The sequence below is a fragment of the Struthio camelus genome, chromosome 1 (genome assembly GCF_040807025.1).
Source record: "Struthio camelus isolate bStrCam1 chromosome 1, bStrCam1.hap1, whole genome shotgun sequence".
In the NCBI taxonomy this organism is placed as follows: Eukaryota; Metazoa; Chordata; class Aves; order Struthioniformes; family Struthionidae; genus Struthio; species Struthio camelus.
In genome coordinates, this window is record NC_090942.1 from 38,957,713 (window position 1) to 39,201,975 (window position 244,263).

A 244,263-nucleotide genomic window follows, 5' to 3' on the forward strand; every position below is an offset into this window, starting at 1 on the left:
CTTACGAATAGGTTAATACAGTTTGTTTTCATAGTGAAGAGTGATTTCTCCCTCCACATGCTGTCTTAAGAGTAACTATACTAGTTCCTGGAGTTCTGTGATTTGTATCTCACCTTTCATTCAAAAAAAAGAAGAAAAAGCACATTCCTACTCTGCATGGTGATCCAAGAGAATATGAATGTGATTTGAGTGTACCTTAAGACTCAAAAATCAAAAGGTAAATAGAAAGACACCTGCATTTATAATATTATGAGTTTTACAAGAGGTTTATATTTCTTTTAGATGTGACTCATGATTTCTAAATGCTTCAGTTAGGCAACAGTGAGTAGTACTGGGAATCAGTTGCATTAGTTGCTAGAGAAAGTTGCAGTAACAGACATTTTAATCCCAGAGAGACTATCATTCATAGACTCTAAGTACTTTCAAAAATATATAAACAAACTTGCAATCAGGAAAGAAAGATAAAAGAGGTATTAAGATACTGCTTGAAATCCCAGTCCCAGTGAGGTCAATAGAAGTAGGACTGGTAACTTCCAGAGGAACACAATTTCACCCAGTGGTAGAACTAGAAGTTTCCTTGGAACGCCAGTCCTTTAAGGATGAGAGGTGAAATATAAAACACAATATCTTGTTCAAAAATCAATAGCCAGTTTTTCCTGATGAACAACAGTCTCTACAGCTAAGTTTAACCAGAATCTCCTTTCAGTAACTTCTTAAAAATCTCCTATCTGGATATACTGATACTAATATATGATATGAAATAAATGGGGAAATTTTGGGTTGATAGTGGAACTATCCTAAGTTCAGTATCAACCACAAGTCATATTTTAAAACATTTCAAAATATTTTGGCACACAGAGATTTTAAAGCATGACTCGGAATATACAGACTTTTCGTTAGCTGTTCTGTGCATCTACATGCTATAGTTTCAAAGTGATTCATTTATTAACAATTCATAGTATTTACTTTCTTCCTGCTGCTAATTAAACAAGTTTCTAAACTAAATGATGCCATTGCTGTAACAAACAGATGGAACATACGAGTTGTATTGGTAAGATCATAGATGGTACACCTCTTTTAGGACAGCATACATTCTTCTAATGATAGGAGGGTAACAAAGCAGGTGTTAGCCAGAAGTGCACTTGTCGTAAGGATATTGGATGTGGGACTGACTGCTGCTGGTTTGGCCAGTGTCATAGGTAGCCTGAGGTAAGCACTGAGCTTTGAGGGGGCATGTTGTCTTTGCTGTATTTCAGCTTGCTGGTGGAAGGTGTGGGTTGCTTCTCCCTAAAGAGGAGTGGAATATTGGAAGCATGTCTCATGGCATTTGGGAACCAGCTAGCTTCTTATAGATTGGGTGGCAGGTCAGAGTGGGTGCATTTACGCGACTGGTTTAATGCACAATGGAGTTTATTTTGAGTGTAATCTTACACTCGAGGTTCTGTGTATTGCACTTATGCACAATACTGCTGCACGTGAAATGGTTCCTCTCCCAGTGAAACAAGTATGAAGTTGTGCACAGTGTTGCCATGTAGAGCAACCTAGTAATGCAGAACCTTATATAGTGTTTTTCAGCCTCAAAAGTTATGTTAAAGGAGGCCTAGATGAACAATAGGATTGGTTCTGCATTTCCTGGTGTGGCTGGTCAGGAATGGGGAACGAGATGCAGGAATTAATCATCACCATTCATCATCATCATCATCACCATCATTATGAAAGATGGCTTCAAGTCACTCTTCTAGCTCTGCAGACTGGCTTGATCTTCAGCCTGTAACTGCCTCATAGCTCCTCTACCGCCTCCTCTGCAAATGCTCCTCAGGAACTGAGATTAGCAGCTTCAGTTTTGAGATTAGCAGGGCACATCAGCACTATCCTCACAGGAGCAGACTGTGTGAGGGAAATGTGGAACTGTTCTTGTGGCTGGATCTTGTTCTTGGATCATTTCTGCACGCAGTTAGACAGCCAGGCAGAGGTAGGTCAAAATGGAAACTCAGCCTCCTGCATTTATGACAAGTCGTAGGTAAACCCAGGGTTTTGTCACTACGGATGGGTAGATAGAGACCCACAGAGGTCAAAAGGAGATTTTGAAGCCTCCACGTGAGGCCTGTCAGTGCTGCAGCCAAAGGGGCAATCCAAAAGAGCTACTACATGTCTGACGTTCAGAGAAGTGCCCGTATGCCGTATCTTTGTATTGGCACAAATATTTTGACAAACATACACGTTTGTGTATATAGATAAACAGATAGTTTGAACTGTAATATATTTGAAAGAGTATACTATTCCAAAGAAAAGAGCAAAACGCACCTGGGCAGTTGTAAAGTTAGAGAGAGTAATGCTCAGCAATTGAGACTCAAGAGGCAGTTTCTCAGAGCATTCACTTCTTCACACTTCATCTGCCTCCTCACAGCTGTGCTGTCGTGATGCCGGACTTCTGAGTAAGAAAAGTTCACGGAGTGCATCCGCAGAAATGAGCAAACAAAACAAAAATGGCCCCAGAAAGGTGTGCCGACGGGCTCTTCTTCGGATTTCTTTAGCCATTACTAGGCTACATTTGTATCCTTACATGGTGTTAAAAGACTTCTAGTAGTCGGTCTCGTTCACTACCGTTTAACACAAAAGGATTTTTAGTCAGACGTTCAGCTAGCAATTTAAGGTATGTTTACTGGTGTGACTGTTCTAGACTAGATCCGCACTTGCAACTGAAAAAGCGACTGCCAATAACCCTCGGCTCCTCTCGGTCTGGCACCTGCGATTTCCCTGACCCCCCGGCGAAAACGTCGCTCACAAGCCGGGGGCACAGTTTTGGGGGTCACGGCCAGCAAGCCCTCCGGGGGGGGACGACCTCCTCGCCTCTACCCTGCCCCCGCCCCCGCCGCGGGGGCCGGATCTCCGCTCCGGTCCCCCTCTCAAATCCTAGCGGGAAGCCCTTTACACTACCGGGGGTAGGGAGGGGTGAGGGGGACACCGGGGCCGTCGCCCGCCTCTGGCGGCGCCGGCCAGGCAGCGCTGACGGGCAGAGCAGGGCGGTGCCTCCCTCACGGGCGGCTCCAGGCGCCGCGCGCGCCAGCGCCACCTCCCCCCGCCGGCGAGGCAGCCGTTAACGGGCGGCGGGGGAGCGGGGGAGGGGCGGCCGGCGCCGCGCTGCCCCGCCCCCCGCCCCGTCTGGCCGGAGTCCCCCGGCGGGCGGCGCCTGCGGGGTGACAGACAGGTCTAGGCCACAGCCGAGTGCGCACGCGTCAGTTCCGGCGGGGAGCGCGGCGCGGCGCGGCGCGTGGGTAGGAAACGCCGCGGCGGCGGGGCGAGCGGAAAATGGCGGCGGCGGCCGCGCAGCTCACGGATGAGGAGCTTTTCTCGGAGCTGCGGCGCTTCGGCTTCTCGCCAGGGCCGGTCACCGAGAGCACCCGGCCCGTCTACCTGAAGAAGCTGAAGAAGCTGCGCGAGGATGAGCGGGCTGGGGCCCGCAGCGGCGCCAACAAGACCCGGAACAGCAACAACAATAACACGGCGGCCGGAGCCGCGCCGGGTGGAGGCGGCGGCGGCGGCGGCGGCTCCGGGAGACCGGCCCCGGGCGCGGGTGCGCGGCTGGTCGGCACGGAGCACCCCTACCTCCCCGGGGCTGCCGCCGGGAGCAGCCGGAGCCGCGCAGCACCCCCTGCCGGGGGCAGCAAAGTGCTGCTGGGCTTCAGCTCGGACGAGTCGGATGTGGAAGCCAGTCCCCGGAGCCAGGCCGGCGCCGGCGGCGGCGGCGGCAGGAGGGAGCGGGCTTCACCCCTCTTCCGCGGCCTGAGGCCTGCCGCCCCCCACGGCGCCTGCGGCCTGAGTAACAGCTCCCCGCCGGAGGAGGCGGCCAGGCGGAAGCCCAATGCCTGGTGGGGGGCGGCGGCCCGGAGACCGGCGGCGGCCTCGGCGGGGGCTCAGCCTCCGGCTGTGAGGGAGCCCGGGGACGGCGACGAGGATGCAGGGGAGGAGGAGGAGGACGACGGCGACGAGGAGCAGGAGGCGGAGGAGGAGGGCGAGCAGCAGCGGTGGAAGAACCGGACTGTGAACGGTAACCGGCTCCTCTCCTACGGCAGCAGGGACAAGTACTCTGACTCCGAGGAGGAGGAGGCGGCGGGGGCGAGAGCCAAACAGCAGGTACCGAAGGAGGAGTCTGCAGTTCGCCGGCCCAGACGGAGCCTCAGCAAGTCCCCTGCTCCATTCATAACAAGCAAATGCGCTGCAGCCGGCTCTGGCGTGATGGAGACGGGCCAAGAAAGGGCTGGCGGAGGCTGTGGTGCTGGTATAGTCGTAACGAATGACAGGGCGGAGGCGGCTGCTGCCGGGAGTCTAGACAGGGGCAGAAATCATGAGGAAGAGGAGGCGGCGGCAGCGATGGGGGGAGGAGGAGGAGGATGTGAAAAACTGGACTCCAGTTCTCCCACTCCTAGGTACCGCATTGGCCTGTCTAAGAAATCCCCTACAGTACTGTTGCTGCCAGCACCGCTCACAGACGTGGACAGCAGTAAAATCACTGACCCTCCAGGCACCATTAGGAAAACGACCAATAATCATATTCTCAGCCGTGCTGCTGGTAGCTATAATGTTGAATCCAGGATCTATACAGCTACTAATAGCCTTCCCCCGGGTGGAACCACCTCCTCCCTTAGACTCAACCACTCCAATCATACGGGTTCAAATCATACCTACCTGAAAAACACCTACAAGAAGAATCTCTCAGAGCCCGAGGAGGAGCTTCTCCAGCAGTTCAAAAGAGAGGAGGTATCCACCACTGGAGGCTTCAGTGCACATTACCTGTCCATGTTCCTCTTAACTGCTGCATGCTTGTTCTTTCTGATACTGGGATTCACATACCTGAGAATGAGAGGTTCTGGAGTAGCTGAGGATGTAGAAGTCAACAGTAAGTATTAGGTCAAGGGTAAGAGCAGTTTCTTTCCGCAGCTGGATATATTGCTGTTAATTCTATTTTGTACTCCCAGGCATACCTTATTGAGCAGTTCTGAGTCCTACTTTGATATAATCTTCCTATGTAGGACAGAGCACAGAGAAACTGACTGGTGTTCCTTAAGTGGTATGCTAAGCTCGCAAGACAGCTGAGGATAAACCCAGACTCCTGGCCATTCCCTGCTATACTATGTTTTCGTGCATGTTTTCTTTTTCTTCACAGAGCAATTTCATGTGTTTTGCTCAATATAGCAGATGTAGACTCAGTAGAGAATCAACGAGGTAAAGCTTTATGCTAATCTCACAGTAACAGTCATGCACATTTGGCTGTCTGGGATTCCTGCAGGGCTAAGATTTGACTGTAATTGTACAGTAGTAAAGCAGGTTATTTTCGTTTGTGTATATTAAGGCTTGAAAAGAATGCTGGGTTTAGATGATGCTATACATTTAAAGATAAACTTACTGCAGTGAATGATGGAACTGTCATATATTGTTTTCTAATGCACTCTTCTTTTTTCTAAATTTAGATGAAAATGTGACTATATGTGCAGAGCTTTGGTTTGAATTATGTATATATATATATATATAGCATGCTTTAATTTTGGGGGGCTTTAATACATGGAAGCAACTTCTTGGGACAGCTTTAGAAACTACCATTTTCTATTCACAAAACATACAAAAATGGAAGTGTACCACCTAAGGATGGTGACTCATGCTAAATCAATTTTTGGCTTCTCTGAAATGGACAGTGGCATTTCTAGTATCAGAAAGAAAAATCATATCATTGCTGTCTTAATTTCTCATGAGCAACCTTCAACAAGAGTGCAAAGGGCTAGTCTTGAGATGTGAAAGTGTTAGATGGCCATTGAGGACTTGCATTGGTTTTGAAATGATAATTGTGGAAGGTATGTGGGGGTATGTGTTTCTTTCAAAAGATAGGAGGGTTGTATACAAGTATACAGTGCCTTGTGTGAAGCAGTTCCACTCACTGTTAGATTGGGGCTTTTTAGCGCTGCTGTGTTATTTATCAGAACTTCACAGGGACCTACCAGGACCGTCAGCTCCAAGACTAGATGATACAGGGCAGAAATAGGGTTTTTTTTGTTCTTGTTTTCCCCTTTTAAACTTTATTTATTGCATTGTAATAGTAGAATAGCTTTTGATTCTGTTTTGCCCTCTTCTGTGGGGGAGGGAAGGGTTTATTGTTTAGGAAAGACAGTAGCAGCAAGAACTTTGTGTTTGGCACAGTTCCACTGCTGTCCACACGGCTCTTAAATAACTACAATAAGGCTCTTCTTGTTTTTTTTGGGAAGGTGGCGAACACATGCAGGTGGACTGAAATAGATAGAGTACAGTCTGAGTATTGGGGCTATTCTTACTGGTCTTCTGTGGTTAACTTCTGACCATAACTGCTAGAGACATAAATAGACCTTCTTACAAAGCACTGATGAGCTGTGCAATTCCCACTAAAGGGTATTGGATTTTTTTTTCCCCTCTAATCTTAAATTCTGATGATTTTAGTGGGGAAGGTCTTTCAGCCTGCTGGGGTAAATTTCCTAACTGTCACATTCAGCAGGTGATTTAAAACTTGTCTGCCATGCTGTTTGATTAATCTCAGTGGCTATGCAGTTAGCAATACTACTGTGGGGGGAGGGACAAAAAAATCTACTCCGAACTCGTCTTAGGGAAAAAAAACTTTGTTTTGAAGATGTGAACTTTCTTACAGGGTATGTCAAACCACTGTACTGAGTATATTGCTCATAAAAAGTTAACTCAGTTGGAACTGATAAATGAGGAAAATTATTCTCTTCTACCCCTTTGCTTAGGTTAAGCTGCCCCACCAAACATCTGGTAGTCCTGTGTTGCTTGGCAGTTCCATTAAGCTAGTTCATGGCCTTGCTCCTGCTCATTCTCTTTTCAGTTGGACTCTTGAAAGTGGATTCCTGAAGAACTGTTTGAACAGTGGCACTCACCTTTCAGCTGCCCTCTTTTCTCACAGCCTTGAGCTTAGTCACATAACAAACGGGAACTGAGCAGAACAGGGCCCACTGGAAGAAGGAAACAGAAATTTTTGTGGCAAGCTCCTGGTGTAGTATATAGGAGCAGGGCTTTTCCCCCCTTCTGCCCCTTCATAGTACAGTAATGAGCAGGAATTTATCTGGCACATATGCAAAAAAACCAGATAGGTCTGTAACAGGCAAGAATAGACAAGACAGGCCAAAGAAGACTGGTTACTACTACTAGTTTGAGAGGAAATCCATCTTCTGTTAGATGCTTCCCCAAACTTAGGTACACTCACAGAAGTGTAAGTGTATTATCTGTTTTTCTCATAGAAGCAGAACTGATTCATACATTTTTACTAAAATAATAATGTATCTGAAGAAACCATCTTTCAATTAGGTAACTGAACACTTTTTTCCCCTTTGCCTTTTAAAGATGAGATGCAGTTGGTTGAGGGTGGATGCTAAGTTTGATTATGAAAAACTCAAGTTATGTTCAACTTGAAACTGTTATCATAAAAGATTCTGCGATTCAGTGGACTTGCAGTATATGTGCCTCCTGAATTACCACAGTTATTATGACAAAACAAAAAGGCTAATGTTTGTGTGTTTGGGGTGCTTCTCATTTTTCTTTTCCGGGGGAAAAAAGTGAAGCACAGTGATCGTAGTGCTGATTGTCCTAATTGGTTTCATTTCATTTTAGGAAATGAACAAAATAATCAATGTGTCACATTCAAAATATCTTAATATTAATCACCAAGTACACCCAATATTAGCACTTACAGTATTTGTCGGGTTGTAATCTGACAGCAATCTCAAGATGCTTGTGATGAAGGAGGCTTGAAACTAGGTGTTGAGATTGAATTTAAGCTAGGTAGAATGATATGGATGAAAAGTGACAACAGGAAATTGTTTTGTAAAGGGTTGTCACATATAATGCATAATCTGCAAATGATTTCTTATTCAGAGTTCTACAATAGCTATGAAGAACTTTAGCTTTTGCATTCCTGGGATAGAAAATGTTGAAAGAAATCAGAATTGGACTATTTCTTCTGTGTATAACCTGTGTATCATCACTTGAGCTAAAGTGTGTTTTTATGCATTTAAGTGATTAATGTACAAATAAATGTCAACGGGGCTTTCCCAAAAGCATCTTAAGCCATTGAAATAAGTGACTATTTAATTTCATGTGAAAGGCTAACTGCTTGAGCATATCTTGAAGTGCGTGCTATCTCTGACAGTGTTGTATGTGACAAAGATCAGTTTGGGCTTGGTGTTGGTAACCTCATTCACGTGACTCTTGCTGTGAGCATATGTCACTCCAAAATATATATCTCACTCGTGCCTTCAGAATACTGTATAAGTGTATGTATTACTTGCAAAGCAAGCATAGTGTTCATCCCCTCCGTCCCCCAAGGAAAAGAGCAGATTTTGACTTTTGTCTACTTTCTAGGGTTCTTCAAATCTTGAAGAGTCAGGTATCCCTTCTTATTTGGGTGGCTGGAAAATTCACTTCAATTTTGATTTCCTGTACATAGATCTGAATTGAGGAATATGATGTTTTCTGCTTTCTCTCACAGGGAAGCATCTGCGTTGCTTCATTTCTTCTTGATGCTACTCTGAGCATCTCAAGTGGCTGTAGGTGCTTCTGGGAATTATCTTTAAAGCTATTTTCCATGGAAAGTTGATACCAATATCAGATCAGTAGGCATACTGCTTTTAGGTTTCGTATACCTTCTAAAGGATTAGGGTGCTAGAACAGGTGCTGTTCTAAGGTTATAGTCTAAAATTGACTGGAGTTAAGTTACTCTAACGGTGCCCGCTCCAATACTTTGTCTGAGGAGCAATTTTTGTAGTATTTTTGTGGGTTTTTTTAATACGTGTATAAATATGTATATGTATGTGTATTTTAAATGTCTGGTGTTTCAAAGCTCCTCTTAGAACTTTCAGGTAGTTCTTGTTTAATATCTTAGATCCTTTTTTAGGAGAGATTTTTGGAAGTGGCCTCTCTAGCTAGTAATCTTGTTTTTTCCATGAAACTTGTTACAAAACAACTGCTAGAAGGATAATCCTTAGTAGATCTGCTACAATTTGTGTTTTTAAAATGTTAATTTAGGGAACTTTTAGTAGTCGCTTATATTGCAAGTGGAAGCTTGTGCTTAGTATGCAAAGCACAATTTTAAGACCTTAATTCAATTCCATAGATGTTACTTTCTTCTAGCTTCATCTCTCAGACTTTAAAACTTATATGGACTTTTATAGGGAGAACTTCATAGCTAAGAAATTAGACTTGCTGCACACAAGGCAATAAAAGACATGGATGTTAACTTTCTTATAATGGCAGCTGCAAATTACTATTACAGTGTTTTAACAGTTATCTGTGAAATACCACAGCTCTGCCTGCCTTCTGTGACCATCCTCTCAGAAAAGTCTTCCTTCCTGACAGTATTGGCTTCAATGGGAAGCATCCAAAATCTGGATAAGGCATGCTTACAGAAGAGGAAATAATAAAAAGAGGAAGCAAAACTACAGATTCAGAGAGCTGGTGTTGTGTGGCTATTAATGTTGCCTTTGCTTCGGTGGTAGCACTCTGACTTATATTTGACAATATATATTTGACAACTTCTTCTGTTGACATACTAACACGTAGCTCTGTTTCACTTTCTCTATATTGCTTTAAAATCTAGTCAGCAATTACTTCTATTATAGGTGATTCAAAAGAAAGTCTTGATGTGCATCTTAGACTAATCTCTGTTGCAGCTGGCCTCAATTAGACAAACTTCTGTGATTTGAGTTTTGGATCGAGATCCATGTATCCAAAACCAACCAAACAAAAAAACCAACCCCCCTCCTGACCTTTTTTATAAGGAAAAGTGACACAGAGTAACTACTTTTCTTTGGGATTCTTGACCTTTTTAAACTCTAGTCTTCCTTATGATGCATCAAAAATAGCTCTGAAAAGTGAGGAACAAATTTGGCCAAGACTTTGACCCAGTAAATTCCAAAGGAATGTTACCTAGTGCAAAATAGTTCAGCTTAGCTGACTACTTTGAATCTTTACTAAAGGATAGAAAACAACCTTTTTACCTTTGCAGCATGTCTGTGATATATGAAAGTTGTTTCTTTTGAAACAAGAATGATGCTATTTCAGAATGTTTGTGTTTTAAGAATGCAGGTGTTCCATGCTTCCTTCAGAATGTTATGGGACACACCAACACACAAAAGATGGATGAGTAGTACTTTCTCTTATGCTGACACTCGAGAGGTTTTCACAATGACCCTTTTTCAACATCACTATTGAAGGATATGCTGTTCTGTGAAGTAAGTCATGAGATCAGAACTAAAGCTACCTCTTTGGGATGTAGGAGTGTGAAAGAACTGTGGTAGGATTTGATTTCATAACGTATCAAAAATTAGTTGAAAGTTTGCACTGCATTCTTTAATGCATGTTACTTTCCCCAAATTCAGTTTCTGGTGTGAGAAAGTTAAGGGTGGTCTAGTATTTGAATTGCAGAGTAATACAGAGGAGTACTTACAGAGCATTACAGAAAAGACAGGAGTGGGAAAGCAGAAAACAAGTTTGTTTCCTCTGTTAAGAACTTGAATAGAATTGTGTAAGCGTAATGCACGTTTCTTTCTGCTTAAGGTGGATATGTACAGCAATAATGGCTGTAATGAAAATTTTATAAGGATCCATTGATACCCAAAGTCTTAAAGTTAGTGTAGCATTGTAAGAACCCTACCTTGCCCTGTTTCTTAACCTTTAAGTATTCCAGTGGGAGAGGAGCAACATGCTTCCAGGCTTTCTGTTCCTAGGGACCAGTTGTGGTTCTAAAAACTCATGTACGTTTAACTCCTGTTGACATCTGTGTTTCATATGGGAGTGTTAGGTGGCAAAACTTTGACTTAGCTGCTCACTCAGCTAAGCAGGCAGGAGCGCTAAGGTTGTACCAAACTGAACTGTCTTGCTGCTTGACTTGTGCTTCAGAAATAGTATGAGCACAAGGACAGGCCAGAACTGCAGTTTCAGAAAGTTGTTTACTTGTCTGAGCTTTTTTGTTAAATGACTGAATTAAGCAAGTATGTCATTTTTTTCTTAATGAAAGTACAGTTCCAATGCTGTGGAAAAGCACGGGGTCCATTATGATCTCAAGGCAAATGTTTCTGCCACCTTTAAAATTCATGCAGGTTTTAAATCTTCTGGTAAAATTAGTTGTCTGTTGTGATTTGTGGTAGGGTGAGGGGAGTAAATTGACTGATTAGGAGATTGCAACATCACAGTACATTAAGGAAAAAAAGCAAAATTTCAGAGAACTCTCATGTTCCCTGAGAATTTCGGTAGCAGTGATCATTGTCCTTACTCTTCCTTTTTTGACTTCTACTGTTTCAAGAACAAGGTCCTAAAAGGATGTATGGGTTTTCTTGATACTAGAAATTCAAAAGCTTCTTTTTGAAGCTACTGGATAGGTGAGGCAAAGGTGAGTGTGATACTAAACGGAGGCTGTACTTAAGTGTGGACTCTTTGTTGAGGTAGAGCTTAATTTAACATATTAAGATATACTTTAAAGTAATTAACAGTTTAAAGTAATAGTTATATACAATATATTGATATTAGTGTATACAAATATCTCAGTCAAAAGTACCCAGCACTAAAGTGTGTGTACTTAATAAGAGCTGAGTCTAGGTTAGTATTTTTAAGTAGATGAATGTATATACTTGTGAGTATAGCAGAAATGAGTGAGCTGAGAGTTGGAATTTTAATAGACTTTAATAAAACAGCTTATCAAAAAACAATTGTCTGGCAATTGCACAGCTGCTGGTAGGTCTAGAATTGTAGGAGAAGGTGATGAAGCCTTTAGCATAGCTGTAATAAATGAGGGTGTGGTGTAACTCAGCCTCTGATCAAAGTAACCTTGACTGCTTTTATAGACTTCTGGTTTAGAAAAACTTGGAAAACAATCAGTGTGCTGATGGAGGAAGCATACGGATGGATACAAGACTAGATGGGAAAACCCCTGCACAACTTGGAAAAAATATATGATAACTTTTTTCTGTGTAAAAGTTCTGCTCCAGGTTGCAATGTTAAGTCCTGTTGTAAATGTAAACAAATAATTATGAAGTTCTTGAATGACCGTGGTGATAAGAAGAAGGCTTTACAACGATGTCAGTATGTTGTCTGTTCCTGGAAGATGGAGAATTACAAAACAAATTTGACATTTTGACTGGCTGCTATGCATCTAAGGTCTCTTTGCACAGCTGACTGTTCCGATGAAACACTGTCTTAATGTTGTCTTGGTACTTCTGCAGTTTTTCTTGTCTGAGCGAATAAAGGCTTTTAGTTCACATGTCTAGTCTGAGATACTGCTAGTATTCTCTTCTAGAAACTTTGGTGACTCTGAAGAAGTTTGCCCATTCGGTAAGCTTCTCAGCCCAGCTGGAGGACTTGGAGACAAATTTAGGTAATAGCACTGGAAGGTTAAATCAAATATCTTTAGGTGACTTGATCATACTGTGTCAGAAGAGAGTGGTGTATTCACCAAGAGATACAATTTGTAATAGGGTGTATAGTGGAAGGGAGGATCCCGTGGCCCCAACCTACTGTACTCTGTGATTTTTCTCACTTTGCTTTTGGCGACTCCTTTTCTCCAATATCCTTGTCATTATCTCTTTCCCCCTGCTGGGCTGCACTTCCTGCACCTGCTTGCATGTTTGCAGTCTACTGTGGAGGTTGAGAGGATAAGGAACAAATGAATGTGCAAGTATGCAAAGTATGAAGCAGGAAAACTGGGGATGACTGCTGGGCTTAGTTTATTGGGGGAGATGTGCTGTGACGTTTGGTGTTTTGCAAAAGCAAATACTTCATTTTGCAGAGGAAAATTTTCTGCTTACTCAGGATCCTGTTGTGATACAAGTATCTTGAATAAAGCTGCCTTTTTGGAGTCTTAGTGAGCTTTTTCAAATGAACTAGTGAGAAACTGCAATGATTAGAAGGCTGTATCGGGGAGGGAGGGGAAGAGGTGCAGGTTAAATATTTAATAGAATTAAATTCTAGTACTTACCAAGTATCCTATAGGATCTATTGAATTTTAGTGATGCTGTGCTAGACAAGTAAGAAATGGGATGGTTCCCAAATGAAAAGATGAAGAGCCTTTTTTTCTCACTTTTAGAAATAGAGAAGTCAATTTACTTCGGGGGGGGGGGGGGGGGAAAGGACTCCTTGTCATAGAATAATTGTTTTTACTTTGACTTCATTCATACCACCTTTATTCACTTACGTCTTAAACCCTATGTAAATAAACCCTATATTACTTATGATTTCCCTCAACCCTTCCTTTAGTGAAGAAGTGCAGGAAAATTTTAGACTCCGACTTCGGAGCACCTTGGGTAAATGCAGCATCAGTCTACCTTTGTTGGGCAGTTTACTGAGTAAGACATTATCACAAAAGGACTACTGAGATGGGCTGGATAAAAGTCATATTGCTCCAGACTAGCTTTTAAGACCACATCTGAATGTCTTCCTTTTCTCCATGAAATAGTATTTCTTTGAAGGTTAGCTACATCTCTGACTTGTTCATTGGAGAAGCCTCAAACTGTTGACTTCAAAAGTTAATGTATGCAGCTACGTGTACTTTCAGTGGGCTTTGTATCAAAACCATGCACCTTAACTGTTTGTCTCCTCCGTACCCATCATCCCACCATGTAGTTTCTACCATAAAACGTTCCAGCACGCTCATTCAGCTGTGTTCATCCCAGTGCGTCTTCACCATCATCAGGCTGCCCAGCGCGAACCCTTCATGTCCAGTATTCCCAGATTTCACGGCATATCTCCAACAAACTAAGCTCTATGTTTATCTGAATGTGTGGAAATTGTTGGTCATTGAAAGTAATAATCTAGTTAAGCCTAATCTGGAACCTACCAACAGAAATTTAGCAATGGAACACTTACTGTGAATGAGAGATTCCAAACATCAGAAGTTAGATATGTGGTTATCCTTACCAGTTGCCTGAAACACCTCTTTTGTTGTTTTTTGTTGTTGTTTTCTGAATTCCCAGCATGTTTTCTGGGAAATGGCAAAATAGTTATCATCAAGCCTTCTGATGATCTCTGGCACTTGATCTGTATTTAAAAATAGGTTGTTCATTCTTATTCTGGCAGCATGCTTCGGACAACCACAAGAGATATTTGTTAATTTTGTTGAATAACAGGCTGTGCTCTGCTGTTTGATTAAACCTCTGAGAGGCCTTTTTTTAGGCTTTGGAAAAGCAGAGTAATACAGACTGGAAGGCCAGTCTGGCTCTCTTCTGGTGTTTCTCACGCTTGCAAATTCCTGGGAAGGAATTTACCATTACTCTGTAAATAAGAGAAGAATGATTTACAAAATTTCCTAGTACGATCTTGAAAAGAGAGTATCATGTTTGTTTCAGTATCAGTTTGAATCTGATATATGATCCAAATACTAGATCCATGGAGTATTTGAATGGAAAAGGGGAAAAGTGGAAGCTCATTTTTTTCAGAGGAAGTTTATGCTGCCCGGGAGAGACTTGCTTAGCTAAGAAAATGAGGTTAGGTATGTAGATTTCCTTCTGGAGAAGGAGCTAGTCTCCCTGCTTATTTTTTAAGTTTTGTTTCTTTTATCTGTAAGCATATGAGGTACTGCTTATCCAAAAGCTGCTCTGAATAAAGGTATTCGTAAGTATCTTAAGGATATATCCTTATCTTAAAGATAAATCCATGCTTTGGTATTTCATATTTCCTAGCAGCAGGACAGACACATGTTCATTCTGATATAATCTCAGAAGAGAATAAATTGGAGTGTTGAGAGCATCTTAAAGATCCATGCTGCTGAATTGTCTCTACAGTGTCCTTTGAGCCATTAGTCTTTCTCATGGAAAAGCAGAAATACCAGCCTTTTAAGCACTCTTGAGAGCTTACCCGTTCAGAATGGGCAGATGCATATGCATAGTCAGACTCAGTGTTCCTAAGTTTATTCTGATCAACGCCTTTTAAATTTGACTCCAAAGACAGTACAACATGCAGAAACGCAGTAGACTTTTTTAGTTTGTTCATATTTAGCACTACTGTACTCTGGAATTGGACAGTGTGACTGCTAATGTATCTTTGGATTCATAATTTGAAATATTGTGGTCTGTCTCAGCTCTTGAGCTAAAAAGGTGTTGTTTATGAAGTAGCAAAAAGAAATGAGCAGATATGGGTGCACATGTACCCATGAAGGTAGGAAAAACAATGGGATGTTAAATCCAGACCGTTTTATTCGACTGTATATAATATGTGATATTAAAGTCATTACTTTTGGGGGAGGCAAACTGGAAGAAAAAAATCTCATCAAAGTAGCAGCCCTGGAAAGGACTTTGCCTGGTGATTTGAGGTCCAAAGGCCAAATGCAAGGGAATGAATTGGTGATGTGTGCTTTGCCATTTGAATGATGAGAATGTTCTGAGCTGCTTTTTACACAAGCCTTGGGCTCAAACTCCTAGCTAACCTGGCCTGCTATGCTTCCTTAAAGCATGAGTTAAGTAGTTTAATTTGGGGAAGGAGGGTTAAGATTTTGTGAACTTTATTTTATAGTTTAAGCTCCTGGCTCTGTACTAAGTAGTGATTTACATATTACACAACTGCCATTTATTTACAGGTAGCCAACTGGGTGGTAAGATTTTATTGTCTTCATGGTTTGAGATCTTGAAGACTCGTTTCCTCTTCCTTTTATTCCTCTTCTTTACTGTTTCAAGAAATTCATCTGCCATCTAGGAAGGATAGATTCTCTCTCCTCACTAGAGCCACCTGGCTCGGGAGAAGTGTATACAATATTGCCAGAAGATTCATCTGCTTAATGTATGAACATCTCCATAGGTGTAACCTCTTTGACTAATAAAAAGCAATTATGGTAAGAATATTAAAAGTTTTAATTGAAGCAGGCCGTTGAGCTCAGTATAGGAACCCATGGCATATGTACAAGAATAACAGTGATGTATGGCTGTGTGGTAGTCCAGTTGTTCCTCTTAGATCATAATTCTTATTTGAACCAGCCAGTTCATGCTGTCAAGTAAGTGCAGCCTGGTTGGGGGAGAGACCCGGGAAGGTTAGCCAACTCTTTAAAGTCTAGATCGGTAAGAATGGAAGTTTTTGAATACCACCTCCTTTTCTCAAGTCAAACTGGTATGTCCTGAATTATTGCTGAGCTGTTTTGAGCTTTCTGTATTTCTGCCATACACATGAGCAGTTTTCCTTCTTTAGCTAATATGGAGATACTTCTTGTAACATGGCTGTTCCCGCTGTGCACGATCATCTGTGTCATGACAGAGACCTGCCAGCAATGACCTCTCTAAGTCCTGCATGGCAGTAAGGTCTTACTTCTCCCCATGATACACTAGGGCACCTATTTTTGGAGTTTTACTGCCATGTTTAGGCTTTGTATAGAGTTTCCATACTGACTACAATTGAGCAGATCTGCTGCTCATAGCACGGCAAGCACTGATAGTCAGATCAACGTGTGCTGAATAGTTAAAGGGACAGAGACCCAGCAGAACCCCTATTTTAAATACAGAAAAACTGTGTGTGATCAGTATCTTGATTTTGGTAGTATGTCTTTGCTTTCATGATTAAGGGTCTTTTAAGGGTTCTCCTGTCAATGCTCTTCACTTGCATGTTACCTTTAGGTACTGTAAAATGTTTATAGTATTATAGTGTAGTATTACCTCTATATTTTGTAACTGAAGTCTGTCTGGAAGAGGAGATTGGAACTGGATATGTTTACATTGGAAACCCCTGAAGACAAGAATCTTTCCTGCTTGTGCAGGATCACTGGGGTGCTCCTATCCAGACTGGGCCCTCTGGGTATATTTACACAGTATATTTAATTGAAGATTTCCATTAATTCCTAATCCTTTTCCATTAATTCCTAATCCTTCTGTGTTTTAATAAAAATTGCTTTACCCAGTCTGTTCTCCATCTTAAACTTTGAATTTTAAGGAAAGCAAACCACTTGCTAATTTAACATTCTGAACTGCCTGTGCTGCGCTGTGTTTAAGGTGGAGTTTCCCCTCGTTCTGAATGTCTTTGTTTTTCACTTTGCTCATTTATTGAAGTCTTAGTTTTTCTTATAAAATATGTGGAACTAAAACTATTTTGGGAGAGGACAGAAGAGGGAGAAGAGCTATTACAGAAGCCTGTTGTGATTCTTCTGCAAGTGAAAGTATTCTCTATCCTTTGTCAAATGCTGGTAGGTGTCTGAGGTATAATGTTTTCCCCAGTTATGTTTTGCTACTGCTAATAGAAATAGTGTTAGAGTTTTTCTCCCCCTCTCTCTTTCATATACAGACCCACAGAGCCTCTTCATTATTGGCTAGTTTAGGAATGTAATATTACCTAATTTTTGCAGTGCATAGCAAATGCACTTCTCCTGAGCCATTTTTTCCTTAATACTACAAAAAGTATATTTCCATGAAGAAACAGCTGTTAGTGTTGTATGATGGTAAAAGAATGTATGTGCAGATTCTGTTGCTGTAAAAGGCTTGCTTTCACTGGGAGGAATGAAACTGGAAAAGGTCATACTTTATTACGAGAACCTTTTCAGTCTTCAATGAATATTGATGGTGAAAAGTGACTTTGTAAATGACTTGGCTTAACGTGCTCTTTCTTCAGTCTGCTCTTTTACTGAGTGTGCCCCGCTGAACTTAATGTTAATGTAGGCATACAGCAGATAAAATTTAGGATGAAGACTAGTTCCGGGTTGGATGTGGCAACTGGAAATACTGTTTTGAGTGTTTGGTGTCTGGCTACCACTTTGTACTTGTTATGATTCCCCACCCTCACCCCGGTCAGGGGTATGAAACAGAAGCAGTCAGTTCTGCCCCAAGTTCTTCCCTTTCTACAGTACTGGAGGCTTAACTTGCAGTCTTATTTTCTGGCTGATAGTGTGCTCTTAAGTTTGTTCTGCTCTTTGGGGCTGTATCAGTTGTTGTTTGGGCTCATTTACCTGTTGCTTCATCTTTTCCCTATAGTTATTTTTATACAGTTTTTTAATAGAAAAAGTGAACATGTTAGCAACTGAGAGCTTTCCTCTCTTCTTCTTGCACGCAGGCAGGTTGCGCGTACATTCTTCCTTTTGAAGCAAGCAGTCTGCACTGTAGCTCCATAGGGTTTTTTCTGAATCTCGCTATGGTTGATGATGGGAGTGATGGGAAGTGATGGGAGACCACAAGGAAAGAAAGGCAGTCTCTTGATTCTTACTTGCACGTGTTACTTTGAGGTATCAACTTGGAAGACTTGGAAGAGGTAGTTCAGGACAGTAGTTTCTAGCTGGTAGCAGTGTTCATGGAGTAAAAGTGGCAATAACGTAGACAAAACTTTCTGTGAAGAGTCAACTCTGATGTTTTGCCAACTGTTTCAGTTTTGGATTTATTTAATGTAATTGCAAAATTTTGCAAGACCTTTTTACTTTAAAAAGGTCAAGTTCTGAAGAACTGACTTAAGGCCAACTGTTCACTGTTCCGGTTTCCCAGTACTGGGATATCTACAGACAGTGCACAGATTTCAATATTTTGCTTTATCTAAGTTCTTAGTGATCAGAAGCCCTGAAATCACAAAAGTTTTATACTAAAAATACTAGGCTAAATCTGGTGAAGCTGAACAATTTTATGAGAAATTCTCCCAAAACACTAGTCTCTATTCTGAAATATGAACTCAGCTTGACATGACTAAGAGCATATTTCAACATTCAGACCTATACTAACCAGTACTTAAATAGGCAAGAGCGGGTAACTGCGTTTCTAGGAAGAGAGATACGACTATAAAAAAAAAAAATAAATAAATAAAAATCCCCCCCATATTATGAAGTAGTAAAAAACACAGAAGAGGGATTCTGGCATGTCCTGTCCTCTTTACTGAAAATAATAAAGGCTATGCTGTTATCGGGACTGATAGAACATGTGTCTAAACTGAAGTGTCTATCACAGAAAATATTTTTCATTGCTCTAGAGGAAGGTTTTGTCAAAAAAATTGGTTTCAAACCATTTGGTTACAGTTTCAACACTGTCTCACCTGCTCATGAACAGAATGAATTCAAGCGATACAAGGGAAAACTATACTAATAAAAGCTCTCTAAACTGACTGAGGTTGTTGAAAAATTGACTTAATTGGTATTAACTTGAAGGAAAGATTCAGTTCTCCAATCCTTGTAGCAGATTGTGCTGCTGTCGTTCAAAATCGGCACGGCCGAGGACCATTCCAACTATAAAGGTCCAGCAGGTTGTTCTTTTGTGAGATGTTTACTGATGTAGAAATATCAAACTTGATCTTTGTGTGCTTTGGAAAAAAGTATCTGTAGATAAGGAATTGTTCAGCTTGATGTGTGACATAGTGTCTTAATAGCAAAGCACAGAGATTTAATCCATTGATTCAAAGTGGCTTCCTGCTGAATTAGAGTAATCTGAAGATGGAGGTCACATGCACAACTATTATGAGTGTTGAGCAATTGGACAGAGGAAAGTAAAGGCATTTTATTTAAGCTGTCTGAGACATGGGGCTCTGGAATCACAAAGGGACTTGACACGATTGCTTTGTGGGAGATGCTCATAATAAAGCGTCCTGTTGGGCTTTTAAAAGAAGTTTCTGCTAAGCATGTACAAAAAATTGCATGGGCATCCTATTAATTAACATGTGTATCTTAGGACCTGTAATAACTTTCTTGCTTGCTTTTTCCTTTTTTTTTTTTTTAACGTATAGTAGCTGAAAGAGATGGAGTAGGACCATCCTTGACACATACACAGTACGTGATCAGATGGAATCAGTGCCTAATCTGAGTTACTGAATACAAATTAAAGATCTACTAGTTGAAAACGCTCATATTCTAAAATGGAGACCTGTTTCCAAGAAATAGGCTGCACTAAAGGCCTATCTTGAATAGCAGTGCTTCCAGTAATGTTATTTGTTCTCTTAACAATACATTATCCAGCATATATTTTCATCAGGAAGCAAAAAGAGAGAGAGAAAATTCTAATAGAAAGCCTTAGGTTATCTGTTCGTTACCTTTTACACCACCTTTTTACAGGACAAATATTGGGGGGAAAAAAATACTGCCTCTGTTTTGGGATTAGTCTACTTGTCACTTGGGAGGTTGAGGAAAGAATAGTTTTCTGCTTCTAGGGAGGAACGCTCTCCCTTGCTCTGGAGAAGCTGCTAGTTTGGCAGCATGTGTTGCAGTGTACCGTCTGTTTGTGTAGACAGAATTTGTCACTTTGTCTGTATCTTAGGTCACATTGAGAAGTCAAAGGGCAATGTTTTCCGATTAATTGGATTTGTTCTTGTCTCTGCAGCTGTGGCTTTGCAGCTCTTTAAAACTGCGTTGGAAGCATACTTTTTAGTTTATGAAATCAAGTTATCTGTACTTCCAGAAATAGATTATGGGATTACATTAGTTCCATTAAGAAATATTAGCTTGATGTTTCTTAGTGGTCAAAAATAAAATGCAATGATAGGAATTTCTAGGAAGGGAATTGAGAACAAAGTGTATTTGAGAATATATATTGAAAACATCAGTAGGACACTTATCAATCTATGATGCTGTGATAGTTTGAATAGTGTCCAGTTCTGGTCCCTTACTTCAAAAAGGATGAAACAGAGTTGGAAAAAGGTTCAAAGAACAGTAGTAGGATGGTCAAAGGCATAGTATGGCTTTTATATCAAGGAGGAATAGGAGTCTTCAGTATGGAAGAGTAAAGACTGAAGGAAGGGAGATGAAGTAAAGGCATGAGTATTATGGAGAGGCTGAACAGGATCTGATTTGGTGACCAGGAGTTAACTAAATTCCTTATTTTGGTACCATATTAGTGGTATAGTTCTGTCTTATAAAAATACCCTGGCTTTGGACATAAATGCTGAGTTCTGCCCTGTATTAGAAAGGAAGAAAAACTTTGTGCATTTATTTTTTTTTCTTGGTATGACTGCTTATGAACCTGTTAGTTTTTAGTGCTTATCCTGTTAAGACTCTGAAAAAGCGGACTTGTGTATTCTTGAATGTCTGTAATTAGGCTACAATTTCATGGCTGTTGAAACATGCTTTGAAAAAAGAAGAAAAACCCCACTTTGTGCTCTCCAAGCTTTTCCAGTTGAAGTAAACAAAAAGAACCCCGTAAATGTCCTTGTATTTGTCTGCAATTGTTACCAATGTATTAGACAGGAGAAAGAGATAGGGATTCAGAGTGGATTTATTGTTACTTTTAAGATGAGCTCTTCTATATAACACAAAGTCGACTTTGCATGTCAATACTGACTTTGTTTCTATTCCTAAAATTGAGTATCCCTGTGAAAAGACTTAGTATGTGTATTTGTGCTGACAGCTTCAACTGGAGTGCTCTGGAGGTGTGACCTTTAGCTTTGTGTTGGTCACTTCTTGTTGTATGAGAGTAATAGCCAGTTCTGCCATTCTGAGGGCTTCTGGTAGCCTGTAAGTCATCATTTACAGCTTGTTCCAGCAGTGATACATGTAAACTAGATACCTTTTTAAGGGTCACTGGTAGTCTTTTCAGTTAATCTGAACAATAGTTCTATGTCTCTTTGATTTCTTCTGCAGGCTTGTTCAATAATCTTGTCTTGTTCTTGATTAATTAGCATTGTGTAAAACTTTAAAGAAGGTCACTTCTCAAAAATGGAATTTTAAATAGCCTATACCTGTCTCCCTCTGTCCCTTCCTGTTCTGAAAGTGAGTTTCATTTGGCGATGTTGTCCTTTAACAGCATACGTTTACTTCTTTTGTAAGTCTGGCCAAAGAATCTAATTAGCGCTGTACCTTGCTAGGAATAATCCACTTTCTTCCTCATTTATCACTTTTTTTTAAAATGCAGAATGTTTAGCTATTGTAGCTTATTTGGGGAAGTATGTACAGTTTGCTTTCAGTCTGTTTTTTGAGGTGCTTCTTCAAATGAAGAAGCATGAATTATGAAAATAATGACAATGCTCATGGGTGGTCAAGTAAAACTGGCATGCTTTTCAGTCTCACTGCTGGCTGGGGACTTCTAATGGGCTAATGAGATTGATCTCATTGCCATGTCCAGGTAGGGTTTGTTGCATTCTTCCTTTCTGAAAGTAGTGGATATGTGTGTCAGTTGGCTGATCTGGGCTTAGTAGCATAAACAGATGAGAACTTACTCTTTCAAGCTGATAAATAAGAAAACATTGGTGCTTGATAGGTTACTTTGAAGGCTGGTAATTCCTGCTTATCTGGTAGAGGGTCTTGAACGCTTTTTGAAGAGAAGACTTGGAACTGTGATGCGTTCACATAAGGAATGTTTCTATTAAAAGTTAGAGTTGATTATGTTTATATTGGTAGAACAAGAAATTATTACTATTTAAAGTATACCTGTATATTTTCAAGAATGATCAAGAAACTTTCTCAACCAATAATATTGATTTAGTGTATTGAAATACCGTAGTCTCTTGGAGTTGGTGAAAACCATTATATCTGTGATCAAAGCAAATGAAGGGATTTGGATAATAGCTTAGATCCTGGACAGAATCAAAAAAAGGGTAGATTGAGAGTAGAGGAGTTACTAATGTGGTGAAGGGTTAGCATTATGAACTCCAAGTTAATCAAGGTTATGTAGTAAATTTGTATTGATTAACAACTGTTGATTGCATATGCAACTGATATTGCTGCAGTTGCCTTTAGTATATTTGCATTCTTAAGGCACCAGACATCTCATGCTATAATGGCATGTTAACCAATAAATGAGCTACACATCGTATAACTGGCCACAAAATCACTAACTTCAGAGACGTCATGGAAATCACAGTGTATGAGTTATAGTAATGTGCTACAAGGATTGATTCAGTATTCTGATAGCTGAACACTTTCCTCTAAAATTCTCTGTATTTGTGAAGGAGAGGTAAACATTGACATATCTAATCTGGATTGCTTGGTAAAATTGATATTTTGATTTATCCAAATATGAAGTTGCTCACATGTGAGTGTAGTCTGGGTGTCCTCCCCCCCCCCCCCCCCCCCGGGATAGTGATGCTGGGGAAGTCTTGAGCCTTCACCTAATTGCTGTTACTGTACTTGTGTATGTAGAATTGCAGCTGATAGTTTTCACATTGCAATACTTGAATGCCTGCAAAGATGCATTTGCATTACAGTGCATTTCTGTCCCATGGCTTTCTTGAGTGCTAAAATCTGTGTCAGGTTTTGAAATCTACACACTATTTTTTCTTTCCCGCATCCAAAATCTTATAGTCAAAATATCATGTATGTTTAATAAGGCTAACTTTGTGAAGAGCCCATAATTACATAATTATCCAGTCTGGGTAACTAATGATTACACTTGGGGTTGGCAGTCATCTAATGCCTTGGCTGTGTTTCCCTAATCCCATTTTAAGCTATTTTAGATGAAAAGTCTAGTGTACTGAAAATGTTCTGCTGGGTTAATGAATGAAATACGTAGAAGCTTTGCAAAGTTCATGGTTTGGTCATCTAGTAGGCAATGTCTGAGAATTTGTACCTGTAAAACAAATGAATGAATTGGTATAGGGTTTGGTTTACAAGAATGCTTGAGCATCTCTTGCTTCCATCAGTTTTAATTAATCTGATGGCAGAATCAAGTATTCAAACATCTCTGAAAATTAATCCCTGTGTTTGGATTTTTTTATTTTTGTTGGTTTTTTTCCTTCCCCCTTTCTGTGTCAGAGGAAGGTGAAATGCATGTTATTGGGCAGGTGGCACACTTAATTTTCTCTTGAGGCCAGGTACATGGGCAGACCACCGTTTGCACGGTTTCAGAGTCACACTTTCTCCTTGGCTCAGGAACCGTTTTAGTTGTCCCACCGTTTTATTTTGATACATTATTTGTTGGTTGTAATTGTAGAAATGTGCTCCTTTTTATTGTTGAATGTACAAACAATGAACAGTTAACGTTCCCCCTTCAGGCTTGCCTTTCAGAAATAAGGTGAAGCAGGTCAGTGTTTGACTCCTGACAGCAATGCTATGGAGGTTTGTGCAGCTGATATAAACGAAGTTGTCTTACAAATGATTCCCAATTTTTTATTATAAAACTTTTTTTTTTCCCAGATACGTACTCAAATGCTGTTACACTTGGCAAAGTTAGGGTGCCTCTGATTTCAAGTTGATCCATAGTTTCTCCTTTTATCCTTCCTCTCGCTTAGGGGAGAGATCTGGTGCCTCTGTTTACTTCTCTTATTTTGCTCATATATAACTAAATTAATTGACCTCAGCAAAAGTTGAAGTCAAATCAGCTGACTGACAGGGAAGTAGCTCTTGATGCTTTGTGAATATGTATGTGCATGGGAATGCTTTATGCAAAGTTGAACTGGTTAGTGGTATCAGAGGCTCTTGCTGAATACCTGCAAGCAGGAATGCTGTGAAAACAGAGCTGCTGCTAATCTGCTAGGTATTGCTTCCATCTTTTCAGAGCCTCAGTATAAAGCATTACATAACGCAGGGTACATTATTTAGAATAGCTTGGGGGAATGGAAATGTATTTACTGGAGTAAATGGTATTACATATTTCGAACACTGTCTATGTAAGATACTACTTGTGTTTTACTCCGTCTTGGTGTTGCAAATTGAACTGCAGGATTTTAAAACACACAATTCTTCCCAGAGACTTCTTCCAGAAATAATCTCTGTGCAAATGCGTCAGATCTAGAATACTTCCAAAAGAAGATTACCTTCCACTACTTCTGGTATGAAATGAAGTAACTCTATGTGGAGCCATGCCCCTTCAAGTGCTACCTGTTTTTAGTCTGCTTGCTAACATCAAAGTGATGAGATTTACTGCCTAGACCTTTGACCTTCAGATTTCCCAGGACTTTTCTTTTAATGTGTTTGTGCTTGGTGTGGACTAAGGCCAGTAGAAGCTTTGTTTCCTGTTTCAACAGGACATAGAACCGCTAATTTCTGCCTAAGGCCAAACTGTGTGTGAAACAGCTTGTATCATAGAAAGGTAAGACAATAAGTTTTAGTGGTGACTGCTTCCTCCCTTCCTAACTTTTCAGTCATTCTTAAAAACTGAAAGTGTGGCACAAATTACTTGTCTAGTTTCAGCTTGAAGAAGTTATTGCTATAATCAGGAAGAATATACTAGATAAGCTTACATTTTTGTGAGCTGTGGAAACTTTTATTTAGAAAGGAGGGAATTTAGACACATTGTACTCTTCACCTAGGCTCTCATTGTGTCATCTCTTACTCCCATCAAAACAGATAATGCTGATGAGTTGTACAGCTTTGTGCTGCGTGGATTATCCTTTAGTAAAAAAACTTCATTTTTACTTGTGTGTTAAACAATGCTAAAAGTGTGTAGAAACTTAAGCGTTAAGATTTCAATGTATTTGAGTAATTAAAGCAAGAACTTAGCAAATGACAAGCCCAGAACTGGTTTTTGCTTGCACAGAAATAATAGGAAATTTGTAGGTGTACAAGACTGAAATGCAACTGCCGGCATAGTACAATATAAAAGGTGCAGTTAAGTCAAGTGTTAATAGCTGTCTGATTGTTTGTCATATTACGGATTTGTTAGCTTTTATCTAAGGGATACAACAAACTGTTATAAAACTAGAATATAGATATACTTTAGTATTTTCAGACTGTAGAATGAATTATTATTTTTTTCTTTTTTGATAGTTAAAAATCCCTTCAGTGGAAAACTGCAAAAAATACAAGTAAGTAAAACGGTTAATACTGAGATTTTATTCTGTCAAATAATTACAGAAAGGTGCAATTTCAGCATGTTTTGCATGAGTTTAATACGTTTCTTGCCACTTAATGTTTTAACTTGTATGTGTGTGTTTCTTCCCCTCTCCCCTCCAACCCCCCAAATCTCTGGCAGTGTAACTAACATTACAAGATTTGCTGCCTCTTATGCTGGTTATTTTATATAAAATGTTGCATAATTTTTGTTGCAGAACTATGAGGAGAAATTGTACTGTCATGAGAGTTCTGAAACTGAATTTATCAGTTTGTCCCTTACTAGTTCATGTACATATTGTGGCTTCTCAAGCTTGAAAGGACAGCTGATAAGAGATGACTGACTTTCAAGCTCCTTGATCTCATTTAGTGGGCACAGAAGAGCAAAAGTTAGCTTCTTTTAGAAAATGGGTCAGATAACTTGTCTGTTTCACTTTTTTTTCTTTTATTGCTTATTCTTATATCCTAATATTCTGATTGGAAGAATGAATAACCTGTTTGAGATGTCACCATTAAAGGTGCCTCTGTTGTTCCCAGTTTTGCAGCATTTATTTTGGTGGTCCTCTCTTCTGGCCTCCAGTTTTTCTGCCTGAACTGTAAACATAGTGATCTGCTTTCTCTAGGCATTTGCAAGTACCACAAGACAAATTGTGTGGATTTCTTTTGTTTGTTTTTTTTTGTTTTTATTGCTTTTGTCTAGAACTGAGCTCTTCAAAAAGTGAATTGTTACGTATTTTCAGTGGGTAGCCCTGGCTAGTCCCTTGGAAGAAAACATTTCTGAGTGTTTTGAGCAAATTTAATTTTTTAAAGGAAATTCTGAAAATTCTTTCAGAATGATGTTTTAATAGTGCAGGGAGAAGGAGCCTTGCACATTGGATGCAACTGCTTAAGAACCTGTTTTGTTTGTTGTTTTTCTTCTGTGAGTCTTGTCTGCTGTTCCATAGTAATCTTACTCTATGCTTGATTGTTAGCTATGAACAATTCCTTAAGTAGTCCATCCATTAATTTATGAAATAAGAGCTCACTCAAAAATGGTGCAGGTATCTGTCTCATTGTATACATTAGTGAAGTTACGGGTATCCAGTAACAGATAAATTGAGCTTAGAGCACTGTTGTTCTTTAGGTTTGTATTGAGTGGGTGTTAGTAGTGGCTATGTAGAGGTGGAATAGATTTTCCTCTTCTGTCATGCCCAATATTTTCCAGTCAGGAAATGAGTTAACAAGGTTAGCTAGTGACAGTTTTGTAGGACTAAGTGCCTGTAAATACCAGAGGTAGTGCTGATCATTTTTGGCATTGCCTGTGTGAATTAATTTGTCAAAGGTTTGATCAATGAGAAGAAGTATTCTGGTTTTTGGTAGCAGTTTTATTTTAAAAGTTGTCCAACTTGGTGCTATTGCATCAAGGAATTATACTAAAAATATACTCAGTATTTTGGACATCTGTTGATCTCACATCTAAACAATGGAAAACAACTTTCTTGGCATATTTTCTGAATAAAGACTGTAGTCTTATCTCAGCCGTTTGACTTGGCCACTTGTGTCAGAGCCAGGTTCAAAAAAACTTTTAGAAGAAGAGCCTTCGGTATTTGGTGTGTGTAAATGCACATTCTTCACCTTCAAATCTTGAATAATTTGTTCTGAGTAAAATGCATCTTGATACTATTCAATATCTTAGTAAAGAAGCTTGCCTTTCTTCAAATAACAATTACATATTTCATTTTCATGCCTGTTCTGGGAAATAGGTCTTATTATACTAGTAGCTTATGTAGGAAGTGTGAAGAAGATTTTTTAGACCAGAGCTATCTTGATTTTTTTCAACTGAGCTTGAAGTTTGTTAAAACAACCTTCAGAGTTGTCAGTTTTAACTGACAGGTCCATTGGAGTACAGGTAGCAATTTAGTTTAGTTTCAGTCAAAATCTGAAAAAAAGATATTGTAAATACTCTGATTCAAAATCTGTTCCATACGTCATTGTTGATGCATGAAATACTATGGCTGTCTAGCTGTATTAAAAACTGCTTTTCCTGATGATGTTAAACTTTTCGGGGTAAATGGAAGAAAATGATTCTCTTCTAAGATTTGTTTTAATGTTAATGTTTTTTTTTTTTCCTAATTCTAGGAAGATGAAATAAGTCTCATGATGAACAGCTTATATGCACTTCATGATAAATTGGCACAAGTAGCAGGTAACCGTTTTAAAATACTGTGACTAAGAGTGTTCTAATACCTGTGAAAAAGTGTATGCTCAGACAGTGATTTGCAACAACTGGTATATTACTAGGGCTCTGATAACCTTTTGGAGTTCCGTTTTTTGGGAAGCAATAAACTCCATTTCTAGAGCTCATCAGCTGTGTCTTTTTTTCACCAGTATAGCTGTCTTTTGTTGTAACGGTTTTGAGTTAATGTGATAGGCTGTTGAATATTTTGATCTGTTATGTTATTTTTAATCTGTTCATACTTTATTAATCAGATTTCATTAAAAGATTTAAATATGTTGCATGTGGTGGGGAATATGCATTTCTTCTACAGGTAGCTATTTTGCTATAGTGGGAGAATGTTTATCTGAAAAATTATTTCACAACGCTCAAACAGTGTTTACTAATGCAATGAACAGTAGTGGTTGAGCAGCATTGCCTTGTTAGACAAATTAGTCTAACTTAACCAAACTAATTATTTACTAATGAAAAGTGCTCTCTATGGTAATGCTTCAGAGACGATGTTTAGGTTTAATATTAATTATTGAGTATTAAAAATAAAAACACTGTGCTTTTGCCTAGAGGCGTAGTTAACACAGCTTTATATTGCATAGATATATACACATCGCAATCAGGAAATGATAAAACTAAGGAACTAAGACTGTATTTGTAACTTTGAAATCTGAGTATTAATTGCAGCAGAATATATCTCATGATTATTAAGCTGTTCATTTAGCATCCTTGCTTATTTAACCCAGTTAGTATTTAGACGGCAGTTGTTCAGGTTTTTCTTAAGGCTTACCATTGTCTGTGCCGACTGCTGTTTTTTCACCATCCAGTTTCACCAAAAAGGCTTGTCTACAGATCCACTATTATCAGGTGCTACAGACATGTCTCAAACATTTAAAACAAAACATAACCAAGCAGAAGCAAAACCATGCAATTCGGTGTCAGATATGGAGCGAGCTGTTAGTTTGATGTGTCCAGGATCGTATAGGAAATCTTGTGAGAGTTCTGAACGCTTCTGTAGTACTTTTACATTGCAAGAGAATACTTCCTCTGGCAGAAGCTTTCATTTTCTGTGTATGTAGAATATCTGCAGTGAATGAAATAGAAGTTTGGACACAAAAATAAATTTATCCTTCTTTACGTTATGCTTTAACCCAAAATAGCAAAACAATAATATTAAACCTGGATGCTTTCAAAATAAGAATTGTCTTAGTCTTAAATTTGATTCTTTCTGACTGTTTGTCTTAGTGTTGATCTTTCACAGCAATTACATCTTGATGCATTTTTGTCTTTAAAACTACTTCATACTTACGAGATGCCTATAGGTAGTTCTGTGCTGTAAATCATTGGAGCCAAATGATTTTTTTTCATGTGGTATAGCTAGTCTGTGGCATGCAGGGACATTTTGCAAGACCCGCAGCTGTGTGGAGTAGCACTGAGTTGTGTGTGAAGTGGATGCAATGAGGTATGCTATTTCTCTCCAGTACTCTGCCCACAACTTGCCATTCCGTTAATGTCAGCTGGCCCTCCAGTGGCTATACAGTGAAACATGTGCTTGGCTGGATAAAAAGATTTGCACCTCATTTCTACATCTGTGACAGAGTGAATTTTCTTCATTAGCTGTACATATGTACATAAAAATACATTAAAAATTATGTTTGTCTGTCTGCCTTAAGAGTTTATAGACTCCAAAATGACTACTTCCTTCAGTAGCTCTCGAAGATACTTTAATGCTTCTGTTAGTGTTCTCCTGAGCAGGCGAATCTTCAGCACTTAATTTCAGAAAATGTAATAATTCTTACTGGTTAGATGATCCCCCAGATTGAAGCCATATTGCAAGTTTACCTGGTCGCTCAATAGAATAGCTTTCATTCGAGCTGGATTTGCTACAAACAGTCTGAAGAATGACCTCATTCATTGACATGCAGACAGCAGTTGTCATCAATGCCAGGTCTCTCGAAGTATGAGAGGAAGAATTCTGCCGTCCATTTTTGAATCCCATGTTGACATAGACCTGGCACGGTAGCTGGAGACTGAAAGTCAAAGAACACAGAAAGCTGCTAAAGAGGTGTAGACTCTGACAGGAGTGTTGCTCTTATACACAGCATGGCACCTCAAAAGAGAGAGAAGTAGAAGAATACAGTTTTACTGAAAATGCTGCTTTTCAGGTCTCCTTGTCACAGAAGTTTCTCTGATTTCATACTTGGCTATGAATCACTTCTTCATGTTATAACTATTAATATTAAAAAGGCAGACTGGAAACTTGCACTAGGCTCTTCTGTTGAGCTTTATGCAACATCCTGCTTACCATCAAGATGACCACTTCAGAATTTGGTTTCTAGCCCACTTTGTATTATTATGCTTCTTACATTTTTCCTTAGCTGGTTTCTTGACTTGTCAACTTAAATTGGCAGAGCGAGTGATAGGGCTTTTGTTTTAAAAGGTGAAACATTGAAAGTCATTTGCGGGGCGGGAAGTCAGGGTAACACTTTGTTATTTCTGTTTGACTTAACATAGGTTCCAGCTATAGGTACCTATTCTGTACCGTGGTACTCTCATGCTATGCAAAAAAGTTTAATTATTCTGCACAAAAATAGATTGCCTTTAATGCATCAGTGTTCTCAGAGTTATTAGTCTGCCAAACCTATGGTGAGTAATCCCTACCTCAGGAGAAACTACAGGGAGAAACTGAATTTCATTATGCAGTTTTATATTGAAGCTTATGCTCTTGTGTTTTTAGGAGCAATTCTGCCTTTCTTAAGTCTCTCTCTCGCTCTCTCTCACTCTTTTTTTTTTTTCTTTTTTTTAGAAACGTTTTGCATTTCAGTGCCTACCACTTTGCTCCGAAACCAAAATATGCACTTTATTTAAATTAAACTTCCTTCAGGCATCTGTTAAATTACTGGGTGCCTTGGTCTCTCACAGAAAGACTTCAAGAGATCATGTCCTTTTTCAGTCAGGTTCACAGAATGAATAAACCTAGCCACTATAGGCCAAGAAGCAGCTACCCACAGATGTGACCCTACCTTCTTGTACATAGAGAAGGATTTCTACTTAGTAAGATGTTTCTTTAGCTTGGCATTCTCCTCAGAGTGGCTGTCTGTCAGATTCAGACAGTTTCCTTCTGAGCTAATGGACAGTACAGGTCCTTGACACATGGAGGTGAAGTAGACTTCCATATGTAATAAGTCTTACTGATAAATCTATGGCTAGAGGAAAAATCCTGGCAAAACACTAATAGTTCCTTAATATTTATTTCAGTAATATCAGCTACTGCATCTGATTTCTGTCTCAGGCTCTCTGTTCTGTCACTCTTTAATCTTCAGTTCTTCAGGTAATTGATACTGTACTCTTTTCAACCAGTAATTTAAAGACTACTTAGCAAGTTCTGGTTTTCCAAAGTGTCAGACTATTGAATTTGCTCTTGGGAAATCAGGCATTTTTACTTGCTCTCACATTTGTTCCACTCTTGTGCTTTCCTTCCGCTACCCACTTCAGGGTCCTGCTGGAAGCAACCTGTAAGCATGAGATCCGTTTAACAAACGCTTTTTAAGCTTTTTCTTTTTGTACTGGTGGTACTACTGTATCGCATCAAGCTAGAAACTAGAGGTTTGTGCAAAATCCATGCGTTCCTTGAAGTGTTAGATATCGATTGGGTTTCAACTCTGGTACTTATGGCAATGCTTTACATTGTAAAGCAAATATATTTTAAAACTCTGGATATGTGGCAGCTTATAAATTAAGTTAAACGTCCAAATGAAAGTCAGTTTCAAATATTCTGGTCTGCACTGAAAAGCAGATCTGAATTATTTTCTGTCTTGAAAGCAATTGTGAGAACAGACTTTAAAGTTTCTTTAGAATTGAGGCTTTATTTATTAAGTATTTCGAGGAGAAGAACCCAACTGATTATGTGGCTTGCACAACTACATTAACATAAGCTAAATGCTAATTTCTTATTCATTGCTGGAATGTGTGCATGTTGCTTGTGTCACATCCCTGCGTATGCAAGTGGAATGGTTATTCTCTGATTGCACTTAAGTTTCAAGTGGCCTGTGCCCAAGAGAAGGTTCAGCATGAAGATCCATAATTTCTGTAAGCTTGTGATAGATATTTTATCAGAGGTGATTTTTACAAAGTGCTCAGATGTGTCTTGCAGCAGACCTGTTTAAGGCTTTTTCCCTCTGCTTCAGTTTTATTCCTGGATATAGGGCCTCAAGTGGAACAGTTGGGAAACATTTTTGGCTCAGACTATGGAAAGTGGGTTTCCAAGCCAAGTGGTTAATGATTGCACTGAAGTAATTCAAAGTAAACCTTCATTTGCAGAACCATTAGCTAAAGCAGTGGCTGAAATGGCATATAGGAATATCCTGCTGTTTTCACTAAAACAAAACAAAAAAACCCCCCAAAACTGTCTGACTCCTGGATTGGCTAACACTCCACAGACTTTCAAACTTGAGTTTCTCAGAGGAAGGCCATTAAATGGTTCTCAGCGATAGATGAGCTGGAGTGAAAAGCTGCATCTCCAACAGCTTTTATACAGGACAGAAACTACACAACTCCGGCTTACTGCTTTACCTCTGGCTTACTGCAATCCCCTCAGGATTGCCTGAGAGTAAATTGAGCCGATGGGCCTTAGACATTGTCAGAGTCTAGGCAGCAGAGGTATTTTTAAGTGTTAAATTTGGTCAGAGGGAATAAACGCCAAAAATTTTTTCTGAAACAGGACTGTGAAGAAGCTGTCTGCTGGCTTTTGAATATGGGACCAGAGGCAGTTAAATCAGTCTTACTGGGCTGGCTGCATACTGCATAAACATAATTCCTGGAATGAAGCAAACAAGATTAGAATTTAAAACTATTAAAGTAGTCCAGCCTTTATAAGGGAGCTTTGTCCTAGTGCAAGATGTAATACTGTGTTCTTATAAGAGTGAAAATTTAAGATGAATCTTGAAACTTGTTTTTAAGAACTCATTTTTACAGTCTAGTCTCTTCTACGGATTTGTGTGTGTGTATTAACTTCCCTTTTTACTGCGCCTTATTTTGAAGCATAATTATGCTTTCCTGCTTGTTTAGACATTGTGTGTATATGTATACATATATATATAAAATGTATGTATATAAAAATAATAAAAATTTAAAGAAGCACCTAAGCAGAAAGCTTCCCTCCTCCTTCTCCTCTCCCCTCCATCCGAATGTTTAGTCAGATCCTGACTGACATGCTTCTTGTTTATTAGGAAACCTCAGGTCTTGAGACTTCAGCTCTTATCAAACAGCAAAGAAAGCGTAAAGTAAACTAGTACGTATCAGGCATGGTAACATCATACAATTTAATACCTGGATGAGATTGTACGTAAGGCTTTTACAAAAATACATTTTGGTTTTGTCACATTTATTCCTTCAGTTCTAAATGAAGAGCAATATGCTTACACTAGAGACTGTATGAATATGAAAAATAATTCTCCCAGGTTTGCTAATCTTGAAACGTGAGATCACTGGTAGTTACATGTGTCGATTTCCCAGTTGTGGACCTTATGCTACACCAGCAGCATGTCTGCCTACGTTTTGTACAAGAATAACCCATAATTTCAGTGCTTGTCTTAATTTCTAAATTCAGAAGTTTTTGCCAAAGGTGGTCTCAGTTCTCAGTTTTCACTAGTGATCTCTGTAGTATTCCCACCACAGTAGAAGTAGAAGCTTACGCACGCACATACGTATATACATTTGGGCCCGGTTACAGCAGCAGTGCTATGTCAGACAGCATATAAACTTTGTCTTACAAATGATGTTCCTCTTTCTCTAAAGCCCATCAGGAAAAGAGAAGAGCGTCCTTTCCAGGCTGATGTGCCTACACAACCAAAATTCAGTTAAATCTGTTGAAGTATGCTAAACAAACAATTGCTGTAGCAGTCTGTGAAAAGGACTCTTGATTCATAGAAACACTTGTTTCCCTGGAACTCCCTATTGTGGATGAAAGACAGACATGAAAATGCTTCACCATAACTTGCTAGTGTTTGCTAATTTAGCTTGCTCAGATTGCCTTGAGTGTTCTTGTTCATGTAGGTAATGAATACTTGCGGTTGCTCCGTTTAAAGGATATTCCAATCTGGAATAACTCTAGTTTTAATTTAAATACTTTGTAAGCACAAACACTGTTTATACTATGTATATTTATATAAATGTATGAACACCTTAAACTTTCCTAGCGGTGCTATACTTTGGGATTAATACAGTTTGGCATGGATTCAGGAAGGTAAGGCTTAACCCTGATTTGACTAGATTTGGCTTTTCCTGGCTTATTGTTTTGACACAGTAAAATTGCATTTTTTCAGAAGATATATATAAAAATAAAGATTTGCCGCTCTCTGACTCTTCTTCAGAAGTAATAGCTTAGTCATAGACAAAAAGCTGGTGTTAGGCCCTTTCTCCTTTTCTATGTGACTGCATGTTGGCATGACTGTCACTGAATTTTTTACGTGAATCAGGTACTTCCAGCTTAGAAAAGACAATTAGGAAGATGATGCCGTGTGGCTCTGAGGACTGACTCTGTATATATTGACTAATTTCCTGACTGTTTTTGCCTACTTTCATAAAGAATTAGGAAGATGGTAAAAACAGCAGTTTCGGACCACATTGGCATGTTGTGCACGTTCAGGAAAGTGAGTTATTGGGATAGCTTGGATCAACCTGACGTAGTAACGTCATAGTGCCTGAAGTAGATGTGTGTTGTAACTGAAACTAACCTCATCTGTATGAACAAATAATACATGTTGTTTCAGAGTAAATGAAAATTATTTGAAAGAAGTTGGCTCAGTGTCCAGTAACCATTTTATGTTAATATTCTTTTCATAGTTCTACATTCTATTTTGTTCTTTCTGGTTAGCACATGAAGTTCTGTCAATGTGATTTGTGCATATGATTAGCTGTGACAATCTCTTTTTCTTTTCCCAAGGGGAAATTCATCCAGAGGTTTTCCCCATATTTTTAGTGGAACTTGTGAGAATTCCTCAGCTATTGCTGCTTGCATAGATTGTGTTAATCGTAAGCTTGTATGTAGGTGATTTTATTTTATATAATGCAGTAATAAGTAGATCAAAATAAACAAAAGTTTAATTTTACCAGGGGAACATGAATGTGGCAGCTCTAATCAAAGAAATCTTACCGTCCAGGAGGCAGCTGCATATTTGAAAGTAAGCAATCGAGGTATTTTTCATTGGTTGTATCTAAGATTTGTATAAGTTACAATTTGTAAGGTCTGGTTTCCTATCTAGTGTAGTGTCTAAAATTTGACTTAGTATTGAATATTATTTGGAAATGCTTGGAATTAACGCATGCTACTCATAGTTTTTTATTTGGGGAGGTAGGTTTTTGGGGTGGGGGAAGGTGAAAGAAAACCTCAACTGCTATGCAAACATAGATAAGTGGTGCTTTATTGCATGCAGTTTTTCCCTCTTATAATTAAAACACAAAAACAGAGCATAATTTCAATTGATGCAGATGATTGACCAACACAAATATAAAAATTTGTGCAGAGCAGATCTCTAGAAGCTTCTCTCGAGCTCAGTAGGCAATGTTTTAGGACAGTTGTTTGGCACCTACTGAAAAGGATGCTGTCGTCCTCCTTCCTTTAGGAGGAGAGGCTGAAGCATGGGTCTTTGCTGTGGGCTTTATAGGCAGCAGCTGTGTGGAGACACCAGTCATTGATACTTTAAACTGAAATGGTCCAAAAGAGCCTTCTTGTTAATTTGCTAGGTGTGCAGTACTCTGAAATCCTGCTCTGCCCTACCATTCCCCCCTGCGTGGCCTCAGTAAAAGATGTTTCTGGTCTTTGGACAGTTGTAGGCTTATTTTTAGCGCGCTTGGTGTCCCATTCAGCAGGAAACTCCCTGAACATTTTTAAAAGCTGAGGGTACAAGATTTTTTTTATTAGTTTGCGGGTGGGGGTTTAAGATATAAAGTTTATATGACTTTATTAATAAATGTACAGAAAGCCAAGATTAACCTTGCATTCTGGTGAACGTTATAAACAAAAAGGGGTGATTTGAAGAGCATCCTGAAGAAGGTGCTAGCAAATTAAGGAGGTGTGGATTGGCAATGATGTTTTATACTTGTTAAAACTAGGACATTGTGGGAGGATATGAAAAAAACTAAGTTGATTTGGGATAACGGATGGTCTTACCTATCTATTATGCTTAAAGAATGACAGTTGGTATGACCACAACTGTGTTAGCTTCTGAGAGGAAGCTCAAATTTCATATGCTAATTTGTCACTTTATGTGAAGTGTCGTTTAAGCCTACATTTCTTCTTTTTTGGGGAATGTAAATGCAACTCTTTGCAGCATGTCACTGTGTTCAGTGACAAAACTTTAGTGGTTTATTCTCAGCATGAAAATAAGAGAGCTGCTGTTTTAATTTTTCTTAGGTGCTTTACTTTTAATTCTAGGCCGATTGCATTATGTGAGGTTCAAAGCAAGATTGGGATAAATTTTTTTGGAGAATGTCAGTTCAAGTACAGTATTAACTTACCTTTTTCTTTCCTTTTCTGCAAAAGGGCATGTAAGATGAACTATGGAGACAGCCTTTGCTCAAATAGCAGTGGGTTCTCCTGGGATAACTGATATGAATTAACTTAAAAAGAATACATCACTTTCCATGTAGTAATATAATCAGTTGTTGCACTAGAAGTATTGGAATATTTGCAGAATATCAGTTAAAATTGGCTCTCATCAAGCTGCTCTAAAAAAAAAAAGGGGGGGGAAAGAAGGCATCAGCTTCTTCTATAGGGCCTATTTTCAACAAGTTTTATATCTAGTTTGAGTTTTAATTTTGAAGTAGACTTTCCATGAGCACCGCCTAGTGGCTGAATAACTTTTTCTTGCTGCAGGTTATAATTGTTAATAAAATGGTGAAAGTGGCTTGACTTTTCAAAAGCCCTCAATTCAAGGAATATTAGTAAGTCCCGTAGCTGCTCATAGCTTGCATGGATTCACTTTGCCAGGTGAACATTATGCAAAAAATGAAGACTCAAGAGCAAAACCATGTAGGTTTCCCACTTATCTGTTTGTGTGATATTTGTATTTTAGTTTGGCATGACAACTTTCCAGCTATTAAAGAAACTGCTCATTAATATTTGTCTTTGACAGAATTTAGATCCAGAATATGAAAGTGTACTCAACACATCACTACAATGGATCTTGAATAGTGGGGAAGATGTTGGCATAAAGTAAGTGGTTTTTATTTTATAGCTTAAATGCTTCTAATAGAATGCATACTTTTCGGTAAATACTTTTTTTTTTAATAGGTGTCTCAGCAATGACTCAGATGAGATAAATGTCACTAATGTGACAGATGTGAAATATCTGGAATCTACTAGTCCAAAGATGTCTTTCAGGTGTCGTTTTCGCCGTGCATTTATTAATGTAACTCACAGATTGTCAATACTGCTTTTGGGTAAGTTAAAAAGCAAGCTTTTGCGTTTATGTAATTGGATTGGGGGGGGAAGGAAATAGCATGTTTACAGAAAGTTTTTAATCAACTATCCAACTCGGAGCTCTGGTTGGTATCCTCGTTACAACAGTCTGCTTTGCACTTTGATTGTACCACTGTATTTTCCCATCAGTTGCCATCACCTGCTATTTTAGTCAGGTCACCTTTGGGACCTGCAACAGCAAAGTCTTGTGGCTTTCAAACATCCAGACTGAGCTGATTTAAAAAAAAAATTTCCCATGAAAAGATATGGTAGCCTTGATTAGAGAGCATTTCACTAGAGTTTGAGGAACTTCAGGAAAATCTTTTCTGTAGTTGCATTTCCAGTGTGTAGGAAAAGTTGGACAGTCAACATGGTTGTCACCAAAAATTCCTAACTGTAAGTTAAGTCTGTGTTACAAAATAAAATACGTATGTACAATAAAAAATGGATTTAGTCTTTGATAAAGATAGATAACTTAACCCTCTAGTTAAGTTTCAGATCCTTCCAAGTTTCTCAGTCTTGACTGGATTGAAAAGCATGCGTTGTAATGTATGGTCCTGTTGAGTGTAGACACGTTGCTCCATGGTGTTAGAAATATATGAGATGAGCTCTGCATCTTCAATACGTATTGGATATTCAGTAATTTCTTTATCCTAGTGTTTTTAACAGTCTCATACTTATGGAACAGAAGATATAAGACCTCCTTCATTAGTCTTCTGACAAACCAAAGAAGTACGAGACAAACTGTCCCAGATTACCCTCTTCTGACAGTAGTGGATAGAGTGCTGGATGGGGACTTCAAGACAAAGCTCAAAATCAGCCACTGCTCTGATTAGTTATGCTTGAGCAAATCACTCAGTGTCTCAACTTTATCTGTAATTGAGGATATTAGGAAGCACTTCTTAAAAATGGAGAATTATATAAAATTTAGTTGTGTTGTCATTACTAAGCACCCATTTTGGTCTAAAATAATGGTGTCACTTGTTCTCTTCGATATATCGGCTAATGTTACTTTGTGCCACTGGTCCCAAAACCAACTATGTAGCTAGAACTTGTGTATATTTTTTCATTGCTAAGAGATCTCCTGTGTAGTGGTGCCCTCAACCTGAGACAGAAGAGAGAATGAGATTTTTCTGATGGCCTTTCAGCTTATGTTACCTTCTTAACTAGACTGTCTTTTTTGAAAATAACCCTTAAGATAAAAGGAAAAGAACATGCAATACCTCATGGCAAGAAATACAAGTCTGTAACTGAACTGAAGTAAAGTTAATTAGTTTTGACTTATACATTGAAGGCATGTGACTTGTAAATAAGAATATTACACATTTTTAATTCTTAACGAGTTCCAAATTGCCAGTTTACATAGACTTTTAATATTCTTTCTGTTCTTCGGAACTTAAGAACTACTGTCGCTTTGTTAGTAAAATAAAAAATATTGATGATGAAGGCAGTTGAATAGATTTGAATTTTGAGGTACCTTAAAATATTAGCTAGGTCAACCAACTTTGGAAGCATGTAGTGTGGACTTTTTTGGATTGTTGGCAATTTAACAATGTTTCAAGAGTTTTATCCGTTTTAATGCAGGTGTAGCAATGGTGTGGGGAGTCTTGCACTACATGAAATATCGTTGGGCAAAGGAGGAAGAGGAGACGAGGCAGATGTATGATATGGTGGTAAAAATCATAGGTATGGCTTCTCAGATCACATATTTGATACATCTGTATCAGCTTTGCATAAGCTATGAGAGTACTCACCATAATTACATCAGTTATGTTTTCTAGTCTCTGTGTCCAGTTGTCAGTCATCTTGCTGTTAAAGCACTTGGAGAGATGCTTGTTTCACTTTTTTTTTAAAAAAAAAAAAAAAACATATTTGTGTGAGGGGCAGATAAAATGCTTTAAGCTCGTCCTAATCAAGGTACTTGGTATACAGTCTTAAATTTGTGAATTATATCATCATGGCAATAATAGGTTACATCCTGCCTGGTCAATAGTAATTTATTTCTGAAATTACAAATACATATGGGATATTGGTTGGCTTTAAGTGCGGTAACACGTTGCCTTCTACAACCATTTTGTCTTTCAGCTAGCTTTAGCCAGTCCACTCCTAAAACTCACGTTAGCTCTCAATTCCATCCTTAATGGTTGTTTAATAGAAAAAGGAACTTTTAAATTTAGTCAGTTTGATCAGATTTGTGTTACTAAAATAGAACGTGTAAATTGAATTCTGAAATTCTGCCTTTGTTCTTGAAGTTGCAGTCCTTTTAGTAGCCTCTGTTCATAGTTTTTAGTGCTTGTTTTGAGTGGCATCTGTACTTGCACTGTCCTAATTTACTTTCTATGACAATCATTGTAAATCCAGAGATGGTAGGAAAGGCAGAGAAATCAGAGCTATTTTCTTGTTTTACCCTTTCACCTTTTCAGTTTAGGAGTACAATTTTATTGTGGAAAATGCACTATTTTCTTAAAGGGGGCTGTCTTTGCTAACAGCTAAAAGTAGTAATCAAGATTAATAGCAAGACTGCTCTTCCTTTATTCCAAATTTATTTGAAGCACATGGAGGCTCTTTGCGCGTGGTTAGTTTCTCTGATTTGTCTTCAGCATGTTTGGGAGGAGAAATGCTTCAAAACACCAAAAACACCTTAGCTTTCTTTACTGAAGTTGAAAGGTGATGTCAAAGTAGTTGTTGATAGCCAGCATTGAATAGTTTTAATGTTTGTTTAAACTACGTGGTTAACTGTTTTTCTTATGCTGTTCTCAGATGTTCTAAGAAGTCACAGTGAGGCATGTTCTGAAAATAAAGACTTGCAGCCTTATATGCCTATTCCACATGTGCGTGACTCTCTAATACCTCCTCAGGACAGGTATATTCTCGCTATAGTTACTGAAGTACTTGCATGGAATAAAGCATGTAGCTTAGAAATAAATGAATTGCTCAATTTAGTAGGTTGCATGGTGCAGTGTTTCGATGATTGTCTTATAGATTTCTTCTGTGTGCTGGATGATATGCAGGTTGCAATGCTAACATTGTAATTCTTGCTTTAAGGAAGAAAATGAGGAAAGTCTGGAGTAGAGCAGTTGACTTCCTTGCAGCAAATGAATCTAGAGTTCGCACAGAGACACGAAGAATAGGTGGTGCTGAGTTCTTGGTTTGGAAGTGGATGCAGCCTTCTGCGGCGTGTGACAAAATTTTAGTAATACCGTCGAAAGTATGGCAAGGCCAAGGTATAGAACAATTTGGCTATATCTTGCAAATATAATTTGTTGTAAATTTTGTGCTTCTTCCTGAATGATATTTTGTCACTTGAAAATGAAAGATTTGTTTTCTCTGACTCCTTTAAGCATGGTTATGAATTGTCAGTGTTATTTCTCTTATCATCTTGTTATTTAGCTGATTTGCTTTTTTGTGTATTCAGTGTCTGTCTTATTTTCATGTAAAATAGGTTTTTTCCGTTGTAGCTACTGCAGAACTATAGCAGAGTACATATAGTCAAAATTAGTTATTGTGTTCCTTTGTGTGAATTCAAAAACTTTTTTAGTTGGTCTAATTCTGACCTCCCTTATACCGGTACATACCTATTAGAAGTAATGTAGTCGTTTATATCTGACAGCAGGTATATCAGAGCTTCTAGACTTGAGTTTGTTACTGTTAAGTAAGGCACCTTAAAGTGGAGTTTGGAGAAACAGCTGTTTATTTTGAAAGGGAAGTTGCTGGGATAAAAGATTATTCAGTCAGCAAAACATGTTTTTTTTAGCATCTCCTACTAGTGCTTGTTCTCTGTAAGAAAGGTTTTTCTATTCCGTGCATTCTTTTTTCAAGCTCTTTGGCACAGCAAAGCATTTGTTTTAGGAGAGAAGACTCATTGTAAGTGAACTTTGCAATGGCGTGTCACTTCTCATGTTTATCATGGAGCCACTGACGGTGCTAATGAAGTAAGAACCCAGTAGGACATTTGGTTGTTTGTCTGCAGTGCTTATCTTCCCCTAGCTCTTTTTCTTCCTGTCTTTCTTCATGCAAAACTTCAGAAAATTAAAGCTATAATTAAGAACCTGTTGACTAAAAGTTTTGAATTCTGGGTTGCAATATAAAGGAATGGTCACTTCTATCAAAATCTAAGTATGGCAGGTAAATGTTGAAAGTGAAGACCTGGTTGCCAGTTATTTAAATCTTGTGACTCTTCAAGAGTCTCTGTAGTCTATTTTGCATTATGTTCTTCAGCAATGCTATATTATCTCTCCAGTGTGATTGAAATAAACACAGTACAGAATCCTAACTTATCCACCCATTAGCTTATTTTAATGGGGAGGGAAGAGGGAGCTGCTGCTTTTCCTGTTCTTAAATCAACTTTTATTTATTTATTTTTTTTATCAGATGTTATCAAGTGTTCTGTGGCATTGAACTAGATGCTGAATGAAATGTAGCTAAAAACAAAACAGTCTTACTTTACTCCCCTTCCTGGTTCCACTTAAACAAAAGAAACCCCACCAACAAGCAAGTGATTTCTCACTTATGTTCTTCTGGAGTATGCCTGTTTTGGTCATAGTTTAACTGATGCAAGTATTAACAGGTTTCTTTCTTTTACTTTTTACTGGTATACATTTTTGTTTGTAAGAAACAATATTTTTATTCTGTTTCCCATTAAAAAAGATATAAAGTGGTTTCTTCAACAATCATTATTTCCTTTTCAAAAACAGAGGGAAAGACATTGTGAGCTTATTTTTGGCTTGAAACACTTGAACTGTAGCGGGCTTGTTTCCCTGAACAAGAGAGTAGTGCTAACATTCCGGTGTTCTTCCAGGACATTTGTATGTTTTCATGTGGTCTGGGTATACGTTCAGCCCTCAGGTCTGAAGTTTTGCTTTTTGGTAAGTTCAATGCAAAAACAAACAAACAATCCTTCCCCTACTAATTGACTGTCAAGTCAATACTTGACTTGAGGAGTCAGGTATTTGCAAATGCCTCAGAATATTTGGCACGTTATCTGATCAGAGTCCTAGCTGGTTGGGTACCTGTTTCTTGCTTGTCTGTGCCAAAATGTTATGCTGTGATATCATTAAATACTTCTCAAAGTTATGCCACTATTTTTAGCGTTACATTTCTCACTTCTAATCATTCATTGGAAAAAAGGTGTCCCTGTTCCCCCAGCTTGTGAATAATGCTGCAGGCTTGAGGTTCTGCTAGGCGCTGTCTTGAAGTAGTAGCAACGTGACATTCTGTTTTGGCAACTATATGATATGATCAGAGTTTCTCAAAATTAAGTTTTTAGCTAGTTACTATTCACATCTTTCTTTCTTATGAGAGTTTCAGAGCCTTTTTCCCTAGGACATTGTGCATTAGGGATGTGTGAGAGCTTTCATATGACGCAGACACTGGATTTTGTCTCTAGCTGTTTCTATTCCATCTCTATAATACTGTTATGTTTGAATTTTTGAAAAAACTATATTGAATGTAGCTTCTGCAAGCTATGCATATTATAAAGCTAAATCTTTTATAGTTTACTCTTCTATACAGGCTGGGGAACATGATACTTACGTTCTCAAGTTTCTCGGCCTGCTCATTTGCTCCGTTGTTCTTGTCACATTTGTTTTAATTGCAGTGTAAATCTATATATAATGTTCTGTCCTATATCAGAAATAGGACTGAAATTTCCTTCATCTGAAAGTATTCTTGGTGGGTGATAGCCCAGGTACTGCTTTGCTATATGAACTGTTCATTCCTGATTCCAATGGATTAGTAGTTTCCAAAGCTTCGTTTAGAAATGCAGTTACTGCTGTAACTATACTGTCTGGTACCCTAAGAATTTGAGGATCTGATACCTACTTCAGCATACTGAAAAACGTACAGGAGAGCTCTGTCTGTCAGCTGTAGCGCTTACTTCTGTATCCCCTAGAATATGTGCCTGACATACTCTGTCTATGCTTTTTTTTGTTGACGAGTATATGTTAAGCTCTATCCTTTTTCAGTTCTTTCAGCAGCAGTTTTCCTAGTTCTCTTGTTATGTTTCTACTTCAGCAAAGCTGTATGGAGAACTGGAATGGCATACTTTGGCTCTAACAGAAGAGCATGTAAATGGGAGTTGTTGGAATGATGTAGAAATGACTTTGTGCCTCTTAGTAGCCAATTAAGAGGCAAAGGTAACTTTCACATGCTAAGGCTTTTTCTTCCGAGTTCCTTGTTTTCACAAGACTGTTGGAAAAAGTTCGGTGACATAAGTCTCTCATACTTTTTACACAACTGTTTCTTCCACAATACTGGCAATTCTACATGGAGATGGTGTTTTCTTCATTTGTGGAAGTATAAATCAACTAGAAGGTTTTATTCCAGTTTTAATGTTTGAATACAGAACTTCATGAATCAGGCTGGAGGTTATCTTCTCAAGTACTCTTCAGGTTTGCCAAGCCCCAGACAAACTCGGTAACCTATAAAAGCAAAGTTCTTGGTTTTGAATCTTGTGGGAAAAAATGTCAGTACCGTGATTTTTTTAAACTTTCATTATCTGGTAGCGTTCCATAACAGAACGCAATACCTAGTATATGTGCTACTGAAGAGAGTTTTAAGATCTATCAATCTATATGTACTAGGACATGAAATGGATGCTATGATACATCAAAGTAGGGACCTGTAACGTGCATGAAGATCTAGGCTCTACATCTGTATTAGTTTCTAGAGTTTTGTTTGTGGTACATCCAGAGTTCATTTGGATCATTGTGGCATTTTATCCAATCCTTCAGGATGCACCCTGCGTTTTGATAGACAGTAGCTTTTTTCTTTTCATTTCTTTCATTCTTTTTTTTAAACTCCATCAGAATAGAGGTTTTGGTTTTTTAAGATAATTATTGAGTGTCTACTGGATACATTACCTGTATTTGTCAAAAGAACAACGGGTAGGGTAGGTAAGCTGATACTGTAGGCTGATGGACAAATACGAGCAATGTTTTGAAAGCAACTGCCTAGAAAATTGTCAATTAAATAGTCTTGTTCATGCCAAAGCGTAATTTCATTAAAGCAATGAAAGAAATATTTATTTCTAGTCTGTTCAGTTTGCTGTAGAAAGAAGGAATGTTACTGTCCTGTCATGTCCTCAATAACTGGAACTTTAAGGGAAAATATGTAGACAGAGCTTCAGCATAGCTAAGCTAACAATGATAGCAGAAGTTCTTTGACAGCTCTGGAGGTGAAATAGAGGTTCTCCAAAGTACTGCGGGTAGGGTGATATTTCATCCGGCAGCATGGAAGATAACCTGTTACCTTTCATGAATGACACTCCTCCTCCCACATCTGTGAGGATACAGTCCTTTCCCTGTGGTAAAGAAGCTCTGTTAACTATTACAGGAAAACTGGAACATATTTTATACTTGTGTTAAAATTCTGTATCTGTCCCATGCTGGTCTTCTGTAGCTGAACTATTATTATATTAAAACCCAAGTCAACCATGCTCTCCTCTCTATCTTACTAACATTTGGTAGTATTTGGACTTGATGATACCTTTCCCATCTACTGAAGAACCTCGTGTGTTATATAACACTTTCAGCTAGATGTTTTATTTTTTTTGTTCTTGCCTCTGATAAGAATGGAGGAGATCCTGGGAAATCTCTTTGCGGAAATACTGTAGTGAATCAAGAGGTACAGAAAGTAGTTCCATAATTTCTTTGGTGTTCCTTTTGAAATCACACTGTGTAAGAGCCACTTCTTCCTCTGTTGTAGATGTATTCCAGTCAGCAATGCAGAAATTGTTGAAAGCACTCACTCTCAGCCACTTCCGTTGTTTGAATGTGGAATGATACTGTCATATACAGTTTGAGATGATAAAACCACATTATAATTGAGGTAGAGCATCACCTGCTTTTCTTGAAGGACTAGCGAGCCCCTACGGGGGGAATTTATGGAGACCTTAATTTTCTTGTCAGTGATTTATTGCACCGAGTTGTGCCCCTGCTTTCTTGTTACATCTCTGCCTCTTACCCCATCTGATAAATCTTACTGTTGAGACTTCTATTTAGGAAAAGAATTGGCAGATGAGATGCATATTCAGTTACTGTGTAGCTCAGACCACTGTCCCACAAGAATATTTTGTTTATGCCCTTATTGTGAGAGATGCTGTCATTATGAGGATATTTTGTCTGTTCCACAAGCAGTGGAAATTTTCAAATAATCAGTACTGTAATCTGAACAGTTATGTCACTTAACTTAAACTTGTTTTTTTTTTTTTTTTAATTTCATTGGTGTAGACATGCAATGAAATTCAAGAAATGTCTGTTAGCTACACTGTTTTGAATTCTGCTGTGTAGGTACAGCATTATACGTTAATTACTTTTCCTTGTTTGTTTTTTCCCGGCCTCCCATTTTAGATCTGTGGGGTTTTTTGGTATGCTTTTTCATGCTTATTGTGCCAGCAATAACTGTATACCTCACTGATTTCTATCACCAACTCTTTCTTGCAACTTAGATGGAGCTTTCTACATGTAAAACTTTCTTTTCATTTAGGATGACTCTGGAATATTTTTGAGAAAAAGCAGCACTCATCTTTGTTTTCGTATACTGCACTGCTGTGGGCACATTTGTTTTACTGGCGCAAGGTAGCTTATTTTTTGTGTCAGGGCTGATGTTCTGTTCTGACCAAAGTAGTCTGCAAACTTTGAGGTCCTGATGTGCTTTTAGGTGGAAAATTATTAGAAATTGGAGCAGATAGGGCTAGTTTTTATAGGTACCTACACTAAAACCCGGATTCCCTATTTGGTTACTCTTGCTTAGTTCACTGATGTAGCTTCCTTCTTAAACAACAGTGTATTTGTAGAGTTCACAAGCAGCTTGCAAAAATATTGATCCTGTGGGCCTTGGGTCTCTGCAAATAACCTCACCGTTCTTTATCCTTAGATCAAAACAATGTGCTGAATAAACCTAGCTGTTAACAGTCAGCACATAGTGTCCTCAACCCCACGCCTTTTCAGGTCCAGGTCCATGACTAGGCCACCCCAGATCACCTTCTCCAGTATGGTGTGGTGCCCTAGTGTACAATATGCTGGTGACATTTCACCCTCCCTTGATCTGCTGGAGCCAACCTACGTAAGTAAGGTAAGTCCATTTATTTTTCGGTGTTGCTTAGTTCTGTAAAGTTTTGATTGTATACCCTATATATAACTTTTAATTGGGGTGAAAAACTTTACAAAACCATGTGCTGTTGAAAAAGGACTTGTCTGTAAGCCGGAGGCAGCTCAGATTGGTGCAGTGTCACCAGCATATTTAGAAAACTATTTCCAAGAAAAACTGGTCAGTTGTTATAGGTATTGTTGATTTGAACAGTGTATGCATATGTTCTAATAAAAGCACTTTTAGTTATTTGGAAAAGTATGATAGGTTCTATATTAGATGTGGAGGCCACCTTTTGAAATTTCTAGGTGGTGATTGTATGTTTTCATGCCTCATAATAAATTGACGTATGGAGTATGTTGCTCTGCGCCATATCTGCAGGCAGTGAATTTTCTCTTGGCTAATGCTTGTCTTTCATATGCAATATCTTCTGTGTGCCTGTCGATGGGATATTTGTTTTGATGAGTTATGGAGGAGTAGTGGTGTTCATATCTTCAACGCACTTTTGAGATTTTATTTTAAAAAGTCAACAATAGGAAACATAGACCTGTAGGGTCATCTGGCTAGAACTGAGACTCCTGACACTTGGAGCATAACATCCTGAATACCTCATACCCTATCGAAAGTAGGGATTGTGAAGCGTTAGCATCAGTTTAGAACGTCATTTTGTCTTGTGGAGGTTTTTAATCTTATGTTAAAACTTTTGCATCTGTTCATCTACAAGGCTTCAAAATAAAACTTCTTTCAAATATTGGAAGTTGTTTTATCAGGTTACCACTTCTGTTTTTGGTGGTTTGTTGGCTCTTCTCCAGACATGGAACCACTTTATCTGATTCTGTAGGTCTCCTGTCTTCCTTTTTTCATGGTTCACTCTTCTGTTGTGACACCTACAAGGAGAATCTTAACTTTAGAAGGAAGCTAATATGTGTATATATGTGTGTGTGTGTGTGTATATATATATATTTATTTATATTTGAAAACTTTAGAAAATCTTTCATGGGACCATTCAGCTTTGAAATAGTTGCTCTGTTATTTTTACTGTCTGTTTTTCTCCTCATACCTGTCTTGTCTTCTGGTGTGATTCATTTCAGTTCTTTAGCCAATTTCTGATCGTGTACATAGAGCATCTAGGATTACAATAGCTCCATCCTTATAGAGGGCTTCTTGTCCTGTTATTGCAATACAGGTGTGATGTGGCATCCATCTAAACACCTTTCCTATTTCTTCGTCAGACAAGCAAATTGCCAAAAAATGGAAGAACTGAAAATTCATCAAATAGTTAAAACGGAACAGTTAACTTGCAGCTCCAGAAACTGGCTCCAGTATCAAGAATATCTACCTCTTTTCACTCAGACAATTTCTGTGTTAACTGTACAGTTTTTTTGTTTTTAATGCCCTGGATTCCTCCCATTTACTCTGGCCTGAATATGAGTGAATGCATTATCTTTTTAAATCTAGAAGTTGTAAAAGTAAAGAAAATTAATTACTAGGCACGGTACACTTTCTTCAGTGCAGTAGAAGACTCTGTGGTAAACTTGAAACTCGCTTGAAGCTTTTCATATATGGAGGAAAATGTTCTTTTGAGTAAAAGCAGAAAGGTGTTAATGTACAAGGTTGACACTTGTTAACTAGATGATATTCTGCTTGTCAATAAATACTATTACTTTTTTTTTGAAGCGTTTCATCTAGATAGAAGAAATTCACCACCGAACAGCTTAACACCATGTCTGAAGATTCGCAATATGTTTGATCCAGTTATGTAAGTAAAAGCAATTCGGTATCAGTATTTCTGTGTTCATTTGAAAGCCTCTAATCCCTTCCTCAGAGAGGGTTTTGGAAGAAGCCAATGAACATGAATACCTTTTTAAAAAAAAAACAAAACAAAACACAATTGTACCAAAAAATCTGCCTCTGGCACGTTGAGAAGACATAATCTTACTGTCTCTTCCTTTATCTTTCATATCATATCATAGTCTTGATTTGTGTCTTTGGGTCACTCCTCAAGGAGTGACATTTAATCAAAGCATTTGGAGCAATGGCGATCTTTCTCTGTTGATTATGTAAATACTTGATTTTAACCACTGGCAAGGGATACTGTAGCCATCATGTGACCTAATCATAATAGACTGTAGGTTTCTAAAGTATTCTAAAGCATTTAAACTTTTGTAGAACTTGCACAATTTGCCTTTTAAAATGCTGAATTTAAAACAAATTTTATATTTTAGGACTTTGCCTAGTTTTGAAGCAAATGGATTTTTGTAATTTTTTTATAAAATCTTTTAAGCAGAAATTAGTGCAATGTGTGGCTTCCAAGGCTTGGATATAATTCTGGAGTATGTACTGTGTCTAAATATATCATAAGTTTTGCTTCATGTGCTAAAGGTTAAGGCAAAATGATTTTTTTTTGTATTTTTTAACCTCATTCACTGTCCAGTTATATCTCCATTGGCTATGGACTAGAATATGTTCGAATTTGGGGACTAGCACTTTCAAAAGCTGGAACTACTGCAGTCAGTAGGTTATGTCAGTTGCTCTCTTCTAATCTTTGAAGCCTTATTTGTCCAGTGGAAAAGAGGTACAAGGATTCCAGTCCTCCTTCTGAAGGAATTTATTTCTTTATATGTTTATGTAAGGGGGGGAAAAGAGAGGATGGTATCTTGTATCACAGAATAAAGCTGGGATGCTAATTGAGACCGAAAAATATGAGAAGCTGAGTACATTTAAAAAAAGAAAGCTTTTGATTACAGGAGGAAATAACGGGAAGTAGGAGGGGACAGTGGAGTAGGGACACAGATGATTGCTGCGTTTGGACAAATTATCTTCAGCTCCCAGTCTCCCTTGTATTTTTAGCCCCACTGCTGCTTTAGTTTCTTGCGTTGTTTGGTCTTCCACCTTTGTCTGAGGTAGTGAAAGATCTGCTCATCTGCCTTGCCATTGTCTGACCTTCTCTTTCCAACACCATAACTGCCCTTGTTTTACGCAACCCTGCCAGTATTTTTATTCAGCACTTTGTCTCTTGTTCATTGTGGTTGCTTTGTTTGCTTCTCCCCTCCAAGGACTAAGTTTAAGAACTGTTTTTGTGCAATTCATATGCATGTGAACCATTCACACCTGAAAGAAATTTCCCTCATTTTTTCAAGGCTTGTTCAACTGTCAGGTTGAATTCTTAGAGGTTATGTGATTGAACAGTTTTAGGTTTTGAATGCGGAAGGTTGAAAAACTCTTAATTTGTTGAGAGTAGTCACCTCTTAATATGTATTTGGTATTGTTTCTGAGTTTTTGACCTCAGCTGTAGGTAACATCAAAAATGCTCCAAAGCTATGCCCAAGTAGGGCAATAGGAACAAACCTGTAGAGCAAAATAATGGATACTGAAGACCTAGTGTTATACTATATGCATTTTCAAGGATAATTCTTTGGACTAGCTCTAATCTGGTTCCATGGACTGAATGCCTATTAGCAGCTGGAGTGTATTAAATGCCCCATGGAGTACGTCTTTCAGTTAAACCAGAAAAACCCTTAAAATTTGGGTGTTTTGAGACTATTCAGTAATACAAATTAAAGCATGGGAAGTAGGGATAGAGGAGAGATTTCCTTCAAAAACTCACTTTATCAAAGCTAAAATGCTAATGTTAACTCACCCAATTTGATCCCTTTTCAGTAACGTCATAAATTGATCACTATTCCTTTAGCAAGTGGAAATGTAACCCTTCCAGATTACTTCTGTATGGCAGCTTCTAAGTATAGGTGCTTTTTTGTCAGGTGTCCTGATAGCACAAAATGAGCTACATGGGAGAAGACGCACATTTTTATAAAACTGGATTGAATCATAATCGCTATATGCTTCAAAGACCAGTGTTCTTTTGTATTGTTACTACAGCTAGCAACGCATTTGTTTCTATGTAGTAGTCTTTAATTTTTTTTTTTCTGAAAGGAGTAGTAGTGCTTAATTAAATCTTTCATCGTTTGCTTAGGGAAATAGGTGATCACTGGCATTTAGCAATTCAAGAAGCCATCTTGGAGAAATGCAGTGATAACGATGGAATTGTTCATATTGCTGTGGACAAAAATTCACGTGAGGTGAGTGTGTTTCCAGTAGCTTAAGGCTTTATTTCTCTTTGTCTGTTGGACTGTAAACCAAAACTCTCTTTCTTAATGCAGGGTTGCGTGTATGTCAAGTGTCTGTCTCCAGAGTATGCTGGAAAGGCTTTTAAGGCATTACATGGCTCTTGGTTTGATGGTAAGAAGTTGGGGCTTCTAACAAAATAAGGGTAGAGATGGCAGAGGGTGGGGGGCAGTTGGAGTCTGTTGAAATGGCTTTTTAAGTGTTTTATATCTGAAGTACCAAGCAGTAACAAAAACAACTGGATCTCTTTAGTAAATGTAATCCGTATCACCTGATAAGAGAGTCTGTGTAATGACATATTTTCTGTTACATCCTAAAGCGAAATGTAATAAATATCCTAAGCTAGTAGATCTTTGTTTTCCTGTTCCTTTGCCTTATAGGAAAGCTGGTAACAGTAAAATACCTGCGGCTAGATCGATATCATCATCGTTTTCCCCAGGCTCTTACTTGCAACACTCCCCTGAAGCCATCAAACAAACACATGAACTCTATGTCACATCTCCGTCTTCGGACAGGCACAGCTAATTCTCAGGGAGGTTCCTGAGAAGACTTTCTACAACTGCTAGGACTGTTACTGCAACAGGAAAATTCCTGTTTGGCTGCCGTCTTCCTTTTTTAGTGCTTTTTGTATGTGATACTTTAATGGATTAAATAAAAGTTTTGAACGTTCCAGAAATCTTGTTTCCAAAGGGACTTAGCAATGAGGCAGTAATACTGAGCTGATGAAAAAAAAATTGCTTCAGGAAGTTTGGGGGGAGGGAGGGCTATACTAAATCAATGCATTTAAGTTTTGCATGAGAAATACCGAATTCATTAAACATTTTCAGATGTGGTAACTGTATTTTTGCACCAAGAAGTGTTTTTGATAATACAAAAGCATGGAGAAAAGACAACTTCCTGTATTTCCATAGTTTCCTGTGAAATAATCTTGTGGGTATTTTGTAACAACCAACCTACAGTTCCTGATGGTGAGTAACTTAAAAATATTTTTTTCAGTCAATATTAGGGTTTTGTTGCTGTAAAAGAATCATTTGCTGCAGCTAAGATATGGGGAAGTTAACCTGGCATTAGTGGTTGCATATAAGTGTGAGGGGGAAAACAAGCTGAATGTGGATATATACTGGGTTTTGTATATAAATTGTAAACGCTGGTGGTGGCAAAAATGGCTGTGTTATGTGAGGATGTCTGCATAGAAGCAGTGAACAAGCTTCCAATTTTATTCAAAACCTAATGTTTTATATGGTTTTGGCTGTACCATGACAAGAGGCCAAACACCTTAAAGTGTTAGATACAAGTTAAATATCTTTTATAGGTTTTATATTAAAATACCTGACTATGATTTTGTGTGAAAGGTCTGATACCAATTGTAATGAATTCAAATTTGTGAGCAATAAAGAAGCAATTGGCAGATACTGGAAAAATATTTTGTGAAAAGCTGTATTTATTATTACAATTGCCAGGGCTGTGACAAAATACCATTGGGATTAAATGACTTTCCCAATACATTTATAACTCGTTTTAATTAACCAATTACCTTTTAAAACTTTAACAGGTACATGCTTTCTTGCAACAATTTTGGCTGATGCAAACTAGAAATAATAGCAGATGTTCAGCTGACAGTAACTCTTGTGATTCCAAGCCTGTAAATTTATTAACATTTACCCAGTAACTACAAAATTGTTGCTGAAAAGTTTAGTTGCAAATCTTAGACTATTGGCTTTACTAATGCCCACTCCTACAACACAATTTTAACTAATTATCCAGCTGAATATTCCATAGGTGGTGAGACTGAAAGTGCACCAGTTCAATACATTTTATTGAAATTCACTTTATTTTGTAGATATGATGGATTTGCAGCATGAACTTGCACAAAAAATGCACGTTTTTCTTATGGTTAAGTAAACATGATGCACACTATTCTGCAACAGAAAATCCTATTGTGCCTTACCTTTGTGCTTTTGTGGGCACCATGTTTATTATTGGAGAGTTTGCTAACCGAAAAATTTTAAATTCTCAGTTTTATGTCTCAGATGCTAATGAATGAGTATATATAATATATAATCAGCCATGCAGAATTCTACTTACCAAGAACAAGTACATATTTTTGATGGGTGAGTAGATTTTGTGCCAGGTCTGGTAGATTTTGATGAGTTTTACTATATACATATATGTATAATATACATGTATATGTATTATATATGTATATAAACTAATTTTGTTGTATTTGATGTGCACCATAGTGATTTGTTAACCTGACCTTAGTGACCCCATCTTGTGACCTGTTGCAAGAGTGAATGTAAAAATAGTTGTGGCATTTTAAAAGGTCGCCTTTTGATGCAGATGCATCTTTCTTGCTTCTAAAATATATTTCTTGTAAACACTGTACATTTTATTATTGTAATATGACTATTATGCAGCTTATTTTACCTAAAAACTGTTAAGTTGACCAATATCCCTTCCTGCAAGACAGATGGGAATGTGTATAATACTCTAAACATTTGAGGAAAAATCAGATGTTTGATGTAATTTGTCACCCTGTCATGTAAAAACAAACAAAAAAAAAACCAAAAAACACTGAAATTAAAGGTTTATTAGGGGTTTTTATATGTGTTTCACCTTCTAGATTTTTTTTTTTTTACTTGAATACTTGCTTTCATCCAGGGGTGAGGGGAAAGAGTGATCTTCATCATAGCCACCTTGTTAGGATTTAACATTGGAATAGGTGGTACTTTGATTTAAAAAATGCAAAACGGAGCTTAAGTGGTGTGTCAGCCTGAAACTTGGGAGTATAAATACTTGGCATTTCTAATGCCCAGATCAAAAATACCTTGATTTTAAAGTCCAGAGGAGGCCACAGCTCTTGACCCATTGAAAGAGGGAGGTGAAGAATCCTTCCCTTGTGTTTTGAGCTTGTTAACTTGTATTTTGAGATAAAGCATTTGATGAGAAAGGCTCTCTGTGATAGAATGGGTAGGAGGACTACTTTCCATAGAAAACATAGTAGTGGTGTAATGACAGAACTACTACTGTGTTTTGGATGGTTTTAATGATGATTCTTACTGAAGGGCTGCAGGTGGGAGTACCAAAGCATGATGCATGAGACTTTTAATGGTATTTTGTCTAGCTCGATTTTAGCCCTTTGGCTGGGGGGGGGGGGAGGGGAGAGGGAGGAAGAATTTCACAGGAAGTGAGGCTCTTTCTGAGGATGTTTCAGCGCCTGTCTCCAGCTAATGCGTGTTCCGCTGATGACTTAGCGCAGCCGCTCGCTCTTCTGGCCCCGAGTGGGAGTGGGCCCCGGGCGGCCTCGCCGCTGTCGGCGCAGTCAGGCAACGGGAGCCGGAAGGCGCCCTGCCTCGCTCCAGCTCTCGTGCCTCGCTTTTCTCGCCCCCTCCCTTTTAAATGTTAAAGGGACGAATCGTTTAAACTCGCTTTCATTCAAGGCAAAGGGCCAATGATGAGCTCAGGGGCCTTAAACGCGGCGCCGGGGCCGGGGCCCCTGCCCGCCTCCCCCCGCTGCCCGGCCGGGGCCGCCCCGCGCTCCCGGCTCTATGCTCATATTTGGCGTTGCCTGCCGGTGCCCAGGAATTTCCCGTCATGCCTCCCTCGCCGCCGGGGCCCGTCACTGCCATCCCGGGGGGGGGGGGGGGGGGCCGCCGCGGCCGCTCGCTCCCTCGGGCCTCCCTCCCCATGCGCGCTGCTGCGCCGCCGCTGCTGCTCCTCTCCGCGCTCTTCCTGGCGGCCGCCGCAGGAGCCGCAGGTAGGAGCCGCCGCCGCTGCGGTCGGCAGCCCGCCCGCCTCTGCCCCGCGCTGGGGCCGGGCCGCGGCGGGGAGGGCGGGCCGGGGGCTGCGGCGAGGGGCGAGGGGCGGAGCGGCCCCGCGCGCGCTGAGGGGCGCGGGCGGCCGTTGGCGCCGGGCCGTTGGGGGGTGGGGGGGGGAGGGGCTGGGCCGCACCTGCCGCGCGGGGCCGGGGCCGTGGGGCAGCGAGGGGGGCGGCGGGCAGCGCCTCGCCTCAGGCGGCAGCTTGTCGCCAGCAGCCGGCGGCGCCTGCCCCACGCTCAGCCCCGCGGCGGCAGGGTGCCCGCCGCGTCCCGGCGGCTGGGGGGAGGCGTTATCTGAGCCCGCGAGAGGCCGGTAATGGATCCGCGGCGGCGGGAGAAAGCCGGCTGGGTGCTCGGGCTGCGGGCGAAGCGGAGGAGCGCAGGAAATTAGTCGTGTGTAGAGACGCGCAGAAACGCTGCCTTGCCAGACAGAGCAGCAGAGAGGATACGCGGCGTTCAGAAGGCGTTTTGTACACCGGGGCGCCCTCGAGTGGGTTGCTCGGGATCATCCCTTTCTGTGGCCTGAGAACCGGACGTCGCTTACCTTCCCGCCTCGCCTGATAAAGTTTTAGTGTCTAATAGAAAAGACTATTCTCCATCCCTCTTCAAATTTCTTAGGCTTACTTTCATCTTTTTTTGCGCTGCTGGAATGTCCTTGCGCCGCTGTATCGCGTGGACACACCGATAAATTAGGAAGACTGTAGGTTTTAGATGTCTTTCGCGACACCTATGTTGTTGACTTGATGCAGCAGTTCTTGATCAAATAAATACTAGTTCAGTTCTGTTAACTCTCACCCGCTTGGTAAATTTAGCTTTATGGATCAGAAGTAGAGCTTAAACTTGACAGATGCCCTCAGAATTTGGTCGTCGTTCTCTAGAGGGAGTTTAGCATGCTCACTCGCTGTACTACACTGCTAACAAATACAGTAGGTGCAAAGGGCAAAGTGTAATTTATTTCTTACTGTCTTCTTTCCCAGTTAATATAGCTGTATTTGGTACATCTTAATATTCCTGGAAACAGAAATGAAAGTTCAGGTAATCTCCCTGTGATACTTGACAAGTTTGCTACAAATGCTGGCTTTTCTGCTTCAGCTGGCATTCTAGCTATTATCTCCTTAGCATAAAGACTGTCTGAAGGCACAGTGATCTCATGTGCAGGATAACTGTGTACTAACAATAGAAAAATCTAATGATGGATAGCTATAGATACCTGCTATGTTAGATACCTGCTGTTATCCAGTAACAAATACTAGATATTTGTAAGATTTCTGAGCTTGTATGCACCTTTCAAGAAAGCACAGAGCCTTATATGTGCCATGCTTTCAGTTCTTTCTCTTTTAAGCGTCCTGTTTTTATAATCAAAATGGTTCTGAAAGTGTGCTGTTTTGAAAGACATCAGAATGAGCTATCTGCAATAAGTAGATATTTTGCCATACTGATAGAGCTTGTTTATGGCAAGCCATCTGTAAATGGAAGACCCGGATCCACTCCCACTATGGCATAGTGCCATTTAGTTTGAAGCCAGTGTTTATTGCTTAGAATTTATCTTGTTTATGTTCTTGTCCTCGCTAAATTGACAGAAGTGCTTGCAGTCTTATTTGCTGATGATTCCCAACTTTTTATTGCACTGCTGCGTGCCTTTGCAGTTTGTCATGATTCCTTGTCTGCCAAATTTGGTTGGTAACAGTGCCCTTTAAGTCTCATTCTGGAAGTAGTTTCCATGTGGCTTGTCATCCTAATCAGATGCTTGCTCATAGTTTCTGAAAGAATTGCCCGTGTTGCTGTAGACATGTCTTATTTTAGAACAACAGAATTTGTTGATTGTCTTTTTTAATTTATGTAGGGAGTCAAACTCAGTGAATAGCTTAATCAGGATCACTAAGTAATCCTATTGTTCTTAGATGAAAGAACATTTTTGGATAAAATTCTGCAGTGATTTCTCAAAACCACTAAAGTTAGTGGAGTTAAACTATGCATAATTCAGTCCAGAATGTGGTCTGTTTTTCCTTTTCCCGTCTGATGTTTCTTGGATCTTTACAACGCAAATTTGAAAAGACCTTTGAGGAGGAAAAAAGAATTGTGTTTTTCCCCCAAAAGTGCAGTCTTTAAAAATGTTGCCTTTGTATATGGGGTGATGTTTCTATATTTGGTAACAAAGTCATATAAAGCAGTTGATCCTAGACAAAAATAAAATCCCTTGACTGAATGACCTTGCTGATTTTTCCAAGAGATGGTGTTTAAACAGTCTCACAGAAGTTTAGTTAGTATAGATTTTTACATTTACATGTCGTAAGAATTTTTAACAGCTGTTTGAGAAGGGAAACATGCACATGAGGAAGATACTGACCCTTTGTCCTGATATGTAGTGGAGGTATGAGAGGATTTTGTTTAAACGCTTGGATTTTGTCAGCTGCGCCAGGTAATACTTATTTCTGTGTGATTGAAAGGCCAGTCTATTTATTACATTGGAAAGGCTAGAAAATGAGATTTCATTTTCAGGTAGATTATTAAAGGTTTCTTTGTTATGTTATCTGTTGTATTTTAGAAGATGGGGGAATGTGAGGGAGAAGGGGGAGAGAAGAGATCACTCTGTTAAGGATGTAATCTTCTCAGCCAGCTTAAGAAGTCTGCCTGTCTGCATCTAACTGGCAATCACTACAAGCTAGCGGTACAGTAAAGCCATCCAATTCTGAGACAGCTCAAGTTGCGTAATTCCTCATTACAGAGCAACACTTAAGCAATACCCAACATTTGTATTAGTAGTAGGTAGAGAATATGGCTCTTTATTTATTTATTTATTTATTTATTTATTTATTTTGCAATAAAAGCTTTGACAGCACCCAAGCTACTAATTAACTCACTGTGGAGGCTTTAACTGATGGGGAGGTGGGATAAACTCTTAGCCTAATTATAGCTCAGTCTAGCCATGAATTGTTTAAGGTTTCCTCAAGCCAAAAATCCCCCAGAAAAATGGAACCTCAAATTCCTGGTGTATTTATGACATGTGTAAGAGTTAAAGTGGAATAAGGAGGTATGGATTTAAGTTTTCCCTCAGTAACTCTGAAGTTAGCATGCTTATTTTGGAATGAAGTCTGAGGCTAGAGGGATATAGGGTTTTTCTTGCTCTGGAATAGTTCTGTGCGTACATGGAGTTATTTAGAGGCAAGTCCCTCTACCCAAGCCAAAGATCTTTAAAAGAGAAAAAACAAAAAAACCTTGCCAGCTTTTGGGGCGTTCTTTTTTTAGTGTGTCATAGAGTAAGAAAGAGGCATAGGTTAGCTTTCCCTTCCCTTGCTACTGTCACTTTTACAAGATTGTATAATTATCTTTTGCAGTACTTCATTTGCCTGGAAAAGATCTTAGGTTTTCAGTAAACTATTAATATGTATTAGCTACAACAAACCAGCAAAATTAAAGATTAAAGTCCTCCTCTGTGGAAATCTGTGAATGCATAACCAGCTAGCAGTGTTTTAGAACTAATTTCCAATCACAACCCCTTAGGAAAAGGAAGGGAGCACATATTGTGTCATTAACTTCTATTAAAAGATGAAGGATGTCATTGCAGGTTTTAAAGGGGATTTTTGTGTCTTCTCTCTGGAAAGATGGTGATCCTTATGTTTTGTCTGAAAACAAAGTACAAAGAATTCTTTGGGAACCCCATTTATGATGAGGTAATTGTAAATTATCTACTTAGCTTCAGCCTTCTAGTTCTCATGTAACAACCTCAATTCCCAGAGCATTTTCTGAAAACCACACAATCTAGCAACTGTTACTGGAAATAAAGAAGCTTTTCTTAATAAGGACTTTAAGACCTGAAGAACTGAAACAGTACTAGCCCAAAACAGACAAAAGCAGTATTTAAACTTAGAAGGTGTTAATATGATTTTGCTTTCTTCATAGACTTAAATTATAGTTCAACATTATTTTGTACTATGATTAATAACATAGGTCATTTTTATTTACAGTGGGCAGTGGAAGTGATCTTTCCGGTATGTTTTGTATTTAAACATGATTCTACTTTTGAGTGTAGTACAGACAGAGTTTAAGGACAAGACTACTGTGGAGCTTCTCAGCTTGCTATTCCCGTTCTGTAGCATCCAAGCATCAAGATTAATGATTTATTTGACCTGTAGGCAGCATTTCAGCAAAACATACGTAGTGTGCTAATGCATTGATTTTTTTTGGGAAGCAACAGAGAATAACTTCATGCATGGCATTTGGAAGTACTTCCCCAGGGAATCCTTTAGCTTTGTGTTTGCCAAAGCAGGGACAACGCCTATGAGTATCACCTGCTGGAAAACAAATCAGTACTACCAGGAAATAACAATAACACTGGTGGAAAGTGACCACCAAATGCCATCAATTTCAGTCCGACTGCACAATGAAAATGGAAAAAAAAATCAACGCAAGGAATCTTAGAAGCTTCCTGAGGAAGTTATCTGTGCCAGTCATAGCCAAAAGAAAACAGTCCAGAAAACATTCAGTCTGGCAAAGAGATTTCCCCATTCTTGTTCTACTATATTTGCCAGCGTATGGTTCTCAGGGAAATTCACAGGCTATGCTGTGCCTCAGAATGCAGTCAGGGAAAGGGTAGGCAATTTTAACCATTTGTACTTTTCAAGCATCTGTGAGGTTTGTTGCCAGGGATTAGATTCGCGTGGAGATGCCTCTTCCAATTCCCATGGCACTTATTTGACGTTATAGTGAATCTGGCCATAGATTTCCTGAGACTGGTTCAAGAACATTGTGGCAACACAAAGCAAAGCATTGTTTAATGTAAAGTTACTGTACTGTACTATAAGTCAGCTAAAGAAAAGATTGGTTAAGTTTGTACAAGCGAGCTTTATCACGAGGATGAGATTGTTGCTGTCCTATGTCTTGCGGGAAGTCTGATATGGAAGTGTAAAATCAATGCAAATCTCTCATTGTGTGTCCTGATGACATGCAGTCATAGTCCACACCCGATTCAAATCAAATTTATACTTTCTGGTGCTCCAGCAGTATGCTGATCCAGCATAAATGATCCTGCAACCAAGGCTTGCAGATCAGATTGGTTAGGCTTCTGTTATTTCCACACTAACAGCCCCTGGCAGCAGCCGCAGGACAAGTTTGCGGAAGGGAAGGAAGTAAAAAAAGGAACAGAGGCTAGGCTGTCAGCTTGGGGACGCACAGAAAAGTCAAAGTGAATCAGCCAGGTGTGTGAAGTTAGGGCCCTGAAATGCAGATACAGAAACTCCCAATCACAAATAAAAATGATTTTGGTTATTTGTAGCTTAATCATCTCTGCTTTCTAATAGCTGCAGGAAAAGAGAATGAGCACTGTTGATCAGAATCTTAGGAAACGACTACTTTTTATGGGAACTCTGTTTTTAGACTGCTTCTTTAGAGTTTCATACTTTTTTTCAGGATTAAAATCAGTGTTTCATTAACTGCTTTGTATGTACAGTGGAAAGATACTCTGCTGATGGTGCACCTTTTAAAATCTCTTTTTAACAGAAGAAACAAATTTTCTATGTCCACGCTTGTTCAATGTGCTCTTGTTTTCACTTGAAACCAGGCACACACAAGGGAAGTGATTTGCACTGACTCATGTGGAGAGTTAGGGGCTCACTTTGGAAGGGAACCACCAGGCACCCTTGGTTTCTGGACTCCCACAGAACCCAGTGTCCCACGTGAGAAACTCGAGGCAGCTTTGCTGCTTGCCTGTGAACTTTGGAGAGGTGCAGAAATATTTTAGCAGTTGTTCCATGCTGGGTAAGATTACAAAAGATACCTTGCAGTGTCTCTCAGACACTGTCCTTTAAAATGTGAAATACGGTAGTTGTCTGGAAAAAAAGGGCCCTTTTTGTTGCTTTGTTACATACAGAGTATAGAAAAATACATTTTATCTAAAATATGACAAAATCAAGAAATAACTATAGTAGTAATATAAACAGCCACTGTAATAGCTTTGTAATGTGGTACTATTTAAGACAAGATGCAAGTTTTCAGAGCATCCTCTTATCTCCCCCACTCTTGTAGACTAAACATTTCCAATTCTTTGAAAGTTTTTGAAGAGATTAGATTTTTCTGAACCACTCTTGATTTTTCTCCCTCCTCTGTGTTTCTTCTCCTGAGTTTCTTCTATATTTATGCCCCAAACCAGAACAGTAGTCCAGCTGGTACCACTCCTGAGGAGAGCAGATTTCCCTCAAACCTCTGCTATTAGGTATTATGCTTCTCTTTTTAATAAACTCCACAGATTGTCATTTGGCTCCCTTTGCAATGGTGTCACATTGTTGACTCAATTTATGGGCGTTGTAACCTTAAGATCTTTTTCTGCAGGACTGCTGCTGGTTACTTATTCCTCATCTTGTTTCAATGGATTTGATTTTTTTCTTTCATTCCAAATGTGGTTTTTTGCCCTTGGCTTTACTGAGTTTCATCTTACTGATTTTTGGCCATTCCTCCAGTTTATTGAGATCATCTTGAGTTCTGTCTAGTTCTTTAGAGTGCTTCACATTCCTTCTAGACTGGTGCCATCTGCAAATTTTGTAAGAGTACTTGCTGTTTTTTCATCTTAGTAAGAGAAATGCTGAATAGTACTGGACCCTTGACAAATCACTTAAAGTGTTCTCCCAGCTTGATAATGAGCAATCGCTTGTTTCTCGGAGTGTGGTTTTCCAGTTATGTACCCACATTACAGTACTCTAATCTAGAAGGAAGGTGTTTTTCTAGTTTGCTTATGAAAATACCGTTTGGGGCTCTGTCAAAAGCTATATTATAGTTGAGATCTGTTGGATTTACTGCTTTCCTCCTTTGTGTGGAATGGAAGGAAAGAAGAAAAGTACATTGGCTTGATGGGATTATTTTTTTGGCAAATCCATCTTGGCTGCTTATTGCTACATAGCCTTATTGCTTATTGCTTCATTTGCCTGTTTATGGATTATTTAATAATTTGTTTCAAAAGCTTTCTAGATGTTTAAGGTGGGCTCATAGTTCACTGATTACTTTTTCCTTCCGTTTTAAAAAATGGACGTTATCTGCTTATTCCTGAGCTTTTGGTATTTGCCTTTCATAAACTGTCAGAGGTACTTGCTCGTTTCTGAGTGACTGCCTCAGCTTCTTTCCCAACTGCTTTAGGGTAAGCTTCATAACCTGTCAGGGAGGAAGTGGAACCCCGTAAAAAAGGCGGTAGACACCTGATAGCTGCATCATCCAGGAATATAGGTGATTCAACGTCAGTGTGACTAATTTCTAATAATAGTCTCATATTTATCTAGATAAAGCACCTGCAATGTCAGAGAAGAAAGGCAAACACTCTGGGAGAGCAGACCATGCTCAATGCACCGTTTGTTGATAGAAAAGTAACAGGAGAAAAATGATGATCATTCCAAGTTTTATGCAGGATTTGTGTGATAAATGCTTCCTGAGTAGAAATTCAGGGACATTACTTTTACGGAGTACTCTGGGGTCTTTGAGGAGAAATGGAAAGTTTTTACTCAGCTTTTGAGAGAGAAGATGAGTCATTTCCAGCATCGTTACTGTCCTCTAGAATTCTGACTGTAGGAAAGGGAAGATTTAGCCCGAATGAGTCTTTAGTCTTTGATCAGAATATGAAATCAATACAAATCAAGTCTAGAACAGAGCCAGGTATCAAGCCTGTGACATTGCAGTGGGAGAGTTATGTGGAATTTGGAATGGACGGTACTACCCGTTATTCTTGTGATTCAAATTTCTGCCCGTCCTATCTTGTTTGATGCAGATCAGGGCTATTCTGTGTCATGGGTTGAGATGCCCTTGAGCTGACTCTGCAGAAGTCAGCCTTGGACCTTGGAACATGGCTGATACTATTAGAAACTTTCACAATGCTCATACCAGAAGCTTCGTAAAACCAAGTACTGCTAAACTTCTGGACAAAGAGCCATTGAGATTTCAAACATCTGTGGGGTGGGGATTACCTATTCCATTCTGCTAATCTTTCTCCCTCCCTGTTCATGTGATTTGTTTGCGGGGGCAGCGACCTATTCTTGGAGTATTTGCCTCCTAAAGGAACAGGCAGTGAAAGGCATTGCTTGGGAGTCCGTGGGACACCCTCCTTCTTTCCCACAGTCTGTGCTCCCGGCTCCAGGGTAAGTCTTTCCTCAGGACTGGGCTGCTGCCCTCCCTGACCCACCCCTGCAGCAGCCCGGTTAGACCCCAGCAGTCCCTTAGGGAGCAGCTTTGGGGCAAGGGAAGGGAAGAGGGGCATCTTGTGAGTCCAATCTCTGACCCACCTTCTCTGGAGTATGAGCAGGGACAAGTAACCCTCTTAGCCTTGGAAAAAGAAATAGGGGGCCAAATGGAAGCTCAGCGTAGTCTAGAGCAGGACCAGGCCGCAGTCTAGTAGAAGACTAATACCGGTTGTGCTTAATTTTGGTAACAACTGATACTGCGTAGTAAATGCCTGTGATACTAGTATGTCCCCCCTTGCCTCATCATCTAGTTCGCTTCTTGATCCAGAAGCGGTGTATCTGTGTTCATGTAGCATTACCCATGAACAGACAAACCTTTGTGAAGGTGGATATATGGCTCCTGGCTGCATTTGGACTCCATGTGGACTGTCTAGCACAGAGACCTCTGCGCTCTGCTCCTTTTCATAGTCCTTTGTACCTACACACTGAGAACCGCTAGAGAACATGCACATGCTGGACCGTGGCTTTGACCTCTGTGTGATAGCTCCTATGTGTAGAATGAGCTATTCATGTATGCTGGCATAAGTGCTATGCTTTAATAGCATCTATTGAGCCAAGTTTGAGTGTGTAACATGTATATGTTTATATATATAATCCAGTATATATTCCTTGTGCTGCCATTATTAAGACATGCTAAGGTTGAGTATTCTTACTGGGAATGAGCTTTACTGATAGGAACTAGGGACAGTGCTGCCTTCTAGATTTTTGCCAAGGATCAGTATTTATTTACTGCCTTCACAATTTAAACATAAAATATCTAAACCTACCTTTTACAGTTTATGGCATTTTTACATGCACAGAACTTCTTAAGACCCTCCGTATTTCCCCCCAATGGTTATGGATTTTTGGGTTGAAACATGCAGCTTCAGCAGTTTTGTTGACAAGACGGTTCATTGCAGGTCTTGGTGACTGTCATGTCCCACTGGTGTTTTGTGAGCAGAAAGATCTGTGCAACAGAGGTAGAAAAGTTTGAAGTCAGTCATTGCAACTACTTTAGATGATTACCTCTGTTGTTTCTTGAAAAACCTCTCAAATGTGCTGACATGGAAGGTCATCTAGACAGTCAACCCATTTTCAAACTGGTAATCTGTTGTGTGTGCTGCTTTGTTTGTATTTGCTTGCAAAGAGTGACATTTGCAGATGGACTTAACTGATCATAGTCCTTCGTTATGGTTTATTTATCCATTTTCTTATTTGTTTGCTCAGGCAACTGCATAAAATTTCCAAACATCTAGAGAAGTTTTATCTGTGAATGTATATCTATCCATTTAAATACACATGCCAATGTATGAGAATCTTTCTGTATTTTTATATCAATACTGTAAAAGTAACGTACCAAACAGATAGACTTGTAACCAGTAATTCTTAGAAATATATATATTAAAGTGGAAGGACATACAGCTGATACATCTTGTGTTGTTGTATTTTGATAAGGGATGCTGAAGGCTTGCTCGTTCAGCATTGAGATACATTAAAGTAGCCGGTCAGAACAGCAGTCTGGTACAGAAAAGCGAGGAAGCTGCATGAGGCATGGCTGATCCGCTAAGGAACTTCTAATGTGTTTGTGTGGTTTGTGTAAAATGTGAGGACCAGGAGGAGAGATAAAGACTCACAATGTTTAAATGGTAGGGTTTTCTTTTTTGGAGTGCAAGTGGGGCAGAAACAAACTGCGTTTTGGGGCAAGGCTTAAGTCCCTAAGAGCAGGCAGGCTTGTGAAGGAGGGAGCTGGGTACTGTGTTGCTGCCTCTGTTCAAGGAAATGGAACAGATGTCACTTTAAAGAACAAATTATGCAAAGAAAAAGTCCAAATTTAACTTTGATTGAGTATTGATCCACATGGGAAAGTGAACTGCAAACCTCAAAATTAGCAAAAGGCCAAGGGAATAAGAGAACTAATAACTTGGCTGTTGTATTTGTTCTCCCAGTGACCCTGCAAACGAGGAAAAACTGAAAAAAGGAAAGGTTGGCTGTCACTGCGGCGTGTGAACCCCCTTAGCTAGCTCCTTCTTTACGTTGCCGGCTGCAAGGAGAGCGGCAGGCCTTTGATGTGCATCTGCGGGGGCTGCGGGGCTGTTCGGAGCCCCGACAGCAGCAGCTAGGTGAGAGCGCCTGGCTGGCAGGTAGCTGCAGGCTGCGGTCGCAGGCACTGCCCCCGGGAGTAGCTCTAGAATCAGCCCTATGATGTGACCACTCCTAATAGAGCAGGAGAAGGTATATATGTTTTTTTTCCAAAGGTAAGTACTTCAATTTCTGCTGTGCAGGAAGTTTTTGCATAATTGCTGTTGGTTGCAGCTCAGCTGGCAGACATAGGATGAGTATTTTTCATTTTTGAATTCACTCAGTGTTGAAGAAATGTGGACAGAAAAAAACCCGTAAGGTTTGTTAAATATTTTCAGTCAATTAAAAGAGATGGATGAGACATCCTCTTCTTCTGGACATTTGAGAGATGGTTAAAAGGGAGGGAAATTATCAAAACACGTTTCAAACTATCGAATTTATTTAGCTAGAATTAATACTTCTTTTGTTCATCAGCTGAAAAATAGCTTTTGAATGCTCAGAGGTACAAATTTATTTGCGGCACATTTGATATAAGTGTATTTAGCTAATTAAAAAAGTGCTATGTTTGTGCATTTTTAAGTTACATTGGAATGCAGATCGAAATTCAGCTGACACAGATTCCAAGTAAAATTTTTCATTAAATAAGAAAGTTTGTCTTTGGACGTTTTCTGCTGTAAACAAGAAAAAAAACTCTGAATAAATATATTTGTCCTTGTAAATTCCTAAATGCAGTAGATGAAAGTATAACGCTGGTTATTAAATTTTAGCAGAAAATTTAGTGTAAAGACATATATCTTTTACTAATCAACATACTTAACGATTACCTAACCAAGTAAAGATTTGTTTTAAGAAAATAAGTTACAGCAATTTAAATGAAGTTGTTGTTAAATTAATCCACCTTGGAAGGGTTAAAATCTTTCTGTTTTAGTCAAATGTATTGCTATTAGGACAGAAATCATTTTCATTGCGTTCTCACTTTTCAGTCATTGATGTTCAGTATGAGCTCATCTGATTGTACTGTAGGTTCAAAGAAGATATCGAGTGTGAAGATAAATATTCTTTTTTTTCCTTATCCATTGTACTACCTTCTTAAAGTTTTATTATTCATATAAAGTGACTGTCTGTGACTAGGTAAGGCTTACAAATTTCAGTTCTACTTTGTGGAATTTTTTTGTGGTACAGGATACATTTGTTTTAAAAAAGCATTTTTAACTGTATAAAAGTTATTTGTTTTTAGGATGGTAGATTTTACTATTACAGTCTGCCATTCAGACTGTTCTTTGTGCAGTATTAGGATTTCTTTGTGCCACAATTTTTTAAACTATTTTTGGATAAAAAGATTTTAAGGTTTTCTTGTATATGCATAATGCTGTTCTAAATACCAGCCTGACACAATCTGAGTGATCAAAGGTACGTTATTTAAGGAGCGTTTTTATTCAGTTCACAGATGCACAGACTTCTGGGTGCTGAGGATGTTACTTGAAGGAGGTTGCTTGAAGGGTAGCTCTTGATACTGGCCAATATGTATTTTTAGGAAAGGGAGATGGCTCCTCTCTGTGGTGCTGAGTGGTATTGGTTTTTAAACAGAGCCATGTAGAAAATTTCCATGTAAGGGAGACAGACTGCTGGAGAGAAACTGGCAGCTATAATGTCTTCAACTTGAAATGTTGTAGCTGAGATGATAAAAAAGAAATAAATAACTGGAATTAGGCTACTATGCTAAGTAATGGAGACGAGACATCGTGACTAAATTTTACAGAATCTGTGCTTTACTTCTGTTTTTTTTTTTTTTGTGAAGTATGACATGATATTGAAGTCTGGTTCACAGTCTGCTTTAAAAATTATATTTTCTAATATAGCAAATTATAAAAATGCAAGGAGATAACTCAAATTTCACATGGCTTGTGCTAAAGAACTGAATGCTGAATAAAAAGCACATGCTGATATTTGGGTAGGGTGTGGGTCTGTATATGTCTGTTTTACGTTGGAAAAACTTATTTTTTTAGTAGTGTGCATATGGGTGCATATTGTGAGCATATGCATGTAAATAAATATTAGTACCAACCAATCACTTTTTAAATTAAGAGTTTTAAGTATCTGAAAAATCTGCTGGCCATATACTTAGTGATTATTTGTTGTAATTTCCCATATACACTGTAGTAACCGCAAGGCACCTGGCGCTTTGTAGACGATGTGTTAGTGTGCTGTTGTGATTGGGAGCAATGCTTTTTGCAGGGTTCTTGTTCCCTGACACACATTTTGCTCTGAGAGCTCATTAAATCAGAGGCCACAAGGGTGGCTGTAACTGTAACTCTTTTCAGCTCTGGGGAATTTAAGGACCTTGTTTCCTTCAGCGGACTGAAAAGTGTCATTACTACATTTCCTTACATTGCCTCATGAATTAGGGTCATCAAATTAAACTCGTCGATATTTCGGAAGCCATCTGTGTTACAGGATTCAGCTTATCTGAGCAGTAGGAGTTACAACTTCCTCAACACCTCCTGCACTGAGACAAAGCCTTTGAGTGACTGTGTTGTTAGGTATATTGGTGCACACTCAGCAAACTACTGTGAAGCCATTTTTATAGCAAGCATTCACTCGTCTCATTTGAGGAATAAGTAAGACAGTGTTCAAGGGTGACTTTGCAAAAGAGTGGACTTGTTCATGTTTCAGCTGGACTTGGAAGTCCTGTTTATGTCTTACGATTCTCAGCTGGAGACTTCCTTTTTCCTTCGTTTCATTATATGCTATTCTCCACAAGAGATACCGCTCATATCACGTATCTATTGTGTATCATTACCTGGGCAAGGAAGCTTTGTAAGTTGAGGAAGAAGACCATGAAGTAAAGAAGCATCACAGTTCTGGATAAATGATAATACAATCTAAAGGAATTCCAATTCCAAGTAATGCCTTGGTTTAATCTTCAAAATTAGTCTTGTTTCTCTGAGAAGTATGACATTGTTTCTTAAAAGCAGAATAGACATTTCAGTTGAGGAACTTCTGTTCACCGCTGAAAAAGAAGGTTGTGTTTAAGTAATTACCTCATGGTAATTGGTGCATGTGATTTGTCCTGGATTAAAAATATAGGGGAAAGAAAGCCTGTTAGTTCTACTGTGCTGGTAAGCTTGACAAAGCAAGTAGTGGTGGAGAGGGAGAGCAGGCCTCCTCAAATTTATCTGACAGTAAAAATAAATATCATGTCTTCTCCATGCACAGCAGTAACCCAAAAGTTTGGGTTTTTTTTAACCTTTTTTTCTGTTAGTAGTGAAAAGTAATTCTTCACTGGTGAGCAAAGCAAAAGGTTGTCAGGCTTGCCAGAAGGAATTGTTAAATTAAAAGGTAATTTCCAGAACACTTGTATCTCATCATCTGAGCACCAGAAGCAATTAAATCTTTACCACTACATGGGAGAGGCCTGTCCTGGAATGGAAAAGATTAGATATTTTTCAAGATGTTGAAAGGACTGAGATGCTCAAAAAAGACCCATTTAAGAATAGTTTATGACTGTTGTAGTTATAAACTTACTGCCATAAAAGGAATGTGCTGTGTGTTGGCAGGCTACCAAGTTGGGAAAGCCAAAGTGTAGCAGAGCTCTATTTTAGTGCATGGAGATCTGGGAGGGACAGGAATAGATGGGGGAAAATCCCAGTTGACCTACATTTACTCTCCTTTGGGTAACATTGCCAGTCGTAACTGTTGAGAAACAATCTACAAGTGAAAGATGTGTGAGCGCTTGCAAGGCTCAGAGAGTCCGGCTTCTGCTTTTAGCGGCGGATCCTCTTTCATTCTAGGCTTTGGGGATTCCTTGCGTGACTAGTCTCTTCCTCTCCTTGCCATCACTGTTTTTTCTTGACTCTTTACAATTCCAGTTACTTATCAGAGAATTAACTCCCCCCCTCTGATACTCAAAAGTGTAGAACTGATGTGATTCATTATTATACTAGCCAATTATTTCCCTGTCTTATTTTTTGAATGCTTTCTCCTGAGGCTTTCTTGCTGTATCAGAAAGTAAGTAATCTCAGGTAATCTCAAGTAATCTCAAGTTTATTTAAGTAACCTTAAATAATCTCAAACAGACTGGTAGTACAGATCAGCTCTCGGATTCTCCTATTTGCGAACGTATAACATGGCTGGAGGAAGCACAGTGGTTAGGAAAAGGTGACATTAAGGTAACATTTCAGTATTTTTAGCAGCTTTCGAGGCAGTGCATCCAGGTTTATCTTTAAAACTGCTAATGACTCTGTCCACGTTCTAAGCATTCATTTTGTCTTCCTCCTTCCAAACTGCCCTTTCTTCTTTCCCACAGCCACTGCCTGCACTGTCTCTGCTTGGTTCTCTGGCCATTATCTCTGCCTGCGTGTGCATTGCTCTTGCCCAGACTGGTCTCTCCCAGCTTCTGGTAGTGGCCACTTAGTCCCTTCCTCGCCCATTTCCTCCTCCCATTGTGGCAGGCCTTGTTGCAAACTCTCTCCTTTGGATGTCTCCACCTTTCTGAGAAGACCAGTACCACCGTATCGCTGTGTGCCAGTGTTAAATAATAAAATAAGGAGGTTTGAACGTCACAGTTCTCTTCTCCAATGGGAAACGTTGGAGAACAGGAAGAATTGGTGCTTTTTCCCCTCTTATTTTCTGTAATGGTCTAATATCAAGGAGAGTCTTTGTTTTGATTATCTTCTCTTGCCTCATGACATTTAGTTTGGTCCCTGGACACACCTCTTGGGGATTTTGTTATACTGGCATATAAGAACATGTGTAGCCAAGCTAGTCTTTCGCTAGCTAGAGAAAAGCACAGTTTAAGTGGCCAGTTTAGTGTACAAGAATGAATATTCTGGTAATGGGTTGTGAGCTTCCCATCTCTGGCAGCTGATGCTAGAGAAAAGGTTACCTAAATTTATTAATTGAATTAAAACTGAACACAGCTCTTTGTTTTCTGCTCTAATGCAGTGTTTTTCTCTTATAAATATAAATCACTTTTATATTATATTAAAGTGGTTATCCAGAATAGAAATGCAAAGACCGATAAGACATACAGAGTTCTGCTTCCTAATTTAGACTGCATATTTTTTTTAGTAACTACAGAAATCTGTGAAATTATCCTGGAATTGTGAGTGAAGGTTTCAGAATCTGGTTTATGTTACAAGATTTTAAAGGATTCTTTGGTTGAAAGGATGATCATTCTAGCCTGAATAAGTATCTAAAGTTTGTTGTGGGAAACTCACCTCTGTTAGATGGAGGGGCAAAGTTTGAGGACTAAAGCTGTGCTAAAGGCTGCACTCACGAAACGATATCTCATTAACCTACTTGGGAAATTTATGCATGTCTCAGGATAGACTATGGAACGTAGTTAGTCCCTACAGATTTAGTTGTCATGTTGTGTCACAGAGCTGCCTTCAGGATGAGCAGGTGAGACTGTAGGCTGCCTCTGTAGGGGCAGCGCTGCCTCCACTCTTTCTGCTCCTTCCCTGACTTCTTTTCCTGCTTTCCTCAGTTTCTTTGGCTGTTCTCAATCTTGAGCCTTTTCTGCTTTCTCCCCTCTAGCAATGTTACTGATAAAATCTTTTATTTTGTCAATAAAGTATAGACGATATTGCTACTGAAAATTCCCAGCTAGAATGTAAAGATGATGCATCAATACAATTACTAGATTGGGCTATATTAGCACATTTTACATGAGAACGAGGGCTGGCCTGTGGGCACTGTGCTGGAAGCTGTTAGCCTCCGGCAGCGGGCTCCTGCGCCCCTCGAGCTTGTGGCAGTGGTGCGTGTGGCGCTTGGGTGCTGTGCAGAGGGACGTGCGCACTTGCTCTGCGGGCACGGAAACAACAGCTATAACTTGCATTACAAGACATTAAATATACTTCTCCGTTAAGCCTTCTGTTTACTCTTTTCTGTTTCCTCTGCAAGGGGTCATTCCTCTAAGATCTGTTAAAACTGAAAATTAGCATCTATGACTGGATCTGTCAGCATCCTAAAGCCTATGTCATCCAAAGTGAGATCTGAATAATCTCTTTATGTGTTAAGATTGTGCATTCCGCATTGCAGGAAGGGGTGTATTTTAGGCTAACTTGAATTCTGAAAGAAATCTCTCCAGTCTTCCCTATGAGAAATGTGTTCAGTTGATATGGAAAGTGTTTAAAACAAAATCTAACAACTGAGAATTTGTAAAATTCAAAAAAGCAAAAAAGTTTTGAACTTTATTGTTTAGGTTTCTTTCTAATGGTAATACTAGCTTGAAATTTAAAGTTCGACATTTCCTGGTTTTCCACTCAAATATTATTGGATATGGCAGTAATTACCTCTTTTATCAGGGCACAATGTAAACTTCCTAAAAGTAGACTGGATTGACATTCAGTTTGCACGTTCCAGCACAAACAGCTATGTAAAGCTTTCTTTAATTGTGAGTGTTCAAAGCGAAGCGGGATTTCAGGCTTAATCGTCCTGATTTCTGTGGCTTTAATTAAGAAAATAGTATTGTGTAAGGAAAAAAAAAATGGTAAAAGCAAATTAAATGCTGCAGTTCTTCTGTATACCTGTAAGACTAACAAGATTAGCTTATTTTAATATGTTTTATGACTATTTAATAAGCTTTTATGAAGTCTCATCATGTATATTTGAGACATGAAGTTTCATCATTCATGTGTGATGTTTTGCTGCACGCTTTTAATCCTTAATGATTAAGGTATCTTAGTCTCATTAGGCAGTGAGCTCTTGCAGGATATTTTAATAGTAAATCAGGAACTTCTGAAAACACATGTTCAGTTTACATTATCAACTGATATATTTTCAAGTGCATAAAAATCTAGAGCTTAAAATCTCTTTTTAGAGATGAATTTCCAAAGGTTTTGGCAGTTAAATTTACAATTTTGTGCTGAGTACTCTAAATAGGGTAAGATGCATTGAAGCATGCAGTTCTCTAAAAACATAATTAAAAAGCACAGATGCATATACGCAAGATTTGCATCCTTTGAGGTCTGCAGACTGCCTCCTCCTCATTCTTCCTGGCTTGTAGGAGGCCAAGGCAGGAAGGGATCCTCAGTCCAGGCAGTGAGGTACATGTGTGTGGGGAGAGTACTCTGTGTACTAAGAAAAGGTGTTAGCTTAGGAATTCAGGACTCCATGTTTAGTGAAAGATCAGAGACCTTGGATCTGAAGAAGGAACTGGAACTCTTCCCTTCTTCTTTCTCCAATAAGTGACCAAGAGTCCTCATTTCTCCTTCTGAAAACTTTTCTTGTGCGCCATTCTCCTGCTGGCAGCTCTGTAATGAGCATTAGACCAGAACCCATTAAACATCTCCCCCTAAGCCATTAACCGTTCACCTTACCCCCCACCTTAGCACATGCCCTGACAAACCTAAGACATTTACCTCAAATGACGAAGGCCCTAAAAATCGCTAAGTGCAACAGGGGGAGTAGGAGAGACCACAGGCTTCAGCGGCAGCAGAGAATTTGTTGAGCAAAAATGCATTTTTATAGCAAAGGGAGCAAGTAACTCTTTAGACACAAAAATCCATGATGGGCTGAAGTACTGACTTGACGCGTGTGGATCTCTAGGCAGTACTTTGTGTTGCGGCAGTGCCTGGTAGCTGTGCTGTTCTGTAGGCTGAGTCTGACTAGCAGCAGCTTTATGTGAGCAAAAGCAAAATAATAATAAGAAAACTAAAAATGGTAAGGCTGGAATAAATATATATATTACATATTCTGCTGGGCTTTATCAGTGAAACGTGATTATAATTTGATTTATATCAGAAATTAAAAAAGAAAAAAAGCCTTTAGAAGGCAACTGTTTGAACTTACTGCTGAGCTAGAGAAAGTTAAAATAAATACTAATTAAAATTAAACTTTGTGTAACACTTAAGACTCACAAGCTTTTACTGTCTTCTTATTTTTGGTTATTTAGATTTCTCCAATATGGCAATATTTTTGCTCTTTTGCTTTTTCCAGTGGCATAGAAATTCCTGACAGAAGAGGCTGCCTCTCCGGCTAGTGTGTATGTATCTGTAATTGTTTCCTGTCCTCAAAATGGGGCCACAGACTGAGGGGGGAAAGAGTGAAATTGGAAAAAAAGTAGAAGCCTCACACTATTAAGGTCTCATTATTGGTGCAAGGAAGAAGTAATCGTTCCCTTAAGAATTTGTGTCCAGTTGCTTTATAGTATTTTTTAAAAATTTACTAGTAAAGGGCTAAAACTTCCCATTTTTCTTGTGAGCAACATCTGGGATTGTAATTGTAGGATTTCTGGATCTAAGTTGTCAGGAAAGCATCGAATATAGAAAAACTTGAAATGAAGCAATAGCGTTATCAACTTTTGAGGCCCTTGATGTTTTCCTTACAGCTCCTAAAAGCAAGATGTGATAATTTCAGAATTTTAGCTCTCAAGTTGTGCCTCCTCCAAAGAAATTTCTGCAGTTGCAGACAGAGGTTCAGAAAACATAACCTGAGTACGTGCAAAATTCTTAACTTCCGAAGGACAAATTTGAAAGACCCTGTAATTATTTTTTTTAAAACCTTACTTATTTGGGGGCCCAACCTGTGATTTCTGAACCTTTGCAATTGACAATATGGAAGCTCTTGAAAGCTGGCAGTACTTCAATATGTGTCAACGTTAGGATATCAACATCCTAAAAAGAAGGCTTTCTTAGAGTTACAGTGTTTATAATCTGCTCGAAAGGCCTCCAAATCCCACCTAATCACATAGTTACTACTATATTTGTATGATTCATAAGATTTAACAAGTTATCTCCGCTCATAGCGTCCATATTACAAGCGCCAGGCAGATGAAAGCTGCACACTGGCCCCTGTGGTGCTGGATTACAGGGGGAGTGTGGGGCAGGGGCCCAAGAGGGCTGGCAGGGAGGCATGGTGCCCTAGGCAGCACAGCCAGGCCCATGACCGAGATGGGAGTGATCTTCAAGTGATTTATAAAAGCAGCTCCCTTCGCCTCCCTGGACTGCAAGTTGTGTGCTGGGCTCTCTGTAGAGCATCCATCTGGCAAGAAAACAGGCCCGTTGCAGCGCTGTAGCGGAGAGTCACGGGGTGACAAGTCCGTATGGTGGCAGCACTACGCTGCAGCGCTTGCCGTGGCTCGAACAAGCCATGGTTGACTTAGTGTGCTTCTGGACCGAGGCTGCTCACCCTGGCACCTACCAGGGAAACTGAGCCGAGCTGGAGCACTGTGCTGGCGTGGTGATGTTGCCCAAGGGGCTGAAGCAAGCGCCTTCAGTGCTGCTGTGGGAATCCCTGTTTAGTCCTGTAAAGGTCTGGGTTAAACCGCTGAAAATGCTATCTCCATGTTCCTTGTCATGCTCTGAATCTTCATGTTTAATACATCTGAGCTGCAAACTCAGTTCCTGGACTTACTGAAGTGTATAGCCAGGCTTTCATTTGCTGCAGAAAGAGCAGAGTAAACATCACATCTGACACAACTAGATTACTCTTGTTCTCCATCAAACTGTTCTCTGTACCCACAGAGTGAGCGAACTGGGATGAAAAGCACCTTCAAACCGAATGCGTTAGTAGATGGTGAAAATTGTAATTGTTTTAACTTTGTTCTTCTCTTTGCCTGTTCTTTATAAGCAGTTCCTAACCTCGGACTGTAAGCACCCTGCAGCAGGGATTTCATATGTGTGTATATACAGTACCTAACACCAGGAGGTCCTGATGCTGCTTGAAACTACTGGGCATTGCTGTAATGTACAGAGTAAATAAAAATAGCGATCAAAACGTCAGCAATAAAAGAAAAAAATATGTTAACTGCAGTAAAATACTTTCATGAATGCTCAGTTATATTTTATTGGGCTTTCAGGACTTATATATCCTCCAAGTCTTTATGAATACTTGAGACTAAATAACAACATTTTGGTGAACACTGAAATATTTGACATTTTCAAGAGGTCAGGATCTATTTTATAATCCTTGGGGTTTTCAAATAATTTCCTTTAAACTGTTTACACTTGAGGGAGTTATGATCCTGTTTACTTCTAACAAAAGAGAGCGGGGAAATGGTTTTGGTCTGGAGAGGTAAATCCAATATCCTTAAGAAGCACATTTGTTAGGCTGACAGAATGCACAACAGGAAGAATGAAGTGCAGAAAATGATGAGTCCCTTCATGTCTACGTCGTGCACTCTTGTCTTCATCAGATACTTGTGTCTGGCTGCGCTGGGAGACTTTTCATAACTGTGTGTAACACATCGTATAGGCAGCTTCTGTAAAAACCTAGCCGCGTAGGGATCGATCTGTCTGTCCTTTGGTACTCTGACCTCCGAACTAGCTAAGAATATTCTTAATTTGAAACAACAACTACAAAAAGTTACTATGCTGAGAGTTTCTGACTAAGCCAGGCTTTCACAGAACTGTCTGGTGAACTCTACAGGAAACAAAGTTCCCATTGAAGTTATTGGCAGTCTTTAACTGAGAAATAAGTGCAGGGCTGTGATATGAATGAAGTAAATGTAAGCATTGGAGACCAGATGTTGTTTCTGTGCTTTTAATTAAGATTTCATTCTGGTCGTACTTGCACTGTGCTATAGTCTGTCCGCACACACATGCAGAGCAGAACACAAGTTTCCAAAACTCGAGGACGCTTCCATGCCATCCGTCTTTGTTTTTCCAGCAGAGCTTCCAGGTGGCTTCGTGGCAGACCGCGAGGGGACTGGGGCATCGGGTGGCTGGTGGCCAAAGGGCAGATACTTCGCCAGCAGCCCATATACTGACGGGGGGGATTCTGGCTCGCGCGTCTCTGCTCGCCTCAGCTCTGCTCCTCGGGGAGGGGAAGCGCTGAACCCCCCCGACCATCTCCACAGGCGGGTGGCCACCACGGGGGCAGCGGTGGCTCAGCGCTCTGTCACTGCGTTTGGCTGTGGGGGCTGGCAGAAGGGCTCTAAGCGCCGCTCCCGAGCTTGGCAAACGTTCAACGCCTCGCTTTGCCCAGGGAGCCGTGCCGAGCGGTGGGCCGCAGGCCGACAGCAAGCCCCCGGGCCCGTGGGCTCGTGGGCTGGGACAGCGGCGTCCAACCTCGCCGCGACCGCCGCCGCTCTCCGATCTCCTCGCCGAGGCCTTTTCTTATTGCCGCTAGATGGTGCCCGCCTATTTAGGGCCTGGCAAAACCCGCGTCAACCATAAATCAGCTGTCGGCGCATGCTGGAGGCCCCTGCTCGTGGGGCACCCAGGCTTTTTAATTGCAGAATACGTCTTTGTTCTTGGCCTGACCTGCGGAGTGACATCACCGCGGTGCTTCCTGTAGCGCCGTAGCCGCCTGCCTCGCCGGCCCTGACACAAGCCAGATGGCCGCGGCCGGGCGGCGCGCAGGCCGCCTGGCACTGCGCGCCGCGAGACAGAATAGGAAGACGTTTTATGATCAGCTGCGGGAGCACAATAAGGCTGCAGCTTTGCTAGGTAATTACGTTTTCACTGCGCACTTTATTCCTCGCGGTGAAGGTCTCTCGGAAAAAAATTACATTTTTATTTGCAGGGTTTGTTACGTACAGACCTTTGATCTTTTATTAGTCAGTAGTCTGCTCTGGAGGAATTCTTTTTTTTTTTTTTCTTAACCGGTTCTGCAGTCACTCGTGAAAACGACATGTTTATTTATGTTTAATGGTCCTCTCAGGCTGTTCATTGTGCAGCGCTTACCTTCCCCCTCCTTTTTGTCTCCGTTTGGTAACACAAAGTTGTTTTGGTTTTGTAGTGAGCTTAGTTTGGAGAAGTCAGAGTCCAGGCACGCTAATGCAAGCCGTTTTCTGTCAGACATACTCCAGAGTAATTTGGTAATATCTATTACTGCGTATTATGTGTTTGTTCTTTAGGGGGTCGGAGGAGACCGCGATCAACTTCTGTCTGAGTCAGGAAACGTCCAAGACAAAACCCTCCCTTAGTACATTTCTGGACACTTGCAGCCTGCAGCTCTTTTGCTGTGATATTCCAAAAAAGAAAGAAGGCGCCTTGAAGGAGGTGGGGAGTGGTGCGGTATGGCTCATTAGCCACCTGGGGCCTAATCCTGCTTGCACCGGAGTCAATGAGAGCTTCGTTCTTGACTTTGGTGGGGGTTGGCTCGAGTCCCTGATGTCACATAATCTTCTGAAGCAGACTGCAGCTATGAATGACTGTGCTATAAGGCAGCTGCGTTTCCTCTTTCCCATCACAGAGTAAATGAAACAATTAGTATTCATGCATGAAATCCTTCTAAAATAAAATCTTGCCACGGCTATCTCTCTGTTGGCTATATTTAAACTGGCCGGAAGATTGTTTAAATATATCTCATGGACAGTTTGCAATGCAAATTATTTCCTGTCTTAAAAAAAGTTATGGTTTTAAGGTATCTGGCAAGTTTATTACAATAAAATGTCACATTTTTCAAACAAGTCATCAGAAGAACACTTTTTAGCAATGACTGGTTTCCAGCATTCACCATTCAGAAATGTTGTGAAGTTTGATTTTATTTATTAAAAAAGAAAGAAAGAAAGAAAGAAAAGCCTGCACATTTGATCACGAGATGTTAGAAAAGAGATTCCCGCTATCTAACTTAGGGGCTGCAGCTTACCCACTAGTACTCCCTCACTTAGCACTGTGCAGGTTGCTGCCTTGCGTTGCTCCAAGTTAGGTATCTATTGGTGTGAATGGTCCCTATAAAATGCCCCCTTCCCTCCCACTTGGCAGCACAGAAAGCTGCGTCCCTGAGTATTATGTACTGTGTACTGAAACTTGAAGGGGGGATGAGGAATGGGTTAAACCCACTGAGAAAGGTGCATTCAGAATTGTTCTCCCATATGGCGGTCTTAGATAAAATGTAAGCGTTTGTGTTTCTGTGAATGTATCTTAACATTTTTGATGTTTTAATTTATTCTCATCTTTTTTTTTTTTTTCTTTTTCTTCCCTACTCAGCTCTTGCCCCTGTTCTTTGCCTCTGGTTTTGTTGGTGAGGATATCACAGTGATGTCTGCATTCAACCTGCTGCATTTGGTGACAAAGAGCCAGCCAGTGGCCCTGCGAGCCTGTGGGCTTCCCTCAGGTTGAATGGCTGCTGCTTGTTGTGTCATGCATAATGAAGGCCCTTTTAGGAACGGGTGTCTCTGCTGCAGGAAACGGTGTGCTATGGGCTGCTCTGGTTTGTTTAAATTTTCCTTTGAAGCAGAAGTTTGCTTTTTATAAGTCACTGGCTTGGTTGAGGGTTTGCATACCCTAGATGTTAAAATACTTGGAAATGCTATGCAACTTCCTTGTCCAGCATATTCTCTCTTACGTTTTATGGTGTTTTTCTCTTTCTTGGCAAAAACAGTGCAATTAAACTGAAAATCGGTTGTATTCAATGCCATTTGTCATTTAAAAGTTACTTGACAGAATTTAGCGTATAGATTACTGTTGAATCATATGACTTAAAAATATTTTCCAAAATCTGTACAGATGTACTGTCCTTACACTAATGTATCCCTTTTTACAATTTTATTATAAATTAATGTTTCACTCAAAGGTATGTACAAAAAGTGTACAGAACATAAAACAAAATTCTTTCTTTCTGCTAACAGCATATTATTTAGACACTTCCCTAAATAAATAAATGAATAACGAAAACATGCAACTTAGTGTCCAGACAGAGCTGCACTTTTCATGTAATGTCCTGGCTCTGAAGTTAGATCTGTCTTGAAGAAGTTAGACCCCATCTCGATGAACTGATTAAAACTTTAAACCTAAGTATTTTGTATTTCACTTAAAGAACAACAGCATTTGTGATGTCTGCATAGTCATGTCAGTCTACATAGTTATGTGAGAGAAAATAAAGGCTTCAGTGAGTTAGTATAGAACGTTACTAGGCATTTTCTTGGCACCTAAATAAGAAAGATACAATCCTGACTGATCAATATTTGAAACATCAAATAAGAATCAGCTTGGATGTTTGTAACACACTCACAACTGTTTCATAAGGGTGCAAAATGTTACAAGAATTTTTTTTCCAGGGCTGTATTTAACAAGCATATGGAGGTGATGTTCTAAAGATTTTTTTCGGTGATAAGACATCAGTTTTCAAGCTGATGGATTTTCTAAAACTGATTACACTTTATTTGAACTAAATCTGAGTCCAATTTTTGCAGCATTTGTGTTCTGTTTCCCCCCACATGTGCACAAAACTCCCATTAACCTAGATAGGAGCTGCAAACATATTGAGGAAGAGAGAGAACAGCCCACATTGTGTCAGCCTGACCTTTGTTTCCTGTTGCATGTGCTGCTGAGCCAGATTTAACATCCTAAAAATATAGGATAAAGCAAATTTCCTTAGCCCTTATTATGCACCGTTTGATGTGCGCTCACACTGCTGGTGCATACCTTAAAACAGGGCGCTCACAGTGTTCTGTCCGTTTTGTTCCTGCCCTAAAAAGGAGATCTCGAAGTTGGCCAGATAGAAGCACAGTGTGTACAAGGTTTTTCTTTTGCGTATCTGTTTGCAAAGCATTATGTTAGCAATTTTTTCAACTTGTTTTTCCAGCAAAATCCAGTGGTCATATTTTGGAGTAAAAAGTTAACAACACTACTGTTTATTCCTGCCTGTTTGATCCATAACTGTGCAAACATTAACAGATTAAGTTCCACTGACTGGCTACTTTATATATATATTATAAACCAAAATTCATCTGCTAACAGTGGAATAATATACAATCACATATTTCACATATTTTAAGAGGAATCTAAATTCCCCAGACGCTTATAAATTAATGTAGGCTAGCTTAGCCTTTGGTTTGTTTTTTGTGTGTGGTGTGTTGAGGGGGTTACAAGTAAATGGTAGAGCATGTATCGAATTAAACATGGGAATGAGGTCTAGAGACAACATCTGTTTAAATGCCACAATCCACTGTGACTTTAACTTTTGAATATACGGAAAACGCCCCGAGTTCTCATGACTTTTTTGTAACATAACGCATTGTATTAATGCTTTTCCCACCATCCAGTTCTGTGCAAATTGTGACTAGGCAACCATACCACTTTGTGCTACGTACAAACCAAGTCTCAAATGGTACAGAATTTGGTCGTCTTCTGGTTGGATAGCAAATTTCCTATGAAAGGAGACTTTCTAACACTCCAGAAGCGCTCTCTGTCAATTCAGTGTAAGGAAGCAAAGTGCTGGCAGAATTTTCATCCTTGAGCTGAGATATAAAGCCAAGGGCTCTGGCCAGTGTTGTATTTCTTAACATATTTTCTAGCTGTAAATTGAACTTCCTTACACAGTTCTGAATTTCATGATTTAAATATTTGCAGGACAAGGCCTTAAATGGAAGTATCATTTCAATTTTTACATTTGGAATGGTACCTAGTATTATGCTGTTTTGTCTCTTCCCATAAGGTTTGCTTATGCTGTAACAGATTTATTCGATATAATATTTACCTTAATATATGAAGTCATATTTGTTGATCAGAAGCAAATTAAAATGTTATTTCAAAATAATGAATGAAATAATGTCTTTCTCAGAACGCTAAGAAATATCTTAGAGTAGGAGTAACTTTCTGTCTCTTCTTTGGGTCGCCCTACTTTATAAGGATGTGTGAGTTAGGCTAGAAAGTCTGTTTGTAAACCGAATTAATTGTTGTGAAAAGCGTTTTTACTTGCTCTTTTTCTATTTATATATTAACACCTGGAGTGTGGTTCTGTTCTTCCAAATTATATTTTAAAATTTTTCTTTTTCTGAAGTTAGGACTAAATATTTCCATATGCGCATATCTAGTGCACAGTTTGACCTAAACCCCGTACTTTTATGTATAAAGTCAGACTAGTACCGTACATTTCCAGTAGATGGCACTAATCATATATTGTTTTGCATGCCTAGAGCTATATGAAAAGCTTCCCCCTTTAGGAGTCGTTCATACATAAGTACACCCTAAGACCTTATGAACGTTTTAAATTATTTTAAGAAAAGCAGGAGCATTGGGAAAAATCATATAAGTCTGTGCTCGTACACAAACTACATTCATATTGGTTCAAGATTTCTTCATTTCCAGCAATGATTACAGCTCCATTGTGTTTTTCATGTGATTTAGAAGTGGCGCTCCTTGAGCCTGCTCTGTTAGAGTTGAATGCTCTGAATTTCTTTGGAAACAGAGGATGCACTCAGCACCTGCTAGGATTTAGTTTGTAGGAATTAAATAAATAAAAAAAAAGTCCAGAACCTTTAAAAGTAAAAACTGCTTCAGCTGCTTTAGTGCATACCAGCAAGTAACTGATACAAGTAATGATTATGCAGATTCCATGTACATCTGTTTTCTGTAGCAGACCACCAAGATATAAAGTAAAAGAATATCTTATTTTGCTTTGCTGTGTCTTTTAATTATTATGGGCTCTCATTTCTTAAAAAAAAATCCTTTATTTCTTTAACACTTTGAATGTTGTGCTGCTTACATCACATTTTTTGCATGAAATAATTTGGCTTTCCTCTTTTGTAGATCAAGGAAAATTATGGTAGTTGTAAAATTAAGTAAAATTAATGATGAAGAAAGTACAGAGGCAGACTTAGGTAGTGTTTTCTCCAGGAGGTATATGAAATAATAAAGTATTAGATAATATTAAATTGTTGTGAAGTGTTTAATTACTAGAATAACTATCAGTAAGAAACTATACTTCTCTAGGATGAGATTAAGCTACAATACATCTGTATGAAGATGGTGCTGGGCATATGGTGTAAGTCTTTATTAAATACATATCTATAGTATAGTTTCTCATAGCCTGTTTTATTAAATCTTTGTTAATTCCAGGTTACTGTGTATTATCTTTGCATGGAATCAAAATGAATAATTAATGAACAATGACTTAATGAGCAATTCATGAATTAATGAACAATTAATGAAAATTGGATTTTTAGTGGTAATCTGTTAACATAAAGGGTTACTTTTAGGAGCAGATCTTGCAAACACTTACATACATGAATTACTCATATGCATTAGTCCCTCTGAACTCTCAAACTGCTCATGCCAGTGAAGTTATCTGTGTGCACAGAGCCTTCCACATCTGTCTTTAACAATGAAAAGTCTAGAAAAAAGCTTAGTTTAGTATGTTAAAAATACTGTGTTTACTTATGCTTATTATACTTTGTGTAACTAAGTATGTCTAAATGTTTTTATATTGTGTGTTTGTATGTTCAGAGCTATAATTTCCATAATACGTGTTGTAACTTTCTCATAGTTTTACATAATACGTATCACCAGAGATGTAATATTATGGATTTCTCTTCACATAGTTTGAAACAATGTAAAAGTGAGACTGATATGTTTTATAGCAAGACTCAGTAGTACAGCTATGGTTAAGTGCCTGTCAATGTTTTCATTATAAATCCCTATTTTCTGGGGTTTATAACTTGAACATAAAAATTTGCTCTAGGTTTAAATTTGCCATACAAAGTCTCAGCTGGATGTACTTTTTCTTTAGAACTGGTCGGGGAAGGCAAAAATTAAAACTTATTTCTAATAAGTTTCTATTTTTAAGACAAATATCAGTTTGCAACAAAAATAGAATTTTTACTTAAAATACAATCTTACGTGTTACCTAGTTCACTGCCTCCCAGAAGTTTTGAGAATTATTTGATACATGCTTGAACAGAGTGCTGAAGACAAGCACAATGTGAGCACAATAGGAAATAGTATGTAAAATTGTTTGTGTGTCATTAACGTATAAATGTCTGTTTATATCTCCGTGTTGTCTCTTCATGATAGGATAGTAGAATGCTGCTGTAATCTGACACATTATTGTATTTTTGGAATGTCTTGAAAATGGGTTGAAAAAAGCAGCTTTCTAAAGATATCTTGGTAGGATTCTATATTCAATGTTATATTTGCTTTAAAAAACCCTTTATCTACCAATGTTTGTTTTGTACACTAATATTTGATCCAGAAAATCTTACTTAATGCACTTTAGGAAGGAGTGAAATGTATTTGTAGAGTATCTCTTTGGGAGTACTGCTCTTCTTGTGCCTGATGCTTACAAAAATTGGGATGGTATAAAAAACCAAAATCCTTTGTTAAGGTGCCCTTTTTGTCCCCTGCTGGAAGAGTGGAGAGGTAGTCAGTTCTGCTCAGTGCTTTCTTTTGCCATCTCTTTCCTTTTCCCTTTCTGCCTTCTTTAACATCTCACTTTTGTGGCGTTTTGCACTCGTTCTCATTTACTTCTTAAGCGGCTCGTTTGTGTAGAAGCTTCTTTATGATTCTGTAGCATGGAGTAGCACGGGATGATAAGATGTTTCTTGTGCTCCCAGCATTGTGCACAGAGCCGGTTCCTTCATGTGTTCCCTGAAGGATCTCTTAAGGTCATTTGCCTTCCCTTCCCACTCCCGTAAAGGACCCACCACAAACCATTTTTTCCTTTCTTGCAAGAATGTTTTAATTCTGGGAGCTCATAAATTTCCTATGTTCCATTCCTGTGCCCCATGCAATTCAGGCTTCCTGCTTTTTCTGCTGAAGTTGGGTATGTAAAAGATGAGGTTTCAGCCTTAACTGTGTTTCTGTGTTTTAAAGGCTCCCATGAAAAGCTACTCTTTTAGTTATTAAACTGTCTGCCTATAACGGGAGGTCTGAGAAGTCTTTTAAGGCCTGCCTTCACTTTTTTCCCTTCAATTAAAAGCAGCAACCAGCTTTGTCATTTTTCTGTGGAGTACATGGTCAAGGTTACAGAGAAGAATGAAACGTAAAGGAGAGATGACAGCCCACAAAAAGGAAGGAGATTTTATGTATTGCTAAGCCAAAGGAGGGCAAGCAAGAAGAGGTGCAAGTGTGGACCCTGGTTATGTGACCCCTCAAGTCAGTAGGAATATCTTTCCTACTGTTAATGGAAGAGGTGATTCAGTGGGTCTCTAAGGGGATGTGTGTGCCTGGAATTTGATGGTACCTGGAATGGGTCTAGAGAGTACGGACCAGGGGGTCAGGCACCGGAGATGTGAAAGTTATCATAACCAAATTGTTAGGTTAACCCAGCACAGGTCACGGTTTGGGGAGAAACCAGGAGTGGGAGAGAAATTGTGTGCTGGAGATGGCTAAGCAGCAGAAAATATTTGTTCTGAATTACAAGCTAAACATGTGCCTCATGCTGTGATTTCTTTCAAACAAAATTGTGTTTGGACGGGGCCTGTGGCTGGGGTACAAAGGTACCCTCCAGCTGGAAGAGAGGTCCTCGCAGGCCCCAGGGCTGCTCTTGGCAGCAGTGCTGCTTGCCCGCCGCACCTGCTGCAGCTCCCCAAAGCTGGCACCGTTGTGCACTGCAGGGAAGGCAGTGCACCGCGGCATTAACTCCCTCTTCCAGGTCTAGGAGTCCCACAGAGGGCAGAGCAGGGGAAGGGCTCAGCCAAGGCCTCCTAAGGCTGTGGAAAGCCTTGACCATGCCTTCCTGATCCATAAAGCATGGCTGAATTTTATAGATGGGGCAATCTAGGAGGCTCACTAGGGAAAGAAGTTGGCAATTATCAACCGTTTGGGCTATTTTTCTACCTTTAGTTCTGACGCAGATTGGGAAGGGAGAGAGCTGCAATGTTCTCCATGGTGGCTGTAGCAAGAGTGCAGCTGGAGCACGGTATGTTCCTGCTGCTCCTGTCCTTATGCCTGGTGCATCCCTCAGTGCTTGGAGATGGAGGGGGAAGGCAGTCCATGCCTGCTTCTGTCTTTGCTGAAAGGGTTCCAGCACAGTTGGAGATAGGCTGAATGTTGCAGACGAGGTTAGATCTGGGCTGTTGGAATGAACTGGAGGAGAGCAGAGACTCTCCCTCCTCCTTCCCTCCCCTTTTCTCCACCCCCATCCCAAGTACAGATTGCGGCACCTTGATTCCTTGAAATGCGGCGTTCATTTCACAGGCCACACATCACTATTGTAGAGGAAGCAGCAGGAGGATTTAGCAACAGCCTGAATGCTACAATAAGCTACACACTTTAACCACTGACTTTTTAATTGTTTCCGCTGTAAGGTTAAATCTTTATTAAAGCCGTGTGAATAAACTTATTTTGATGGCTCACTGAAATATTTTAAATGTGAAAGGTAGCGTAAGTCACTCTTATTAAATTCAGCTTACTTCTGCCATTAATAAAATGCCTTTCCCTATGTTGTGCACCCTTTTATTGATTCTGACAGAAATCCACTGACCAGATACAGTGTGCTCAGTGTTTCTGCCTTTCTTGTTTTTAATTTAAACAAATGTAGTGCCTGTGAAAGGTGCTAGGATCATATCAGCAAAACAAAAGTCTCTTTATCTGTTAGGGAAGAGAGGAAGAGAGATCCATCACTATAAATGTTCCCTTCTCCACTGCTGTACCAATAGATCTTGATCTTGTCTTGCCTGGTTTGCCTCTAAGAGTAGGGCAAATAGGTCAGCTGCCCCATGCACTCTGTCTTTGGCCATCCCAGCAGAAAGGCTAACAAAAGTGGTGGTTTATAATGTAATGAGCTCTTGCTCCACTTTACTGAAGGTGCTTCTATTCACCAACCTCTGTTGAGTAGCTGTGTGGTGCCAGCACTGCAGTAATGATGAAGATGACAGCTAGAAGAGCCCCCATGGAAACTGTTCACCTCCACCAGTCGGTGTGGGGTGGTGTTGGAGTGCTTGGTGGTTATAATTTTGAAAGGATATGAGACCAAGATTTTGACTGGTACTGACGTTTATTTCATTAATGTGAGATAAGGAAGTGAAGTAGACAACCCTGGAGAGGATAAACGAAGCTGCTTTTCTTTCCCCCTTTCCCACTATGCAAAATCTTAAATCTTTCGTTGAATGTTTTTTGCATTGGTGAGGAGGGAAGGCAGCTTCACATTTCTCTTCCAGGGAATGTCTCTTTTGCTAGTATATCACATGTAACCTGCAGCAAAGACACTCGCAGCTCTGAGGGAACAAGTCAGCCTTCATTGCCATAGATTCTGCCTTACTGGGATAACAGTGATTCCAGTACCACTTTGTTTGAAAAGAAAACAAGTGCACAAAAGAGATTCATTAGTTGGGGCTTGGGGGGGAGGGTTTAATGCTTGAGAAATTTGTTTTCTTACGTGGGAGATCTCTGATGGTGACTCAAAATATATACATTTATATAAAATATGAGCCATGCTGATGACCAGAAGAAAAAAAATGAATGTGACAGCTCTGTTATTTGATTGCATGGGAAGCTTGCGAATTTGCAAAGAGTTGGCTTGCCCTTCCCTTGTGGCCGTATGACCCTCCTGGGTGTTAAGTAAATCATTTTTTTAAAGACAGTTAATTTTTTGTTGTTGTTCTTCTAAGATGGAACATGCCATTTGACCAAAAATTGTAACTGTTGTCCTGGTACCCAGCTTTTGGATTTTTAACGCACAATATAGTGGAAATGGTCTTCGCCCCATTACTCCTAATGCTTGCATGAAACTGCAAATGGTATTTCAACAGCGGGTGGGAGGTAGCTACCTACAGCAAGAAAGCAAAGGAGCCATCCCACAGAGAAGAAACACAGATCTGTTTTTCAATGTGTAAAGCATTTAATTTTTTTTTTAATGCCAAAGTTTGGATTTTACTTAAACTTGACCTCCGGACTTTTCAGACTTCTTTTGCAGTATCTATCCTACTCAGCAGCATACTTAGGTAATTTTAAATGGCTTGTGATAGAATTATAAAAAGATCTATCATATCAAATACAGGTTTTGGAAAGTAATGTTTTCAAACTTACAAGCCAATAGAACTGTTTCCATTAATTTGCATTTTCTAAGAGGTTTTTTTTGTTTAACTAGACTAGGAGTTTCTGGCTTGATTTCAGTAACAGAACCCTGCAGCGCTCTCACAAAGCCGCGGACCAAAGGCTGCAGAGAACAGACTAAACAGAAGTGAAATGGAATTGTCCATTTTCCTTTTCCTAAGTGGAGAGAGAGGCAAAAGTGTAAACAAGAGACATAAACTCTGGAAAGTCAAGTTGAAATAATAAAAATGAGAGATTCCGATTTTAATAAAGCTGCGAGTTAGTGATAACATATGTAAGGATATTTATTTAAAGAAATGTATGTACGTATTTTTTACCCTTGCAGGATTCTTTTTAGCATCAGTTTGAGATAATTTACCACTGGGGAGTAAGGTACAACCGATTCATGAGGGGGCAGGCTTTGGGAAGCAGAGAGATGTATGCTTAGAGCCAGATCCTGTAATCTGATTTACATTCGTAGACCCTTATGTAGTTATTGGAGCTCTGCATATTCTCCCGGGTCTGCCCACACAGGTCACACTGCAGGATTGGGGCTGTGGTGGTATATGAAAAATAAAATGAGCTGGAAGGCCCCTAGAAAAATGCCTGGGTATATTAAAAGAAGTAGTACTGAAAACTAGAAGCCCGATTTATTATATGGCTGTGCTCTGCTGGAACATTTGGTCTTACTGTATTTAATTCAGGAAGTCTTAATGGTATGTGCTCAGCGCATGACTGTAATGTCCATTAATGCTAGTGGAACACAGGCATCTGTAGAAAGAGGAAAATGTATGCTGTGTCTTCCACGAAGTTGAAATGTTGAGTTAATTTCAAAGCAGTGATAGGAAGCAACAAAACATAAAAGAAAATCATTAGAACAGTTCAAAATGTTATTTAAAGAAGGGAAGCCATCAGGCAAAATGTCAGGATAATTCAGGGCATGTCAGACGCTAATCCACACCCTCAGGCACACTGGAGCAGGTGAAGGGCTGAGTAGTGAGGAGTAATGGTCTGCTAACTTGTGTCAGTCTGTCTGGAAGTATCTTGTTGCTAGTTTTCTTGTGATCGGTTATGCTGAAGGAAATGGCACGCACTGGTGTTCGCCTGCGTTGTGAACCACAGGTTTGAAAAGGTCAATTGAAACAGGAATTGATATGTGAGGTGAGATGCTTAATGTCTTCATTATCAGGTCAGCACCCAGAAAATACTTTCTGTTCACTTCATTTTTATAGGGAAGGACTCTAGAGCTGAACTGTAAAATGTGGGTAGTCTTTGGATGAACAGTGAATTGCAGTGTGCGCTGCATTTCTTTTCGGAAGGGCTGTTCCTGAAGCACAGTGGAGGGTCCAGAACTGTTTGTTTGTTTGTTTCACTCCCCTGAGCTTTTTAGCGTCTGTGCGTTAAGATTAGTAAGCCTGGCGCTTTCATTGAGAAGCCTTCTATCTTGTTCTGAGATCTAACTGCTCTTAGCACTGCTATAACTTTTGGCAAAAAGCTGAAAATAGCTAGCCTAAAATGGAAATGTTAGTGCCTGTTTTTGGAGCGCAGTTGCATGCACGGTGCTTTTCTAATGAGCAGCAAGAAGAATGAAGGCACTGAGGTGCACTGATTAGAAAGTTTTAATTTGGACTCGGATCTTGCAAGGGAGTCCCTGTGCGCGTTATAGTAAAAGCTATATCTGTAGGAGGGTGAGGTGAATTGCAGAGCAGAAGAAAAGCAAATAGTAAATGGAATTTTGTCTGCTCTTGTAGGCAGATTTCTCCTAACAGTAGGGTCTAACTGGAGGGTCTGATTTAGGAGTAGAATTGTCCCAGGCTCTTCTTAAAGTCACTGTTGAGACAGAGTCACCGCCAAAGAACAGGTTAGATCCAATGTCAATTCAGTGTCCAGAGACAGGTCTAATGAAACCAGACTCTGCTATCCTCACAGTATTTTTAATTTATTTTCACCTCTTTTGTAATCACACTGGTGTCATACTATTTGTAAAAGTGATGACTCTTTTTTTCTCTTCTGCCTTGAACTGTATAATTGGCAGGTGAACCGTGAGCCTTATTTTATCCCTGAGTTGCCCCAAAAGTTTTTGCGAACTTCCACTGCCCAGCTTACAGCCTGTAGTTAGTCACTTGTTTGGGGAACCGGAATGAGGAAGGTGGTGAGATTTCACCTTTATTCTCTTTTTTAAGAATGAGTTTCAGAACAGTTGCATTACTGGTTGGCATTTCTCTCGTAGTTGTACGTATATGTGTGTAGCTTTATGTTGTCCCCTCACAAGTTGCAGGTCACTGAATAGTGCTGTTCTTGGATGCTGAGGGCTGCACAAGGAGATTTCCTTCAGGATTTGTACTGCAACTATAGCTTTTTGCTGGTGCTCCACTAAAATGCAAACCCGAAAAAGTCCCCTGTCAGGGTAGGTTGCAGTGTATCCAAGTGCGGTTTAGAAAGATTTCCCTGTAGATATGAATACTTGTCTGTCTCGTAAAATGTGCAATTAACTATTAGAAACAATGAGGAGAAATCTCTTATAACATACTTCCTACTTCTGATCTGTGTCATGGATCAAGCAGCATATGGAAATTTCCTTGTGTGTAGTAGTGAAGAGTGCTACATTTCTAAAATAGACAGGAAAGTATTATAGGAGAGTAAAAAGGGAATACTGACTGCTCTTTAAAACAGTCAGTATTTTCCATGATTTTTTTCAAAGTGAGGTTATGCTTAGTTTGCTTTTTTGAACATTTAAAGAGCAAATTGAACTTTTGAAAAAATAATTGGAGGTTTTAAAAGTGAGGAGATGTTGGTCTGTAAAATTCATTGCCGCTGTCTAGACTAATTTTTAATATTGAAATACTAGATGAAGGACCAACTCTCAAACAGTTTCTTTCTGAGTTGCATAATGCAACATAACAATAGTTATTTATATAATGCATATGCTTTCTTTCGCTGTTAGCTATACTTTGAAAGATTTATTAGTCCAAAGCCCAGCACGTTCTGAGAATAAAAACCTCCAGAGTTTGACATCTTTAAATAAGCAACCAAATGTTATAAAGAACAAACCTCACTTACAGTTAGGAAACAATATTTACATTTAAGGTTGAAAAGCCAGGATGTAGGAAAATTTTGCTAATTTGGAAGGTGACCTTTAAGTGCACCAAAACCAAATAATTTGTAAGCTATGGCACAGGGCACATTCCTGCAAAATTTGTGTGAATACTGCTTTAGTGGTTCTTGAAAGACAAACAAAGAGACCTGGAATGAAATCTTTATCCCTCTCCCAAATAAGATTGAAGCTAACAAAGGCATACAGCAGTGCTCTTTCAAAGCTTGCCATTAAAATGAAGGCTCTGCAGCACAGCTAATGAGATGGCTCAGAGTGGAAAACAATCTGTTTTTAAGGATGTTTAGATCAAAAGTAATTTCTAATCTATGAAATAAAGTCGCTTTTCAATACCTTTCTTTCACTAGTAAAGCTTTTTATGTTTGCACTATTTACTTCAATCAGATGTTTTCAATTTTACTTTTTTCTTCCTGAAAATACTTCCTAGGGTTAGTCAGTAGTGACCAACAGCATTATTCTTTTTTTCTCTCCCCTCTTCACCGACCCCCACACATTAAAAAAAAAAAATCGAGAAAAGAAGAGGGGGAGGAAGAAAGAAACATCTTTTCTTAAATGATTTGCAAGCATCTGTGCTTTAAGCTACTTTTTATGAACACTCCTTAGTAATGACTCAAGGTAAAAAAGCAGAAAAGCATCCAATGTTAGGAAATTGCAATCCAATACCATGTAATTTAAACCTGCCATTGCCTCTCCTGTACTAAATGACATACAGATGGGTAGCTCTGTTCCCTCTACTTTGGGAACACAATTGGTCTTTTTATGAGTGTATATACATTACTTGCAAAAAATATTTTTGTCAGGACTGTTTATTTCTAGTTGTACTGTATTTTAATTACTGTCATAATTAGAGTGCTTTTTACCTGCTCTATTTTGTCAGCTCATTTTTGCAAGTGATTATCAAAGTTAGTTCAATATTTGGCATTTTCAGTTATTACTTACGGAATTTGCATTCTCAAAAGCAACCTTATTATTTTTCTCGTCTGGTGTGATGAGAATTTTTGCATTATACCAGTGGTTTTCACAGTAATGGCTACATACTCCCTGGATTTTCTGTGTGAATTAAGAAAAATATGAGACAAGATTTTCAAAGGAGAGTAATTTGAACACCAACCCTAATTTTTAAGACAGTTTCATTGCTGAAGCTTCTACAGCTTTGTGCATGAAGAAATGACTCGCTGTGGAGGGGTCGTATTTTGGTGCTTCAGCAGGGGAAAATTGTTCATGTTACAAAGTGAAGGGACAAGGATTCTAGCAGTTAAATCAACCATATTGGAATTCTAATGATTTATGCTTATTTTAAGCTACTTCAAAAGGTTATGAAATTGCTGGATGTTGTGGCTAAACATCATATGCCCATTACCGTAAGTCTCCAATATAGATGTCTTGTAAAGAACATTTCAGTTGAAGTTAGTTTTACTTTTTGTTTTTAATGGTTGGAAAATATTACTGTCTTGTGAATGATTGTGTGCGCAACAGTTTAGCATATAACACACACAAGGGCTTTGGCTGTAGCACACTGTCACTGCTCCAGTGGAATCACCTGGCTCTCAGGCAAAATTCTTTTTAAACTTGGATTTGAAGAAATAATCAGCTGCAGTTCAGCTGAGCCATTCTTTGTGCATTAGGGACTGGTCTGGTCATTGACAAGTGAATGCAGAAGCTATGCTGTGGCTGTCTGCCAAAGCAATTATTCAGGATTTAAGCTAAAAAGGCTCCTTCTCCCATATCCTCTCCCTTTGCAGGGTCATGTAGGGATAAAAAAGACTGTAAGGTGGTCTTTTCCCAGGAGGAGCTGAGGAAGCGGCTGACACCCTTGCAGTACCATGTCACTCAGGAGAAAGGGACTGAAAGGTAAGGCAGGATGAAGGAAATCCAGTCCTCAAGACATAGGCATCTTTCTTTTTCTCCCCTTCCTTTTCCTATTGCTTCCTCATCTTCCCCACTGACTTTTTTCCCCAGGAATTCTGCACTTGTTTACTAACCCCTACAAATTAACACCACTGAAAAGACAAGCATCTGCAGCATGGAGGCCGAGGCCAGGGGTCTCGTGTGACTTTTAATGAACACTGTATGTCTTATAAAGTCACAGGGCTTATGTTTAGGGTCTGTTTTTAGTTTACTACAAACTGTGTGGAAGTAATAGTGGTTTAGGTACACTTTTTGGAAGACATCACAGTAAGCAGAACCACGAGGGAAATGGCTTTGTGCCAGGAAGCTGAAGTTTTGAAGGTGGTCATTGTAAGTATAGACATTTTGGCTGCAGAAAGAAGGTAGCATAATTTAGTTCTTTTCCACCCCACTCCAATTTCTTTTTGAAGCACATGTGGAGAAGGTATTTATTGGCTCATTTGTGGTTGGAATGTCAAAAATTTTCAATAACTGCCCTCACATGGCTTTAGTCGTTGGAAGCCAGCCCTGAATCCTGGAGGAGAAAAAGGACTTGCTTCCAAGACTGTTTTTAGTGAATAAAGTCTCTCTCAGCTGATTCCAACATGAAGGTAACTTGCCAAGGCCTAACCATTTTTGTTGTCTAATTTATACCATTGAGCTTGGCGCAGGGCCCTAGCTTTACCTCTGATCCAAATGTACTAATGATGTAACTGCTTGTTTTCATTCATGACCTGAAAGGGCTCTTTACCACCCATGGGGGGGGGGGGGGGGAGTCCTCGTTAATAGGCAACACTCTTCCTGACGGAGAACACCGTTTGCTGAATTGGTGGCATGAGGATCACTGGGGCAGTCCCCTTCTCCTGCCCGGCCCCCTGCGTCGCTCTGCACCGCTGGACGGGCACAGAGGCATGGCCTTCTCCCAGATAGCTCATGGTTGTGTACGGGACCAACACCATGATTTAATGCACACAAACAATCGGAGATTAGGTCATTCTTAAAAATCCTGTTTATAAAAAAAAATTGGACCTCATAAAAAGGGTGAAAGGATAATAAAAACAAGCTGCTGAGCACATAGGCTTTTTGTTGGACTAGCACAGCTGATTCGTATTAGATGAATGACCTCCTAGCCTTTTAGATTGTTAACTTAGAAAAATATTCCCTTAAAGCTGTAATATTGCTTTTCAGCTAAAAATATAAGGCACACACAGCTTGAAATTGTGGACCAATTATTTCATTTTCAGCTATAATACTTCTGTCACCCTGGCAGCGCATCCTATACTAACCACGTGCCAACTCTTCATATCCTCTAAATGGCAGAAACCCTAGTGCTTTTACGCTTTTAGCTTAGCATCTGAACTTATTGCTAAAGATTGGTTAAAAACAAAACTAGAAAAGTGCCTAAAATAATCTAGATTTCAAGCAATCCATGTTTACAAAAAATTGTTCTTCTCTGGACAAATATAGGAAGATTCCAGTTTTTATCTTTTTTTGTTGTTGCACTGTCCTTTGAACTATGTGACAATTTGCTTCCTTCCGCATGATACATAACTCCTGAGGCAAACTAATGAGGACATTCCCTTTTTCCTGTGCCTGCTTTATTTGCTTCGTTTATTAAAAACAACTGTGAACCTTTAAATTAAGTGCTTTTTTCTGTAATATTTGTCTAAAGTCCTAGCTAGTTTAATAATTTAAAACCCCTAAATTCCTTTGTTTATTTTTAAATGTAGTGTTGTTGTTTTCCCAGTGCCTTTGAGGGGGAGTACACACATCATAAAGCTCAAGGAATATACAAATGTGTTGTTTGTGGAACTCCTTTATTCAAGTGAGTATACTAAATATAGTTTTGACATTACTGTCTCTTAGTTTATGTGCTGTGTTCCAATGTAATCTTGCATCTATTCCAGGACTTACTGTAGTTGTATAAGATAAATTAAGTCATTCAAGCTGATAAGGAATACGTGAGAAGCAATGTAAATAATAATGCAACAGTAAAATTGTTCTTATAGTAAAGATAAAAAAAATTTAATAAATAAGTAGTTAGAAAATAAGATATGAAAAATTATTTATGAATTATTACTTATGAATAATGTACAGATGAAATTACTTATGAAAGTAAATTTCATAGTAAAATAACTTATTCTGGTAGAATACATAATTTGAAAATATTACCCTTTTTTTCATTACAGCCATGCCAAGGTGTAACCCTTTAGTCTTTGAATGCACTGGTAGCTATCCAGTTCTGGATATAAACTAATTAGAATTACTTGTAGATTGCTTTAAGATATGCACTCAGGGCAGCAATGTTCCCTCCATGCTAGAGAATTGTATCTCTGTCATGGGGAAAGAAATAAATGCTTTTTTGGAATTCAAACAGTTAAGAAAACATAAACCAGGAAAATTACTTTGCTTACTGGATTTTCATCCTTCCCAATTAACACACATACACTACTGAATGTAGCAGCCCAGGACCCGAGCCCAGGATTAAGAAAGAAATAATAACTTTGGTGTCTTGCGTGAAATATACTTGTTAGAAGTACTGTGGGAATTATAGCCTTAAATTGCATGCTAGAAGCAGCACTGATTGAATCCTCTCAATCTCTGCATCATTCTGCTTGGTTTCAGTTTTTGTTTACGTGTATTTTTGTATTTCTGGCCATTTTTCTTCATTCTGGTGGAGAATTTCATTTCTTGCTCCTTTTTCCCTTGAGTTCACATTGGCTCAGTCCTTCTCAGTTGAAGAGAAACCTTTACAGCAGCATGAAGCAGGATGGTCAGAATAGCACTACTAGTAGACAAAATTGGGTCGGTCGTAGGTTACAAAGTAAAATAAAATTGATGTAGTTCCAGAATCAGCAGACATGACAGTGATAGTTGTTCTCAAGAGATTATCTATAAGGATGAAAGAAGCATTCTAGCGCTGTTATGTTTGATTTCTCTGTTAGGATTACCTACAGAAAGTCCTGTCATAGTGTGAATTTTTTGAGTTGGAAAGCTGATTATTATGAACTCTGCTGAGGCCATATCCTCATGTTTTGTGTTACCGTGGTGCTTTTCTTGGGCATACAAAGTAGGGATCTAAAGCCTCCGTAGCCTCTTTTTCTATTCTGCTATTTAGACATTCCCTTGCTTACTATGGCTAGATCTTTATGAGGGAAATCCTGGCTCTGCTGAAGTCAAATCACATTTGGAAAATGAATACAACAGAGTCAAGATTTCACCTCAGACCTTCAGGACTGGATTCCTTTCTAGCGTCTGCTGAAGAAAGAGTAGATTTTTTGCAAGGTGAGATTTGGACAGCAATAGTTCATATAAATGCCTTCCAGTTGCTTTCACAGTCCGTTTTATATGGGAAAAAACCTGCAATATGAGATTTACCTGTGATTATCTCAAATGTGCAGTGTGCCTTGGCATAGTCTTGACTTCTTTGAGTTAAAGGTAATGAGTTGGATTTCTCTGTGTGAAATGAGCTATATGGAAATGTCCCTGTTTTCAGATTCTCTTGGAGACTCCCCATTGATTTTATGGGAGGAGAGAGGAGGAAAGAGGGATTTTTTTTTTTTTTTTTTTTAATAAATCCCAGGCCAGTGAGCACCTGAAAAAGCCTTGCTGATTGTGTCCCAAGGCCGGGACTGGCCCTAGTCCAATCTCCCAGAAGTCTCTTTGTTGTTTTATGACATGATCTCTCACCATCTCTGATCTCCATCCAATTCAGCGAGTTGTCCTGAAGAGGGTGGCAAGCATGGGAACAAATGGGAAGGGTTACAGGAGGCCTATCTGTTCTGTCTGTAGGGCCAGATACAGCTAGGTAGGTGAGGGATGGTAGTGAGGTCTCTTCCATTACGTGAAACAGAGCGCACACTGCAGTATAAATGCAGTTATTGCAGTATAAACGGGAACCCTGGTAAGTCTACACTCACCTGCAAGATCCAGGGTGGGCAGAACTCTCTGAGCTCAACATAATCAGCTTTAGCATTGTGGCCATGAAGACAATTCTGTTTTCGTCGTCCAAATCTTCAGTGGTGTAAGCCATTGACCTCGGTGCACTGTTGAGTTATGCAGTCTGAACACAAGATACACAATGCAATGATTGCATGCTTCCAAAATATTCTAGCACTGGAATTAGTGGCAAAAACTAGTATGTAAAAAAAGTAACCTCAGTGTCATCATGTGGAAGTATACACATGTTTTGCAGCACTCTCAGCAACTAGTAGGCCAGAATCCTTGGTCTCAGACCCAAAATATCAATATATAATAAATTCTTCAACTGGGGAAGCGTCATCTCTGTATCTTGGTGACTGCTTCAGCCCAGAAGGCTGAGGAAGTGGGGAGGAAGTGTTGATAAGAAAATTTAAAATGTATGTTTTTTACTAAATCTTAGGAGTAAGATGGTAGTACAATAAAAAGAAAGTCCATAGGCCAGTGAAAATACATGCAAGTAATTCTTTTTTAAAAATTTCCAGATAGTCATCTGAAACTTGCATTTCCATTTGGTTCTCATTGGGTATCCATTAATTTTTTCTCTGTGTCGTTGTAATCTGTAAATATATATATTTGGACTATGGACCTGTCAGTTTAACCAGGAAAGAGACTGGAGCTTCAGCAGTAATATTAACAAACTTCAACTTTTAACATTTCTGATTTACGTTGTTTCATTACCATGTGACACATGAGGTCAGGGAACACATGAATTTTACACTCCAGATGAAAGACTTGGTTTTTGGTACGTCTTTAAAACAGAACTCTGTCTCTATCACAGGAAAGATAAAAGAAACAATTAGGAATTTAACATCTCTTCATCTACCTACTTGTACTAGTGTTATGAGAAACCACCCGAGCTTTATGGAGAACATGCCTTAACTTCTTCCACAATCAAAGATGGCTCACACATAAAATCCATAATCATGCCATTGAATCTGATTATTCTATCTCTGAACTTTCACGCCAGACAGTCTCCTACGTCCCAATGCAGCTGCCTGAAGAAAGCAATAAATGAAAGAGACAATAAACTAATCTCAAGAACCTCCTTTCCTGCAAAACAGCCCTGGAGTGGTTTTGTGTTACATGTACTGCACTCTAATTGCGGGCTTATGCTAAAAGGACCAACCCTGCTCCCCTCACCATTCTGTAGGCATTTTTTCATGGCTTCCCCTTCATGGGGCCTAGGCATGGTGTGGCTGCAGCGTGTCTCGATGCAGCACATCATTGATCTGACAGAAAACTAACCCGCCAAAGAAAAAAATATTTAGTGCTTATGATCTGTACCTGATCATGTTAATTTTTTGTGTGCCATGTTTATCATGGTCGGAGAGCCTCCAGGGCAAGGTTGTGAGTCGTTATGTCAGTTTACAGAGAGGCAGCTCTACCACTGTGTTTTCTAAGGGTCAAGTATTTTTGAAGGATTGTACCTACTCTAATTTTTCAAGGAATTTTCTTATATATTATGCAAAAATACCATTATGTCCACAACTGTAGCAAGAAGAGGTTAGGATGGTCCTGAGTACCTCTGTGACTTGTACTGTTTCCATAGAAGAGAAACTATTCAGTATTTAATAAGCTGCAGTCATGTCCTTGGCCGTATACAAGACTACGTGAGAAAGGTGTGGTGCGGATGGGTTGAAATGAGAAGCCTAAGAGAATAACTTCCTTTTAAAATAGAAATATTATTATCGTGTCAGTTTCCAATTTTTAGGGCCAAGAAAAGAGTTGCCAAGTTTTAATAAATCACCCACTGTTGCCTTTATTGCTTCCTGTAAGGAATTCTCAGTAATGGTGTTGGCTATCCTGAACATGCACCAAAAGAAATAGCTACATCCTTATTCATGTCATGTATTTATTTGATTTTCGTGGAACTTTGTCTTGGTGGACTTCTCAACATCTCTTAGACATCCAAAGTAAATCATTAGAAAAGCAAAATGTGCTTGGGCAGTATTGCAGTGCCGTGAGAATTGTGCCATTCCGTGCCTGTAACTTAAGGGAGGATCTCAATCACCAGGCTAGATCTACAAAAGTATTTCCCTACCACAGTGCTGAGTGCTGTTAGAGGTCTTGCTGCTTTGTAAAATTTACAGTCCTGGGTTAGGTATCCTGGGCTCCCTCTGCAGTGCCTGGGTGCCCAGGAATGGGATTCACAGAAACAGAAAGCCAAGAGTAGTTACCTCAGCTGGTCAATAAGAAACAAGAAGGGTGCAGGTATTTCTGGTGTCACCTTCTAGAAAGCAAAGCACCTCCTTGCAAGCTGGAGGAAGGAACTTGTCTTCCCAGCTTAGCCTCCTTTTCCTGAGAGGGGAAAACATGTGCATTTGTTTTGTACAGGTCTGGATCCCATAGGGTGTGCTCAGTGTTTGCAGACAGGGATTACAGATGGTAGCTGCTTTGCCTTCATCTAGGACACAACTGTTGGCCTTGCCAACATTTGGCAACTGCAGCAAGTGACCACCCCACGTTAGGCTCTTACTCAATTAACCTAAATCAACTGAGTCCCATTGCTTTCAGAAAGGCATTATATTTATGTTTCTCTTCTCAGTCAGACGAGACATAATGGAAATTTTAGTACTGAGTAAACAGCAAGAACTGTTAGCGTGCAGTACTCGCCAGCTTAATTATCTTTATATCCTTTGAGCAGGCCAAATGAAAGATCAGCACTGGCCATCTAGCTAAGAGAGCGCCTAGGAAATAACTTTGCCATAGTGTCGGTAAAAAGATCAAATAGAATTATTTGAGCAATTTTATCCGCTGTGACTGTTAGTCTGCTAACAAAACTTGTAGTTCCGTGTGTCAAACATAGTTGGTTCTGTTTAATAAAATCAGTTTGGAATAAGTTAGCTCTTGCCAGTGTTGGACGTGGTGTAACAGGCAGTAACAGGTAACAGGCAGTGTTTGGTAACAGGCAGTGTTACCAAATAGTTCTCACTCCAAATCCAGATGTGCAAAAGGTCTTGTGTAGCTCAAGGAAGCTTGAGGACCTTAAAATTTGCGCTGGCTTCTACAGGTTTTTGTGACTGTCCCTGAGAAAAGGCTGATATGAGTTAAAAATCAGAAAAGCTAGCATCATCAAGCAGTGGTTTCCTCTTGCTTCATCGTTTTATGACACACAGCAGAGTCAACAGCATGCCAGCCTTGCTTAGAAAAGTTAATTTCAGAGTATCCCTGTTATGTCCTGACAAGCAGTCTTGGTTTGGTAGAGTGTAGCCTTTCTAGAGGAATAGAAGAAGGAATCCAAATTCTCTGTAAACTCACGAAAGAGGCTTTCTTAAATGGGAAGAAAGCTGTTAAAGGTTTGAGCAACTTGTGAAAACTCAATCACAGAGAAGCCTACAGGTTTAAATCAATGCTTCTTTTGCCAGCAAGACCTGTACATACCCTTATAGGTCTCTCATGGAAAGACAGGGAATGTGGACAGCCTGGAACAAGAAAAGGAGAAGCTGAAATCAAGTCCAAGATCTTTATTATTAGATTCCAAAAAAGTCTTTCATTTTTTCCACTTCTAGATAATAATTCTAATGCCAATGGGAAAGCAGAGCTAAGGGAAGGCTCTGTGTGATTTTAATTGCAGGTCCCCTCAGGCGCCTGAGTGCCTAACGAAGCAGAGGCAGCCTTGAATTGTCTAATGGACAATATGCAAGAGGCTGGTTAGAAACGCAGTGCGGTCCAAGGGCTACAGTTGCCGCAGCCCAGGCTCAGGGGACTACGTTTGCTGGCCGCATGCGTTTATTTTCCCCCCATGGGGAAAGACTCTGTTCACCATGTGTTTGGCAAATGTGGCGCAGCGGAATGGCAGTCATTATAACAAATAGATGATTCTACTCTTCTAATCAGCTCATGGGTAATTTTTAAAATCCTTTAGCTGGCAGCTTCTTGGCTGATTGTGAATGTTCATTTAACTCCCCTCATATAAGCATTGAACTCTGGAAGATTTCTGTGTTAGGATTAGGAGAGGGAGAGATGGTTTAAAAAACCAGAAGACATTTTATCTCGTCTTTTCCTTGATCCACAAGCCACCTGGTCTTGGTTTTCCAGTAGATCAGCTCTATTGTCCTGAGCTAGTTGCTGCCCACAAATGTAGTAAGCGATAAGGCATCCTCCAAATTACTGCAGCCTAATGTTGACTGTGCAAGAAGCAAGTAGATGAGGCTGCCAGCTACAAGCCAGTACAAGAGTAAACCCAAGGTTTCCTTCTGCTTGTGTTTACTAGCTACAACTGTTTCCAGCAGTCAGAACTAGAACAACAATATTAGGGATCTCACAGTTTGCTAGGCAGAGGACATTTCAACAAGTGTGATTTCCAGAAGGTAGAAGATTTCCTAGGAGGTAGATAGAAGATGAGTGTTAGAGATCAAAAAAGAAGGAAAAAGGGAAGACTTGAAATATAATGTTTTAAATATTTCAAGGCCTCATTGAGACAAGCCTGTGAGATTGTTTTGATTTACTTACTGCTGAACACTGCTGAATCTACGGTACTGCAAATCCCTGTTGAAAGTATTTAGGAATAAGAGGAAATAAATGGAAAGATTTCCATAATCCTAAGGATATGTACAGGTGACTTCCACTGATTTTATTAAGAATTTCATAGCTATTTTGACTGTAAAATTTCACTGTGTTGTTTGTAAACTTTTAGGTTTAGTATTTGATTTCCCCCTGCTATAAATTGGCATTCCTTTATATTGACTGTGCATCAGTCACCCTGCTTGGAATAACTAATTTTAACTTGGTCTTATTCCATGTTGTGTTTTACTATGTGTATGTATGTACCTAATGTAAAAATCAAGTACAGTGAATTGGTATGGAATATGACTACAGAAGCTGGAGGTTTCTATTTTTATATTTTTATAACTTTCACATTAAAATAAACTCTGGACAGAACTCACCCAAGTCCACTCACTGACTAACAAAGTATTAAAATACTCTTTTTGTATTTGACTTTTCATCAATATGCAGAACAGAAATTCTTACAGCATCCATCCACAGTGAATCAATTTTTTTTTTTTTTTAGTTTGGGAAAGGGAGATTAAAAATTAATTTTTAACCAGGCTTCGTTGAGGAAGTAAGGCTCATGGAATCGTGCTGTGTGTCAATGCTTTCGGAATAAGAAAATCTTATTCTTGAATCTACTGGCCAATTTCAGCTAAATTTGACAGGGGACTAGATATTAAACCTCAAAGATATTAAGTTCTTACAAATTTCATGAAATCAGGAGAGAGATCACATTCATGCCCCCTCTGAGGGGAGGCCTGAACAAGAGTTCAACTACATTATTAGATTATACCAGATAATATTATTCTAAATAATATATATATTATTGTATTACACCAGGGAATCCACATGAAGGGGGAAGAGAGAGAGTTATTATGAATGTCCAATTTTGGGAAATATCTATGAGAAATTTCACTGTATCAGACACCACAGAATCTCTCCACTGGCCACAAAGCAGCAGGAAACCCTGCTTCACTAGTTCAGCTGCCCAAGGAACTACTTGGTACTTAACGCTCAGGAGCTTCTCAAATTCCTTCATGATGGAGATCTCATAAATTCCTATATAGTTGCATCAGGTATTAATTTTTACATTGGAATACTTCTGCATTTTTTCTTTCTGGAAACTTTCCTTGTTTTTTGGAGCTTGGGCTCATGAATAAGATTAGTGAACGTTTCCAATTAATAGTTTGTGTTTTGAAAAGATGAGAGCTGCATCCATCCATGTAAACAAAATGAACAAAGGCCCGTTCTCTGGGCATAAACGCAAGCATGGCTCTTGTCTGTACAGCTCAATTTTCCTTTCCTCTGAAACAGGGGGGCCTGGTCCAGCTGCTCATGGAGAATGGTCCTTGGCCTGTGCCTCCCCTGCACCTTGCCTAGGTCCTGCCTAGGAGACTACTAGTTTGTAATGAACTTGATATGGGCCAACACAGTGTCCAGGGACATGCTCACAGCCGAGCAGTTGTGTCCTGGCCTTGTTTAGCTTACTAACAACACCTTAGCCAAGAATGCTCATACCCCAACTCAGAATTGTCTGTACTGTTGGGAGCAAACTGGAAAGAGAGGAATGATGTTATTCTGTTCGGTCGCCTGGGTTGGGACGTTGGTTGTTGTGGATTGCATCAGGAACCTGGACTGCTAAGATCCCTGGCTCTTTAGCTGGCTGCCAGGGCCACCATGAAATAAAGTTTCTTTGAAAACAAAGGTGTACCGAAGCTGCATCTATCATCTTTACAATTGCAACAGATCATATTCAATCAAAGTCCTTTTCAGAGGGGAGTAGTATTTTGAATGTTTGCCCCTACCAATGCTGTGTGTTTAGCATCCTTGAAGCAAGACTTGCAAAGCAACAACCTGCTATAAACTACTAATGCGAAGGTGGAAGAAAGCCAAAAAGAGTCAATGACTCTCTTAGTATTACAAAGGAAAGAATTGTTATAAAGATCATAACTAAGTGATTTCATCGGGTGCTTTCTGAGGGCTGTGGTACCTTCAGATCTGTTCCCAATGTTTATTTTGCTTCAACAGAACCTTAACCTGATGAAAACTTCATCAAGAAGGGTGAAAGAAAAAGCCAAAGTTCTCATGTAAGGGCAGAGATTCTGCAGCAAGTCCACTTTCCCCTCTCTTTACCAAAAGCCTACTCCGCTGACAAACAGGAGATCTGTATTAGCTTTAACTGTGGTGTGTCTGGTCATTCTATAGTATATGGCACTGAACAATTGTAGTTTAGTTGTACTTTGGAAGGCAGTGTTAGAAAATTCACCGTACATGAACATACAGTGATTATCATTACCTGTTTCTTTTTCTTTCTCATCTCTTGGTGTTCTGAATACCAGGTTTACAGTGCCTTTTGAAAGATACACGTCCAAATCTTTTGCTTCTTTACAGTACAGATAAAGTGACCATCGTATATTTTATTGTTTGTATTTGATTTAATTTTCTCTGGGATCTTTAAAAGTATTTTGGCACCTTCCCCTTAGCTAAACCCTTCCAGTGGCCCACTGCTTCCATGCGTATTGCGTGTTGGTGGTTGAGCTCCTTGGCGTCTGTATTCCCATGTGTGTTGTACGTATTTGAGTCACATAACAGCTGGAAATGGAAAGCGCCTTGTAAGTGTCCTCTTGCTCTCTTTATTCATGTAGTTGCCTTTACAAAGATATTTCTGAATGATTCCATGACTTGCAGAATACTCCCACGAGGCAAAAGCAAAGAAAACAGGCACCTCTGCACCTCTGCTATTCTTTGTTTTTTTCTCTTGCTGTAATAAATGATTAAAGACAGTTTGTAAAGTCAGTGCTTGGCTCTGTAAGGTGTATCTTGTCTGGTGGGATGCTGAGGTCGACTATCAGAGTATGTACAGTGATAACAATGTAGAGAGGAATTTTTCCTTTTAGTTAATGTAGCTTTGAAAATGTAAAGGAGGCAGAGGGAATGTTTTTGCTTATAGCCGAACATGCCTTTGGAACTTACTTTTGGTATTTCATTTTATTCTCCTTATTTTATTAGCTTTTTTTATTTGCATATTTTTAACCTCTGTGTGCAACTAGTTTCTGATAGCTTTGTCTAGTGTACTGTAAAGAGAAAGATGTAAATACTAGAAGATCTAAGGGAAATGTGCTGATTCAGTTGAAATCGCTGGAAGCTTTGCCATTGCTTCAAGTAGGTCGAGATTTTATTTCTGATTTCTAGCTATAAAGACTCCTCTCTACGCACTCTCCTCAATGATGTTTAAACACATTGCGTTCTTGCATACTTCTCTCATCTGTTTGTTGTTGCTTATTTACAATGCCAAGGACTTTTTATTATCTTCCTCCCTTTTTCCTGTGCCTTTCTTAGATCTTAACAATTTGTGTGCTATTGTGCCCTAAATTTTGCATTGTTTTCCCAAGGTGACATGGTAACCATAACAAAGGTGACCCTCCTCTCAGATGGCTCCCAGTGCTACCTCCCATGTTGTGTTTTCCTTCATGGCTGTTCTGCTGTTACCAGACAAAGTTCTATTCATTTGTTGCCCCATATCAGTTTCCTGATTTGTTGTCCAGTAATTTATGACTGTTTAGAGCTTTGGTACTCATTACACTGCGTGGTGGCCCTTGTGACCCCTCCTCCCCACCTACTCTGCCATCTTTGCCTGGGGCCAGTCACTGATGCCCCACCTCGGGGTGCTTGTGTCCATGGCAAGGTGAATTGAAGGTCGCCAGCCCAGTCTTGCATGGCACATGACATCCTGGGTCAGGATGGTGCCTATGCAGGGCTATGCCATAAAACATGTTTCAGCAGAAGAAAAACAAAGCCTGCAACAGAAGGCACTTGCTAGTAAAGGCTAATTAGGCTAGAGTAATGTGTCTGTTGCCAGAAAATTAACAAATGAATGAAGGTAAACGGAGAAGTAATTCACTTTATATTGGCTTATTGCGCAGTTATGGTTCGGTTAAAACACAAAGAGGAATACTTACATGGTCATATTTCAGGGTATATTTTATAAAGCTGGAAGTTCGACTGTGTAGTAGGTGGTGTTTAAATAGAACTAGGATGGAAACTGTCCTTGCTTGAAAAAGATTGAAATGTCAGTACTTCTGTTCTGCATCAACGTCTTACGAAGGTTTCTGTGAAAGGCCAGAGGGTTGTCAGAGGTGTGAGCAGGAGATGTGAAATTTAACCAACAACTTGACAGAAAGAATATTCAGGTACAAGGTACTCCTTGTGTAGTTTTTCACCCATGCAGGCTGAGAACTGGTGTCTTTGTTTGACTCACTAGCAGCAAATACCAAAAATTAAGATAGGAAAAATTTGATTGTGCTGCCCATATACTAGCCCCATTTAATTTATGCCTAAAGATTTAGCAGATAATTCTGTCTCAGCCAATGACACCCAGCTTTTTTTGCTATTTTGAGGCCAAATCTATTGAAACAAATATAGGTAGCTGGGGCACTGATGATATGGTGATGAGCAAGAGAGAGCAGTCTAGGCAGTTATACTGAAGCTTGAGGAAGATGTTGTAACATACTGAGTAAGCAGCTTTACAGTATCTTTGACTTGACCTCTGTGGAATTCCCCATAGTTAGTGGCAGGCACCTTTTGTATGGTGGAGCCTTTATCCCGCTATGTGCAGATATGAACTGAAATACATTGCCAAATAGCAACATGGACTGGTGACCTGGGAGGTTGTTGGCAGTGTTAATTTTGAAGGCAGGTCAGCAGCATACTTTCTTTGTTCAGTGCTTTTGGTAGCACTTTGTAAATATCAGTTAGATAGGTAACCCAGGAGAGGTAGGACTTTTTTCCATTCCATCTTTTTACCGTATGACAGTTTTATTTAAAACAAAAGATGGTGAGAGATGGAGTAGGTGGAGAAGGAGCAAACAGGAGGAGAGAAGGGAGTTGTTTCCTTTTGGATAGCTTTAACTGTTTACCCTAATAGTGTGGACTTATTCATTTTTCTTGACTGTGATTGATTTGATTGTCATTTACTGTATTCTAGATCCTTGCTATAGGACGAGGATGCCAGTTATGCAAATCTATGCATATGCATGTAAAATACATACATGCGTATGCATGTAAAATACATCTACATACACCTGCATGTACAAGCTTATAAAATAATAGAAGAAAACAAATCTGCACCTAGTCCTTGAGCTTTAGTTATTTTTTTGCAAAAGGAAGGGCTGTAAATTCCAAAAATACATCCACTCCCTGATACAGCGTAAAGGGTTCCAACATTTTACTTCCTCCTCAGAATTTCTGGAGAAATGCGTTTTCCTGCCAACGTAACATCCTTTAACAGAACTCCTGCTGGTCAGACCTTGTGTCCTGCTGTGACAGCCATGAACATGTGTACGACTGATTGTTAGGGTGCAATATAAATCTGACTGGAACATGCCCACTAATTGGTTTGAGAGCTCCGATATAGACAATGCTGTCTTATAGCAGATTGTGTAGATAGGCCTAGTCATAGGGTTAATTCTGCTTGACAGCACATCAGCAGCATCTTGAGAGTAATTGCCCAACTTAAGTTTTCCCACAGTTGAATTGAGATCTTCAAAGGCTTCTGCATTTACAAGTATTATTAACCTATATCTGAAACCTGATGTTCCCACAAGGGCTAATTTTTTCTTCCCTTTATTAAATATACAGGTTATAGGGTTCATTTGCTAAGCGCTAAGCCCTTAGAAAAAAACACTACTTGTTAGAGAGGGAAAAATCTACAGTGCACAACGAAAGCTAATGGTGCATAATGCACACATCATTGTCTTTTTTGCAAAGACTTTAAAACAAGTGAAAATTTAGGTCTAGTTCCCTTCCTCTCTCACTCTTTTCCACCTCCCCCCACTCTTTTCCACTATTAAGGAAATCAAACCACTTATTCGTATGTACAGAGTAAGTAAATTAAAGGGACACACAAACAAAACCTTCATAGGATGTTGTTCAGCTAACTACAGTTCATTGGATGCAATACCTATGACATTAATGAAATGGTATCTGCTTAAAAAATAGTTTGGAAACATTCAGTGAATAAATTAAATTCTACTAATGACTTTTTAAAAATGAAAATGAATGAAAACAGTATTTATTTCATATGAACAACTGACATGATTCACAGCATGTAGCTTAATCCTGTTTTTAGATTTATATTCTATTTTCTGAATTCATTTTCTGATTTGTCTTTTAAAATATCTTCTCTGTAGATGCACACTGTAAAAAAATCAAAATATCAGCGATAATAGTTATTGCTGAGGATTGAATGCTCTTGAATGTATCAAATATTAACATACGTAGCGAGACTATCTTGTTTAATACAATATTTGTGTGTGGGGAGACAGTCTGTCAAAAGGCTTTTATAGCATAAAGCAGTTCTTGTAGCTTACAATCTTTTTATTTTCCTTTGCAGGTCAGAAACAAAGTTTGACTCCAATTCAGGTATGTTTAGATTTCCAGTGTTTTGCTGAATGTATACTACTCAGATTAATCTCAGAAGAGCAGTTTATCAGTTCAAGTTCCATTTAATTTTAAACAGACTGGGGTAGGTCAGTCTTAAAAAGGCTCTTCATTTCTCACCATCTAAAAACAGCGTTACTGCTGCTGAAACCTTTGCTTTTGTTCCCTTCATTAGTTCCTATCTTGTTATTTTTTCCCCAGAGATGATCAGGAAGATGTATCTTGCGACAGGCTTTAATTGATCCAAAAAAATTGTAGTGCAAATAAATGATAATGCATACTACAGCAAATGCAGGATTGAAGTGAAGTTTGAGAACGATCACTGCTTTAAGGAAGAATATTTTTCTTCCTGGTGGACGAAGACATTTCATGGGAATTTGAAGTCAGAGCAGCCTATCTGTCAGGAAGCAGATGATTTGTCATCAAATTTTCGTGACAGATGCATGTACACAATGCATGCCAGACCAGTCGGTAGAGCTCTCTCTAGGAGGTTTACCAAGAGGCAATCTCTCTCAAGTTGTCTTTTTAAAGAATTTTAATGTGTTGTAGGGATTGGGAGGGAAGTGAAGGTCAGTCTAACAGGTTAATGTGTATCTAACAAGACAAAAAACACAGGACAGCAAACGGGAACATTTGGGGAAAAACAGAGGTCCTAATACCAGACTGTTACTTGCTCAGTTAACTGTTCTTGGGTGTTCCTTAAAGTTAAACAATGGTACATTAAGAATAGCCTGTCATCCTGAAACCAGCTGAAATGTTCATTGCCTGAAAAGGTCATTCAGAATAAATTTTGTGTTAGGATGAAAAGACTATTTTAAACAGAAAACCTGATATTATTATGGCAATCTTTTACTTAGGCCAATGTTATCTTTATATGATTTACTTAATGTGGTGATTGCTTATAACAATATAAATTTTACAATATATATTAATCAGAGCATTTATGAAATAGCAGGCTTCCTTTTATCTCAGTTGCAACATGGTTTGGGTTTGAATTGTGAGATATTACTCTTCCTTTTCTTTCTACAGTAGATTTTATCTTTGTAGCTATATGGGAGTGAAATCTGCAGCAGGAAGCATTTATAGAACCAATTCCTATTTCATATTTACTTGAGTCATCTTGCTTCTATTGTGATTTTAATCTGTGAGTTTGAGGTTACTCATTTTAAATATTGCTTGAATGAACTACAGGCTAAGGTTGCTTCTTAGATCTTGACAAGTACAGTTCTGCAAGGGGAGGATAGCTTCACACATTTTCGGCCACCAACCTTTTCTTTTTCATAAAGTCACCAGAACTACAGTATGGAGCGGATGTCAAACAGCTCACTTTTCTGTTGGGGTGAAAATGTTCTCTGCAGAGCTTGCATTTGCTCTGTGGATTAAGCTACAGTCAGGGGCTCTTGTTTTCTGACTTTTTCTTGTGGAGCAGCACTCTAGCTGATGTGCCATACTCTCTGCCTGCCAATCTCCTGAGGTGAAAAGCTTGGCAGTGACGGCAGGGGTATGGTATTTCCTAAGAAGCGAAGAGTATTGATAAAACTTTTCCACAAAGGTCTTTGGCACCCTCACAGCTAAGGCAAAACCCTTGCTCAGTAGATGTCACCAGACCTCTGTGACTGGACTCTGTAGGTTGAATATGGGCTTTTTTTTTTTTTTCCATCTGTGTGGACTCCACATGCTTCTTTCTTTGAGCTGGCCCATATTCTGGGTACAGACTGTCTCACAAAGAGGTATTGGAAGGCCCAAGGACTGCAAGATTACAGTTGCTCTCCCTGCCTCCCCTGAAGGCCCTCCTTAAGCATTATTCTTGCAAGGTTGGAGCTCTGCCCTATGAACACTTTTGATACAGTTTTGTCTCCCCAAGAGCACAGAGCTCATAGAGGTTGTAATGGCATTTGAAAGTAAAGACCATTTATAGTAGGCCACACACGAAAACATATAAATCTAAATGAGCAGTAAAACAGCCAGAATCTTCTGTATCTCCACTATTTTTTGCTGCTCCTAAATATTCTCTGGACTTGCATCAGAATTCTCCGCAGCAGGTGATTAACTAACTTTGTTTTACTGAGTGTCAACATCAAGCACCATGAGTGTCAACAGGAGTTTTCAGCCTTGTGCTTTCCACTTGAAAGTGCTTTGTATAGCATCAAGGACACAGTGTGGGAATGTCTGGAGCTGAAGAATTTCATAGATTTATTCCTCCTTTTTTTGCAGAGCCTCACTTTCATCTTCTGTTTTTGATCTCTTCCCCCTAAATCCCAGAAGAAGTTCTTGATTGAATAGTTTCAGACTTTCCTGTCATGGGACCCTGGCAACCTCCACAAGGTGTTCTCCTCTCCTAGTGATCCATCATGAATCACCAATGTGTGTGGCTGTGTGTGACCAGGTTGTGTCCCTGGTCTGGCTTTGCTCTTTGCTCCCGGAATGTTATATTTGGAACAAAGAACTATTGAGGCTTAGTGACCTGTTATTATCAGCTCTCTGTTACCCCTTTGAGTCTCACATCCAAAGATAGTTGTTAAAAGAAAAGCAGATAAAACATATGGTTAAATAGCATTTTAAAAAAGGGAAATCGCAGCAAGTTCATAACCTCAAACTGCAGTTCACAGCCAGAGACCCCAAGAATAGAAAAAATGTTATCTTTGTGTAGCAGCCTTCCCTGCATGGCTCAGTTACCTCTCTAAGAAGCTCTTCTTGATAGACTAATAGTATGAGCTCTTATAGTTTGTTTCCAGTAGATTTCAGGTGAGAGCAGTGAGATGAAACACTGAGATGAAGTCAACATGTATCACCTAACTTAAGTTTTCCCACAGTTGAATTGAGCTCCTCATGTATCACATCATTTTCTTTGTTTCTCCACCAAAAATTCTGCCATTCCCTTTCCTGTTTTAACCAAAACTAGGCAACAAGCCCAGCTGCCCTCCTACTGCCCCTGGGTGAACAGGGGAGCTTAGGGAGGCAGTACATGGATTGATGATGAGGGACATCCTCATAAACAGATCTTCCTCTGGCATGAACAAACGTAGTACCCTATGTGGCACCATGTTCTGCATAATGCAGGCCTTTGAAATATGCAAACTGGTTTTATAAAGACTGCTGGCACTTAAAACCAATGACTCTGTGCAACCTTGCGTTCCTTAGAGATACCTTAAGGTATTTTCATGTCCCTCATTTGCTTTTGAATTCCCAAGACTCTGGTTCCTGAGTAAACCAATGGTCCTGCAAGCCTGCAAGCAGGTGACATTCCGGCTGCTGCATCTCACTTTCCATGTTCAATCTCTGAATCCTCTCTGCTCTGTAGAGGAAGAAAGGAGATAAAGTGTGCTGAGATATTTTCACCTTGCTGAGGAGAGGATAAATTACTCCATATAGAACTCGTTGTTACCACGGCAAGATTGCTTAGATACAGCTAGCTGAAGTGCTTCTTCTCTACACTGCAGTCTGTGGAGCAGATGTACTTCTAGACTTCATGTGTATGGTGAACACCCTCAATTGGAAGGGGGAGCTAGAGCAAGAGGATCTTTGGCTCAACACTGGAGAAAACCGTAGCAAGCAATCTGTGTTATCTCTGCACTTAAAGGCCACCTATTATGTTCAAGAAAGGGAAAAAATAATCACTAAGGTTTTAGTTTCATGAAATGGGCTAGAGAAACAGAATTTTCTCATAGGAAAAATGATTTTGTTGAGATGTTATATACGGAAGAAGAGAAAGCCTTTGTCTGTGTCCCTGAGGGAGAGCTTAACCTCCAAGGACTCCTGTCCCTGGAGGTAAGATATCAGCCGCATTCACTGGGTGCGTGTGTCCTGAAAGCTATACCTGCTTCAGGACTTTAAAGGGGAAAGAGTCATTTATGAGTGCATGGATGCTCGTTCCGACCAAGGAGACTAGTACCCATGCAGTAAACTATGTCTTTTGCTTGAAATATATCTGTAAATAAAAGTTTATATTGAAAATCTCTTTTGAGGAAGATATGCTGTGTTATGAACTGCATATGTATAGCTTTCTGAAGTTTAGCCTGGGAATCTGTAAGGTTAGAATTATTTTGATTGCCAAAAGCTAGAGAACAGTAAGCCTCCTTTTTGTCTTTGTTTATTTTGAATTTTATGGATGTTTCTGTGTGAATGTGTATACATATGTATAGGTATACATATAAACAGTATATGTATGCATATGTATATATAGCAGCAGCACCAGCATATAGATACATGAAATATTAACATAGGACTGTTGCATTGGCTGCTTTCCTCCCTGTCTTTTTCTATGTTTTTCTGTTCACAATGGGAAGATGTTCACTTAGAGTTGTGCCCAGAGTTGTCTTTTAATTACAGGGTAAACACTGTCATGTTGAAACAAGCATGCCGTGTTCTAGTTCAGCTCATGCTGCTCAAAGCGATTCAAGCCAACTGTTGAATGTCAAATTGAGATGATTTTATTCTAGAATGGATGTGTTGAGTAGGGAACTATTCTAGAATCTGTCCTGTGCTCTAAATTCACCCTTAATGTTAATTCCAGGTAACGTGCAAGTCTAGACGTGTCCTTATTAACCATTTCTCAATGGTTATGGCACTTGTCATTCCTAGAAATATGTGTGAAATATTGAAGAATTAAAGAAGTCCTTTTGAAGCAAGTACAAAGTCTGGAATATAGCTTTAAAAGTGCCCAGTAGGCTCACTGTAAATGAAAACCCTGGAAATGTTGTTCAACCCTGAAATATTAGGCAAACATTGTCAAAAGAAGATTAATTTGAACTTGAGCATTAACTTAAAAGAAGGCTGTAAAATTCCTGTATTGATGATTGGGATTTATCGTATAAATAGCTATAACATCTGTAGGGGACACACATTCTTCACATCCTGACTAACAGTTTTGTCTGAAAAACTTTTTTCTCTGCTGATTCTTTATATGTCTATAGCTGGCAGAATTTCTGTCTCAAAGACTGTGGGGTTACCTTCAGGCTGTTGGAAGATCTTATGCAATGAAACAATTTTGCTTTCCTGTTATAAAGTGATGAATTTCACTAGTACTGAAAAGAAATTTAAAAAAAAAATACTTGGAAGCAAAAAAGAATGTAAGAAAGATATACTTTTTAAAGAATTTTTTGAGAATTTGTTATGGAGCAAAGTAGGCCATGAAAAACAAAGTTGAAAGAATTTTGTTCTAAGCAGTAGGATTCTAGTAGTGTCTAAAATGCATGTCGTCTACGGGCATGGTTAGCAAATTCTGAGAAGCTCCGTTTTGCTGTTGGTACAGAGCAATGCCAGGCTAATGAAAGTGAGTTTAAGAATGTAAGAATTATACTGGTGTATCAATTAAAGAAGGAATTTTTTAATTAACAGAAAAATCAGGTCATGATAATCATAATGCTCTTTGATAACATTCAGAACTGTCAATCTCAAAAACTGTCACTGAACATTGAACCCATTTTAGGAATAGAAGAATAAGCACAGAAAGTTCAGACAGCTGTCTCAGCATGAATGGTAGTGGTGAGTTTCCTACTGCCTACAAGGAAGGCTGGAGTTTTCTCGGGGAACCTCCTGTAATATTTGATATATTATGCATGTTATTGTGGAGGCATGCCACGTGATGTACAAGTGATAGTGCTGGCAGTGAGATTATGAAGGGGAAGAAATTTGAGTTTAGTTCTGTATTAAAGGGAGGGGATAAATTCTCAGACAATACCCTTGGACTCTAGTGGAGTCTCTATTATATATGTGTCATTCAGATGGTAGCACACAGGAAGAGAAAGACTGTAGGGTGTATCAAAGTGACAGTCATGGAAGTACTGTGCTGTAGAAACACATCTGTGCCCTGACAGAAGGGAAGAGAGTGTCCCATGGTCTTCAGCTGTCTTCAGCTGTATTCTGCATCATTTGCTGAGTCAGCTTTGCACTTCAAAAGTGCAAAATGCATCTCAAAAAAAAGAGCTGCATCTCCAAAACCAGTTCTTCTGTCTCCCTTCTTGGCTGAACTGTGCCTGTGTGCAGATTAAGTGAAATACGCAGCATAACTATGTGATTCTATATCACTATTTGGGTAAGTAATTCGGAAAACAATCTAATTAATGTCAGGAATTAAGCTATAACAGTTATCCATGCAGCCAAAGGCCGTCCTGAGGGACACTAGCTTTTGTTGGATCCCTGCCGCCCCAGCAGTCAAACACAAAGCAAGACAAGGAGCCCCCAGCAGTTTCTGGAATTTCCTTTGCCTGTCTTGACTGGAATCACAGTGGCAACTAGTGACTCTGCAGTTTGTTTCTCCTCGCTGCATATCATTTTTTCCACCAGAATATCTGAATCCTCATGTCTTCAGCACTGCACAGTGCTGCCACCCCTCTGTCCCCATAAAATTTCCCAACCTTTCCTCTCTCTCCTCTTATATTTACTGCTACAGTTCCCTTAATGTGGCCCCTACAATGTACTAACTTGCTAGGCTACATGATTCAGCACAGGTGTTAGAGAACAGTTGAAGAAAATCGTAAGATTGGGGGTAGTCAGATGTTTTCCTCTAATAAATTCCTTTTGGCTACACTTCCAGATGTTCAGCAAGAGACTTTCCGAACTCTCAGTATCAGCCCTGATTTCCCCTAGCCTGTCATCAGTCCCATTGAATGAAAGTCATCAGTACAACTATTAAAAGCACAATGAACTCTTCTCCTGAGTAAAAAAGAAATGAAAACCAAAGGGCAACTTGAAAGTGAGCATCGCTTACTGACCCCTGCTACTAGGGAAGCCTGAAGGAAACTTAACTAGCTTGAAACCTTACAACCTTGAAGCAGCTGGATACTTAGTAATATCATCCACCTATCGACTGGATGGTAGATTTAAATGCAGATTACTAAATCAATTTCTAAATTTTACCAGTGTCAGCTTCTCCATCCAGGAGCTGCATCCAGGCTGTGAGAAAGTGATTCTTGATTTCTTCATAGCAAGGCTGAGTAGTTCCAGGGACGGGAGCAAAAAGAAATATTTAGTTTTCATAACAAGATCAAATCAGTAAGTTCATCCGTCACCCTACAAACAAAGTATATGATTTAAAAACATAAAAGGATTACTTGCAGAGTCTGTAAGAGGGAATGTGGCAAAATCAGCAGAGCTACTGAAGAAAAGGGATGCTTCACTGCTTTTTAGATGGGTGGCTCTTGGGCAGATGACCTTTCCAGAGTCTCTTACTACAACGAAGAATTATTTCCCTCTCTCTGGCCACTGCCAATGTGTGGATTCTTGAAGGGGCGCATAAGCTGGCACAGTGAGACAGGGGAGAGAGCAACTACCTAAACAGAACAGCAACTCAAGATTATCTTACTTGCCATTACTTGTTAGTGCTCTTTTGTTCTTGGCATTAATAACTCTACCGGCAGATCATTAAGGATGCAATGCCTGGAGAGCACGGCCTGTTATATTTGTTTAGTAGTGGGATGAGGCCTTAGATCCAGATGCAAGCTGAACCATCTGTTGAATGTTTTCAGGGCCATAGTACAACATGATTAGGAATATAGATGACTGGGACATCTAACTGATACATTCCAGTGACTTATATGCTAGTACCAGCCCTGACCTGTGATAACTGATCATTGCCCTGTTTTCATATCTCATATCTCTATTAATTCAGCCTTTAGAACAGTGTCTTAATTTGTGGAGGGCTGATTAAAAACATTGCAAGCTTGCAGAGATGCTTGCTTATCTAGGATTTTTAAAGAAGGCAGTCAGTCAGTTACCCAAGGACTCCAAATTATAACTGGCTTTGCAATTGCAGATGTCTCTTTTTCCCACTTTCTCTGGTCATTTTATTCATAACTGAGCTTTGGTATTCCTTGCTATCACTGGCATGATTCTTCTCAGCTGTCAAAGTATTTAAATAGGAAGCCTGTTCATTTCCATAAGCTAGATCCTTGATCCAGCAACTGAAGGTCAGCAGCCTTGATCAGACTCGAAACAGACTTAACTCTTTCTATATGAATAATTTGTGTAATTTCTAATTGGAGTTTCTCCTGAATAGTATATTCCTCCCTTCCCTCCCAAAAATCCTGTTTGCATGCTTGTTAATAGGGCAGCTACTGAAGAATGTTCCACTCTTGTAAGCTAGCAAACATACTCATTTTGCCACTACTTCATAAAGTGCTGCCTTTTGGCATGTAATAAGAACTGTGCATCAAAGGGCTTTGCTCAATATCAATATCAGTAATATCAACAAAGACAAATACAATTTGCTATTTTTATCTTCCATATACTTCAATAATCATTGCTGATTTTTCTTTTCTTGCTCTGAGGATCTTGCTGAGAAGCTTGCAGATGTATTTAAATTGATCCTGTAACAGAAATACTTCAAATTAGGTTTTTAATTTTAGTATCATTAATGTAACTGAATTAATCAGATCTATCTAGGAGAATTTTATCACAATTTTTCTAAATATTAAAGACAACCTTCTTTTCTACTTTTTATTTCATTGTAGATAGCTAAAAAAGTCTGTCCTTGAGAAACAGTTTGGCAAAAGTAGTTCTAGAAGACATGAAAGATATATAAATCATGGTTTTATTACATGAAGTTGGAGAGCACAGTACTCTGAAATTATAATATAAACTGTGAAGTAGTTGGCTCAGGATTTTTTGTTTGTCATAAGCGTAGTTGCTTCAGATAGGTTTGATCTATATGGGAATGATTTTTGTTAGTCAGCAAATTTCTCTCTCAAGTGTGACATCTTTAGTGTCATGCAGTGTTGGATTTCTTAAAGCATCTTGTGATGCTTGCTTAGACCTGTTAATCATTGTGCAGTTTTCTACTGAGCAAGGATACCTAATTACTTTTCAAGTGCTGCTTGCATTGCAGTCTTGTTCAGTGGACGGATTAGAAGACTGTTGGTGATACTCTTGAATTATCCTACACTTACAAACTTTGGTAAAAGTATAAAGACCTGTTCTGTTCTTTTCAACAGAAAAATGTTGTTAATTCAACATTTAGTTGAATTAAACCTATTACAGACGAAATGTGCTAACTAACTTTACCATAGTCCCATTTAATTAGCCAAAAATGGAGTATATGCAAGGGGAAACGCAAGAACAGAGAAGCAGGCAGGTTTCTAGCCACAGCTGTGGCCCACTGAAAGCTTTATATAGCTCAAATGCGGCTTACTCACATCATGCACAGTTCAAGTCAGTTGTATTATTTCATTGCTTTATTAGTGCTCTTCATTTAAACCATAAAGTGGGAAAGAAAATTGCCTGTCTGCTTTGTACTATGGAAGCTGAACTATAAATCATTTGTAAGTAGAATATTACGGTGTGCGTCTTATACACACTTTGGCAGAGATTTGTAAGAATGCCAACATGGGACACTATTTAGCTCACTGTGTGGATCCAGGAAATAAGAATTCTGTAGAACACAAGAATACTTCAGATTTCTACTATCTTCTGGTGCAGAAGCTATCAGCATCCAATTGGGTGTATATAGGTAGCTGGTATGTGCATGTCTGGACATAGTTTGGATGGCTTCTTAATATTTTTAACGTTGTATGGGCAGCCACTGATTCTGTACCCTATTCCAGCATACCTGTCGGCTCTGTTACCTTGGGCAAAGTGTATTTTCTCTATGTCTTTTTCCTCCTGCCCGTCATCTGTCTAGTTTGTTTACATTACTAGGCTTTTCAGGGAAAGAGCTGTCTCTTACTATTGAGCATGTATAAGACCTAGTGCAATGGAAACACTTTCTCAGTTGAGATCACCTCTTAGAGCCACTATAAATCAAATCACGGGTGGCCTTTTCTAAGTACTCCCTTTTAGACTGAGCAAATGAAGTTAGGTTAGAAGAGTCTCTGGAAAGTAATATAAAAGGCAGCACGGTAAATGTATTCAGCTGAATTGCAGTTGTTCACTCTGCGTATGCAGTCACCAATACCAGGAAATTTGTGTCAAGAGGATCTCAATTTTATGCAGAAGACATACAGTCAGTGCAAATGGTCTTCCCAGACCCAGATCCTTCACCTACGTGAACTCCATGATTTCTGCAGCAGAACGTGTGTCTGTGGCTATAGATAAAGGCCTGAATTGTTTGTTGAAGTCTAAAATGTAATAATTGTGGAGTGTAAACTATATCTAAGTCTTTGTTGCATGATATAAATATGGTTTGGGGGCTTAGGAATACAGAGCAGAAAATACTGATAGAATACAAAAGTTCTAAAATCTGCTGAAGACTAATATTCCTGTCAGTGATATGGGTCTAAAAAAGCAGGACCTGTTCGTCTTAGGATCAGTCGCCCACGCATCAATTTCAGAAAAAAGTTGCTCTTGCAAATGTGAATGATGCTTAACCTAGTGGGGCCTGGAGAATGTTAAGTGTCCTGGTCAATGCCAATTCATGAAATCAGTTTGAATCTTGCAGGGTGCTGAGCAGTCTAATCTCTTCTGTAGGCCATGAGAGTTGAAGGTGCTCCACATTTGTCAAGGAACAGTTCTATAGTGTTTTCCATATAATACGGGTTTTGAGGGGAAAGAGAGAGGACATCAGAGGGCTGGGGCCTTGTGAACACTGAAGAGATCCTAATAAGATGTTAATATATACTGCATTTGGTGCAATCTGATGCATTCTCAAGACAAATTCACTTTCCCTACTTAAAAAATACTTACTTTCTAAGCTGTATCTTCCTCTTAGTATGTTTAAATTTACTCTAAATCAGTAAATTCTCATTCTAGAAGATCCTATTGAGTCTCTGCTAAGGGTCTCCTCTCCATCCTCTAGGATAGTTTAAAAAATGATCTTAAACACTTCAATTTCCTTTCCATTCATTCATATTCACCTGAGAATTCCTCTTGCTCTCTTTCCTGATGACAAACAAAAAATTTCATCTCTTGTTTGACTGGAAGCTAAGCAGCAGAGAAGGTTGGGTTGGGGCCTTTCCTTAATTTAAGTGGTGACCAAAGCTGTGCTGGGAAATCAAATGCCTGTGCAGTAGTTCCTAGACCATTTTTTGGCTGGACCCACTAGCATCCACTGTCCTATTAAAGGTATCCCTTGTTCCTGTGATTTCTTTGTCCTCACCCCACTTTTTGTTTTGCCGCTTTGAAAGTAGGCAAGGTTGAAGGAGGAGAGAGTAGCATAGCACAGTGCAAGGTGGCATGATTAGCGATCTGTGTGAGCAGCCAGCAGGTGATACTAAAATCCAGCTCCTACTTGGCTTCCCATGGAGGAAAGCAGTTCTTCTGTTCATCTGAGGCACTACTGAAACCAGAGGAGGAAGATGAGAATTGTGGCTCCTCAGCTGAGGACTGTTTCCACTTTTTGCACCCACAGTACCTAGCAACTGCTTCATGTTGACTTTCCAGTTCCAGAGCAAAACCGAACCAATCCTAAACCAACTCCCTTGTTTTGGCTCAGTCATGGATTGTTAAAGGAGAACCCCATAGGATATTTTCCTTCAGCCATGCTGGCTCTCTCTTCCCACCCTGGGAGGTATCCACAGCTTTGATAAGGACAGCAACAATTAAAGCAACAGTGTTATCTGACTTATGACCATTTGGAGGTGCTTGGCATCTTCACAGTGACCTAAATTCAGCCCAAAGAAAAGCTGGGGCTGTGTAAAACCACTGAGACAAGTGCCATGCTACCAGCCTTATCAGCTCTAGGACAGAGGGGAAGACAAAACCATGGCATTCATGGTGCTCCCCCCAATACCCTCCAATGCACCAGGTGGCTCCTTGGCTTTCACTAGCTTGTCTTAGAGGATGTGCCAATTCGCAGCTAAACACCAATGCAAAGAGGAGCACTGAGGTGTTTTTTGCCTGTGTGTCTTGATGAATTTAACAGGACAGCATGATTATGGCCAATATGTCCACTCTTTTTCTCATTAATTTCTTGCTACCATAAAGTGCATTCTCCTGCCTTGGTTTTAAGCAATGTCTCATTAAGTACAGTAGCTTTTGCTCCTGAGTGCATGTTGTCCAAAATTGCACATCTTCTATTTCAATTATCATGGTTTATAAGGTCATGAATTTGAATAACAAAGAGGTGAGAGCTTTCACTGTTTCTTCCATCTGGATTTGTCAATGAGAAACTGAGGCTTAAAATCTTTTCTATACAAGTTGATGAGAATGATATTATACAATATTAGCTGAAACTGGAAAAAATCTGGTATTTGGAAAAAAATCATTAGCCATTATACTGTACAAACTAGCCGAGTGATAAAAATTAATGACAAAAGATTCAGTAAAGATGAAAATATTTCATATCTTTCTTTCATTGATATAATGCTATAAAGTTATGACTATTAAGAAACCGTAAGAGAAATCTGTCACCTTTTACTATTTCATATTTTAGTCTGTTATCAAAACTGATTTTAGGTTTTGTAGTACTAAGAATAAAGGGAAAAGTGCAAGCTGCTTTTAATCAATGTTCAGTGATCACCATTAAAGTCTTTACAGTGTTGATCTGAGTATGAAGCAAAGAACATTAAATTGTCTTTTGTTGACTTAATTTAGTGGCAACCACAGCATTTAAGATGTAATGGTAGACACGTTTGTGTCATACCACTGCAACTGCCACTGCACATGTGAACACCCATCTGCTCAGGATTAAGTCCTAAGTCAAAAAACCTATGAAGTCTAATGCTACCAGTTTTAAGTCAAACAAAATTTGCACTGAGATTTGTGTGAGTAAGGACAGCATGATCAGGTCTTAAACCAGATGACAGTGAATTAAATTACATGGGCTGAAAGTATCTCGGCAAGGAAAGAATTGCATCCCTACGTGATCTAATCTGAAGTCTTGGCAACCTTGTTTTCCACAAGGGAACTAAATTACCATTCTCCATTGTTTGGCATACCATTGTCATTGCCTCCTATTCTTCGTTAAAAATTAAGTAGTCCCAGGCTTTTCATCAGCTGTGTTCCAGGTGTCTGACTAAACAATCCTAGAACTGTAGGCCCTTCTCCAAACATGATGAATATCAACATCACAAAATTGTTGTTCTCAGTGTTTGGTTGTTCTGATTAAATGTTATGTCCATCTTATTCAGTATCAGTCTTTGCTTTTCTTTACCCTCTATAGCAATCAAAACGCTTTGGTTATTTAGATAATTTCTTTTTCAGGTTATCTCTGTATCATGTTTTCACATAATCCCTGTGTTTCTGTGGAGAAACATCAGGATTTTGTTTGGGGGGATATTTTATACAGGCTATAAGGGGAGTCAAGGAGAGTGGGATTATTTTATCCAACTGTAGCTATCTGTCTACCTTACGATAGTAATCTGAACTTCATCTAGTCAGTAGGAAGAGATGAACGTCCTTAGTGAGGGATTCGTTTCTTCTGCTGATGAAGTCTGTCTAGGGGTGCACTGAATCACCCGTCTGAGTGCCCATCTCTGCTCATTAACTTCAGAGGAAGTCTAGACATGTAACTTTGACGGTTAAGTTAGGAGAGGTTATGTCTATGTGGAACGGATGTGCAGAGACCTGGGGATGAGCAAGTGTAATTCCCATGTCACTTTGCACAGCTGCTGCTGTGGAGGAATAGAGAAGTTTCATAAATTTAAGAAGAAAACTACCCAATTACTTTGAATTTCTTCTGCTGGGTGTCAGCAAATCACTTGTACATAGAGCTTAGGTGCAGTATATTTATGAGAAGGATGAATTTGCTTGTGGTTATTTCAGTTCCAGTCCTCCTTATATTCCTTTTGTTTCCCTTCTTTTTTCTTACCTTTCTTCAAAACAAATTCTGTCTTTGTGTCTCCAGTTACTGTAACCCCAGAGTATTGTATCAATTTTCTTCCACTTTCTGTTGAATAATGAGCAAGAGTTGTCAAAAGTGAAAAAGTTGACAAAGTGTGTTTTGTAAATACATCATTAACCACTGCCCATCCATTCTTGGGCAGGAAGAGAAATATGTAGTTGAAAGAGAGGTGGCCTAAGAGTAACGAGAGTGAATAAAAAACATTGTAAATATATTAGAATTTGGCTTCACTCTAGTCCCAAATAATAAGTCAGTCTTTGTCATGTTTCAGAAAGCACGCAAAATTTTCTGAAAGCTCCTATTTGGTAGGCAGAGATTTTACTGGCTTTATGGCACTATTAATAAGTCACAGTCTTTTAGGCTATGCTAACCATTGTAACCGGGTTAAAGAAACATGACACAATAAATGCAGATGTGGAAAACAAAAGGTGTATTTTTAAAACAGAAGTGTTCTGTCTCTGCCTCTTAAGTTTCCAGGTGGTGGTCAGGAGAACAGAATTCCCGTCTCTTATGTTGTCATTAAAAAAGCATTTACCGATAAGATTTCTATTTTTTTGAAAGTACGCTATACTCACTTCCATACTATTATCTCCCCTTGTGCCAGTGATTTTTTTCTTTCTGCCACACACTTTATTTTTAAGGGATTTAAATAGAGTCCCAGCAACATGGATTTGCAGTGGGGTAGAATTTGGAATGTCAATTGTCAGCACTGATCCTGATGTCTGGAAACTGATTGAGATGTATTTAGGTTAAAGAGCAGTGGAAAAAATGTGCTGGTGAATAAAAAATCTGCTGCATAAAATACTGTGTTGAGGGCATTAGGGCTCTGGAAACAAGTTTAAAAGGCAAGAGGGAAAGATACAGTGTTTCACTTAGATTTCATCCCCCTTCTTTAAAAGATAGGAAGAAATCCCCAGCTGAAAGAGGACTGAAAGATTTGGACATTAGATAGTGAGTTAGTATCTGTGTTAGTGGACGGTGGCAAACTGAATTTACGTTGGCCGTTGCTAACCCAGTTAACTGGCTTAGCGGCAGATGAGAGTTATAGGAACTCTCCATTTAAAACGTTATATTTTCTTTATTCTCTGCATGTCTGAGGTTCTTCCTTTGTTGTGCAATGATGGCATACCTTCATCTGTGTAATTGTAGCAGTATGACTAAGCAGGGATGCATTTTACTGCTGAAGAATGCTATGCTGTTGAAACTTTTGCTGGCAGCTGCTTTTACTCCATTGGCTCCATGCATCATAGTATAGACAAAAAAAAAAATATAATTCCCACTCCTACAAACCTAGAGAAATGGACACAGCAGAACTGTAATCTTAACTCCCTTGCTCTGGTCTGCATAAAAGTAATTTCTGTAATGATAAATAAACATAAGCTTTCATGTTCTCCTTTTTTCCCCATGCAGTGAAGATCTGTGCCCAAAGGACCTACTCTAGGCCGGGAAATGTAAAAGAAGGGGAGATTCTCCTCTGGGACATGCTCTCTTCCTCACCTTGCACTCCTAGTGGAGGAGGGAGAAGGTATATGACCACCCCTCCACCTCCTGGGAAGGTGCTGCACGAGTCTTTTTCTGAAAGCCGTGTCTTCTCTAATTTGGTACCCAGAATACTTAACTATATCTGGGCAGCAGTGAGGAGGGTGTAGACCTTTATCTCAATGCCCTTGGCTTTAAGTTGATCTGATCCTCCTTGATCAGCAAAGGGGTGGAGCAGGGGTGCTCCTGTCCATCCCTTCCTCCACTGCCCTCCTTCCCACAGCAAAGGGGATACTGGGAAACTTTGGAAGTTCAAACACATGAGATTCCACTGGCACGTTGCCTCTGAGAATTTTTTCACGCATCCACAAATGATTGAGCTTTAATGAGTTTATCATAATTTGTACAAGCAATAGCAATAACAATGTATTTCTTTTGCTTCTTTGCCAGTGGTTCTGGCACAGTTTTTAAAATTTTCGTCGTCTATATTGGCCAGTGCAAGGCTTAAACCTTGCACAGATGGATGTGGACAATAACATCAAAATGCGTAAGCAGTCAAATGTATGACAGCCTGCAGTTCTGCTTTGGCATTTGGATAGGATTGTGTTACTTCATACTTAGACAAATGACAGTGTGTTAAAGAAGCTGAAAGAGTAAGGCAGTGTTCTTCAAATTTGTAAAGATTAATAAACGAAAGGCATTCAATGTCATCTTCAGTGCAGTATAAAGAATAAAGTTATCTAAGTCATGCAGGCATTCTACCTTTAATTTAGACTCTATTGACAGAAACTTCCCACCCTTATCTCATTAGTTCAACATTATGTGTTTATTTGTGCAAGTCTGTTGTAAAACTAGTGAGTGATGGGGAATTAGAGAACTACAGCAGTGATAGCAGCCATTTTAAAAGTGTTCAAAAAAAGAGTTAGGACAATAAAATGCTACACTTCCAGGAAATCCGCTGATGCTTACTGAAAGCCATGAAAATCTTTAAAATAAAGTTCAATGAAGAAAACAATATGAAAAATAGCATCATGGGATGGGCACAGGAAAGTAAATTGTTTAGCAGAAAGATGTGCTAGTACCAAGCTGAAAATAAAATCATTGTTTGGCCTGCTCACCCAGTTTATATATTTGGATGGATTTTTTGTCATTGCTATACATTTTCACTGTATAAAGAGGTAAAATGTTCTAAACAGAGGTGGCTAAAGTTAGTTACAGAGGCTGTGGTAGCTACAGCCAGAACTGTGCAAATAATGTGATATTTTGGCTAGGGGGGGCAAACCTATACATGGAGGCCAGGGTGGTGGCTTGTGTGCGCGGAACAGTTTGTTTCAAATTGGCAAGCAGAAATAAAAGATTTCCCAAAAGATTTGGGAGCTTTTTTCAGTATACTGTTCTGGTGTAGCATGTATATGCCTTGGATTGTTTTTTTGACATACATACATTGATTTTGGAAAGGAAACTTTTCAAACAAAGGCTTAAACTATATGGTTTAAAATGAAAACTGGAAAGCATTAGAGTTATTTTGAATTTTCTCCAAATACTCTACTTTTTTTCAGCCAAAATTTTATACAAAATTTGACCAGAATTTGTAGAAAGTTTTCTAGACTTCTGCAGACTTTTATCGTTTAGAGAGAAACAAAAACCAAATATCCAGATTCTACTTGAAAATCAGGCCCTGTTTAATTAGATACTTAATTACCGGCATGCAGAGGTTGGTTTCCTAGATAGCGCAATCACTGGGCTGTGACTGTCTTTCTTTTCTGTGATGCCTGGCACAATGAAGCTGAGCCCCTTTGTGACCCCTGGGAATGACAACAATAGAGATAATCAGTCATTGTATACAGATCTCTCTAAAGGGTGCTCAGTTTGTTTCAAGTCTTTCTCAAAAATGAGCTATAATTTGCAAGTGTTTTAGACTTAGCATTTCTTAGGGCGTACGTTAAAAATAGTTTTACTTAAAGTAACACCTAGCACAAAACAAGTATTGTGATACTTGTTATCTAGTGATAGCAGTATTGGACACTGAAGCATAGAAGTTGAACACTGAAATTTTGCTACTGAGGCTGCTTTGTATATAAAGGAGCAAGAATCCTTCCTTCTCTGGCATGAAATGTGATTGTGCTTCATGCAAAACAGTACAATTGGTTTAATGTGGTTGCAGGTGGGACTCTGAAACTGAGGTCAGGTATGGCCTGTACTGAAAATTTATGAGTTCTGAAGCTGCCTGCAAGGGAGGGAAGTGCATTTTTAAGGTCCGTTTTGCAGTGTGCATCTGAGGTCTCCAGGTCTTCTAGTTCTTGCTTTAAAGCCCGATGTATTTACTTGCTCTACAGCAAGGTGCGTTTGGGTTTTCCATGAGATGCTTTATGCCTGTGGTATGGGAAACAAGTCATTTTTCATATTGGCTCTGGTCTTTTCCTGCAGAGATTTGTACTGTACTTTACCTCTTTAGTTGTTTTATAGGAAGGAATCCTATTGAGAACACCTGGAGTGATACAATTACAGCAAGAGCATTTAAAACCATTGGTACGCCTCAGCTTCTTGGGGAGATGGGAAGAAGTATGGGAGTACACAAAGATTTTGGGTCTGACTGCAAACATTTCAGGGAGTACTAGCTGACCTGTAAACTTCAGTGAAGGTTTGAGTTTAAAACAGTCCCTTTTACATAGCTCAAAGCAGATCTTTTCTGCAGAGGCTAAAAATGCTCTGCATTCAGAAAGTGTATTATTTTGGTTGCAATATAATGAACATGTGAAAGGTAAAGGCGAGAAGACTCAGCAAAAATCTGGCATTCCTTTCCTTCCCCATCTGTGCAACTTCCATTGTTGTAATGCTGCTAAATCCTCCTCGCCCGCTCAGAACTTGGGTAAACAGCCATTGTACTTTGTGGAGTTATGTGACATTTTCAAAGGTCTGAGTTTGTTGAATAGAGTTGGTTGAGTACTGAGGTAGCTTGGTGTCAAAGGTTGAATTTTGTTAAATCCGAGATAGGGTTTGGAACTGACATACTGTAGCTTTTCTTGAGTAATCTTATTTTTTAAAGTGCTCGCAGCATGCTTAGTGAATGAAAAGGTAAGTACTTTTCAATCTCTTTCCTGGAGAAAGATAGTTTATTTCAGATAGTTTATTTCAAATTCTAAATTCACATACTTTGCCTTTTGTAATGCTCAGATAGAGGAGATCTTTGGAACAAAGGGATTTGGAGCAGAGCTCTTTGGAGCAGAAATAACTAGTTTTTAGGATGAAATCTCCTGAGATCTCTTCCTATTGTGCAATTTGTGCTGCAGCAAATGGGGAAGCATGACCTGTGTGATCCAGCCTGAAACCAAACTATCGGGGAGTCCTTTAATCCAGGGAACGGAATCTGCTTCCTGAATTCCTGAAGGGTTTGGATGTGGCACTCCAACAGCTGTTTTTTCAGATAAACCAAAAGGCTTATTTGAATTAAAAAGACATTGACCTCAAGCAACCTTTTAGTCAAATATGTTGTTCATGTGGTCAGGTTATGATCGTGTTTCTGTGAAGTTAGTGCAAAGAAGCAGCATCAATGCTCAGCACGCAGGCTTCCCTTATTCTAACTATAGCGTTTCTATTAATATCACGTTGAGTCATCAAGTGAACCAATAACCCTGTTGCTACCTCTGTTGTTTATAGCTGAAAGGCTGGGAAAGCTTAGGAGGGGGTGAACGTTAGTGTTATGCCCCAAACGGAGAAGCAGTCTCCTCCAGCTGGTACAAAGGGAAAGCCCCGTCCACAAATGACCCCACTGTAGCTATAAAGTCGCTTGCTGCCATTTTTGATCCTTCTGGTGACCTTAACTATGAGTTGGGGCCTTAGCTTTGTGATCCTATGGGTGATCTCTCTAGATTATGATCTTCCACAATGCTTGAATTAGCTGTTCTCCTAAGGGTTGCCTGGTCAGTGTTTCTCAAGATTTCTGCATTACAGTGAAGGTGAAAGCTTTCAAGAGAGGGCAAGGGAGATTTTGGTAGCTAAAGCTATCATTAGGTGGAGACAGATCTCAGTTAATGTGCTAGTCCATAAACTGAGCGGAGCAGAGCATTGAACCTAGCACTGGCATGGTTTAGCCATGCTTTAGCCTCACCTCTCAAACTGAGGTCTAACAAGAGATGGCTGAGCCAATTTAACAACTTGATGACTGACACCAGTCAGTCAGGAACAACAGGAACAGTATTTCTGTCTTTCTTCCACCCCTTGTCCTGTATTCTTACCTCTTTCCTTGCATTGCCTCCAGTGCTTGTCTGACCTCTCAGCTTGTTAGCCTGGGGGGAAAAAAAAAGGTGAATACTTTCTTGCCAGTTTAGAGCGTTCAATTTTGTTCCTACAAACTGATAAGCACCAGAGCCAGTGAATGTTAAGGAAGCAGCAGGACCAAGACAACTGAGAGTGTGAGGAAGAGAAGAGCAGGAAGCTGTTTGATTGCTTCAGTTGTCTTACAAAACCTCTCCCTACTTTCCTGCTAAAGGTACTCCACTTTGCATACACAATATTAAAAGTAGATTAGAACAGAAGCGTGAATGTCTCTGAGCTACAGCTCCCATGGGATTCCCTGAGCATCAGGTTACTGGCTGTTCTGGGTTGAGTGGGTCTTTGGTGAAAGTGAGGAAGCCCCGTTAAAAATGTTTGCTTTCAGTAAATAAGCATTTCATGTTTCTTTTGTTTGAAAAAAATGTTTATGGAAAATTTCCTATTAAGCCATTGTTGGGATTCTGCATTTTGCCTTCTTTGGTGAAAGTCTCTGTAAGACTTTCCTTTTAGAGTGAGCCACAAACTTGTCTTACAAACCTAAACAAAATCTCTGTACAGCTTCCTCTGAAATCCAATCACTTTGGTTCTTTGCCTTTATATTCCTAAGCACAGACTGCCCAAGAGAACGCTTAGAAACCCAGTTCCGGGCCTTTCTGAGCGAGAAAGAAAAAAATACTTCTTGTAGTGTAAGGAAAAATAAATGAAAAGAAGAAAGAAAGTGGAAAGGCCAAAAATGAAAAGTAGGACACACAGAGTGTAAAAAAAATTAGCTGAAATTAAAATTAAATGAAATTAAAATGCAGCTACTTTTCAGCTTAGCTGTTCTTGCTTACTGTCAGCTGGCATGGACTATGTTTCTCCTGGCTAAGGTCTGTTTTGTTAACAATTCTTCTTCCAGTCAAACCTGACCTACCTCTATTTCCCCACTTGCTTCATCTCAGGGATCTTTTGGCAGAAGTTTTGACAGTAAGCAACCAAATAAGCAATTGTGTGTATGAGGTGTGAATTGACTTTGCTTCAGTAAGCTCAGAACAACTTGCAAACTCATTCGGCACTATTTATGCAAAGTTTCAGCAGAGTTTACTTTTGAAATAAATATTAGAGTGAAATGAAGTACAGCGCTGTCTTTGAATGCAGAGCATTATTTTACACCTCGTTAGTTCTAATTTTTCTTACTCATACACTAGTGGCAACTGGACAAGTAAAAGACTGAGGGCACGAACAGAAGAGGGGTTCCTTTCCTGAGCGTGCCAAAACCATTCTGTAAATGTGGCATTAAAAAAAAAAAAAAACCACATGGCATAAGTCAGGCCTCCCAGGGCAACCTGCTCTACAGCAGCTTGCACAGGCTTTGTGCATCTCTTTATTTTATGCTTCAGATCCTCCTTTCCCTTAATATTAGACCAATCGTTTGTGTTTAACTAATTTGCTGTTTTACTCAAAACATTTCCTCAAGGAAGTGTGCAAAATGATATCGCTGTAGCTGGATCTTTTCTACTTTTGCAAATTAGGCGTTTTTGTAAGTATTGAAAATAACTCGTTACTGTTACTTAGCAAGGCTTTTATTAATCTCTCTTAAATAACAATACTTATCCTTTGTTTTAGGCCCCACTGCCTCCAGCAGGAGCTTACGCTGCAACCATTGTCATGCAGGAAGTCTCCCAAGCATGGGTCTGAGATGCCCTGTGAGAATAAATTGCCCAGGGGTCGAAACTTATCCTTGTTCACAGCCCCACACATGCCACTCACCTTTGGCTGGAAGATTTAATAGTTTTGCAGCAAGTGACAGTATCGAAACTCCTTTTTAGGAGTACCATATTGTGAGTGGTTCAAGTGGTATCTCCCATCTCTACCTGGATCAGATCTCTGGCATAAGCTACCTGGGAGCAGACCAGCATAAGAAAGCAGCCACAATGTGTGAGTTGCTCCCTACAAAAATGTACACAGCTTCCACTGATGCATCAACACTGTTGCAGATTTAGTCAAGCTCTGTTTTGAAGCTTTAGTAATGCCAACGCTGTAGTTTTTATATTCTCTCCGCCTTACCCCCCTTTTTCTTTCTGTAGAGGAAGCTTTGCTGTGCTACCCCCTTTATACCCTCCCTTTTTTTGCCTGCAAGAGTAAGATTTAGCTGCTGATACAGGATTCTAAAAGGCTGGAGGGGAACTGAGTGAATTAAACATTCTTCTTCCAGCTGCTGCTGTTCACAACACTTTTGACAGTTAAAATACATCACACATTCTCTTGTCTGTTTAATATAAACATTTAGTATTTTAAGTGGACTCCAGAATCAATCCAGAATAGGAGGATCCAGACAGGCAGTTCAGATAGGAAACTAAGCAGTGTCCTAAATTTATATAAAAGCAGTTTGCAATCAGTTCAGTGTATGCCTAACATACTGCCTACTACAGCACATTAGTCCATGGAAGCTGAGAGACAAGTGGGTTGTCTTTTAGGAAAGAAGATTTCGTTTTTCATTTCATAAAATTATTTTAGTACAACATTTTAGTCTGAAATGTTTAGTACAACACATAAAATGAAGAAAAACATCATACTTAGAATGAACTGTTTTGTATTTTTTTTGCAGAGAAGCTTTTAAGTTGACCCAAGACCAATTTTGAAGTTTTCTTAAAACTTGTTTTAAGAAAATTTTCCTATTTTTTCCTTTTGGGCTGAAGAGATTTGAAATCACAAAATGTGGTGAAGCAAACAAAAGCATCTGGCTTCTCTGTAGGTTTACATCCTTCAGCTTCTTAACAGAAGGGCTTTGATTTCCTGCAAACATAATTTTGATACAGAAGCAAAAATCTGTAAAGAGTAGCAGTCTTCATAGTTTTAAGAATTCTAACATGCTTTCTGCAAAGTGCAAATTGCTAAAAATTATTTCCTAAATCAGTGAATTTGCAATAAGGAGGTTGAAAAATCTCCTCACTCCTTACAAAAGGCATCCAAGATACAATTCTGTGCATATGTAAAACCCTTCCTTTTTTGAATCTAGACCATGACTGGTTTCGTAACGGAGAGGAGGTACCTTGTGTATAATATTGCTTCACACAGGCAGGTCTTCAAGTGCTGTGTACCTAGTGTCACGGCCCTTAGGACTGTGAGGATCCCTCTGGATAACAGTGAGAGCTTCATATCGGAAGTTAAGCATGTGCCCAGATGTGATGCTGGGAGAGGTCTAGCTGTGTCATTTAAGACTGAACCCTCTAGCTACTGGCATGGGTAAAGTATCTAATAGGAAGAGTTTAGCCTCACTTCTGCTTGCTAGGAGAGAGGCTAAATTTTAGGTTATAAACCTCACATGAAGGACTGCCTTTTCCTGTATTCCTTTGCAATAATTAGCGGACTTGACTGGACTGGAGCCTCTAGAGTCTACAGTAATACAAATAATGAATCATAAATAAAATGACTTTGCAAAAGGAAGCCAGGCAATTGATTGATTTTAAGTTGAGACTTCATCTGAAGTGAAATAGTCCCTTCAGACCCACACGGCAGCTTCTGCAGCTGTCAGCTTAGTTTGCACCTTAAAAGAAAAAAGAGGGAGGGCACAGGGAGTAAAAATGAAAAGAGATTCAGGTTGTTCAATTTCCTGTTTGCTTACATTTGTCCTTTGCGACATGCAGATTCATCAAGCTCCTTGCCTGCTGACTACTTCATTAGATTAGTTTAGCTAGGTATTCAGAGGGATTTTTATCTTCTGACTCATAAAATTCTTGTATTCCCCTAAGAATTTCCTGTGTCTGACTGGAATTGTATGTCTTTGTAGTTTTAGCTGGACTCCTTGAAGAAGTTGCTTTCTAAATGATTCTGCTTTTGAGGTCTTTAAATAGTGAGGAGCCAGCTCGGGAACTGATTCCTGTTTTTCAGGAAAAGCGATCCATGCCAGCCCTTCACCTCTTAAAATTGTAATCAGAAATTTTCTTAATCTTTTAAAACTTTCTTTCCAGACAATGATATTTCCCCTTGCTGCCCATGCCCTTGCCAGGTGTCCACTTAAGCATACTTTCGTCCAATTCTGGGAACGCACCCCAGTGACTTAATGTTAGAGTGTAGCTTGCAAGCCTGTCCCATCAGGTTTTCATCACTCACTTGCTATAAAGCAGAGAGCTAAGGTTACGAGTATATTGGACCATTTAGCAGTTGATGAGAAATGCCTTTGTATATCCCTTCCCTGTCTTTTTTTCGTTCTTTTTGAAGAGGGTGAAAGCCAGGTTAGGCTGGAATTCCAGAACCCTTGTGTGTTCTTTTTTGAAAGGTTCAGTGAACTGAAGATGATGCTTTTTGACAAGTGAGTTCCAGAAATTTATAGGGTGATTGTAGTGCAAACTAGCCTGCTTATACAAGAGCTTCGTCTGTGTTTGTTTCCCTCTGTGTGTAAAATGATGGTGCTTGGCTGCCATTTGTTATCAGGGTTAGGTGGTATATTTGAATGTCTTTGAACAAGAGGGGCTGAGGCGGGAACCTGGTTGCCATTTAACTGTGAGTACGGATTTATTTGGCGAGGTGAAAGCTGGAAGGTATCCTCCCCACTTTGTGCTTTGGGAGATGAGTATAGCAACACTTGATTTAAAAGGGCAAAGAGAGTGGACTGTTGGTACAGTCCGTGGGGTTTCTTCTGAGCTGCCCCCCTTGCTCTTGCCGGGAGCCCCTCTCAGTGTGCCACGGTGATTCTGGGGTTAGTGCGGACTGCCGAGTTTCAGGGGTCTGGCGACCAGTACAAACTCACTCTTTGCATACTGGCTCACAGAAGACTCATAACTGAATTAATAGCACAATTGTTTGGCAAGAAGGCACTGAGGGGCCTGGTCTCAGATTTTAAATAATCAGTACCTCAGAATAATTCCAGTGAGTGCTGGCATTTCTTACTACATGCAGGACCAGTGCTTCTGAAGGGAAAAGTCTGTTACAGCTAAATCTGGTGCAGCTAACAGGTTACTGTAGTCCTCATTTTCAAGGCCAAAATCCTAAGCTAATGACTTTACACATGGGTGTAAAGAGCATTTAATGGTTGGAAAGGGGCAAACCCTGTGTGGCACAATCAGCAGCCACGTGCTCTTTAGAGACATACTGAAATATTAGAAAGAAGGAAAGGAAGTAGAGAGTAGAATGACACTGTTCTTGTTTGCCAAAAGTTTGGCTAAAAAGCAGAAAAAACTCATTGATAATTCTATTTTTTCAGTCTTTTCATTCACATTCCTCTGCCAAATCGTGGTATTTGAACGTAACTTGATCCAGAAACGCAGGTTTAAAATAACTAGCAAGCATATTTATTTATAAAACTACTCTCCACAAGTATATTTACTTATAAAATCAGCAGGTGGAGACAAGAACAAAGATATTAGTTGTCACTCTTCCTGCAGCATGCTTGCTAGTTATCATCCCGACTGTTTCATGTCACCACCAGGTGGAACTCGCTCTGTGCTAATACGGGGGTTTTTCCTAACCCTGTCAGGCTTGCACTTGCAGGAGGGCTTTGGCGGGGAGAAGATTCAGGTCAGGCAGGGATCCCCCTGTGCAGGTGACCGTAAGGCCAGGGCCCAGGAAGTGCTGCCTCCATGCACTGCTGCCCTTCTGAAGCGGGGCTTTCTCTGCGAGTTGAAGGACGAGGTGAGGCTGCTGTCTGCCACATCAGTGCTCAGCAGTGGGGCTTCACCCCACAGGGCCTTAGGCTGGGCTCTCTGATTCAGGCCACTGAGATTTTCTGTTCATTGGGCTCTGGTAAAAAATCTCTGTCAGAGTAAAAGACAGCTAAAGACAGTCAGGTTGGAGGATCTTGTTGGAAGCTGTCATCTGTTCATCCCCTGGAGAAAGCACATCCTCTGGCTACCAGTGTAGACGTTTGCACAGTTTGTTTACCCCATAGCTGGAATCTGGAGTTGGTGGAATATTTTTAAATGGTCTTTTTTGACCTTTACGGCAGCTCATGCTCGGCCAATTGGAAATAGGGGGAATGATAGGGACACCTTCACCGGCTGTTACACATCATCTTTTCCCTCAGAAGTGATGATCCGTGTGCATTTCCTTTGCTCTTCTTCCTCTATCTCCTTCCTGCATAACAGTGCATTATTCCATTTCAACTGAAACAAATCTTTTTTCCCTTTTCACTTTCTGACGTGAGTTCAGTCCTTGGTAGGGCTAATCCAGGCACAGCTGATGATTTTTTGTGAGCTCCACTAAAACAGGAGCTCCTTATTCCCTTCAGACCAAGGATTTGTATAATTGGTACACTGGGCCCATCTGTATTGGTTTAAAGTAAGTGTAGTGAAATTAGGCAAACACTGGCACTGTGAATCATCCAGCACTAATTTAACATGAATGTTTTCAGATCTCTCTTGTGCCTGTTTATTCTGGGGAAAACTTAATTGCAGGTTTTTCAGTTTTATCTGAAAGGAAAAAAATGGTTATGAGCCTGTGTCATTTTTAAGCCCGTTGAGCGCAAAGTGGAAGAGGAGTAAACAGGAACACATTTGGATCAGCAGAGCCTTAGTAGCTCACAGAAGATAACTGTCAGTAGGACTCCGTTATTTTTATTTGGGATATATACACTTGTGCTGTTTAAAGAGTCCATGCCTCAGATGCGGCCGTTCGATGACCTGCCTCTCAGATTTACTGTGTGAGGGCAGGAGCCCAACGCCTCCAGGCAGAGCTGGGCGTCCTGTGCACGGGCTGCACATGACGATCTGTCCATGAGCAGTGGATGTTTCTGAGGTGGGACTTCTGTTTCTGCTCAGTTATGGGACATCTGGACGGCCCAGAGAAATATCCCAAATTCTTATATTCCACCCAGTTAGGTTATCCTAGCAGAAATAAAGATGAGCCCAACGAAACACAGATATGTGGTAGCCCTGGGTATTACAGAATACAGCATCTGAAAAATGTCCAATAGTTGACAATCTGAATTACAGATATGGCCAGCCCCGTGGAAGGCACTGTATATTAGAGAAGCTTAGGACAAATTCTGATGAGTATGCAGTGTTTTCTTTGAGACATTTGAATGCATCTGTTAAATGACTGCATCCGCACTCCTAGCATCTTGTCTCCCTCCAATCTTCTCCTGGACATCGGGCCATTTTCTTTTTGCTGATTCTTTCTAAATCTTCTTTTATTTCTCCTCTTGCTTGTTGCATCAGATTTCTTTTCCAGGCTAATTATTTCCTTTAGGTATACATTTACTCAGGGTAAGAGAAAACAAGCCTCTGAAGCAAGTTGGATGTTTCTAAAGCAGTATTATCTGTCTGTAAAAACATGTAGTGAATATAATTGACTTCCACGGCGACCATTCATACTGTACCTCATTATAACTGCTCTTAGCTGTTGTTGAAAATTACTGCCATATTAGGCACAATTTGTATGCAGTTTATTTGGTTTATTCAATTTCTTTATTCAAGTAAAAATATAATAGAAGGCTAACCAGGAAAAAAAAAAAAAAACAGAGGTGCTGTCATGTGAAGGAATAGTGTAAGCACCTGAGCAAATAAAAAAGACCTGTACTGAACTGATCTGTGCAGCAGCCGTGTTAGCGCTTGCTCAGTCTTTAGGCTGATCTTACAGGCAAGCTGGTTTTCCCCCAGCAGAGTATTAAAGGAGAATAGCTCCTCATAAGACATTTTTTAAGCAATTTTCCAAGCTATTTCTTTCCTTGGCTGTGTCACTGTCTACACCATAAGGTTGTGAAAAGTTTTCCTTTGAAATCCTTCTTGAAGGAAAATGTAGGGTTTAGCAGAAAGGCCACGCTTTGCTTTAAAAACCATAACAGCAAGCAAAACAGAAGGTGAACATTATAATCTGAAATATTAAACTTTTTCCCATTTCAATAGTTTCAGTTTTCAGTCATTTTCAAAGTACAGCTGAAATTTTCCACAGCAAACTTCAAGGAAAGGAGGTGTGCGGGGCACCCACCCCAGCAGCGACTCTGAGCAATCTATCCCCACAAATCATGCCTTTTTTCTTTTTTCAGTTGTGCCTGTTGCTGTCACATCCTTTTGTACTGTGCATTGCAGTGTTCGAGCGCATGTTATGCAGACAAACCCTTAGGCAGAGAGCAAAGGAAAACTACCCTGGCTGCCAGGCACAGCGTGGCAGCGTGAAGCTGCAGTGTGGAGCTTCGGTGCTTCCCAGGTCAGCGGCAGCTTCGGGGCAAGGCTCCTAGTGGTGTCTGAGGAGCCTGTAGCTCAACATAAGTTGTTCCTTCCTTGGATGGAAAACCCTGCTCTGGAAGTATTACCTATTTTAATAACTACTTAGTTGATAATCTGTTGATATTAGGCAAAGAGGAGGGTTTTGCCCTATTCCTTCATGGTGGTGTCGGAACAGACCCTACTCCGCCTTCCTGTAGAGTCCTGTCCAAGACCAGATTCCCTCACCGCAGATTTGGGGCTCTGTTTTCAGCCCACTGTTCATTTTGTGGTCCTCGGACAGATGTTGCTGACCACTAACTGCCCCAGTCTAGGCCCAAATTCTGAGGAAAGAGTTCCTTGATGGAAAAGAATATTATGTCCCCTTTTAGTTATTTGTGACTAAGTTCTCTTACCAAGACATTTCATTCAATATCTGAATTAAACAGAAGAAAGGGGGCCTTTGTCTTTTTTTTTTTTGTTTTTAATCACTGTAATAACTCTTTCCCTTGTTTCAGAACTTTATTACCGCAATGAGAGCCTGTTTGTCCAGCTGTAATGAGGAGAGTGTTTGTATGGCACTCAATGCTGTAGGCATGTTGCTCAGGAGAGGGAATATAACTGCAAAAGGAAGACAATACAGGCTGCGTTTTTTGAGTTAAAAACAATTTCTGTCAGAATTCCATCTCTGTTGTTTTAGTTTTAATATATGTTTGAGTTCTGACTGTTCTTTACAAAATTTATTTCCCAGATAGGCATAATGCTATGGGAAAATATTTCGACAGGTTTGAAAACAAATTGTGAATGTTTGTTATTTGAAACACCCCAAGACAAATTTTTCAAATGTAGACCTCATCTGTGACTGGTGTTCCTAGATAAACTTGGTCTCTGCAGTGCAGTCACTAATAATTAGTAGTCATCATCATAATTTCAGTGCCGAGTGCTGTTGTTATTACAGGGTTGCATTTACAGTTCTTTTGATTTTCCCCACAAATACAGTACATTTGGATTCCAATTTTTCAAATCAGTTCCACCAGAAGGCCTGCCATCTCTAGTATTATCCTGACTTACTCATCCTATGTGAAAGTTTCAGTTGTTTTAGTGAATTATATAGATAGCTTGTAAGTAGTATTGCAAGCTACTTTGCAAGACTTATATATATATATATATATATATTTTTTTTTTTTACCAATACTGCTTTTGGAAGGAAAACAAAAGCATTTATTCGAAATTGAATGCTTTAGACTGAGGTTACTAGGTCAACAGTAAATTTTAAAAACTATTTGAGACATTTCTTAACGACATTTTAAAATTATAGCTTAAGGTTACGCTGCTTCACATGATTCTGTTTGGTTCCTTTGATGCTGAAGATCTACAACTGACTTATGCGTAAGATATATTTTTAAAAACATTAGCCATGATTTAAAGTAACAAGAGACACTGTTCAGATGAAGGGAGAAAACCATCCTTTGGGAGGAAGTGAGTTAGGTTCAGTAGTTTTGTTGAACCTGAACCAAAAAAGAAGCCATTAGTAACTCAATCTTTGTAAGAAGACTTGAGGAAGATCCCAGCTCCTCCTTACCTATTGATTTCAACAGCACTCCAGACGTTGGAGATGCCAGAAGTATTTTAGAAGAAGGCTCTAAGACAGGCAATATGCATTTAGCACTATTTTATAATACAGTGGCGGGATTAAGGAAGCAGTTATTGCAGTAGCTGTATTGTGGTACAGTTATTAATTGCTAAAGAGAACTGGCCCCATGCCTTTGTTGCTCCAGAGACATGAGGGTCACTCTTGTTCTGAACAGTTCAGACGTCAAATGAGACTGTAGATGTGAAGCTTCAGATCTCCCTTAAAAACATTTTAAACAAATATAACCTTCTCCCACTAACAAAGATGTAAATCTGGATTGCATATGTTATTTCATAGAAAGTTGTTTTGACATTCAGAGCACCTTAGTGGAAAGAAACAAATACCACCTTTATTTATGGCTTTCGCTTTTTTATTTCCCAAGTGAGAAACATGAAGGAAAAAAACAGATGATGATTGTCTCATAAAAGCTGCTTTTAGGAGTTCAGTTGTTTTGTAGAATTCCCTTCACACGCTGTTCTCTCCGAGTGAGATTTACCTGCTCTGGTAGCCCAACTTTGGTGTTGGAAACTGTATTAGAGGTGAACCCTCCCTTTACTTTTCTTTCCAAAATTAATCTTTTTTTTTTTTTTCTGCTCCCACACACAGCACCTTGCTACTGCTCTGACACGCTGCATGTTCTGCTGAAAACCAGTGCCGTGTATTCCTTCCTAAATCCGGATGGTGCTAGAAAGGACTGATTATTTTATTGCCAGTGAAATGCATATCTACTATGCAGCCATGTGCTGGTGAACAAGAATATTTCTATGCTTCATTCTGGTTTAATTTACCCAAGTGTAACTAAGATGAACCTGCACTGAAAATAACGTTGCCTCATTGTAAAATATTTGTAAGTAGGGGTATTTATTTTGGATTCATCATCATGGAGATTTTATGAAAATAGCCCAGCATGTTAGCCAAAAAATGCCCTATTTTGTGGAGGCATTGTACATAATAGGAATATGTCACTTTATAGTTTTACATTAAACTTGTATGTGAGAAGTTACAGCTGTGGATGTTTGTGTCTGTCGGATTCTGTTTCAGTAAACCTGTATGAAGGAAAAAAGTGAAGGCCTTTCAGCTTTACAGCAGTTTCAAAGTAGAAGCTTCATTATCTTTTTTTTAATCCTATATGCTTCATGTTTTTACACAGATACAGCTTCTCAGTGAAGATAAATGATAAGACTCTACCTTAAAAAGCCTTTCGGTTTTCATTAATCCATATTAGGTTAAAAGGGAATCAGAATTCTAAAAATATATCACATCAGAGAAACAAGGTATTTTTCAGGTCAAGGTCCTCTTTCTTTTCCATCTGGTGCCATTTGGTTGTTCTAACATCTTCCATCTCCCCCCACATCTCCATCTGTAAATAACTCACTGAAGTAAATGCTTGGAATAATTACAGCAAAGAATGATAAAATGCAGGTTAAATGTAATCTCTTTGGCTTCTTAAATGAAAAACATAACTGCAAATATCACAGTTATTGAAAAACTGTGGAGGTCTCCAGTCAGCAGGTGTAAGAAATGGGAATAATATCTGAGCATAAGATGCTTTGGGATTGCAATTTTGCTGTTCAAAAAAAATGTTCAAAAAAAAAAAAGGAATATTAGTTCAGGAGAGGAGAAAAAATAGCCTATCAGGCCTGATTTTCCAAAGCATCCTGCAGTTTTGCTTCTACAAATAATTATAGACTCATATTTAAACAGTTAGATGTCTAACTGCTTGCCTTAATATATTAGGAAGTTGGAGGTCTAAGTACAACTAAATGTGTACGAACTTGCGAAGGAGGTTTGAAATGCTTCTAAAATTTATCAACAGGTAGACTGCTTTCCAGATGTTTATGGGAACAAAATATCTTTCGTTTTTGCATGAGGTCTGCACTGCCCCAAGAAACAGTCCTGGAGCTGGCCACAAGATAAAGGTGCATTAGCATTTCGTGGGTTAACGTGAATGAGACTATCTACTCTTGCCAGGTTTTGATTTCTCTATCAGGAATGCACAAAAGAGGCTTGATAGCCTCAAGTAGCCAAGAGCTACTTGATAGTAGGAAATTTAATTGTTTTATCTGCTTGTAGTTTGGGACTTAGAAAGGATACCTGCTGTATATCTGAATACTTATTCATCTCTCTGGCCGGCTTATAAACGTACCAGAAACTGGCCCTTAGGATGTAGAGGCTCAGCTCCCAAGTAAAGGGTCCTTAGAGTGAGCACAAACACTGTGACCTCTTATTTTAAAGCCCTTTTGTATTGGCAATGTAATGTAAAGTCACCATAGTGAAAATAAGAATGGTCCCATTTAAACATCTCTAATTTGATAAAAAGTGCTGCCCATTACAGTGTAATATTCTCCCTCAAACTAAACTTTAGGCTCAGGGATAAATGTACTGACAAATCTTGGCTCCTATTCACACAAAAAATGTGCAAATGTCACTTGAAGTTGTTCACTTGGTTGGGACACTCCCTCTACCCCCATCTTGTCTCCTGCAATTAGCCTTTGCCCCCTTCCTCCCGCAGCTATTTCTTATGAGCTATTATGTTTTACCATCCTTCACATAGCAGTGCACCTGCTCTTGCTGCCCATCAGATTTGCTTAACTAGAGCTGAAAGAAAGCAATAATCTGAGTCTAAGCGCTAGCATGTATAGAGGCGAGAGCCTTCCAGAGCTCAGTTTCTGCCATACTCAGGATTACTGTCTCTCTCATTCTCAGCTCAGTAGAAGCAGAACAGATCCAGAGTGGTCCTCTTCTCCCCGTTCTCACTTCACTGTGGAAGCGCTCCCTGTCCCCCATTCCCAAATAGTTTAAATTTAATATTTAAAGGCAGGCAGAAGCATTAATATGTCACTAACAGCAACCTAAAACATACAGTGGACCAGCCATTTTGCAGCCTTTTAGTAGCAGGGAAGCAGGCACTCAGGAGCCCGAAGGAAAGGAGTAGGCGAGCGGGAGCCAGTAAAGAAAAGGCAAGAAAAGCAGCCTGGGGCTTGCGAAGTGGAGGTCACTGCTGTGTTGTTTGCCGCTTACAAAGAAAGAAAGATTGTACGAAGAACCCGCAGGGGTCTGTTTGGTTTTCCAGCATCACTGAGAGTTGCCTGATATGCAGACAAGCAGACTGCTTCTACAGCTTGTTCCTGGCAGCTTTCGCAGCAGAGAAAATGGCCAGAGCCATGAGAAGGTTAGCAAACTATCGAATGGGTTTTCCGCTTTAACTTTGGAGAAGGGAAACGAGCCAGCAGAGGGGTGGATATTCCTGGTGAGTTTGACTCATCAGCTCAATGAGCAGTTCACTTGTCTTCCTGTCAAGGTGCACAGAGTGACAGTGTGTCTCAGTGCCTTTCAGGAGTTTCTCTGTCGCAGGGTTTGCTCAGCTTTCAGTCAACCCCCACAGAGGTACCGGTTTGTGACAATAATGCTGATCCCTGGGCAGCAGTGGCACGCCAGAAGAAACAGCATGACTTAGAAATAAAAGCTTGTATGTCTTCAAGGTTACCCCCTGGATGCAGAGACTGTTTCAGAGTCCCATCTTGGGGAGCATATGTGGTAATGGGAGAATCTTTGGAACATGTGTCACATGTAGCAGGAACTAACAGCCTAAATTGAAGTCACTCCAGTTGGGTACAAAGGCTACTTTAGGAGGAGCTTAGCTGTTTATATAGGTTTCAGATGACTTCATTTTTTAAAGTGCATGGAATTCATCCAAAGCAAATAATTTTTTTCTGTGTTGAATGGGAAGACCAAAAGGAAAAGTCTGGAGAAAGGAGGATGGATGGTCTTTCTTTAATGTCAAAGCTGACATAAACACATCTCCTCCAAACCCTTCTCACAAGATAATTTTCTCAGCAAGACACAGATTGCTTCAATCTCTGTGTAGCAGCCTTTGAAGCTTCTCCTTTATTGCTATTACAGGGGAGGGAGGGTTGCCGCTGAGAATTTCTGCAGCAGTGAAATGTTCCTCCTCCAAATGCCTTCACACAATGAGATAGCTGGTTGCCCCAAAGAGTCCCCTCTTTGGAACTCCTCTGCCACCACGTAAGGGCAAGCTGACAATTAGATATGTCACTCTTCTGCAAAACATTTAAATCTGAAAAACTGAAAAGGCTTAATCAAAAAAATAGTCTGACCAGCTCTATATAAGGCTTCAATTTTTGTTAGACGGAGGCCCAGCTAAGGAGATGATGAATGGTGTTGGAGAGGAGCCACCAATTAGGAGACATCAATTTTTCTGTCAACAGTATAACCCCTTCTACAAAACTTGTCATATGTTTATTCCTTCCTGTTTGTGAAGGTATTTGTTTGATAGGGATATTTTGCACGAAGCGAAGAATTTATTTTTTTTTAAAGATGTCACTGCTGCACTGTTTTTCAGGTCCAGTTTTCTGGGATATTTTCTGGGTTCAGACTTCTTGCTCTTCAATCTGTCTGCTGTCCGTAACTCTTACATTTGTGACATTTTGTGGGGGGGAAGCAAAAGAAAAGAAAAAAACATGAGTCTACTTGCTTTTGCAGTGAATTCTTGGGGGGAAACACTTCTGATGTGAGTAGGCTCTTTGGGGGCATCGGACTTGGGGCTGGAAATGCCTTCATGTGTGCAGAGTTTCCCAAAAGGGAGAGAAAGCATTTTTGAGCATTTCTTTTTAAAAAAATTTATGCCTGCTCTGCTTGCATCCTAAAACGTATTCCTCCACATTTAATAGTTTAAGATATAACTGAAGACATATGGACTTTTTTTTCCCCAATTTACACACTTTCCATACCCATATTCAGAAAACTTGATAGCTTCCACACCTCCTTTTACTAAATAAAAAATTTTACTCCCTTTACTTATGGGAAACTGTGTATATCCTTTATTCATCTTCATGCAGTGATTCACAGCTGCTGCTGTGTTTCTTAATAACTTATTGCAAGGCATTTTATGAAATCATCAGTAGCAAATGCTTAGCAGATACTAGAAGAAGAAACAAGTTCTGTGTGCGTGGGCATATATGTAATGCACAGAGAGCAAGAGTATATCTGCGTGTGTTATGATATTTGGCAAGAGAGTAAATGAGAGGGACAGATCTCTGGTGGAGTTTCAGATGGGCACTGGTAGATGCTGACATGACCTTAGAACGTATCAGGTTCTTACGTGGGAGCTCAGCTTCAGGAAATGGAGCCTATGATGACTGTTTTTTGAGGGGTGGCTGAAAAGTTACAGCTGTGTAATGAGTTCTACTGGGCCACTGAATAGATTCAAATTTCTTCTCACCTGTGTTGTGGACAGTGGGAGACTTGGCAAGGAACAGTTAAAGAATAGAAGGTCACTATTTAAATGTTATGTGTCCGTTTGTTGTAAATCGGGTATACAACCTCATAATCGTCTGGTATGAGGTTACGCTGCTCAGATAGCAGCTGTGTTGAACACGCATGTTAATGAGTGCAATATTTTTGCTCTGGATGCAGAGAGTAATGCAGAGCATTTATTAGTGGTCTGTAATATAGGTGTTGTTATGACTCCACTTCAGCCATGGGCAGCAGGTGATCTGAAGCACTCATCATGGTTTTGAAATTAGACACAGTAGTAGTCATCTCATTGCTTCTAATGTGAGATGGGTCAGGCTCTGAGCACATTCTTCTAGGGGTAACCATGCTTCAGTTTAGGCAGAGGTTAAGGTAAACTGTGGGATCTAACTTGCAACCTATTAACTCCTTTTTTAAAGAACCTTTGCACTGCAAAAACATTAACAGTTGTGTTCCACAACAGCTTGCTGTTTGTCTTCTGGGTGGAATTTATGCTTTTCCTTAAGTGTTGTGAGACTGAATCTGGCTTTTTGGAGGGCAGAAATCTCTCCTGAGATGGAAGATGGGCAGCTACTGGCAACTTGATCCTTGCCTGTAAACAACTTTGTGTTTAGGGTAAAATGTTCCAAAGTACCTATGTGATTCAGAATCCAAAGTCTCCATTTCAGTCGTTTTCAGACTCTGGAGGGACATGAACATGTTTTCAAAGTGTTATTCTCTCTCTGCTTTTTACAAGGTAATCCGTCACAAAGATGTAATAGCATCCTTTCTTCTTACTTGTTCCTCTTTTCCAGGTTGGCCTTCCTTCTACGATGTGATTAGTCCCGATGCAATTACTTTCACTGATGATTTCTCCTATGGGATGCACAGGGTTGAAACGTCCTGCAGTCAGGTTAGTTTATAGCACATACAGACCATTCTGATGGCAAAGGCTGCAAAAATCATTACAGTGTGCTGTACTTTCTCTAAGATTTGCAAACCTTTCTGATCCATTAAATAGTAATCATTGCAAGAGAGCACAATGGGTTGTAGGTATAACAGCTGGGTGCAACGAGCTGAAAGCACAAAGGGCTCACTGGAGTGCACATTGTTATCTAGTGTAAGATTTAACAGACTATATAGAAATGGTTGGATTCCGTGCTGAGTCTACAAAAATTGTCTTCCTAAAAGGGGTCCCTTCAAAGGAACCCTTGAGCCTTGCCGGCTTACCTCCGTACTTGAAGAGCTGGGACGGAAATGGAAAGCACTGGAGCGACAATGTGTGTGCTGATTCCATCACTGTGCATTACTGTGCAGCAGTGCTAACTTGTTCCCAACACTCATTCCCAGGGCATCCTTAATGGTTGCCTCAAACAATCCCATCTGCCATAGTAATGAAGTCGGTAGTCATTCAAAACAAACCAAAATTTTCCATTATCTGTCTTGTTCTACTTGCTTTCATCCTTTGTGTTGCCCTCTTCTCTGCAAAGGGAATAGCATAATCATTACCTAGCGAAAGAGGAGCTGCTGCGTTGGTGTTGGACAGTCACAGCCAGTGGCTGGCACTCCTCTGGCTCCACACGCTCAAATTCCTCCTGAGACAAGCAGCAGCTTCATTTGGGCTAAGAAAATTGGCTGTTCTGTTTCCAGACAGAGTTGGTGGTGGGATAAGTGATTTCTTCACTGAAGTTTTACGTTCTCACTAGTCACTTAGTTGTCATACATGAAGTGCTCAGTGTGAGTCAAGAAGCTTCCCGAAAAGAGGCAGGATTTTCTTTATGGAGAATCCATTAACTTCTGCCTGGGTAGAGGGCTTGACCTTACACAGGTATGGCCAAATCAGCGTATCTGCTAGTATGTCACGTCTACTAGATAATTGTATTATTTCTATATTAATGACATTCTTTAGGAGATTCATTTAGTACTTTTTTGAAACATCCATTTCCCTAAATTCCTTAGGAAGGCTGCATTGTGACCGCAGGCTGGGAATTTCCCACTTGTACCGTGTTCACTGGAAGAATCAAAAATGCAGCCTACTTTCTTCAGCTCTGCTTGGTAGGCCAGAATAGTGCTAAAAGCAGTGCATTGACAACCTGCTGAGCAGGCTATATCTGATGACTCCCTTCAAGAGATGGCCAGAGCTCCTGAGTTCGCCTTAGTGAAGCCCAGGGAAGCCTGTGGTCAGGCCGAGGAATCTGGGAATGTCATTTACCTGTTGCCAAACAAAACAGCGCTAGCAGACCTGAGACCAGCAGTATTAGCAGCAGTCACACACAGACATTATAAACTTAAAGCAAAACCAAAGTCTGAATTTACAGCATAGAGAAAAAAATATGGCTAAAGTCACTAGACAATCCAATGGCAACTTCCTATCAGTTATGCTGACTTCCTGGCAGAGTAACCCCACAGATGATCAAGTCACGCAGGAAAATAGCTTGAGGAGTGATGAACAGCTTTGCAGCCACTGCTCAGCGCAGTTAATACCATCACATTGTGTATCCATAACAAAACCATTTCCTCTGAGCCCTAGGAATGTGAATCGCACATGCAGCTGCAAAAGGAGCACAGTTTTACTGCAGCCTGAAAATGCAGTGGGATTGATATGGCAGGCCTTGGTCAAACTGAGGGGAAATACCCTCTCCCACACCCAAAACATTATTAATCTTTTTCAGATGAAAAAGTAGTTGCTTTTTCTTTAAATGTCCTTCCACCTGTTTGAGAGAATGAGAAACACCTCTTTTAAAGTTCTCTGTTACAGAGAGTAAATACTGGGGAAAAACTGCTATAATATAAAAGAAAGACATCAGTGGGATTATCCTAGAAAAAACTTTTGCAGTGTTTTGGAAATACATCACCCCAGAAATATTTAAAAGGTCAACGATTAGCGACAGGTAAAAGTTAATTGTAAATGCATTTGAGGAATAATCTAAAGCTGGTTGCATCTCTCTCTCTCTCTCTTCTTTCCCATTCAAGTGTTCCTCCCCCGAGGTCTCCCTAGCTATTATTTGTACCTGTAAAATATCAATAAAATTCTATAGACACAAAATACTGTTTGCACATTGATATCGCTGAATAAAGTTACAGCAGCTGATTGCAAGCTGCTTTCCATGGCTTACGGCAGCATATTAAAACCAGAAGCCTTGAGAGATCCAAGCATACTAACAGTTAGCAGTGACCCCCTCTGCCTTTCCTGCCCTGAAACACATATTTCAGATGCTTTACTCTAACCATTTCATCATCCCAGTGCATTCTGCCCAGTGTGTATATATATATATTTGTATGTATAGAGCTGCAACAGATTGTTTCTTTTTGGGAGGCTTTACAGACATTTATATAAGGCCTAGAAAAATGGTCAGCACCTATGGGTAATGTGTGGGGAGGACAGTTAAATCCATTCATCCTTTGTACTTTCAGCTGAGGGCCATGATTCTTACGCTGTGATACAAAGAATTGAATTACATTTCTTTCAGGGCACATAAGTTATGGAGTCTTCTACAGAGAACGTCTCCACATAAATTTTTAGCGAGGGGTAATCTCAAAAGGTAACAAATTTTGCAGTAATCCAATCCTGGTGTGATTCTGCCATCACAAGGAGGTGTAATGGGACTGCCTTGAACAGCTTTTCAGCTTTTGTGAGGAAAATCTTTTTGATAGATTGTCTTCATAGTTGGCCTATTTGTGAGTATTACTCCTGGAGACTGTTTCTCTCCTCAGTTTTTCTTTTTTTTTTTTTTTTTTTTTCTCTCTACAGTTTTTTATTTCTGTCCATTGGAGAGGGAGTGATTACCTTTGTGTAAATGTTAATCTGAAAAAGATCTATTTAACAATTCTAGCCAGGAGATTTTTGAAGCAATCTTAGTTGAGATGATTTAATTAGGATGCTGAGAATTTAGAAAAATACTCTTTCTGGGACACTAAGTTTTGTTTTGTTTTTTGAGATATGGAAAGGCTGTAATCAGGTGAAATGCCACATTAGGAGAGACTCCACTCTTAGAAAGACCTCAGGCCTGCCCAAAAAGGCCTTCAGTCTCAAGGACAAGGAAATAAAGAAAATAAGAGGTAATGGGGAAAGTAAAGGGTGCCAAGGCAGCCGTCTTCCAGAGGCAAGCCTTGAAGCATCGTCATTTATATTTCTCGTGCAGCTTTCCCTTGCCTCTTCCTACTCATCCGGTTTTTTTCCCCTCCGGACAAAGCCAAGCAGCTACTTCGTGGGCCAATGCCGTTCCCGGTGCTTCTGGGCTCTCTCTGCGGACAACAAGGTCTTTGCAGGCTGCCAGCGCTCCAGCCGCCCGGGGGCCGTGGGGACAGCAGCCTGCCCGCAGCCTGGCTTCGTCGCCCAGCTGAAAGGCTGGACCTGGTCAGACTTTAGCCAGTGCTGTGTGGAGGTGCAGGCCTCATCTTCGCATACCTGCCTGCCCACTCCTGGAGTCGGTGACGTTTAGCATTTCACCTGTCATTATTCAAGAAAGAAAGGGTTTCCCTCCCCTCCTCGTTGGCGTGAGAGCCTCCTCCAAACTTTGAGAGAGTATAACCTGAACTAAGATTTAGCTGCTTCTACAGACACTCTTCTTAGTGCTTTGATGAGTTAAAGGCCATAACAGCAGGATAATGTTAGCAACATATTAACTGCGGGGCAGAGAGTTGCCCTCAGAAACTCATTCACAATTCAAAATAATCAGTATTGCCTCTATGCACTTTGGAAACTATGAATTAATTCAATGTTAAGAATCACTTGCAGTCCTTAATTTTTGCTGTCCGACCGTGAGCCCACGAACAGCTCTGTGATCTCAGTTACATCATTCCCGTTCTCACTGAGATCAACTACTGACTTGAAAGGCCAAGGCTCTTTGGTAAAGCAGCATGACTTTCCTGCTCAAGATAAATATTTCTCCAGTGCAAAGTTTTATTTTTTTATTTCTCATGGCAGGCTGTAAAAATGAACTTGTGGAATTTAAGTGACTAATTATAAGAAGCACTTATTACCTAGACAAGTTGTCAGCCGTAATGTGCAGTGATAATAATCCTAATTTCTGAGTAACGGCCAACTGGATCAGCTTCTTCCTAATACTGTACTCTTCTGCAAAGCAAGGGACTGTTACTGTCTTCCAGACAGGAGCAGTAATGTTCACTGTTCATACCACTTCACATATCTGAAGCCAGTTCATACAGAACAGAACTGTCATGAGACCATCTGTAGTTTCACATTCCTTGCGGAAAACAAATTCAGCATCATTCCTGTTTGTAAATTACTCCCAGCTAGTGGTCATTCAGAAATACATTTCTGTCCTACGGGTGTTTTTCAATCATCTGTCCTATATACTACAGAAAGTAGTATGAGATGAGTAGTAGATGAGATTCATCCCCTCCAGGGGCAAGACACAGAGGAGCACCAGGAGGGACCCTGATGCTCTTAGGTTTTGGAAAAACGACAAGCTGTGGGGAAAAAAAAAAGATGTGAGGGCATACTCCGAAGTGTATCCTTACTGCTCTAGGTCCTTGTGAAGATTGCCAGGGGGTTTAATGTTTCCCTTCTGAGGGGTGAATCAGATGACCACAGGCTGAGGAATGCCTAGAACTTGGGTTCCCCCTTTCTTACACGATTGTACTTTTAGTGTTAAGTGAGATGTTACTCACTTAACTCCACTTAACTCACTCACCACCATGTTTTCAGCTGAACTCACACCGTGAGATCATTACACAGACAGGCAGCTTTTCAGAAATAATGACCCAAGTGGACATATGCAGTGGCACAACAGGAACTCCAGGAAACCTGGGCCGGCAGTCTTAGGCTCCCGTGGTGTCTCAGGCAAGGTTTCTTGGGTTGCTCTTGTAAATGCAGGCTCTGAATACTGCTGGGAGTGGCAAAGCAGGCACCTATGGGCTTTCTTGGAACTGGCTGCTAGTCATTGCTCAGTACCACTGTGACACCACCACGTTTTGCAGAAACACGGTGATGCTCTATTGTTTTGTTTCAGTGCGGTGCTCACCTGGGGCATATTTTTGATGACGGACCTCGTCCAACTGGCAAACGATACTGCACAAACTCTGCTTCATTATCTTTCAAACCAGTAGACAAGAACAACGCTGGAGAAGGCAGCGGTAACACCCGTCCTGCCCAAACAGGCAAAGCTGAGCTGTAGGACAAAGCAAGGCCTGCAGAAAACTGTTCGGATCCCACACAGCTTACAAGGAATGTTCTCTGAATTGCCTGCTATCTTATATCCTAAGAATGTTTAAATGCTTGAAACCGTTCTGCATCATCCTTTTTTCTTCCCCTCTCTTTTGGAATTGAGGCCTTGCTTGCCAGTGTATTTTGCTATGTAATTGGATTTAAAAATGTGTTGACTGAATCCACAGATTTTCCCTTTTTTTTTTTTTTTTTGGAGATTGCTTTGGGGAATCCTTAAATCAAGAGGCTTTTGCACCATTAGTTTCTTCTTAATGCTGTGTTACTCTAGGTTTGAACGGTTTTCCTTTTTGTTAGGGAGATGGGAACTGTGGCTATCACCCGTCTATAGGAAACTTCTGGGCGTAAGAAAATCCTGAATTCCCAGCACATCTATGCTTTGTTCTGACTTGTGAGGCATGCAGCCTTTGGACATATGTATTCAACCATCTTCCAGTATCAACCGCACCCTGCAAAAACTTGTACTTATGGCTGTTCCTTCCCAACTGAGAGAGATAGATTAGATGTAAAGCCCATCCTTTGGCTAATTTACTGCCAAAATTTCAAGGGTGTGGTTGAACAGATGTAAGCATTGTCTCAGCATCTATTTTTCCCCTTTGTTCAGTATTTAAATCAAGGTTTTAACTAGCAAGGCTCACTTACGCAGGTCACTAATGAGACACTGTCTGTTTTTGTGAGGCCTGTTCTGCAGCTATGACTCAGTTCTGAATTAAAGTTGAAATCTGCAGGGGGTAATTGTACAGACAAGTGCAGAGATAAACTGGAGAACTGAACAAGATGAGGGATGACACTAAGCTCTTCATCTTGTTGGTCGCTACAAGGGTTCAGAAACATGACAGTTTCAGCTAAAAGAGAGCTTAGGAATGCAACAGAAAGTGGGACACCCTTGTGAAGTATCCAATTTGAAGTTTAAGCTGCCTGGACATGTAATGCCTACAGGGCCACAGCCTTTATTTCGGGTAACTACACTGTGGGTCACGAGTGAGAGAGCTGATTCAACAAATGAATATGAAAAAAGCCTGGCAAAGCTCCAGAAATTTTCACATTGTGACAAAGTATGCTGCCCCGCAAGATGTTTTTCACAGCTGCTCTTAGATTTTGTTCAATAAAAGTTAGTCTAGAATTATACATAATACTGTTCTTTAATCTGTAATGATACAGTATTAGCAAACACCACTTTGCCTTTAAGTGCTGAGTGACTTACGAGATACAGTATTTTCTTTTATTAGCAAACTTTGTGACTGACATATTTAGATCCAATTTTGTTTCCAGGAGGAGCAAAACAATAACTGATTTTAATGGAAGCAGGATTGAGGTTTTTATGTCAGTGATAATAAACATTACCTGAAGTACAAACATCCTTTAGTTAAAATAGAGCTACTATAAAAGCATACAGAATGGTCAAAATTGCCTTTTTTAGCAACATAAGGCAGGCATGAAAAATGCATACAATGCCTTAACGTAGGATAGATGCAAATAAAGAGGCTAAATATTTAGAGCTAAAACATTCAGCCTCTGTGGTAGTGAGCACCTCTTTGCATGAGTATTCCCCCAGATGTCATGCAAGCAATTGCTCATCAGCAACAGGAAAGGCTGTGCAGCCTGACCTTTGGTGTTTCAAGGCAGTCGGGTTTCTCCTGATCCCATTGCTTTTTAGCAGTTTCTTACAGAAGGATTGCTCTTATCCCCTGCCTTTATTTAAAGAAAAGTAAGTTTTCTCTACCACATTTTCTGACATAAACTTAAAAAAGGCAGCATCTATAAAAATGTGGTACATAAATGTGGTTTAATTCCAGATTGCTGTTGGATTTAAGTGCTATCAAATTTCAGTGTATTTCTGCCTTATGTTAAAGAAATATATTACTTAAACTTCAGTACGCAGTAATGTATGCTGTCCTACAGGAGATTTATTTTTGCAGGATATGGAGTGCAATGAAATGAGTCAATATGGTGAGGTGTATGTGATCTCTGGGAGTTAGACCATTTAACATAGGAAATGCATTGTTCTCTCTTGCGCGCAAACTATACCACAGCACAGTGCAAGGTAAGACAGATTTCCTTTTATTGCTCTTAGAAGATGCTAGGAAGGGCTGGTATTAAACACTCCAAATTTCGTTCAGTCTGGTTGTGGTCGTAACAGAGGAAACTTAGGAGCTGAGCACAATATAGGGAATATTTCTGTATGTTAAAATTTTGCACTGCCTAGATGCTTATAAAAACTGAATGCAAATTATGTAGAAATAGCAAATTATATTTTATAATCTCTCTCTATTGTTACTCAGATGTTTAAATAGCATACCTTAAAATATCATGTAAAAGTCACATATGTTATTTATATAGATTATATATATAAAATATTGCACATGTTTTTTATATATATATATGTACACATGCATATATCTATCCAAGTATAATTTTAGCCTTCAATACCTTTTTAATAACTGTAAGCCTTTCCTTAAAAGAGTTCAATACTTTTAAGAAAACGAATATACATTTTTCAAATTAAATTTGATTTCATATGTTTGTTGTACACAAATATACAATAAATTTATTTATAAATAAGCATGATTTTGTTCTTTTCCCTTATTTATCTGTTTTTATGGATGAGCCCCTAGCTGCAGCATGTCTTAGGGAGCTGCTTTCATTTGCTTCCCCTTAACTTACAGTGTGTACTGTGAATAGTGTACATCCAGCCTTTTATCTCTAGCAGCTTTCGGAAGCAGGGGCAAAGCACTGCAGGGTACTAGGTTTCCCTGCACTTACCAGCCCCTGGGAGAATATTTTAAGGATCCAGGTATAATTGAGACTTGGGAAATATTTGGAGAAGGGCTCAGTTTTTACCTTAGCAAAAGTCTTTGGCCACTTCCAAATGGTGTGGTGCGGGGCTTGGTGGCTCCCCCACTTGCAGGAGCCCTGCCATGCCTGGGTTTAGTCTGCAGCTGAGGAGTCTGGCAGGAAACTCGGGTTGGTCAAGGATCGGTGTCGAAGGACGCAGGTTTGTAACGCCCCATTGGAAGCAGATTGACATACTTTGATAAATTATCTCAACAACAAAGTTTTTAAAAATGGGTGCGAGGGAGGGCTTCAGGGAGGTTCCTGGGAACGTGAGAGTTACTGGTAGATTCATTCACATGCTAACTGTTCTCAAGTATTGCAGGGTATCCTCGGACAGCTGACACATTCAAGCCTTATTTTACCACTTTAGTATAGTATAGAAAATTATCTCTTCCAGCCTTTTGCCTCCCACCTGCTCACTCATTTCAGAACTGCAGTGATTGCTGTTTCCAAAATGAGGCACTAAGTGGTACCAACTAAATGGCTGCCACTGGCCCAGTGCAAGGCATGGGGGGCTGGGGGACTCCCATCCTGCTCTAAGGCTCAGCTGCCATTTGAAGCACTGCCATTGGTTTTGCTTCCCTTGGAAGTGAGCTGTTGCCTTTGCAGCATGGGCAGGCTGGGTTTCCCTGTGTGCAGGGTGGACATGTGCCTAAGACGCACATACCGGCCACCACTTCAAAAGCAGGGAGATTGCTAGTAAGAAGCTGCTCTCCCCACTGCTCCCAGAGGTGCCTTGGCCACAGTGTGAGAAGCAGTGATGGCAGGATCAGCGACACGAGAAGCTAGTTAACTAACCACTTTGGGACTGTGCTAATATTGTAGCTATATTGCTTCCATATAATAAAGACATCTTAACTGTAAACCTTCTTCATGAGCTAAATCAGCTTTCATACACCAAAATATATGGTGTGCATATGTGAAACTGGTTAGACCCAGGGGCCCTACTGCACTGGCTATAGCATGTATCCTGCGCAGATGGCAATAGAGTGACAGCTAGATTTATATATCACCCTGGGAAAAGAGAGAGGCGCTTGTTGTGGGGTAATGCACTGGCCTCTTTATTTGTACTCACGGATGAGTGGTGTTTGTCTAAAAGCTTTGTCATCTCTCAGAATAAAGGGCAAGATAAAAGTGAAGCGCCCAACCCTACGTCCAGTGGCCCAATACAAGGCGGAGATGATAATGTCCCAGGGGATCAGGCCTGCCCGACCTGCTAGCATGAGGCGTGAGACATCTTCTTGCCACCTTAACAGCTGACAACAGTGGAGCTTTCTTTGGCAGTAGATAAGCTCCATTTTATTTCCCCTCCTCCTTCACCCCAAAGGATGGATTTATTTTTCCCTCTGTTAAACAAGACCGCATAATAAGTCAACATTTCTACTGGAGTAATACTGAAGAGCCCATAGTCACAAACCTGATACCAAGTGTGGATGTGGATGTTGGTACTCTATCGACTGTACTGAAACGTCTCACTCTTAGCTCACTTGGTCTCGTTCTGCTGTCCTCCATTTACCCCACCGAATTTGGTAGCAGTTGGGCCTGCAGAGCAGCTGTGGGCTTAGGCATTCGCTGGCATGATGTACGTCCATTCTTCTTCCCATTCATATCACAAAATGAATGTGGTTAATGTCAGCGCATGGCCAGCAGTTCTCAAGCTTCTTACCTGCGGTCTGTGCCGGCATGTGAAGTAGATGATATAAGTGACTTTTCTAGTCCTAATTCAGAGTTTCAAAATCATGCCTTCTCTCTTCCTATCCCTGAAGAGACTTTAAGAGTGAAAATAACACAAATGACAGCACATTAAGAATTAAAATCAGTGTGCTCTATATCCATTTGTGAACAGAACAAAAGGCAGAGTATTTAGTGGCAGTAGAAGCCAATTGATGAGCTTCGAAATTCAGTAGAATAAAGACAAAATGTTGCTTAGCTCCCGAGTAAACGGAACTAATAGTTCTTGTTTTATTGACTATTAAAATGAGGCCACCTACAGGTCTCACAATAAACCTGCAAAAATGTTTAATCCTGCATATTTGAATAGCTGCATTCCAGTCTAGCTTCCTCCCCCTTTGTTACAAGGAGAAGTGATGAATCACAGAGCCTGACTATGCTTTTCGGATCAAAGCCATGACAGCGGTCAGGACTGTATTACTTTTACAGTCACTTAAAAAAAATAATAGTGCAAAACAATACTTCTAAATGCACCAAGATCACTGAAATCACTGAAATAGCCCAACTCCATGCAGGTTAGGCATGTGACGTCCTGAGATCCTGACACAGGCCACCAGTATAGTATTAAATGCACTAAGCAAAAAGGTCTCAGTCATGTCCACATGTTTTTGGGATCAGGACCTGCTTGAGCAACACAAATTAAGCAGAAATAATACACTCAGAAAGGTTCCCCAGAGACTTATAGCCAGCCTTCTCAGACCTTCTGCCCAGCCAACACAGGTCAGTAGAAAAAGAGAAGTTCCAAAAAAACAGAAGAGTAAAACGCTTCCAGTTTCAAGCTCTTGTTTCATTCCCTTCTTATGAGACAGCTTTAAAATACTTGAAGACGTTTCACTCTGCAGATGTCTTAGCCAGGGCAGTCTCGTTTGGTGCTCTTTACGATTTCAGTGCAGATGATACCTGCTGTATAACTTCTTTTGGCCAGGAACTTTTGCTTCCCTAATGCAACAGGTCTGTTTCCATCACCTCCATTTTGAGGTGATGGAAAGGATTTTCTTCTCTTTTCTTTTTTGATAGCTGACATTCCAGACAATGATATGTTATTTTTTCTTTTCACTGTAGTCTTAAAACTGTCTAAACTGTGGCTTCACATTCTGCCTCAAACTCAGTACTTCTCCCTTCCTGTCTGCCCAGGTGGAAGGAATATCTGTTCCCTAAAATACAAACAATCACCTAATGGTAATATAAGAACCTTGCCAAATCTTTTGTGCCCTCTGGCTGGGAAAAGTAGCAGTTCTTTGGAAAAGCAAATAAAATATGTCTTTATCATCCCATTAAAGAGGACAAGTTGATTTTGTGTGTGGGCTAGTTAATTTTCATGTTTTTCCAGGCTGCCCTGAAAGCCTTCTTCTTGTCGTCTGGGTATTGTCTCCTCCAGTTTACAACTTTATTATTGTATGTTTCATACAAACATGAACATCTGGAGAACATCCTCAGGTATAACTGCTGGGCAGTGCAGAAAATATCTGCATGATCTGAAACAGGTTTTTCTTCCCATGAAAGTACACACTTGGGACTGGGAAGCTTAGAAGATCTGTAATGGTGTAGAGATCCTTTCACCTCCAGAGCACCACTTCATATTTGGCCTGGGTCTGTAACAGCCAGAATCGCTGGTGACTTTTTAGCTTTTCACTGTTTTCTGTGAAAAAGTTTGGTGCTGGTACCAGTTCACAGAAATCATTGTGCCAGTACCCCTTACAGCCTCAGCGATGCTGGCACTGAGGAGGAGATTGAATTCCTTGCTGTAGGGGCAATCCATCTGTATAAAGAGAGTAGCAAAGAGGTGGAAAGGTAAGGTTGAGAGTGGGAAGAGGAAAGAGGAATTTGCATTTTGACCCTTGCTCTTTGCCCCTCCTGTTCAGCTTGAATTATGTGGTTTTCCACTGTGGCATGATGAGACCACAGTCAACTCAGGACAGTTAAAATAGCAGATGCCTCTGAAACAGTATGAAAATAGCTCCAAATTCTTAACTTCACTGTGGTATCTAACGCCATTGACTTCAGTGAAACAAAGCTGTTATAGAGCTGAGGGACGGAAAGGACTACCATCTTCAAAATACTTGAGACAGATAAAACATTTTCAATGCTCATTAAAAACTTCCTGTGTTAATAGGATGTATTTGGAAAATCCCACTCCCCGAAACAGCCAATACAACAAACAAGAATCATGAAGTCAGCGGACCAAAGTCTCAGAAGGAAGATCTGTCCCACCTAAAGCACAGCGCTGCTGATCCCTGCACTACGCTGGGAGACAGTTGCCCAAGTTGCCTCTGTGCGTGCATTAGTGCCCCATTTTCACATATTCCTTTATATGCTGATGAAGACACTTACAATTACAAAAGGTTCATACAGCTTTGCTGCTTCAGCCGTGCTGTACAGGATTTTGAGGAAACCTATCATTTTATTCTTCTTCCTAATTTGAACAAATTCTAGGAAAGCAACTGAACATTTTTTTTCCAGATCTGAACAAATTCTGAACAATCTCTAGAATTTGTTGTCCCCACAGTATCGCCTTCAGTCCTGCTGGCTAGCACCAGCCCAGGCGGTCACAAGTGACCATGAATTCAGCATTCTCTGTTGAGAAATTACAATTTTATCTTTGTTTGGCTAGAACTTTTAGTGATCTGCCAACTCAAAATCATTGCCTAATATATCGTTAAAGGGAGAATCTGTTCCAATGTACTTCTATGGCATGTAAGCAGCTCCTACCAGAGCTTGAGCATTCCAGCATCCTGCAGAGGAAGGAAAGCTGTGCCTCAAATCATTTATACTGCCGATTTTCTTTTCAAATAAAATATTTTTTTGTTTTTCAAGGTCAGACACTTGGGGCTGTTCAGGTCACAAGACGCCAGAGGCTGTTTACTTTGGAAAACAAGGACAGCAGTGGTGGGAGGTACCCTAAAAGCAACACCCAAACCTAGCATTTTAAACCAAATACCAGCCTGGCCAAAGGGCAGCTTCACTCATCCTTACTGACACCGTGACATAGAGGGAGAGAGTCCAAGAGCTGACTGACGTACATACAACAGGAATAATATTTGGTATTCTTACTTATGAACTCAAATACCTCAAAGCATGTGGGAGATCCTCAAATGAGAGGAATAAATATTTTGCATTGACTGCAGCCAATGTTGACAGTGGAAAGTGATTTCTCCAAAGGTTGAAACAGTGCCCAGTAGTGGGTTGTATCTAAAAGCATTTTGGTCATACAGGAGCAGCACTTTTCCTACACCCAGATGCCAAGTGGGGTGGTAGGTTTTCCTCTACTCTTTGGGTGTTTCATTTCATCTTTCAGTTGGGTGAACTGTTCAGGCTATGTAGAATTCTGCAAGCCAGCTTTTCTTCTAAGTCATTAGTGGAAAAAAACAGAAGAAATGAATCTTTGAAATGTTTATATAGAGTGGCAAGAAAAAAAGAAACAGTGTGAAAAGTTCCTTCTATTTGTGCAAATGGAGGCACTTTTGTATACTGTTCCGCTTCCTTTTTGGATTGCGTTGTGGAGGTGGGGATTGCTCAAGCAGGACACACAGCTTCGCCACTCAAGGCAATTCGTGGTAAGGGTATAGGAGCCATCATAACTGAACCCAGAGCAGCTGAAAAGTCACCATCTCCTGTAGGTTTTTGAATTTGCCCTGGAGAACACGTGTGTCTCCAGCTATTTCCATCCCTATCTGGGTGGCCATGGTGAGTATATAACGTTGTTTAAATATATATGTGACTTTTGGTAGGTGAATTTTTTTCGTCCTTGCTTTTTCACCACAAACCAAAATTGCCATAGATAGCTACTTTCACTCTGTGAAGACATTTGTTTCTTGTCGATATTTGATTAGTAGATATATTCTGTGGGTCAAATTAGAGGGCAAAAATAAAAGCCAATTTTAGATGATTCAGCCCATTCTTAACCAATAAAATGGTGTTTAGAAATGTTAAACTGTAATAAAAATCCACGTCTATGTAAAATCACCTAGAGTTTCACAACAGCCGTGAGGATAGAGTACATAGCTTCCTATTTCAAATGTCTTCAAAACATCCCTTCAAAGAATCTCTATTAGATGTTAGGATGCCTGTGGCATCCAGTTACACAGTTTTGACTGTTTAAAAGAGGTGAATAATATAGAGTAGATTTTAGAAGCATATTGTGAATGGATTACTGTTTTACCCCTGAAAATACACATTTCTTCCAGCAGTGTAAAAGTGAGGGGAGCATTTATACCACCAATGCAGGAAATACACATCTCTCTTTCTCCAGTGACTAAACGAGGCTAATGAGAGCTATCAAACTTGCTAATGATTCAGGGAATGCCTTTCAGTGCCTTGCACTGGTAAAACTTAAGTGTTTTCTCTAGAGTTACTTCTGATTTACGCCAGCGCAAATAAGGCGCAGCATCAGCATAACACCATACTGCAAGCACTCGTGACAGCTGGCAGTCGATTCAGAGAAGCAAATCCACCAGCCCTAGGAGAAGCCCATTGAAACTGCCAAGCATAGGCTCCGTTACTGGAGCCTTATCTAGTGGATACATTTCTGAATTAACTGCATTTTACACCACTGATGTTCCGGAAAAAGGAAATACAAACTCTGCCACTTTTTGCAAGGGAGGAAAGGACAAAATGGCAGGACTAAGCCCCTGGTCTGGGTGCCTGTCCTCGAATCCTGCTGAATCCGCAGGCAGCCACGAGGAGAGATAGGGAAAGCTTTCTGGCAGATGGAGCCCAAAGGTAAGTCACCAACATTTGCTTTCCAAATGCGTATGCTGTCCTGGGTAATGTATAATCTCAATGTGTTTGTCATTATGCAAAAAAAAACCCTGAACTCTTTTCCACTCAATCCAGGACCCAAACAGCTTGTTCTTATCACGACTAGCGGGCCAAGCAGTCAGCTGGATGAGGCCTGTAAAAGAGGAAGCCTGAGACTGTTTACAAGATAATACTTGCAGAAGGCCTTCGAATCAGCTGAGGGAACCACTGCTTTTAAAAGCCAGACATTAGCTCAGAATATTTATATTTTGAGAGTAACAGGATAACTCGGGATAAAATGCTCACCTCCAGCTCACAAAGCATTTTCATGCCCAAGATTGTATTACGGTTTCAGAAATTTACAGCAAAGTCTCCAGGTTTGTTTGAAGACATGCATGAAGAATTATATGGTGAAACGTTTCATTCTGGCTGTGAAAAAAGTTCATTCAAAACAGCTAAAACGTCGGCCATAAAGATGTACAACATTTTTCGGGAAGCCTTGTCCACCCTGAACAAATGTTTTCATAAAAAACAGCCTGCCTATAATAATCACTGTTATTGAAAAGACATCCCAAGGTTGCTGTATGGAAATATGTTAAATACGTTCTGAAATTCAATCTAATATAATTTCAACATTAGAGCTCATTCATAATCCTGTATTAAAAGGCTAAGCAATTTTCATGAAATATGTCCGTCTGTGTAATCATGAATGCTGAATATTGTCATGGCTTTCCAGGAATTTTCAACCTCAATGCAGAGGAAAGAAAACTCTTCCAACTGGACTTTTACACCACTGAGAAGAAATAACAATAACAGCTCTAAATTTAAAATAAACATTTCTGGAAAAATACTATCTTTTAAAAGAGGCTGCAGGCTGAATTTCAAGCTACTGGTAATATGAGCTGGGGGCTTTGAATGTGCATATGGTTTCAACCCCTTGCTTTGTGCAGCACTAGGGACAAACAGGCCCATTAGGAAGGAATCCGTTTACTAACGCCTAGATTTAGAAAATGATCCCTTCAGGTGGAATTGGCCTGAACCCTATAAATGTTTTTATTCTGAATCCCCAGGTTTACAACTGGATGTAGCTATTACTCTGACTATCTAGTCAAGTCCTGCTGGTACTTGCTAATTCTCTGGGTGCAGCCCAGCACAAGTGTACATTGTGTCACAGAGGGTAAAGAGGAAATCAGCTCCACCGTACAACTGATGTGCTCGCATGAGGAGTATACAGTAGCTGCTCATCATGAATTTCTTTGTGTTTGTAATTTTTTTAAAAGAATCAAAGCTTAATAAAATAGTGCTTGCGCACGCAAAAAGGTGAGGAGTGGGAAAACTTTGCTTCTCTTTCTAATGGCACTATCCACGGATGGCTCTTTGATATTTTTTCTTTTTATGAGCAAACTTTTTTTATTAGTGGAATATTGCTGGTTCTGTTTCATGACTTTAAAATAATAGGAAAAATTATACAACTGGGATCTCAGTTATTTAGCACAGCCATTTTAATCCTTCGTGTTATTTGATCCAGTACAAGGTAATATATGTCTTATTTCCAATTAGAATACAATTCTCACTACATTCATCACAGATCGATGTCTGCTTTTCCATTTGCCAGAGCCATGGAAGTCTATGATTCAAAGAGTGCCATTCAGACTGCTCTGCTTGTGGACAACTCTACAGTGTCAGCAAGGCTGCGTGTAAGTTGGAGTCCTGTATCGCAGGGCAGCTGCGAGCTGCTGTGGAGTTTCTTTGCTGCAGAGCGTCCCACCAGCTGACAGTGTATTACAGCAATGGGTCTTCTTTGCATCCTGAGTCCAGTGCCATTTGTATGAATAATATTGCAGAGCACCAAATTGGAGTTTGTTTGAAACTGCTCATGTGGCAAAAATTTAGCCCAAGGACCTCATCCTGCAGCCCCCTCAGGGCACAGTGTGGTGCTGTGATGGCTTGTGACCTTATGACAAGCACAGAAGATGCAAGAGGATCACTCATGCGGATGCCTCCTGTGTGCCACGTGCTCTGTCGCCATCAGGGCTGTGTGTCACCTTTGCAGCGCAGCTCTGGCCCCTCTCTGCGGAGGGAAGGGGATGGAGGCTGCTGCTTTGCAGCTGGAAGTGGGGATCTCCATGGTGCCCCACAGGCTGTTGGTCAGGAGGGCACACTATTTGGGGAGAAAGAAAAGGGACACCTGCCCTATTGGCCCCCCGGGTGAAACACCAGCGTGGGGCCAGTGAGTGCCACCTCCCTATGGCTGGCAACAAGAGTTCCTGCTCCCCTTGTCCTGCCTCTGCTCCCTTACACGTGTCTACCTCTTCCAGCCTGCTAGTACTTTGAGTGATTTTGCTTTCTGAAGCCACAAAAGACTTACCCAGGAAAAAAGGAATCAGTCACTTGGACGATTGAGCTGAACTGACCTGACAGCATGGTGAGACGAGCACTTGATCTAGCGGCCCAGTGGAGAGGGAAGGAGGAGCAGGGCCTGGGAGACTGGAGGAGAGGACACGGGAGAGGACAAGTTATCCCTAATGTTAGTGATAAGTTGCTGTGCTGTAACACGTAACTTTGCCCTTACCCCTTCTGCTTCTGTTTTCCCCATCTGTATAAAGAGCTCGCAAAACCCATCTCCCTCATGCTGGTAAAATATCTTGAAAGATATTTTAAAAGATAATTTGAAAGCCTCCAGTGAGAGTGTAAACCTGCTGTTAACTGCAAAACTGAGTGTTTCTTCAGTGAGTTTGAGAAAGGTACATGCACTCTAGACATATCCCAGCTCTATACTGTCAGGTCTGCGTGCTGTGAAAAATCTTTATCTGGCTTCAGCCATTCATACCCCAAAAGCCACTGCTGTGCAATGATATGTGCTATAAGCTCTGTGTGGTCCAGCCCACAGTTACTGATGATCCTGGGTAGGTGTCAGCATCTACCTTTTGAGAATTTCCCTCCATCTGGTGCCCACAGGAAAGATAAACCCTGCAGGCTGCACGAGAAAACTCTTTGAAATTTTTTCCCTCTGACTTAATACATGTGTGCAACAATCTAACTTTGGTTGGCCAAGAAGCATGGAAGAAAGAAGCTTTTGCCTCACAAAGCCGTTGACTACCACCGTGATGCACTTAAAAGAGATTTCAGGCAGATTGTTCACCTCTTGGATTTTGTGATTCCTTTGAAAGTAGGTTTATTCTTTGTTCTTTGGTAGCAAACGTGCGCTATGAAAGTTTGAATCTCTTTAAAAGAAAAGACAAAGGCTGAAGCTCGGCAGCAGAGTGCTCACAGCCACTTCCCAGGCTGGAAAAGGAGAGGCTCCACACACAAAGTGCCTGTGAATTAGAGGTGTTGGCTGGAAGGCAGATGACATTAGATAGTGACAGGACTCCTGTGAGATATCGCTGTAATTAGGAGCTCACTCTTTCCGTCATTTCTTAGTTTTTTTAATATGCTTAACTCCAAGCACTATTCACTTAGACCTGAGCTAAGAATAAAGCTATTGTATTTAAATGGTCTGGTATTTTCTGGGTCAGGAGCACATCAGTGGGTTAACCAGAGTTAAGGAACCTTTGAAAAAAGCTGCGCCAAAACCCTTTAGACCTGCTATAACAGCAACAAACAGGGCACCTGGGGGGGCCGGACTGAACTGAGAAATCATTCCTTTCTACAGCAGGCTTGTTTCTCACACCTTCAAATGAACAGGCTGCTTCCCATCTATGTAGCTATCGGAGTAAGATTTTATCTGTTTTCATCTCAAACTCTGCTTCTTTGTCAAAAGCCAAAGTGTCCTGACAGATAGACTGGTTCCTGTGAGATCTGTTAAATCAAGATGATACTGAGAAGATGGAGAGGGAGCAGTGGTTCACTGTTTCTTGCAGTGCAAGCACTAGAAGAAGGTTTAGTGGAAACAAGAGGCAGGACCTTTCCATCCAAGATGGAACTGCTCTGTGTGACTCTCTGCTGCAGGATGTTACCGGGGGGGGGCACATGAATTCCAAAGGGATTAGGCAAAATTATGGAGGATAAATTCAGGTATGCATGATTTAAAACCAGTGATACAGGTCCAAACATGAGCTCAGAGATTCTCTAAGCCACTGACTGCTGGAAGTTGGGAGACTTTAGTGGAAAAAGGAGAATAATTTGCCTCATATCTTATGAACGTTCTTTAAGCAGCCACTACTGGCACTGGTGGGGAGAGAGGGACTAAGTGAGAGGGGCATTGAAGGCTTGAGGAGAGAGATGTAATTGAGCGAGATGCTGTTGGCTCAGGACAAACGCTGGCGAGCTCTGCGTGAGCCTTGCTGAAGGACTGCCACTCCATGCTCATAACCTTTTTTTCCTAAGCAAGCATATTAATCACTGAACGTCATCGCTGTACCTGACCATGCCAGCGTTGTATTCACTTTACAGCTCTGGAATGCATGCTTGATCTTCTTAAAATAATGGCTGGTCTGTACTGCAAAATAAAAGGACCAAAACACATTGCACTGTGTTTGAACTGTTTTTATCAATGAATATTTCTAGTCCAGCTGACAGATATTTAAACTAATCCAAATACACAGTGCTTTGGAAAGATGTGTGAGTGTTGGATCCCACAGCACTGGAGTCTTGCAATGGTTTTCAAGGGCCCTCTTTAAAAAATGTTCCCTCGCTAATCTTAGCAGATAGTGAGTTCTGTAAGTCACGCTAATAATGGAAAATATTTTAATATCCTTTTTCACACCTTCTTGCAGGGGCGTTTACAAGTATGTCAAAAACACAGATCTATATATTTTCATATAAATATTTGAAGAGATTTAGGCTGAAAATATTCTTTTCTTCTCTAGCAATAGGAAAAAGGGCTTTAACAGCTGTGGCATTACATGGCACTGGCATCCTGAATGTGATGATTATGGGATACAAAAACTCCAGAGTTTGGCACCATAAAGCTTTCCAGTGTGTAATTCCATGTTTACATGGAGAACACCTGAGACTTCAGCTTATGTTGGTACTGGCAAGGAACAAGTGGACAGCAACACTCAGTGATGTAGCCTGCGAGGTAGCCTCTTCAATCTACAGGAGGCCACTGCGTCATGTCAAAGGTAAGTGAACATGGCCCTTAAAACTGTAAAGCCTCCCAAAGCCCCTGCCCCGAAGACAGGCAAACGCAATGACTCGCTGCTCTCTGATGTTTCTGTTGGACACGTGGTCTCTGGTGGTCAAGGCACGCTCCTGAAAGGCTGCCCAGACAAGGAAGTCACTAAGAAGCACTGTATTTATAAAATTATTTTGGTGGTGGTGGTGGGGGGGGGGTGTTGAGGAGAGTCCGGAGGCTGCCCTAAGGATAGCATTTCTTAGAGAGTATCTGAGATAGGGGATTTCACAGTTAGCCTCCCTGGGTTAGACAGGGAAGGTGGATAAGGACTGGTGGGAGAGGGAAATGATCTTCTACAGCAGTTGATGTACTTGATTTGTGAGCCTGTATGCAGCAGTAGGATCGCACACCACTTTGAGGTGCCGTGCACGGAGAGAAGCACAAGGACTTCAGAACATGCTTCAGATGATTTCATCTCAAAATATTAATAAACGTGGATGCTCTTGGGTGGTAAGCTTTATCTGCAAAACTGGAGGAGGAAGGAGGAACACAGCAAGAAGGGAAAAAAATTAAAAGCCACATAAATGGGAACAGATGGTCTCATACATTTTATGGTTTGCCTATTTTCCCTGTGAGTTTGGATGCCGTTGCTTGCTGAGCAAGCGAGGGCAGCCCAGGCTCAACCCCACTGCCGCCCAGCCAAGGACGGGGTGAGGAGAGAGGTCTGCTGCAGACGCAGCACCCGTTACTCGCAGGGCCTCCTGTGAGAAGAGCAGTATCTCTGCACTGGCCAAATCCGAGCAGGTGGAAACCCTTCCACCTCCCAGTTTGTGGCCTTTCCCTGCTGGGCTGCTTTCCCACTCTCTGTCTTTTGCATTGCCTTTCAGGCGTTTGCCGGGTGTATTAACTGATCTGCGGGTCACCGAGTCACAGAGAAATGTGTACTTTTGCATCCAGAGCTATGTGCTACTTTTCATCACATGGATATGTGTCAACATGTCACTTTAAAGTAGTTCAAATAAGAGAGATGGGGGAACAGATGAGGAGGAGGGAGGCAGGAAACATGTCATAAATCCACAGAGAGAGGGACTCTGAAGTAAGAGAATTAAAGACTCTGGAAAACACATAAAATCTGCCATAGAGAGGGCACTGTCAATGCATGCTGTCAATGCAGTTTGCTTTTTACTTCCTCGTGTGCAATAAGATATAAAAAATGTTCTCCTTTACTAGATGATCCATGAAAGCACTTATTTCATGTGAGATTTATTTTGCATATGAATAGACTTGGCGTTTCCAGACACAGGTGGATCTCAGTCACTGTTCTGGTAAAACGAGGCCGTGCGTCTCCCCACGTGCTGGAGGCAAACCTGGCTCTGTGGGTGCCACCAGCACCTGCCTTCTCACAGGCACTGCTTCTTTGAAGCATTGTTGTAAACATAGTGGCCATTTCTTTTGTTTCCCCTTTTGGTTTAAGTAGAGCTGAACTGAGGAATGTAGAGTTAAATAAGAAATTATGGAGAAAAATCAGACTGAAGTTACTTTGCTCCAAAAAATCCCACTCATAATCATCAAATATGTAAGGCCTCACACTTTCTCATGTTGCTATTTTAAAAAGGGAGAGAAAAATTGAATCCACTCAACTATTGCAAAGAGTCTCAAACACTACAAAGAGTTTCTGTAGACACGTATCCCCCTGCAGAGATCTGTATTTCCCTCAACAGTCAGATTATTAAGCAACCTGGGGCTTGAACTTTTAGGCAAAGATCTGGGAGATGGAACACCCTGGCTTGCCTAAAAATGGCTGGTGAGAGCATAAATTGCCAAGGCCTCAGCCACCAGCTTCCTCTCTGGCAGCCAGCCCTGCACTCATTCAGCCATCTCTGCCACTTTCATGGGACTTAAATGTCCAAAACGGGGAGCAGGCCTACCAGCTCTTACTGAAAGACTTGATGAAGGGGGAAGAGGAGTCTCACTGTGCAACCAACTTTAAACATGGTGAAAATTGTTTCCCTGCAAAAGTTTATGAGCTGGGACATCCTGGCCTGTGAGGTGGACTTCCTACTGACAGGCATTGTGCACTGTGCCTCCTCATCTTACTTTTTGGCCTCACTGTATGGCGACAAGGACACGCACCAGCAATTTTAGTTGCAGTTGATTGCACTAGGATTGAATTTGCATTGCTCAGACTACCACATGGTGGATCTACAAGATATTCTTCCAGACCCGAGTATTATGCAATTGGGATGCAAGGAAAAAAGAGCCCGTTGCATTTGAGATTCCTTTTAGGGACCTAAAAACCACAAAAGCACTCCCTCAGCCACCCACTTTACTTACTCTTCTCCACCTAGCCTAGTGTGAGGGATATTTCTGCAGAGACAGGATTTTAATTGCTTCAGTTTCACTGCCAGTCTATGCATAATGTATTAATGGTGTGAAACAGAGGGGAAAGAAATAGAGGGGAAACACAAGGAGCAAAGTAAACATCTTCAGGACGGTAGAGAGAGCACCAAGAAGCACTTGTCTGCCTTTTTCAACCAGATATAATGTCCCTTTAGCTTTGCGTAACAGTCCTGCTTCCAGAATTACCCTTTCTCTCTCTCTTTGTTGAGAGCCACAGAAATTAATAATGCCTCCGAGTTCCTTCCAGTTACAACTTCTGTTCTGCACATCTTTCATCATCTCCATCCATGTGGAATGGGCTTTTAACTTTCAGGCATTTAAAAAGTACAGACATGTTTGTCTCCAGATGAGCAGGCTGCTACATATTGAGATTTTGGATGTGTTTCTCCCAGTTGTATGAGGAGGAGCAATTCTGTTCATTCAATGGCTTGAATCATGCAAGGGGTCAGATTAGACCATCACAGCTTCCTCTTATTTTTTCTGAGGTGATGTTTGTCCAGTGAAATCTTAAAGTGCTCTGAAACCTGGCGGGGTATAATGGCCCATATTGTCGTCTGCCAGACCGTTAGTGTCTGCATGTCCACGTGTACGGAAGGAATGATGGGATCTCTGGTTGCTCTCAAGGCGAAAGTCAAGATCCCAGCTCAAGTTTAACTTGGGAGAGCTGGCAATCCTGGCACGCTCCCAACCTCAGGCCAAGACACGAGGTGAAGTACCTCAGGAGGACACATGGCACTGCCATGTTGTCAGCCCCTTATCCACTTATCCTGTCGGCTTTCCCAGTGAAGAAGCCACCCAAGCAGAGAGCCTGAAGTGCTCTGTTTCTGCCATGAGAGTTGCTGAGGTTGCATCTTGAGAGGATGTGGTTGCAGGTTGAAAATATTAAAAGGGCAAGGGTACCTACTACATGCCTTGGAGGTCTTCCTGGCATCCTCTCCCTCCATCCACCCACTCAAGGCAACAGGAGGCTTTCAGGACCATTGCACAAACACAGCCATAGCTGAGAAATGGAGCTGAGCAGTGAAATAAATACAATAAAATAAATTTCCTAACCAGAAATACAGCACAACTGCTATATAGGTAAGGGGTGATAGTGGCTCTCTGACTGTGGAGGACATGTGCAGGGAGGGCTTTGCACAAAGTGGCGAGGCAGGGCAAGGACAGTGCTCTTCCAGAGCCCCTCACAGCAGCAGCAGCTGCTGAAGTGGTGCAAAGGGGTTTCCTGGCTTCAACTGAGGAAAGAGCAGCAACAGTGAGAGACCCCGCGCCGTGGCACCATGGCTTGCGGGGTGGTGCCCTGAAGCTAAAGCCAGCAGCACTCCCTCGAGGACTTGAAATGCCTCTTCTGTGTGGACTATGGGGCTGGAGGGCTGTGCTGGGGCTGCAAAAGAGAACGAGTGGATGGAGATGAAAGAAGCAACATGATATTATTTGCCTGTTAATCAGGAAAGAGAGTAAATTCAGCCAAGAAAAGTGCATTTCCCTGTTAGAGCATTGCACATTCCTGGGCTTATCCAGGTTCATTCTGCATTTCCTTTTCCTTGATATGGTTTTCTTTGTGCCGCAGGCAGACCTGTGCTTGCAGGGAAATGCCATAGCCTGCAAAGGTACATAGTGATCCCAGCAACTCTGGGCGGGGACTCAAAGCTGCTTACTCCTTTGCCAAAAATAAAACCATCCTAAACATACTGAACTGAAGCCTCCTGACTGCTGACAACACCTGGCAGAAGTGTTGCAATGTTGAGATCACCCCATCCTTGCTGCATCCCAGCTGGAGACCAGACAGGCAATAGTAACACTTCAAAAAAAAAAAAAAAACCTCTCCCTTGAGCTTGAGGCATATGCCATCTTTTGCCTATTTTCCAGTTCTTTTGACATCTAACTTACAGCGCCTGTAGGAGTGCAGCTGCTTCAGCATTTTCTGGAAAAGCTGTGCTCCCTCTATGGGAGAGAAACAGGAGACCTCGCTCGCAGCCAGACAATTTCCAGTGTTTTTTTCAGAGCTGCTTAGCCAAAATTTCGCTGTCACTTTGTTTCTTCAGCTTCAGTGATCTGATTGTATAAATAGCAGTAGGTTGCTGCTGTGACTGTACTTTCAGAAAGAGCACCCTGGAGGAAGGGTTTTAGCAGGCTTTCTTGGCTTTTTGTTTGGAGCAAGGCTCGGAGGTCAGAGAGGCAGGGCCGGAGAGCAGGCAACCGGGGAGCCAAACCGGGCACTTGGATGAAGAGTCTTTTGCTTTGAGGTCTCTGCTAGCAGATTGCCACTGAGTTTGGTATATCAAGACCTTATGGGGATGAGCAGTGGACGGTGGGGATGGGCAGGGGAGCGAGGATCGGATTGGGATTTTTTTTTTTTCAGGCCCCACTAGTGGCTGTGGTGGGGATGCCCCATGGCGGTGGCTCTCTGGGGCACCCAGCTCTGTGGGGCCACCCAGGCTGTCCACGGCTGGGGCGAGTGCCAACAAGTCAGGAAAACAGGACTTATTGGAAACAAGTGCAGAAACACGTGCCTCCATCGCTGGCTTCACCTCCTAGTTGAGCTCGCCTATGGCACTGTGTGTTTTTTTGGTTAAAAACGTGGAATAAACAGCATATATGGATGTCTTTGCATGTGCACGTCGAGTCCGTTGTTCCAGTGCAAAAAGGGCTGAGGGGGAAAAAAGGAGCAGTTATCCCGCAAGGTCCCAAACCCCTCTGAGGCTCCACCATGGGAGCGGAGCGGTGTGTGAAAGGCAGCGGGGCAGGAGGGCCGGGGGTGCCCGTTCCCGCGCGGGGCAGAGGCAGCTGCTGTGGAGGGTCCCACCGAGGTCCCCGGGGCTGGCTGCGCCTTTGCCGATTACAGCCCCCAGCCCCCTGGCACACAGCCCAGTCCCAAGAAATATAAACCAAAGAAGCATAAACAGATGATTACATGAAAAATATATCATGATTAGCCAGATAGATCCCAAATGTTTGTTCTGTAAACTGCAACAGGCAGCACAAGTGCTCTTTGCAGCTGTAGTTTCTCAGCTTATTTGTGTAAGTGTGCCATTAGGCTTAGACATGGGCAAAATAATATTTCCTTGATTCTCACTTAAGAAGCTGCTTTAAAAATATATTATATCAGTGTTTGATTCAACCCTTTTGTGACTGGCATTATACTGTAAACTGGTTCTCACTTAACAGAAAATCTTTGCGCACTTTTTTCTCCTGGGTTACTTCCTTTCTTTTCTGAAGTCAGTGAAGTGGTTTGTTCTGTGAATGAAAGCTGGATGCCTTTAGTGAGATGGCATTAACACTGACCTCTGATCATGCATTGAATTCCTGCCCAGCGGGAGGCAGGGTTGGAGGAAAAGGTTAGTTCATTGATGGCCAGGACCTGCTGAGCACAGGGCTGTTAACCTGCCTGGAAAGGGAATCGCTCAGAGGGCTTTCCCCTTTCTTGGATTATAAGCATCTGCTGGAAAGATGGGTCTGATTCATCTCAGCTTGGTAGAGAATTTTTTTTTTTTTTAATATCTAAAATGGCATCTGCCAATAAATAGCGGCGGGGGGAGGGCAGAATGCATTTTAATTTTCCTGTTGCTACTGCCTGTATCAGAGAAGACTCTCTCCATTCACAGCATGAAACGCTTAGCAAGGACAGGACTAAAAATCAAAACCAAACTCTTCCAGCCATTTCCCAAGAAATGCAGTGGATTTTATACTGTTTGATTCCTAAAATATATTATGGAAGTGGGGTAATTGGGAAAAGAAAAATTTTGTGAAGTTGACTGTCAACAGCATCTCACAACAGTTAGCGCAAGAGGGTTGTTCTGAGGGAGACCTGTCTGTAGTTTTATGATGCTACTAGACTTTGAAAAAGCATTGTGTAAAAATAGCAACTTTTCATTTGCTAGAGCAGCACTTCCAGTTTTATCTGCTGAATAGGGTGATAAAATCTGTGGTCTGACTTTCTAGAGCTGGAGAGGACCCAGAGTGAGAGTTAAAACCCAGAAAGTTGACACAGGCACAACTGGAAAACACACTGTTAAGTTTCTCTCCTTTTTGTCGTCCTAGCCCTTCAGAGCCAAGGCAGCACTGGGAAAATAAGCTGTGGGCTGCTCTCATTTTTACATCATGAAAAAAAATACTCATTAATTCCCTTCCTCTTCTCCATTTTTCCCCTACCACTTTGGGTACCGATTTGCTTCTGCTGAGGGTGGAGGAGCAGCAGTATTGAGAACGGAGAGAGGGTTTCCTGTGCCAAGTTGAGTCGAACTGCCGCCATGGCAATTAGGAACACAGTGTTTTATTTTAGCCTTCACACCAGTGTCAGTCAAGAAGAAATCCATTAAACTCGGTGGAATTACAGCAGCGTGAAGCTGGTTTCATTGAGACCGGGCTCTAACTTTGCTGTCTGTTTTATTTGTAAATTGAGCAGATAGAAGTCACTGGGAGATCATTAAATCGAAACGCTGTAATTTTCATTTTCACTTTTATTTTTGAGTAAAACCATACTTTGTTATCCTTGCCAGAGTCTACAAGGACTAGTTTGAACTACTCTCACCAGCTAAGACAACACGTCTTCTCTATAAGGTGAGCATGCTGAATGTAGCTTATCGATGCAGTTGTTTCTTTTTCTTCTAATTCACCTCCTGACCTTTTAAAATTACTTTACTCAACAAAGGACAATAGGGCCAATCTAACTCCCATTAAAGTCAGCAGGAGTCTTTTCATTGACTTCAGCTGAAGTTGGGCTGGGCCCAATAAGACTAGCTTTAAGAGTAAAAAATAGCAGCTCATATAGACCTTTATCCTGCCCCCTGTTGCTTGATAACTGACCTCCCGTCAAGTTCGCTGGGGCAGGATTGGGCCCATAAAGCCAAGCAAAATTATTATTGACCTAATCCTGAGAAACAAAGCTTATGAAGTATTTGCATTTCCTTTTATAATCACACAGGCACAACTGAGAAGTCTTCACAAGTTCATGGATGTGGAAATGGTTCCAGCTGAACAGCTTGAATTCATCTTTGGGTTGCTTTATGCCCTAGAGTTTTCTTTTTTTAAAACAGGAAGATGGCTGGGGGTAAAAGACTTGAAGGAAAGAGGGAGCCTTTGGGGAAGAGGCAAGCGGAAGAAACGTGCTCGGTCTCCCTTGCAAATTCTTGCACAGTGGATAAAATCACCCCAGTCTTGCTCCTAGCGTTGCTGTAATGGTAACACAAGGTCTCTGGACCTTGCGCGCCTCCTTCCCTTTTTGACTGTCCTGCCCTGTCTGCCGGCACGCACAGCACCCTCCTGCCCCTTCGCGGTCCCCTCCCTCGCGTGTGGCTGGGGCAGCCCGGCTCCCACCCTGTGCCCACTTTGTCCTCTCTATTAAATAAAGTGCCCGGGCCTCCTCCACCTGCTGCTAGGGCAGCGAGCGGAGCAGCACGTGGCTCGGCTCTGCCCCGGCGGCCACCGGAGAGCAGGGCCAGCCGTGTGGTTGCCTGTTGGCCTGATAGGAGAAGGTAGACTGGTTTTTGTTATTTCTTACACCTTGGGCCTGGGGGGGCTAAACATTTGTTTTCTAAATAATGTCTAAAATATACCGTAACATGAGGAAATTTCCACCAACTAGACATATTCTCAGTCTGTTTTATGAGGCAGACTTTCCAGTGGCTCTGGACATGACACAAAGCTGATGTTTTTCTCTTTACTATTTTTTATTATGCCTTTTTCCCCCTTTCTTTCTATTTAACTTATAACAAATCTACCTGGAAAACTCTCTCTAGCACACTGAATTTGTTTCACCGTGGAGAAAAAAGAAAGGTCGTGTGTCAGCTCTTCGAATTTCTGGTAAAATTACCACCTACTATAGGTGGTTGTATGTTTTATTCCAGAGACCCTAGATCACAAATTTTCTTTAGGTTAAAAATAAAGTCACTCACTGGCATCTGCAGAGAACATTTTCCAATGTCAGAAAACTACCCCACAGTCAGAGTAATTTGTAGCAGCCACCCAGAGAACAGTAGGCTTGACGCCGCAGACATGCTGCGAGACGGGACACAGCACCGCTGCAAAGAGGCAGATGCTGTTCTTCACTCACCCTCGTGTCGTGAACCCTTCTCTTTCTTTTCTCAGCAGAACCTAAATTTATCCAGTCTCTTAAATATATACGTAATACATATTAAAAGCGAACTCTCCAATATCCTTGGCTTCTCCCGGGGTGATGAGGAAGAGCCCTTCGACTCCTCCTGACACCATTACCAGTGGTATTTGGTGCACTCTCCCAAATGTACTGCAGCATCAACATCAGTCACTTCAAAGAGCTCTTTCATGTACCACAGATTTTTTTATCCAGAAGGCACAAGTGAAAGGCAGATCTGGCTGGAACCGGCTTTGTTCAGCTCACCACTTGTGTGGCCTCCTGGAAAGGTGTCAGGAAAGTGCACAAACTTTCCGTGCGTTTCCAGCAAGCAGGTGTAAGAGATAAAGCTTTTTCTGTCACCTGTTGTTAGCGCTGCAAAGTAATTAATGGCTTTGTGTTGCTTTCAGGATTGTAAGTGCTACTGAGGGTAGGATTCCTCTCCTGTACGAACTGCGGAAAAGTGCTTTTCTCAGGGTGGGTCAGTGTGTGGAGAAAGGCAGTTCCCACTTGTCTCTGCTGAGGCACAGGAGATGTCTCAGCACAGAGGAGGACGCTTGGACCACAGCCCCACAGCCCGTGTACCTATTAAACAGCTAGGAGATGCTCGCAGGGTGAGGAATGGCGCAGCTGTGGCTCTCCGTCCCTCCTTGACGCAGACCCTGCAACGGGGCAGGTGGGGAGGCAGGAGGAGCGAGCCAAGCAGTGCCTCTCTTTGGGAAGACTTTGATTTGCATGTCCTTGGCACAGCTGATGGCGTAAGCTCATGGCAGCTACAGGTTCAGTGTTGTAGGTCCCATTTCTTACTGCCTAACTTCAGGCAACAGAGCACAGCACCTAATTTAGGACCCTAATTATGGTAAGCTTCCTCCAACGTTTGAATCCCTGTTGGAGGGAGCCTTCCCTCTCCACTCACCCCAGAGGGAGCCCAGTGTAACTAGACACCTGATTTGGGCAGTAAAGTACCTGAATTCAGTTGGGATAAACCCAGGCTAAATCTTCAAAAATCAATAATCAAGCCTTTCCCCACCTCTCTAATCTCCTGTAAGCATGAGATCTGATCAAAAATGAGAATCTACTTTTCCTCCAAAACAGGAATATTAGGTAAACAATTATTACAAATCTTCTGATAAATTCATGAGAGCTGATGACATTGCTTATCATTTGAATGTCACCTACAGCAGCACTTCACAGAATCACAGAATGGTTGAGGTCGGAAAAGACCTCTGGAGATCACCTAGTCCAACCCCCAGCTCAAGCAGGGTCACCAAGAGCATGTTGCCCAAGACCATGAACATTTACTCTTAATGATTTACGTACATGCAAATATTCTGGTAAATTCTCTACTGTTGCACCTCTGTAGAGAGAAACAAGCCAGATACTGCACTCTGCCATTAATTAGAAGCCAGAAGAGAAGGAAAGGCACATACTAGATTTACTGCATATACCTTCATTGGCCAAACAAGGCAGGCAGCCAGCAGTATATTTCATACAGCAACTATGGCTTCATCTTTCTTTTGCAGCCAAATGAGAACAGTGAGGCGTATGGTAGGAGATTACATTTTGCATTCATTTGATTCCTATTACAAGATTCAAAGTTTTTTGTTTACTTGCTCAAAGAACAGAGGCCAAGTCTCTTCATGCTCGTAATTACTTGGGTACGACCAGCAAGAAAGTTTGCTTTTCTCATTTAGGAAGCATTCATCTGTAGCCAGTCACTTATAAAAGACTTTCAGGATAGTTTTTTCCATTTCTCTCCTCTTTGAATATTAAGCAGCAAGTAGAAACTGATCCCCTAGAGGATAGAATACTTTCTGCTGCCATAGACTGTCGTGTGCTTACCAAAAACATTGATTTCCTTTGGACTCAAAGATATTGCCATTTTTCTGATTGATTGAATGTGGCTGCATATTTCCAAAATATACAAAGGTGGGACAACCACAAATGTAAAATTAATGAATTGTTCTGGCCATATTTACTACAGAAGTTACCTGAGGCTTGGCTGGAAAACATATCCATTCTGGTCTGGGCCAAATGCACGCCAACATGTAGTATATTTTCATTAGGTTACATGATATGAATGTTTTTTAAGAAACATTTGTGTTCTTCCACTTTGCATGCCAGAGTGTTGCCCAAATCCATTCCCTATTTAATCGTGAAGGAATGCTATTCAAAAGATTTGGGGTCAGAAGTGCTCAATAAATCAATCCAGATACACTCCTAATGAATGGTGAATTAAACAGCATTTGTTTTAAGATCAGAGGTCCTCTTGGGAGATTATTTTTTATTGCAAGCAGAATCGCTCACTTGCAGGTACCAAAAAGCTGGGAGTTAAGACCTGCTAAGACGGTCCACAAAAGAATCTGGATCTTCTTTAGTGGAAGAATGTGACTATGTCCAGACAACTGTGATAAATAGGTGAGACTCATGTCTTCCATGGGCATACCCTATTTGCTGAATTAAGAAGAAAGAAAAGTTTTGTAGCTTCAACTGGGATGAAGATTTTATGTATTTATGCATTTAGGTTCTTACCTATACAGACCACAACACAGTAATCCAGAACAAAGAATGTGAAGCATATAGACGGAGTGGAAAAGGTAAGTTGGAGTCTGCACTCAGCAGTAGGACTGCTTCTGACTGCTGAGAGCAGGGCGCTGGATCCCGTCCTCTGAAGCGCCACACTCTTTCTTCCTCCAGGGGAGGAAGGTGGGCAAAGCCCAGGACTTTTGCCACCTCGAAGCATAATGTACATAATTTTAGGACAAATGTTTGAAAGGGAAAGGATTTTGCTTGCTTGCAGTATCTTGTTTATTTCTAACTTACCATGTTTTTGAACATTCTTTCGGTGGTTTTTCAGAGCATTAGAAATTAATTAATTCCAGCTTTCTGACCACTCTCTAACTTCCCTTCAGTCACCTTCCTCTGAGGAGGCCGGAAAGTACAGTTTGTCAATGCTTGTACATGGAGGTAGCAAGCGAATAAAAATATCCTCGTGCAGCCAAAGTAGCATTTTGTGGCTGCTTTAAATAGGAGCAAATGAGAGCCCTGAGCAAGCAGGAGAGAATCAGGGCCAATGCCAATAGCTAAGGAGCCACTTTTCAAGCGAGGAAAAGTTAAGAAGCCCATGCATACAAAAGGACCTGAGTATATATCTTCTTTCTACATTATTGGGAAAAGTGTAGCTAATTCCCTTTGGTGCACTGAAAAACTCAAGTTCTTTTCTGTTTGCACACCCATATGTTTTTGTCGCACATTGCTCATTGTAATTTCATTTAATTCTGGTGTAAACAGATACACTGACATTTTCTTTCCTCTGATAATTCCATACTGGGACAGAAATACCACACAACACAGTAGTGTAACACACAGTTATTATGAGGGGGGAAGAAAAGCCTTCTAGGTGAAGGATGTGGGTGCAGAAATCTGAAACACACTCATAAGGAGCAAGGCCTTTGAAGCTACAGTTTCCACAGAATAGTTAGCAATCCATGCTACGAGACTGAATTATTTTTTTTTAAAAAAAAGAAGTGAAATAAGTGATTTAAGGCTAGTGTGGGTCAAAACTTGGCATTTTCTTTCTGTGGGAAATCCTGACATTTCCAGACAGTTTTTGTTCAGGATTGGAAGAAAGCCTAAAAAAGTTTTACCTTTCCTGTGGAAAAGAAATTCTGAAAATGTTTCATTCTGGGAAGCTCAAAACATTGTTTTTCACTGTTTCTGAAACCAAATGGAGCAGCCATTTGCTTGCCACGAGGGGAGGTCTCCTCAGAGGATCCCCAAGCCCCACGTTCAGTGGCATGCTGCCTCGTGGGACTCATCCTGCAAAGCGCAGGAACTCCGTCGTCCCCGTCCCTCCTGGGGCCTCGAGCACTGCAGCAGAGCCTGGGAGCCTGTGGCTCCCGCCCTGCAGCGTTGCTGCCCATCGAGTGCTACCAGAGTACACCAGATCCGCAAGATCACCAAGAAAGTCTTACTCTGGGGTTGGCAAAAATTTCCAGAATCAAATAAATTTTCAGGATTTTTTCGTGGTTTTGACAAATCGCCCTTATCCACATAGTGTTTTTCTTAATTCCTGACCCAAGCTAATTTGGTGGGCAAGGAAGCATGTCATAGACCTGAGAAACTCATTCACGGTGGTTCTTGCACCAGTCACTCGCAGGAGAAGAAAGAGCAAAGAGACTAACCCATGCAGGATGTGAAAAATGAACTTCAGAAGCTCCAAGGGGATCCTACAGATACCTGTGAGTCCAGGGAGCTTTACTGATGGGAGCGTTAGCATGCAGCCAGCATGGGAGAGAAGGGCTAAAGATCTAAAACAAGCCTGGGGCAACCATGTTAGCATTTAGATTATCTGTGTCAGTTAGTCACTTACATCTTTCCACTGCTCTAGACCTAACCTCCTTTTGAACACAGGGTTTGGACTCATAAGTTATCTGGGCACTTTTAATAGTTTTATCTCAAATTAATATCTTTCTTCCAGAAGTAACTTTGGTATTCACTCATTCCCTGCTTCACAGTGGTTATTATTTATCCCCACATATGTCAGTTCACAAGGACATACCATTCAGAAAAAGATGTGGCTTATTACATCGCAGTGATGGATGGTTTCTTTATAGGAACCACTTGCATGGGAGAGAACAACTGTTGTATATTAAGTACATCCCCTGTATTGTGCATAAAGTTCATACCTGTAGCTGAAGTCAAACTTCAGAGAGAGGGGGAGAGAGTGAGCAAGCGCATGAAATTGCATGAGATAGCCACATAAATACCAAGGAACACACCATGATTTTTGTTATTACAGTGAACACCTATGAAAGTCGTGATGATATGGTGCTTGAAAAACTTGGCAAATGGTTTGTTGATTCCGGCCTCGTGTGCCTGGGACTTTCTGTTCCTGTACTAAAGAAGAGGAATGAAAATTCTGCATATTGAGGAGTTGGTTACTCTTAAGGCATTAATAGCTGGAGAGGTGCCAGCTCATTATTGTTTTTTCTGGAAAGGGTATTATTCAACAAGATAAGATTTTCTTTCCATGTGTCCACACCAGCTCAGTATTGGAAGATGAAACACATACCTAGGGGATTACAGGCCCAGAAAGCACCTTTTCCAGGAAAACTAGCTGAGTGAATCACTTCAGACAAAAAACTGTGTTGAAATGTTAAACAAGTGCTCTCTTGATTTAAAGTTGTTGTTAATTATAAAAAGGCTCCATGAAAATGGAAACAAGTTAAGACTGATATTGTTATATAGAAGTAGCATTTTTAAAGGAAACAATGAAATTAGGCAAGTTTATTAACTTCATATCAATCTGAAAAGGCGATAGAAAATGTATTAGGAAAAAAATGGTCCTGTGCTATTTTCCAATGATTAAACAATTAGAACTGTCATAGCCACAAGGTTTCTGCTAGGGGCCTGCTAAAAAGACATGACTTAGTAGACCTCCATCCAGCAGGATCATTTCCAGACTCAGGGCCAGCCAGAGTTTTGCTGGAAGGATCTTGGTGGCTGAATTTCAGAGATGTCAGAGCTTGGCTGTGCCCACAAGGGGAAACTCATTCCAGTGCACAGAGCCGCAGAAGCCCTCCGTGGCGTGGGAGCCCTTAGTTCACTATGTACGTGAGCTTAGACATTACACAGGCACTGAACAATATCCTTCTTTTTTTTTTTCTAATTATTGCCAGGGTTCTTCACGTGATGCTTCTTTGTCCTTGCATGCATGGGGCGCTCTCTGCGTCCTTCCCTTCTCCCACAAGCTCCCTGCATGCATATGTGCATATAAATTCACATGCATATGCACATACTGAGGGCTAGGAGCCTTAAAAGGGCAAAAGCTCGCTGTTGGTGGCTGTTGACAGAGCTGGGAGAAAAATAGCTCGGACTGGGGAGGCCCAGGCGGGCTGCTACCAACTGCTACCAGCAGCTGAGGAGCACAAGCAGCTGGCTTGACCAGCTGGGATTTCTTTGCCAGTTAGAACCAAATTTGAGATATTTTTTGGTAAAATGTCTTTGCCTTTTAGATTTGAGAGACATAGAGTGCTTGTGTCTGAGATGCACAGAGAAGTCCCAGGGGCCAGCAGATAAGGGAGCTTTAGGTAAGGTGAGAGGGAGGAAAGGGGAAGACTTTCCAGAAGGAAATTCTGGAAATCTCCAGACAAGCCTCCAGCCAGACAAGCCACTGGGACAAGCCTCTAAGACAACTTCCATGCTTCTGTTTCTTATTTTAAAAAGCTGGAGGACTTCAGGGGCTTTTCTGGATAGTGATGTGGCACTAGCAGTGGAGCAGAAGTCACAGACCCATGGCAGCCCATATCTGGCAAGAGACTGGTAGGTTGGGTCTAATAAAGGCAGCAGCCTAGACATCACAGGCCTCTCTGCCAAGCCATAACGGTGTGATTACTTTATTTGAGAAAGGCCATAGTGCGCCCTGAATCCACATGTACTTCCGGTGCAAGACAGCAACCTGCCCCATGGTTAGCCTTTTCAGAGTCTGGGCAAAGATTCATGAGGTTTTCCAAGCTTTATTGGGTTTCCCTTCACCATTTCAGCTCTTCTTGCTTAAGCCCTGGTAAACCCTTGTAAGTAGAGCGCTTACTCCTTCCTGCTCCTTGACATGGGGCATTTAGTTTCCCAGGCCTCTGGAGAGTGGATTTAAGTTGGTGCCACCTAATTTTGCCAGCAGGAAATCAAATCTAGCCCAGTAAATAGCTGGCCAAAGGACTGCATGAGTATACATGCATATATGGGCATCTTTTACATACAGTCTTTTAATCCAGGGAAATAAGCCAATAGCACCACAAGTATGCTACATGAATGAGTATGTTTTGGTCTACATATACATATAGGGTACGTAGAGGCATGTATTTAGAGAGCGAGCGAGCGAGGGGGACCGTAAGAGTAAACTCACCCATGGCAAACCAAATAAGGCAAGGTAAAAAATGTGAAAGCCCAGTTACACAGGCTTGTGCTAGCTGGTGGCACAGCAATTACTCTCAGCTGAGCTGGCCCAGGGTGGCTGGAAAGTGCAGCAGGGAGGGCTTCAGCTCTCCCCATGGAGTGGGACTGTCCCGTTACTGCCCTCCAGCAGCGTTTATTCACCTCTCCACCCTTAACAACAGCATCGGGCCAAACATCGGCTGCCAGCGTGGCTCCACAACTTTGCGTGCCGGCAAAGACAGGCGGCGCGAATCAGGGCTGCTTGGTTGGCCCCACTTGGCTCTGATTCCCAATTGCGCGGAGGTAAGAGCCATCAGCCCTGGGAGCCAGCTAGAAGGTCTGTAAAATGCCACCAGTTAGGAGGAGGTTTTCTGCTGGCAGCATGGCCTGGTGCTGATCATTACAGGCTCTCAGCCCAGGCTTTTCTTCTTTTACTTCAATCACAGGGCCTTCGAAGACCCTGGCGTTTTCCGTTGTGATTGTCATCACCCATCAATGCTGTGCGTGCCGTGGTGCATGTGCGCGCACAGCCAGGTTTCTATGCAAAACCAGAGATATTTGCGCTAGAGGCCTATACATATAAGTCCCACAATCTGCCAACAGCCAAATGTCTTGGGCTACTATCTCTAGCGAAGGATCAAAGAGTATATTTAAACGCTTCTAATTCAACATACGAGTAACTACACCCAGTCACAGGCAGTGGGGGTGGCAGCGGCGTTTGCGAGAGGAAAAGAAGGTATTAAAAGAGCGTGCCTGCCAGCAGGTACACGTGCAAGTGTGGCCGGCTGTGCAAGCTTGCCAAGTGGGTCTCAGGCTTTCCGTGCGTGTGGCCGGAGCTGGGCTAACGAGCCCAGAGAGGGGGCTCCGGTGGCTGCGCCCAGCCGGCTCTGGGACAGCAGCCCACCACGCACCCCGTGACATGGACAGCCCAAACCCCCTGCTCGAAGAGCAGCAAGGCTCCCCAAAACGGGCTGTTGGGCCCCCTCTCTTTTTTGTTTTTGCTCCACAGTCCCCCCTAAGGCAACGCGAAAGGGGGTCCCACAGGTCAGGCAGACCCCAGGCTCATGAGCAAGGAGCCCTGCGGCCTGGCCAGGTGGACAAACGGGGCTGGAAGCTTTTATCTTCCCACCTTGCAACCTTTCCAGTTTGTGGCTTGGTGGCAGGAGAGGGAAAAATCTGCTTCCTATGCGTTAAAAAACAACAACAGGAAAATCACCTTAAAATAGTGGCCGCAGCACATCAAAACTGTTACATGGAGCAGTGTGAAAGTGATTCCTTCTCCAATCAGACTGTTACACAGAGAAGTAATGATGTTGAAAGTTACCTGCTTGCTAGTTTTTTTTAATGCTACTGTCTTATTTCTATAAAATAAAGCATTATGTGATGGCTATAATCTTGACTGCTATAATCTTGACTGGCTTGTTTGACCTTTTATAGCATAAGAAATAGTACATAAGTATAAGACTGCATATTACACTCTTATTACACTAACACCCTAACTGGTTGTGGCCAGCACCGTGGTGGACGCGGCCGCCCGGCTCGGCCGGGAGCGCGTGGATGGCCGCAGCAGCACCCGCGTCTCTCCGGGGCTCTGGGCGGGTTGGCGTGAGCCGTGACGGTGATCTCCCAGTGCTGCCCCTGCTGTTAAGGCAATGCCTCCGGGTGCTGCGTGGGACGCAGCAGCGCTCCTCAGCCGGAGCCCGCTGCCTGCTGCACAGAGCTGGCCGTCTCTGCTTTGGCTTTCTTGAAAAGATTTAATCCGCTAGTCCCGGTTTAGGTGAGCACGCAGGGCCTGCCTTAGCTCCAACCGTTCTTGGGTTGTGCTGTGCCTGTGATGTTCTTCACAATGTCCCTTCTTTTCCGACCAATGTGTACAGTAGCAATTTACCAGCTCAGAAGGGATTTACTTTCTTCTTTCTTTAACATATTTTAAAAACAAAATGCATCTCTTTACTTTTCCAGGGTTAATACAAGGGAGCTAATCTTGTAATAACCTTGTTTCCTGGTAGTGATGCAGAACAATGGACAGTGGTAGGGCATAATTCTTTCCATACAAGAGTTATAGACTGAATTCATTGCCAGTAGAAAGTACAGGACTGTAGCAATTATCATAGCTTTAACCACTTCTCCACGGTCTGCGGATTTTTCTCTGATCTGGGATACTATACGTGCAGATAGGAAGCTGCAGTGCGCTATAGTACTTGTCAGCTTGAATTCCAGCGAACAAGTCAGACTACGGATACGGTGTCCTGAGGGTGGTCAGGCGGAGTATAAAAATTACGGAGTATTTTTATTCACAAAAGAGGGTAGAGTATCAGCCACAGCTGGCTTGTCTCTCTGTGTTACAGGTAGCCCAGAGCCCCCAGCCAAGCCCCCAGCAGGTCCCGCGCTGGACGCGCAGCGAGAGGCGATACTGCCCCTCAGCACTGCAGCCTGACTGGTGGGAAAACCCAGAGGAGCTGAGAGCCGGGACAACATGAAGCAGGGAATTACAGCATTTCCTAAAAACGGCACCGGTTCCTGCCACAGCCGCACCTCCGGCTTAGCGGGCCCTCGGCGAAGGTGGCGATGCTTCGGGCTGAACCAAGAAGGTTCTGCTTCCGCTTTCGCTTCCTCATTTATTATTAGTGGTGGCACCAGGTCAATAACCAGAGCTTTTTTCCTCTTTCGCTTGCTTGTGGCTTGTAAAGCAGCAGTAAAATCCGCTGCCGTTGAACACATCAAACTTTATCTGGATGGTGGGGAGAGAGAAAGCCTGTCATGCTTCATCAACAAAGGTTTATTGATTAGAAGAAACTAATGAGGTTTCTGTGCCAGGCAGCAAGGTCTCCTGAGAGGAGATCTGCAGGAGACTCCAGGTCAGTCATTCCACCGGCATTTTTCTCTCCCGTGGGTGCTGAGAAACGGCCTGATGATAACTCACCAGGCAGGGGGCTGTGCGCGGAGGTGCCCGCAGGGAAGGCGGCTGAGGCCTTCGCAGATGGTTACGCATCTGCTGGCGGGCGAGATGAGGGTGTGTGGGTGCACACAAGACGTGTGCGCGCGCGCGTGCAAGGTGCGGGGAGGGTACGCGCACGCCAGGTGAGAGCGTGCGCCAGACGTGCGTGCGTTAGCGTGAGCGTGCAACGGGCGCTAGCGTGCAAGGCATGCGTGTGCGTGTGCGGGATGCGTGTGCAGGAGGCGCACGGGCTGGACGGTGAGCGGGCGAGAAGCACAGGCGTGTGCGAGGCGAGCGTGCACGGAGGAGAAGCAGGAGTGTGAGCGTGCACGGGTGCGGGGGGCGGCCGCGGGAGCGCAGGGGCCATGGGGCCGGGGCTGCTCCGCTCTGCTCAGGGCGCGAAGCGTCACTTTTTAATGCCGCCTCGATTAAGAACTGAGCTTTGACTTTAGCATCGTGATCATAGCGCCCACGTAAATGACTTCTCACTCAGTCCCCTACAAGTCGGTGAATTATCTCCAGTTAAATGAGGGTATTTTCCAGCAAAGCCGTATAGGTTAGTGATCAGATCTGGTTTGCTCCAGTCATCACCAATTGCTGGGGAAAAAAAAAAACAAACCCAAAAGTTAAAGCCATGAGTCATGAGAAGAAGGCGGGTTTATCACTAACACATCGCTGACAGTATTTCCTGCGTCGGCTCACAAACCGCCGGGGTGTCCCTGGTGCGCTGCGCGCAGCCCGTCGCGCTCTCGGGGGAAGATGCGTGCAGTCAGTCACGGGCAGCACGTGGAAGACACCAGCAACGAAATAAAAGCTGCTGCACACTCAAGGGAGGTCGTGGCACGCTAGAAAACACCATGAACAGCTGAAATGCTGCCGCGGAGCAGATGATCCAGAGGTGGAAGGAGGCACTGGGATGCGAAGGTGTGAAATCCCGTGCAAGGCTCTGGAAAGCCTCTCTGCGTCCTACAGAAAGGGCGCATTTGGTAAGAGAAGAAACTGCGGATTCATCTCTGGATTTGCAAGATATAAATAGAGATTCGGCAGAGAAAAATATGGACTCCATTTAAGTGCATTGGACTAGAGCAGATTTCTGGAAAGAAAGAAAGAATGAGGAAAAAAGTTGATTTCTTTAATAGAGCTACAATAACTATTTCTAGTGAACAACTTGTCTCTATTTTTCTTTAAAACATTGTTTGCAAATGTAAATTTGTTTTCTCCAATGACACATAGTGAACGTAACAATATTCCAGAGGTTAGCTGCAAACTGATCTAATAAAAAAGTGGAAGCTATGTACCATTGGCAGTTATATTTTTTTCAGGTTCTTATAGAAGAAAAAAAATTGTGATGAGGAAAAATGTGATTTGATTTATGGCAAACCACTTACTAGTCCAATAACATTGGCCTCTGCATGCCCCTGAGCTACCGCGGTGCTTCATAAGAGTTTTTGTCCTTCAGTTCCTAGAATTAACTTGACTTCTTGGCCCAGCCATCTTCCAGGATGCAACTGGATCTCCCTGCAATGAACGGCTGTGCTGCATGGTGGCAGCTAATCCCTTTGAGAAGACAGACTAGAAAGCAGAACCTCTTTTTGTGATATTCCTTCTGTTTAGGAAAACAACATTATAACTCCTGTGTGACAGAAAGAAATACTGGAGAAAAGTTCCACCTTTTTTCTCTTAACAGATATTATAAATTAAATTAATTAATAAGATAGAAAATATTAATAACAAAATCTCACATATGGTTCCTTCAAGTTCCTTCACTAGGCACCTTAAATTCAACTCAGATCACAGGTCCTATTTCCTTACTGTGCAATTCCTCTCCAAAGGCTCCAATCCTCCTCTTCAATAAAATACCTACACGTCTTTGCTGAATGAGAGCTCAAATCATTTGTTTCTCCACCCAAATAGATGCCAAGCTTTTAAAACCCGGAAAATAAATGTTCCCACATCAATACCAACTGTGACTCCTGTGAAAGGCCACAACTGCCTGACTCCGCCACAGATAAAATCTTATTCACATGAATGCTCATGAGAAAGTTAACAAAAAAGCTCACTCAGCTCCACCTTTTAAATGAAGACAGACAGCAGATACAAAAATGACTTTTGTTTTCAATTTCATCCCATATGGTTATGGAGTGGCTGCAGGATCAAGCTATTTGTATCCGAAAGGGAACATTCTTTCTGTAGATGTGAAACATCCAAGTATTTGCAAAACTTAAATTTTAAGAGAAGCGAATAATTCTGCTTTTACTACCTTTCCTGCTGCCCTGGAAATACAGACCATCTTGGAGTAATGAGTTCCATTTCAGGAGTCTTTTTTATTTTGAAACGCAGATGCACAAGTTAAACCCATAGCCTTTCCAGAGAAGAGAAAGAAGCTCATTTCTGTGTGCACAAATATAACATACTGTCAATGCATAATACTGCATGCATAATTATGTGCTTGTGTCATCACTTGCCTATTTTGATGTTGTATATTCGATACCTAGTTACCTCCCAAATACATTTTTCTTTGCACAGCGTCATATTCTCACAATTATTCTAAATGGTATTCTATAAATAAAGTATTATATTAAGTATTATATTAAAATAGTATTATATTTAAAAAGTATTATATTAAACAAACTTCTGCATTCCAAAGTAAAATGCGGTCAGCTCGGGGATGACGCTTGGTTCTATGGAGAAAAGAGAAAATGTCTCTTTTCCTGTCTAAATTAAACTGGATAAAGATAGGTCAATATATAGGATGTAACACCCCAAACTGAAGCATTGAAGCTGGATCTCTGACAAGGAGGAAAAGGAGGGAAGGAAGGCGTGATGAACACCTAAGAGGAAGACTGGCAACATGATGAAAGAAGTGTTTGGAGATAGAGGTCTCTTGCTGCAGAAAAACCTGGCATGACTGACTGGGCTTGGAGTTTATAGCAGACTTCGATTTTAACTGCAGAAATGCTGGATGTTAGGAGTTGGCTGGAGAAGACCTGCATCGCTCGGATGGACAACAGGGGAGTGATGCACACAGGAACTGAGGCAGCACTGCAGGACAACACCAGCTTCAGGGAGATTTCTGTTCTCACCAGGACTAAATCACAACTAAACCAGAACAACCAGAACTAAGTCCCATGGCAAAGTGGAAGAACGATATCCACTCCTCTATCACATGGCCAGTATCCAGCTAAGCCAGACTCCTGGGTGGCTCTAAGAAACATAACAGCAAAGCGTCAGCCCTCCGGAAGAGGCAGAATCTCCTAAGGAGATATTTGTGTCTGTGCAATTTCTGAGGCCAGACCAAGGCCAGCTTCCCTCCCTCGGCTAAATGCAAAGCTCACATGTAATTTGCATGGTTTTCACTGGAGAAGGTCCCTCAGCTGGTCCCAGTGCTTCACTGGAACAGATAATGGTGTCTGGAAAGACACTTGCTATCTCTGGTGCCGTCTGGGTGCCGGGCTCCCTTCCTGTCTGGCCCGAGTGCAGCTCTGATGCTTTGCACCCAGCTCGGCACTATCTGCTCACAACCCCGGCAGCCACAGAGTCGAAAGTTGATCTCCTTTCCCACAAATCCCCCGTGCAAAACCACAGTCACGCTGGCTTTCTTTTTTTTCTTCCTTTTTTGCAATACAGATTTTTTTTTAAAGTGAAGTGACATAAATTCACTCCTGTAATATGCATCCAGTAAAGAACATCTGTGTTACAACACGGTCCCTTTATATGAGGGATGGAAATAGCTTTGATATGAGGTAAAACGATATCACTAGGAAAGGAAGATCTACATCCCTCTCCCCAGCCCCCTTCTCTTCCCACAAAAGCATTGGCAGACTCTAGAGTCAGTACCCTGCAGATTTGTGCTCTGAGGATGACAAGACGGTGCCTTTATTGGTGAGCCTTACTGGAGAAGCAAAAATGGCCTCTGTCAGTTTGGTGCGTGCAACAGCGAACAAAAAGTCAGGCAGCCGGGCCCTGTGCCTGCCTGTGGCCGTCTCTCACTGCCAAGGTGGTATAGGTGCCTTTTTCCTCTCTCTTTTCTGAAGCAGCATAGCGTTTTGGGAAAACATGCCTTGGAAGCGTTTCGCAAGGGCTGATGTTAGCCCCATCTGAGGAAAGTATTTTCAGCACTGACTTTTCAAACTGTTTGGTCTCCCTGCATTTTCAGGTTGCCTAAGGCGGACTCCCAGGCTGCCGTGGTGCCTCAGGCAGGTGACGCAGGGCTGCCCTTTCCCAGGGCTGCCGGACAGCGTCCTGGCGGTGGTCCGCCTGCGGCAGATACCTGCAGCAAGCAGGCTGAGTGCACAGACTAAGAGGATTTGTCTTATGTGATCTGAAAATGCAAGTGCCTGGTCACTTCCAAGCTCCTTATATAAACACTTCTAAGAAAAAAATACTTCCAGAGGTGCCCAGCAGTCTTTAGATGCCTTTTGCTGCATGTCACCCAGGAACTTGATATGCTCTGGCGGATGCTGAAACCCTCACCGCAGCTGAAGTCAGTGGTTTGGCGTTGGCTTGAGTGGGACCGGGATGCCACCAGTGCAGCGGATATGGCTATTCCTGGTGCACGTTGCTCGCAGTGCCACAGGACACCAACAGTAGAGAGCACGCAGAAGACCGGAGTCCTGCATGCTACTAAAATATCCTCCACCAAATGTAAGAGCCTCCTCGGAGAGCATTGTCATCTGTGCTATTTGTTAATGCTCATAGTCACTGTTAGCACTCCTTCCTTTTCAGTATTACTTGTTATGTTACTCTATTCATGTAACACGGCTCCGTACAGAAATCTCCCTAATGTGTTTCAGGCAGGCGCTGGGTACCAGCACCCTCTCTCAGCGTTCGGTTGTGCTAGTTCCTCAGGATTACAAATGAGGGCCATCTGTAGTCCCTACTATTTGTGGAGATGAAAAGGAGCTTAACTTAATGTACTTTGGCAGAGTAATAGGGAAACATCAATCACAGGGTGACATGTTAGTTCATATGCACCAATAGGCTCATGTTTGTAGCTGAACACATTAAGTGGATCTGTTTCTTTAAAGATGAGTCCATCACTTAAAGACAGGCATTCAGAGCTCTAGCATACAGGACACTTTTAAGAGATACTTGATAAAGAGCTTGAAAATGTGAGTAGTGACATGAAGCTAAACTCTGGCTCATTTTCTTCAGATTCCCTATTAATATGAGCCTCATAAAGTTGAAATTGGGGTCACTTGGACAGTTATTTTAGCTAAAACAGATGGAGTTGTGGTGGCTCCTTCTAAAGAAGCAATCTTTACCAAAAGTTACCACACGTTGTCTCTAGGATAAATACATTTTCCTGTACTATACCATTTAGGATTGTGTGATAATTGCTGGACCAAGGCTGATTTTTTAATGGTAACGATTTTAATCATTTCTATTAAAAAAAAAATCTGAGGTAATTCATTGCAGTGAAAAAAAATGTATTTCCCCCAAGAATGCCAGAATCAAACAGTCTTTTAGTTTATTACAAGAGCATAAAAATTGAGCATCCTCTGAATTACAATTTTCCCCATGTAACAAAATATTCTGCATGAAGAGGGATTATTTGAGCCCCTGAACTTCCCTTGTATGTAGAGCACAGCTGTGCGAACAATTCACAATGAATAATATATTGGATGCAGTTCAGCACTTTTTTGACTTGTGAGCTGTTCAGGAGCAATTCATGACTTCCTTGTTTCTGATTGTTATGCAAAATGATTCACAACTCTCTTCGGTACTTCAATCTTCAAATCATTCATGAAAAATTCATTCCTATTACTTAAATTCAAAATTCACTTAGTGCTAGGTCAGCAATGTAAGTGATTTTTGTCTCTTGAATTGATGGCACGTAAAATTATAAATGAAATCCCGTTTTCTGCCATTAGATAGATGATTTCTAAAGAAGTAAAATACAGTTGTGTTGAAAATGATAGCTTATGTACTCAACATACATAGGAACTGATTAGCTGGGGAGCAAAATTGCTACTTGTTATCACTACTTTTAATCACGTTTATCGGCCTAAAGATCAGCCAAGACTGGAGCCTCCTCTACTAGGCACAGAGAGGAGACGGTTGGAAGTCCGTTTCCCAAAGCACTTCCAGCCTGAAACCAGGACCACAGGTGAGGAGGTGAGGAGGGAATGATAGCAGGAAACATCATGTTAGGTCCATGCTATTACGTTTTTGAAAGGTGGTAACATGAGAGGGGGATAAATTATAAGCAGAGAATAATGAAGAGAAGAAAACAGGTATGAGAGGCAGGGGCATGTGGAGTGAGGCTGAGGTAAAGAGGTCAAAACGGAAGGGAAGGGATGATTTCTCTCTTCCCATCTAAGCATAAGCCATTACTTGCCAAATGCAAACATGTAATGGAAACTGCCTCTTTAAATGTTGTTTTCATCTGGTGATCAGGAAAAGGAAAACCTGACAGCTCTGACCATGCCAGGAACAGCCTGGGCAGGTGCTGAGGGAAGTGCCCAACAGCTTTGCTAATGCATCTCAGGCATGATCCAAAAAGCCCCTGCCTTCATTATTCTTGCAGTTTCTTGAGCAAGGTATGCTATTTGTACTGAAGGGTGCCAAGTTCTGCAATGAGAAAAAGATGTAGTTTAGCCCAGGGAGCTCAAGCTCGCTTGGGTTTAAAGGAGAAATGAAGGGAGCCACATTTGCAACTGAAAAACAGTCAGGTCTCAATCACCTGGGAGCAATGCATGCAGGTTGCAGATTAGCTGTGCCCTGCTAAAAAAAAATCCCAGCCATCCTTTTTTTCCCTTGATGTTCATTCTTCATCTTAACTTCATTTTTCAAAGCTAAATATACCAAATATGTTCTTACAGTCAATGTTACATGTGTTCTGTATTAGTCTATCGAGAATAACATTGAGAGTTGACTGGCCATGGAAAAAATTCAGATGACTTCAGTGGACAGTACCGGTGACTTTTTCCTCAAGGTGTATGGAGGTAGACGTAGTCAGCAAATGATTTCTATTCACTGGCTGAAAAACAGTGTGAGTACTTAATATTCACACAACTGTCAGCTACAAAATCACTTTTCATTAAGGCAGGCTTATTACACTGGGACTTCTGAGCCCGCCTCGGGAGGGTCATTTGGTGCACTTACAGTTAATTTCTCATTGTTTTTCTTCCAAAAGTCCTGTTGCAACGGGCATGTAGTACAAAGGAGACATTTGCTAACCCGCATCTGCTAGACCCCAGGGAGATGGTGTTCGTGTACTTTGAAGTTACCAAAGGCAAATAACCGCGGGGGAAACCTTGCCAGCTGGGTCAGTGACAGTGGTGGCCGTCATCACGCTCCTCTACCAGGATGCTGAGTCAGGGTGAGGGGTACAAAAGGAATCGAAAGACCCAACCAGGTCCCTGTCCTCACATCCACACTCACATGTGGAGCCCTGCTAAGGGCGAAGAGCAGGCAATGCAGGGTGGCCTACCGAGGGCCAGCCTAGTAGTCAGAGTTGGAAAGCTGGCCAAAAAAAGCAGGCTTTGAGAAGGATTTGGAGAAGGAGGCACATCTTCAGCTGAAGGTCTGTTTTCAAGGTAAAAACTAACTGAATCACAGTATTTAACAGAGAGTGAATGCGGATCTTAATAAGATACCAGATATGAATTTTTGCAAGGATACATTTTCCAAGTGCAGTAATGTAAAGTCGATGAGAAATTTATTTTAAAATGTCAGACCTGAAAAAAGGAAGAAGCTGCTGTAGGTCTTAGTAATAAAGGCAAATAATAAAATTGTAGCAGTAGAATGTGTCTTTTAATGGCCTATCAAAACATTAGCATTCCTTGCTTTTTAAAAGGAATGTTTTATTGTTTCTGGAGAAGATCTGGAAGCCCTCTCTGAGCTAGGCTCAGATTTAATAATGGAGCTAATGCTGAGCGTTTGGGCTGTCATAGGACTGAAATGTTCGAGAAGTGGGTCAGCTCAGCTATTGGGTTCCCGTGCTGCACGGGGTGTCCTTGGAGCACAGTGTGGCCCTGTGGTGAAAAGCTGCTGCTTATCTGGGTAGTAGCTATCAGGCATTTCTAAAGTCGTGGCAAAAATAGAAAGAGAGGGTTATCTGACTGCTACATGAAACCGGGGATCATGCACTACATGCTTTCCAACGAGTTTTTTTTATAGATACCAAAAAAAATCCCCTTGTTCTGTTCCATCACCATTCTTGCAGGGCTGTCCTTCATTAGCGTTGCAATAATGAATAGCCAGGACACTGAATTTTATCCAAACATCTGGATTCCTATTTTCAAGCCTGAGATTTCCTTTGGTTCTTAGACTAAGATCCTGAGTGGTTGCAGTGCTTTAATGTTACCCACTCAGAGGATACATCCACGCAGCATGGCCTGTGCATGACATGTCGTTCTTCTACCCCAAGGAAGTAAAAGTCACTCTCCTGCAAAGGCTAGCCCAAGGTTTGAGCATCCCTGAGGTCCCACCAGCCCTGCTTTGACTCCAGGGTGTGATTTAAAAGAGATGAGAGATTTACTAACTGTATTCGCTTGCACCGTTTAATCTGTCCCACTCTGTTAATATGATTTAGCCTTCTGAAAATAGAGAGCAATGCTACGCAACTCACTTTCTGCTGTCCTCTTCCTCCTGCGGCTCAGCTCTCTGCCTGGGGTTGGGACGGCTGCTGCTGGACAGCGTGGTTACACATGGGCTGCTGGCTGCAGTTTCTGCTCCCCTAATTTCCCTCTTCCACCACTGTGAGAGCAAGTGTTCAGTGTTAGGGTGACACTCTGGCTCTTTGAGTTTTTCTTATACTGGACTCTGTGGAGAGATGCTGACCCAAGAAAACTGAGTTATAAAGTAGGAGTCTCTGCTATCCTTTTCAGTTCATTAATTCTGATCAGTTCTAGGATTAAGAGATTAGAAATTTGAGTAAAATTTACAGTATTTGGAGTATCTGACATATTTTGTTCCAGAACGGGTATACACAACACAACTGTATTCAGGCGGGAAGACAGCTTGTAAGACTGCCCACTTCTGCTTTGACATGCGTCAAAAGACAGGGCATCACTTCATCTGAGGGTGCTGGATTAGCACTTGCATGACCAGAGCTGCTTCCCACAAACAGTGCCCTGGGCTGCACTGGATAAGACTAGCATCAACGAGGAAAAACTCATCTGTTTTACAACTGTAATCTGGCTGCATAGAAATTTACCGGACAGGAAAGTTATCACCACATTCATTGACATAACACAGTCATTTTTGGTGAAACTTATGCTCACATTCACATTTTGCTTTTGCGCTTCCAAGCACAGGCCCTGAGGAGATGCTTTGTACAGTGCAGGGTACTTGAGCACAGCTAAAAGCAACCTTTCTTTGTGGATGCTTCCTGCAGCATGTCAACCAAAATATGTGAGGAGGTTTTGTGAAGGTTCAATGTCCAAAGTCTATGCGGTCTGTAAACTGCCAGAAATGTTGCAGTTTTATACGATGAAGATCATCTTCCAAAAAAATGAAACAAATGAATAGCACTATTAAAATTCTGTGTATAACTGTGTGGTGTGGCTACAGATCCTGCTTTGAGCTGTGCAGCCCTTTCAGAAGACACGGGGCTGTAATCAGACTATTTGCAATAGCATTTTATTTCTGTCCTCTAACTGTATAGGGAGCAGGGTCCAGCTGCCTTGGTTTGTAAGACTGAATCACTTTTTTCTCTCTTGAACTTTACCTGCAGTAAAGTGTCTGCATATATCCTGTACAAAAATGGATGTGGTGTGCAGCTGAGTTCTTCCTGACCTGAAAGAAAGGTAGTACTGGTCCAAAAAGAAAAAAAAAATTACTCACATCTGAGGACAGGATTTCAGTCTCTGTGAAAGCAACGGATCATTTCCCCTCTTCTCCTTCCCACCTATGAGAGTGTTCAAAAAAAAGGTAGGAAAACATGGGAAAAAAATCCTCCCTCCCTCCAAAATCAAAAAAATAAAGTCGAGCATCCCTACATGAGGCCTTCATATACACTCACTGAAAGTTAATATCACAAGTCTGAAGGTGTACATATCTCAGGCTTCAGACACAGCAGCAAACAACTGTGGTTTGTTCCACAGCAGCTGATCCATGGTGACTGACCACACTTATTCTCCTAGCATATCTCAAATGCTAGTCTTAACCTCTCCCACCATTTTTTGAAGTGATACTTTCCTGACATTTGCCACAGGTTAAGGTCAGTTACCTGTGGCTCAGCCTTTCAGCGCAATGGAACAGATTCAGGGCCTGATCCATCAGCGTTTTGTAGCTAATCTGTCATGACTGAGATAAGACTTTTGCCTGGAAACAGACTGCAAGAAAATTAGCAACATCCTGATTTCTAGGGGGTTTGAATACCCTCAATGTCATGTCAGTTCTCAGGATCTCTGGAATCAAGTACAGACCATCCAAGACCTGCATCTTTGTGACAGATCCTTTTCACAGAGATGCTACGGGCCATATTCTCTGATAATGGCAATGGTAGTAAAGTCCATAGTTGTGTTTTGAGTTGATACATTTTGAGAATGAGAGAAACAAGAAAGGAAAGAGAATGGTATAAAGAGAAAGAAGGCATAAGTAGGCAAAGAAACCTTTGAGGAAAGAAGAGATATTTAAGCCAAAGGAAAATTTTGCCACAAGGACAAAATGGCAAAAATGAGTCATGAAAATGTGCAGTCTAGAAACAGGAAGAAAGAAAATTAGAACAGCAGAGAGATGAGGTTCAGAACAGTCTTTTGGAGAATAACAGGAGCAAATAACCTAGTGGGTTCTCAGAGGGAGTTTAGGAAAGGGATTCTGTGGTGTCATTGCTTATGACACTGGGAGACTGGACTTAGTGAGCCTGGAGACCTTTTCCAGGAATGTGATGCCTGATGGTGCTGGACAGCAAGAAGACAATAAAAGGAGAAAGTGTCAGAAGTAGGTAGTGGGTGGATAATTGCTTTCTAGGGTTTGGACCTATTGAGGGCTACTTGCTTTTTAGTAAATATTTAAAAACACATCAGCTAAAACTGTTAATGATCGGTTCTTGTTTTCTTTTTAAATGCATATTTCTTTATCTGTGAAAGATGCAGCCAACAGAATCTCCTTTCCTTTTAGGCAATAAATAAATAATGTGTCCCTGGAACAGCCTGTGTTAACAATCTATTATAGAAATGATGGAAATCCAAGTCATCTTCAGCCTGTATACTCTGGAGAAAAACCTAACTGTACAGGCATTCCTAATTGCTAATCCTAGATCAATATAGTATTATTTGCAGATACAGGAAGCCAAGGAACGCACAGAGTGTACAATCCAAACTTGTTTCGAAATGTGAAATATCATGTGATTTGCCTAGTGCCATGACTTGGAGTGGATCTTATACTTCACGAGAGACAGAACTTCCTACAGTCTCTTGGGTTTTCTTTTCTTTGATGTTCTTATAGTTCCCTTTTTTCATCAATGACTGTGGTGAAAACTCATTTTATTTCTCAGATAAAATTGCATGGGCTGGACATCTTGCTAATTCACAAGACCAGATGAAATGGCGTAGCAGTAAAGCAGTCCTATATTGCCGTATTGCCTTGCCTTTGCCCCCTTCCCCAGTGCAGCTCTTCCACTGTACACAGGGCTTTCCCTGCCCTTGGTGGACAGTGGGAACAAAGCTCGCTTCTGAACAAAGAGGTGGTTATGTGGAGAGATTACAGTGAAATCCACCCATAAAATAGGCCAACTTCAGGCCTGGCGGTAGCAGGGTATGGTAAGCAGTCCATGCGGGTCTCACAAGGCAGCTCTGCGGGGGCCACCTGCAGACTGGCCTGTGGCAGAAGATGTGTCCCAGCCGGGCAGCGGGCTCCAGCCTCTCCTTTCCTTGCTCAGTGAGTTTGCGGTGCACTGGCAAAGGCCACCAGCTGCCCCTGCAAATGTCCACGGAGAGCGAAGGACGGGCTATGGCACCACGCAGCAAACAAATGATGTCGACACAGCTGGAGTCCCTTTCCAAGGTGCAGTGGAGGGGGAGGTTTGTGCAGTCATGAAACCGCATCATACAAACGTTTGACAGCAAGGTCCATAAGGAAGCTTTAGGAACAGCACTGCAGGCTGGTATGCGTCCCAGTGTTGCTCAGCTGCGGGAGGAACTGAATATAAATTTAATCCATGCAAATGACACACCTCATCAGAAATGCTTGTTACTGTTTGATCCCAAGCTCTCCCAACCCAATGACACAGATTTGTCATCTGTAATACTGTGTTTCTCCGTTCCCTCTTATCTTCTTAGTGCATGTCCCCTTTCTTGACAAGAAATACTGTTCTTAAAAATCCAGAGGAATAAGTGTCTCTAGGTGGGAGCCAGCTGAAATTACTCAAGATTTACTTCTCATCTTTTTTTCTTAAGGGAAAAAGGAAGACTCTTTCCCTAGACACTAGGAAAAATCAGACTTGGCAGTTCAACTTCATTGACGGGAGAAAGACTCAGAAACTCCTTTAAGGAATCAAATAGGGAACACTTGGAAAAGCAGAGCTTGATTAAAGACAGCTAACATCAATTCAGGGAAAGGAGATCATGCCTAACTAATTTGTTGGAATTCTTTGAGGAAATTACTGCCCTGGTAAGGAAGGGGAAAGGATATTATAGACTCCGTTTTTCAGAAAGCATTTGACAACATTCTCCACTGTTGGTTAAAATGTCTAAGGTCTGAAGTCATGGAATAGAAGGACAATGAGCATATTGGGCCGAAAACTGGCAAAAGAGGAGGAAAGAAAGGGTAACTATGAATGGGAGCCTTTCATTTTAAAGCGGGGGGTGTAAGAAGGATCAGGGAAGAAACCACATTTTGAGTTTGAAAATAAGATTTCCCAAGGTTCCTGAAGACATTCTTAAACCTTGGGAAATACAATTAATAATGAGGACTAGTGCAGACAGACAGAGAAAGGAATGGTTTGTGTTACCACAGTATCTTGGAGAGCAGATAGAAGGGGGAAGACTTTCTTGAATGCTCTGCTAAAACATATCCATCACATTTTGAGTGATAATATGTGTTAAATTCCACAGACACAGGAAAAGACACAGAATTTCACACTGCAAAAATTAATGGTGTCCACTTTCCCTTCTTCATGTTAATGATTACCCGCCATGCACTTAAGCCATCTTTTTTTAGAAGAATCTTATCATACACAATTGCACACAAATGTTATTACTTAGGGTCTTCTTTTTATGCTATGATTTCACTTTGGGTTAGTCTTATCTCATTAAATAACACTTATAGGAAAAATGATTCTGCTTCGAGTCTTTGCTTTGGGTAAGGATTGCTACTGTTTCACACTAAGGGCTTGCCTATGATTGTGTAAACTGGAGCATGTGTTGAAATACATTTTAACCAATAGACTTGGTAACTCCGTCACACAGAGCACAAGCTAAATCATAAAAAGCTGCTGTCATTCCCAAAACAGTGGGTATGTCTTTATTGACCTTGTAGCACTGGACTAGGGAGCTGGCTTCAGCCTGGTTTCGTCTTGTAGCTGCCTCTAGACTCTCCAGTTGTGGGCAACCACTTCAGTTGGGATCAGGCTGCCTCCATAACCCGCTAGTCCTTGCAGCCAGCAGTGTCTAGGAACAGTCCAACAGCCTTGACATCACTGCGAGAGCGATGAGTTTTCCCTAGACCATTTGAAAGCTATTCTTTCGTATGACGCCACCCCTACTGCTAGGATATTACAGGCAGGAGCACTCCACTTCTGATCGCACCGTGCTTGGAAAGGAAGCAATAACTTAAGTGGTGTGATTACAAGACTGACTCTGATGGGCTTTACTGGACATGGGAGCTAAGGTAAGTAACCTTCTATCAGTGAGAGCGTTAAGCTAGGAAGCTTTGTCATGCACAGAGAATATATTTCAGTAAAAGAGTCTTATAGTCATACATTCTTTTACACAAGTTGATTTACTGTGTGCCCTTGAAACCAGCATGCTTTTCTCTGTTTCCTCTCTTTTCACTTTCAAGTATAGAAAGCATTAGGGAATTTTCCTTTTTTTTTTTTTCCGTACATACTTAACCAACCAGAAGGAAACAGGATATGCAGCCAGTGGCATCATACCAGGGACACGCATAACTTCATCAGCATGACTTACTGCTTGCCTTCTTGGGTAGGTCATCTTCTTCATCTTGTCTGCTGCCTTTTCTTGACTCTGTCTGTCTAGGGATATTTATACCTCTCTAGAATGCCATTTGCTAAAGAAAGAAGTTTAACCTCGTCTTCCTCTCCCTCCCTGGCTCCATTTCTCATATGCTTAAAGCACTGAACACCCTTGACTTCCAACTTTCACTCTAGTTGCTGGTGGTGTCTTCTGATACTTTTGTATTTTTCCATTTATTCATTTTGAGAAATACTCCTTCCCTTCATTCCTCTGATTTGAGACATCATTACCTTCAACAAGCTTCAAGCTGGCTCTTCTGCTCTGCACTTTGAAATAGATAGTTTTCCTCAGTCATTCAGAGCAGAAATAGCAGAAGTCTGAGATGTGACTCCTTTGGAGCCCATGCAGCAGAATACAGCTCTTTTGCAAAACAGTGGTTCTCTCAATGTTAGTTCCCTTAAGAGCCAAAGAAGTACGTAATGTAGGAAATAAATTATTACATATAATTCAGTAATATCCCAAGCAGAAATAGGGAAGATGCACATTTTATTTTAACTCTGTGCCTTCTGCTGCTAGGACAAAGGCTAGACTAGAGAAATTCTGAACGTTAAGCCTGTAACCTTTGGATCACCATCTCTTCTCAGCCCTTCCTCTCTATATTAATTCTCTTCCGATGCATTTTTGGCAGACTTTGCAGTATTTTTTTTCTTCAGATGATATTGCAATTCAAAACATCATATGGGGAGGGGGGAAACCTTTTCAAAGACAATTCTAATCTATTCTGAGCAGATCTCCCTAAACTATTCCTTGTTAATTTCTGGTTGGTCAAAAGGTCTCTTCTCTGTGCCCTTGGGCTGATTATTAATAGATGTGATAACAAATTTATAATCCTACTCTAATTATTTTCTCTTTGCAGGCGAGGGAAAGGGAGGGGGTTGTATATTTTTGAATGTTAACTGTTGTCCCTCCTCTTATCAGGTTAATTGGGCTGTGGTAATGTCTGACTGGATATCCTGCCTGGAGGTGATTAAAAATGGCAAATGTCATGATTTTTTTTTCATTTACTTCATGCTGGAATGTCAGCCTTCTTGCATGAATTATGGTGGCTGCTCTTGTGTCAGTGACATGGGTATTTCTTTAACATGTGTTCTTGGATAAATACCTATGGAGCTATCAGGAACAAGGACTACATGATTTAACAGCAACAACAAAAATAATCTGCTGTGAGCCTTATCACTCTGGCCCTGTAAAAGCCCATTGGTAGCTGGCCAGGTTTAAAGATGTCACCATCAGGCTTGCTACTTCCACTTAGCTCTGCAGAGCTCTGCCTGGCATCTTTTCAAAATAAATCTTGGAAAGCGCACAGAGAAACGCTTTCTTTCTGGAACCCTCGCAGTCCTCCGAACCACATAGCGGCTGCCAATTGCAGCTAATGGGGCTCTTGCTCTTTTTCTTTTTTTCCCCTCTTTTTAAGTATCAGTTGCCTTAATACAGAATCGCCTGCCTCTGCCCGTGCCCCGGGAAGACGAAGCTCTGGGACAAGGGCTGGTGCAGGGTGGCAGCACAGGCAGTTCCCACGGCACCACGTTTGCCGGGATGGTTAGCACCTAAGGTGCTGACAACTGGTGAAACTCCAAGTCCTTGAGCTAAGCAAACTGATAAGCAATGAACATGGCAAGACAAAATAAGAGAGAGAGAGCAGTGATTAAAGAGGTGGAAAGGCCTCTTTTGTGATTAGGGTGTTGTGAGGAGGGAAAGACGTTTCAGGGAGGGGTCATTTCTTTACTTCTTAGAGGGCAGATAATAAAGTGACCATCTCTTCTGTCAGGGCAGTGGCTTTGAAATGGGGCCCTGCACAGCGAAGAGGCCGAGGGGCCATGGCAGCAATGACTAATGCGGCCTGTTGTCACTGGGGAAGAGCGGGCATTGTCCCCTGCGTTCAGGGTGGTGGTCGCTGGTTGAGCTTGGCCACACTTCAGTTTTGCTGACACGCACGCGGGGCAGCAGTTGGTGCACGTCGGCTCTGGCAGCAGAGGGACAGCTGACATTTAAACACCCGTTGAGGTGGGATGCTGAGCCAAGGGTTTAATTTCTCCTGTAGTGGGCTATCGCTAAATGATTTGGCAGCTTTTAATTTTGTAACACCGAGAAGCATTTTGTACAATATTCACTTAAATATCTTTCATACTTAAAGTTTGTTTGTTTGCTGCAGTTGGGTTAACATTTCTTCCACAAAGGAGGTCTATACTTCTTGTTTCAGGTGTGCACATGAATCTGCTCTTATTTTGTGGTAGAGAGGAGTCCACCAGGAGAAAAATGTTGCAGTAACTTATAGGTCTGCATGAAATTGCATGCGTAGATTTTGTTGAGAAAAAGAGGAGGACTACTATGCTGGGTCAAGTAACACAATTCTTGTCACTGTTAGAGTACCTCATGGTGTCTCAGCTCTTATGGAGCTTTGAATGCAATGTAATTTTAGATAGATAGAGAACATTTTCCATCAGAGAATCGGAGAGCTCTTTGTTATGTTCTCAGAGAATTAAAGCTTCACAGCATTTCTGAATTATACCTGTAGGAATTATTTCTTGTAAGCTGAGGGAGCAGAAAGATGGATTTACCTTACTCATGCTGGGGTTGGATAATGGATTCAGCAATACCATGGCTGGGGCTACCAGCAGCTTCCCTGTCCTCATCTCGGGTGGAACTGGCCCTGGGTAGCAGCCACCATCAGAGGTGCTATGAGCAGAGGAGAAATGGGGAGATGCAAACCATACTTGAGAGCACTAGGAAAAGCCTGGAAAAGGGATCTGGGGAGAAATAGGGGAGACTTACAGAATGGTAGGAGCCGCTGTGTTTTGTGAGTTGTCTTAAATAAAGAATCCATTTTAATCCCATTGGCCTTTTGCCTGCTTGCTTCATTCAAAATAAAACACACTCTCCAGAAAATGGTTTTACATAGCCCAGCCAAGTTTCTGGTAGAGCACAGACCCCAGACATCCATAATTCATGAGCGAAGAAGGGTATGGATATTTTGTGGGAACTGGACCCTCTGTGAACAAGATCATTTTCATTTGCTGATTAGGTCGTATAAACAATATGCTTTTAGGACACAGAGGAACAGAACTGTGCATCTAGCAAAGTCAAACTGTTGATCCATACATTGGAAGGAAAGTTAGTTAACCTGAAACCTTCAAGTTAACAATAAAATACTAAAAGGAGGAGTATTTTGTACTTCAAAGTTTACCAAGTTTAACTTCTGCTATATGTCTTTTATCTACTGAACAACCTATATGCTGTTCCGCTTGCAAAATCCTTACACTTTTCATTGTTGTGGCTTAGATTTGTAGTGCTGTGGGAAGGTTTAAGTGTTTGAAGTCATTAAGAACGTTTACATTTGAGAAATTACAGTAAGTACATTGAAATGTCTCACCAGTTTATGCTTGACAGAAAGGTATAGTGAAAAGGACAGAGTGGGTAGCCATTGATTTTTCTCGTGCTCTGTGTTTTTCATCTCTGGTACTTAAGTCTTATCCCTAAGATACATATACATAAAGTATGATATATATTTTGTTATATATAACTAGTTATCAACACCATAACTAACAGTTAAGTATAGTCAACAACTGTGCTGTATTTACACCTTCAAGGCACTAGGTGTTAGATCCACAGAAGAACCTGAATACCAAAATTTTACTCTAACTCCTTTAGGCATTTAAATCACAAACTATCATTCTCAGAACCCTTTTCTCAGCTCTCACCTAAACCTCAGGATGGCAACATCCGTCATCATTGAATTCTGTACTTCACATTTCTTCTGCCATTCCCAGAGGATGCCTGGCAGATCCAGCCTCTGACAAATGTGACCAAAGGAGGAGATGCGTCCCTGTTCAACCCTTTCCCCAGGAAGCCAGAGGCCTGTCTCCAGACTCCAGTGAACCCACCCTTGCAGACCTTGCCTCGCAGCTCCCTTCCGCAGGTCTGATCCCTATGGTTCCCAAGCTGGAGGCTTGACACTGTGGTGATACTTGGTACCATGCAGACTTGGTGAATTCAGGTTAATACCATGCCATGAGTTAAAATAAGAAACAGCTCAGAGGCAGCTGTCTCCTATGACTGTTCAGAGGCAGAATATTTGGACATCCTGTTTTCTTAATATCTGTGTCATGACTGATAAGAAATAAATATAGTAACAGCTTCATTTTATACTTTAGGCTATACATCATCTTTGCTTCTCTAAATAGAGCCAACTTTTGCTACAGTAGCGGTTGTATCAGGCATTTCGAAAGACACTTAGGTCCCTCTAGCTCTATGCCAAGTACATGGATTTACACTGAAAAATGCTGATGACTCGCCTGAAAATGCTTTATTGACTAGGAATGCAAAACCCACTGGCAGGTTCGTGTCCACAGGCAGCATTTAGTTATAAAGACATCATCTGCCTCTTGCACAAGAAATCCTGACACTGTCAGGATTGTCTTTGGAGAGATTGTCAGAGCAGCATTTAAACCTCAAGTATGATTTACATGGTCATTTTACAGTAGCCTAAGCCCCTGAACTGCCCTGATGGGTGACTGCAAGTCCTGCCAGGGGGTTTTTCCTGGGAACATGCTCCTGGAGATGAAGGGTGCTGCAACTCCCCCCTCTGAGAGCAGCGTGACCTTACCTTGATTTAAGTGGATTGTGAACCTCCATCCTTAGGAATTAACACTTTACTTCCTGGAATCTTTACTCCAGACAGAGTAAACTTGCAAGTTTATACGAACACATGAAATGGAGCCATGAACTTGATTAATTCGTAGCTCCTGATAGAGACTAACCTTGACAGTAGCCAAAAATATTTTGGGTGCGAACTGGTTTAATGTGAATAACCTCCATGCATACCTTACTGGGATGGAAGAACACCATGACAGGTTGCAAATTTTGTTAGACTTCTACATGCTTAGCTTCCCTGGTAGCCATCCTACCTAGACATTTGAAGTGCTCGGCGTATATCCATCTTTGGGGAAGAATTCTGCTTAGATTTCAGCAAGAGTTGTGAGTGTTATCCTAGGGATCTTATACTATATCAGATCAAGGCTGCACTGTGCAAACCCACCGTCCTTGAAGAGGCTGTGCACCAGCGAGCCGTAGCAGGCAGAGGAAAGAACGGAGCCATGAGAGGTGATGGCCCTGGGGCTGCAGTGGAAGCTGGTGCCACACTGGGATCTTTTTCCTAGGCTGTTCCCTTGGCCACCTCAGGGCATGTGGCAAGGCACGTTGGGGCCACAGGGAACTCACCTTTTAAGGCAAGAGAACTATTTTTTTCTGCGAAACTGGAGGCTTTCTTTCCTCTCTGGTACATGTAGCTGAGCAGTAAAAGCTACCTAAACAAAGAGAACCAGAGTATTCAAAAAAAAAAAAAAACACATTTACAATGGGACCTTCCAAGGGTCAACACTTTTAGAGATAGATGTACAGAAAAGAATTAAACAGGGACAAACACAGCCATATATGAAAAGTAGATTATTTATACAACAGGCATTAGGAGCTCTGTGGCTGGGAGTTAGAGAGATTACAACCACATGAGAAGGCTAACCTACTCCGCTAAGAGCCAACAGCCATTTATTCAAACAGAGTAAGAAAATTAGCTTCAGCTCTCTCCAGTCTGAGGCTGTTGTATTCACCAGCAGACTTCTGAATGAGGGAGACAAACTGAAACAGGAAAGAGAGCAAGGAAAAAGGTCTCTATACCTTACGCAGATGTGCACATCAAGCAGGGGTAAAAATGGTGATTTAAATCATGCTTGATGCCTGTGGTGCCTTATTACATTCTGGCTAGTGGGGAAAAGAGCTGAGAGAGAGAGAGAGAGAAATAAGGTGCCCAATTCATTGGCCCAGCTGCAGGGAAAGGACTCTCCCCACCTGAGGGAACAGGAAATTCATTTTTAAGACTGCATTGGGGATCATTCAGCTGGTTTTAACCTCACTCCTTTGGGTATTTAAACTGCTCCTAAACTGGACATTAAATCTCATACGGAAAAGACAAATCTCAAGTTTTCAGGAGGTAGACAAGAAGCACCTGAATTTTCACAAGGTAGAGATATAAGTTGTATCTGGAAATATGTGTACACTGGCACCAGCTCTAAATATGCCTGCACAAATGGGGGAATTGTATGGAGTCACCTATTTTGCATTCAGAAGTGTGAAATTTCCAGCTTGTCTCAATGAGAGTATGTTCTGTAAGTATACTGCAGAGGTTTGGGAGTGAGCGCTATGCATAGCACAGTGTATGGGGTCATAAGTAGAAAGTTGGCTTTCAACCCTTGTGGCTTGGCCTGACCTAGAGCTGACTTGGTCCTGATGAAACTCAGGGTATCACAAGCATCCTGGCCTCAGCGCCCTCCCTTCCAGGCACGTGACTGTGTGTGCTCTGTGCAGTGGGAGCATCAAGGTGGGGGGTAGAGGCTCAGCCGGAGGTACAGATAGGAGGGAAGCAGGTGCTGGGGTCTGACCACTTATTTTAAAAAATTATTTTGGTCTTGGCTTCTACAGCTCTCACTTTTATAGCTCAAATCCCCAAAGTCTCTGCTCCGTATTTACTCCTTCCTTGGCAAAAACCTGATCAAATTAGTGGAAGTTTTGACTGAAGAGAAGCAAAGTCATACATGAGGCCTTGGCCACCTGAGGATATGTATATGCTGGAGTTTGGTAGGGGAGGAGCTGGGAAAGGGAAAATGAGACAAAAGCAGCATTCACTGTTTAGTCCCAGCCCTGTTCCCACACTGCTACCCTGCAAGGACCAGCCTGGCTAACAGGTTCAGAGTGACCTCAAGCACAGCCTGGCAGCCCGTCCTGAGGCTGGGAGCCTACATGGTTTGGTCAAGAGGAGGAAAGGGACTTGACATGGAGATCTACCCAGCTGGCGCAGATCCCCTTTGTAACCGTGTAAACCATGGCTCTGGAGGCACCCACCTTCCTAAAGCGACCAGCCAAACCTCCCCTGCCTTACGGCCCCTTGTAATAGTCCAGCCTTGAAGCAACCAGCATACCATGGGACAGCCAATGTCACCATGCTGTTACTGGGGACAGACCTTTCTGCAGGTTGGCAAGTCTTGACTTCGCCAGCCAGCCACCGCTGCCACCTGAGCGGCCTTGGGAGCGTTGGCTGTCTGTGGGCCCAGGCATCATGGGTAGTAACAACCTCATGACCCCGGAGCGGGTCTGTGGCACAGTTGGCATATCCTGTATCTCCTGAAATTGGGAGGAGAAATAAAAAGGATCTTTTGTTTCTGAGTTTAAGCACGAGCCATGTTTCTTTAGGTCGAGCATGGCCGAGGAAGCAAAGAGAAGCCATTTAAAAGCTGAAACACTGCATGCAACTTAAGTCTGTGTTTTTTCAGCGTGGGAGCCAAGGGCTTCTAAGAAGTGTGTAAAAAGTGATGAAGAAAAGCAAGTTCATATATGCTACACAGCAATCTATGCATGCGACATTTCTAAAGAGGTTCACACCTCCACTGGAAAATCTTTTGGGGTCCGCAAATTGAAATGGGCTGAATGAAATCCCTGCCTCAGTTAGCATGAAGCTTCACTGCTCAGGGCTGGGTATAAGAAGTGCTTTGTGCATTGAGGCATGTTTGGGCCAATCGACAGATCTCAACATTTACTGTATCGTGGCAACCAGTGTATCACTTGCATCAACTTGTACGGCACTCTACTGGGTCCCAATACACAAACCTCACACAAATATTTCAGCATGTTTGGAGCCAAACTCTAGTCAATATATGAAGTCATTTTACCTCAGCTTTTAGCCAATAGGAAAATATTCCCTACAAACTTATTTTTCAGTGGTTAAAAATAGCGTTTGTGTGTGTGTGTGTGCGAGGTTAGTAAAAACAGAAATGAGAAAGACAGAAGTGAGGGTATATGCTGTTAGCATTTCTGAGCCACCTGGAGTAGGTCCCCAGCTGGAAAGAGGCCTGACTTTCCTTTTCCTTGGACAAGCACCCTTTGTTTGGAAGGCCCGGACTGGGATGGAAAACAGAGGGCTTGTCCCTCCAAACCCCTTGTTTGCACTCATATTCTGTCTGCGGGCACAAAGCACAGGCCCATACTCCCCTTTTGCAGGGCCAGGCCATTTTGGAGACATCACAACGTAATCTTTAAAGAGAAGCTGAAGCAAGAAAAGGACTACTGGGGCAGCGAGCAGTGGGATTTCCCCACGCACAGGTGTGCAGATGCGGGGAGCAGGAGAAGCAGGTCCCTCTGCCTTGCCCCTGCCTGCCTGCATCTGAGCAGTGTCCCCAGGCTTCTCGCCCCTGGCCCGCTATATGCAGCAGACGGTACGGCTAGGCCCATGTCTCCACCGAGAGCTAATAACTTCATGTGGTAGATGCTCCCAGGGAAGAGCACAGAGGCCTCAAGGCAATAAATTTCCTGGAGAAAGATTACACTTTTTGTCAGCCCACTTTTTGATGTTGCACCTCCTCTGCAGTACTCTGCTTTCACTTACTGTGTGCAGCGTGTGATGTGGATTTTCATATAACATTGGTTCATTTAGTTTTGTAGTTGTGTAGCACCAGATGCTGCCCATGGGCCCTCACATCTGGTGGAGTTATACCACAGAGGTCTGTGGGGCCTGCTATCCCACAGATGCACTCAAGCTCTCTCGGGGTGCGAAACCATTTTTAAGAACAAGATTGTCTCATGAGCCCACCTCTTGATCCCATCTGTAATCCCCCAGCCAGCAGTATGGCGATTGCTCTGCTTGCTTATGGCTAAAATAATACTGGGGTAATATTGCTGTGCTTAGCCCTGCCTTTAATGTGATGACTGGCTGTGTGTGTGACTGCATCCCAAAGCATTTCTCTGATCTCAGGGGTCTGCAAATGTTTAAGTTAACAATGAAAATAAAATATTTTCCTTATCAAAAGCTTGCCTTTCTCATGAACTGTGCTGGTGTGTCACAGGGAGACATGAAAATCCTCGCATTCTCTGGTTTCTGTCTGGTCTTCACCCCACTCTTTCTGCCAGACCCCATTTCTCCTGCTCTCTCCCCCCTCCCCAGCTGGCTGTCCTCACTCCAGCCTCTCCTCCCGCCTCCTGCCGGCCTTCAGCTTCACAGACAAGGAGAGAGGAATGGAGAAAAAGATTTCCTGGCTCCTCCAGCCAGCTGATCTTCAGTTAGCTCCTTCCTTGCCCATAGCTGTGCTGGCACTTGCTGGTTTTCTCTGTAACAAAATTCTTTATCCCTGAGAAGGTAAGAGAGAGCTCAAAGGTACCATTTTTAATGCTAAAGAGTGGCTTTTCATGTGTCCTTCAGAGCCCGTCTTTTGAATGCCAAATCACTGTGCTCTACAGAAAAACGAGAAGACAGGAGCTGAGCCTCCACCTTGAAGAAGATCTATTAGATGTGCTTAGATTTTTTGGCTTCAGCTCATGCGAGTAGTATGGTAAGTTATCAGTGTATAATTACAATGTACTTCAGGAGTTGCAGACAGAATTATGCTGCTGTATAAACGATAAGTTCATACATTCATGCCACTAGCTAATAGGCAGAGATAACTGCTGTTGGCTCTCGCCAACAAAAATGTAGAAGTGTTGTTGCGGTGCACATCTATAATCTTTGACAAGAAATACAGCATTAGGGAAGAGAAAATTGCTTATACTGAGTGTGATTCATGGAATGGGGACATTGCATGAAGGGTGGAAGGACTCACATCTCATCTAAAGGGCTACTGGGTGTCTGAATTTCAATTTTGCTGTTTAAATGCCAAGCAATGGCATGAGGTTCTTTTTAGATCAAATTTAGGACGGCAATAATTCACTGTGCTGCATAGGATGGTTTTCCACAGGAGCTGTTGTAAGTCAGTTTTTCACTTAGGGTCTTGCATTTGAAAGAAGAGTTCACCAGCCCTGTCGGCCCTTTGCCTCTAGGTTAAGGAAATCGGAAAGTAAAGTGAAAGCTAAAAGGGCTGTTCTGTGCACCTCATTTCTGATAATGCTGCTTCCTTTTCTTCTTGTTGGAAAAGCACTGCTCTTGATCACATCTTGTCTTACCCACAGTACTGGGGTTTGCACTTCACTTCTCTGTGCCGGTTCACCGCTAGGCGGAAATAAAGGAGGCAGCTGCTCATAGCAGTTAACTGGAAAGGAGGCAGCTGCTCATAGTAGTTAACTGGAAAGGAGGACAAAACAACCACGACCTGCATAGGTCTGGTTCTCCCACTAGTGTTATATTTCTTGTCAAAGGCTGAAGACCTACACCTTCATGCCAAGTTGGAGCCCTGCAGTGCCCTCAGTACCACGCAGTAAATATACTTGTATGCTGTACTGTTGAGGATGCACCGATTCCATTCAAGAGCTGCCAAAACTTTCTCATCTACCCTAGCAGCAACAAACGTGGCTCTCCTGGGCTTTTCACTATCCCAAGGCTGCCTCCACAGCCTTCTCCTCTACTTGCTAGAGTAGAAAGTGACCTGTCCTGGCCAGACCTGCTCCTCAGGATGTCAAATCGTAATTCTGAGAAGCCCTAAGTTTCTTTTTGTGGATCTGTGAACTCTGAGAAGAGCTGTGGGATTCTTGGAGAGGAAAGATCAATTAACAATTTTAAACTACATACAAATATATTAACTAAAACTTTTCCAAGGCCCTGTGCCCCAATAGTACTTGAATAGACAGCATTTTATCAGCTACGTCTCCTTAGCTCCAGTTACTCAAACACATACTCCCACACACTTAACCAAAAAGACAAAAACAGATGCCAAATTCCCCAACTGTTACCCTGATTTCTCTAATATCCAAAAGGCATAACAAACAGGTGAGACTGGTATGCACTTTAAAGATCAAGAGCTGGGTGAACATTTTGAAAGCGTCTATACGACTTAAAAGTTGAACTCCAGTTTTCCAAAGTGACTAATTTCCACTGATTTCCAGGAAAACTGGATACCTAAGAGATTTGAACATTTTTGAGACTAAGACTTAGGGTTCAGCTATTCTTATGCATGCCTCATTTGAAAATAAGTCTTGGCCTATAGTCAAAAGTCACTTGGGCATCTGTGAAAATGTTATCCTTTGATTATTGTAAGGAAAAGTATAAAGAATTTGTACTATGTGAGGCTTCATCATATTGCCAATATTTTAGCTAGTATATATTTATGTGATCTTTCGATACTAATGGAAATTGAGCTACCCAGCATATTTTTACTCTAGTATTACCTGACACCTTCTTCATCTCATTTGCTCAGCACAGATCAAGCAATGTCTCACTGTTAAGACAGTTATGGCAAGCTTAAGACTGACTGATAGACAGGTTGATGTCTGCAGGTTTGTTGTACAGACTGTACTTAAGGGAGCTCTGTGGGAATCTGCCCTCTGAGGGCACGCTGAGCAGGACCCTCTCCGCCGTAACCACAACAGTGCCTAAGTGTTTCATCCCGCTGTTTTTGCCGGGCAAGGTGTGACCTGCTGAAGAGCAGTTATAACACACAGCTCAGGAGGTGATGGAGGGGAGAGACTATATCTTCTTCGGACTCTACAGATAATTGCTAAGTGGATATTTCTCCGAGTCCTAAGAAAATAAGTTCTTAATGTACAGAAAAACATGGAGGGTATCTCCTCCTTTCTCTTTCTTAATCCCTTTATGATTCTGGGCAACCTCCAGAATGGGGCAGAGATCCTTTTTCAACTAGAGAATGGTATATTTACATGCACTACTTCTGCACAGAGGAACTGAGTAGCCTTGTGTTGGTTACGTTTTGTCTCTCTTCCCCTAGCTCTTGGCTGGCATGAAATAGCTGCTGTTGATTTGCTATGGCATTTGAAGGTAGGCCTTTTATGCCTATGTAGGTGTATTCTTGTTTACTCCAGGGAGACCCTACTGACTGTTAAAAATATGAAGGATATGGGAATGGTATTTCAATATCATAGAACAGTGAAGGTTCATCATAAAGACATTTCCTCAGGAAGGCCAAAACACTTTACAGGGTAGAAGAAAAATGAGTGTGGGTGCACCGCTGTGTCCTTTTTGAGCCACGGTGTGCTGGTCATGATAACAGTTCATTTGCAAACCAAATTCTTATGGGCAGGCAGGAAAAACAAAGCCAGATCCTCATTTTGTGGAAACTGGCATTGCTCCACTGGTGCCCCCAAACCTCTATTTTACACCACCTGAGAGTGACTAAGTAAGTCCTGGAGAAACTGCATACGTGCCTTCTAAAGGGGGAGGACTGTGTCTTCTTGGGGTTTGGGTCATATCTGGAATTTCCCTAAATTCCACTCACATGAAACAAATAACTCAGAGCTCATTATTTCTTTAATCAGTCACTAAAGTCTCTGTTTATTTAAAGCTCTGTAGAGATAATCGGAACTAATCATCATATGTAACACAAATAAAAGCATTCCTCCCTTAATAGTAGGAGCAGATCTAAGCCAGTTGTTCTCCAACTGAACTCAGCTGCGCTGAGATGGCTTTTCTGCACTTGTAGTGATCGTTATTCTATCACTAAAAGGGTAATGGGAAGAGATACTCTGTTTTACAAGGCAATCGTTTGGTTTGCAAGGGATAAACCATGAGGAAGAAGTCTGAGCCATCTCAGTGAAGAGAGTGGATTATTCCTGAAGAAAATGAGGCATTCTTTCTGTTCAATAACGTTTATCTTATCACTAAAACTTAAGCCACTCCTTCTGACTATGTCATTCAGAGCTTGATACCTCCTACCCTCACATGCATCTCTCTGGGCTTAACCTGTACACATTTCCATTCACTAATAAAAATAAGAGATCTTTCTACCAGCTCTCCTAGTTCCATCCTCCGTGCATTTCTCCATTACCGATTTAGCCAAAAGTTACACAGAATGAATCTAAATCTTTTCTTTCTTTTCCCATTGTGCCTGCTGCTGTCTAAAACCGAGTTCAGCTGTCACCTTCAGCACTGAGTGGATCCATGTGACCTCAGAATGCTCCAGGTTGTTCAGGACTCAGCTGACCTCAAAATTGGTAAAAGGTGTTACAACTATCGGGGAAAGCAAGAAGAAAGTCAGTCTGAACGGAGTCAACGTTTTTATAAATAAACATGGGAAAATCCTGAATGATTGCTCGGGAGATGTATGGAGGAAAAACTATATTTCCTGAGGTAAAACCAGGAAGAGAAATTTGAATCTCGGTGGGGAATGCTATCCTTTTCACAAATAGTGCCATTGCTAAGAACGCTGCAGAATTATTATGGAAGTGGTAGCATTTCAGGTGCAGCACTAGAAAACTGAAATATGTATTTCTTAATAGGTGGAACAGTTTCCTGGCTCAGATCTGCATCAAAGGTAGAAAAAAGCTTCAGCATACAGTGTTGCTCTTTGTGTTGGCTTCAGTTGAGACCATGGGGGAGCCGGACTCTCCCACCACTTTGTGTATGCATCACGAACAGGGTATAGGGAATATTGCCATTCTCGCTTGACTGAGCTGAATGCATAACTGCATTGAATTGAAAGACTGACAGTATCTTAGGAGATCCAGTACTGCAGAAATAAAGATAGAGGTATGGAGAAAAGAAAACTCCAAAAGGAAAACATTCCACTGAAGAATTCCCTTCCGTAGAACCAATTAATCATGTGGCTACCTGCAACATCTGAAAATGGCTGCAAGTACAGGAGACATACTGCCAGCATGGTTCAGGTAACGCACAGGGAACAGGCAGGAGGAGAAGCCATTTTCTGCCTCTGCCGGGTCTGTGGAAGATCATCAGTATTGTATATCGGTACAAGTATTATCACATTTCTCTTCTATAGAGATCTCAGCTAGTGCTATGCACTTATTTTTCACCCTCACACACACACAGGGCCCTGGAGAAAGGGTACTGTAAATTAGCATCTAAGTTACCTCAAGGTCTGCAGTGGAAAGGGAAAGATCTCATGCACATGACATCGGTACCTCTTTTACCAGCTTAGTGGAGATCCCTTCCAGAACCTGCAGCGGGGAGGATGACACACATGTAAGACACCCATATCTGAGCATATAGACTGGATTCCCTTTATAGTCAGTGAAATGAAAGAGGCACTTCCAGGATATAATTCATCTTACCCTGAAGCATATATCTGAAATAGGTCAAATAACTCATACTCTACTCATTTCTTTCCACTGCCTGTAAAGTGGATCTAAAGCTATGTTTACTTTAAACATTGCGTGGAGCAGTAGGAGCAGCTCTGTAGTGCAAAATGGTTGGTGCTGCGAACCTAACATCCACACTATATGTGTTCAGGGGTTTCATTTTGGACTAGCTCTAGTCTGCTCCTATGGACCGAACGCCCATTAGCAGTTGGAGCACGGTAGATGCTCTTTGGGAGATCATTTTCTGGTTTAGTTTCATCCAAAAAGTATCTGATACGCACACCCTGAGCTGGCTCTGCAATGAAAACCAAAGAGTGGAAAACAGTGGCAATGTGGAGGATCACTTCAAAAGTGCTATCCAGATCCGACTTAAAACACCGATATAGCTGCACCCTAAAGTAGTTATCAGTGAGTTCAGCAGTCAGCAATGTAGACACTTACAATTAGATGACATGACTTTCACCTTAATTGTCTCTAACACTTACTATAAAATGTTTCAATAGCCTCTTCATATAGAAGAACAGTGATCAGCCAGCCAAAAAAAAGGGCTTTCCCAACTGGGCAGGCATGTTCTGAGGTAACAGTAAGACTAGTCTGTATATAGAGAAAGCAAACCATGTTACAGTTCACTTCCTACGCAGGTTTTGCGACATGCGGCTCCTTTTATGTCTAGCCCTAGTCCATTCTTCATATATCTACTTCTCCAATTTAGCATATTGCAGAGCTCTTTGTGGCATGCATGTGGCACAGTGCAATGCAGAGATGCCTGTGCTTTTGTCCCTCTAATGGGACACAAGGAGCAAGTTAGCTATATGAGGCTGTTCGTGCCATTACATATTATCTATGCTGTGTATATGTTTATAGAGTATACAGTCATTTTACCCAGCAGCAGCTTGGTGCGTAATTACTGCCTGATTCTTACCACCTCTTTTTAACAAGTCTTTCTTTAAATACTTTTTCCCACTATGCTTTGCTCACGATGTTGCAAAGCTGGCCCTTCAAATTTGACACAGATGTGCAGCCATGGTCCTAGAACGATCATTTCGTATTTGGTGCCGCTGTTTCTTCCTCTTTTCCAACAAGCTAATAAGTACACTTTTGCTTGCTATGGTTTCTGGTAGCTCTCCTTTTCTTATTTCTCTGAAGTCGATGCTTTTGTACAGAGGCAACCTGTCTGCATCTGTAGCACAGAGTATCAGTGGGTCATCCAAGGTATACCAACTGTCTTCATGAAATGCACGGTCTGTGGACAGCATATTGAGAGAGACTGTGCTTTGGAGATGCTCACAGCTTCTTGAACCACCATGGTTGCACTGGAATACAAAAATTAGCTAGAACCATTCAAAGAACAATCAATCAGCTTCCCCTCCATTTTTCTGGCCACCTAGAAGTGGGTAGATAAAGCTCTAACTCTGAATAACTTCTACACCTCCCAGTTATTTTCTGGGAAGCTGTTCAGCAGAGAGCTCTGTGCCCCCTCAGCTAGGCAGCTGCAGACGCAAGCCGTGCAAGGGTGCAGTGAAGGCAATACTACTGTCTGACGATGGGAATCCCAGCAGGCACTTCTCTGCCTCTTCTATCACTTTTCCTTTAAATGCCAGTCCTAAGGGCGGGCTGGTTGTCTGGGTGCCAAACAAGTTGGGCTGAGCCCCTGTTTCTCCCCTGAATTATGTGTGCAGAAATCCCTGGGTGCCAGGGACCACTGGGATGGGCAGCAAATGGGCCCCAGCAGGACCCCATGCTGTCCGTGAAGCTCAGCCTCTCCTGGAGCACAAAGGTTCCCTGTTGCTTTGACAGGAGGAGGAATTGTGAGGAAATGGGATATGGGGGGAACCTCATCAAATTTTCTTTCCTTCAGAGTCTCCACTAGCAGTTTTTTCCACTTTCAAGGTACTCCCGTCTCCCTGCCACCCTCTGGAGAAATGATGAGCACCTGCTATTTGCATTAAGTTCACAGGGAATTGCAGGTACTCAACACGTCTCAGCAGTGTCTCATGGACACCAGTGGGTGCTGAGGGCACTCACAGAGGGTGCTTAGGGGGATCAGGCCCTGGGAGAGGCTCAGGGAAAAAATCCATGACAAGCTGTAGGACACATGTACCTCTGTGAAAGAAACTAAAATTGGACTTTTCCAAAAATTACACGTGCAACTGGGACTCCAGGGATACTGAAGTATTAAGGAGCTTGTAGTTCTTGAAAATCACACCATCCTGTTGACGTAAAAAAGGTCTCCTGCATATGAATTTTAAGAAACCTGACTGTGCTCTTCAGAAGGAGAAAACACACAATACCATAAGTAAACATATAAATCAGTTAGAGAACCTAGAGATTAAGGATTAGGTTCATAAAGCTTTATGTCCCGTATGTGGAAAGTGCCAAAAATTGCTCTTAATGACTTTGGAAAAGGTATGTGCTTTTTCTATACTCCTAGCTCTCTTTCCCCTTGTTAGCAAATGGTTTCATTCTACACTCAAAAAACTCACAAGCCAGAAAAAGGAGGGGAAAAAAAGGTGAATGGAATTTAACCAAAAAAATAATAAAAGTCATTCGTGGTTCAAGTGCTCAGCCTAAGCTATATTTATTCAGTTGACATTTTTTCCAAAAAGACCAATGCGTAAATTAATGTGCACATGGGCAGGTCTGAATTATACCCTGGCCATTTATAGTATGCAAGGTTTTATGTGACTTTTTACTCTCTTGTTCAATAAAACAATAAGTAGTTATGCAGCAGCCAGAGGAGCCAGTGATTCATTTACTTCCAAGGGATGCCAAGAACCTTCTTAAGGAAATACACTCACCAATATGTAATGAGAAACTTTCATACTTTCTATGGTGCTTCAAGGATTAATAGAATTTCCAAAGACAAGAGATGAATGAGATACAGTAGCAAGCACTGCAGAGGCCAGGTCTGGCCTAGAGGTGACCACATACACCTCAGCCTTCTCCGAAGCTTCACAGCAAGTGCTTTGCTCGCACTGTGGTCAACACAATCAAATGCTGCTTGCTGCCAGATGACTCATCCTGCACAGGCTGCTTGATTCTGCTCTTTGTTAAGGTTATCGAAACTGCAAGTCAACTGTGATATGCTTACTCAAGCGTGCTCTGTGCGTGCTTGTTATCCTTTCTGACAGACACAGAGTTTCCTTTTGGGTGGTTATAGTAAGTGGAGAAGGGATTTTCCTATTCTGGGCTGTAATAGGATGCATCTCTAGGCCACTAAATATTATATTCTTTATCCGCAAAGGAAGCAAGGAATTGGCCTTGCACTCAGCTGATGGATAGTCATAAAGACAGACTGGTGAGAATTGCTAGAAAGGAAGCAAGAACAAGATAGAAAACATCACTGTGCCTCCAGATAAATCCATGCTGAGTGCACGTGGGCATGTGCCCACTTCAGCGCGGATATACCTGAAAGAGAAATTTTACAAAGAAAGGCAGCAACAGATAACCTGAGTTATGGAACAGTAGCCATACCAAGAACAACTAAATATACTGAGAGTCTTCAGCTGGGAAGAGATGCAACTGAATGAGATACAGTAGCAAGCACTGCAGAGGCCAGGTCTGGCCTAGAGGTGACCACATGCAGGTAAGACATGTAAGACAGGTCAAGTCAAAATAAAATGATTATTCACTTCTCCTCACGATGTCTTCTTTCATACGATGCTATGAAGTACCCTTTGCTGGCCACTGCCAGATAAGAGGTTAGGTCTGGTGCACTGCGGCACTTCCTCTACTCTTAGGCAACAAATGCACGGCAAGGATAGAAAAAGTGTCATGGCTGAATCTTTCAGCTTTTTAGATTAGATTGGCAGAGTAATTGCTGATACCCAGTCAGACAGATAGACCTACATCATTCAGTAAAATCATGAAAAACCCTAGCTATTCTTCTGCATGGATACCAAAATAGGGTATAAGTAAATGGTACGAGCTTTTGGACAGTCCCAAAGTATTTTCTCTGCTCTTGGCTGTAGCTTAGGACACTAGAGAAAGCTGATGGATCTAGCATTATACTCAACTAAAATACATTTGTTTAGAAAGACCGAAGGGAAGATGAGAATGGATCAGCATAAAAATCAGCATAAAAATATAGTCTACTCACCCTGATGAGCAAGAAAAGCAGACTGAAATGAAAGAATACAATCTGCAAAACAAAAGGAAAAAAGGGGAAAAGTTTACTTCACAAATATAATATATTGTATTTATTTAGCTGGCTCGGAATATAATGAAATATACCAAACCAAGTAAATTATCCTAAGTTCTGTGCTTTTCTTTGAATATAAATGAAACATGCAATCACACTAAAATTAAAATTAGCAGTCTTTTGTCACCTGAGACCCTGAAAATAACAACTGGTGATGCTCCAACTGTCTGATCTAGGCATGCCAGTCCTGATAACATCCTTTCCCCTCCAAAACCTATTTGAATTAATCAAGCATTTTGAAGATAGGACAACTGAGAAATAGGGACAAGGTGTCATCCAGGTGCAGGACAGAAAACAAACTGGCTCTGAGTCACAGGTGACTCCCTCCATCCTTTCCATCCTGTGCAGGCTTTCCTTCTGCATCGTGGGGACAGGAGCAGCACGACTGCATATCCAAGCAGATCGCTACTAATGGTAAGTGGGAGCAACAAGGGTCTCTTTATCCCTTTCTTACTCCCCTGTGTGTCTATGTGGGCAACATTCAGCTCTACCTGACGTAGCTTATCCAAGACCACAAAAGTATCTGGGTGTGTTGCCAGCCCCTCATCCTGCAGGCAGCGCAGGACAGCTTGCCAGTCTCCAGTTTGCTTTCTTCCAGAAGTGCTCATTCCTAGTGGAATGAACCCAGACTTAGGAATTCTTTAATATTTTTGGACTCCACATATTTCCAAATAGACCTGGAAAATAAAGTAGCCTTCAGGTGACGAATCAAATATTAACTTAAGTAAGAAAACCAAAAGACTAACCCCCAATCATACATGCAAATAGTAACTTATTACACATTAAATTCTAGATGTCAGAAATTAACTGTCATGATCCATGTGTGCTGCAATGCCCTTGGGGAGCTGAGTGATAAATCTGCATCTTTTGCAAGAGATGAAGCATTATCATGCCCCAGAGATTCACTGGCTTTATTCGCATGAAAGTCAAATGGGGAGCCAGTGATCCTGGAAAAAGTCTTATGCTGGTCATTAACAAACAGCCAGTAATGTACCTGTAAGACTTGTTTTTAATGCTTACTGATAACTGCTAATATATATTGCTAGCAAATTCTCTGAAAGAAATCCAGACCTTGAATGGACTGTTTCCTGTAGAGACAGTCTGACTGGGATTTTCATTCATATACCTTTGAGGTTATTCCAATACGTCTGACAGTACTATACACACCAGAGCTTCATTCTTCACTCTCTTACACCGTGTATATCAGAAGTAACTTCCAGACACAGTCAAAGAATTCTCACCAAGGAAGTGTTGATATGTTGGTATGAAAATTTTTTTTTGTCAAAATTAAGTCTTTTTTGCAAAGAGTTTTCACCTGTTTCATATTATTTTTAATGGAAAATGCATTTGTTTTTAAAAATATTTCTGCTTTTTGTGCTTATGGTAAAATATTTTTGGAATTAGAATTTTGTCCATAAGCCAAAAAAATAAACAGAAATCACTGTAAAAAAGAATGACATTCAGGATTCTTTCCCAAACTTTTGGCAAGGAATCCTGAAATCACAGAAAATATTGATTTATTCTTTTGTTATTGTTTCAATCAACTTTTCAAGTTTTCTAATCAACAGTGTAAGCTTACTATATTCAAAAACAGTTTTAAGGCTATTAGGCAAGTAATGATCTCTTTTTAAAGCCTTGATATAGCCTTGAAGAATTCTGAAATGAGATATTAAACAGCCCAAAGCTTGTTTACAAAACAACTACAAATAGCATTACAGTTTCTCCACATATTTCTAGATTTGCACACGTGATCCATCTCTCACCTCACACCAGTCCCCATTGTCCATATTTTGACTCATCAGCCTCTTACAGGATGGGAGAGGCAAGAGGACCCACAGTGTTTGAGGCTGCTGGCCTTGGAGACAAGCAGCATTTGGTCTGTCTTTCTTTGTAAGGGTGGCACACCAAAATTGACATTTTTATCTTTGAAAGGATCACCAGATCCACTGGAGAAATCTTTAGAGGAGCCCATGGAGCTGGTGGCATTGGCATTGTAGTGTAGACCATTGCAGATTTCATATAACTTTTAGATTCCCTACATGGCAACTGGTAGTATCTGGATTTAACACAAGCTCTATATCCATGCTATTGTAGAGAGCAGTTTGTGGGACCAGTCAATAGGCTTTGACCACTGGTATGGAGGCTGTTGGTTTTCAAGTCTCCTCCTGCTGGATGATCTGACTGTTACCTCCTTCATTACTGGGCAAGTATACTTCCTTGCACTTAATGCTGTGGTTAAGGTCTTTCAGTATGGCCTTACAGTATAACAGATCAACCTAACTTTAGTGCAATAAAACTGTTAATAACAGTGTAAATCACAGAACTGAATAATTCAGGCTGGAAGGGACCTCAGCAAGATACCTACTGAACCATCTGCTCAAAACTGGGCCCACACTGCATTCAGACCAGATTGCTCAAGCTTTTTCCAGTCAAGTCTTGAAAACCTCCAACTGTGGAGACTACGCAGCTTCTCCGGGCAATCTCTTCCAGTGCTTGACTCCACTGACAAATGGATGTGGCTGTATTCATCTAGCCACGGAAGTGGCTCATCAGTAGCCATGATCCCTTCGCAGGGGAAACTTTTGACCCATGAACTCTGTATCATATCCTGTTGCCTCTCAGTTTCTGAAAAGCCATGGGAGTTAAGGGGAATGTGGAGCAGAAGCATTTGGATTACAGCTTGGAGAGGAAACAGCTGAAGAGCATCTTGGAATTTGATCACTTGTAGGACTTTGTGGGTGTCCAGGGAGAGTGGCTGCATGACTAAAGCTATTGTCCTTAGCATTTCGTACTGCAAAGTATTAGCCGTATGATTTCTTTTCTCTGTTCTGATTAATCCAAGATACCTTCTATAAAATAGCATGAATACTTTGGTATTGTTCCTTTTGGAAAAGGTCAACTGGCTTTCATCAAGTTTTCTCTGTTCTTTTGACTGGGAACTCAAGGTTTCCATAGGCTATTGCTCAGTAGCTAGGTTCAGGTCAGCTTTTGATGGGGCTGCCTCTGACATTCTTATACCCTGAGAACAACCACTTGTAATTCTCTCCTCTTCATCACAGTTACTTAAGGCAAGTGCAAGGTACAGTCATTATTAACACATTACTTACTGAAGACAAAATACCAACTATTTTGAAACACATTGGGGACATTTCACCCAGTCCTCAAGAAATCACCTCTTCTTGTGGAGTGCTTGTCAGCAGCAGCCCATCTGAAACCCCCTTTTTCGGAGAAAGGTGATGATTCTTCCACTTTGAGGGAGATGTTGGTTCACATGCCCTTCTGTCGTTCAGTCTTTCTTTGGAGTAAAGATCATGCATGAAAAGCTGAAAATTGTTTCCTGCTTATGTAAGATAAAAATCTCCAAGCTATTTTGCTTATGTTGGACTTCTTGGCAGCTAGTGATATATCTGATCATGGACCATAGCTTCAGCAGCCAGGGATATTACTGTTTTATTTGAAGCTGCTCTCCGGTGGTTCCTGTCCTTTCAGAGTACTGGAATCCGCTCCTGGTGATGGCTGCTTGGACTCGTCACTGAGGGCTCTGAAATATGGGTCAGTTTTGCTGTCTGTGTTCTTTAAAGTGTAGCCAGCTGGGGAGATCATTATAAAATATAAGGTAGAGTGTATTGACAATACTCGGCTTGTATTTCATGTGGACACTGCAAGTTCAATCTAAGTTATGGAGGAATGTCTGAACGTTATTGCTTTCTGGCTGCATTAGAGGTGTCTTGTCCTCAGCTTTGGAAAGACAGAAATATTGTTGCTGGATATACTGTCTTCTTGGCTAGAGGGGACTTATCTGGAGACTGTGAATCAGGTTAATAATACTGGCATCATTTTTAATATCTCCTTGCTTTTGGAAAGCCTTGAGTTGGCTATAGAGTTAAAACGTGATTTCTAGCTATGCGTTTTGCATAAGTAATTCCTCTATTTATCTCACTGGCTGTTGCCTGGAGAAGCCTAACCTTGAGACTAGGTTTTTGTATCTCTTCCTCTTGCTGGCTTATAACTTATTTACAGTGCTCATTAGCCTGAAGATCTGTGATAATATTCAACCTATTTAGCGTTTCTTATATTAGGTACCTTTTAAGTGACAGTGAAGCTTATGTGAGCCTTAATGCTGTGTGAATCTCCAGCCTAAAACTAGCTTGGTTATACTAGCCTGGTCCACCACTAGCCTGGTGGGCCTTGTCCACCAGCTGATAGGTTTTGCAATCACAAGCACTTTGGCCTGTCAGTATTCTTCTGAAATCTAGCTCATTTTGTCTCACTCCACATCAAAAAATAGTTACATTTGTTTTTCTCCACAATTATGAATTTATTATGACCACTGACGCTGCTTAATCATTTATTTCTATTGTTTTTATTTATATATCTGCTCTGAAATTTTGCTGAGATTGGAGTGTTCTTTAATTACTACAAAACGGGTGTGAGACCTGCTGCTGAGTACCTCCCTGGTCTTGCAGGGGCTATGTTTGCAACACTTTTATTGCTGTTACTTCAATGCTGTCTTTTTTTAATGTTCACTCTTAAGTATTAAGTCTGGCTGAGTCTTGCCCTTGTTCCGGAGGGCTCTATATATCTTAGGGATTTCTCAGGGTATATTTTCTCTTGCCTGACTGAACACAGCTTTAAAGACCTTTTCATATAGCTGCACTCAGGAGTTTTACTATAATAGTATTATTGTACCTTTTTTTCCCTCTCTTGTCATGTAACTCTTTTTCTAGTTTTTTTTTTTTTAATCGTTCACTAACCCCTGTGTCATCTCTTGCCAGCAAGTATATGCTAATTGTCACCTCTTGTCCAGCCCGAGCAATGTTTACCTGCTTTCTCCGTATAGGTCATGGCCCCTGACCTTTTTATCAATCAATTGTATTGTTAGATTTTAGACTGCCCTGGTTTATCACTAGCTCTTCTGAGCCTAGGGGCTCAGGACAAAACAGACTACGTGAGTTATGCTCTTGGAGTCAGTGGGGCTGCTGTTGTGACTAAGTGCTCACCAACACAAGCCAGGGTCTCCTGCCTGAGTCTGGAGCTGTGAAAAGGGGAATGCTTTATGTCACTGATTTACTTAGGTTCCCTCGGAACATGTCCAAAAATAGCAATTTGCTTTTTTGAACAAAGCATCCTGTCATGCACTTGTGATTAATTTATTTACCGTCACTGCCTGGTCTCTTTGTTACTGCCTTCTAGTTGGGGTTCTCTCATTCGGTAGAGTATTTCTGGTGGTACTGTTTTCCCCTAGCCTCCTGTCAACTGGAGTAATAACTATAAACAAGTGATATTGCCCATGTTGGCAACCCTGAAAGAAAACTCAGCTTTTCTTTTTCCTCCGAACATTTCCCTGTGTGGGGAAGTCAGCTTTATGCATTCACACACATTTTATGGAAAAAGCAGTGGAGAACAGCAAGGACTGGAGGCAGCAAGGGAATTACTCTCAGGTACTTGGGAAACTGCACATTGTTCCCTCTGCGAAGAATTACCCCGTACGCCACCAAGCGCTTCACTGGGGTTCTGCTGCAATGAACACACAGTCTTACTGTATGCAAAAGTGGCTGTTCATATTGGGCCCTACCAGCTCCCCAGGAAGGCAACCGTAGTTTTGCCAGTGACTCCAGTGAGAACAGGAGCAGACGCTTCTCTGCACAAACTGTTTTCTTCTCCAAGTGCCATATTCTCCCTACATTATTTTGCTGTAAATATAATAAAAGGCTCCCTGTTGCTACGAGTAGCACTACTCTGAATGGAAAGTGCTGTTAGTCTTGTTTACTTTGGCCACAATGGTTGCGCTCCGTTGTATCGCTGCTCTCCATGACTTGTGTATGTATTATTCCTTGACTCATTAAGCCTAAGCACCAGCGTAGACGCAGAGGCCAAATTTGATTCACAGACGTCAGCAATTCACCTGGTGGCTCCCTGCAGCTCCACGTGCAACCCATGGAGCCAGCAGAGGGGAGCCACCGAAGTCCAAACAGTGACTCGGGGCGCTGGCAGCTGGCCATCCCACCCCACCGGCCGCGAGACAGCCGCGCTGCACCCTTGTATGAAGATCACAAGCGGCCTTCAGACGTCTGGCGGGTCGCCAACACTGTACTGAGTTGAGCAATATTTGGGAGCTCTTGTATGTTGTTTGTTGCAATTACCCGCTAGGCAAGCCCTGCAGAGTTTGATTTGTTTGAGCTACTACAATCAAAGCTGCAGAGCTCACTTTTCAGAGGTTAGCGCTTGAGCAACTTCTCTGTATTTACTTGGAAGTTCAAGATCTATTAAAAGAAACTGTTCTGCTCCTTTGTCTCCTCTAAGCTGTATCACATTTGGCAGGAATGAAAGTACAATGGTTTCTTTGTATGTAATATATTGCCTAAAAAAAGGTATGTGATTGGAATGAGAGAGGTGCTGGCCGCATTTGCTGCCTGACTGGAGGGGGATATATTTTCTCTGATGCAGAACAATTGTGCAAACTGAAGAAATGGTACAAATCAATTGACTTATTGCACATAAAAGTAAAGTTTGTACTCACAACTCTACTCACGTGGCAGATAACATCTTGGTAAAAGGAAAGAGTTTTACAAATCTAGTGCACTTGCCATTATTTATTGCCACTTTCTTTTTCTTTTTTTTTTTTCTCATATGTTATTTTATCCTGACAGTGAAAATTAAAATCAGTCTCACTTTCTACAAATAGCCTCGTTAGAGTTCGTAATGGTTGGGGTTCATAGGACAACAACCGTTTGTTTTAATACAATTTTTTCCATTCACATGTAAAACCAAGAAACAGCTGATTTTAAAAGTTTAAAACATTATTTCTTATGAAATGTACATTTAACAGCATCTCCAATTAATCTTGAATGAGGAGATCCAAATAAGAGCCATACAGATGAGGAAACCTTTTTTTTTTTCTTTAGTGTCATGTTGCATTTCCACACACGATTGTATGATGACAGGCTAATGCAACTGGGATAAGAGATTTAGTTTCTTCCTCAGGATTTAGGGATTTTATTTATAAATGAGAGATGGAATGTGAGCCAGAACCTAGGTTATCTCATTTTGTTAAAAACGGACTATCCACTCATGGTAGAAAAATGACTGTTTGAGGCACTACTCCTTTCAGTATTGGTAAGAAACTAAGAGTTACAACTATGAAAAAAATCCCAACACATGACTAGTTATATCTCATGTCTTGAAAATAATTATTTTATAGCATCTGTGAGCTGCAGGTCACTAATTTCGTCTTAGTATACTGATAAAATCATGCAGTAGCTGAGCCAAGACTGTCCTATTTCAAACTAAAACCACCTTTTCCTTCCTTGCTGAGCAATAAATTATCCTTCTTTGCAGCATGGATCCCACCAAAATGATTTTTGTCAATTGCACCAATTCAGACAACAAATGGTATTATGCATTTTGGCTACTTAGGATGGATAGGACATATCTTCATATAGCAAGGTTAAAAACAGTATGGAAAAATATTGAAATTGTATTAATTGAAGTTAGAATCATTTCTAAATGAGGATGATGACGATGCAGGGATTTAATGTAATCTATCAATTAAGTTTTAGCTTCTTATCTTTATTTCAGACAGCTTCAGTTTCCCTGAAACTTAGTGTCTCAGGAAGACAAACCTTGAAATATTTATCAAATATCTTCAGTCATCTTTTGGGAAGTTTCTAGTTATTTTGCAAGAAGGGAAGCTGAAAACGAACTGAATTTTATTTGAAAGTGGAACTGTACCTCCTTGAATACTTCTTTCTTTTACAAGTAGCGTTATTCTGAGGACCTCACAAATTTAAATAATGATGTAAACTTTCTGCCCACATCTTGGTTGAATAATGATTACAATTTATTATTTCTGAGGTGATGACCCAGTAATATTTTTCTTCTGAATATGGATATTTGGATTCTTCTTTCACTCCTGATATTTTCCTGGAAACTTTCTTCACCTTTAATAACTTAGTCATTTCACCCCCAACTTTCTTGAGGATTTGTTCCTAGAGTAAATTGTGCCTTTGATCTGGTGCACGGACTGGAGTAAATAGGTATTTTCACAGGCTATAGACCTTCTGTGACTGTAATATATGAACCATGCATTTTCTACTCAATATTTGAGACCTTCTGAATTCCATCAATACCAGATCCTTCTCATTTTTCCATTTGAGTTGCCCTATCAGCCCTTGTTGAGCCCTTGTTTCACAATACTGCATTGTATAATTTCTAACTGGCAAGGTTAGGTTTGCCTATAATAGTGTATATTTGTGGCTTCTCTTACTGAAATTAGATTGCCAAGCAAAACCAGCACAGCATCATCTGTGATGGCAGTCAACACTCAGGTTTAGATGTGACGTTAATTACTGATATGATTATCTCTGCCAGTGTATAGATTGTCTTGCAGCAAACTCTTCACAAGCATTTGTGCCATCTGCATACTGTAGATATAAAAACACTCATCCTTTATTGTATATCAGGTTATCCATTATAACAGCATGCCACTTTCCTAGAAATTTCCGAGGAACATCCTTTACTACTTAAGCAGCATGATTTACATTATTTCATTTTGCATAATAGAATCTGTGAATTTGATTTGACTCTTTCTCAACCATTTAAAAATCCAAGGATCATATTTTGATTTCAGAAAAAGCTGCTGAAAAACTCCTCATATTTTCATCTTGTTCTGAATAATGCCTTCATTAGACAAGTTCTTATTGGCAAGATGATATATTGTACTTAGCATTTTTATTTGAATCTTCCTGTTTTCTTCCTTCTCCTAAAAGCTAAGTTTGTCACCACCATTCCTTGTGGTCTTTTGAAGAATATCAACTGTTCCGTGATGACATAGGGAAACACAGTGCCGTCCAGATTTGTCTCAAGTCTTTTTCCAATTAGTGAATCCAGACTGTGTGAAAACTTCCTCTGTGTACTTCATCAGAAGTAGTTTGCAAAACAGTAGACACAGAGTACATTACCATCAGCATCAGAAAAATAGGTCCACTGCAAAACACAAAACCAGGATAAGCATTAAAAAAAGGCTTGTTTTTCAAAAGTTGTGCACAGGGAGACCCCTAAGTCACAGCTGACAAGGTGTCTAACACTATCAGGCAATTAGCATTTGGTTCTTGTTGCAGGTGACACCGGAGACATTTGAATCCTACAACCAGCAAAATTTGATCCACTTGTTGTTGAAGGTATAGTCTCCTCCTTTTTAATCAGCAATGGTTTAAGTGATTCCATTTTTGCTCTTTTAAAATATATCCTTTGAGATTTTTCATTTCAGTCAGTCACTGATCAGTTAGTAAGAATGGCACGGGATTAAAGAATTAGACCTACACAATACCGAAACATGTAGCTGGCCCCGGCTTTTGTGTAGTCCCTTGTTCTGTCTAAAAGGGTCTAGAATGTGGCAGATGGAAGAAAGGAAACAGCCTTCACCTGATCTGTTCATTGCCCAGAAAACAATTGCTTTTATGTTTTGCTTATATAACCCCTGCTTTCCTGTCTTAGCCATGGATTCTGACAAGGAAAACAAGACAAATAAGATGCCAGTTGGCGGCCCTTTGACCCCCAGGGATAATTGCCCTGGGGTCAGAGACTCCGCGATGTCTGGCCTCTCCCCTCCTTTTGTGCAAAGAGCACATGGAAAACCCACAGGAAGGGGAGAGGGGAAGAACCAAGAAGGAGGCTCTGGAAACCAGGCCCAAGGGACGGGTGAATCCCAGGTCCCCAGTGAGGCCCAGGCTGCTCCAGTGCATGTGTAGGGGACTGTCCACAGTGCATGGAGCAGCCTGAGCTTCTCCAAACCCCAATTACCCTTGTCCAGCAACGCTAGGGCCATGCTGGGGGGACCCGGGGCACTCCAGGACTGCCTGACATTGGCCACATGATGTGCCCAAGGGAGCAGAGGCTCAGCCAGGTCTCCAGACCTGGAGCCGAAGAGATAAAGTTGGTCTGTTGCTTGTCCTCCTCTGCTATTACTCCTTCCCTACTGGGCCCAGAGCCATGGATGTACTCACACCCACGGAGAGAAAAGATGAGGAATCTTTGAGCACAAGGGCAGAAGGGGGCAGGAAGCTTTTGGGAGAGGTGGCAGGAAGCAGTCAGCTGGCAGAGTGATGGGAGCTTAGCCTCAAGTGGGCACACAGAGTCTGCTGTCACACCAAGAGAGTTCCTGCTTACAGAGGAGTTTCTTCCCTGAGGAATAAAGGAGTCACAGCTTGTCGCACAAAGAGATGCTAAGTACAACCGTTCCTGACAAGAACAAGGTAAAGACCAGATTGCCCGGACCATTGGAAAAGTATATTAATCCAAGGCTGAAGAGAACACTGAACCACCAGGGAACTGTTTCTGTTATAGTACTTGATGTAAAACAACATATACACTGTTATATATAGCTATCTATACAAATATATGTATACATACATGTGTGTGTGTACATATGTATGTAAATATAAACTGGATGCAGATGTGGATGTGTATTGGTTAATTCTAGTGTCCTCAAAATCAACAGACCGAAAACATTAAGTACTTATTAGGAAGTGTAACTACAGGAAAGTGAAATCCACCAAATAGATAGCCTGAGTAAAACATGTTCCAGTCTTCTGTTCAAATTAGATACTTTATGCTTCCCTGCAAAAGACTCCAGTTACAGTCTCAGACAAATACAATAACTGAATAAGGCCTTGTCTACATGCACTTTTAGACTGAGTATTGTTAGAGATCAGTTTGGTCATAGACCATAAGCGGTGAGAAGACAGCAGTAGATCATCACGGAACAACTGGCAGAAAACCCTTCCAGCACTAAGGGAATAAACAAGATGCAAAAAAGAAAAAGCAGAACCACAGCTGTTCAAGATTTAGTCCAGTTAGCCAATGACTGCAGATGAAAATCTGTGAAGGATAAAAGATGATATGCAGACTTTTTCTGAAAGGTAAACTGAAGGATGCATATCTGGTCACATAGCAAGGTATTGTGGGGAAAACAGGCTCAGGCAATGAGCATAGGTTGGTAGGAAAGCTCATCCAGCCCACCCTTGCTTATCTCTCAGAGATCCTCAAGAAGGACAATAGATTAGGGGTGGGAGGGGGTTTTGATCTGGCTGTTCTGGTGGGCTGGATCTGGCCACTTCTGGGGTACGGGATCTTCTGAGGTCTATGCAAGCCTTATAATTCTGGGAATTTTTAGTAAACCACCCAACATTACAGGATTTAGATCTAACAAAATACTGTCAGAGTAGAAATCTGTTTTGGTACATTAATACTTGCACCACAGCTACCTGTGGTATCAGTGCCTTAGAAACAACGGAAAGGCAAGAGATTTCCTAGAGCACACTACGAAACCCAAGACTTCTGTGATTTCATTTTCCCTTGTAATAACTGCAGTAATCATAAAATCTTAGAGCAATTCTTAGCACTTAACGAATCTTAAACCAGAAGTGTTTTCTAACAGTTATTAGCTGTTCGATGTTAACAATTACTAAATGTTTTTATCACACAAATAAGAGTGAAATCTACTGTATAAGTAAATAATAAGACACACATTACCCGGGACATAACATTAAAGGTGGTAAGTTAATATAGAGGTTACCATAGAGATCTGAACAAGAAAATGAGACTCAGAGGACTTGCACCAACACTGCCTGTTACCTACATGGGTTTTTTACTTATTTTTTTATATTTTAAAGAAGAGCCTATTGTCACATTAGGAAGAAGTGGCTGAAAGTTCTCTTAGCTCACTCCATGGGGGGTTTCTCTGACATGCCTGCTTATCATTACCGCTTTGTACAAGAGTAAGCATCAAACTGAAACATGGTGCTATAAGTTACCTGCCTGTACACTGCCGTAAGTGGATACCTGCTGAGAGCAAGGGGTGAGTCTATTGTAGGGAAATCTATTAACAAGAGTTTGTGAGGAGTACATGGCAGGTACCTTTGCATTACCTCTCATTCTTCACCCTGCTGCTTGACTTCCCTGCTAAAAAACTGCTCTTTGGTCCCTGTGGCATGTAAATGACACCAGCTCGGACTGCTGTGCACTTTACTTCCTTGCCAGCACGGTAACTCATACCATTCATGTGTAACTAACTCACACTGCCTCTAAATCTGGCTGCCCAGGAGGCCTGGCTGGCTATTTTACAGCCACCAAGGATGAATGAAATTAAAAAATGAGTCTAAAGAAGCTGGACAACCCCCCCCCCCTCTGTGCCCAGCTGCAGAATGCAGGGAGCCCAAGGAGCTTTTGCTGCTCAACAGCTACAACAACTGTTTATTACCCTTCTGTTCACTGCCAGCCATGGAGTACCAGTTATTCAGAAGATATGGACTTCCATGAGTTATAGCTCAGACATATGCTGGGCATTCACACACAAATAATGGCAATAACATGTGTATATGCTACATGTAAATATATGTATATGTGCATGTGTACATATGTATACATACCACAGGTAAATCTAGTGCATTTCTCTGAGACCAAGCAGAGTATGAAATCGGCATGACCAAACCCAAACCTTAAATTTCTGGATTCACTCCAAAGCAAAAAGGTGATTTATATATAAAAATGCTGTAATCTGAAAATGGGTACCTGATTCTTATCTTAAGGAACTGGGGTACTAGGCTAGAAGCCCGGGGAACTAGATTCTACTCTTGGCTTTCATCTTAATTTAATGTCCAATTCTGGGTAAGTTGCTCAGTAAGTCACCTTTTTGTGCCTTTTTTCTTGCATTGCCTTTGTTTGGTCGGTAAAACATAAGCTTTTCCCAGCAGAGGCTCTGTGCTCTCACTGTATTGTGCAATTTGTGGTGATCTTGTCGGAGTTTAGTGATACAGCGTAATTTGAGCCAGTGTAGCTCAGTATTAGGTCTGGTCACAAATGCCTGTTCAGTTCACATAGGTAGCAGCTTAATGTGTGAGAGAGAAGTTCAGGATAAGATGCTTTTTTAGTACGAAAATGAAATTCTCAGCTCTGCTCCCATCCCTTTGTACAAAAAGGTGGCACTTAGGGCAAAGGAGATCGGGCTGACCTGAGAAAACGTAGTCCTGGATCAGAAAACATAGAGACAATAACAGAAATGCTTTTGTGAGCTGTGTGTTGTGCTGCTCAGAAGCTCTGCTCTGACTATCCAAGCATGCACATTATTCAAAAGATAATTTAGGAAACCAACAAATGAAAAAAATCCCCCCAAAGCTTAGGGATTCATAAATGTACAGTCTGATTCTCCTCTTTTACCGTGTCCTGTGTGGCTGCGCCGCGGCTCTGGGCTTTACTCCTCAGCGTAGCCTGCCTCAGGTGGGCAGCACAAGCTGACCGGAAAGACAAAGCCGTTATACTACATAGTTGAAAGTGTCCCTGAACTTGCTTTCCAAGCACACAAAGCCACCTGCTTTCTCACTTGCATCATTGCACTTGCGTGTTATGGGAAGACTTTGAAACCGTGTAGAGTCTGGTCCTGAAATCCTGTACGGACCGCTCAGCCGCCCTGTCCAGTTTGGCATCTCTACAGGAAAGCACGATCTGCTACAAAAAGTTGAGGCGCTCCCTGACTCTTCCTACGTTAGAAGAGCCTCGGTCGCTCCCACCGCACCGAGGCGGGTTTGGAGCGCAGCCCTGTTCTGCGGAGCGGTATGAAAATAACGCTTACTTTCCTCAGGAGCTCTGCTCCCTCTTAGGCCCTCTTTGGGGGCTAGATCTCATTGAAACGGAGAGTAAAAATATTGCCTTTCCGTTCAGAAAGCTGCACGGAGTCGTTTAGCTCCTTTAGATGTTCAGGCGGTCTTCGCACAGCTAATGGCAGGCTGCGGCCGCGGGCCCTGGGGGCCGGGGCTGAGCGGGCCCCAGAGCGGCCTCGCCGGGGCCTCCTGCCGCCCCGCTGCTCCCCGGCCCCGGAGCCGGCATTTACAAGCAGGCCTTCGCCTTTCGTACGCGCGAGGCTGCCGGTGTGGACACCTGCCTCCATCACCAAACCCCTGTTAGCAGAAAGAGCCCGCAGGGCCCGCCTGGGTTCAGAGGCTGGTGGCAGCCCGAGTTAACTACCTGAGGGTCAGTCACAGCGACAACCCCTGCTCCCGACCGGGAGAGGCTAGAGGAGGGCCCGGGAGCGCGGGCTGAGCCCGCTCCATCCGCACGCCCGCGACGGACAGGCGGCTCGGTTCGTATAGCACGGCCACGCCACCGCGGGGAGGACGATTCGTCCCATCTGTGCAACCCCCCGAAACACCTCGGAGGTTACACAGGCGTCACTGAGGCACTGTTTGGTCCTCGTAATCTTTACTGCTGCTGATGACGGTGATGATGATGTGTGAGAAGGAAATAGCGCAAGCTTGACCTTCACGTCCCTAGGGGATCTTGCAGGGCTGGCAGTTATAAAACCCCTCAGCTTTTCACTTGTGAACTGAGCAAATTTGTTCTGGGAATCATTAATGCATAATGCCATTTTGAAGCCAGTTTTCAGAGTAGAATTGCACATTCAACTATCCAAATCCTTCTGTTATCCCCACACGATTCTGCAGCGGGGCTGGGGCTGAAAGAAGTCAATTGTACTTCAGAAATTGCAGGCGGCTAGTTTAAATAGCAAAAAGTATCTGCTATTTGGTGCTTTCCATTCATAATGTGATTCCGCTCTGTTAAAATTCATTAGGTGACCCAGATCCTGAGAACCCATTCCTGCAAATTGCTGAATGCTTCCTGGGAAGCGCTGAGAGCTTTTGACTCTGCGTAATGGGACTTGAAAGAGGTCAGCGTTGTCCAACAGTGTCCCTCACGTCTCTTCAAAAGAGCACGAGTCTGTGCTCTTTCCTCGAGGTGATGTAGAGGCAGCCCTGGCGGTTCTAAAGGAGGGAGAAACGGAAAGTCGAAAATACCAGACTCAAAGTGTAAAAATGAATGAATTCGTGACCTCTTGCACAAGCCCACAGTTAGCTCATGCTCCAAGTAATTGCTGGACACGAACTAGAAAAGCACTGCAATCCCAGCCAGGTGTAAGAACTTAGAGACTAGTCTCAAAGCTGTTACTGACATGCCTAATCTTAGCACATCTTACTGTCTCAGCTTTTTCCGTACATTTCCACCGTATTTTCTTTCCAAATGAAGGCCTAATATCAGATAGGAGGGGGCTACAGCTTATCCAAATATATCATTCAGATTGGAATTTCAGACAGAATTTGCATTTTTTTGCACGCTAACTACACAAGCATTGAAAGGCTTTGATGTGCTCGGAGTGCAAGCTCTCCATTTTTGTACTAACCCTCCTTCACTGGAGCTATGCAGACACATCCGCTGAGCTCGCAGAGAGGAAGCCATGTGACATTTTAATTTACCAAGGTTATTGTACTCAGTCTGAACTAATCTAAAATTAAATGGAGAGAAAAAGCCTGGACTGATGGTTCGCTACAGATGCATGGTTAAAGTCATAAAATGTCAGGAAACGTAGAAGTGAAAGTTCCAGCCACAAACCTTAACTCAGCTACTCATCCTCTATATTTTGGAGTCTCCATTTAAAAAATGTAAATAATTAATACTTTGGGCTTTTTACTACGTGGCTGAGTTAACGTTCTTCTTGAAGGTTTAAAACGAGTGCCTGGTGCATGTGACTTTTGCCAACACAGCCTGCACCCCACCTCTGCCTTCCCTTCCCTCACCTCTGAGAAGCAAAGATTGCCGCACAGCCAGCACCCTCAGTTCACTGACTAGAGCGTGACACCTTTTTTGCCTTGTTCCTTTGTGCAGGGGCTTGCCTTGGTTACCTAGGTGGGAGCTGGATTTGCCCTTTAACTATAGCCCTTTTTAAGAAGGCATGTGTCTCTCTCCGAGCACATAAGCAGTTGTGCTGGACTCTCCTACTGCTGAATCAGAGCTCTCTGGCAAACTGGCACGTCACATCTATCTGCACTCCAAACCTGGAGACTGCAACTTTTTCTAAGCCAGGCTTAGATATAGAACAATAACGTGCTGAAGAAGGAACCAATTACAGCCAGTCAATGGAAAGGTATAATACTGTTACTCAGCTTCAAGACTAACGTTTCAGATGTTTTTGCTATAGCTGTGTTCAGAAAACCACTTACCATGGGAAAAGTGTCGCTTCTTTTTCTCTACTGTTCCCATAAGTAAAAAAAAAGCTGAAGGGATTACTCTTCAATTTTAAAAAGTAATTGCCATCAGGCAGTGACTGAGAATGGCCAGTTTCAGCCCAAAGGGGATTTTTCAGGAGGTTGCAAGTCTGTGAAACCGGGGAGTTGTGATGGAAAATGTTTATGAATCTTAACTGAAGTGGCCACAGCTATAATACTCTGTGAGGCATTACGCTTTGAAAGATCAAAGAGCCATACAGAGCTGAAAATATATTATTGTCTTTTAAAACAGGCTTGTAAGACTTAAACCTGAACATTTAGTGTTGGTCACTGGGAAAAGAAAAAAAATTAAAATAACACACAAAATATAATTAAGATAATAAATGAAAAGCCTTTCTTTTCATCATTTCTATAACTACCTTAAATATCTGCTGGAAATGATTATATCAGCAGAGGCTGGACTATATTAAAATAATGAAGAGTGAAGTTTTCACTGTGTTCCCATTTAATCATCACCTCACAACTTTACATTTTAATGTCTGACCTTAGGATATCCTCTTCCACTATCACATTAAGAACGTTGAAAGGAAACAGGAAGGGCCACAAGGGCTGTAGTTTCCTCAGAACAGTGGCTATCAGCCTAATGGATTCTGAATTTCTCAGACAAAGAGCAGCAGCGACTCAGCCCACAGTCGGAGTTATCAAATGTTCACACAATACAAGCCTTTCCTCTAATTAACAGGGTTGCCTTCAATGAGGGCACTACCTTTTTGCATTATGTTACTGAAAAAAATGTTCAGCTACATGGCATGACCTATTCTATAAATAGCCTGATGAAACGCAAAAGCCAAAACAAAGTCCATTAAGTTGCTTTTTAAAAAAAAAGCTATAGTAAAAATTAGAAAAGAAGACCTGCCAAAATATTAGAAACTGCATTTGACCTTTTGCATCTCCACCATGGTTCAAAGCCTAGATTTGAAGTTAAATCCTGAGGTCATTAAGGAAGATTATGGCAGGTTTCTGGATGTCATTTCTACAGGGAGAAGTTGACCGTTACATAGAGGGGAAACGGCTGAAAGGAAGAACTGGACTGGCTTGTCTGCTGTAATAAAATTTGTAACATTTCCAGAGGGCATGGGAAAAGAAATCATAATGGATGAAAATAGAAGAGGAATTATTAAATGGAATCCTTACATCAAACAGGTTGATGTTAAAGCTCAGAGGTCAAAGGTCATGGAAGTTACCATATTCACATAAGGAGTGGACAGGGAGAGAAGGAGGGCTCTCCATCACTGTACGCTTTGTACAGGGTGGGAAGTCTTGGATATCGTCTTAAAACAATTCCCAATGTGGGAAATATGTTTGTTTCATACAAGCCCTACATGAAATCTAATATCCAATATCGCCTACATGAAATCAGTTTCACATGGCTTTCTCATTTAGAAACAGATGAGGATCCATCCTGGAAAAAAATATAAGGAGCAATATCACTTTCAATAGTCCCTGAGTTTGGCTGCATATAAAAAGTGCAGTGCAAATGAAGCTGGATGGTCATGAATTTTTGCAGACAGGAGGAGCTATGGCACGAACTATGGACCACACTTCTCGAGTCCTGTCATTTTTTATGTACAACTTTAAATTGACTTTTCTTTGGTAATATCAGGATGTTTGTACTACATTCATGGGACTCCCTCTGGTGTATAACCTAACAAATGAAATTTCTTGACTTATTCTTTACCAAAAAGCCTTTGTAGCCTTATGCACAGAGGAGTGGCTTTTATGAGAATGCAGAAGATATGTGACACATATGTTTCTATTAAAACTGGTAAGAATGACACTGGGTCAGATCACTGTCACTGTAGGACTGGGAACCAGGGAAATACCAGATGCTCCCCTGTATGACAGGTATCCATTGGTCCAAACTGGCTCATTTCTGTGGTGACTCTGAGGCCCCACCAGCAAAGGTGCTACACACCCCTAGCCTCTCTCCTTTAAATAGGACCTTCTCTGAAGGAGGTAGGAAAATTTTAGCCATGAAACCAGGGTTCTGATAAAGTAACTGTTTTTTTATGTATCACTTTTTCTTCACAAAGTTCTTTCCTCTATCCATCTCTTACTCAATTCCCTAGAAAAAGGGGGGAGAAACACCATAAAAATCTCAATCTTGCTCATCCCTGACCATGAATTATCCATCATACAAGAAGAAAAGGCAAGTATTTTGCAGGTGAGAGTAGGAGAATATTTTAATCAAAGCCTTTGTTGTGGCAAGACAAAGGTATGGGTGGATGCTTGAGCGGCTTGATTTTGTCATTTCTTAATAGGTAGGCGTCTCAGTACCTAGCTGTTCTTTTTTTTCTCTTTCCTTCCTTCCATCTTTCCTTCCTTCTTTCTTTTTCTTTCTTCTATCTTTCTTTCTTCCTTCTTTCTTTTCTTTCCTTCCTTCTCTACTTCTCATTCTTTTTCTCCTCCCTTTCCCTTTCCCTTTCCCTTTCCCTTTCCCTTTCCCTTTCCCTTTCCCTTTCCCTTTCCCTTTCCCCTTCTCTCTTTGCCTCTTTCTCTCCTTTTTTTTTTGAGGGAGGGTGGTACGGAATTTCTTAAATGTATTTAAGAAAATAAATAGAGCTAGGGATTCCTTTATTTGTTAGATAGCAATTCATTGGTCCATCCTGCTCAATTTTCATGCTCAGTAAGGCAAGAGTCTTGTCAAAAATAAAACAAAATGTGGACAGCAAAAGAACTCCTTTGCCATTCTGTCCTTCTACATGGCCTATAATGAAGCTTTGTTCTTTGCGTCTTTTATGAAAGGAGAAGGAAGTGTAGAGTTATTTTATGTGCATCCACCAATTAGAAGTGAAAGTCCATTTTCTTATGCTTACTCTTGTGCTCAGCTCCAAATAAAATAACAGCAGAACAGCTTCTGGGCTGAAATCTCCCTTCAGGTCACCTGCTGACACAAAATATCAGCAAACTGATATTATTTATGCTTTGTATTCTGGTAACAATATGTAAAAGGGTGACCCCCTTTTCCCTCCTTTCATATCACACACTGTAGATATGCAAAACAAAAGAGATTCTGCAGAGACTGTAGGGTCTGTGAAGAAATTAGGATTATTTTCATTTTATTGTTAAGGATTTGATAAGAGTTTGATATTAAAGTAATTTTTATCCCAGTAATTTGAGCTGACTAAAAGCTAACTGTTTAGGTTCTCTCTTTGATCAAAGGAACTCCTAAAAAGTGATTCATCCCGTCTACCTTAGAAACACCATTTTACGATAGTTAGAGCTGCTTCTAGTGGTGCCCTGTCTCTTGTCATTGATCACAGATTGTCTGAACCTAGGTATCAAATTTGTCTGGTGGCTCAAGTGAGATGAATCTTAATCCTCTGCATCTTTCCTGGTTTCAGTGCCTAAACTATAAATATCCTTCTTGCTACATCAATAGCCCATTGTGTGACAAAATTTACTGTGCACCTGCAAACATATTGGTCTGAACTCTGCCAACTTGAAACTAATCTTCTCCAAGGAGCTAAGCTACACCTTAAGGACTGTGGCCTCAAAAGGAATTTTGGTACCTAACTCCTACAGAAGATGAAGTCTGATGCTGAGTCCTACTACTCATGGCAAATTAAACGTTGTGTTTCCTAAGAAGCAACTGTTCTCAATTTTAAAAAGCACAACAAGTAGTTTTTATAGTACCCAAAACATATTATTTCACTCTCCATTTTCTCAAAAGGCCTATCCAATTTTGCTTAAAGGAGTTCAGTGCAACACTGGAAATGTGCATTCCAAAAAGGTGATGTTTTAACATAGTTTTAAGTATCTGAAAATGGGCTTCGGGATGAAAGCACTTGTGTAACTTCATCTGGGGGAACTGGTATGCACTCTTGTAGAAAAATGAGTGGTATAATATTTTATGCTAGACTTTTAATGACTTTCTAGTCATTCCCACTTGTCTGATATAAATGTAGCACAAATATCTTATACTGTACTTTTGGTTGTTAGAGATAACCATGAAGGGAAAGCTCATTCATAATTTCACTTTATTTTAGTACTTCTTAAGTTTGAAGTCATTCTTAATTCATTAAAAGGAAAACATTTGCTTCAGATTTATGATCCCCATGCCCTTTCTCTTGTTCACAGAAGTATTCAGATTAAAATTACTCTGTTGTTACATGGCTGACATTCTTTCAACAGGGTGGTAATGTCCCAGTGAGCTTAGCTGCTACACATAATAGCAAAATTTTCAGAAAAAGCAGGACAATAGCTCTGTTAAAGAGAGGCAATGTTGCTGAGATAGTATGAGTGCCTATGGTCTCAATGCAGAAGCTTTTAAATCCTGCTGTGAACTTCTATGACTAGATCACTTGGTGTTGACCTTGGCCCTATCTTTTAATTTCTAAGATTTTGTTGGTTATTTTTGTCCAGTCTATAGTGGCAGCACAAGTTGTACCAATATAATGACAATGGAAGTTTTGCTAGTATTTTGCTATTCCGATAGTATAGGTAAAATTTCCAAAGGTGTCTACGCTCCATTTTTAAAAGTAACTCAGGAGTATATGTCCCCTTGAATGATTTCTGACATGCTTTTGAAAATAGAATTTGAGCTCCCAAGTCACAAACTGTTGGAGATATAACTTGGCAGCTCGTACTTTTCATTGTGCTTTATTTTCCTGTAATAACTGATGGTCCATCTTCGTTTGGACTTAGTATGTAGGTTTTGTGGAACAGTAACCAACAGTTCTGTTACAGTGAATAAGGCCAGGACTTTGATTTGTACTTCTACAGGCTACTGCTATATAAAGCATTCCTATAGAGTAATTGGAGTACTAGTGGGACTCCAACAGCTCTTATCGCTGACAGGGTTGTAACTGTGTTTGCAATGGTAGGAAAAAGTTGCAAATGTTTCCTACTATAACCACGTAACTTCATTTCGCCAACTATAAAATAATGCTCTCGTCTTTCACACGGGTATTCGGAGCATTATTAGTTGCTGTCTCTCTGTTCATCACTTTGAAAATGTAAAGCACTATGTAAGTGTTATTATTGAAGGGCTGACATCTGTGAAATACAGCTTGTATTTTGAATTCTAATTTTAAACCAAGGAAAATCAAGTAAGCAAGAAATGACCATGTGTTAAAACACTTGAAGCCCTCTTTCTTATACTGTTTATCTACATTTTAAAACCTATGTTTATATTGTAGTAACAGCTGTGTTTAAAGGGGACATGACAGAGCAGACTAATTTGTAAAGCTAAACTTGATTTTGAAGAAAAAAAAGCTAATGTTTGAAAAAACACTTCAAAAGAAGACAAAAATGATTAAAATAGACATAACCATTTGTTTAAACTATGACTTTCTCAAGAAAAACCAGCCTAATGTAAACTGGCCTATGCATAGTCCAAGCAGCTGTTCTGTGTAGCTGTTATACAAACCCCTTGTTTCAGGGAGGGAAAAAATTAAGACAAAACAGGTCATTCTCAATGAAGGAACCAAACTAAGGACTGGATTAACAATTAAATGTGCATATACAGGTGAGATTTGCCCCAACCTATTAGAAGAAGGCATGCCAACTTTTTTTGACCCACTTGCCCTCAACTAAGTTTTAGCTATGTGTATTATAAATGTTCAGTATATTTATTTTTGTCTACACTTGCAGCACAACCAGAGCCAGCACTGGCTGAGTTTAAATGAAACTACTCTGTTCCCTATTATAGACAGAGAATTTCTTAGGGGTTTTTTAGAATTTCCTAGTAGGATGTTGAAATGCTCCTGAGGTAAATCAGATATATCTATTTCATGCAGGCTACCAGGAGAGATTTTCTGTCTCTGGTCAAGACAATGGGAAAAAAAAATATATATATATATATATAATATATATATATATTATATATATATTTTATATATATATATGTATGTGTGTATATGCATATATATGTGTGTGTATGTTTATCTATACACACACACACACACATATAAAATCACCTGTACCATTATTACGATATTTATGAGAAAAAGTTCTTTATCAAGAGGAAGTTGTTGTCACATGCCCTAACACTAGTCACACTAGATTAAACCTATCTTTGAAAGCTCATTTGAATCCCCTTTCATAAAAACTGTTTTCTGTTTACTTGAGTCATCTGAGGCTTTGTAAACTGTGCTCTCTCAGTAGCGTACAGCTGAACTGGGTGAATCAGGGTTGATGATGTGACAATAGTGGTATGACTCAAGTGGGTCCTAAGTCAGTCCTGGAGTCTTGTTGAAAGTAAAGGGCGGAAGCAGAGAGCAAAGTGCTTTATAAACCAACACAGGGCTAGAGAACAGAAAATGGAGGTCCATACTAACCTATTCCACTGAGGAGAACAGATGTATTTGTTTCTGGATTCAGACTCTCATAATAAGTATAGTAACCCAGGCTGGACAGGGTGGACACACACATCAAAGTAACCAGATTCTTACTTACCCAAGGGGAGTTTTTAAGGTTTTGATCCTGCTCATGAGTTTTTGTCAGCTTCTGTTTGACAAGAGGTGAGATCTCATGACTGAGGTTCCCTTGCACTAAGACTGGTAGCCAGCATTTGGATAGCAGCTGGCCGCCCTTGTGAATATCTTTGACTTCTAGGGTGTTCTGTCAATGCTAGAAGAGAGGGAGATGCGATCACAGTGCAGCTTTCTGTGATACTCCTGTTCAGGGAGCTTGTGGGAAGGAACAGCGGCTTCATCCTTCAAGTCAGTGGGGTTTTTCCCCTAAAGGATATTGCTGAACAGATGTCATTTTCTAACTGTAGCTATCTGTAGCCATTCTGTCCCAAGATCCTGATGAAAGTATGAATCTTTTCTTTGAAGAAAAATCTCTTCAGAAGACATGTAGGCACACAGAAAGGGACTCAGATGCAGGTAGGCTGCCTGCTGAATTTATTAACTTATCTTGATCCAAGACGTAGCTCAAGAATATCCCATTTGGGAGAAAACAGCAGACTCCCTGAATCTGCTGCATCCTGTCCTTGAGCTCCCTTTCCCAGGGGGAATCTGGTGGGATCCCTCTGAAAGCAAGGAGGTAATGCTGCTTTTCTGCCCTACGAGGCTTCATCCTCAACTCTGGAGACAGCTGAAGGTCAACTTTTGCCACTTCATAACCTCCCTGGCTCTTGTTTAGCAGATCTAGTGATCACAGATATCTAAGAGGTGATCTCTCTGGCAGCTTGGCCTACCTCCCTGGCAAATTTGATCACAGCAGGAGCTAGGTTATTGTCTTGGCAGAGAGGTTTTCAAATGGTTTTGACAATCCAAATGCAATGAGAATGAGGAGGAAGTTCTCATGCACAGCTGGATGTAAAGTTTGCTGTGGCCAGAGACAGCTGGCACGGCAGGGCTTCGGTGTTGCTGTTCAGGAATACTTGCACCTGAATGCTGGGCTATTTCCTTCTAGCAGCCTTCTCTTAGCTAGGCTTTTGCTGTAGCCCATTGGAGTTTTACCCCTAAGGACGTAAAAAGAAAAATACTGTGCGTTTAAAACGGAGCTGGCAACTTGGTAAAGAAGCAAGCTCACCTAGACATCAGGCACTGTGTAGAAGCGTTCTGCTGGGGCCACTAGTGTCCACGCATGCTCATTTCCTGAGTTTTAGTTTTAGTAACAAAGAAATCAGCACTAAAATATCAGTGCTTGCCTCAAACCTTTTCCCTCAGAGCCGGCTCCTCATCTTCCTGGCATGCGGAGTGGCTCCTCTCCCACAAAAGAGGTCTCCCATCTCTTTTCTATCAAGTGAGTCAGCTGCAGCGTAAGCAGTCCCTGGATGTACGCTAGGGCTGTTTTCACCTTTCATTGTGAACAGCATTTGCTGAATGAAAAGATGGGTCTTGTAGTTTGGGTCTCCTGGTAACAAAGCTGTTAAGCGCTCCTGTAGGCACAAATATGTGCAAAGGTCTGCTCCAGTAGTACCCTTCACCCACTTTCTGGAGTGTAAACAGCCATAAGGCAAGAAGAAAAGGCAGTGATAGCTAGAAAGAAGGCAAAGACACGGCTGCCTGGCTGCTACTCTCTCCCATCTTTGGTGATACATTGCAATTAGAAGGCGTGTTACGCGCTGAGGACCCTGTTTTTCATGTACCCTGGAGACCCTATGGCATTGCAAATGTATTGGAAAATGGCAGCTGGAATGGATTTGAACTGTCAAAACAGTACAGAGGAGCACAGTGTAATTATAAAGCTTATATTTGCAGGCAGGTACTCTTTTTTCATGACATGTTTCCACAGAACTTAACACAATGAACTCCACTTCTTGCAGTATCTAGGAAGTCCCATAGTGTAAATAATGCTAACAGTATACGGCCATGCAGAAATGAGGAACATTTTCCCCATCCAGAGAGTCTGTTGTATCTCAGTGTAATCTGCTTCTGAGGGAGATTGGGGCTATTTTTAAGACAAAATGGTATTTTTCTCAGTCTTGTGTTCCAGTTAAAGACGCTATAATGGAAAGGTGATAGATTATAAACTCGGTTAATGGACATCCCACTGCAAAGCTTCCAACAAGTTCAGTCTTTGTATAGAATTCCAAGGGAAGCGTTTTCTAAATGCCAGTTGTATTTATTTGTTGCTGGATCAAGGAGAGAACTGTATTTTATTGCTAACTAATTCTCTGTATTCTTACTTTCCCATGGAGTAAAACTGACAAATGTAATTTATATATTTAATTCTAGATATATAATAATTTATAAAGCTGAACATGCAGTCAGAGGGTACCTGTAGCAACCGTTCATTTCAGTGGGATATTGGAGTATGCGAGTGCTAAAAGACTACTCTTGTTAAAAGTATATATAACTGAATATATAGCTGACAGTAACTCACTAATTTGAATATACTAGGGACAGTTTCATCTACAGTGACAAAATCTCCTTTCAGCTGTAGGAACATACTTATTTCACTGTCTGAGTTTCTATATACAAATGTAACATATTTTTCTTCAGGTTGGATGGACATACATGAATGCTTGGCTTGCATTGTTTATTTTTTACATTAATTTTTGAGAGTGAGAAGAATCTTCTCGGCATGAGGAGTGATCTCGTTCAACTTTAGATCTGACCTCAAATAGGAAATAGAATATTTGTGGCCTGATACTAAATGCAGTGTGTCTTATTTTCCAGGTGCATACATCTGGTCTTTAATGGCCATTTTATCAGGACTGAATCATTTCATCTTGGTCCTTTCACCACAAATATTTTATTGTTGTGAGATCTGACTGTGGGATCTCTAGCGCTGAACATATAGAACAGTTTGGGTTTACAGTTTTTATCTTCAAAGGCATCCTATACACTGTTTGGGATGACAATTTTTTTAAGGCAAAACATTGCTGACAAGATATTGTGCAATGAGATTTGCATGACCAAATATCCTGTGAGTAGTCCAGTGGTGAGGATAGGAAACAGAGAGTCAGGATAGCCTGGCTGTGTTCCCACCGCACATACTGATTCACTGTGTGACCTTGGGGCAAATCGCTTAGGCTGGAATTTCCAATGGGGCTGCGATGCTCAGCTCCTGGGGAAAATCAGGGAGAACCGAGTTCCTGACTCCTTTCCACCTCTTGGAAAATCTCAAGTCTCAACCACTCTGCATCTCAGTTGACCCACTTTAATGCAGGGACAATGTTTATAAAGCTATTTGGATCCTCTGGCAGAAATTGCTTCTTAAGGATTGATCATGTATTAATCATTGTATATGTGGTCTTTACCAATGCATGCTTTTTGATGGGGGCAAGCAGATGAATGAATTATCTCTTTTGTCCCTTGAGAAATGTATTGTAGTTTATTTCTCTTCCATTAAGAAGAGGAACTAAGAAGATTTAGGGATTGTCTATTTTCTTGTTAAACTAGTGGTTCCAAATGTAATTTGCTTGTGCGGAGGGGTCCAACCGGCACCCCTTAGGTGTCCCTGGCAGTGGCAGCTCTTGGTGCGGTGGCAGGTCATCTATTTGGACAAGAGGAGACATGGCTTCTTCCTCCCCCATCACCACATTCAGTCTAGGATCCATGCTCTACTGCTCTTCCCCATCAAACCATGCCCGAGAATATTCCCAGCCCTTTGCATCCTCCACTCTCCTTACCCCAGCACACAGGCGTGAGGAGACACTCGTACCCTCTCTGTTCACCCAGTGGGACACCTTAAGCTGCCCCCTCCACCTTGCACTCTCTTCTCTTATCTCCTTACCTTGCTGCTGTGGCCTATCAGCAAATGCAGGCCCTGGCATCGGCAGGGTTTTTGCAGCCAGGCCTAAAGCAACAAAGTGTTGCTGATCCGCTGTTGGATGCGCGACAACCAGTGTGTGAACACACTTAAGCCAGAACTTACAACTATCTCCACCTACACTGCTGCAAGCTGTCTGCAGGGCTCACTTCAAAGGGGTTTACATATCACCAGTGTACCACAATGTGGGGAGATCCTTGTTAAGCCATTGGGCTCGAGTGGTAGCAGTGCTGCAGAATATAATTTTTTTCTCTAGAAAGAGAACAAAACATCATAACGTAAGAATACTGCAGTGCAAATTTCAACAAGCGTTTGGTTTGGAAACAGCAAAAGAAAGAAAGGCAACTCTTCAGGTCAAAGCAAAACCCTGTGTTTTAAAATTACTATTCAAAAAGAAGCACTGGTTTTGAGATGGATCCCAGTGAGAAAATCTTCTCAAGAACTGCCATTTTCTGACTGAAAGCTGTGATTGTAATGACACTTATTTAATTGGCCAGTTTCTTCCAGCTGGAAGTGTCTGATGAGCTCACCTGACTTTGCACTGAGTTTGGGTCTTGTTTAATGTGAGGAAATGAACAAAAATGAACAAAACCTACAGAGGCCCAAACCTTGTGGGAAAGCAGTGCAGTTATTCCAATTTACCCCAGCAATTAAGAAAGAAATAGATAAGCTGGGAGCTTGCCTACCTCTGGCATCTCGTGCTGCTTTAGATACCTAAAGGTGTCTCTCCTAGTCTCTAGCTGTGATTGCAGAAGGCTATGGGTCTCTCATAAAATCTCTGCCAAAGATGCTAGTCGTGTGCAGATGTGTGCAGACCCTAGCAGGTCCAAGAGGCAGTAGACACCTATGTTTGTGCTCACAATCTTTCACTCCTCGAGAGGGAGTTTGCTGATTTGGAGTCCCGCCTGGCTAGAGGAGTAACGTGGGTAGGTGTTGATGTCTGCTCAGCAGCGGCTGGGAGGTTGTGCATGTTTGCATGCAGGATGTTGCCCAGCCTTTGTGAGAGGTGCAAAGGGAAAGGAAAGGAAAACATTCAGGTGAACAGCACAACAGAAATGAAAATGAGGAAGCTTAGCTCAGCACTGAATGCCCTTCGCATGAGGCCAGGCAGAAGGAGTGGAGAAGGGGAGGGGGAGCGGTAGGGAGGGGAATTTGGCAGTGAAATAACTTTTAGCTCACATACAGTGAATTTCCTTTTATCACTAGTAGCCTGGGTCATGAAGACTCAGAGGAAACTATCCCATTCCAAATGTTTGATACTGAATATATTTGGCTGGCTGCTACTTCCAGATGTGAGTAAATCCAGTTTGTATATTTGTGTGATAACATTGTTTGGCCTCAATCTTTGTTCTCACTTACAAGCACAGAGTACAACTCAGCCACCTCTCTGCTCCCCCAATTCCTGACCCGTGTTCTGCTGAACAGTCTCCTGGCACAAATTAGGACAGCTCAGAGGCAGCTGTAACTTGCGCCAACTCAGCATTTCCAAGGAGTGGCTACAGCAGCTGGGATCTCAGAGATACCAGAATACCTTCAGACTCATCCTGTTTATCATGATGCGTGCACCATGAGATGGCAGCAAGCAACCTCCCCCTGCCTTCCGACACCATTGAGACGATCCTTACAGCGATTCTCCTAAAGCCAGCTAGATCTGTTTTAGTGTAAGCTTACTGTAACAGAGCAGTGCAAATTTGTCTTAGATCAAAGACGATCTGGCCTCATCTCAAAGGTTATTTTTTTAAACCTCTCCTTTATCTAGCTACACTGCCCAGCAGCTTTACAAGGCACGTGAACTCGTGACCAAAGAGAAGTGGAAGTTCACTCACACAGACCATGTTGGTGCCCTGCCTACATCACATGCAAAGAGTTCCCTCCTTCGGCTTTGAAGAAGACACAGGTCAACTAGTATGAGGGAGGTGACTGGGCAGATAAATTATTAGTGCTGCAGCTGTGAGGCAAAGAAGTTGAGAGAACAGTTGTGAGTACAAAGAAAGAAGGGGGAGACAGGGTGTACTCTCCAGATAAGATTAATCCAGAATTCTACAAATTCTACAAATCTCTTGATACAGTGAACTCAACTCCTCTGGCGAAGATTTGATTGAGAGGGAAGCATTCTTTCTACTGGAAGATATATAAAGTTTGCCACTCTTACATTTGCTTGCTTGCAAAGCACTGTGGACTTCTCCAGAAAACATTTTTGATGTTTACAAGTAAAAAAATCTTATCACAAGTTGTGAGTCTTCGGAAAGCAGCTTTAAGAGACCATTTTTGTGAAAAAGATAAAAACAAGTAACATAAGAATGGGGAAACTTTATTGCGTTCAAGGTCTTGCAAGCCTTTCAGTGTGTTTGGGGATTTTGTTATGCTGTTGTCAACTTTTACAAATGGTTTCCCCCTAAAATTTTATCTTGCATTTCATAGGCTTTTCAGTTTACATATTCGTTTAAAGCTGTTCTATTAAAAAAAAAAAAGTCTAGGTTATGGCTGCTTTTTAATATTTGTATGCATTGAGAGATAATGGAGAGATCCTCCTGGATCCTCATGGAAAGGAGAGATCCTCATCTCATGCAGGATGAGACCCTCATGGAGAGATCCTCAGCAGCCCAGCAGAGTAGGTTCTCTCAATACACTATTTTTGTGCATATGTATATGTTTGTATTTATTTTGTGTGTGTGTGTGTGTGTGTGTGTGTGTGTGTGTGTGTGTGTGTGTTTATATCGGCAAAGTATAGGGAATTCAAATGTCATCAACATGCCTTATTTATGCACATATGAATGCACGTAGGATCAAAGGTACCATCTCCTTTTCCTGGCGTATATACTCCCACACTATGAAACAGATATTTTCTCTCAATTCCTTTCTGCCTCATTGCAGTCTTTCTTGAGCAAAATCTGAACTTAAGCATGTAGAAACCACGGGTCCAATCCTGTGATGATGAGAAAATCTGAAGTGAGGTTCTTAAACGAGATTCTACTAAAATGTTTTGCTGATGCCATGCTACGGGTCCTTCTCCGCTGAGAAGTGGCCTGAAACCCCAATTTATTTCAGAGAGCTGGTAAAGCATGTTTTCTGCTCATATGCAAAGGGAGATTTCCCTAGCGATGCGAGATTTCACACACCGATCCCCTCTCACCTTTCAGACACGCCAGACCGTGGCCCCTAAAGTCAACGCATTATACAGACAACGAAAACAACCACTTTCTGGTAAGTGAGGCTGCATGAAGGACGGCCGCGGGCTTCAACGAGAAAGCCTCTGTCGGACCGGCCCGGGCGCTTCCCTGCGGGGGGGGACGAAGCCTGCGATTCTCCCACGAGAAAGGCGGCGCGCAGCGGAGCGCCCGCGGCCCCCCAGCAGCACCGCGGCGCGCAGCGCGGACCCCCCCCCTACCCCGGCGGCGGCGGCGGCGGGCGCGGGCCGCTAGGGGGGGACGCGGCTCCTCCTCGGCCGCGGAGCCGCGCGGCGGCCGCCGGGCGGGCGAACCCGGCGTTTCGGTTACACGCAGTGTCAGGCAAAGTGCTCCCTGCCAAAATAGTAGTAGTAGTAATAATGATGATGATGCTTATGATAACAATAATAATAATAATAATAATAAATAGTAATAAATAATAATTAATAATAATCAAATGCGGGCTTCTTTGTTGGTTGTTAATGACGAATGGCCGGGCCGTGTGAACGCCTGCCCCCCCCGGCCCGCACCAGGTCTCCACCGGCCGCAGAGTCCCCCGTGAGAGCCGGGACACGCGGGGGCTGCCCCGGAGCCGCTCAGACCCGCCGTGGGGGAGCTCTGGCCACTTGTGTGTTTCTTGCAGCTAAAAGAAAATGCCCGTTTTTCTTTCTGAGGAAAAGTATTTTTATTGAATGGTAGTCCCTGTTAATATTAAGACACTAAGAGCACCGTAAAAAAAAAAAAAAAGCCCCTATATATCACTCAGTCAAGTAATCTAAACAACTGTGCTGGACGTTTTCCAGTGTTGCCCAGTCAATGACCACAGAACGTATTTGGAAAGCAATCATTAGTAGTGGCAGTCGTGTAATCCTGTTTTTCTGCTAGCCAATTCCTCAGGAACTCTTCCAGGGAGAGACACACATGCTGCTGGCTTTGCAATGTACGCTGTTACGGAGTTAAGTGCCTCTTTAACATGTTATTATGACATCCAGGGAACCCAAGGCACAAGACAGTATGGGTTTCCGTGGCTTCAAGGAATCACAGCTATTTCACACTCCTATACGATTTCCGCATTCAATCTATTAATAAGTGTTAGTTTGTAAGTAATTGGTAAGATTCTTCTGTGTATGTCTTTTTCATAGGAACCTTAGGAGATACTTAAGGCGTCTTCCCAAAACTGTACCTTCTTAGGATAAGGCTATAATGTTTAGAATATTGGATAAAAGTGAGGAATGATGCCCCATCTGGCACCCCATCCTTCTAACAATATTCAGTGACTATCATAATAATACAACAGCTAGTTCATTAAATACCTTGTTTAAAACAACAGTGTGGGGAATAAATGTACAGCATTTATTGTTCTATACATAGGAGTTGGAGATCAGAAACATATAGTCGAGTAATGGTTAGATTGTAAGAGAAGACGTACAAGGGCAAAGATCTAAGCCATGCAGCTATCTCTGTGTCTCAGATTTCTTGCTGATACATAGGAGATAATCCTGCAATACTCATGTTCTTACCAGGTTTACTGTGAGATAAACTGTATTAACTTGAACAACGCATTTGTATTTTCAGAAAGTGATAAAGAAGGATGATATAATACATCCTAAACATTTTCTGTAAAACAATATACCTAATGTACCTAATCTGAGCAAACAAGTTTTATGTAGGTCATCATATTTAATTAGCATATATAAATGATATTGAAATGTAAAGTGGTATAAATCTCAACTCTCTTAACTCTTGCTGTAATAATATGAATAGATTTCCTTGGATTTATAATGAACTTGGCGATGTTAAGACACAGAAATGGTAAAGTTGCAGGGTGAAGTTACAGTGCACTTATTTGTATTAAACCTTTCATTTTTGACAACTGTCCTGCATCTATGTATTATTTCCATGACACATTATAACCAACAGGATTATTCTCGCCAGGTACTTAGACCTGAAAAATACAATAACTGTGTCTTACACTCTTTCCTTCAGTAGGATAAAGGGGAAAAGAGGGTATGTTCATATATGTGTGTGTGTGTGTGTGTGTGTGTGTGTGTGTGTGTGTGTGTGTGTGTGTGTGTGTGTGTGTGTGTGTGTGCATGCAGGTGTGCACCTGTGCATATGCACATGGGCAAGCAAATAGAGATGGCACCTGAAGTTTTAGCAGGAAGAAAGAGAAATGCAATAAATGAACTTTACATTTTGTTCTGATTGTTATACAGCCTGTGATCAGTCTTATCTCAGGCAGGATGAATTCTCTGGCCTAAGGACAAGTCTAGTTCCTGTGAAAATGAGTCTTTTACGGACATCTTCTTACCTTCTACTCAAGTATTTTGAACTGAATTCTTCCCATCAGATATGCTGAAAGTTACGTAAATGTATTTAAAAGCTGGATGTACCCTCATTTGGAACAATATGCAGCTGAAATCCTTGATTTCATTGAAATATAAATTGTATATTACATAGCCCTGCATCAGAACAATATCTACTGTAATTCAGCAAGCTTAACTTGCATCAGATTCATTTCATCCCATGTGAAGTAAAGGTATAGACACCTCCCTGGTTTCCTACTGAGTGGCTGCAAATCTTGCATCCAGTGTTTCTCTACCCTCACTAGACCTTGTGTCTAGACTTGCACAGCAGAAAATCCCTTTTTGAATGTATTGTCATCAGTCTGTGCGGCTGCTACAAAATGAAATTTTCACAAAATTGCTCACTGTAATCAATATCTTGACACTCCACTGCGTATGTTATGAGATTGTCACAAAGTCTCTGATTTCATCACCCCACAACGAATGTGGTTGCAGCAAGTAATCTTAATACCCAATAAAATTATTTTACAGACATGAAAAAGCTCTCTTCCCCCTGGTATTGAGGAATTTGTGGGTAGGGCTTTGCAGACTTGC

General features: G+C 41.1%; 2 protein-coding genes across 6 annotated transcripts; both read left to right on the forward strand.

Moving 5' to 3' along the window:
* The first annotated feature begins 3,219 nt into the window (after nt 1-3,219).
* LEMD3 (LEM domain containing 3) lies at nt 3,220-53,136 on the forward strand. The gene is made up of 13 exons (XM_009671775.2): nt 3,220-4,897; nt 25,592-25,629; nt 27,773-27,839; nt 34,974-35,041; nt 36,995-37,074; nt 37,153-37,301; nt 38,905-39,006; nt 40,081-40,183; nt 40,366-40,544; nt 48,085-48,166; nt 50,381-50,486; nt 50,568-50,646; nt 50,913-53,136. Exons 1-13 carry the CDS (start codon nt 3,310-3,312, stop codon nt 51,074-51,076), a joined length of 2,805 nt encoding a protein of 934 aa, XP_009670070.2. The 5' UTR covers nt 3,220-3,309; the 3' UTR covers nt 51,077-53,136.
* Nucleotides 53,137-54,160: 1,024 nt separating this feature from the next.
* Nucleotides 54,161-149,391, forward strand: MSRB3 (methionine sulfoxide reductase B3). Of its 5 annotated transcripts, none has more exons than XM_068934765.1 (8): nt 54,173-54,289; nt 76,425-76,569; nt 77,500-77,626; nt 91,120-91,228; nt 93,012-93,089; nt 106,128-106,156; nt 141,458-141,555; nt 146,618-149,391. In XM_068934765.1, the coding sequence occupies exons 3-8, from the start codon at nt 77,551-77,553 to the stop codon at nt 146,780-146,782; spliced, it is 555 nt and encodes a 184-aa protein (XP_068790866.1). In that variant the 5' UTR covers nt 54,173-54,289; nt 76,425-76,569; nt 77,500-77,550; the 3' UTR covers nt 146,783-149,391. The 5 variants fall into 5 exon arrangements, with proteins under 5 accessions (XP_068790898.1, XP_068790866.1, XP_068790882.1 ...); XM_068934781.1 differs by lacking the exon at nt 54,173-54,289 and adding an exon at nt 72,591-72,608; XM_009671751.2 differs by lacking the exon at nt 54,173-54,289 and adding an exon at nt 75,721-76,014.
* The last annotated feature ends 94,872 nt before the right edge of the window (nt 149,392-244,263 follow it).

Coding starts and splice junctions, on each gene's coding strand:
- MSRB3 (XM_068934765.1), top strand. CDS start 77,551: ATGTCTGCATTCAACCTGCTGCATTTGGTGACAAAGAGCCAGCCAGTG. Junction 91,229..93,011: donor CAGGAGAAAGGGACTGAAAG/GTAAGGCAGGAT, acceptor TTGTTTTCCCAG/TGCCTTTGAGGGGGAGTACA. Junction 106,157..141,457: donor AAAGTTTGACTCCAATTCAG/GTATGTTTAGAT, acceptor CCTCTTTTCCAG/GTTGGCCTTCCTTCTACGAT.
- LEMD3 (XM_009671775.2), top strand. CDS start 3,310: ATGGCGGCGGCGGCCGCGCAGCTCACGGATGAGGAGCTTTTCTCGGAG. Junction 4,898..25,591: donor TGAGGATGTAGAAGTCAACA/GTAAGTATTAGG, acceptor CTTTTTTGATAG/TTAAAAATCCCTTCAGTGGA. Junction 27,840..34,973: donor TAAATTGGCACAAGTAGCAG/GTAACCGTTTTA, acceptor TAATTTTACCAG/GGGAACATGAATGTGGCAGC.